At 44.2% G+C, this 215,991-nt stretch overlaps 5 protein-coding genes and 2 non-coding genes across 21 annotated transcripts; 4 read left to right on the top strand and 3 right to left on the bottom strand.

The window, feature by feature from the left end:
- Window positions 1–2,020: 2,020 nt before the first annotated feature.
- On the bottom strand, window positions 2,021–6,179 carry LOC130275772 (ubiquinol-cytochrome-c reductase complex assembly factor 5). The gene is made up of 3 exons (XM_056524148.1): window positions 6,027–6,179; window positions 3,825–3,985; window positions 2,021–2,463 (listed from the first exon to the last, which is right to left on the bottom strand). Exons 2-3 carry the CDS (start codon window positions 3,973–3,975, stop codon window positions 2,387–2,389), a joined length of 228 nt encoding a protein of 75 aa, XP_056380123.1. The 5' UTR covers window positions 3,976–3,985; window positions 6,027–6,179; the 3' UTR covers window positions 2,021–2,386.
- A 4,685-nt stretch (window positions 6,180–10,864) lies between these two features.
- On the bottom strand, window positions 10,865–134,852 carry PBRM1 (polybromo 1). Of its 13 annotated transcripts, none has more exons than XM_056524151.1 (32): window positions 134,528–134,852; window positions 110,772–110,927; window positions 108,321–108,418; window positions 105,949–106,096; window positions 97,659–97,808; window positions 97,121–97,237; window positions 94,767–94,835; window positions 94,580–94,678; window positions 92,942–93,030; window positions 91,441–91,532; window positions 87,930–88,149; window positions 86,267–86,408; window positions 70,167–70,267; window positions 56,788–57,064; window positions 53,285–53,390; window positions 50,668–51,310; window positions 48,394–48,605; window positions 47,482–47,658; window positions 45,463–45,620; window positions 45,084–45,350; window positions 43,813–43,958; window positions 43,345–43,502; window positions 40,292–40,475; window positions 33,384–33,488; window positions 32,596–32,806; window positions 29,560–29,763; window positions 28,940–29,144; window positions 26,858–27,028; window positions 22,807–22,965; window positions 16,160–16,230; window positions 14,571–14,787; window positions 10,865–11,401 (listed from the first exon to the last, which is right to left on the bottom strand). In XM_056524151.1, exons 2-32 carry the CDS (start codon window positions 110,910–110,912, stop codon window positions 11,229–11,231), a joined length of 5,310 nt encoding a protein of 1,769 aa, XP_056380126.1. In that variant the 5' UTR covers window positions 110,913–110,927; window positions 134,528–134,852; the 3' UTR covers window positions 10,865–11,228. The 13 variants fall into 13 exon arrangements, with proteins under 13 accessions (XP_056380126.1, XP_056380125.1, XP_056380127.1 ...); XM_056524150.1 differs by having other exon boundaries at window positions 47,482–47,655; window positions 87,930–88,152; XM_056524152.1 differs by having other exon boundaries at window positions 26,942–27,028; window positions 87,930–88,152.
- Window positions 134,853–134,890: 38 nt separating this feature from the next.
- Window positions 134,891–159,033, top strand: GNL3 (G protein nucleolar 3). 2 transcript variants are annotated; one of them, XM_056524163.1, is made up of 15 exons: window positions 134,891–135,033; window positions 144,536–144,594; window positions 144,703–144,843; window positions 146,706–146,816; window positions 146,931–147,008; window positions 147,841–147,973; window positions 148,172–148,275; window positions 148,902–149,040; window positions 149,459–149,546; window positions 149,779–149,953; window positions 151,135–151,277; window positions 151,360–151,490; window positions 155,575–155,738; window positions 156,593–156,626; window positions 158,800–159,033. In XM_056524163.1, the coding sequence occupies exons 1-15, from the start codon at window positions 135,021–135,023 to the stop codon at window positions 158,889–158,891; spliced, it is 1,605 nt and encodes a 534-aa protein (XP_056380138.1). In that variant the 5' UTR covers window positions 134,891–135,020; the 3' UTR covers window positions 158,892–159,033. The 2 variants fall into 2 exon arrangements, with proteins under 2 accessions (XP_056380138.1, XP_056380137.1); XM_056524162.1 differs by having other exon boundaries at window positions 134,892–135,033; window positions 146,928–147,008.
- LOC130277838 (small nucleolar RNA SNORD19) lies at window positions 148,027–148,101 on the top strand. Its single transcript, XR_008845601.1, has one exon. It is a non-coding gene; the product is annotated as a small nucleolar RNA SNORD19 (small nucleolar RNA).
- LOC130277837 (small nucleolar RNA SNORD19) lies at window positions 149,316–149,387 on the top strand. The gene has a single exon (XR_008845600.1). It is a non-coding gene; the product is annotated as a small nucleolar RNA SNORD19 (small nucleolar RNA).
- A 6,756-nt stretch (window positions 159,034–165,789) lies between the features above and the next one.
- GLT8D1 (glycosyltransferase 8 domain containing 1) lies at window positions 165,790–187,564 on the bottom strand. Of its 2 annotated transcripts, none has more exons than XM_056524166.1 (10): window positions 187,498–187,564; window positions 183,943–184,001; window positions 181,590–181,688; window positions 177,751–177,955; window positions 175,456–175,561; window positions 175,286–175,370; window positions 174,440–174,552; window positions 172,449–172,615; window positions 171,362–171,474; window positions 165,790–169,473 (listed from the first exon to the last, which is right to left on the bottom strand). In XM_056524166.1, the coding sequence occupies exons 2-10, from the start codon at window positions 183,956–183,958 to the stop codon at window positions 169,283–169,285; spliced, it is 1,095 nt and encodes a 364-aa protein (XP_056380141.1). In that variant the 5' UTR covers window positions 183,959–184,001; window positions 187,498–187,564; the 3' UTR covers window positions 165,790–169,282. The 2 variants fall into 2 exon arrangements, with proteins under 2 accessions (XP_056380141.1, XP_056380140.1); XM_056524165.1 differs by lacking the exon at window positions 187,498–187,564 and adding an exon at window positions 186,836–186,976.
- On the top strand, window positions 187,403–201,868 carry SPCS1 (signal peptidase complex subunit 1). The gene is made up of 4 exons (XM_056524167.1): window positions 187,403–187,625; window positions 192,735–192,794; window positions 196,333–196,419; window positions 201,602–201,868. The coding sequence occupies exons 1-4, from the start codon at window positions 187,590–187,592 to the stop codon at window positions 201,716–201,718; spliced, it is 300 nt and encodes a 99-aa protein (XP_056380142.1). The 5' UTR covers window positions 187,403–187,589; the 3' UTR covers window positions 201,719–201,868.
- The last annotated feature ends 14,123 nt before the right edge of the window (window positions 201,869–215,991 follow it).

Consider the following 215,991-nt stretch of genomic DNA (forward strand, 5'->3'; position numbering starts at 1 on the left):
ATCACTTTCATGCTGCCTAAACCACAAGTCATTGGGATGGTCCCGGCAGCTTCTCTCGGCCCCTCTGGCCTTGATTTATAGATCTCAGACTATACCCAAACAGGGAGGTACCTGTCAATCGTGGCCAGCAGGGAAGGTAGCTGCCGGGGACCATCCTGATAATTTGTGGTTCAGGCAGCATGAAAGCGATGACAGGTTCTCAATTAAATCTCATGCACACGCTGTGGAAAAAAATCAACACAGAATTCATGCAGAAACCGATCTTTGGTGTTAGTTTTAAATCAACAGCGTTCCGGTTTATGTTATGAATACACTGGGACAAATCTATCAAACTGTATGAGAGAAAAACGAGTGATTTTCCCACAACATCCAATCACAGCTCAGCTAAGGAGCTGAGGTAAAGTGAGAGCTGAGCTGTGATTGGCTGCTGTGGGAAAATCACTTGTTTTTCTCTCACACAGTTTGATAAATCTGGGCCACTGTGTATTTATTACACTGTTTATTAACCCCTTCCCTTCTTGGGATGTATGAGTACGTCCTTGCAGCGGCTACGTTCCTGCCTCATGATGTACCTATACGCCCTCCCTATTCACGGCTCTGCGGGATGCTTCAGGAAATCGTGATGGGCCCCGGCTGTCAGAGACGGAATCCTGCTGTAGCTGCCAAGATAGCACCGGTCTCTGCAGTATTGACCCCAAAGATTCCATGGTGAGTACTGACCACAGCAACTATAGGATTGACCGGGGGAGGGCGCTTCTCCTATCCCCCATGATGCATTAACGGGGTCCCGATGGATGCCATGGAAGCAGGTGGCCAGTTGATGACCCCGTGTCTGCCAAGTACAGAAGCCTGTGAGGTCTCATTATATACACTGACAGTGAAGTCTCATTGTATACTACGCTGCTGTACAGATGTACTGCAGTATAGTATAACAGGTAAAAAGTACAAACTATAAAAATATAAATATTTTTCAATAATAAGTGTAATAAATATATACATTTTCCAATAAAACCCCATATTATCTATCATAAATTAAAAAAAAATACATAATAAGTATTGCCACGTTCATAATGACTTCATTTTTAATAGAAGTAATTTACAAATCTGTTTAAAGGAGAACTCCAGAATACAAAAATTGTCCTCCATACTGCCGGCAGTAAAAAAAATACATAGATACATACCTTCCTTCGCTCCCCCAGGGCCTCCGGTAACCCGCTCCGGTCTCCGCCCCGATCCTCTTCCTGGTTGCCGGTGGTCAGCGAGTCATACTGCACTCAGCTAATCACCGGTCGCAGTGAAGTCCCGACTCGGCCGGCCATAGGCTGAGCAGCAGTGTGAGAACGCTTCAAGACACACAATTCTTCACTACACCGGCACCTGCTGCTGGGGCCGAAAACTTCACACTGCTGCTCAGCCTATCGCCGGCCGAGTCGGGACTTTACTGCGACCGGTGATTAGCTGAGTGCAGTATGACTCGCCGACCACCGGCAACCAGGAAGAGGATCGCGGCGGAGACCAGAGCGGGTTACCGGAGGCACTGGGGGAGCGAAGGAAGGTATGTACCTATTTATTTTTTTACTGCCGGCAGTATGGGGGACGATTTTTGTATTCTGGCATTCTCCTATAACTTTCTAGCACCAGTTAATTAAAAAAAAAAAAAATTATAAAATGTTTTCCACTGGAGTACCCCTTTAAATTTTAATGGATGTTATTTCATCTTTATTTTGGCCGGAACAAAAATTAGTGCCTGCAAAAATAATGAAGATTAGTAAAAACTGACATACCTGATGCAAAAGGGTGGTCAAAAAAATCCCATTGATACGAATGGGATTTTTTGACGGCCGTTTTCAGGACTATTTGACGGGAGTAATGACGGAGGTTTTTACAGGATAATAACTGTAGTATGAGAGGGGCCTAAAGCAGTGTATCCTAAACAGGGTGCCTCCAGCTGCTGCAAAACTACAACTCCCAGCATGCCTGGACAGCCAAAGGCTGTCCGGGCATGCTGGGAATTGTAGTTTTGCAACAGCTGGAGGCCTCCTGGTTACTGTTACATTGTACTCCATCGTACAGGTTACGGTGTTATGTACTGTATATACAGCTACAATGTATGTCTTGTTTTTCCCTAAATATGAATCCCACGATGTTAATCGCCATAATCCGTGTGGACAATCACAATGGTGAAGATCAAACGTTTTATATGGAAGTGTTTCTGTGCTCCGATTACACCTGGAAATCCCGAACCAGCAGATATAAACCTATATGACGCTTGGGTGAAACTGACCAATTTTAATACATGTTGTTGAGTAACGGCCAATCCCAAGGTGAGATGAGTAAAAAATAAAGATTTATTATCCATCAGGGTATATACGTTGGTGGGTTGGTATCAGGGTTGGCTCTTTGCAGCCAGTAAACCTTTTTCTTCATACAGTCTCTCTGCCTGACGTCTTCTGTACACATCATCTGAAACGAGATAACACAATACACATGAATCCTACGGACACATTCACTGATCCTACTAACGGCACAACTAAAGTCCAGCGTAAGGCTAGGTTCAGACTACGGAATTTCCTTTGCTAAAACGTATAGTGTAGTGAATGGGTTTCCGTTCACAAATTCACACTTCGGAATTTGTAAAGTGGAATTTGTGAACGGAAAATCCGCTTGGAAATTTCCGCCTGAAGAAAGGGGTTTCTCTTCTCTTTGGCAGAAATCCGCGCGGAACACATTGCAGTCTATGGGAGACTGCAGTGTCCGCGCGCTCCTAGCGCCGACTGATTCAGTCAGCGCCGGCCGCACTCTGAATCTCCGGGCAGAAATTTTCTGCCTGGAAATTCCTTAGTCTGAACCTAGCCTTAGGACCAGCCGGACAGCATTGCCGTCCCCATAGACGGCAATGCATGTCTGAGCAAGTCTTTATGGGACGGCAATGCAGTCCGCGTGGTCCTAGTGTTGCTCGCGGGATCTCCGGCAGAAATTAAGTCGGGAGACTCCGCAGTGTGGACCCGGCCTAAATATCCAGGTTCCGCTAGTTTTCTGGCATGCAAAAATCTCATTTGTGCCAAAACATTTGACTTTTTGACAGTTTTACGCCACATAGGGAGAGATTTATCAAAACCTGTGCAGAGGAAAGGTTGCCCATAGCAACCAATCAGATCGCTTCTTTCATTTTTAACAAGGTCTCTGCAAAATGAAAGACGCGATCTGATCGGTTTCTATAGGGAACTTTTCCTCTGAACAGGTTTTGATAAATCTCCCTCATAGGGTATCCTACGTGAGTGTTCCTATTTAGGAGTGTGGTACTGGTCCCCATTATGCATGGTTTTTAACCAGTTGATGTACTATACTGTGTTCTCTGCATTGCTATGTCATCTGGATAGATTTCTGTTTTTGACTGTGGTTTGGCATTATATTTGCTGCATAATTCTGTATAAATCCCCTGATGAACCCTGTTATTGTTTTGGGGAGAAACACAAAGGGATACTAAGTTTTCGTGACAACATGGGATCATTTAGGAGCCGTAGGGGCTTCCCTTGGATGTGTCCTTTGGCAAAAAGCGGCTTTATCTGGCAGTGATCTGCCTACTTAGAGATCTTGTCTGCATATATCTTTTAATTAATCTTTTAATAGTTTTTTTTTCCAGTCCTGTGATTTATTTTTTTAGGTTTTACGCCATTTTTGCCAATAGTTGTGGCTTAGCGGGAAAAGTCATTGTGGAAAAATTCTGATCTTACTAAATTTCAGTCCTTATATTATAGAATCGATCATTGCGCCTGTATATAACACCAGATGTTATGGGAAAGCCTGACAGTAAAAGTACTTACAAAACGTTTCTTTGCCAATTCGTACGTTGATCATAAACCATTCCATGGCTCCTCCGAGGACAAAAAAGAAAGGTAAGAAACGGTATATGCCGAATCTCCGCTTCCCCGGCACCATGTCCATCAGGGTACTTATTGTGCTCTTATGCGCCATATTTGTCCGTCTACAAAACAAAAAGCATGGTCGTTTTTTGCATATATGGCAATTTTAAGATGACAACTGATACTGTTAATCCCACAGATAAGGCTGCGTTCACACCGTGTTTTTGCGATACAGTTCCCGTGTCAGGTTTTTGATGAAAAAAAACAGATGCCTCAAAACCTGACTAAACTGTATCAAAACGTGTGTACAAATTTTAATCCGTATACGGTTGAAAACCATATTCAGTTTGAAAAATGATGTCTGGTCGCATCCATATTTTAAGAAAAAAAAATCTATACATTTTTTACTTTTCATTCCATTATGGATAAAGTTTCACTTGTTTGAAATTCCAAGAAAAAAAAAAAACTGTGCAAAGTTAAAAAACGTATGGTACCGTACGCAAATACAGTTCCCATCGACTCCCATGTTAAAAATAAAACTTATACGTTTCAATACGGTTTTTCACCTGGACCAAAATCCATGGGAGGCTATGGTTTTGGGTACGGGAAAAAAAAAACTGACAAAACCGTATAAGAAGCAAAACAGACACAACCTGATGCATCAACCTTTTGTCATACGGTTTTCAATGGAGAGTCAATGCATACGGTCTTCAATACGGTATTCAAATTGAAAACATATACGGGAACTGTATTGCAAACACGTGGTGTGAACCCAGCCTTATTTTCTTTTTCGAGCAGTGTACAACTCCCAGCATGCCCAGACAGCCAAAGGCATTCATGCTGGGTGTTGAAGTTTTGCAACAGCTGGAGGCACACTATTTCGAAAATACTGCAACTGCTGTGATTGAAAGTGCACAGCACCACATTTGACTACCCACCTGGCTCCCAGATCTGACCTTTTCACTGCCTAGACTTAAACAGTGAAGAGGTCAGATTTGATCGACAGCCAGGGAGTGAGGCGAGCGCTGCTGCAGACTTCTCCGGTTTAAATCTCGTGATCACAGCAGACCTCAGGAGTGAGACCCGGTGTGATCAAACAGACATGTCTGGGCAACATGTAAAAAGTAGTTTTTGTTGTTGTTGTTTTTTATGATAATAACCCTTTGATGTATGACCACTAGGACTCTTTGGCTTCTACCCAGCAAGGTGTCACAGGCTGAATGGGTAACATACTTGCCTACAGGCCTAATGTTTGGTGGTACAACTTCCCAAAGAGAGCAGAGACTGATAGGGGTAACCAGCTAATTGGTGGGGTCCGGCCAACGGGACCAAGTGAAGGGAATGGTAGAGTGCATGTCCGGCCACATCTCCATTCACTGTCTATGAGACTTCTGAACATGACTAGAATAACATATCATAGAGCAGTGGTCTTCAAACTGTAGACCTCCAGCTGTTGCAAAACAACAACTCCTCCAAGAATGCCCAGACAGTTGGTGGCTGCAAAACTACAACACCCAGCATGCCCGGACAGTCATTGGCTACCAAACTACAACTCCCAGCATGCCCGGACAGTCATTGGCTACCAAACTACAACTCCCAGCATGCCCAGACAGTCATTGGCTACCAAACTACAACTCCCAGCATGTCCGGACAGTCATTGGCTACCAAACTACAACACCCAGCATGCCCGGACAGTCATTGGCTACCAAACTACAACTCCCAGCATGTCCGGACAGTCATTGGCTACCAAACTACAACACCCAGCATGCCCGGACAGTCATTGGCTACCAAACTACAACTCCCAGCATGTCCGGACAGTCATTGGCTACCAAACTACAACACCCAGCATGTCCGGACAGTCATTGGCTACCAAACTACAACACCCAGCATGCCCGGACAGTCATTGGCTACCAAACTACAACTCCTAACATGCCCGGACAGACGTTGTCTGAAAAACTACAGCTTCCAGCATGCCTAGTAGTTTAACAACAGCTGGAGGTCCATAATTTGGTGAGTGCGGTTGCTGGCAGCGGCCGTGTCATTGCTATACGTCCTCCCAGGTGTCTGTACATTCATAGGACTATACAGCAGGAATGTGGTATCGCTGAGCCTCCCGGGGCGCTGTATTCCGTCCTAACATACGTCACTGGTATACACATATACCTCTCCTGTACGATCCTTCAGAGATCACACGAGGACGAAGCGGACATCACCTTTCCCTGATAAACCGGTAGATCACAGACTGTACGGGCTGATAGGAGACACGTACTGACGTCACGCGGTCACGTGAGCGAGCGACGTAGTCATCGAGCTACTGGGCATGCGCAGTGGGAAGTAGCCTATAAAACAAATCCTGAGACTCCGTGATATACGCGAGTTGTTCTCCGGTAACCGCCTCCGAGGATGCAAAGAATCTATGGGGGAAGCTCAGTCTTGTAATAGTGTGAGCACATTCTAGGTGCCTTATAGCAGTTGTATGTCAGCTACATGCCCCGCAACTAGGAATACCAGCAGCAGCAGATGCCGCCATAACAGTGAGCCACGGCCATCCCTAGATGTCCACACAACAGATACCGCATAACACTGTGCCAACTCTAGGTACCCCCATAATACTATGCCAACAATGGGAACCCCCATTACACTGCCAACAATGGGAACCCCCATTACACTGCCAACAATGGGAACCCCCATTACACTGCCAACACCAGGTACCCCAGAACACTGTGCCAACAATGGGACCCCCCCCCATAATACTATGCCAACAATGGGAATCCCCATAACACTGCCAACACCAGGTACCCCAGAACACTGTGCCAACAATGGGAACCCCTATAACACTGTGCCAACTACAGGTAACCCAGAACACTTTGCCAACAATGGGAACCCCTATAACACTGTGCCAACTACAGGTAACCCAGAACACTTTGCCAACAATGGGAACCCCCATAACACTGTGCCAGATATCCCATAACACTGTGCAAACTATAGGTACCAAAACACTGTAAAACACATGCCCATCAAAATTTGTGCCAACCACAGACCCTGAATGTTCTGTGACAGATGCCTATGTACATATTGGCCACATATGCCCACAACCTGAGATGCACACACTATGCCAACTACTTGTGTCCATGCAAGTCTGTACTTAACACAGATTCCGCCATAAGTTTATGCTGCGGGCACATGCCAAAGTAACCATGTAAGCCAGGGGTCCTCAAACTTTTTAAACGGGGGGCCAGTTCATGGTCCCTCAGACCGTTGGAGGGCCGGACTATAGATAACAAAACATGAACAAATTCCTATGCACACTTATATATCTTATTAGTGGACTACCACTTTAAGTACGCAGTATATACACACAAGAAAAAAAGGAGTCATTTCACCAATTCATATAAATCATATATTTCTTTATTAAGTTGCATAAAAACAAGGGAGGAAACAATCCCCAAGGGGAGACGACACAAGTGGCAAAAAACAAAAAGGTGTCACTCCGAGCCCCTCCAGTAACCCTTATAACAATATACAATTATGAAATATTGCTGTCCCCAATAAAGTGCATATGCATAAATCAAGTAACAGGATACCTATATGTGCAATAATGCAAAACAGTACTAAAGTGCAATAGTATTACATAGTAAAAGATAGTGCTATCCAGTGTCCCATAAGAGAAGTCAAAAGCAGCACCACAAGGTATATATGCAAGATTAGGGGGTATACATACAGAAAATATCCCAAGTAGGGAGGAGGAGGAGATCGGAGCGATCTCCTCCTCCCTACTTGGGATATTTTCTGTATGTATACCCCCTAATCTTGCATATATACCTTGTGGTGCGGCTTTTGACTTCTCTTATGGGACACTGGATAGCACTATCTTTTACTATGTAATACTATTGCACTTTAGTACTGTTTTGCATTATTGCACATATAGGTATCCTGTTACTTGATTTATGCATATGCACTTTATTGGGGACAGCAATATTTCATAATTGTATATTGTTATAAGGGTTACTGGAGGGGCTCGGAGTGACACCTTTTTGTTTTTTGCCACTTGTGTCGTCTCCCCTTGGGGATTGTTTCCTCCCTTGTTTTTATGCAACTTAATAAAGAAATATATGATTTATATGAATTGGTGAAATTACTCCTTTTTCTCTTGTGTGTATATACAGTGTGGTTTTTGGGAGATCATAGAGCACATAATATATTTGGGTCAGTTCTATTGATTATTTCACTTAATGGTGGTTATCCACTAACGTTATTATTAGACCCACAATCGAATACAGGTTTTTTGATTTTTGCACTTTAAGTACGCAGCACAGTTCCCCCCACATTAGGTTGGCAATATAGATCCCCCACATTAGGGTTGGCAGTACAGTTCCCCCACATTAGGGTTGGCAGTACAGTTCCCCCACATTAGGTGAAGTACAATTCCCCCACATTAGGTTGGCAGTACAATTCCCCCACATTAGGTGCAGTACAATGTTCCCCCACATTAGGTGCAGTATAATGTTCCCCCACATTAGGTGCAGTATAGATCCCCCACATTAGGTGTAGCATGTTCCCCCACATTAGGTGCAGTATAGATCCCCCAAATTAGGTGCAGTATAGCTCCCCACATTAGGTGCATTATAGTTCTCCCCACATTAGGTGCAGTATAGCTCCGCACATTAAGTGCAGTATGTTCCCTCACATTAGGTGCAGTATGTTCCCCCCAGAGACATACAGCCTCCAGCCATACAGTGTATGGATGGAGGCTGTATGCCTGTGTTCTGCCCCACTTCAGTGCTCCGACCACTGCTCCTCCCGTGCGGACATAGCAGTAAGTCCCGGGACCGAAGGAGCGGTGGTCGGAGCACCGAAGCTGACGTGCCGCTGGTAACACTTACCTAGCTGGCCAGCGCACGTCCTAATCGCTGCCCCGCTCCTCCGCGCTCCGTTGCTATGGGCGCAAGCACGGCATCAATTACGTCCCTGCATGCGCCACCTTCCCGGCGGCCTCTCCGTTTTTTAAGTAAACGCGGGGTCTCCGAGAGCGCATCCCTGTGTCCCGAAAACATCTTTCGGGACACAGGCATGTCCCAGGCAGCGGCGGGCCGGATAAATTTCCTCGGCGGGCCGCATGTGGCCCGCGGGCCGTAGTTTGAGGACCCCTGATGTAAGCCAATCACAGATGCCTACAACAAGAGATCCACACAATGTGCCATCCACAAATTTACTTAATTTACAAAGCTAAATGTATGCAGGACACAGATACCACCTAAATGTTACCCTCGGATATCACCAAACACCATAAAAAGAATCTCATATCTGTAATGCCCATCTTGTCCAGTGGCAAGTTTGCACCCTTTTCTATTGTCCCTGCAGCTAGCCCATAAATGCCCACGAACAGCCCCAGCCCTCTAATGTATGACAGAAAGGAAAATAACAGGTGAAGGAGAGGGCAATGTGTCCAATACATCTGTACACTGCATCACTACCTGGGCAGAGGCCCAGCACATTAGGCTTGGATGGGTCCTTATGATCAGGATAAGCAGTGATGAAGCCCAAAGAAGTATGCACACGGGGGATTTATCAAAACCTGTTCAGAGGAAAAGTTGCTGAGTTGCCCATAGCAACCAATCAGATCACTTCTTTCATTTTGCAGAGGCCTTGTTAAAATTAAAAGAAGCAATCTGATTGGTTGCTACATATTGGCAAAACATTAACCTTTTTATATACAATTTTATTACCTTTTTATATAAATCATGGCTGATAATATAACATAACTAAGGCGTCCCCATTCCATCCAGAACATAAACCTGTCCGGCTGCATCATCTTCAACCCAACTGAAGCACAAGCAGAGACAAAGACTGCAGTATGAAAACAGAGAGGAGGGGGTTACAGAGCAGCCTACAGTGATTGGATGTGACCCAGCACAGCAGACACATGGATAAAGTCAAAGGATTGGAGATAAGATGCCTGATCGCGGGGATCCCATTGCTGGGGACCCCCGTGATTTTGCACGCCGCACCCCGTTAAAATCAGTCCCCAGAGCGTGTTCGCTCTGGGTCTGATTACTGTCGATCACAGGGTCGGAGCGTTGTGATGTCACGGCTCTGCCCCCGTGTGATGTCAGCTGTCACGCCCCCTCCCATGCGCTTGCATTGAGGGGGCGGAGTGTGACGTCACATGGGGCGGAGCCGTGACATCACAACGCTCTGGCCCCTTGATCAACAGTATTCAGACCCGGAGCAAACATGCTCCGGGGACTGATTTTAACGGGGTGCGGCGTGCAAGATCACGGAGGTCCCCAGCAGTGGATAGGGGATAAGATGTCTAAGTGCCGGAGTACCCCTTTAATGCCTGGTAAGTGAGGGATGGGCTTAGTGCTTTCCTCAGACATGCCCCTTCCTGAGCAGTGGATGTTAGAAAGAGTGAGCAGCAGAACAGAGGGATTTGTAAGCAAAATACAGAAGCTAGACACATAAAAAAAAAAAGACATGCAAAGAATCTGCATGACCCAGTGAGTAACATATATTTATAATAGCAACAAAGTGAAGGTAACGGAGCAGCCACCATGAAACCCTGAACTGTATCCCATTAGAAGTTTATGGGCAAAACTGAAAAATTGTGGGCGCGCAAGGAGGGGACACACCTGACTCCATCTGTTCTGTCTGGAGGAATGGACTGAAATTCCAACAACTTATTGTGAAAACTTGTGAACCCAAATTAGACAATATAAAGGCAAAATGCTAACAAATACTAACCAAGTGTATGTAAACTTCTGAGCCACTGGAAAGGTAATGGGGGAAAAACAGAAGGTGAAATAAATCATTGTCTCTATTGTTAATATGACATTTCGAATTCCTGAAATATAATAGTGATTTGAAATACAAAGTGATGTGAAATACAGAGATTTAGTGAGAGCGGGTAAGGAGGAAGGATCTGTGTTTGCAGACCACAAATAAAGAATGTAAACCATCGGGGATACACATACTTGACTGCAAAAAAAACACAAGCCAGATAGTGATAAAGACATTTAATTTAAAACAATGGCGATGTGTGGTACGGCCGAACCAACAATTACAATAGAAAAAACAATGTACCAAACACACAGCCAGCAATGAGCATCTTCGGCCCTAAATCCCAAACACACAACTGAAAATATGTAAAAACGTTGTACTTTACAACTTAATACATAACAAAAAAAAAAAAAAGCAACAAATCAAAATTAAGCTTATTAAAAACGTCCTCATATCAAAATGGTCTTACAATGTACAGAAATACAATAAAAAAAGATTGGCCTCCAGTCACTAAAAACATCAATTGCTCCACAAATATGATCTTGGTATGAAAGGGGAGGGGGAGGGGGAAACAGTGGTGAAGGGTTAAATATTTTCAATGTTGTACGCCTGGCGGATGTTTAAGGTGTCTCTAAGCATCAGATCTCGGAGGCGCCATAATGCGTTGGCCATGGTCGTGTGGGCCCCTTTGCTCTTCAACCAATGGGAGGGAAGCCGGCTCTCCTGTTCTTTGGATAAGTGGACATCTCGTCTCCGAGCTAAAATGGAAAAGTAGGGTAAGTAAGAATGTAGGACCACATGTCTGGCACACAACCAATTGTACTAATCAACATCTAAAAGGTGTTCCCCCAACCTGTAGCTGTTTCAAAACAACAACGGCTCTCCAGGCATGATGAGAGTAGTAGTTTTGGAAAAATAAATTCAGACAAGAAAGAAAAAATCCGACACCGCTAGTGACTGGGTCTACCAATGCATGTAAAGCAAACCGCACGTGTGTCTGTCCCTAAGGCCAATGAGTCGTGGGGGTGCTCTCATCCAAAAGTATAGAGGTACAGTAGATATTCTGACAACAAGAAGTGTAAGGATAACGCACTCACCGCAGGCTTCACCGCAGCAGATGCAGGCTTTCCTCAATATTCAAGTTTCGCGCACCGAGGCGCTTCCTCTGGCCCGTACGGAGTACGGGCCAGAGGAAGCGCCTCAGTGCGCGAAACTTGTTGCCGCCCCTGTGTACGCCCCCAGCCTCACCTGTTCCATCGATGCTCCCTTTGTTTCTGTCCATTGTGAATATTGAATAAAGCCTGCGGTGAGTGCGTTATCCTTACACTTTTTTTTTTTTGCAACAGCTGAGGACCCACAGGTTGAGGATCACTGAATGAAAGAGTTAAACTTAGTGTATTATAGATCTAGATGTAACAACAGCTCACCCTCTTACTGAAATCTGCCGGAAAAGTCACAAAAAACTGAGAAAACTGATACTAAAAGTGTTTTGGAGCCACATTTTCTTTTAACTATAAAAGGGATATTTCAGCAAAACTAATAATTCTGTACTTTAAAGGGGCACTCCTGTGGGAAACTTTTTTTTTAAATCAACTGGTGCCAGAAAGTTAAAACAGATTTGTAAATTACTTCTATTAAAAAATCTTAATCCTTCCTGTACTTATTAGCTGCTGAATACTACAGAGGAAATTATTTTCTTTTTGGAACACAGAGCTCTCTGCTGACATCATGACCACAGTGCTCTCTGCTGACATCTCTGTCCATTTTAACAACTGTCCAGAGAAGCATATGTTTTCTATGGGGATTTTCTTCTACTATGACAGTTCCTAAAATGGACAGAGATGTCAGCAGAGAGCACTGTGGTCATGTCAGCAGAGAGCTCTGTGTTCCAAAAAGAAAATAATTTCCTCTGTAGTATTCAGCAGCTAATACGTACTGGAAGGATTAAGATTTTTTAATAGAAGTAATTTACAAATCTGTTTAACTTTCTGCCACCAGTTGATTTAAAAAAATAAAATAAAATTCCACCGGAGTACCCTTTTAACCCCTTAAGGACTCAGCCCATTTTGGCCTTAAGGACTCAGACAATTTAATTTTTACGTTTTCATTTTTTCCTCCTCGCCTTCTAAAAATCATAACTCTTTTATATTTTCATCCACAGACTAGTATGAGGGCTTGTTTTTTGCGCGACCAGTTGTCCTTTGTAATGACATCACTCATTATATCATAAAATGTATGCCGCAACCAAAAAACACTATTTTTGTGGGGAAATTAAAACGAAAAACGCAATTTTGCTAATTTTGGAAGGTTTTGTTTTCACGCCGTACAATTTATGGTAAAAATGACATGTGTTCTCTATTCTAAGGGTCAATACGATTAAAATGATACCCATTATTACGTACTTTTATATTATTGTTGTGCTTAAAAAAAACCACAAACTTTTTAACCAAATTAGTACGTTTATAATCCCTTTATTTTGATGACCTATAACTTTTTTATTTTTCCGTATAAGCGGCGGTATGGGGGCTCATTTTTTGCGCCATGATCTGTACTTTTTTTTTATACCACATTTGCATATAAAAAACTTTTAATACATTTTTTATAATTTTTTTTTAATAAAATGTATTAAAAAAGTAGGAATTTTGTACTTTTTAAATTTTTTTTCGTTCACGCCGTTCACCGTACGGGATCATTAACATTTTATTTTAATAGTTCGGACATTTACGCACGCGGCGATACCAAATATGTCTATAAAAAATGTTTTTTACGCTTTTTGGGGGTAAAATAGGAAAAAACGGACGTTTTACTTTTTTATTGGGGGAGGGGATTTTTCACTTTTTTTTAACTTTTACTTTTACATTTTTTTTTACACTTGAATAGTCCCCATAGGGGACTATTCATAGCAATACCATGATTGCTAATACTGATCTGTTCTATGTATAGGACATAGAACAGATCAGTATTATCGGTCATCTCCTGCTCTGGTCTGCTCGATCACAGACCAGAGCAGGAGACGCCGGGAGCCGCACGGAGGAAGGTGAGGGGACCTCCGTGCGGCGTTATGAATGATCGGATCCCCGCAGCAGCGCTGCGGGCGATCCGATCGTTCATTTTAATCGCGAACTGCCGCGGATGCCGGGATCTGTATTGATCCCGGCACCTGAGGGGTTAATGGCGGACGTCCGCGAGATCGCGGGCGTCGGCCATTGCCGGCGGGTCCCTGGCTGCGATCAGCAGCCGGGATCAGCTGCGCATGACACGGGCATCGCTCCGATGCCCGCGGTTATGCTTAGGACGTAAATGTACGTCCTGGTGCGTTAAGTACCACCTCACCAGGACGTACATTTACGTCCTGCGTCCTTAAGGGGTTAAAGCCGCCCATACCTTTTCCCTTTCTGCAAGGTAAGATAGGCTATTTGCATCGGGCATTTAGATGGACGGCTGTGGCTGTCAGGCCGTTGGGGCGAGTATTTTCTTTTACACATATTTCCAGTCAGAAAACACACAATGGAAATATCCACCGTCATTTACTCTGAACTCCAGCAGCCATGTATCTGAAATCCACGTGGATTAGAACTTCACTTATTCCACAATGAAAATTGTCAAGATGCCAAAAGGTGGATTAGTCCTACTGAATTGGTATGACCTGCATCCTAGATCATGGTAAAATCCAAAGGAAGAGACCGATATACCTGGCAGACTGGCGATTACCACCAGCGATCTCTGCTACAAAGCGGATTCCTCCCTTGTTGAGTTTTGGGGCAGCGTATTAGAGCCACGGTCTCACCACTCATCTTTTTATTAGATCAGCAAGTCTACATAATCTTACAGGTACTGACTGCAATTCATGATGTGCATTTTCGCTATGGGTCAGAAAGGGGTGTAACAAGTTTTTCCCCACCGAACATGACAGATTCCAGTTCTCACCTGACAATGTATGGTCCCATTTGCTGATGCAGTTCGATTCTGCTGTTAACCCTTCAATATATTTCAAGTAGGCTTCAGAATGAAGTAACCGCTGAGTTCTGGGAGGGGGTGCGACAAATATTGGGGTTGAAGGCTGCTGCATGACAGGCTGGCTACTTTGTACCTGGCCAGGATAAGGTGGTGGTGCCTGCTGCCCTGGTTGGACTAGAAGACCCATCTGTAAAGTTAAGAAGAAAACCTGATTGTGGTTTAACATTAGATGTAGAATGGTAAAGTAATAAGGCAATGCAATAAATCATTATCATTCTCAGAGTAAATTCTGGACTCCCCAAAAGAATCAACATGTTTTCGGTGGAGTTCTGTGCAGACGGCATTGCCTTCAATAAGGATGGCAAATTCCGAAGTGTGAATGGGCCCTTAAAGGGGTATTCTGGCTTTATACATCTTATACACCTTTGGATAGGGGATAAGATGTATGATCGCAGGGGTTCCGCCGATGGGGACCCCGCGATCTTGGTGCAGCCCCCCTGCATTCTGTGCCAGGCATTGTGTCCGAGACGGGGACATGACGTCACGGCAACGCCCCCTAGTGACGCCTGAGGCAGTCACACCCCCTCCCATAGACATGAAAGGAGGAGGTGTGGTGTGACATCACTAGAGGACGTGGCCGTGACGTCACTTCCCCAGCTCCCGGCACAGATCACAGGGGTCCCCAGCGGTGGGACCCCTGCGATCATACATCTTATGCCCTATCCTTTGGATAGGGGATAAGATGTATAAAGCCAGAATGCCCCTTTAATTTAGCAAGGAATCTCTGTAGTGAGAACAAGGCCTTATTGTTATTCTCATTTGTCTCTGAAGCAGACAAAAAATATAATGGAAATGTTGTTAAAGGATAACTCCGGGATGTAAAACTTATCCCCTATCCTAAGCGGTCGGACCCCCCTCCCCCCGATCTAACACTTATCCCCTATGCTTAGGATAGGGGATAAGTTGTACATCCCGGAGTTATCCTTTAAATGTTAAGGCTAGGTTCAGACTACGGAATCTCCGGGCAGAAAATTTCCGCCCGGAGATTCCGAGTGCGGCCAGCACTGACTGAATCAGTCGGCATTAGGACCGCGCAGACACTGCAGTCTCCCATAGACTGCAATGTGTTCTGCGTGGATTTCCGCCTGAAGAAAGGGCAATGCCATTCTTCAGGTGGAAATTTCCAAGCAGATTTTACGTTCACAAATTTCCCTTCACAAATTCCGTAGTGTGAGTTTGTGAACGGAAAACCATTCACTATACAGTACATTTTAGCAAGCGGAATTTCCGCCTGCAATTTCAAAGCGGAATTGCAGGCGGAAATTCCGTAGTCTGAACCTAGCCTAATAGTCTCTATTACGGTTCCCCAACCTGTGGCCTTCCAGCTGCTGCAAAACTACAACTCCTAGTTTGGCATGCTGGAAGTTGTTGTCTTTCCTTTGTGAATATTTTTGTCCTATATCTTATTGTGTTTGTACTGATACATCATACGGCCGATTACCATCTAATAGTTTTGACCAGCTATTAATCATGATAATACACAATGGAGATCGGCTTACCTGCTGATTGTAAGGGTTATTTCCAGCTGCAGGTGATCCTACTATGGAAGATACACCTTGTGCCATGACTCCTAGAAAACAAACAGAGAATTAACATTGATCTCACATATACTCAGTCTGACATTTAGGACCATACACAGTATAGTAATGTTGGAAATAAAAGGACAACTACTGAGCCCAACCATATAAATGTCATAGTGGACCCGAAACTGTTCACTGTTGACATTCTGCTTTCTATATTTGCTATGCAGGAGCCGTCACGAGACAGGCTTCTCTCTATACAAATATCGTCACTTGTATGGGTGCCAGCCTAAAAGTTATATACAGGTGTTTTTCTAATCCTGGACAACCCCTTTAACATTCCCTAATGCTACTTCTTCCAAGGCGGCCATCTTTAGAAGAGTTGTTGTCTTCATAAGTCGATGCCTTTAACTGTGGCCCTCCAGATGTGACAAAACTTCAACTCCCAGCATGCCCGGACAGCCAACGGCTGTCCGGGCATGCTGGGAGTTGAAGTTTTGCCACATCTGGAGGGCCACAGTTTGAGACCATCGCCTTTAACTCTTCAAGGGTTGAGCACCAGAGCTTGGTGATATCTGTATCTATGCTCTCTGAAGTTAAAATATAACGAAACATTTAAAACAAACTTCTGATGTGTCCTAAGATTTGAGCTGTGGGAGTCCAGGTTCTGAGATCCCCAATGACGCTAGTATGAAGGGGCAGCAGCGTTTGCTGTGCCCCTTTCACGCTACAGGTATCAACCTGCAAAAAACCTCTGTTATTACTCCTGGCAAAAAGTCCTGAAAACGGCCATCAAAAAATCCCATTCATGTCAATGGGATTTTTTGAACATCCTTTTGCATCAGGCATGTCCCTTTTTACTAATGTCAGTTATTTTTGCCAGCACAAAAGATGGTGCAAGCACTAATTTTTGGTCCAGCAAAAAAAAAAAAAAAAGGATGTTAAAATTTAACATTGAAGTCAATGGGAAATGGATGTTCCAAAAAAAAAGTTATTGCCAGTTTTTTTTTTTAACATCTGTTTTTTGTACTGAGCATGCTCAGTACAGCTTTCCAAAAAAAGGGTTAAAAGGGGTACTCCCCTGGAAACATATATATTTTTTAAATCAACTGGTGCCAGGAAGTTAAACTGATTTGTAAATTACTTCCGTTTAAAAATCTTAATCCTTCTGGTATTTATCAGCTGCTGTATGTTCCAGAGTAATTCCTTTTTTGTCTGACCACAGTGCTCTCTGCTGACATCTCTGTTCATTTTAGGAACTGTCCAGAGTAGGAGCAAATCCCCATAGAAAACCTCTCCTGCTCTGGACAGTTCCTAAAATGGACAGAGGTGTCAGCAGAGAACACTGTGGTCAGGCAGAAAAGGAAATTCAAAAAGAAAAGAACTGCCTGTGGAGCAAATAGAAGCTGATAAGTTCTAGAAGGATTAAGATTTTTAAATAGAAGTAATTTACAAATCTGTTTAACTTTCTGGCATCAGTTGATTTAAAAAATTTTTTTTTCCAGGGGAGTACCCCTTTAAAAACATGATAAAAAAAACAAAACAGGATGTAACGGGTAATAACGGATGATAACGGATGAACAACATCAGGTTAAGAAATTGGGCAATATTGGTCGGGGGCTGGGTGTCTTCCAACACAGGGTGCCTCCAGCTGTTTCACCACTACAACTTCCAGCATGCCCTGACAGCAAATAGATGTCAGGGCATGCTGGGAGTTGTAGTGGTGAAACAGCTGGAGGCACCCTGTCAGGAGAACTAAGGGCGGAAGTCGGCCCCCAGCAGGCATCAGTGAGGTGGTGCCTGCTGGGGAAGTCTGCCTGGTAGTGAGCACACTACAAGGCAGAAAAAAAAAACATTTTTAAGATAATCAAAAAAAAAAATAAAGGCAGGGAGGGGGTTAGGGATAGATGGGCAATAGGCAGGGACAGGGAAAAAAAAAAAAAAAGAGGATGGTGGGAGCTACCCTTTAGCCTTCTGCCATCAGTTCATAAAAAAAAAAAAAAAAAAAAAATTCCAGCGGAGTACCCCTTTAATTGTGAATAGACTTGCTGCAGAGTGCCACAGTATATGTTGACATACCTTTTTTCACAGAATGACGAAGTTAACAGTGATTCGATTCGTCACAAACTTCTCGGCTCGGCAGTTGCTGACTTTATCCTGCATAAATTAGTTCAGCTTTCCGGTGCTCCGGTGGCTGGAAAAGGTGGATACAGTCCTAGGAAAGAGTCTCCAGCCCACGGGAGCACCTGAAAGCTGAACTCATTTATGCAGGATAAAGTCAGCAACCGCCGAGCCTAGAAGTTTGTGACGAATTGAATTACTGTAAGTTCGCTCATCTCTAGATGACACATATCCAAGATGTACAGCAAAAAGTTGTGAGAACCGAATCTAGCTGGTACGATTTATGATATGACACCTGCATATAGGGTGGAGTAACGTAATTGTGGCAATGACTCCCTATAGAGTAAAAATAAACTGCAAATGACTTAGCCTTAGCAACTGGTCAGAAGCAAACATGTGACACCAAAGTCCATTACTTTTATAGGATTAGTTTGTTAGTTATTTTGATAGAAGTTAACATGCAGCATTAGGCTGGGTTCACACATAGCAGTGTCCTGCCTCAAAGATAACTGCTGCGCTGCGTGTGTTTTACCCCACATTGCTGCGGCCTTGTCATGTGGTTACTAGCCGTGTAGTTTTTTTCAGCCTAAGTGGAATATCAATTTAAAGGGGTATTCCAGGCAAAAACTTTTTTTTATATATCTACTGGCTCCGGAAAGTTAAACAGATTTGTAAATTACTTACTTACTATTAAAAAATCTTAATCCTTCCAATAGTTATTAGCTTCTGAAGTTGAGTTGTTGTTTTCTGTCCAACTGCTCTCTGATGACTCACGTCCCGGGAGCTGTCCAGCTCCTATGGGGATATTCTCCCATCATGCACAGCTCCCGGGACGTGACATCATCATTGAGCAGATAGACAGAAAACTTCAGAAGCTAATAACTATTGGAAGGATTAAGATTTTTTTAATAGAAGTAATTTACAAATCTGTTTAACTTTCCGGAGCCAGTTGATATAAAGTTTTTGCCTGGAATACCCCTTTAATGAATAGTAGAGATGAGCGAACTTACAGTAAATTCGATCCATCACGAACTTCTCGGCTCGGCAGTTGATGCCTTTTCCTGCATAAATGAGTTCAGCTTTCCGGTGCTCCGGTGGGCTGGAAAAGGTGGACACAGTCCTAGGAGACTCTTTCCTAGGAATGTATCCACCTTTTCCAGCCCACCGGAGCACCTGAAGGCTGAACTAATTTACACAGGAAAAGTAATCAACTGCCGAGCCGAGAAGTTCGTGACAAATCGAATTTACTGTAAGTTCGCTCATCTCTAATGAATAGCAATGAGATGCACCCAATTAGAGAACCTTTTCTTATGTGGGGTCTGCATGGTAAATATGTGAACACAGTCTATATCAGTGTTTCCCAATCAGGGTACCTCCAGCTGTTGCAAAACTACAACTCCCAGCATGCCCGGACAGCCGAAGGCTGTCCGGGCATGCTGGGAGTTGTAGTTTTGCAACAGCTGTAGGCACCCTAGTTGGAAAACACTGGTCTATATAGTCAGGGGACTTATTTTCTTACAAATTCTGTACACCACTATGTTGGATCCACAGATGTGGTACGGTGGCAGAGTTAGTGCCTGCAGATGTGCTCTTATTTTAAAGCGAAGAGGAAAAAAAACAACAAAAAACGATGTACACTATCATAAAGCGAGTATGGAGCAGGGGTATAGGACATATCACAGAAGAAGTGGAAACTAAAAATTAAATGGAAATTGGCATGTTGAAAACGCAATAAAACTATGGGAAAGGCTCACTAAGTGTTGATGGACCTTGGATCGTGCAGACCAAACTCACACTTGTATCCCAAGTTACAAAATAAAGCAAATAAATGCCTAGATAAATACCTAAATAAATAGAATAAAGGTATTGGCACTTAAAAGATCACCTATTTAATAAAAAAATATATATATTTTTTTTAATTAAAACAAAGAATCTTTTGATCCAGTATATTTAACATGCAGTCCTATCTATGGGCAGAACCAAAATTCTGTCTAATGAGTAATTTTTTTATTTTACATCATCTTATTCACTCTGGGTTTAGGAGTTCAGTGGGTGGGATTATTAGTGATTGCCAGCTATCTCTGTATGCAGTATTCTATTAGAAGGGCTGTCAATCAATGACGACCCAATTGGCTCGAGATGAGCAGGAATTAAAACCAAAAAAATTATAATGTATACTGAATTTTTTCCCACAATTATACTGTATATCAATTTGCAGGCACCTAATATATATATATATACACACAGGTTTCTCTTACATTTAAAGGGGTACTCCAGTGAACACCTTTTTTTTTCTTTTAAATCAACTTGTGGCAGAAAGTTAAACATATTTGTAAATTACTTCTATTAAAAAATCTTAATCCTTCCTGTACTTATTAGCTGCTGAATACTACAGAGGAAATTCTTTTCTTTTTGGAATGCTCTCTGATGACATCACGAGCACAGTTCTCTCTGCTGACGTTATTATAATAATAATAACGCTGTATTTATTGTTGTCCTTAGTGGGTTTTGAACCCAAGTCCCCAGCACTGCAAGGCAGCAGTGCTAACCACTGAGCCACCATGCTGCCCTTAGCATACATCTGCTATGCACGGTTGCTAAAAAGGTCAGCAGAGAGCACTGTGCTCGTGATGTCATCAGTGTTCCATAAAGAAAGGAATTTCCTCTGTAGCATTCAGCAGCTAATAAGTACTGGAAGGAGTAAGATTTTTTAATAGAAGTAATTTACAAATATGTTTAACTTTCTGCCACCAGTTGATTTAAAAGAAAAAGGGTTTTCACCGGAGTACCCCTTTAAAAAATATTTAACCAACTCTTTTGTTGAAGGGAATCTGTCAGCTGCAGATACCAATTGATGATGTTAGGCTAGGTTCACACTAGGGAATTTCTGCCTGCAATTCCGCTTTGAAATTGCAGGCATATATTCGCTTCCTAAAATGTACTGTATAGTGAATGGTTTTCCGTCCACAAATTCACACTTCAGAATTTGTGAAGTGGAAATACTCACGGAACACATTGCAGTCTATTGGAGACCGGCCGCACTCGGAATCACCAGGCAGAAATTTTATGCCCGGAGATTCCGCAGTGTGAACCTAGCCTAAGGGTATAAAAGCAAACTGTATCTTTCCTGGAGCTGAAAAAGGTTTCCAAGTTTTTCCAACGTTTTTTTTTAAGCCAAGTGTCAAGAAGGTGGGGCCTAGCTGCTCAAGTGCCACATTCTGGTACGCTTCCTCACCTGACCTCACCTCTCTGTTCCTCCCAAGCATAACTCTTTACATGAATCAAGAAGGAGATGGCAGGTAAAGAATAGCAAGTAGATGCCAAGCTGTAGCAGTAATTTGGCTCTACCTCCTTGACACTTGGCTGAGAGATTTAAAAAAAAACTAAAAGATTTTGGGCAACAACCATTTAAAGAACTCCCATTTTTAAAACTTATCCCCTAAGCATAGGGAATAAGTGTCAGATCACTGGGGATCAGACCGATGGGAACCCCACGATCTCCCAAACTGTGCCCCAGTTCTAATCCTAAATGGGGTGTGTCGACTCATCACTCCACAATCTCCATAGTGCTTCATGGAGGGGGCATGGCGGCTGCAGCTTTATTCTGTGGTTGACGCCGCTTTTTTCATGCAGAAAGCGGGGGCGCAGTCGGGAGATCAGCAATCGGACCCCCCGCAATTTGACACTTATTCCCTATCCTTTAAAAAGGTACAGTTTGCTTTTATACCCCAACAGCTATCCAACAGTGTCCTGCAGCTCTTAGCAGGAAATGGAGCCGACAGATTTCCTTAAAAGGTCCAGAAATGTTAGAGAAATGTCAGCCAAATAAGCCATTTCAGCAACTGTCTAATGTGCACCTTGATTTCCCAACCGTCCCCTGACAGATTATGTCAGAGGAGAAAAGGATTGGTTATGCTGGATTTTAATCACCCAATCCTTTTATTTTGGGGATATAGGCAGTCTGTCAGTGGCTTACCCCTCCTCTCTCCATTTGAGGACATAAACACTAAACGAAGGCAATCAATGTGCATAGAGGGCTCAGAAGTGATGGCTGTTGACCACATAAATGTTTGGCTGACAGCTACAGAAGGTGTATAAATGTTTTTAAGCTTTTATGGGGATAGCAGCATATTGGATGAAGTATAATCATGGAGACCTTTTGTGGCTGCCAATCACCAACTTCAGTAGCACGTGTGGCATATTTAGATCCACAGATGGCCCCTAATTCAACCACATAATGTTCTAACCATTCCAAGAGAAGAGATGCTCAAATGTACAAAATTAGTAGAGAATCATTTATACAAGCTAGAAAAGGAAACCATATTTTGGAGCAGATATGTATTTTCTCTCAAAATTAGGTCATATCTTAACCTAACAAGAACCATATAAAATCGAAATGACTTATTGTTTGTTGTAGATGGTTATAGCTATCATGATAAAACATCTATAAGTGGTTCCATAAGAGATGGAATGGAAGTGAGTGAATGAGGTGAGGACGTTCTTACCCTGCAGGGAGATGCCCGGGATGCCTGGTATACCTGGTGGAAGGAGGTGGGGAGGTGGTAGCACCCCATGATGATGAGGCTGCATGCTGCCCATGCTAACAATGCCATCAACTGAGCCCTGCATTAGTGGCAGGCCAGGCGGATAGCCCCCTATCATGCCTTGAAGAACAAACGTGCATCAATAACATGCATTATAATGGATTAATACAAACATGCACTAAAATGAATAAAAATGGCGTTAGATTTGTGACATTAATGTAGTGAATATACATATGAGTTAGCATTTGAACAAAACATGTCATGTTAATAGCTACAGCATGAAAGGATGGAAGTTATTTAATGCTCAGAATGGTTTCTCCATTATAACATTGATCAGATTAAAAGCAGAGACTCCAAAAGCCACCAAAATTCTCGTATGACACAGACCATTTGATCGGTTTGTATATAATTGTTTTCTGGGAAGTTTTATAACTAATACTGAACATGTAAAGTTAGGGCTATCTACTTAGACATGTATCCTCCATCAGTCTGATATACCATTAAATGTTTTTATCAGCGCTCATGTGACCGCGGACTCAGCTCCTCAGTGTCAGGATTATATCATTTTATTAATAATGATAAATTCTTTTTTCCTTCTCCCCATACACCACCTCTCCAACAACATACCCCAGACCTCTCCCTGACTATCCCCACAGTGTTGTCACTTCCATCCAAGGCTGAAAGACAATGGCATATGTGCTGGTTAAGATGCATCTGGATGGCACAGCACATGCCGCTGACACAGGGAGACTGCAAGGAGGGGGATGTATTCAGGTCACATACTGCAGTGATATGCCCTGCACTCTGGGTATGTTATATCTAGTAACAAAGATGACAGGCCGCCACTGACCCTGCCTACCAATGAACAGCGGGTGCTGATGTGGTCAGGTGACCACCAATGGAAACCCTGAAATGCCACATGTCACCAACCCAGTGTCCATTTACAAGCCAGTACTGTCCAAATGATATTAACCGAATGTAACAGATGTATGTATCTGGTTTATTACCCCTTTAAGGTTTTGCTTGATTCAATTGAAAATGCAAATAATAACCATTTATAAAAAGCATTATCTAAACTATCGCGCTAACTGTAAAAGACAAGGAGGGATGATCTCAGATGTACAGAGCTAATTTACTCTCCAAAGAAGACAATGGCATGTCATGTAGTCATAACGGAGAAACAAAGATATTTTCCATGGTTGTTATATAGGAGCAGGTCCAAATGTGAACCGAGCCTAAATGATCCTCATTCTGTAGCATATAAGGAGGTCTAAGACAAGCATATGCCTTCCCAACCAGCAGTCAATGCTAACCCATTACATACAAATTGACTGCTGCTTACTGTTCATTATACTCTTATACTGTATATATATATATTATTTAGAGGTGTGTAAAGTCAGTTTTTTCCTCTAGAACCAGTGCCTTCATTGTCTATAAGCTGAACCTGGTATAGCAAACCATCTCCATGCACGTGAAATAAATGGAACTGCAATACTAGACACAACCTTCAACAGGAATAGAGAATCAAATACTTTTCTATAATCCATTACAATTTTTGAGATTTTCTATAATCCATTACAATTTTTGAGATTTACAGACTGTGTCCTTATTGTGGATACTTTCAGGAAAGGCCATGTGTAAGCTAAAAACAAGGTACTGAATGTCTTCTTTAAAAGGAGTACTCCCCTTAAATGTAACCAGGTAACTCCATTATGTATTTCTGTGTTAAAGCTGGTCATAACTGTTAAAAGAAACTGTCAGGTGTATTTGCTGCAGCAGATAGCTTGTAGGGCAGGGTGCATCTGCAGAGTATTTCACGCTGCGGATGCGCTGATGGCAGTCACAGAGGGATTGCAGAGCTAGCTTCCGGACGTGGCAATGTCTACAGTGGGAAATCCGCCATTATGAGCAGACACACAACGGGAGCTCGTTCTGCAGTCCCTCTGTGACTGCTGTCGGCGCATTCGCAGAAGCAAATACCATGCGGATGTGCCCCGTGTGCCCCTGCCCTTAGTTGATTGGTGGTTGCCAAACTTAGAAAATTGTGTTTTTTATTTCTCAGAGAAGTGTCAAGGAGGTGGAATTAAATGCTAAAGTGCCTTCTCTCTATTGATGTACAGGGCTCTGATGATGTCAATTAATGAAGCTGAGAGGAGTGCCAGGCTGTGGCACTTGAGCAGTAATTTTATTTGTTTGGCAATGATCATTAGCTCAAGGAAAGGTACAGTTTTCTTTTATACCCTAACAGCTATTCAACCGTGTCTGCATCTCTTTACAGCAAATACAGCTGACCGATTCCCCTTAAAGGGGTTACCCAGGATTAGAAAAGCAGCACTGATTTCTTTCAAGAACAGCACCACACCTGTCTTTAGGTAGTTTGTGGTATTGCAGCTCAGTTCCTTTCAAGTGAATGCATCCAAGTTGTAATATCACACACAACCTGAAGACAGGTGTGGTGCACTTTAAGGATTAAATTAGCTGGGCTCTTACAGGCGCATTTTCGTTTATTTCCTTCTGTTCTGCGCATGTAAAGTTATTGTTACAGCTTGGAAGGATGTGTCCTCTCCTCCTGTTTCCCGGTGGATTTCCTTGGTGAATAAATATCTTCCCATGTATCACGTCCTGTATGTGAGTCGTAAGTGCCCCAAGAAGTTTGACAAAGAGTGGATGTATCTACGGATCCTCCGCTGCAGGGGGCCTCCCAGTCCTAGACTAGGTGTGGTGATGAGGGGTGAGCTCCGAGGATATTTCTAAGTGTGTCCTATGTGTTGGGCTCTTCTCCCCTCCCCTCCGCAATGCCCGTTTTTTTTGTACTCCCCTTTTACAGTTCATATGTGATTTGCTACTTTTGTTGGTCTGCATGATCCCTGTGATAATTGACCGTTCCTACATTTTGGAGATATTGGGGCTATTGGTGTGCTCACCTGGGGGGTTATTTGACTTATTTTGCTGTATAGAGTATGTGTGATTTTTGTTTTCTTTATTAAAAATTCAAAAATATAAAAAAAAAAAAAGGATGAAATTAGCTGTTTTTCTATCACTGGATAACCCCTTTTAAAGGACAACTGCAGCGGAAAACAACTTATCCCCTATCGGAAGATAAGTGTTTGATCGCGTGGGGTCCGACCGCTGGGACCCCCAGCTATATCCTGCATGGGGCCCCCGCATTAGTGCTCAGTGTGACGGTCGACGGTTACATCCCCTCCCCATACAGTTCTATGGGGGAGGCACGAATGCTGCCTACCCGCCTCTCCCATAGAACTACATGGTGGAGGCGAGTTGGCCGCAACTTCATACTGCGGCCAGCACGCTTCCTGCACGGGAGAGCTGCGGCAGAGTAGCGGCCCCATGCAGGAGATTGCGGGGGGTCCCAGCGTTCGGACCCCCCGTGATTAAACACTTATCCCCTATCCTGCCAATAGGGGATACGTTTTTTTTCTCGGCCACAGATGGCCTTTAAGGATACATACATCCACCAAATGTCCAATGTATATGGAGGCCTCCTGACATCTTCTGTATATCAACTATCCAAGCCTTTCTTTCTCAGAGATGAGCTGTTGCCAAAAGAGCGTGCAGCAGTTCACCATTCCACACTGACACATAAAGACTTGGTCAAGCCAAAGATTCATGTGTATATGGGGATTAAGAGAGACAGGTGTTGGCTAAACACACAGCTATTGCACTGTGTATGGCCAGATTATATTATAAAGTCAAACATGTTTGCTCTAGTGCTACAATGTAGTGTGGGCGGCCCTCTGCAGACAATTGGCTACTAAAACGATTATGTTCGCTAATATTGGTGGATTGACCACTGTCAATCATAAAACAGCAGTAGCCATTAACTACAAATAACAATGCACCATGACAGCAAATTTGTTCCAGGCTCAACGCCATCAATTTAGCGCCAATATTTTAGTCAAACCTCTGTGATGTCTATTCAAACAGTGCTAATAAAGTTATTTACTTCTGCTGCTATGGGTCTGCACTCTCAACATGTTCATGGATAGTCTACCTGAGGCTGGTGCCATCTGCGGGTTAATCATTCCCATTGGTGTCGGTGGAGGCACAACCCCCATCAGAGCTCCTACAGGAGTACCTGCTCTGGGAGAAGAGTTCTGCTGCTGCTGCTGCTGCTGCGCTGCTCGCTCCCTTTCTTGCTGCTCTGCTACTTTGGCAGCACGTTCTGTAAAAAACAAATATACATTCATTTAATCAAGTCTTGTGTCCCATGTCTGGAGCGAAACCAGCTGCTGTGCCAGTGTAAACAATGAAGGGCACGAGGCACATGCTGAAACCCCTACACCCTACTGATCATCAAGGTTCTGGGGGGCTGAACCAACAACATGTGTGCTAAGGAGAAGCCATTAATATTTAGGTCCAAGGGGATTTTATAAACTGGCAATAGGCTAATACCAGACACGTTTGGCAGCAGTTAATCTAGGCAGGAACAAAGGGTCAGGCATCCTGAAGTGATATCAACCCTCACACCCCAGCACAGGACATCTACCATGGAAATACCTGCACACACATATATATTCAAGTATATAGGCTTGTCTAACATGCATCTAATATGTATGGAAATAAGTAGAGTCCTGCTTGTCCCCCTCACAGTGTTACTAAAAGATATCCCTGTACCCAAATGTGGGAAGTATGTTCTGAATCCATTAAAAATACATTGAATAAAGGCAAGACCAAACAAATATTTCCTTCTGAAACCTTGTGTCAGTACAACCTGGGACTATACTGCCTCCAATTATCTCATAAAGATAAAAGGGAATGTGTCATCAGAAAATAGCCCATGGTTTTAATAGTTTTTATGCTAAACATTTTTTTAATGAATTTTTGGTCAGCAGCAGAGGTGTTTGGCAGCAGCTTTCTTCCCTCTTACGATTCAGAACAAATTTGTATCAGGGGAATCCGGAAAGATGGCTGTCGGCTAAACAACATCTATATGGTCAACTTTAATCTATAGGTAACCATATTGTGTGCAATTTCATATTTTCCTGGAACCAATGTATTATGCTTATAAAATAAAGAACAGTTTATAGCCGGCTATAGTGACATTTCATGTCCCTGCAGCTTGTCTGCCGTAGCCCAGAGACAAATTTAGTGTGAGGGAACTATAACTGAGAATACATATAAAGTGGCTCTGTACACTTTCAATAGGTGTTGACAAGACCACTATCTCTCCCAATCTCCCCATACACATAAATGTTTGGCAAGGTTAAACGTTCATGTGCTCTCAATGGAGACAAGTGGTAAGCAGCTGCCAAACCGCTCTGGTGGCGACTGATCTCTCTGAGAACAATAGAGTCTGGCAGTCAAAATGCAACACGATCAACCTTTCTCTTTCAAGATCATCATCTGTTGGTGTGAGACTTTGGTGACCCCCAGACACTTTAAACCAGTGGTTTTTAAACAGATCCAGCTGCTGAAAAACTACAAATTTCAGCAGGCCCAGTTAGCCGTAGGCTTGTATAGTTTTGCAACAATTTGGAGAACACTTCTTCAGACAGTAGACAGTCTGTTTTGATAACTTTTGAATAAAGTGTATGGGGACCTTAAAAATAAATAAATAAATAAATAAAAAATTATAGTAAATAATAATAATAATAAAAAAAAAAAAATATATATATATATATATATATATATATATAATCCCAAAATAAAGCAGCACTACTTATCCAGTCCAACCAGAAAATTGGTGCCAGCGTCCCAAAGGACTTGATCAGAGTCCATCCAAGATAAGAAACAGATACTGGCGCAGCACTCCAACAAAAAAGTGATTTAATATCTCATGTCAGCAGTAATGCTGACATGAGATATTAAATCACTTTTTTGTTGGAGTGCTGCGCCAGTATCTGTTTCTTATTTTATATATATATATATATATATATATATATATATATATATACACACATACATATATATATATATATATAAACACATATACACACACACGCACTTTTTTCTTTTCCAAAGGTGCCTTATATTTAAAAAAAATCCCAGCATGTTTTCCTGACTCTCTACTAGGATAGAAGTCTACACTGATCGATTCTGAAGGAAGGTTACAGTAGAATCATAAGTATTTTACCTTCATAATCCGCTTTCTTCGTTGCCTCAAGGTTCCGCCATTCTGTTCCTACTAATCTGCTAAGTTCACCAAAGGAGTAGTCTGGATGTTGAGCTTTTATCACTGCCCTCATCTCACTACTGAACAGGATGTAACCGCTCATATTAATCTTCCTCTTGCCTCCTTCTTTCTTAGCGCTGTTCTTACCAGACTTGCCAGGTGTAGACTAGAAAGGAAAAGATGTTAGATATTTCTTTCAGATGTCCAAAAAAGTAACACTACTCTAAATAAAAGTGATCATTTAAAATTACTTAAAACCCAGTGGAAAAGTCTTTTTTTTTTTTTTTTTTTTATTAATTCGGTGGCTGTTGCTGACACCAGGCAGTCTTATGCTATCCGTGGTTAGAAAGTGGACAGTTTTGGTATGGTTCTATGTTAGATGAGATCTAGGAAATGGAGACACATAAGGAATAATAAAAAAAAAAAAGCTAGGAAGACATTCAGCAGATACGCAAGCACAGCCACGATAAAGCAGCAATACCACGCAATCCGCCCCCCGCCCCAGAGAGAAGAGATTACTATCCATCTAAATACTGGAGAGAATAAAAACAGTGGGCCTGACCTTGGCTCTCAAAATTTACCTTTCCGTTGTCTAACAACTGTTTGGGTAATTTGCTGTCCACTGTCTCCCCTGGTTCGCCATCTTTCGTTTGTTTGTCACTGGGTGTCGCAGTGGGTTCTGCCTCTGTTAGGTTTCCCCCTTGCGTCAATGAGGAAGGGGAGGGCAGCCTGACCGCTGGCGTCAGGTCGTCGGTGCATCGGGGGGAGCTCGGTGGTGCGGCGGCCTGATTTAGTGTTTTGAAATACCAATTGCAAAGGATTAACAAAAAAAAAATTCTGCATTTGTAAGAAAGAAACGCTTCGTTCAGACAGGGAATAGCATCAGCTATGAGACAACATATATATATATACGTGGTATTGCTGCTTTTCTTTACTCTGTCCAAGCGGCAAAGCCTTTGAAAACCAAGACTCTGCAACAAATATGGAACCCCAACTTATAATGCCATAAGATGAGCAGAAAGCACCCTGCCAATGACAGTGCATCACACTGAAAACGGAATAGCCTCTTTGGTCTAGGTAGTCTGGACCGGAAGAGAGTTGGTGGAAACTGTTGTGTCCAGTTGTGGTAATGGTAGAACATTTTAAGACTACTACTAAAAGACTCCGGTTCTAAAAGGGCATACAGGAGGGTTGCCCCCTCAGGACCCCTCTTCTATGAGCTTGTGGCGCTCAGTAGGGGGGAATTAGATGATGTATCTGAATAGGTGCCAAATAATGCTACATATGGCCTGCTGCAGCACAGACAAAGCTGATCTCTTTGTGTCTTCTCCCAACAGAGTAGGCTGCTGTCAGAGCCAGGGCTGGGTAATCTGGACATTTCTGAAGAATCCTTCTCTGATGAAACAACTCTTTTGAGAGTAGGGTTACACACAGCACATCAACAGGGGGCTTCCTACAGCTGAAATTCCACAAGCGGGTTATGTTGCTACCGACTGAAGTCAATGGGTAGCAATATAATCCGCTTGCAGATTTTCCATAGCGGAAAAGCTGCAAGCGGAATTTCAGCTGCATGAAACCCACTGTGGATGCACTACATGTGACCCTACCATAAAAGGGGGTTTTGCAGGGCTTTTTTAAAGGCCTTGTCCTAGGTATAGGTCATGAACATCTTGGTAAGTAAGGTGCTGAAGGTGCACCCCGGTCAATCAGCTATTGTGTAGTGGCTTTTGAGAATACGCCATCCTGGAAACCCTCTTTGTTGGTTGATTAAAAAAAATTAGAATAAATTAGAAAAAATTTGGTCTTGTGTGAGCATTTTCTTAATATCTTTAATGTGAAAAGTGACAGGTAACACTACAGAATTATTTTGGCTCTTAAGATATTTAGGGGCTATCCCTTTCCAATCATATGAGCTGCCTAGGTTATCATGCTACAGATAGAAGAAACTTGTCCATGGTCAATCATGCTAAACATATTGAGAGTTTACACCAGTGGACTATGGTGGCCCATTACTACCTTGGCCCTTAATCTTCCTAGCCACTGGTTGGTCTGCTCTACTAGTACAGTATAGACCATCCTTCCCAGTCCCTATAGCCCCTTTTTAAGAAATTCTTACTTCCCTATAGTTGCAACTATTGTTATATTATTTCTACAGTTATGTGCTTTTTTACAGTCCAAACCTATATATAGTAAATTATAGTGGTTCGTTGTACGTAAATAAAATGTAAAAAAAAAAAACACAACCATTGCTAAAGGATATTATGGGCATGCACTGACAGAAGAAGTAAGTCATTGTAAAAAGGTAATATCAAGGAAAGACTTCAAAGGAACCCGGCTCCACGGCGCTGAACGACCACAACAGGTGAACCATAAAAGGGAGTTTATTTGACCAGAATGCAACGCGTTTCGCTGCGCATGCGCAGCGAAATGCGTTGCATCCTGGTCAAATAAACTCCCTTTTATGGTTCACCTGTTGTGGTCGTTCAGCGCCGCGGAGCCGGGTTCCTTTGAAGTCTTTCCTTGATATTGCCGTTTATCTACCGAAGGGCTGCAGTCGACCTAGGATTATTCTATGCTTATATCATTGTTGTGTATGAAGTTGCACAACCACCCAGGGTGAGCAATTTATTTATATTTTTACCTCATCACGGGATCTCAACGTTACTACTACTCTATGGAGCGCCTGTCTCTTCTATTTCTAATTGTAAAAAGGTGGCAGTGCATAAAGATATCCATTATTCTCCTGTTAAAATGCAATCAGTTAGGCCGGGTTCACACTACGATTTGTAACTACGGTTCCTGTATACGGCTGGGAGGAGGGGGCGGGGCTTAATCGCGGCGTATAGGGGAACCGTATTTAATGCATGTCTATGAGCCGACCGGAGTGAACCGCAGCCTCCGGTCGGCTGCTTCTCGGCCATATGCGGTTTCCCGACCGTAGGCAAAAACGCGGTCGACCACGATTAAGCCCCCCCTCCCAGCTGTATACGGGAAACGTAGTTACAAATCTTAGTGTGAACCCAGCCTTACTTTGGTAGAGGGCAAATCGTACTGAAAGAACTATACTGCAGCCAGATAGGGCCATCTTTAAATTGATATTACCACCTCAGAAAGTGATGGAATACTGTAAAAAACGGTCTCTCCCAGCCACTGACTGTGCAAGGGACCTGCCATTCAAATGAATGGACTGCTGTAGTATTGTAAACCTTATGCATGCTCTGGGGTTACTATGGTAGCCAATTCAGATGTCAGGATGTCTATGTACTATATATACATTACTGTAGAAAAAATAAATGTGTGAACCCTATTGTTGAAATGAAACTGTCCATTTTCAGTGTGAGCACGACAGACACACAATAAAAACGTTACCTGCACAATGAGTAAACAGGGGGAACAAAACATAGAACCATATCACTTCCAATATCTAATGTTAAGTCCACTTTATGGCCCTGGGGGATAAACATATGTTAAACCTGGTCTGACGTTCTGACTGTACGGTATCTGGACATTACAGAATGTGTAAACCTGACGTGGGCTATTCGTACTTCTCAACAAACCCATCGATACTGCTCAGGTACAACACGGATGTGTATTCTCCTATACGTTCTGTCCGTTACCTGTTGGGGAGTGTATTGCATGAGATCTAATTCACCAGACAATGGAGTTTGGAGCTGTGGAAGAGAAGGGGCCTCCAACATCTCTCCATCTTCATCTCCCATATCTTCAATATCGTCATCCGCACTCTCCAGCTCGGCAAATTTTGCCTCCAAATCTTGGATCTTCTTCTCCAAGAGTGGAGACGGCTCTTTTTGAGGAACAATGGGTTTCCTAAGAATGTAAAGAGAACTAAAGTTATATTCACTTTATAGAATGACAATGGGGCTCAGACTGTGATATGGGTCTAAAAAGCCAAGAAAGTAGACAGGGCTTGGCTGGGAAATTTTAGCCTGGGAGGTTTGTAAGCGCACAGCACTAGACCACCTGTTTACTCGGCATGCCCAAATCCCCCACCCCCAGTGACAGCACTAATAGGGTATGTAACAAAAATACACATAACATTAACATAAGTAGGACAGTTTGCCATGCATGATAAAATATATCCCTAAATAAGTCATAGTTACCAAATAACACTAATAACAATAAGTATATAAGGTTTACAATATAACCACCTATCCAGTATACCAAGAACAACATCGCCAATAATACCAATAATATCAGTTTACAAAAGACAAAGTATACTGCCACACCATGAACACTACATAATTACTGCCAAACTGCTACTGAAAAAAATCCACTATAGAAACAAAAATACTCTCCCTAGGCAGTGACAAAATAGAGGTAGATAGCAGCACTATACAAGTTCTGCAATCCATGTAAGTGATTACAGTTATATCCAATGACTCACGGAAGGCGTCTTGTCTGATCGGAGTCGTTCACTTTTCTTTTTCTTTTCCATCTGTCCTGGGCCATCATGGAGGCTTCTTCCGGCCACGACTCCTCCTCTTCAAATCTGCCAGACAAATATTTTAGGCTCCTTGTTCCAACATCCTCTTCACCTCTATACAAACTTCCCATTTGTATTGCCCCACACAGTAACAGTACCAATTTTGTGAGCCCATAACATTTTAGGCTTTTAGTTCTAGTATCCTCCTCACCTCCGTACAAACTCCCCATGTGTATTGTCTCAGTAATAGTGCACCCATGGGAGCCCCCATATAGTAGTTAAACACCCCCCCCCTATATGCCCCTATATTAGGCCTCTTCTGTGCCCCCATGTGGTAATTAGGCCCACCTCAGTGCCCCTATAAAATATTAGGAGCCCTCTGTGCCCCCATATAGCATTAGGCCCCTTCTGTTCCCTCTGTGCCTCCAAAAAGTATAAGGCTCATCTGTGCCCCCATGTACGATTAGGCCCCATAGTAAAAAAAAACAAAACTCAGCCATCACACCGCTCCCCCGCAGCTCCTCCTGGTGCAGGTCCTCTCCTGTAATCTGTTCCGTTGCAGGCAGCGTGGTACAGAGACACTGCCTGCACCAGAAGTCCTGGCTGCCTTGTTGCGTCGTCCTTCTACTGTGTGTGCATCTTAAAGACCCACATACAGCTAAAAGTTGAGCTCTCACAGGGATCCTGTGTGTCCTGGATTCCTGAGAGGGCTGCAGTGAACAGGGGTGTGATGATCATCATGCCCCTGGCATCCGCAGCCCAAAGATCTACTAGGGCACTGGCCCAGAGGGGGATATGCCCCCCCCCCTGCAAGGCCCACCCATGACTGGAGAGCCCTGTATCTATAGGACCCAAATATGTAGAAAAGCAACTAGAAACTGATGGCTCTTAGGTAATTCAAAACTTATAAAATGTGGGAGATGGAAAGGTATTACATTTATTACATTTAATTAATACAGATGTAAATTTAGTAGTTCAAAAAAATATGACAGTCGGGTTAGTTTGTCTGCAGGGCTCTTGGGGCAATAAGTGTCAAAAACCATGCTATGTTATATAATTGTCAATTGAAATGCAAATGACAGATTGTTGATGTGCTGTATACTATACAATAATAATTTCAATAACTTATTAAATTAAGTTTCCCTGTATTCTTAATGAAAACCTGACCCAGAGTGAGAGACTGGGCTGAAGGTTCAACTTCCAACAAGACAATGACCCTAAGTGCACAGCCAAGACAAGACAGGAGGGGCTTAGGGACAACTCTGTGAATGTCCTTGAGTGGTCCGGCCAGAAACCTGACTTGAAGCCAATCTAATATCTCTGGAGAGACCTGAAAATGGCCTCCACCGACGGTCCCCATCCAACCGGACAGCAGAGCTTGAGAGGATGTGCAGAGAAGAATGGCAGAAAATCCCCAAAAGGACTGGTGGCTGTCATTGTTGCCAAAGGGGCTTCAGGTAAGTACAGAGTAAAGGGTCCGAATGCTTATTGTTACTGCAATATTTTAGTTTTTCCTTTTGAATTAAAAAGCAAAGATTTCTGAAATTCTGCTTTCATTTAGTCATTAACCCCTTAACGACGCAGGACGTAAATGTATGACCTGGTGAGGTGGTACTTAACGCACGAGGACGTACATTTACGTCTTATACATAACCCCCAGCATCGGAGCGATGCTCGGGTCATGCGCGGCAGATCCCGGCTGCTAATAGCAGCCAGGGACCCGCCGGTAATGGCCAACATCCACGATCGCGCAGATGTCCGCCATTAACCCCCTCAGATGCCGTGATCAATACAGATCCGATCATCCAGAAAGGCAGACGGAGGTCCCCTCATCTGCCTACGCTGCCTTCCATGGGTCTTCTGCTCTGGTCAGAGATCGAGCAGACCAGAGCAGAACATCACCGATAACACTGATCAGTGCTATACCCTATGCATAGCACTGAACAGTATTAGCAATCGAATGATTGCTATAAATAGTCCCATATGGGGACTATTAGGGTGCGTTCACACTGAGTAATTCAAGAGGAATTTATTTGAGTAATTCCTCTTGAATTCTCCGCTCCAAATTGATTCAAATCTCCTCTGCCCATTGACTTTAATGTTTTTTCTGCTGTCCTGTCCACACATCGGAAATTCTGCTAACAGAATTCCAACGCTGAATTCCTTTCCGCCTGAAGAAAGAACATGTTCATTCTTCAAGCGGGATCCGCTAGCAGAAATTAATAGAAGTCAATGGTAAAAAAAAAATAATTCCGCCCGACATCGTTTTCACGTGGAATTTGCGCGGAAATGGCTGAAAAACCCTTCACTTCTTTTTCCCCCATTTCCACGCGTAATTCCGCACGAATTCCGAACAAATTTGCTCTTGATTTGCTCAGTGTGAACGCACCCTTAATGTGAAAAAAAAAAGTAAAAGAAAAAAAAAAATTATCATTAAATGATAATGATCATCATTAGTGATAACGCAAACGGTCTCGATGGTAAGGTATGTCTTTTTGCTGATGACACAAAGATATGTAGCAGGGTTGATGTTCCTGGAGTGAAATGGAAAAGGATTTAAGCAAACTAGAAGAATGGTCAGAACTCTGGCAACTGAAATTTTATGTGGATAAGTGCAAGATAATGCACCTGGGGCGTAAAAACCCTCGGGCAGAATATAGAATATTTGACACAGTCCTGACCTCAGTATCCGAGGAGAGGGATTTAGGAGTAATTATTTCAGAAGACTTAAAGGTAGGAAGACAATGTAATAGAGCAGCAGGAAACGCTAGCAGAATGCTTGGATGTATAGGGAGAGGTATAAGCAGTAGAAAGAGAGAAGTGCTCATGCCGCTGTACAGAACACTGGTGAGACCTCAATTGGAGTATTGTGCGCAGTACTGGAGGCCGTATCTCCAGAAGGATATAGATACTCTAGAGAGAGTTCAAAGAAGATACTAAACTAGTACATGGATTGCAGGATAAAACTTACCAGGAAAGGATAAAGGACCTTAACATGTATAGAAGAAAGAAGAGACAGAGGGGATATGATAGAGACTTTTAAATACATAAAGGGAATACACACGGTAAAGGATGAGAGTATATATATATATATATATATATATATATATATATAAAAGAAGAAAAACTACCACAAGAGGACATAGTTTTAAATTAGAGGGGCAAAGGTTTCTGCAGTAATATCAGGAAGTATTACTTTACTGAGAGAGTAGTGGATGCATGGAATAGCCTTCCTGCAGAAGTGGTCGCTGCAAATACAGTGAAGGAGTTTAAACATGCATGGGATAAGCATAAGGCTATCCTTCATATAAGATAGGGCCAGGGACTATTCATAGTATTCAGATTATTGGGCAGATTAGATTGGCAAAATGGTTCTTATCTGCCGATACATTATGTTTCTAGGACATATTTTCCTCAATTCCTGCATGTAAGTGACAACTGTAAGATGGGAAACTGCTCTAGATAGCTAACGAATGATATTTAGATGATTATAAAGGTTGGCCGGAGAGAAATGATGGGCTGTGGGTTTAGTTCCCCGGACTACCCCATTAAGCACAAGACCGCAACATAACAAAATGTGAAAAAAAAAAAAGAGAAAAGGGGTCTGAAGACTTTCCAAACACACTGTATATCAAAGAGGCAGCACCACCCAATGCATACACATATAAACCAGTCTGTGGGGAAGGGGTCAAGAATACCCTGAAATCTGTATAGCAGTGTATCACCATCACTGACACTGTCAGCAACCTCTATTTACTCTGGTTCAGCAAAAGACGCGCTGTAGCATTTAGTGTTAATGCATACCAAAAGGCCTAAACCACCACTGGGAAGCAACGTCTCTTGGCAAAATCAGCACACAGAGAAACCTATACAACCATACCTATCCTAGGAAGAGCGAGCACTGGTTTCCACCTAAAATATCACAATATGGCTGATAATCATTTTCTTTACTAATAACACTAACAACTAATTGGAGCCGCTCAGGAGGAATGCTGAGTGCAAAACGGCTGGCATGGTTCTGAATATGAATTATGACCTATATGGAGTACTCAAATTATGAATGCCAATATATATTTACCTATTGACTGTCACATCTATACAGTGATTACGCTGACCTTTGAAGTGTACCTGTTACTAAGAAAACCTTTGGAGGTCTCCTGCAGCATTTCTGGACTTTAGGCATTAAAACCTCATTAAAAGGCATAAAATCTGATGCATCACCATCAGTAACATATGCGCCTAATCTACTGGACCAGCATAATGCTAGAGTACACATATATATGTTTATTCCCTTTGTGTGTATTGGAACTAAACAAAAAAAGGGAGGAAAAAAGCAAATTGGACATAATGTCACAACAAACTCCAAAAATGGGCTGGACAAAATTATTGGCACCCTTTCAAAATTGTGGAAAAATAAGATTGTTTCAAGCATGTGATGCTCCTTTAAACTCACCGGGGGCAAGTAAAAGGTGTAGGCAATATAAAAATCACACCTAAAAGCAGATAAAAAGGAGAGAAGTTCACTTAGTATTTGCATTGTGTGTGTGTGCCACACTAAGCATTGACAACAGAAAGAGAAAAAGAGAACTGTCTGAGGCATTGAGAACCAAAATTGTTACAAGTCCATCTCCAGAGAACTAGATTTGGTTTTGTCCAAATTGCGCAACATTATCAAGAAGTCTGCAACCCATGGAACTGTAGTTAATCTTCCTGGGCGTGGACGGAAGAGAAAAATTGATAAAAGGTGTCAACGCAAGATAGTCCGGATGGTGGATAAGCAGCCTCAAACAAGTTCCAAAGATATTCAAGCTGTCCTGCAGGCTCAGGGAGCATCAGTGTCAGCGTGAACTATCCGTCGACATCGAAATTAAATGAAACGCTATAGGCAGGAGACCCAGGAGGACCCCACTGCTGACAGAGAGACATAAGACTACATTTTGCCAAAATTAACTTGAGTAAGACAAAATCCTTCTGGGAAAACATCTTGTGGTCAGATGAGACCAAATAGAGCTTTTTGGTAAAGCACATAATTCTACTGTTTACCAAAAACAGAATGAGGCCTACAAAGAAAAGAACACAGTACCTACAGTGAAATATGGTGGAGGTTCAATGATGTTTTGGGGTTGTTTTGCTGCCTCTGGCACTGGGTGCCTTGAATGTGTGCAAGGCATCATGAAATCTGAGGATAACCAATGGATTTTGGGTCACACTGTACAGCCCAGTATCAGAAAGCTGGGCTTGCGTCCGAGATCTTGGGTCTTCCAGCAGGACAATGACCCCAAACATATGTAAAAAAAACACCCAGAAATGGATGGCAACAAAGCGCTGGAGAGTTCTGAAGTGGCAGCAATGAGTCCAGATCTAAATCCCATTGAACACCTGTGGAGAGATCTTAAAATTGCTGTTGGGAAAAGGCGCCTTCCAATAAGAGAGACCTGGAGCAGTTTGCAAAGGAAGAGTGGTCCAACATTCCGGCAGAGAGGTGTAAGAAGCTTATTGATGGTTATAGGGAGCAACTAATTTCAGTTATTTTTTCCAAAGGGTGTGCAACCAAATATAAAGTTAAGGGTGCCAATAATTTTGTCCAGCCCGTTTTTGGAGTTTGGTGACATTATGTCCAATTTGCTTTTTTTCCCTCCCTTTTTTGGTTCAGTCTCAATACACACAAAGGGAATAAACATGTGTATAGTAAAACATGTGTTACTGCAATCCTTTTCTGTGAGAAATACTTCATTTTCTTCAAAAATGTCAGGGGTGCCAACATTTATGGCCATGACTGATAGATCTATATATATATATCTATATATCTATCTGTCGGTATACTGGAGTTATCTTTTCTCATTTCACATCACACCTGAAATTAATCTATCCTTTGGTCTCATTTTAGCCATTTTTTTTTCTTAGTGCTCTAGCAGCTCATGTTATCTTCATAACCCTATGATTGTTTGTCATTGTAAGCAGTACATTTATCAATGTGTCTCTGCTAAAGCCAATTGTTGTTATTTTTTTTGAGGAGAGTGTAGAATCCTTAATAAATTGTCCTTTTCAGACTAGTTCAGTGGAACTAGAAATAAACTGGTACAGCTCACTGAACCTCTAGATCAGTGCTTCCCAAACTGTGTACCTGCAGCTGTTGCAAAACTACAATTCCCAGCATGCCCAGACAGCCAAAGGCTGTCCGGGCATGCTGGGAATTGTAGTTTTGCAACAGATTGAGGCAATTATACTCACCCTGTTTTGTTGCTCCGAATCTAGTGCAGCTGGTGCTCTGGAGGGCTTCAGTGACGTTAGTGTACAATGTGCATAGGACACTGCAACCAATCCCTGGCCTCAAAGAGGTTGGCTCATCTAATACATCCTGTCCCCTGTCTTCTTCCTGCTTCAGTCAACATAGCTGGTGATAGGCCGAGTGGCATTGTTACCTGTTGGCAGGAAGAAGGCCAGGGCAAGAGGAGGGGACTGCAATGGGGAAGGGACAGTAGATAAGTGACGTTTTTATTGCAGGCATTCTAGGGAGTATTTATAAAAAATAAAAAAAATAGAATAAAAAAAAAAAATAGAATAAAAAAAAAAAAGCAGAAAGTGAGACAACCCCTTTACTCCATAGGTCAATATATCATATGTATACATTGTGGAATAGTGTTACAGATATTCCTTTTAATTTTCAGAGGTGAAAGCAAAATACACAATGAAATGCACGGATGTGGATTTTGCTGCAGAAATGTTGTGGCTATGCAGCTTAATCCTCGACAGTTTGTTGTTGGTTTTTTTCTGTAACCACACAATCTGCATATCATTTTCCGACATCTAATATGTTTACAAAAAATTTACGTTTAAAAAAAAAAAAAAAAAAAAAGGTTGAGCTGTACCTGAAATAATAGATTTCATCATCCACAACTTTAGCCGACAGCGAAAACCTTTTCAGCCCTTTAAACCTCTTCATCTGTTTGTCACTCTCATTGTATCGGCTCTCACACAGCAATACGTCATTTTCAGGGATTTCCGTTGGACGACAAGACAGAAAATCCTTGAAAGATAAAACAGCACATTTTCCTAGAAGAGACGAGACAACAACAAATACTCTGTAAAATACAGACCTAGTTCATTTAACAATTTAACATCAAAATGAATATCAGTTCAACCAGGCGATACACATTTTCTACCTTAAAGCGCAACTGTCATGAAATCTTGGTGCAATAACCTGCACACAGCCTTTGTACTATGTGCAGGTGGTGGGTATAGCAATGTTTTTACCTGATATATACAGGCTTTCATAACACCAAAAAATGCTTTTAATCAAAGCCACTGACTAGAGATGAGCGAACTTACAGTAAATTCGATTCCTCACGAACTTCTCGGCTCGGCAGTAGATGACTTATCCTGCGTAAATGAGTTCAGCCTTCAGGTGCTCCCATGGGCTGGAAAAGGTGGATACAGTCCTAGGAGACCTGAAAGCTGAACTCATTTATGCAGGATAAGTCATCAACTGCCGAGCCGAGAAGTTTGTGACGAATCGAATTTACTGTAAATTCGCTCATCTCTACCACTGACGGTCGGCTAGGCCAGATTAGAAAATTTTACTTGATAAGGTATTGTAATGTTTTTTTTTTCTTTTTTTTAAAACAAATTGTATATATAAATTTGCATATATTTAATTAATTAGAAACTGTAACCATACACTCAAATTACCGTATTTATTGGGGTATACCACGCACCGGCCTATAACACGCACCCTCATTTTACCAAGGATATTTGGGTAAAAAAAAAGTTTTTTACCCAAATATCCTTGGTAAAATGAGGGTGCGTGTGTGTGCATGTGTATACCCCGATACACTGTTTCTGACCCAGCAGAAGCCCCCAGGAAAGGCAGGGGGAGAGAGGCCGTCGCTGCCCGCTTCTCTCCCCCTGCATTTTCTGGGGTCTAGAGCCCTGCTGCCGCCGCTTCTCTCCCCTGGCTGTCGGCGCCGCTGCCCCATTGCTTCCCCCATCCACGGTTTTATAATTACCTGTTGCCGGGGTCGGGTCTGCGCTGCTTCTGTCTCCAGTGTCGTGTCTCCTGCGTCGTTGCTATGCGCTGCGAGGCGACGTCACTCGTCATTGCGCAGCTCTGCGCATAGCAACGACGCAGGAGACGCGACACCGGTGACAGAAGCAGCGCAGACCCGACCCCGGCAACAGGTAATTATAAAACCGTGGATGGGGGAGGCAATGGGGCAGCGGCGCCGATAGTCGGGGGAGAGAAGCGGCGGCAGCAGGGCTCTAGACCCCAGGAAAGGCAGGGGGAGAGAAGCGGGCAGCGACGGCCTCTCTCCCCCCTTGCCTTTCCTGGGGGCCTCTGCAGGGTCAGAAAAACCGTGGATGGGGGAGGCAATGGGGCAGCGGCGCCGGCAGTCTCTGGACCTGCAAAAGCCGCTACAGTTCATTGATTTAAAGGGCCCGCTTTAAATCATTGAACTGCAGCGGCTTATCGGCGTATAACACGCAGATAGACTTAAGGCTAAAAATTTTAGCCTAAAAAATGCATGTTATACGCCGATAAACAGTACTTATATTTTCTGCATCCAAAATGTATAAATAATGCATGATACAATATAAATGTATTTATTAATTTTTAATTAAAAAACTGAAGGCTATTATCTATCCTTTATATCTCTAGAAAAAAAGATCCATGTCCGTTTTGAAATGTCAAACTTGTAAAGTTGGTTGCACACTGAAAAACAGTAAGTCAGAAAGGGAATTTAACTAAACAGAAAACCACAACCAAAATGTAAAGTCAGAGCCACTATTTCGAGCCTTCTGTCACTTTATGCTAGGAAGTAATCTAGGTTCAGAGAAAGCCGGCAGTATCAGACCAGAAAAGAGTCACCACTGCCACTTACCCTGCTAATGATTTACAGATTTCTCATATCTCTGCATAGGGAAAAATCTATCAGTCAATGAATAGCAGGTGGGCAGGGGCCGCGGTGACTCTTTTCCGGCTGTCTGCTCCCTTTCAAGTGACGATTAAAAGTATCGGTTCCTATGCAATGCTACCCTAAGTGAGGGCAACATGAGTTAGCAGACAAGTTTCCTTTAAAGGAGTAGTCCTGTGGTGACTTAGTGGTTAACAACTTATCCCCTATCTTAAGGATAGGGGATAAGTTGCAGATCGCGGGGGTCCGACTGCTGGGGCCCCCTGCGATCTCCTGTACGGAGCCCCGACAGCCCGCGGGAAGGGGGCGTGTCGACCTTCGCACGAAGCGGCGGCCGACACGCCCCCTCAATACAACTCTATGGCCGAGCCGAAGCGCTGCCTTCGGTAATCTCCGGCTCTGCCATTGAGATGTATTGAGGGGGCGTGTCGGCCGCCGCTTCGTGCGGGGGTCGACACCCGCTATCAGGCCGGAGAGCCGGGGCCCTGTACAGAGAGATCGCAGGGGGCCCCAGAGGTCGGACCCCGCGCGATCTCAAACTTATCCCCTATCCTTAGGATAGGGGATACGTTTTTCACCACTGGACTACCCCTTTAAAGGGGTACTCCGGTGGAAAATTTTTTTTTTTTTTTTTTAATCAACTGGTGCCAGAAAGTTATACAGATTTGTAAATTACTTCTATTAAAAAATCTTAATCCTTCCAGTACTTAATAGCTGCTGAATACTACATAGGAAACTATTTTCTTTTTTGAACACAGATCTCTCTGCTGACACGATGTCAGCAGAGAGCACTGTGTTCCAAAAAGAAAATAATTTCCTCTGTAGTATGCAGCAGCTAATAAGTACTGGAAGGATTAAGATTTTTTAATAGAAGTAATTTACAAATCTGTTTAACTTTCTGGCACCAGTTGATAAAAAAAAAAAAAAAAAAAAAAAAAGTTTTCCACCGGAGTACCCCTTTAAGTCTAATTCTGACATAAATCTCCAAGATATAGAAGCAGCTCACCCACCTAAAATGCAGGTCATGGGACAGGCTTCTTCTAAGTTACTCAAGAACACTTCTTTCTTGTAGAACATTTTGGTTGGCTCATGAATGGTCTCCTCTGGATGAATAAATATTGGGCCAAAGAAATAGGCCGCTCCGTCTCGAAGCCACATTTTTTCGATTCTAAAAAGGAAGAAAATTACAATGCTTGATCAATAAAGTCTCTTGGGTAAAGTTCAGACCCGGTAACGTAAAACAATTTACTGGTACAGTAGAGTCTTATAGACCAAAACTTTCAATTTGTTATATGTACGACATATCAAAAGTTGGTTATCATTTTCCTGTGTGTTTAGTAGCTTAGAGTTTCTAATAAAAACACATTTATTTTGATGAAAAAAATCTATATTTTTTATAATCGCAAATGCAGGTAAAACTAAATAAATGGCCCTTCCATCCCCTTTATGGAGCATTGCTAGCACAGAAGTTTCCTTACCTGCCCACTCTAGGCCTCACTAATCCATGTGACTTGATGAACACGCAATCCCCGACCTTCAGCCACATGTCATTATAGCGGAGCTGCTCATAGTAGTAACAGCCAGGTTCCCCATTGGGCATATCTACAGGTACATCTTCCTTTTCCTAGAAACAAATGAATGCTTGATTTAGCACTTTTTATTAATCATAGGTGACAGATTAATAGATACAGTAATTGTAAAGAGATTTATGTTACATTTATAAGCAAGGCAAGTGAGGCGCAGCAGTTTAGAGGAGTAGATCAAGTTTATATCTAAACTAAAGAAGAGTAAAAAAAAAACACTATGCAGGGAAAAATAAGGCTTTGCCAGGCCAGAAGGAAGTGTTAAGCAGGTGAACAGAGCGAGGTGGTAAGAGGGGGAGCAGGGTGGCTGTTTAGCCTCATTCTGCTTGTGCCCCTTATGAAATAAAAATGGTAGCTGGACTGTCATTGTACGATATCCGAGTCCTCATCCATGCTTAGATGGGGGGCAATCAGACTGCCTACAGCTGTTGCAAAACTACAACTCCCAGCATGCCCGGACACATTGATTGATGCAGCCACTGGGGATGGACCAGTTAAGTAGAGATGCATAGGGTTTATAGTAAATGGTGTCCATTGTGCGCTCAAGTGTGCCCCTTCCATAGCCCTCCCACAATATATCCAATTTGGCACGTCTGGTAGGATGAAATTAAAAACACACACACGCACAAAAAAGGGATTTTACAATAAGTAAGTTTTTGCCAGTAAAGCAGAATTGAGGGACAACCCCTTGAATAACACAAGTGTATAAGGGTTCCTCTTAAAGGGGTATTCCAGGAAAAAATTATGATTTCTTATATCAACTTGCTAAAGAAAGTTAAACAGATTTGTAAATTACTTCTATTAAAAAATCTTAATCCTTCCAATAAATATCAGCTGCTGAAGTTGAGTTGTTCTTTTCTGTCTGGCAACAGTGCTCTCTGCTGACATCTCTGCTTGTTTCGGGAACTGCGCAGAGTAGAAAAGGTTTGCTATGGGGATTTGCTTCTACTCTGGACAGTTCCCGAGATAGGTGTCATCAGAGAGCACTTAGACAGAAAATAACTCAACTTCAGCAGCTGATAAGTACTGAAAGGATTAAGATTTTTTAATAGAAGTAATTCACAAATCTGTTTTAACTTTCTGGAGCCAGTTGATCTATAAAAAAAAGTTTTTTTCCTGGATAACCCCTTTAACGCTAGACAACATAGAAGAAGTATGATACAAACCTTTTCAAGGCAGATAGTGATATCCTCATCCTTTGTGTCCTCCATGTTTTCGGAGGAAGCATCTTCATCTACCTTATCTTTATGTGCAAACACTGAGGCCACTCTCACCACAGGCAGAGGTAAGTCTCTGGGCCTAAAATGCACTGAACTGACGGGCATCGTCCATAACTTAATCTTCTTAAAGGATTTGGTTTTAGCGGAATACCGGGATTCGCATACAAATACATCCTCATCTCTAAAGTTTTCAGGGCAAATTTTGAAATATTCCTGTGAGAATAGAAAATGAACATAAATCGTCAGAAGGTAAAAATCACTGCAACCTTATCAAGCACGAATGGGTACAAGAAGAAGGGTACAAGAGAACGAGACGTAAGCTTACCTTCACAAACATCACAACGCATTTCCCAAGGATTTTATTCACAGGGACCTTGTTATAGTAGTCGCTCTTGAACACTTCCTTCTCTAGGAATTTACGAGTGGCAAGATGAAAGGTTTCATTGGGTCGATAGAACCAAGAACCGTACAACCACTTCTCCCCTAACAAGAAAACAAATCATTTTAAATCTTTAGCGCTAAACCTTTTAACATCAGTTTTCACATTTCAGCTTTGTACTATAAGTCGTGAAAAGGTGATTTAAAGTGATCCACGTCCCCCTAAGTGATGCTAACCTGTGCTGCTGGGGGGGCAGGCTCTGCCATCTCAGAGAATAATAGGGAAAGCTGTCCTTAGAGATGTCTCTGCCTCCCTGCTGCTTTCTCTAACATTGAGAGAACAAAAGGTCTGTCTGACGTCTTATCTTTCTATGAGTAGAAGCTAAATGGTAGGAAGTGTTTACCTAAATTTACTTAGAAAGTAGCTTCTTGCCTCCAGAAAGAATCAATAAAACAATTCATTAAAAAGCTAATCTGTGATCAGCATCATCTGCACTCACCTGTTCATATAGGTTTATAGTGTGGGTGACGTGGATGACAATGGTACCTACAGTTCCCTGATCCATTCCTCTGTTCCGCTTACATTCCCTTTTTTTTTTCCTAATAGGCTAATGCAGGAGGTTGGTGCAGGACGGGCTTCCCAAGTTTATAATCGTGTCCGATTTCAAATCTTCATAGAAAGATCTTTCTCCCCTGAGCTCATCCTCCTAAGCTTCAGAATGGAGCTCCGCTCTGCACCTGACCCTAGAGCTGGGCTGTATGACCAAATATGTGTATCACGGTATTTATTTTTTTTAACTTACGGCGGTTCCACGGTATATAACGGTATTTTCACCCCCCGCCCCAATCATGTGACCCGCGCGCGGTGTTTGGCTTCACACACCCCAAATTATGTGACCAGGTCAGCGCTCCTTACATGATAGTGGGCTCAGCCTATCACTGGCCGGGGCGGGACATCGATCCGGCCGGTGATAGGCTGACGGCCGTCCGACATTCCCGTCCCCAGCGTAAGTGAGTTACAGTTTATTTTCTTTATCTTTTGCAGTCAGGGCCTAGGGATACAGCGTACAGCAGTGGTCTCCAACCTGCGGACCTCCAGCTGTTGCAAAACTACAACTCCCAGCATGCCCGGACAGCCAACGGCTGTCCGGGCATGCTGGGAGTTGTAGTTTTGCAACATCTGGAGGTCTGCAGGTTGGAGACCACTGGTGTACAGTATAGAGTTCCAGTGCCCGGCGGCCCCCTAGAGGAGGAGGGCAGTGCTTGCAGGTGACATATGTGAGTAGTACCCCGCTGGGCTAATAATTAATGGGGGGAGGCGCAGAACAGTGCTGGCAGGTAACATAGGATTAGTTCCCCGATGTGGAGACAGCGCTGTGCTAGGCTGATAATACATTCCCGAGGGGGAGGGGCCCAACCGGTATTGCGGTATGGGGGAAAATTCATATCGTGCAGCCCAAAAAATTGGGTATTCGGTATGAACCGGTATACCGCCCAGCCCTACCTGAGCCTCTCCTCCGCTCCGAAATCTCTCCCAAGAGCAGAGAGATTTCCCTTCATGTCATCTGTGGCTGCGCTTACAGAAGAGGGGACTGGATGCAGAGTAGAGCTCCATTCTGCAGCATAGGAGGATAAGCACAGGGGAGGAAGGTTTTCCTATAAAGATTATGAATATAAACAGGAAAAAAGCCAATAGGATAGTGCGGGTGATGCTGATGACAGATTCCCTTTAAGTGCAGACTAAAGCTATCCTTATACATGAAATAAAAGTGGGCAAAAGCCACATTGGGCAAACAGCTTTCTTATATGGCTGGTTTAACAGGGTTACTGCTCGTTGGGTTTGTCTTATTATAAAGTATATTGCAGAATATGTAGCCTGATTTAGCATTCATTTATTTGGGGGTTTATTGTTGGTTGTTTTTTTACTGTGTTGGGTAATAAAAAAAAATAAGCCTGTTCTCTGTACCTGCATTGTCCTCCCAGAGACGCTCTATGCAGACTATATGTGGCTGGAGATTGGCCTCTGCAGGTTCTACATACACATAGTCCCCAACGTGGTACATGCTGTTTTTAAAGCTGCAGTCTTGGCTATAGGTTCGGTATTGTCCAGACTGGCCAGAACGATCTTCACTCTTTTCAGCTTCTTAACATGAGGGTAATATAGAAAAAAAAGATACAATTTTAATGGATCAGAACCAGTAGCTTATTGTAGTAGTTAGTTATGTGTGATCAGGAAAAATCATTAAAAAAAAATCCTTAAAAAACAAGGAGGACAAGACCTTCCCACATACAGCTTTAATACCGAACACAACTATAAAACACTATGCAGTAGGTTTCCACCAGCGGATATTATAGGGGTACTCCGGTGAAAAACTTTTTTTATTTTTTATTTTTATTTTTTTAAATCAACTGGTGCCAGAAAGTTAAACAGATTTGTAAATTACTTCTATTAAAAAATCTTATTCCTTCCTGTACTTATTAGCGGCTGAATACTACAGAGGAAATTCTTTTCTGTTTGAAACACAGTGCTCTCTGCTGACATCTCTGTGCATTTTAGGAACTGCCCAGAGTAAAAGGAAATCCCCATAGCAAACATATGCTGTTCTGGACAGTTCCTAAAATGGACAGAGATGTCAGCAGAGAGCACTGTGTTTCAAAAAGAAAAGAATTTCCGCTGTAGTATTCAGCAGCTAATAAGTACAGGAAGGATTAAGATTTTTTTTAATAGAAGTAATTTACAAATCTGTTTAACTTTTTGACACCAGTTGATTTAAAAAAAAATAAAGTTTTGCACCGAAGTACCCCTTTAAGCGTCATTGAGAAGATGGCCCATAGCACTTTAATAGTCCCTAACCCCACCAAAACAAGATACATATACCTTTTTTCTCCTCCTCCCTTTTGACCTTATCTTCTTCTAGTTCTTTGGGTAGCTTTTCCTTCTTCTCCTTCTCTACATCATTGTGGAGGTGCTTGGTAGTATAGCTCAAGGCAGGTGAAAGAAGGATCTCACCATTTTTGCAAAGTTCATCTCTAATTTTAATAAAAAACTGTTGAAGCTCCACAGAGTCCTCGTAGATTTCGGAATCCGTCCTTAATATAAAAAATTAAATTTTTACTAAAAAACACATCAAAAACTTACTGAAAACCACTTAAAATAGGCCTGGAGAAACATGGGTGTTCTGAAGCTGCAGAATAAATCTCAGATGACTAATTTCATCTACGTGTCCCACCAAAGGTGCAGACACCGCTGTCTCATTCGGCTGTACGATTGCTATAGCAACTGTATTGACACCAGAGGAGTCTCCTGTAAAGCTCCCAATTATAATTTGATATAAATTTGTTAATATTTGGTACATTTTGAGATGATCTAATCATACGGAATGTACAATGGTCCTGGCTTTAAAGGGGTACTCCGCCCCTAGACATCTTATCCCCTATCCAAAGGATAGTGGTTAAGATGTCTGACATAGCAGCGGGACCCCCGTGATCTCTGGGTGAGGCGCCGGGGGGCTCATGACGCCATGGGCACGCCCCTAATTACGTCACAACACACCCCCTCAATGCAAGTCTATGGGAGGAGGCATGGCATGACGTCCTACAGACTTGCATTGAGGAGTGTGACGTCACAAGCCCCCCAGCTCCACACACAGCGTTCTAAAGGAACGCCGGGTGCTGCACAAAGATCGCGGGGGGTACCAGCGGCGGGATGTCCGCGATCAAGACATCTTATTCCCTATGCTATGGTTAAGGGATAAGATGTCTAGGGGCGTCTTTAGGAAACAGTGTTCAAAGGCAGTGTTTCCCAACCAGGGTACTTTCAGCTGTTGCAAAACTACAACTCCCAGAATGCCCAGACAGCCAAGTTATATTGGTTCAACTAAATCTGATATATTGGTCCAACTGATCAGATTTAGTTGGACTAATGTAAATTGTGCACCTGACCTTATATAGGTGATACTCTGAGGACTGGCACATTTATTTCTGGTTATGATGTGTAGGGAACTATTGAGAAAAATTAACTAACCCAAATTTGTGTGGCGGGAAAAAAAAGTCGCCAATTTCAGAAAACACTTATTTTGTCTAAACAAAAAAAACACAACTTTTCTTTTTTTTTACCTTTTTATGCTGTTCTCACCATTTTAACATTTTTTTTTTTTTAACTACAAGTGGGCGTAGCTTAGCAGATGGGGCATAGAGCTGGCATACATTTCTATTCATGGCGTGTAGGTGGCAACTGATGCAACAAAGTTGAAAAAAGGCATGTCCCCCTTAATGTTTTCTGATCTTAGGCTAGGTTGACACTGCCGTTGTGCTCCGATTCATTCAGGGTCTTATCTGTCTACTCCGCCCCCAGACATCTTCTACCCTATCCAAAGGATAGGGGATAAGATGTCTGATCGTGGGGGGTCCCATCGCTGGGGACCCCTGCAACCTCCGTGCTGCACCCAGCGTTCGCTTAGAGCGTCGGGTGCAGCTCCGGAGGCTCGAGACGTCACGGCCATGCCCCCTCAATGCAAGTCTATGGGAGGGGTGTGACAGCCTCCCATAGACTTGCACTGAGGGGACATGGCCGTGACACCACGAGCCTCCACCCCACATTGCCAGTGATCTGGCACGGAGCAAAGTTCGCTCCGTGCACCAGATGTCTGGGGCGCCGCAGTGGCAGGACCCCCACGATCAGACATCTTATCCCCTATCCTTTAAATAGGGGATAAGATGTCTAGGGGCGGAGTACCCCTTTAAGACTAACATAAAATACCAGTCTTTAGTCAATTTCTACCCCCCAATTTTTCTGAAGCAGACATTGTGCCCACTACAAGATAGGTCACTTCTTCAAGATATTAAAGGAGAAGTATCATGAAAAAAAAATCACCCCCTATTCAAAGAATAGTGGATTAAGATTGCCGGGGGGGATCTGACCGATGCTCCATTCCCGGGGAGAGCCAGCATCACATTGGGGGGGGGGGGAGGGGGGGTCACAACGGTCAGACCCCCCACAATCTAAAACTCTGGTATCTAAGGTTTTCTGCACGATTCTTCTCCTTTAATAATGCCTTTGGTAAAAAACATTCATAAGGCGCTTCCATAAAAGTAAATACCAACTACGCAGGGAAGAGATTTGACTATATGTAAGAAGTCTGGTCACATTTACCGATTCATTCGCCGCGCTCTTTCCAGAACCTCGAACATGTGCTCCTGGAAAAGGTCGAGTCTTCGGTATCGGTTGTTTTCCACGTTTTTTCGGATAATCTCAAAAGTGACAGGAGGCCTCTTAGGAAATTTAGGGTCCACTGCAGGTATTTCAGCCAGGGAATCACTATAACATCGTCCTTCATCATCCTGATGGCTCATCATGGACACAAACAGGTTGTGTATGAGCTCCTGGATGAGCAAAGTCACATTGGGAACATGAGAATCTTCATCTCCTTCAATGTCCCTGCGGGTCTCCAGTAACACCTTATGCAGGACCAGAGCATCCTTGTATATTAAGGACTCTGGCTCATTGTAAGTGCACGCGTTATTAAACATGATGACAAAGTCCTCACACATAGCATCGATATCCTGGTACTTGTTGGCCATTATGTGACTCCTGATCTTTTCCATGTCTATGGGCTTTTTGATGGTCACATAATAGTCTGGTAGCTCAGAGCGGGAAGGTAGACGCAGAAAGATGGCGCTCAGACGTCTTCCACGTTTATCTGTGTAATTCTTCACTGCTTCATACACTTCGTTCAGTTTTTGCTGCATGGGGCTCAGATATTTGGTTTTCTTTGGAGAAATTCCACTTTTTCTACCTAAAGAAACACAAACACATTGGCATACAGTTTCATACATTCACCTTAAAGGGGTACTCCGCCCCTAGACATCTTATCCCCTATCTAAAGGATAGGGGATAAGTTGTCATATCGCGGGGGTCCCACTGCTGGGGACCCCTGGGATCTCGGCTGCAGCACCCACCTGTTGTGGCTTCCGGCAGCGCTGGAGGCTCTCATCATAACGGCTCCCGACCACGGTGACGTGCGATCGAGACGTCACAACTCCACCCCCCCCATGTGACGCCACGCCCCGCCCCTCAAGACTGGCGTCACACGGGGGCTGGCGTCACACGGGAGACTTGCATTGAGGGGCGGGGCGTGATGTCACATGGAGGCAGAGTCGTGACGTCAAGATAATACGGCACGTGTGTAAAATACGTGTAAAAATATGTGTAAAAATACGGCACGTGTGACCCTACCCTAAGGAGTTATCCTAGGATTAAAAGTTGTCCTAACAAAAGGGTAGCAAATAAACAAGCGGATCTGTGAGAATCCAACTGATGCCGCCCCCCCCCCCCCCCCCACCGTCCATAAGAAATGAGTCCATTGTCCTCGGAGTGAATAAAGCAGCAGTATGTCTGTCCAGTCACGGCTCCATTCACTGTCTACAGGGCTTAAAATATTAAGCCCACAGCAATGTTTGGAAAGTCAAACAAAGAATATAGAAAAGTGCAGTCTATAATGGCTGCTGCAGCTTCATTCACTTTGGGAAGTGTTTCCAAACAGTGTGTCTCCAGCTCTTGCAAAACTACAACTTCCAGCATGCCCGGGCAACCTTTGGCTGCCTAGGCATGCTGGGAGCTGAAGCTTTGCAACAGCTGGAAACACACTGTTGGGAAAACACTGACTTTGGGCACAACTGACCTTCATTCTTGTGATCAGTGGGGGTCTTAGCAGTTAGACCACCAAACAGTAATCCCCTATCAAGGATCATTCACAAGGGGCATATGTCTAAGTTTATATTTACTCATATACCAATTTGACATTTCAGCTCTTGGGGGCTCGAAAAAGAATAAAGAAAAAAAAAAAGAAAAATAAACAAACAAACAATCTAGTTATCCAATTATGTAGAATTAACCAAAAGGAATCCTTCCCGCAATTCTACAGACTGAGCACAACTTACAGCACTATAGGGATCTATGCTGCTATAAGTACAGTTCATCACCACCATGGGCCAGATATAAAGGGTAACGCCAATACACAGATTTAAATGGTAACTCCAGTACACAGATTTAAAGGGTAACTCCAGTACATAAGTTGTTATGCCTTATCCACAGGCCAAGGGATAAGTGTTTGGTCACAGGGTGTACAACTGCTGGGACCCCCGTGATCTCCAGCCACACACCCCAACACTTCTCCTGTATGGAGGGACCTCCGCTCCGTGCACAGATTACTGTTGACCACCACACAAAGCAGTGGCCGACATGCCCCCTTCATGTATCTCTATGGGAAAGCCATAGACCCGAGCGCTGCATCTTTGGAGATAAATGGAGGTGGTGTGTCGGCCACCCTCTCATGCATGAGGAGAGCCAGGGTGCCGGGCAGGAGATTGTGGGGGACTCGTCCGCAGGGTGGACTGTGGATCGGGGATAAGAACTTTTGTACCAGAGTTCCCCATTTTCTAACATACTCTATGGAAGTGGTCTTCAACCTGCGGACCTCCAGATGTTTCAAAACTACAACTCCCAGCATGCCCGGACAGCCGATGGCTGTCCGGGCATGCTGGGAGTTGTAGTTTTGCAACATCTGGAGGTCCGCAGGTTGAAGACCACTGCTCTATGGGATTATGATGCAATCTGTCCAAAGCACCAACTTTTAAATTGCTCTTGTTATAAGGAGGACCTTCCATCTTTACAACACAACCCAACTTTCTTTAGAGGTGGCCCCATAATCTGTAAGATAACAGGCGCCCTATGAAAACCACATCATAATGCAAGAACACAAATCACTCACTTAGCTTGAGTTTTGGAGACGCCATATCGTCGTCATCTGGTAAAGAACCAAGCTCTTTCCTTTTCTCCTTCAGGATCCTCTCCAACACGTGCGCATCGTTGTAGACCTGACATTAAAGTTAGAGGATTTAGTGCTTTGCCTTTCAGAACAGTAATGGAGTAGTAATGAAAAAAACACAGAAATGGAAATAACTTTATCAGGACACCTGATCTGTTTCTTTGGGGAGTAAAATCTGCTAGTGGCGAGAGAGAGACTAGAGATTAGGGTTATTTTGTGCTCTAACGTGTATAGCGATATGACAATGGCTTCTGTATAGGGATACGATACATTAGACAACAAGTGAACAGACCGTTCTCGAAATTGATGTCTTGTAAGCAGGAAAACGCACGGATCATGGAGTCTCTGACAAAGTGACAAGTCTTGTGGGGTTTCCCCCCAGTATGATGTGGTTAGTAACTTCCACAAGTGGTCCAAGGATGGACAACGGCGAATTCAGTACAGAGCCATTAGTTTTAAAGGAAAGTTGGTCCGTTGATGGCTCTGGTCCTGATGGAAAAAAAAGCTCTATAGACCCTTCTCAGTGTCTAAAACGTGGTTTATTAGCACAGAAAGCAACGCGTTTCTGGTCCAGTTCGGACCAGAAATGCGTTGCTTTCTGTGCAAATAAACCACGTTTTAGACACTGAGAAGGGTCTATAGAGCTTTCTTTCCATCAGGACCAGCGCCATCAAAGGCCCAACTTTGCTTTTTCTTGTTACTTACACTGCTAGGACATCGCTGTTGCTCCAGAGGACCGTGGCTGCAGACCTGAGATCTCATCTAAGGCTATCATAGGTGTTGTGCTCTCAGCACAACGAAAATCGGTGAGTGCAACAATTTAACCTGTCTCCATCTCACCTTCAAAACATCCTTCACTAGAGGCGCATATCCCTGTTTTTTTCTTTTACCTTTTCTATTAGTTTTAAAGGGGTACTCCGCCGCTGATCTTGCACGCAGCACCCCAGTCAAAATCAGTCCCCGAAGCGTGTTCGCTCCAGGTCTGATTACCGGCAACCACAGGGCCGGCGGCGTGTGACGTGATGCCCCCGTGTGACGTCACGCTCCGCCCCTCAATGCAAGTCTATGGGAGGGGGCGTGACTGATTTTAACTGGGGTGCTGCATGCAAGATCATGGGGGTCCCCAGCGGCGGGACCCCCGCAGGCATCTTATCCCCGATCCTTTGGAAAGGGGATAAGATGTGTAAGCGCAAGAGTACCCCTTTAAGGCTCATTGATTCGCCTGGGGAGTGTAAGCTAGTATGTCTGGTCAGGCACCGCATTAATAGTACAAATAGCTCAATCTGCAATGCTGGCTATGACAGAAAGGTGTCCGCACATACTGTGAACCAGCAATATCGTGATCGGCACCATGGTGCACTGATGTGTGGGAAGGTAAGGCTAACCAACCTGTACCAACTCTATGAAAGACATACTGCAGCCCAAATCCCCCTCCAAAAAAGAAATAAATAAAAATAAACATTTTATGGTAAAATGAGTGATGTCGTTACAAAGGACAACTGGTCGCGCAAAAAACAAGCCCTCATACTAGTCTGTGGATGGAAATATGAAAGAGTTACGTTTTTTAGAAGGCGAGGAGCAAAAACGAAAATGCTAAAATAAAAGCGTCCTTAAGGTCAAAATGGGCTGAGTCCTTAAATCATTCCTAAATAGGTTCTGCCAAATCTACCCCAATGTCCTGGCCACAATGCAGAAAATATGTAGAGGAAAAGTGGAGCAGTTGCCGATAGCAACCAATGAGATCACTTCTTTCATTTAAAAAAAAAAAAATTTGGCTTCCAAAGACAATGAGGGATGTGCTGGAAAAACAAGTCTATTCCATGGAGTGGTGGACCAAAATGTTTTTTTTTTTATAATAAAATGATGCCCTTTTATTTCTTGTCCAAACGAAAAGTAAGCGGTTTCCATACAGATTTTGTCATAGATTTGCTATATACATTTCAAATGTATAGAAATATATGTATTTATCTGTACTTCACACTAGTGGAACAACTTGTCTTCTTGGCACATTAGAAAATTTGGCAATGACCATTCTGCAATAGCGCAGCTGTCATCCCATGTTCTGAAGAATTTTTTAGTTGACAACAAATAATGGAAATCCATCAATGTGAGGCACCTAATGCGCCCATAACACTGCACTTAGATGTCATTAACAGAGATGTATTCTGTATCACTGCTTCCGCAGATGGAAAATCATCACACCTGCTCCATATATTATGAAAACTTACTACTTATAGTGATTGGTTATGACTACCCTTGTATTAAAAGGGCTTTTTAACATTATAATATGAATGCAAAATCAGTTTAGAATCTATTTAGTATTAGTATATACAATGTATTGCTTTGTGTTACAAGACAATCAGGTCAAGAAGAATTTAACTTAAAGGGGTACTCTGTTGCTAGACATCTTCTCCCCTATCCATAACATAGGGGATAAGATGTCTGATCGCGGCGGTCCTGCCATTGGGACACTCCCCCCACTCCCCCAAGTTAACATTATGTTCAGAACACTGGGTTTGGGAGGCGGTGGTTGTAACGTCACGTCCCCTTCTTTCATGTTTATGGGAGGGGGCATGGCGTGATGTCACAACTACAGCCTCTTAAACCCGGCGTTTTGAACATAATGTTCAGAATGCCGGGTGTCTGCACGGAGATTGCAGGGGACCCCTGTGATCAGGCATCTAATCCCATAAATTGGGGATAAGATGTCCAGTACCCTGGAGTACCCTTTTAAGTGTTCAATAACAAAAATAAATAAAAAATACATATACATACACATTGTGTATATATATATATATATATATATATATATATATATATATATATATATACATATACACACACACACAAGACATACATACATTTTATGCCCTGGGGTCACAGCACTGGTCCTATGACAGCAACAAAAAGCTCACGCCCTGCCTGTAGAGACTGGACTATATATATATATATATATATATATATATATATATATATATATTTATAATGTATAGTCCAGTCTCTACAGGCAGGGCGTGAGCTGATTGCTGCTGTTATAGGACCAGAGTCGTGACCTCACACGGGGCAGAGTCGTGACCTCACACGGGGCAGAGTCGTGACCTCACACGGGGCAGAGTCGTGACCTCACACGGGGCAGAGTCGTGACATCACACGGGGCAGAGTCGTGACATCACACGGGGCAGAGTCGTGACATCACGATACTCCGGCCCCGTGGTCCTCACGCTTCACATTCGGAGCCTCCAGCGCTGCGGAGAGCTCATGAAGGTAAGTGCGGAATGGCAGATTGCAGGGGTCCCCAGTGATCATACATCTTATCCCTTTATCCTTTGGATAGGGGATAAGATGTATTCGGGCCGGAGTACCCCCTTAACCTTTTTAATCGGATTAGTGCTTACACAGTCTGCACTCACTAGGCTGTGGCATCTGTGTGTCCAAGACAATCTTACCTGTGAGCCTTCTTCATTATAGTGCCAGGCATTGCGGAACATTAGCTTCATGTCATCCATCATGGCGTCCTCTGTGGCATATTTGTCTGCACGAATATTGTGTTCAATGGTTTTTAAGTCCATGGGCTCCAGAATGATCTTATAGTAATCTGGGTAGTCTTTTTTGGATGGTTTAAACATGAAAAGTTCACAAAGGCGACGATTGCTCATAGGCTCCCGGGCATCCAGGACAGCATTGAACAATATCTTCATGCGTTGTTTCCGTATATTTTTCTTGCTGAATTAAAAAATGAAAAAAAAAATAAAATAAGTATAAGATTGTTACCGAAAAGCTTAACATTCAGATGACTTAGCAAATACAGTGCTCCCTCAAGTTACAATATTAATCGGTTCCAGGACGACCATTGTATGTTGAAACCATTGTATGTTGAGACCAGAACTCTATGGAAACCTGGTAATTGGTTCTAAAGGCCCAAAATGTCATCCAAAAATAGGAAAAAGTGATGATTAAAGAAAAATAAGTAAATAACTAATATGGATAAAGCAAATCCTTCCATATAAAAGTAAGAAAGATCTGCTGGGAGCTGTAATCACTGTCTGTGTCAGCGTTTCCCAAGCAGGGAGCCTCCAGCTGTTGCAAAACTACAACTCCCATCATGCCCGGACAGCCAAAGGCTGTCCGGGCATGCTGGGAGTTGTAGTTTTGCAACAGCTGGGGGCACTCTGCTTGGGAAACACTGGTCTATGTAGAGAACATGAGCTTCTTCACTGTCCTGTACAATACATACAATGTCCTAAAATAGTGACATGGAGCCGCCCTCACCTGGTGTCCAAAGGAGCAGGTAACCCTGGTACAGGTAAAGAGTACAGAACATGTAATACCTCTCTGTACTGTAGGGGGCGCTACCAGACATCAGGCAGTGCATACGCTTCAGTAATACAGGGGTTTTACCAGTGAAATGCCCATTCTGATTGGTCGGTTCTTCCAGCTATTGACATGTTTTGCAGATCTGTACTGTCCGTAGCATTGTATGTTGAGTTTGGTTTCAACTTACAATGGTCCAGAAAAGACGATTGTATGTTGAAACTATTGTATGTTGAGGCCATTGTAAGTTGAGGGATCACTGTATGCAATATTATAGTAATATGGGGGAAATGTATCAAGGGTTGTGCATGTGAATGACTTTTCTACGCATTTAGTTTTATAATGTGATGTGAATGCATGGCATGTGATCAGTAGGGTGCTACTACATCATTTTATTTTTTATTTTTATTATTAGACTTTAGTACACCACTTTGTATGGTTCCACCCATTGCAACATTTTAATAAAGCTGTCCATAGTCGGTTCTGTAGGCCAGGTCTGGGCTGGTGTAGATTTGAGACAAATTGAGGGCTTTGTGACTTTTTTGCAACTTTTAGACAAATGTAGAGTAAAAATAGTCTAAATAATAATGATATTCAATAATATCATTGAATGATCATTCATTATATTATTCTGAATAGCTATTCTGGATTATGGGAAAGCTGAGTAACAACCCTGAAGCTGCCTCAGTTGTGAACACATTTGTGGTCACGCACCTTTCCCATAAAGAAATAACTATTCTATTCAGCCATTGGTTAGTCCTAGAAGCCTAGCAGAGGAGAGAAGATTACACACTTATGTTTTCTTTCTATTTTTTTTTATTAAATTCTCCAAATTCCTATATTATACTATGAATTATAGGTAACGGTTTAATTCCGTGTAACGTTGTCCATATAAAAACTAATTATCACAGCAGCGCTTCAATGGACAGGCAGCAGTGATGGAAATATTCATTCTATCAAAAGGAGGTATTCTGCAGGAACACTAAACATAACAAATACCCCAAATGATAAAATGATCCTGGCTCTTCCTCCCAAATTCTCCTTTCACCCAATTTTATATTACAACCAAATAGAGAAATATATTAAGTCTTTTCTAGGAGGTCATGTCCCTTCCCCTTTCTCACAATTCTCTGTCTGGCTGAAGCAGGAGCCTCCCCCCACAGGCCTGGCTGCAGCAGGACCAGCAAGACAAATAAGCCTCAACTCTCAGCAGCAACCTAGCCCAAAATTAGCAGGAAATTAACCCCTGCAGGATAATTACAACATTGTTTCAGGAACATAGAGCAAATCCTGACGACTGAAAGTAAGATTACTGCTTCACTTTGCTCATTTCTAGGTTCAGTGTTCCCTTAAAGGGGTTATCCAGGAAAAAAAAAACCTTTATATATCAATTGGCTCCAGAAAGTTAAACAGGTTTGTAAATTACTTCTATTAAAAAATCTTAATCCTTTCAGTACTTATGAGCTGCTGAAGTTGAGTTGTTCTTTTCTGTCTAAGTGCTCTCTGATGACACGTGTCTCGGGAACCGCCCAGTTTAGAAGCAAAACCCCATAGCAAACCTCTTCTACTCTGTGCAGTTCCCGAGACAAGCAGAGATGTCAGCAGAGAGCACTGTTGCAAGACAGAAAACAACTCAACTTCAGCAGCTGATAATTATTGAAAGGATTAAGATTTTTTAATAGAAGTAATTTACAAATCTTTATAACTTTCTGGAGCCAGTTGATATATAAAAAAAAAGTTTTTTTCCTGGAATACCCCTTTAAGTAATGAAAACACAGCAAAATCACACCTTGTAATAGTTTCTAGAGCAATATGGAATCTAGAGTAATGACTCAAAATGACTAAAATGAATAAACTGGCACCATTGTATGTCACATTTCTTGTGACAAGTACAGCTCCCTCTGGAGGGGACAGCTCCATTAAAGTGTACCTCTAATTCTACAGATTATTTATTTTTTAATGTTGTGAAGCCCTGTGTGTTTATCAACCTGACAAATGTTTCACATTCGACTCCTAAATGCCAGAACGGGCACTGTACTCCCCACTTCATACTGGAGAAAGCAGTTATAGGAACATCATGAGAAGATACCTCTCCTATAAATTTTGATATGCGGCGGGTAGAACAGCGCAGTGCTCCAGCATTCAGGTGCAAAATTTGAAAGACCTGTCGATTTGTTTGAAAAAGGACTATTGTGCACAGTGTTGCAAGATCGGCATGTGTCAGTTTTCCTAGGAGGTCCCCCTTAAGACAGGGATCTCAAACTCTCGGCCACGGAATGAAATTTTGCAGCCCGGGCATGTGATTTCTTTGGGCATTTAGCCCTGCTTCGGGCAAGCAGCGCTAAATGCCCGAAGACTTCACACAAGTCGGCACACACTGCTACTGTACCTATATCTTCCTGCTGCAGCCAATAACGAGTCTTCCTGGAGGGATGTGCGCGATTGGTGACGTTATGGCATCCGCAGCGCAGGACGCCGGGATGCTGACGTCCTGCGCGGTACATGTGATGACATCACTAACGCGTGCATCCCCACAAAGAAGGCTCGTTATAGGCTGCAGCAGGGAGATTTAAGTACTGTAGCAGTTAAACTTAACTTGCCTAATTACTTGCCTAATAAGGGAGGACCTGCTTATCACCAGGGGCTAACCTATCTTCATAATTGCTTAAATAGGAGCCCTATCTGCTGGGGGTAAAATCTATGTGGGGGCCTGTAAACCTATTGGGAACCCCTACCTGATCATCAGGTAGGCTCCCCAGTAGGTAGACAGGCCCCCATATAGATATGACCCCCATCAGGTAGGGCTCCCCAGTAGGTAGACAGGCCTCCATATAGATATGACCCCCATCAGGTAGGGCTCCCCAGTAGGTAGACAGGCCTCCATATAGATATTACCCTCATAAGTGATGGGGATCATATTTATCTGGGGCCTCTATACCTACTGGGAAGCCCTACCTGATGGGGGTCATATCTATATGGAGGGCTGTGTACCTACTGGGGAGCCCTACCTGATGGGGGTCATATCTATATGGAGGGCTGTGTACCTACTGGGGAGCCCTACCTGATGGGGGTCATATCTATATGGGGGCTGTGCACCTACTGGGAAGCCCTACCTGATGGGGGTCATATCTATATGGGGGGCTGTGCACCTACTGGGGAGCCCTACCTGATGGGGGGCATATCTATATGGAGGGCTGTGTACCTACTGGGGAGCCCTACCTGATGGGGGTCATATCTATATGGGGGCTGTGCACCTACTGGGAAGCCCTACCTGATGGGGGTCATATCTATATGGGGGGCTGTGCACCTACTGGGGAGCCCTACCTGATGGGGGGCATATCTATATGGGGGGCTGTGTACCTACTGGGGAGCCCTACCTGATGGGGGTCATATCTATCTGGGGCCTGTGTACCTACTGGGGAGCCCTACCTGATGGGGGTCATATCTATATGGGGGCCCGTGTACCTACTGGGGAGCCCTACCTGATGGGGGTCATATCTATATGGGGGCCTGTGTACCTACCGGGGAGCCCTACCTGATGGGGGTCATATCTATCTGGGGGCCTGTGTACCTACTGGGGAGCCCTACCTGCTGGGGGTCATATCTATATGGGGGCCTGTAAACCTATTGGGAACCCCTACCTGATCATCAGGTAGGGCTCCCCAGTAGGTAGACAGGCCTCCATATAGATATGACCCCCATCAGGTAGGGCTCCCCAGTAGGTAGACAGGCCTCCATATAGATATGACCCCCATCAGGTAGGGCTCCCCGGTAGGTACACAGGCCCCCATATAGATATGACCCCCATCAGGTAGGGCTCCCCAGTAGGTAGACAGGCCTCCATATAGATATTACCCTCATAAGTGATGGGGATCATATTTATCTGGGGCCTCTATACCTACTGGGAAGCCCTACCTGATGGGGGTCATATCTATATGGAGGGCTGTGTACCTACTGGGGAGCCCTACCTGATGGGGGTCATATCTATATGGGGGCTGTGCACCTACTGGGAAGCCCTACCTGATGGGGGTCATATCTATATGGGGGGCTGTGCACCTACTGGGGAGCCCTACCTGATGGGGGGCATATCTATATGGGGGGCTGTGTACCTACTGGGGAGCCCTACCTGATGGGGGTCATATCTATCTGGGGCCTGTGTACCTACTGGGGAGCCCTACCTGATGGGGGTCATATCTATATTGGGGCCCGTGTACCTACTGGGGAGCCCTACCTGATGGGGGTCATATCTATATGGGGGCCTGTGTACCTACCGGGGAGCCCTACCTGATGGGGGTCATATCTATCTGGGGGCCTGTGTACCTACTGGGGAGCCCTACCTGATGGGGGTCATATCTATATGGGGGCCCGTGTACCTACTGGGGAGCCTACCTGATGGGGGTCATATCTATATGGGGGCCTGTGTACCTACTGGGAGCCCTACCTGATGGGGGTCATATCTATATGGGGGCCTGTGTACCTACTGGGGAGCTCTACCTGATGGGGGTCATATCTATATGGAAGGCTGTGTACCTACTGGGAGCCCTACCTGATGGGGGTAATATCTATATGGAGGGCTGTGTACTTACTGGGGAGCCTACCTGATGGGGGTCATATCTATATGGGGGCCTGTGTACCTACTGGGAGCCCTACCTGATGGGGGTCATATCTATATGGGGGCCTGTGTACTTACTGGGAGCCCTACCTGATGGGGGTCATATCTATATGGGGGCCTGTGTACCTACTGGGGAGCTCTACCTGATGGGGGTCATATCTATATGGAAGGCTGTGTACCTACTGGGAGCCCTACCGGATGGGGGTCATATCTATATGGGGGCCCGTGTACCTACTGGGAGCCCTACCTGATGGGGGTCATATCTATATGGGGGCCTGTGTACCTACTGGGGAGCCCTACCTGATGGGGGTCATATCTATATGGGGGCCTGTGTACCTACTGGGAGCCCTACCTGATGGGGGTCATATCTATATGGGGGCCTGTGTACCTACTGGGAGCCCTACCTGATGGGGGTCATATCTATATGGGGGCCTGTGTACCTACTGGGAGCCCTACCTGATGGGGGGTCATATCTATATGGGGGCCTGTGTACCTACTGGGAGCCCTATCTGATGGGGGTCATATCTATCTGGGGGGCTGTGTACATACTGGGGAGCCTACCAGATGGGGGTCATATCTATATGGGGGCCTGTGTACCTACTGGGAGCCCTACCTGATGGGGGGTCATATCTATATGGGGGCCTGTGTACCTACTGGGAGCCCTATCTGATGGGGGTCATATCTATCTGGGGGGCTGTGTACATACTGGGGAGCCTACCAGATGGGGGTCATATCTATATGGGGGCCTGTGTACCTACTGGGGAACCTATCTGATGGGGGTCATATCTATATTGGGGCCTGTCTTGGGGCATGATGGAGGAATTATATGTGAGTGGCATATGATGGGGGCATTATATATGAGGGGCGCATGTGGCCCAGTCTCTACCTCCAGTGGCCCCCAGATAATTTGAGTTTGAGACCCTTGCCTTAAGAGTTATTCCCCCGCCCTTAATTGCTCCCTCTAAAAGCAGAAGTTTGGGCTGAGTGACAGCTCTAGTGTCCAAACAAGAAAACACTAAAGCTGTCAATCATCGCTCTGGGAAGCACTCAGTACAGGGAGCTCTTAGCACCTAACACAATGTTTCCCAAACAGGGTGCCTGCAGCTGTTGCAAAACTACAACTCCCAGCATGCCCGGACAGCCTTTGGCTGTCCGGGCATGCTGGGAGTTGTAGTTTTGCAACAGCTGGAGGCACCCCCCTGGTTGGGAAACAATGACCAGACATGAAAAGTCCACCTTCTGTGCACTGGGACATCAAAACAGGTCATTAAACTCCTCTCCCTGACTTCTGTACACTGCTGTCAGCAGCTTCAAGGGCTCAAAAGTGCTCACAGATTCCCTTTAAAACCCTGCCTTGTGCCAGTTACTCTTATGCAGTTTATGTAATTTCCAGGCATAATAACAGAGGAATACTCTGTTATTCTGCCTGGAAATTACATAAACTGCATAAGAGTAACTGCGAGATATTGTTCCCCTGATCTACAAGAGAAAAAATGCAGTAAATGCAGATCATAATAGTAAATAATTCAGAATGTAGTCACACATCATCTGTACCCATAGTAGATATTACTTTAAATGACAACAAATCCATAAAGGATATTTTCCACATGAAGGTAAATGTATTGTTCTATTTAACAGGACTTTCCACTGCAGATAGACTGAAAACGAAACGTCCCTCAGCATCTCAAATAGAAAAAAATCCCATTCAACGCCGCTTTCCTGATAATTGTGCTAAAGGAAACAGCAGACACTTAAAAACCCTTACAGGGGAATTAGCAATGATTAAATGGTTTCTTCACTGCTGCAGTGACATAAGGAGGAAGCGCCCCTCCAGACAGATACCACATGTCAGGTGTTTAAAACATTGAGCGAGGGATCAAAGCATTGGATTGTGTCTGACTGCTATGGATCTGCAGGAGTAGCACGTACTTGATCCAATTATAGGAAATCACTTACTTGATCCAATTATAGGAAATGTTGGCAAGATAGCCCATGGATCAGTCATTTGTTCTGCAAGAAGATGAATGTAGGGGCCTGAGAAAATCCTTGGTAATCCTTCACTTAAAGGGGTTATCCAACATAAAGTGACTTTAATAATAAAGTGTCATACAGTAATGGACATCCTTATCAAGGATCTGTGCTTGTATTAGTGGTAAATGGCCGTGTCCTGTGTCTCCCATCAAGCTGCATCAAGGCTTGTTTTTGGGAACTGGCTACTTCCCGTTTGTGTGGCCTTCCTCAGACTACAATCCCCAGGATCCTTTGTTACAAATGGGAGGTGACATATTTCCCTCCCACACATCGGTCACCCCACACAGAGCACAGCCATGCTCCCTTTGATCACGACTTGCCTGTAATCACCTGACAAACAAGCTGTGGATCTGTGCGATGATAAATGCACGCACATGTGCCTCAGTAGTGTCATCAGGCAACAGAGAAAGCAACCAAGCCGCACAGCAAGCTGGGAAAGGGCTGAGAAAGCACTCCATTTTAGGCAGTTAGGCTGCAATGAATTTTGGGGAAAAAGGAAGAAAAAAAAATTCCACACCTGCCACCAAACACAGGTAAGGGTGGGTTCACACTACGTTTTCTCCCATACGGGAGCGCATACGGCAGGGGAGAGCTAAAACCTTGCGCTCCCGTATGCCTTCGTAAAACCTCCGCTCCCGTATGTAATTCATTTCAATGAGCCGGCCGGAGTGAAACGTTCGATCCAGTCAGCTCATTTTTGCGCCGTATGCGCTTTTTGCGTTGACCACAGTTTTAGGTCCGGTTGTAAAAGCGCATACGGCGCAAAAATGAGCCGACCGGACCAAACGTTTCACTCCGGCCGGCTCTTGAAATGAATTACATACAGGAGCGCATACGAAGGCATACGGGAGCGCGAGGTTTTAGCTCCCCCCTGCCGTATGCGCTCCCGTATGGGAGAAAACGTAGTGTAGAGAAGTAGATTAGTAACTAGATTAAGCTTTCCTGCCCCTGTCTCACATTCAAAGAACCAAATCCTGGAATAACCCTTTAACCAGACTAAGGCTGCATTCACACCTCATTTTCAGCCTACAGTTGCTGGATCCAGCTGGGGGAGGGGAAAACCAGGCGCTCCCGTACCCCAGCCGGACCAGCGCTGAAATCCATTTACTTTAATCAGCCGAACGAAGAAGAACGGTGACTCTGGTTGGCTCATTTTTTACCCGTATCCGGTTTTGTGACCGGACCTAAAACCGTAGTATAAACATTTTACCCCTGTTTGCTTGGTGTATTGTTTGGACAGTTGCTCAAAATTTACCAAAAAGGTGCACAGGACTTAATAAATGTTACTCAGTTATAGAAACCAGATGTGCATCTGACACTTTTGTACGTGTCCTATTAGGTAGTGTAGGTTTGCGCAAAGCTTCTAAATTTAATTTGCACAAATTATAAATACAGCTCCACTTCAAAAAGTGGTGTACAGTGCACCAAATAGTAGACAACTTTAAAAAGATGTTCTACCGAAAATTGTGCATAAAAATTGTGCAAAATTTGCAGGGACATTTAGAACATTGAAGTGGTGTAAAGCCAATGATAAATGTCCCCCAAAGAACCTATAGCCAACCCTTAAAAATAAGATGATACTTTCAGCTTAGGGTGCCCTGATCACACACCTTTTTATAGTTTATTGATACAGCCACTGCCGAAAATGTTGGTACCCCTGAAATTTTTCAAGGAAATCAAATATTTCTCACAGAAAAGGTTTGCAGTAACACATGTTTTGCTGTACACATGTTTATTCCCTTTGTGTGTATTGGAACTAAACCAAAAAAGGGAGGAAAAAAAGCAAATTGGACATAATGTCACCAAACTCCAAAAATGGTCTGGACAAAATTATTGGCACCCTTTCAAAATTGTGGAAAAACAAAATTGTTTCAAGCAAGCATGTGATGCTACTTTAAACTCACTTGGGGGGCAAGTAACAGGTGTGGGCAATAAAAAAAAAAAAAAATCACACCTCAAAGCAAATAAAAAGGAGAGAAGTTCGCTTAGTCTTTGCATTGTGTGTCTGTGTGTGCCACACTAAGCATGGACCAAAGAAAGAGAAGAGAACTGTCTGAGGACTTGAGAACTAAAATTGTGGAAAAACATAAATCTCAAGGTTACAAGTCCATCTCCAGAGATCTATATTTCCCTTTGCCCACAGTGTGCAGCATTATCAAGAAGTTTGCAACCCATGGCACAGTAGCTAATCTCCCTGGGCGTGGACAGAAGAGAAAAATTAATGAAAGGTGTCAACGCAGGATAGTCCGGATGGTGGATAAGCAGCCCCAAACAAGTTCCAAAGATATTCAAGCTGTCCTGCAGGCTCAGGGAGCATCAGTGTCAGTGCGAACTATCCGTCGACATTTAAATTAAATTAAACGCTATGGCAGGAGACCTAGGAGGACCCCACTGCTGACACAGAGACATAAAAAAACGAGACTACATTTTGCCAAAATTAACTTGAGTAAGCCAAAATCCTTCTGAGAATCTGGACAGATGAGACCAAAATAGAGCTTTTTGGTAAAGCACATCATTCTACTGTTTACCGAAAATGGAATGAGGCCTACCAAGAAAAGAACACAGGACCTACAGTGAAATATGGTGGAGGTTTAATTATGTTTTGGGGTTATTTTGCTGCCTCTGGCACTGGGTGCTTTGAATGTGTGCAAGGCCTCATGAAATCTGAGGATTACTAACGGATTTTGGGTCACACTGTACAGTCCAGTGTCAGAAAGCTGGGTTTGCGTCCAAGATCTTGGGTCTTCCAGCAGGACAATGACCCCAAACATATGTCAAAAAGCACCCAGTAATGGATGGCAACAAAGCGCTGGAGAGTTCTGAAGTGGCAGCAATGAGTGCAGATCTAAATCCCATTGAACACCTGTGGAGAGATCTTAAAATTGCTGTTTGGAAAAGGCGCCTTCCAATAAGAGATACCTGGAGCAGTTTGCAAAGTAAGAGTGGTCCAACATTCTGGCTGAGAGGTGTAAGAAGCTTATTGATGGTTATAGGAAGCGACTGATTTCAGTTATTTTTCCAAATGGTGTGCAACCAAATATTAAGTCAAGGGTGCCAATAATTTTGTCCAGACCATTTTTTGGAGTTTGGTGACATTATGTCCAATTTGCTTTTTTCCCCCTTTTTTGGTTTAGTCTCAATACACACAAAGGGAATAAACACGTGTATAGCAAAACATGTGTTACTGCAATCCTTTTCTGTGAGAACTACTTCATTTTCTTGAAAAATTTTACGGCTATGACTGTACGACCTCCAGGCTCCTTAGAGGAGGGTTTATATTTTGTCTGACAATTTGAGATTGTCAAATGGATGTTAACTTACTTTTAATAATGGGAGTGATCAGGTAATGGGTGAGATTATACAGTCAGGGCGTGGGAAAATAAGCTGACCAGAGTCACAAGGTGACTTCAGTTACCTGGAGACCCAGGAAAATTGATGAAAGGTGTCAACGCAGGATAGTCCGGATGGTGGATAAGCAGCCCCAAACAAGTTCCCAAAAAATTCAAGCTGTCCTGCAGGCTCCGGGAGCATCAGTGTCAGCGCAAAATAATCCGTCGACATTTAAATGAAATGAAACGCTATGGCAAATTCATGTGTAAGGCACGGGTACTGCAGGGATACTGAAGAAGGTGGGTTTGAAATTTTCCTGCCATGATTTGGCTGCCGTATGCACAAAACCTGGTGTGAATGAAGCCTAAGCTATGCCAACAGTTGCAGATTAAAGGGGTACTTGCCCCTAGACATCATATCCCCTATGTAAAGAATAGGGGGATTTGATGTCTGATCACAGTTCTTTAGAATGCTGGGTGCGGGTGGCGGAGGTCGTGATGTCACTGCCCCTCAATGCAAGTCTATGGGAGGGGGCGTGGTGGCCCTCAAGCCCCCTCCCATACACTTGCATTGAGGGGGCGTGGTGTGACGGCATGAGGGGGCGTGGCTGTGATGTCACAACCCCCCGCTGCCCGCTCCAAGCTTTCGGAACCAAATGTTCTGAACACTGGGGTAGTGGAGTACGCCTTTAAGTCATGCATGCCCCTGCAGCCTGTTCAGTTGTCTAGTGATGTCAAGCCCTTCCTACAATGGTAGGGATCAACAAAACCTCTGATCAACTAGATATTTTTCCTGACTACAGACCGATACTTCTAATCTTTTTCTATTTTCTGAATGTAATATTTTCATTATGGGGTCTACTATCTTGCCTGAGCGGTTTAACAGCATTTAGAGAGATGACGTACATCAGGACCCATGGATATAGGCAACAATAGACAGGAGCAGTCCCATTCAGATAAATTATAAAATGTTCTGGTAATTCTCTGTGACAATTTTAGAGGTATATTCTACAGAGAAGGGAGATGCTGATCCCTGCTGTGAATGGTGGTGGATCCAGTGTTATCTATAGACTTGATCTGTACAGAACAGGAAGTTCAAAATATAGACAGTACAATGGAAATTAGAAAAAATTGCACCAAAAAAATCTTTAAAAAAATATGTTTAACATATAAACTTGATTTAATCAATAGGTAATTTTCTGAGGACACATTCTTTTTAATCCTATAATGACAGTGAAACCGATGGTGGATAGTTCAGGAACTATGGCGCCCCCAAATGTTGCAAAACTACAACATCCAGCATGCCCGGACAGCCAAAGGCTGTAAGGGCATGCTGGGAATTGTGATTTCGCAACATCTGGAGTTCCTCAGTTTGAAGACTACTGCTTTAGAGCGTACACATCATTTCTAAATCATTCATAAACCAGATCTGTTTTGATTTGCTCTCGCTTGCTGGAAGTGAGAACTCTTTGCACCACCTACGCCCCCATTAGTTCTTGTAGAGGACAACAAAACTCTGATCAATAGTTCAATGTGTTCAATAAGTGAACTTCATGGCCACTGCCTTAATTTAAAGCATTACATACCATACTGACCAATACCAAGTGCCCATAGTAGCAGAGCAATTCATGCATGCATGGCTACTGACAAAATCTAAAACTAATTTCCATGCAAATCTAACTGTTTATGGTCGCATGAGGACTGCATAATGTTCTGGAAGCCTGAAACTAGTACAGTATTCACATCATGCATGGGTGAAGTCCCCTTACAAAGTATTAATGGACGAAAATAATTAATTTCTTGTTAAATTACTACTAGCCTAGTACCCGGCGTTGCTCGATCTGTGAGCCATATTGGATTTCTTCAGGAGGCTGGGAAAGCTGGGTGGCACGCAGTACACAGTGCAGAGCTCATAGTACTTCCCCAGAGAATATCCGTATACATATACACAAACAATTATACAAAATAAATAAATATATATAATATTTTATACACACAATCACACATACATACACACACACACATATATATATATATATATATATATATATATATATAAAAATAATGCCATAAAAGAATAGAAGCTTGCACTCACCGCTCCAGTAGACTAATATATATATATATATATTTATGTATACGTGTGTGTGTGCGTGTAAGTCAGCTGCCTTGTTGGTTCCTACATTATACAATTCAGAAGAAACAACAGGATTCCTCGGGTAGAGTTACACATAGTAGTTTGCACAAAGGATCCATGTTTCCAACCACCAGTCCACTATAGAGCAAAATGATATTTCTAGTGTTACCATCATCTATAGCCTAGGTCTCCAAAATGTGGACCTCCAGCTGTTGCAAAACTACAACTCCCAGCATGCAGGGGCACATTGGGAGTTGTAGTTTTGCAACAGTAGAAGGTCCACAGTTTGGAGACCACTGCTCTAGAGGACCTTCATCTGGAACAATTGAGTAAAGACACTGGCCTACATGCTCCAGTAGGATGACAATGGATGCAGAGAGGACGGAGATTCCTGCAGTGTGACTGTACCTCTTCCTCTTTGCGCTGCCAGTGTCAGATGTGGCGGAGGAAATCATGCTGTCTCCGTCTTCTATATCCAGGTCTCTGCGAGCCAGCTCTTTCTTTTTCGCCTGAAATAAAAGAACAAAATCTCCAGAGTCAGCCTCGCTCTGCCAAACGTTCCTAGAATACATGAATATTAAACAGCTGCATAGATCAGTTTCAGTCGGAAAAAAAAAAAAAAGAAAGAAAAGCTACAACTGGTGTCAGTGTATAAATATTAAAAGCGTCAAGGATCCGTGATACAGCGGCTTGGAAGCATCTACATTTCATGAGTTGCCACACGTTTGTTGTCCAATACTGTACTGTGGGCATGGTGCCTCTCCTCCAGCTGCAGGCAAAGCCATAAAAATATCTCTGATCCGATTCGGCAGGGAGGCTTAAAGCATAGATGGGTAGAATTTTTTGTTTTTTATAATTTGGCGTTTCTATTCCAAAAGGTGAATATTGATTGACAACGGTAGGGAAAAAAATGCTAATAAACACACAGCAGACGTGGAGTGCACACAAAACCTAAGCGCCTGGGTACAATCATTTTATTTTATAGTTCTGCAGATTGCGAAGCAATAAACACATCCAGAGCTCGACTATTATCATTATGAGGCTCAGACACAAATAGAAAATACATGGAGCAGAACCTGGGTCTTAGGAATAACCATATGCAAACAATATGCGGTCAGCAAAGATAACCTGACAAAGTGCAAATACATAAAAGGTACCTGAAAATGTACAAAAGCATCAGATCTTTCATTTGTTTTTCACAGTTTGTACGGTAATTGCACTTTATATCTGCCGCCACGTATGTGATAAGGATCATAGACATCCGTCAGACACACTACGCAGCACTGTAGGTATGTCGACACATGCCATGATGTAGACCTGGTAGGCCTATAAAATTAAAGTGACAAACGCATTGTAATAGTGACTGACTGGCCGTTTTCCCATCATATACTGGGACTCATCATCTCTTCTTGAAAATAAAGACTGTCATGAACAAGTGGAGGATTAAAGAAGTCCAGTGGTAAGAAACGTATCCCCTATCTGCATCTCCCATAGAGATGAATGGAGGGGGGTGTTTGGATCAGTTGACCTGCTGTGTGCCAAACAGCGCACGACAGCTCAGGCGAGGCCCCGTATGGGAGATCGCGGGTTTGGGGGGTCCCAGTGGGGATAAATTTCTTACCACTGAACTTCTTTACTGCAGAAAATTAACTATTTGAGTAAATTTTTACCATTTTCCTGCAGCTAATTTAAATTCTTAAACTTTCAAATAATTCCTTTAAGGTTGCGTTCACACTTGAGTATTTTTGCTGGGCAGCAAAATCTTCTAAAGATGATCTACAGCAGAAAATACTCATGTATGAAAGTGCCCATAGCGTACGTTCACACGGGCGGATAACCTGCGGATTTTCTGCAGCTTATTTGCTTCGGGAAATCCACAGCGGATTTTGCTACCATTGACTTCTATGGGTCCGAAGGAGAATCTGCAAATCTGCCTCTATTGTGGATTTTCTGCTGACCCATTGAACTCAATGGTAGCAAAATCCGTTCACATGGGCGGATCGACAGCATATTTTACGCTGTGGATCCACCGACGATGGACCCCTAAAGTGTGCCTCCACCGCTATGAGCAGACACACTGCTGCGATGTGTGAGTTGCCGCGCGCATGCACGGTGTACTCTCACAGATCGCGGCCACTCCACCTGCTCCCTAAGCTAGGCTGAGAACAGCCACATTGTGTGCGACTATATTGCGTATGCGCGCGGCGACTGGCAGATCGAAGTGTGTCTGCTCGTAGTGGCAGATTGCCAATCTGAGCAGGCAAATCTGGAGGCACACTTCAGGGGTCCATCGTCGGTGGATCCGCAGCGTAATATACGCTGTGGATCTGCCCATGTGAACAAGCCACAGTATTCACACTTACAGTATCCAGTGCAGGATTTGAAGCAGCAGATTTCAATGTAAACTAAAATCACTAAACACAGCATCACATCTGCAGCTCAAAACCCTGCACATGAAATATGCTCAGGATACTGAACATGTAAATAGACCCTAAGGGTACGTTCACACAGAATCCTGCGCAGATTTGACGTGCAGGATTTGTAACTGCAGAATAGAAGCTGTGGTCAGTCATTTAGTTTATATTGAAATCTGCAGCAGAAAATCCTGTGCATCAAATCTCCATATGTGTGAACATACCCTAAAGCAGTTTCAGAAAAGCAGAGCTGATATTTATTGATTTTTTTTTTTAAAACAGCACCACACTGGTCCTTAGGTTGTTTATGGTATTGCAGCTCAGTTCCAATATAGTAAATAGAGCCAAGATGTAATACCACACACAACCTGAGAACAGGTGTAGTGCTCTTTTTGGAAGACATTAAATCTGTTTTTTTTTTTATTTTATTCCTGGATAACGTCTAATGTTGACTCTAAGGCAAGTGAAGTAAAAACACACCCGGCATCATCAATAACTTCAAGAATTGAAGCAATAGCACCAGTAACTAAAAACACGGGACAGTGCAATATGGTGGGAGGCGAGCATCTTTTATTAAATTCTTGTGGGGTTACTTTTAGAAGCACTGATAAAAAATAATGACATATGCTGTCTCCTCATGAGGGCCATGAGTAAGCAGACCTGTATATTCTAGTTTTGTTACAACTTAATTTTGATACAAGGGATTGTATGTCAACAAACAACCAGAGTATGATGTCTAAATGTATAATAACATTACTAATATAGCATTATTATCCAAAATGAACAGAATCTATTTCAGTTGTGCTTTCTTCCTGTAAACCATGACGTCACGTCACATCCTGAGAAGAGCTCTGTCCATTATTTCCCTAGTGCCCGCATGGAAATGCAGTGTTGTGAAGGATAGAGCTGGTTTTACTGCTCATTAGCTTTATGGCTGATAAGATGAGGCAGCCAGTAGACCTCTCTTAGTCACAGCAGTGTCTACAGCTGTCTTAAATGGGTATTCCAGGATTTTTTTTTTATGTTATTTGACTATGCTACAGGGGCTGTAAAGTTAGTTTAGTTTATAATATAGTGTCTGTACCCATGTTTGATGGTAGTCTTGCAATTCTTTTCGACCGTAAAAATGAAAAATTTCTGTCAGACGCCAGTGGGGTGTAAATGCTCACTGCACCCCTTATTACCTTCCGTGAGGGGTGTAGTTTCCAAAATGGGTGTTTGTTTTTTTTGTGTTCATGTCAGAACTGCTTTAACTATCAGCCACCTCTGTGCCAATCAACAATATAGACCGCAGGGATGTGGAATTTCTATCGCCCGACGCCCCGGACTAGCAGTTTTGGGCGCCGGGCAGGTGAATTTGTCCGGCTCTTAGCCCGGCTTCGGGCAAGCAGGGCCGGACCTGACAAGTGCGGCGGATCTGCAGTCTCTATGGAGCGGGCAGGAGTCGGGAGCCCGCTCCATACAGACTGCAGATCCGAAGCAGAGTAGGGAAGATGAGAAGCTGTGTATGTCTCTCTCTCCCCTGCTCTGCAGACGTGCGGGGAGAGATGAGGGGGCGTGGCTTACTTCTCCCCGTGCAGACCTGCGTCCTCTGGCTTCACTCCCCCCAGCTGTAGCTTCGGAGAGCTGAGGGGAGGAGGCGCGTCTGCACGGGGAGACTGTATGCGGTGCTCTGCAGTATGTATGGAGCGGGCTCGGGATTCCTGCCCGCTCCATACTCTGCAGCCCCCGGCTGTTCTCAGTAGCCGGGGGCCGCCGCTAATAGCCCTATTAACCATTTAGATCGCCGCTGTCAAAGCTGACAGCGGCGTCTAAAGCCTGGGTTCTCAACCTGGGGTACGCGAAAACGCTGACAAATACCGGCCATGCATTGGCCAGTATTTGTCAGCGCATTGCCGCGGCAGCTCACTGTACAGTAGCGCGGCCAGAGATGCGGCCGGGGCTACTGTAAGTGAGCTGCGTGGTTGCCAGGGAGACATTTGGCCTCCCCTGACGTTGCGCGGAGTTGCCGCACAGCGCAGGGGGACGTCACACGTCAGTGCGGCCCTGTGGAACATCCCGTGAAGCAGCAGGCAACGGGACCACAGGACGCCAGGTAAACAGCTGTATGGCACGGGGGGGGACGGGACGGAGCACAAGGCATTAAGATGGAGGGGGAGAGGGATAATGGCGGAGGGGGGGGGGGGGGGGGGGGAGTAATAATGCACAAGGCATTGAAATTTTATGTCTTGTGCTTTATTACTCCCCTCTCCCCTTCCATCTTAATCCCCTTGCACCAGTCCCCCCTTCCTTTGATCCCCCTTTTGCCATATGCGATAATAATGGCACAAGGGGATTAATATGGAGGAGGGGGGGTTGATTATCCCCCCCCTCCATCTTAATCCCCTTGTGCTATTATTATCCGATATGGCAAAAGGGGATCAGAGGGAGGGGGGAATTATCAACCCCTCCCCCCCTCCTCCATATTAATCCCCCTGTATCATTATTCCCCCTCCTCCATCTTAATCCCCTTGTTCCATATTGGATAATAATGGCACAAGGGGATAAAGATGGAGGGGGAATAATGGTAAAAGGGAATCAGAGGGAGGTGGGAATTGTGGGACAGGGGGAGTAAGACGGAGGGGGAATAATAGCACAAGGGGATTAAGATGGAGATGGGATGCATTAGTATAAAGGTAAGAACACGCCTTTTGTCTGCGGGTACCCCTCGCTCGCAAGTTCCGCGTGAGGGGGTACCCGTGGACATACTTTTAGGCCTTGGGGGGTACGGTCACCGAAAAGGTTGAGAACCACTGGTCTAAAGGGACATGTGAATGCTCCCTGGTGGGCTAGGGGGGTGGATCACCCCTCCCCCCCGCAGCGCGATTGCAGGGGGGCGATCCACTATGGAGGTAGCCGGAGAACTTACCTCTGCTTCCTCCTGTCCCGGCTCTGTCATTGATAGATCCTGGCTGGACCAGGCTCTATCAATGGATCACAGAGCACACAGATCAATGGAGTTCAATAGAATCTATTCATCTGTCTGAGGAATCTAATGATTCCTCATAAGTCTAATAAAGTGTAAAAGAAAAAAAAAAAGTTTTAATAAAAGTTTGATAGACACCCAGTGGTCTTCAAACTGTGCCCCTCCAGATGTTACAAAACTACAATTCCCAGCATGCCCGGACAGCCGTTGGCTGTCCGGGCATGCTGGGAGTTGTAGTTTTGCAACATCTGGAGGGCCACAGTTTGAAGACCGCTGCATTAACCCCTTCCATGTTAAAAGTTCAAATCACCCCCTTTTCCTATATAAAAACATGCACACATAATAAAAATAAACATATTTGGTATCGCTTCGTGTGTAATTGTGCAACCTATTAAAACATAACATTATGTATCCCGTACGGTAAATGTAAAAAAAATACCAAACCACAGATTTGCAATTTTTATAATATCCCAGAAAAAAAAAGTTAAAAAGCGATTAAAAAGTCAGATCAATGCCAAAATGGTACCGATACAAAAAACAGATTATGGCGCAAAAAATGAGCCCTCATACAGCCTGGTATGTGAAAAAAAAATAAAGCTACAGGGGTTAAAAAATGGCAATTAAAAAAATTAGAAAAAGTTCAGAATTAGTAAAACATGACGTAAACTATACAAATCTGGTATCGCTATAATCAGGCGCCTAAAGTAAAAAACTAACATGTTACCTCAACCACAAGGTAAATGGCGCAGAAAAGAAAAACCACCAAATCTGCTAAATTATCTTTTACTATTTCAATTTCACTTCCCTAAATATATATATATTTTTTGGTTCAGAGAATACGTTATTGAAAAATTAAAAGGTATCATTATAGTAGGTAGTTATGGATATTATAGGGCGAGGAGGAAAAAATCAGAGCGTAAAAGCGAAAATTGGCCCGGACAAGTAGATCGTCATGAGGGACAAGTAGATTTTGCTCCATTTTAGTCCCGTGGACAAGTAGTTTTTTATAAAATTTCCACACCCCTGAGACCTCAAATGTACATGACACTCTCTCACTCCTGAGCCTTGTTGTGTGCCCACAGAGCCATTTTCGTCCACTTATGGGGTATTTCCGTACTTGGAAGAAATAGCGTTTCAAATTTTGGGGGTCTTTTTCTCCTTTTACCTCTTGTGAAAATGAAAATAAGGGGCAAAACCAGCATGTTAGTGTAAAAATGTTTACTTTTTTTTACACTAAAATGCTGGTGTAGCCCCTAACTTTTCCTTTTCATAAGGGGTAAAAGGAAAAAAATCCCCTCAAAATTTATGTTATATGTGGTCCTAAACTGTTGCCTTGAAATACGCCAGGGCTCTGTAGTGAGAGAGCTCCATGCGCATTTGAGGACTAAATTAGGAATCTGCAATAAGGACAGACCCGGATACAAGGTTGGCGCTTGTCCAAAACCTTATGGCAGTGTTTCCCTAACAGGGTGCTCCAGCTGTTGCAAAACTCCCAGCATGCCTGGACAGTCAATGGCTGTCCGGCAATACTGGGAGTTGTTTTGCAACAGCTAGAGGCTCAGTTTTAGAAACACTGCCGTACGAGACGTTTTTCATTTTTATTGTTTGTGTTAGTGTAGTGTTTTTAGGGTACATTCACATGGGCGGGGGTTCACAGTGAGTTTCCTGCTGGGAGTTTGAGCTGCGGCAGAAAATTTGCCGCAGCTCAAACTTGTAGAAGGAAGCTAACTGTAAACCCCCGCCCGTGTGAATGTACACTGTACATTTCACATGGGGGCACAAACCTTCAGCTGTTGCAGAACTACAACTCCCAGAATGCACTGACAGACAGACCGTACATGCTGCGAGTTGTAGTTTTGCAACATCTGTAGGCACACTGGTGGGGAACCACTGAGTTAGGAAACAGACTCTAGTTCAGTGATTCCAAGACGTGTGCCTCCAGCTGTAGCAAAGCTACAACTCCCAACATGCACTGACAGCCGCAGGACATGCTAGGAGTTGTAGTTATGCAACAACTGGGGAAGAACAGTTTGGAGACCGATAAGTAGTGGTCTCCAAACTGTAGCCCTCCAGATGTTGCAAAACTACAACTCCAACCATGCGCTGACTTTCCTGGCATGCTGGGAGTTGTAGTTCTGAAACATCTGAAGGGCCAGATATCGCAGAACTATACCACCCAGCATCCTTGGCTCTCTGGGCATGCTTGGAAATGTAATTTTGCAACATCTGGAGGGCTACAGTTTGGACACCACCGTATAGTGGTCCCAAGTTTGTAATATATTTTATTATGTTTTACATGTTTTTTTGTACATTTGTAAACCTGGCCAGTAGGAGTCACCCTATATGGCTCAGGATTACTTCCCCATTCAACCCCCGACGTTCGGACCAATGTGTCACAGAGTGGCATCCGGAATGCGCATTCACATGAATGAGGAGAGGGAGATGCAGGGGGGTGGGTGGGTATATTTAAATTTCCTATTCAGGCTGAGAGCAAGCACAGCGGTCATGCGCGGCACACAAAATTGTAATATCCCCGCCCCCTGCATCTCCCTCTCCTCATTCATTGCAGTGCGTGAGCTGCAGGAGCGAGAGGAGACAGGCAGAAGCGAGCCCCGGCCAGGCTTCAGATGACGTTGCGCCTGCCGGGGCCGCCTAGTTCCTGCCCTCCGCAGAGAGCTCAACTCTGAGATACCGAAGCTGATCTACAAAAGGTATTTTTATGGGGATTCTGCTAAAACTAAATACAGGGATAGATGTAGTTAGTGTCAGGGACAGATGGGGAGGGGGATCAGGGAAATTTAAGTTAGTGATAGCTACTATCTAAGCTTACAGCAAAAAAATCACATCTACAAATGTACCTTGGTAAATAGTCACTGGACATGTTTTTTCCCACATCATAATGAAAACGGCATTAAAGCAAAACTCTAATGAGGCCCCGGTGGCAGCATATCTGCTTAAATCTTGCCAGAGACTACAGCGAGCAGGATATAGATTTGTCATAAGTCCCATAGACTTGCATGATACTTCTGGCAAATTGGTATTCTGATCGCTGTAGTCTACAGCTATGAAGTTGCCAGGAGATTTAACCTGTTAAGGACGCAGGACGTACCTGTACGTCCTGGTCAGTTACCGGGGTTTATAGCGTGCTCACGAGCTGAGCATGCTTTAAACCCGGTGGGTCCTGACTGCTATCAGCAGCCAGGACCCAGGGTTAATGCCGGGCATCTCCGATCGGGCCAATGCCCGACATTAACCCTTTAGATGCTGCGATCAAATCTGATGGCGGAGTCTAAAATGAGAGTGAAAGCATTCTGGCAGCACAGCGGAGATGATCCGGACTGTTGTGATGAAATTGCCATGTCCCGATCAGCTGAGAGGATGGCGGGAGGGCCCTTACCTTCCTCCTTGCTGTCCAATCGGTCCTCTGGTGCTTCCAGCCAGCCATGCTGGAGCAGCAGAGCACCGATAACACTGATCAATGCTATGCAAAGGCATAGCATTGATCAGTATATGCAAGCAGAGGATTGCATGGTATAGCTCTCTATGTGGGCTAAAAAAAAACAAAGTAAAAAGTGAAAGAAATAAAAAAAATGTAAAAAATTTAATGTGAATAAGCATCTCCCCTAATAAAAGCTTGAATCACTCCCTATTTCCCATTTTTTTAAATAAAATAATGTAATAAAAAAAAATAATAATAAAATAATCACGTGGTACTGCCGCATGCGCAAATGTCCGAACCATATATAATCAACCAAAATATAAGGTTAGCTAAGCCACACGGTCGATGGCGTACACTTAAAAATAGAGGTCGACCGATTATCGATTTGGCCGATATTATCGCCCGATATTCACGATTTTGGACGTTATCGGTATTGGCTATTACCTTGCCGATAATCCTATAATGCAACGCCCCCCACTGCACCGAGCCGTAACACCCCCCACCACCGCGCCCCAGCCAGAGACCGCCTCATTATCCCATTGCCTCCCCCATTCCTGGTTTTATAATTAGCCCTTCCCGGGGTCCGCGCTATTTTTGGCTCCTGCGCGTCCTGTGTTACGCTGTGCGCTGTGACATCCTCAACGCGTGACGAGTGACATCCTCAACGCGACGTCACCATCAGTGAGCACAGTGACAGCTCAGGAGGACACCGCAGGAGCCAGAAGAAGTGTGGACCCCGGGAACAGGTAATTATAAAACCGGGGATGGGGGAGGCAATGGGGCAGCGGTGGCGGTCTCTGGCCGGGGCAGTGCGGTGGTGGTGGTGGGGGGGGGGGGGGGGGGTGCAGTGGCGGTGATAGGACTCAGGACAGGCAGGGGGAGAGAAGCGGGTGGTGGCGGTGGTCTCTGGCACGCAAAAGCCGCTGCAGTTCATTGATTTAAAGCTCCCGCTTTAAATCAATGATCTGCAGTAATGTCGGAATATCGGTATAAGTTATCAGCTATCGGCCCTTACCTGTATCTGTATCGTCCCTAAAAAAACGATAACGGTCGATCCCTACTTAAAAAAATGTATGAAAAGCGATCAAAAAGTCCCATCAAAACAAAAATGGTACCGATAAAAACTATAGACCATGGTGCAACGAATGAGCCCTCATATAGCCCCATATGCAGGAAAAAAAATAAAAATAAAAAAAAGTTATGGGGGTCAGAAGATGACAATTTTAAACATACAAATTTTGGTGCATGTAGTAATTTTTTTTTTTTTACATTAGTAAAATAAAATAAAATCTACGCAAATTGGGTATCGATGTAACCATATGGATCTACAGAATATTATATATATATATATATATATATATATATATATATATATATATATATAGGCTGCACAATATGGGGAACATGTGCGATTGTGATTATGGGCCTAAATATTGAGATTTCGATATGAGATGCAATATAATAAATAAATGGTGAAATCACGCCATTTCATGTCCAATCTCCACTTTACAACTATCCACTCATTTTATGCCCACCGCCCATTTCACATCCCCTCCTCCGTCACATTCTCCCCCCCCCCTCCTCACTCACATTCTCCCCCCCCTCCTCACTCACATTCTCCCCCCCCCCTCCTCACTCACATTCTCCCCCCCCCCTCCTCACTCACATTCTCCCCTCCCCCTCCTCACTCACATTCTCCCCTCCCCCTCCTCACTCACATTCTCCCCCCCCCTCCTCACTCACATTCTCCCCCCCCCTCCTCACTCACATTCTCCCCCCCCCCTCCTCACTCACATTCTCCCCCCCCACTCCTCACTCACATTCTCCCCCCCCACTCCTCACTCACATTCTCCCCCCCCCCTCCTCACTCACATTCTCCCCCCCCCTCCTCACTCACATTCTCCCCCCCCCTCCTCACTCATTCCCCCCCCCCTCCTCACTCACATTCCCCCCCCCTCCTCACTCACACTCTGTCCCCCCTCCTCACTCACACTGTCCCCCCGTCACATTCCTCCTCCCCCCCATCACATTCCTCCTCCCCCCCGTCACATTCCTCCTCCCCCCCGTCACATTCCTCCTCCCCCCCGTCACATTCCTCCTCCCCCCGTCACATTCCTCCTCCCCCCGTCACATTCCTCCTCCCCCCCGTCACATTCCTCCTCCCCCCCGTCACATTCCTCCTCCCCCCCGTCACATTCCTCCTCCCCCCCCGTCACATTCCTCCTCCCCCCCCCGTCACATTCCTCCTCCCCCGTCACATTCCTCCTCCCCCCCGTCACATTCCTCCTCCCCCCGTCACATTCCTCCTCCCCCCCGTCACATTCCTCCTCCCCCCCGTCACATTCCTCCTCCCCCCCCGTCACATTCCTCCTCCCCCCCCCGTCACATTCCTCCTCCTCCCCCCCCGTCACATTCCTCCTCCCCCCCCGTCACATTCCTCCTCCCCCCCGTCACATTCCTCCTCCCCCCCGTCACATTCCTCCTTAACTTTTACTTTTACATTTTTTTTTTACACTTGAATAGTCCCCATAGGGGACTATTCATAGCAATACCATGATTGCTAATACTGATCTGTTCTATGTATAGGACATAGAACAGATCAGTGTTTTCGGTCATCTTCTGCTCTGGTCTGCTCGATCACAGGATCACAGACCAGAGCAGGAGACGCCGGGAGCCGGACGGAGGAAGGAGAGGGGACCTCCGTGCGGCGTTATGAATGATCGGATCCCCGCAGCAGCGCTGCGGGCGATCCGATCCTTCATTCAAATCGCGCACTGCCGCAGATGCCGGGATCTGTATTGATCCCGGCACCTGAGGGGTTAATGGCGGATGCCCGCGAGATAGCGGGCGTCGGCTATTGCCGGCGGGTCCCTGGCTGCGATCAGCAGCCGGGATCAGCAGCGCATGACACGGGCATCGCTCCGATGCCCGCGGTTATGCACAGGACGTAAATGTACGTCCTGGTGCGTTAAGTACCACCGCACCAGGACGTACATTTACGTCCTGCATCCTTAAGGGGTTAACATACATGAGAAATTCTAAAGGAAAGGAAAGGAAAATTCTAAAGGAAATGCACATTGTATATCCCATATGAGAATTTGGGGGCATTCTCTATTTAATACAGAATTCTAAATAAGAGAGCCACATTTACCAACTTCACTGGACCAACAGACTGTCTAGTGTGCATGGGGGCTCAACAGGTAATGTCAGGGGAGAGAAAAGGATCGGGACTGAGCTTGATTTCAACTGCCTGATCCTTTTGTTCTCGGAAAGATAAGCTGCCGCCATATCCTCCTCCACTCCTTATGGTAAATAAAATAAAAATCTTCCTAATGTACTTTGTAAAAATAAAAAAAAAAAAAAAAAATAAAAAATGAAGTTTTCTATGTTATGCTTTAAAAAAAAAGCTGCCACTAGGTGTCTACCTACTTGTTCAGAGCACATTTCCTCCATCTCTTGCACAGACTTTGGACTCTTGCTGGCCTGGCAGAAGTCCAAAATCAGGAGATGCAGTCTGGAGTGCTGAGGTGTGTGTGCAGCCTTACCAATCATAGTTCATTTCACACTCAACTGCTCTGGATTGTGTGTAGCAGAGTGAGGGAGGAAGTTCTCCCCTGTATTGCTTCAGATGATGTCACACCTGCTGGGTAAAGCCCCATCAGTCTCAGTCAGATTCACAGACAGAGCAGAAAATACAGAGCAATATCAAGGTAGACAAATAAATTATAAAAATAAAGGCAGGGGGTGGTTTATCATGATGGGGGCAGTGAACTGGGAGGATTATAAAATTTAACAAGATCATGAGAGGTACTCTTTAACAGTATTTTAAAATAATTTTTGATGATGTTTTGTAATTTTGCATTTTTTTGTATATCATACAAAATAATAATGACATATTGCAGTTTTCATTCTGGCCACAAGGGATAAAACTAAGCTGAGACTTCTTGTTCTGTACATATCATTTCCTAATAATGCCTTTCTTCTCAAAACATACAAGGAGAAAAGTGAAAGACACCAGAGAACATTGGATCCTCCACTATTCACAGCAGAGATCAGCATCCTTACTGTAGAAAGATCCCAGAGATTACTCAGTAACACCTTCAATTCAGCTAAATGGGACTGGTCCTGTCTATTGTTGTCTTAGGTCTATGGGTCCCCGCCATAAAGCATCTCACTAAATGCTGTTAAAGAGTACCTCCAAGAACCCCCAAAATATAGAAGAAATAGCTTAGTATGTCTTGATCACACACCTTTTTTTAAAATTTTATAAGTCCTTTTGGTACTGAGATATGTGGCTTTATAGTTTGTCTGTGCATTCTGGTGAGAAGTCAGATGGGCATGATCTTTAAAAGGGGTACTCCGGTTTAAAACATTTTTTTTATTATTTTTTTATTTTATTTTTTTAAATCAACTGATGCCAGAAAGTTAAACAGATTAATAAATTACTTCTATTAAAAAATCTTTACCCTTCCAGTACTTATCAGCTGGTGTATGCCCTCTGTCTGACCACAGTGCTCTCTGCTGACACCTCTGCACATGTCAAGAACTGTCCAGAGCAGGATAGGTTTGCTATGGGGGTTTGCTCCTGCTCTATACAGTTTCTGACATGGACAGAGCTGTCAGCAGAGAGCACTATAGTCAGACAGAAAGGAAATTCAAAAAGAAAAGAACTTCCTGTGGAGCATACAGCAGCTGATAAGTACTGGAAGGATTAAGATTTTTAAGTAGAAGTAACTGACAAATCTGTTTAACGTTCTGGCAACAGTTGATTTATAAAAAAAAATTCACCGGAGTACCCCTTTGATTTTATTCATGGAAGTTAATATCAGGTGATGAGTGGAATTATATAATCATGGAGTGAATATTAGGCATAAACAACCCTCAATATACAACATACACACCCATCCCCTGATAATCATTAACATTATTACATTTAAGCTCATACCATCTGACTTATTCTCTTGATTGTCAGACAATCTATAAATTCGCATATCTCAAAAGGGTGTATCATCAAGAAGAGGTAAAAAGGTGTGTGATCAGGGCATCTAAAGTTATTTAATGACAATAGAATCTCAATAATATATTTGGGCTGGTCAAAGGTCCTCTTAAAAAACATTACGAGGGCATAAAGGCTGTCCTAATAATGCACAAAAATAAAATCAGAAAATAGAAACTGATTTAAAAACCTGCCGGCAGTCAGCTATTCTAATGGTCTAAACAAAGTTATGATTTTTAATGAGCGCGTACCAACGACCTTTTTCTATTTACTATATGGGTTTTTGCATACTTTTTTCCTATCCTTGTGCCCTGGTTTTACTCCCAATAGTTTTTTTTAATTTGAGGTTTAAATTTTGGGTGACTATCATCAGTGGTGCCACCAGTCTTCCCTCTCATTGTGGCCTTACTAAATTTTAAGTGTTTATTACTTTTATTTGTCTAGGATGCTGTGTGAGGGCTTGTTTTATGCCTAGTGATCTGCAGTTTTATTCATAGCATTGTGGGGTGGATGAGACTCATCACTTTTTATTCCATGTTGTTACACTTTTAGCCCCCCCTATAGGACTTGTACATAAGATCTACAATGCCAGTCACCAATGTTAAGTGTAAGCTCCTGAGCCCCCTCCACACTACCTGTGCATTCCACTGGAATTTCCTGATGGTTTTATTTAAGGTGGGGGCCCAACACTTTGGAATATTAGCTGATGTGGCCATGTGCCCACTTATACAATAAAAGGGATTGAAGCAAATTACTTCATACATAGGCCCATACAAACAGTGTAAATGCCCCAGATTCACCATAGTGTGCCAGGCTGATTGATTAATCTGTTTAGTACAAATTTAAATGAACAATTAGTTGACTTCAAAGCAAGGTTGAGCGCCAAAATGTCACAAGTTTTTGTTCACTTAAGCCACGCCTCTTTCTAAAAAGCCACACCCTCTTTGTCTGACATGATGGGAAAATATCAACATTTTTTCTAAAACTCATAATAAACGTGGTGCAAGTCACACAAGACAGTCTTTGGAACAAACTGCCCCAGAAATCTGGCGATTTGTGTAGGTAGTGGCCGCACTGGGTTACAGCAGCTCAGAGCCCTCTGACCAATCCCACCCAGTGTACTTCAAGAGATTATATGAGGCAACTGGTGGCAGAAAGTTAAACATATTTGTAAATTACTTCTAGTAAAAAATCTTAATCCTTCCTGTACTTATTAGCTGCTGAATACTACAGAGGAAATTCTTTTCTTTTTGGAATGCTCTTTGATGACATCACGAGCACAGTTCTCTCTGCTGACGTTATTATAATAATAATCACGCTTTATTTATTGTTGTCCTTAGTAGGATTAGAACCCAAGTCCCCAGCATTGCAAGGCAGCAGTGCTAACCACTGAGCCACAATGCTGCCCTTAGCATACATACATCTGCTATGCATCTGCTGTGCATGGTTGCTAAAATGGACAGAGCTGTCAGCAGAGAGCACTGTGCTCGTGATGTCATCAGCGTTCCAAAAAGAAAGGAATTTCCTCTGTAGTATTCAGCAGCTAATAAGTACTGGAAGGATTAAGATTTTTTAATAGAAGTCATTTACAAATATGTTTAACTTTCTGCCACCAGTTGATTTAAAAGAAAAAAGGTTTTCACTGGAGTACCCCTTTAATGAGGGATGCATTACCAATATTTACCTTACATACTAAGACCATTATTTATAAGGTATTTTTATTTTTCTGAATGTGAATTTTCCAAATAAAAAAGTACCTGCTATATAACAATGAGGACTGAGCTTCCCTCATCTAATTACATATTCAGTTTTAATAAACCAAGTGTGATCGTATTATTTACTAAACATAAATCAAAACCCTTTATAAATGTCTTCTTAGTCGTCCACATCAAGGTAGAACATTTACAAAAACAAGTTAAACAGACAACTTGCTATGAACTAACATTTTCTATCACTCAAGCTCTCTGCTGCCTGGGTACAACTACACATTTAGGCATTTCTTTCCTTCAGTTATCAAATTAAAGGGGTTCTCATATTTGAATAAAAAAAAAAAATATGACCTGCTAGGGCTTTAAGAGAATAAAATGGAGCACACTTCCTTTGCTGACGCCAATGCCTGTGCTCTGTCCTGCCTCAGTTCCTTTGTCTACGTCCCCTGTGTAAGGGCATCATAGGGTAAGTAAACAGAGGAACTGGGGCAGGCCGGAATGCCGGCAATGGACTAAGCGAGGTGAGTATGCACATTTTAATATTACAGCCATAATTTGTTGTTATATCTAACTAGTAGAACTCTTCGAGACACAACTTGTACCCATCACAGGTTAGGGAATAAGTGCCTGATTGCAAGTCGGGGGGAGGGTTATAGGCCTTGACTACTAGGACACCCAGCGATCTCCTGTTCAGGCCCCCGGCTACTCCCAAGTCCCCGGAGGACACTGGCCCCCACCTTGGAGGACAAGCAGGAGTGACGGCCACTCAGCAGGTGAATGGCTGAGCGGGTTATCATTCCTGCTCATCTCCGAAGGTGGGGGCAGGGAGCTGAGGAGTATGGTAAGATGAAGAGCGAGAGCCAGGCCCCATACAGAAGATTGTGGGGGGGACTCGGCAGTCGGACCCACCATGATCAAAGACTTATCCACTATTATTCCCTGGACAACCCCTTTAAGAATTTTGTGGCATCATCAGAGATCTTACCTGCATTAGTTGCTGCAGTTTAAAGACTCGTTTGTAAATTGCTGAATTTGGGACGTTGTAGCGCTTTGCATTCTCAAACATCATATTTAAATCAGTCTCCAGCTGATCCAGAGTATCATAGTCCTGATTCTTTAACTTCGTTCTAGGAGAGAAAAACAATAATTCTGTATATGCAAATTGATTTATGCAAAAAAAAAAAAAAAAAAAAAAAAAAAACAAACAAACACTGTGCTTTAAGGCCTTCAGTACATTCCCACACTACAGAAAAAAAATCAGCTTTCTGAAAGCAAGCGGCTATGTTCAGCTTCCACATCCGGCTAATATAATGATTGAAGTCTATGGCAAACAATATGCAGATGTACATCGGCAGCGCAAAGTGTGCAGCAAGTGAATATTATAATATTCAAGGGTTTACAAGGTTATCCCTGGACATGACTGCGATCACCTAAATATGTGTCTGCACGTTCAGCATCAATGTCAGATCTTTTAGAATCTGGTTCGAGGAGCAACTACAATCAGGGTTAACCATGTATTGCCCTGTCTAACCAGCAAATTCGTTGAGTATTTGTGAACTAGTCAGATGCCCCCCCTCCCCATTCCTAGTGTCTGCTTCCCAACAGTTTAACCCACTGTTTCTCAGCCAGGGTGACTGCAGCTGTTGCAAAACTATAGCCTTTGGCTGTCCAAGCATGCTAGAAGATGTAGTTTTGCAACAGCTGGAGGCACCCTTGTTGGGAAACACTGGTCTTACCTTTGAAGGCTATCATCTACCTATTCAAAGAACATTACTTGACAGATTTACAGATGTATGAGAATGCACAACAATATATGCCATATGTTTCTTTACAGTTACAAAGTTTGGGGGGGGGGGGGATCTCATCAATTAGAGCAGGTGACAGACAGTCATTTTTGTAAAGGCCCCAAATGCATTAAAATAACAACTGTTAATTATCTCTGAAACCCTGCACTAATCCCCCCCAGGTCTTACTTTAGGAGTGGAGGTCATGTGACCACTGCAGCCAATCAGTAGCCTTAGTGATCACACGACATTCTGCTGGCATCACGGCTGACATTGAGCGGTGATGCCACGAGTGCAGAGTACACCTGGCGATTTGGCAGTGGCGGTCACGTGACTCTTTCTCCTAAAGTAAGACAGGAGTGAATGGGGAATCAGCGTGGAAACGGAGGGGGAGTGTAAAAGGGAGCATTCACATCCTGGTTTATACATCCAGCAACCATATACAGTTTTATATTATAAAACCGCATAGAACCGTATTTTCATAGACTGGCACTGGAAAACAGTGCTAAAAAAGGTGAATTTGGTTTTGTACAGTTTGGCACGGTTGCAGTTCAGTCTGATTTTTTTATACATGTTCTGACAAATCCTACCAAGTACTGTACTAAAACTGTACATTCCCTGTATATGGCTTTTAATAACATGACAGTCAATGAATACTGTATGTGTATACCCTTTCATAAGGTTTTCAAACAGTTTTAATACGCCTCAACCAACTTAGTGGTGTGAATGGACCCTGAAGTTTGTTATTTTAATGCATTTGGGGCCTTTCAACACAAGATAACCCCTTTAAGGCTTGTACTATAGAATTTACAATTATTGTCATATGGATTTTCATACTGATGAGAATGGGATCATAGTGTTTACCTTATCTGTTGTAGAGATACAGGGTTCTTGATTTGCTGGTAATAATCTGGATATTTCTTCTTTGATGGGAGGTGGAAGAAAGGTTCGGCTATCAGTTGACCCTGGTTATTCCGACAGGATCTGACTGTCTCATAAAGCTGATACAATGGACTAGAGATATCCATGAACGAGGTTATGCTTTCTCCTTCAGACTCTCCTTCCTCATAGCGGATGGATGATGCTGCTGTATAAACAAGGATTCCAAGTTATTCATCTTATTAAATGCAGAGGAAAGAAACGACAAACATTTAAAGGAAAACTGTCTCATATTTTCTCCCGCACTATCCACAGGTACTGGTGAATAGTGCGGGAGACAATGATTAAAACGAGCCCTACCTTGGTCTGATCCGTGCCGCCGTTCACCCACAATTGTAGTTTTAATCTTTGTGTATATCCGGCTGTAACAGGCACAGGCGGGGCTTCTGCGGGCTAACTGACACTGACGTCAGCGCCGCTCATGAATATTCATCCCTCCCTCTGGTCAGGAGCGGCGAAGAGAGGGAGAACAGGAGGGATGAATATTCATGAGCGGCGCTGACGTCAGTGTCCGTTAGCCCGCAGAAGCCCCGCCTTTGCCAGTTACAGCAGGCTATACACAGAGATTAAAACTACAATTGCGGGCGAACGGCGGCACGGATCAGACCAAGGTAGGGCTCGTTTTAATCAGCGTCTCCCGCACTATCCACCTATACTGGTGGATAGTGCGGGATAAAATATGTGACCGTTTTCCTTTAACAAACAAATACCTCCAGGTACATTCTCTTCAACATACAGTGGTCTAGAGCTCGCTGTAATGTGAAACAAGATTTGACATACAATGCAAGAGACACTTCTGATCTGTGGTATGTATAAACAGTGAAGATCTGTTCTGATCTAATGTCTATTTACATAAAAGTACAGTGCTACATGTTTACCTGTATCGGGATGAGCTACTTCTTTGGACACTAGGATGAGGGTGGCTCAATGTTATGTACACTCAGTGTACAATACAACTATCTAGAAAATACAGCAGCTTTATTGAGACCTACTGCTCCGTGCCGGGATCCCCTTCATGGCCGGCGCTCTCCTTCGACGTCATCACGTCGTCGCGCACGCCGTCCCATCATCCAATAGGAGCGGCGTGCGTAGCGACGTGATGACGGAGAGCGAGGATCCCGGGGAAGAAGACGTCCGGAGCGTCTGGGACACCACGGGGACGCGGCGACAGCAATGGAGCGACAACTAGGGCAGCGGTGACGGGTCCGGAGCGGCGGGGACACGTGAGTATTACCTCCTATACCAGTGGTCTTCAACCTGCGGACCTCCAGATGTTGCAAAACTACAACTCCCAGCATGCCCGGACAGCCAACATGCTGGCAGTTGTAGTTTTGCAACATCTGGAGGTCCGCAGGTTGAAGATCACTGTTAGGTTCAGAATCTTTTTTTTCTAGATTCTGCACCTTTAAAATTGGGTGCGTCTTATAGGGCTAAAAATACGGTTTGTGTTATATTTTATTCTTTTGGCTCCAATGAAATACACCTGTACTCTACATTTATTATTTTAATTAATAAACATTTGATTAAAAATAAACAAACAGGCTTCCTACTGAAAAACATTTCAGTTGCAGGAAATTTCTGCAACAAATCTGCTGCATGTGACTTTACCCTCAGGCAAACAAAGCTCAGTCCTAACACAGAATTATGTTTTGCACTTCAATAGCTCAAATGGACACAAAGACAGGTCTTAATCTGGATATCAATTCACTGACCTCATTCTATAAGCCTGTAAAATGTATATCGGCCTGAAGACAAATGACTCAAGGGAAGGTGAACATGAGACGCTTGAAATGTAATGCCACAACCCTTGTTTGTCTATTACTTGTATTCATTAAGGTGACTATATCTGGGATCCTAAATATAGTGATACAAGATTTTAGTGGGGTCACGCAAAAAATATGTTTTCAATGACTAGGGTACATTACACAAAACTATGGCCATCAATATTAGATCGTCTGGGATCTAACTCCCAGAACAAGCACTGATAAGCTTTTTGAACAGGCCATGATGCTTGTGCGGGCGCCACAGCCTCTTCAAAAGTTTAGAGGCGCTTGTACCAGCACCACTGTTCTATTCGTAGCAGTGCTACAAACTAGGGCTGGGCGGTGTGACCAAATGTGTGTATCACATTTTGCCATTTCCAAGGTATATAACGGTATTTCCCCCCCCCCCCAAATTAATTATCAGCCCCCAGCGCTGCCCCCATCAGGGTAAATACTCACATGTCACCCGCACAAGCGCTGCCCTCCTCATCCTGTTTGTTGTGGCCGCCAACACTGACACCCCATACTGTGCAGTATTCCCTATGCCCGGGCTGCACAAGGTAAACTAACATGTTCCGATGTCGGCCTTATGCTGGGGACGGGAACGTCGGACAGCCGTCAGCCTATCACCGGCCGCAGCGATGTTCCGCCTCGGCCGGTGATAGGCTGAGCCCACTGTCATGTAAGGAGCTCTGGACGGCTTCTTACATGACAGTGGGCTCAACCTATCACCAGCTGAGGCGGAACATCGCTGCGGCCGGTGATAGGCTGACGGCTGTCCGACGTTCCCGTCCCCAGGAAGCAGATGAGGCCGGTACCAGACCAACGGGAGGTGAGTTAAAGTTTATTTTTTTTATTTTTTTGCAGCCGGGCATAGGGATACCGCACAATATAGAGCAGTGGTCTTCAACCTGCGGACCTCCAGATGTTGCAAAACTACAACTCCCAGCATGACCGGAAAGCCAACGGCTGTCCGGGCATGCTGAGAGTTATAGTTTTGCAACATCTGGAGGTCCGCAGGTTGAAGACCACTGGTATAGAGTGTCAGCACTGGCGGGCACAACAAACAGGAGGAAGAGGAGGGCAGCGCTTGCGGTTGTGAGTATTTACCCCGATGGGGACAGCGCAGCGCTGTGCTGATAATTTTTTTTTTTTTTTGGGGGGGGGTTGTTTTAGAACAGCGCTCGTGGGTCACATATGATTAGTTCCCCGATGTGGGGACAGCGCAGCGATGGGCTGATTCATTCATTCCCGAGGGGGAGGGGCCAAACCGGTATTGTAGTATGGGTTAAAATTTATATCGTGCAGCACAAAAATTTCGGTATGAACCGGTATACCGCCTAGCCCTACTACAAACTATATCTCATTCAAGTAAACTGTGCAACGCTGCAGTACCTTGCCCCACTACAAATAGTACAGTCATGAAGGTAGAGGCTCTGGTAAACACCGACAAGACTGCGGTGCCTGCACAAGCACCATGGCAAGTTCAAACAGCTGATCAGTGGGGGTGCTGGGAATTGTATTCCTGTCAATCTAATATTGAGGGACTATCCTGAGCATAGACCATGAATTTTACAAGGCTGTCAAATAACCTTCTCAGTAAATCTTTATGAGGTTGTTCAATTACATATAAGGCTGTAAGAATACACAGTGCATTGTACATTAAGTTTTACCATTCAGAGAAGCATCCTCCTCGCTCTCGGAGCCGTACTGGAGTGCCATTGTGATAGCAGACAATCGATCTCCTTGTGCTGGCCGCTTGTTCCTAAACAATTGGACAAGTGTAATAATGCATCACTGATATGTAGAATACGCTTTTCTGTCAGTCAGAACATTTCACACGGGGAGGTATACGTGTCAGCATGCCTTAGGCTGTTTCTTAGTACAGTGATCCCTCAACTTACAATGGCCTCAACATACAATAGTTTCAACATACAACGGTCTTTTTTGGACCATTGTAACTTGAAACCAGACTCAACATCTGCAAAACGTGTCATTGGCTGGAAGAACCGACCAATCAGAATGGATATTTCACTGGTAAAACCCCTGTATTCCTAAAGTGCAGGCACTGACTGGTGTGATAGCACCCCCTACAGTACAGGGAGGTATTACATGTTCTGTACTCTTTACCTGTGCAGGGTTAGCTGCTCCTTTGGACATCAGGTGAGGGCGGCTCCATGTTACTTTTTTTTTTTTAGGACATTGCATGTTCTGTACAGGACCCTGAAGTAGCCCCTGTCCTCTACATAGACCAGTGTTTCCCAAAGATGGTGCCTCCAGATGTTTCAAAACTACAATTCCCAGCATGTCCGGACAGCCTTCGGCTGTCCGGGCATGCTGGGAGTTGTAGCTTTGCAACAGCTGAAGGCCCCCTGGTTGGGAAACACTGAAATAGAAAGTGATTTACAGCCCCCAGCAGATCTTTCTTACTTTTATGAGTAAGGATTTGCTTTATCTGTATAAGTTATCTACTTATTTATCTTTAAGACTCGCTTTTTCCTATTTACGGATGACATTTTGGTGGCTTCAGAACCAATTACCAGGTTTCCATAGAGTTATGGTCTCAACTAGAAATGAGCGAACTTACAGTAAATTCGATTCGTCACGAACTTCTCGGCTCGGCAGTTGATGACTTTTCCTACGTAAATTAGTTCAGCCTTCAGGTGCTCCGGTGGGCTGGAAAAGGTGGATACAGTCCTAGGAAAGAGTCTCCTAGGAATGTATCCACCTTTTCCAGCCCACCGGAGCACCGGAAAGCTGAACTAATTTATGCAGGTAAAAACATCAACTGCCGAGCCGAGAAGTTCATGCCGAATCGAATTTACTGTAAGTTCGCTCATCTCTAGTCTCAACATACGATGGTTTCAACATACAATTGTCGTCCTGGAACCAATTAATATTGTAACTTGAGGGACCACTGTAGTATCAATAGTCAGTGAGCAGCTGCTCCAAGACCTAAAGGGGTTAATTGCATAAACAATATATGAACAGTTTACTGAAAAATGCTGTAGTTCCTTAATATTTCATGTGCAAGATTGGGAGCTATAAAAAGGAACCTAAAATGTTGCCATCCCGCCTTTCTTCCATGTTCTCTTTATTTTTCTCAACCATACTAAATAAATATATATTGTTTATTACTATACACATACAATATAATAATTTTTGGGCTCTCACCTGCTGCTGCGGAGACTGGATTTGGAATACTCTGTGTAGTCAAGTTCAGACTTCTTAAGTGCAAAAAGTTTCTTTATTGTGTTGGCATCCTAAAGAAAACACAAATAATAGTGTGATACGTGTTAAAACATAGTACAGCCAAGTCCACATCAGTGTTAAAGGGGTATTCCAGGCAAAATCTTTTTTTATATCTATCAACTGGCTCCGGAAAGTTAAACAGATTTGTAAATTACTTCTATTAAACAATCTTAATCCTTCCAATAGTTATTAGCTTCTGAAGTTTTCTGTCTAACTGCTCAATGATGATGTCACGTCCCGGGAGCTGTGCATGATGGGAGAATATCCCCATAGGAACTGCACAGCTCCCGGGACGTCAGTCATCAGAGAGCAGTTAGACAAAAAACAACAACTCAACTTCAGAAGCTAATAACTATTGGAAGGATTGAGATTTTTTTAATAGAAGTAATTTACAAATCTGTTTAACTTTCCGGATTTTAAAAGTCCAAAATGTATTCAGTCCATATTAAAATAAAAAAACAAAACACCCTGTGTGGTTAAAAAAAACCACGCCGACGCGTTTCGGACTGTCTAGTCCTTAGTCATGGCACAGAAAAGGAATAATAACTGACCTTATGTATCCTTTGTAAATAACTGATACATTCTGTAACCACCTGGTTCACTCCCTGGATCTGGCGTCTGCCATCACTTCCTGGGAGGAACCTTGGATCTCTCCCAACGAATTAACCCCTTAGTATACAAACGACAATTCAATCAAAAACCATATTCATTTTAGACTGCAATTCAGACCACAAGGAAAGAAAAATAGCGTTCAATTTTTTTTTTCTTCTTTTCTTTCCTTGTGGTCTGAATTGCAGTCTAAAATAAATATGGTTTTTGATTGAATTGTCGTTTGTATACTAAGGGGTTAATTCGTTGGGAGAGATCCAAGGTTCCTCCCAGGAAGTGATGGCAGACGCCAGATCCAGGGAGTGAACCAGGTGGTTACAGAATGTATCAGTTATTTACAAAGGATACATAAGGTCAGTTATTATTCCTTTTCTGTGCCATGACTAAGGACTAGACAGTCCGAAACGCGTCGGCGTGTTTTTTTTTAACCACACAGGGTGTTTTGTTTTTTGATTTTAATATGGACTGAATAAATTTTGGACTTTTAAAATTTACAATTATATTTTTTTTGGGAGCTGGAACTTTCTCTTCTATGGTGTATATATATATATATATATATATATATATATATATATATACATATACATATATATATATATATATATATATACATATATATATATATATATATATATATATATACACATATATATATATATACACATACATACATATATATATATATATACACCCCAGGACAACGGCTTGGCTCCTTCTCCGGGCTTCCAAACTAATTCCTATGAGTGTCAGGACCAAATTACTACAAACGGTGAGCTGGCTATATACTTTTTTCTTTGTTTGAATTAACTTTCCGGAGCCAGTTGATATATATAAAAAAAAGTTTTGGCCTGGAAAACCCCTTTAAGACTTCAAGCATTGCTGAATCTGTCACAAAGCAACATAGGTTTCATATGCAGATTCACTGCCTGAATTCTCATCTCCTCAACTCACCTTGAACACCTGGGAGCCCGGTTCATTGTAAGTCTTGGCATTCTTTGCTAGTAGGTCGATATCCTTGGCCATTGAATTTAAGTTGTTATAATAACCGGACTGTAAACAAAATGTAAATGTAATTTTTCTTCATAATGAAAAAACAGTCTACAATATACTTAGTCTGCAATATACTCAGTTTACATACCTGAATCCTTTGGGAAATGGTTTTCAGATCAATTGGATCTTTTATTATTGCGTAGTAGTCTGGATAATGCTGAAAAGCAGAAAACAAATGTAAGATTATGAACCACCAGAATCGTTAACAAAAATCAACATGGAACACTGAAATGTCATAAATGATGCAGAGTACTAACCATGAGCTGAATCTTTATCTTAAAGTTGTTTTCTAGGGCTATAATATTGAAAGCAAATGATAGGCCATCAATATTAGATTAGTGGAGGTCCAGCTCCCGGTACCCCCACCAATCAAGTAAGTGAAGGAGTCACAGAATTCCTTCAAGCACCACATTGGCCCTCATTTACTATTGCAAACTCAACAAACATTGACGGGTTGTGCGCCAGATTCTGGCGTAATGGCCTAGAATTTGTGCCGGAATTGAAAAAACCCGACTAACTCTTCATTTTACTAAGAAAACCCGAAAAAAGGGGCATGGCCATCAGGGAATGGGGCGTGTTCCGGACATTTTCACAAAAACTTAACATATTTACTAAGGTTTCCACAGAAAATGTGGTGGATTTCAGCTGAGGAAAACGCAACATATCAGAGCAGGTGTAAAAAAAGCAAAATGTAGGGAAAGTGGAAATTGTAGGGAATTAAAACTAGGGATCGACCGATTATAGGTTTGGCCGATATTATCGGCCGATAATCACGATTTTGGGCATTATCAGTATCAGCAATTACCTTGGCGATAAGCCGATAATGCCTCCGCCCCGCCCCCCCCCCCCGGCCCAATTGCCTCCCCCATCCCCGGTTTTATAATTACCTGTTCCCGGGGTCCACTCTACATCTGGCTCCTGCTGCGTCCTGCGTTACGCTGTGCGCAATGATGAGTGACGTGCGCGATGTGACGTCACCGTCAGTGCGCACAGTGACAGCTCAGGAGGATGCCGCCGGAGCCAGATGTAGAATGGGGGGTGCGACGCGGCCGACGCGGTGCGGTGGGTCGGTCGCGGCGGTGGGGGGAGCGGTGGCGGCGATAGGACTCAGGACCCCCGGACAGGCAGGGGGAGAGAAGCGGGCGGCGGCCTATGGCACCGCAAAAGCCACTGCAGTGCATTGATTTAAAGCGCCCGCTTTAAATCAATGATCTGCAGCGGTGTTGCGGTGGGATAAATAGTCGATAACTTATACCGGAATATCGGTATAAGTTATCGGCTATCGGCCCTAACCTCCACCGATTATCGGTATCGGCCCTAAAAACCCGATATCAGTCGATCCCTAATTAAAACCCACAAAGAAACCTACACTCCATTCTTAGTAGATCAGCGCCATTGTCTTCATGATTTACCAGGCACAGCTCTGTACATTTCATGATTTACCAGGCACAACCACTACAAAACATACAGTTCAAGGGAACATGGCACTCGCTTGATCACTGTGGTCCTTTTAATCACATGATCATGGGAGTGCATTGGGAGTCGGATCCCCAAGCCCAACAATCTGATGGCTTATCATAGGCTATCAGTTTTACAGCTCCAAGATAACCCCTTAAAAAACATGCATTAAGCACGTTTGATAATCGTACTGATTGATAACCAAAAAACGTGTTCAATTGATAGAAGTTATCTATACTGGACAGCCCTAGCCTATATCACCCATTACAGCATGTGCGTCTTACAGAGTATTCCTTTTTAGCCAAAAAGAATCTACATGGTCATGCGGGAAATGTCTGACTGCTGACATTCTGCCCACGCTGCAAGACCCGTGATGTTAACTTCAATGGGAGAGCTGCTTTTTACAAACGGGGCCATGTGACCCTTTAATGGTTACTAAAAATGTACACAGATATAGTGAGTGGTTTGCTGTGTTTTGACCACAATAAAATGGCAAAGAATTACAAATAGACTAAATCTGAGTGTGTACATATATATCATGTCAGTGATAAACAAATGGTCATAAGTAGCATGTACTGACTAGATTATACAGCTAGTCTAAGCTTTCTAAAGTTAAAATAAGTATATATCTAATAGAAGACATAATAAAGGAGTTTTCCAGTGAAAGACAGCTTTTAAGTCTGATCACGGTGGGTCCAACCTCCGCAATATCCTAACAGACAGCGGCTATCTGAGAGGAACGCATGCTGCAGACGGCACGTGCTCCATTCATTTCAATAGGAGCGATGGAGATGCCCAATAACAGTATCCTGTGGATAGCTGGTCTTTCACTGGAAAACCCCTTTAATATTATAAACCACTTGTATTCATCTTTTTGCATGAGAAACCAGTGACAGGGCACTACAATAAAAATGACCAATATATCTAAGTATAATCTTGCTGGACACCACTGGGAGGGTACTCCCTTCATATTTTATCACTCACTACTTTCGAAGGAACTTTCTGAAAGAGTTCGCTGATCAGTCTGCCATTAGGATCTGCAGCAACGGTTATAGATTCCAGCAGTTGTTCCAGGATTGGCCTTAAATAATTCTGCGAAGTCTATGAAAAAAAAAATCTTTTACTATTCAGACATTAAAAATATGTGTATACTTTAAATAAAACAAAGTAAAAATAGAACAAAGCAAAATGTCCACCTTATTCTGTTTCTGGGCTTTACATTTTTTTAACTGGAATATTATTATTCTAAACAGTTAAATGTTGTATCTAACTACAACATAGCATTAAAGGGTGTTGCTCTTGCCCATGGGCTGTGTAATACAGCCGAGCTCCATTGATTTACAGTGTTACAGTCAATTAATATAAAACTTTAATATGTCTCAATCAGTCACTAGAAGAAACAGGAAGAAGCGCTTAGCTGAGTGCTTTTCCCATTCATTCTTGTATTCGGTGGGGCTCAGCACCGACCGATTAAGACTTCTAACATGTCAAAAGCTTTTTTTTGTACACAATGACAACTGACCTCTGCTTCTGGATTTGAAGTGTCCTGCATATCGTCTTCATCATCATCCTCCTCCTCCTCCTCACAGTCACCCTTCTGGATAAACTCATTTCTTGTGCGCACGTAAAGGTCCCACAGCTTACATGCTGCTTTGTATTCAGGAGTGTCAGACTAGAAAGACAAAAAAAAAAATTATAATATACTTGAAAAGCCTTTAGACTTTTTTATTTAAATTTTTTTTTTGTTCTTAACTTTTTTGTCCCACGTTTTGTTCTACTGAAACCTCTTAGTAATTATATTTAAAAAAAAAAGAAAAAAAACACACGAATGCCTGGAAATTGCAAAAAAGCACCCCAAGAAAAATAAGATTCTCTGGTCTCATAAAACAAAGATTAAACTTTTTGGCCTAATTTCTAAGCATCACTACTCATCACCATATACAAAGCGATTGTCTGAGCTAGTGATTGTGTGTCTGAATACAAGAGTGTGAAGTATACAAGTGAGTGTAAGTATAAAAGTGAGAGGGACTTAAAATTAAGGGAGTTTAATTGAAATATTTGATTTTTTTTTTTTTACTGTTCATTTTTGCAATCCCCAAATCTAGTATGGCCTCCATGTTGGAAAATGCAGTCCAGTGTACATCTTGCACAATGTGTGCAATCCTTGAACAGCAGTTTGAGAGTGCATATTGTTGTGCGAGATGTCTGCGAGTTGTTCATTTGGAAGCCAAGATCCTGGATCTAGAGGAGCAACTGGCAACACAGACGCATTGACAACTTGGAGAGGAGTCTCCTGCTCACTGAGCAGGTACTCTCTGGGGTAGAGGTGGGGGAGGATAGTGGGACGGAGTTGCAGGACAGTCAGGCAGCTAGCTGGGTTACAGTTAGAAAACGGGAAAGAGGGAAAAGTGTAAGGGAGGCTAGTCCTGATCTGGCACACCCCAACAAGTTTGCCCAGATGAGGGGGATGGCATTTCAGAGCTAGCAGTACTGCAGCAAGATACTGCCTCTGACCACCAGGGGGGTGTCTGGTCCAGTAAGGAGGGAGGAGTGCAGGGCAGGCCAGACAGGTACTGCTAGTGAAGGGACTCAATTATTAGGGGGACAGACAGGGCGATCTGTCACAAAGACCGGGATCGCAGAACAGTGTGTTGTCTTCCTGGCGCTCGAGTTCGGCACATCACGGATCGGGTTGACAGGTTTCTGGGTGGGGCTGGAGAGGACAAAGCGGTCATGGTACATATTGGCACCAATGACAAAGTAAGAGGTAGGTTGAGTGTCCTTAAAAATGATTTCAGGGACTTAGGCCACAAGCCTAAGGCAAGGACCTCCAAGGTAATATTTTCTGAAAAATTACCTGTACCACGAGCCACACCAGAGAGGCAGCGGGAGATCAGGGAGGTAAACAAGTGGCTCAGAAGCTGGTGTAGGAAGGAGGGGTTTGGGTTCATGGAGAAATGGGCCGACTTCGCTGTCTGATACCAGCTCTACCGTAGGGACGGGCTTCACCTCAATGTGGAGGGTGCAGCTGTGCTTGGGGAGAAGATGGCTAGAAGGGTGGAGGAGTGTTTAAACTAGGGACTGGGGGGCGAGGGAACCTACAACATAGAGGGGGAAGATAGTGTAGATAGAGAGGGGAGTCTTGTACCTGGGGGTGGAGCGGAGGGAGGGGTTAGAATGGTTAATAGGGATAGGCGTCACACGAAAAAAAAAACACACACCATTGAATTGCATGATAACTAATGCCAGAAGTCTGTCCAATAAAACAGAGGAACTGGAGTGGTTGATGTCTGAGGAGAATTATGACATAGCGGGTATAACAGAGAATTGGTTGGATGATACCTGTGACTGGGCGGTCAACATACAGGGTTATAGGGGGAGATTAATCAAAACCTGTGCAAAGGAAAATTTACCCAGTTGCCCATAGCAACCAATCAGATTGCTTCTTTCATTTTGCAGAGGCCTTGTTAAAAATGAAAAACGGGAGCTGATTGGTTGCTATGGGCAACTGGGCAAAGTTTCCTCTGGACAGGTTTTAATAAATCTCCCCTATAGTCTATTCAGGAAGGATCGGACAAAACTGAAAGGGGGAGGAGTTATATACGGGAGGGAAATGATAATGTGGAGTCATTATGGGTAGAAATATATGGAGATAAAAATAACAAAATTCTGATAGGGGTTTGCTATAACCACCAAACATAATGGAAGAGGCAGTAGATCAATTAATGAGGCAAATAAACAAGGCAGCAAATCAGAATGAGGTGATAATAATTTGGGACTTTAACTATCCTGATATAAACTGGGAGACTGAGACCTGTGAATCTCATAAAGGAAACAGGTTTCTGACTATACCTAAAGACAATTATCTGTCCCAAATGGTGCAGGGCCCAACCAGAGGGGGCGCTCTGCTAGACTTAATATTAACCAACAGACCTGACAGAGTAACTAATGTGCAGGTAAAAGGACACCTGGGAAATAGTGATCATAATATAATACATGATAACTTGTTCTTCAATAAGGGAATCTCTCGGGGGGCCACAAAAACAATCAACTTTAGGAAGGCAAAGTTTGATCAACTCAGAGAAGCCCTTAACAATATAAATTGGGATAATGTCCTCAAAAACAGGAATACTGACACTAAATGGGAGACTTTCAAAAATATCTTAAATTCTCACTATAAGATGTATATACCTTATGGGAATAAAAGGGTCCGAAATAAAAGAAAACCAATATGGATGGATAAAAACGTTAAGGGGGAAATAAATGACAGAAATAAAGCATTTAAACTACTAAAACAGGATGGCAGTGAAGAAGCATCAAAAACCTATAGAGAACAGTATAAAATTTAAAAAAACAAACAAAAACAAAACAAAACATAAAAGCCACAAAAATAGAGACAAAAAGACTCATTGCCAAAGAGTAAAACTAACCCCAAAATGTTCTTTAACTATATAAATAGCAAAAAGGTCAAAAATGAAAGTGTTGGCCCTTTAAAAAATGATGAGGAAGAAATTATAAACGTGGATCAGGAAAAAGCAAATATATTAAACAAATTCTTCTCCACTGTATTCACCGAGGAAAATGAAATGCCAGGTGAAATACAGCAAGATAAGGTAAACTCCCCTGTACAGATCACCTGTCTAACCCAGGAAGAAGTACAGTGCCACCTAAAAAAAAATCTAAATAGACAATGTAAAAATAGATAATGTAATAGACAAGACCCCTATTTTTAATATTCAGGGACTGTTCCCCAGGACTGGCGCATGGCAAATGTGGTGCCAATATTTAAAGGGGTCAAAAGGTGACCCCGGGAATTATAGACCTGTCCATTTAACCTCCATTGAATGCAAATTGTTTAGAAAAAAGAAGGATTAGGGGCGACCTAATAACTATGTATAAATATATCAGGGGCCCGTACAGAGATCTCTCCCATGATCTATTTATACTCAGGACTGTATCTATAACAAGGGGCATCCTCTACGTCTAGAGGAAAGAAGGTTTCTAAACCAGCACAGACAGGGGTTCTTTACTGTAAGAGCAGTGAGATGGTGGAATTCTCCGCCTCTGAAGGTAATAACGGCCAAAAAAGGAGCGGAACATCCAGAAAAGGGGCATCCCGGGACACCGGAACGATAGGCCCGGAAACTGGAGGTTCCTGGGTCACCTTGAAGATAGACACGGAAGAATAAACTGCCAAAAAAGGTGCAGAAGACCCTGAAATGGAGCATCCCGGAACACCGGAGCAGCTGACATGGGAAAAAGGAGGTTCCCGAGTCTGCTGGAAGACTTACACCTGAAGGGTAAGGAAACCAAAAATATGCGATACACTCCGGGTGACAAATTTCCGTGTCAAGACAAGAATTAGTGCGGCACGCCACCTGCGTCCCAGGATAGTGTTCAAGACAAGGAGACCAACTGCTCCTGGGCCCCAGCGGTCCAAGCGGACCAAAGCAAACTGAAGCAACAACCCGTCAGGACTGGAACGGAGGTGGAAACAAAAGGGAACCCAGCTGGGACATGCAGGCTCTGAACACAGAAAGGTTACTCCAGAAGACCGTGGCATCAGTGTAGTGCAGGGAAGGAGAAACACACACTACGAGGGAGTGTGCGCCGAGGGGGAAGGAGAGCAATGGCAGGACCAAAACGACAGATGGTGGCTAGACCGGCTGTCATCGAGCCATACATGATTGACTAAACCCCCCTACAGAGGAGAGTGCCATGGCTGCATGAACAGCAGTAGATAACCAAGAAACAGGAAGAGAGCCAGGCTGCAATAGTGGGCAGTACGCATACAGGCCGACAGTGCAAAGCTCTTCCGAATGCTTTCAGCGAAAAACAAGGGCCCAGCCAGACACCCCACCTATATAGTGGGAAGAGAGAGATGGCTCCATATCGGCAGTAGAAAGTGCCCAGCAAAATAATCCCCCTAGTGGAGGGGAAAACAGGGGCAGTCGGGATGAAAATCGGGCACTGACCATGCCAAACCCCGATTCCCATACCTCTATGGAAGGGACATTGTCACGTGTGCCAGGCACTGTAGGAGCAGGGGAATGCCACCCTACAGCAACGGGACAAAGTACTGGGCGGACGTAGCCCCCAGGAACTCAGAGAACATATCGAAGAGCCAAGTTGTGTCCCCAGAGGAATCGGAATCCTGGACACTGGCTGGGCAAGATGCAAAGACGTGACTATAAATGGAAGGAAGAAGCACACACACACAGCAACCAACAGCGTTGAGAGGAATACCCCAACAGGGTGAAAACCTTGGGCTCAATGGGCGCCAACGGAGCCAGTCTGGTCATGTGTAAGGCAATAGAGCAAGCGCCTGAGCCACCCTACACAGGAATCCAGGAAGATACCTGGAGGCCTAGGGGGAGCGCTGAACTGATGACGCCCCACCAGGCCCAATGCCAGAACAGATGTGTTCTACCGTCGCAGACCCGTGGACACCAAACTACAGGAAGGCCCAAGGCACACCCCACCGACAGAAGGAAGGTAGGCACTACACATGCAGAGGGACACGGACATGGAGACTTCATGACAGTAGTATGGCACCATGACTGCAAACACGAAAGAAACCGCAGACATCCAAACGTCAATCAGCAAGGAAGACAGGCTCAGCACCCAACAGTGTGTCACAACCATGCCCCTAGCAGCCAACGTGGAACAGAGAGTGCTGCTGTTGCTGTGAAAGGCCATGGAACCTGTACAAAAACATCTACATGCCATCTCCTAATGGTGCCACACACAAGAACTGCTGCCGCAGATGCAAGAGATGAAGGAGGTATATGGGACAGGAAACAAGCAGACACAGTCTGATTAGTATAACAGGAGCAATGAACCCACAGGGACACACTGTGTGGAACTTCACATGGAAAGAAAGTCACCGGGCTGCGGGAGCGTCAGGAAAGGGGGAGGTGATCTGGTGGATTAGAAACCATGGAGACACAGTCTGGCTATATGGCATAGGGACCATGGCCACACAGGGTCCCGTATTCAGAGCCACACATTGAAAGAAGCAACCAGCCCTCAGCTGTGAGAGTGGCAGGTATGTAGAGAGGGACCTGATAAAGCAGGGAACCCTGCGGACCAGTATGTGGTGCATTGTATAACACCCATGCAGCAACATGGGTTGACTCACTCTGAGCTACACCTCGGCAGTGGGTTTCAGAGTGGAAAATGTATGGTAGTTGACCTGACGTAGCAGCAAATCATGCAGACAACCGTCTGGCTGACTGGTATAGGATTCTTGAACGCACAGGATCACTCCTTCGAACCCTTCCACAGAAAGTAGGGTACTGGAGTGCGGCTGAGCTAACGGCCATCTGGCGGTGCTGGAGACCCAGCAGACGAAGTCTGGCTGACTGGCATCAGTCCCGTGTAACTGCAGGGACCCACATCCAGATTCCTCACACCAGCAGTGAGGTACGGAAACCTGGCCATGCCCGCGGCAGCCCTGAGATGGGAGAACGATGGCGGCGGAAACCGTGCAGACAACAGTCTGGCTGAAGAACATTTCCAGGTGCTGGCAAAAAGGGTGCGACAACCAGATCACTGTGCCCCTCTGATGCATGTGGGAGTGATGGGAGGCCTAGGAGCCATGGAAAGTATCCCCGTTGCCCTGAGAACGGGGGAGGCGGAGAAGCTGTGAATAGTATCCCCTTCAATCCGTATAGGGTTCATAGGACACGCTGGGTCACTCCTTTGTACACCTCAGACATCAAAGAGGTACCGGAACTCCAGCTGCAGATACATCAGCTATGTGATGAGTGACTGTGCGGAAACCACACAGACCACTGTCTGGCTTACTGGTATGGGTCCATAGTATACAATAGGGCACTCCATCGGACACCTCGCACTAGTAGTGGGGTACCAGAACTCCATCCGCAGATACATAAGCTGTGTGATGAATGACAGGCGGCAGAGACAAGTCACGGAGACCACTGTCTGGCTTACTGGTATGGGTCCATAGTAGACAACGGGTCACTCCTGTGGATACTTCGCACTAGCAATGGAATACCGGAATCCAGCCGGGGATGCGGCAATTGCGAGATGAATGACAGGCGAGACTACTGTCTGGCATATTGATATCAGGTCCAGTACCTGCCCACGCAATGACACTTCCACGCCTGCTAAGCTGTCAAACGGCCCTGAGCCAGGGGACAAGAGCGAGCCGGCTGTAGGAGCTCCCGCCGGGCTGCTGCTACGGGAGCAGCTAACAAAGCCACTCTGTCAACAGAGTGCCACCAAGCCCCCCGCAGTGGGGGAGGAGCGGTGCTGGGAGAAGCACCAAGGTAAACCCTTGCAGTGCGCGGACCTGGAGAAGAGGCGCATCCTGACCTCCCGGTTCGCGCACTGGCTCAGGGGGAGAAGAAGGGCGGAGCTACATACCGTCATTGCCCCCAGGACTCCCGCCAGCTGAACACCCCAGGAGCGCAGACCCGGGTGAGTGGCATATATGCTGGCATATGCTAGGAGCTAGGGGAGAGCCGGCATGCAGGTGGCTCCGGCGCTGGCTAAGAGCGCAAAGCTGTAGCAAGAGAAATGCTCGTGGCTCCCAGCAAAAAGGGGACCGCGAGAAAATAGAAACTTGCTGAGAGCTGGGGATGCAGCAGAAGCTGCATGAATAAAATAGCAGTGTTAACCCCTCACTGCCCAGACCCCCACCCTAGTCACCATAAGCAGCCCCAGAAACAGGGCTACTACTGCTCGTTCGTCGAGGGGTGAGGGGGGGGGGGGGCATACTCACCTAAGTTGCCACATACTCACTCCTTGACGGCTTCAGCCACCATTAGGCCACGCTGCATCATACCAGGCTAAGATAGCGAGGCAAGCAGGGGACCCGGACCCAGGGTACAACCTCCAGGCGCTGGCCGTTAGCGATAAAGGATTGACAGCCCATACTCTTATGTTCCTTGCCCCTTTGTCGCATATGGGGGAACAGGTAGGGAAACAAAAGGGCGATAAGAACCTAACTAAACAGCCCTTTCTAGAAAATAATTTTAAAAAAGAGCCGGTCTGGTGAGCTCCCAGACCTGTGTCTTGCCCTCTACTGAAACTAGCTAAAAATGATTACCTCACTTCCAGTGGGCGGGTATATCCTGCTAGGGAGGAGACAACTTTTTTCCTAGTGTCAGCACCTCCTAGTGGCAAGAGCATATACCCATCAGTATAGGTGTCCCCCAACGAAGAGCGACTGAGAAATATGAGTTTATCCTTTTTTAAGCAAAGATGTCTAATTCTGCCTTCACTTGGTCATTATTGACTGTTGAGTAGAAAGACTTATAAATTTCTCTTATTTTTTGGCCCATGCACAGATCTGTATGTAGATTTCTCATGAAAAAAAATCTGCTTCAAGTAACACACTACAATACACAATGCATTAGAAAATTCACAAGGATTGAAAGGCATGCAGTGGATCTTTAAATAGCAGTTGCAAAGTGCTCTGAGATTTGACACCCATATTATTCTGAGGAATACAATCTGCTGTAAAAAGTGCACATAAATTGAAATACTGCTACACAAACCTTTTTCAAAGACATGCTCTAATGGGGACGTCCGTTGTGGGTGTGCTAAATGGAATTTAGGCCAGAAGCATTTATCTACTTATAGGTAATAAACCACCATTCCCATTACTGATAGGGGTCCCCCATTCTACACACAAGATCGCAGCTAGGAGGAGAGGGAATGGCGCGGTGGTGAAGCATGTTCCATACCAAGCCATTCAAAGTTTACGACACATTCATTATTAGGACCCGCAATACTAATTGGGCATTGAAAAGTGTGTAGTTGCATCAGAAATAAAAACTTACTTTATAATATGTCTTTGCATTCTGGAAGAGTAACTGGAAATCTGCTGTCAGAACGGTGACATCTTCATACTCATCCATCTTTAACTTCTGCTGGATTTTCATTAGATCAATGGGCTGGGAAATAATATTATAATAATCCGGCTGGTTCCTGTTGGCAAGATCACATTTAAAAGGTTAAATAACAAAACTCATCATAAAGTAATAAGTAGTACAAACTATGGCCCAGATTTATCAACCGGTTTGAGGCAAAAACAGTCTGATTCCCCATGACAACCAATCACAGCTCAGCTTTCATTTCTGAAATTGCACAGGTAAAAAAAAGAAAGCCGATACGTGACAAGTTGCTATGGGCAAATCAGACCGTTTTTGTCTTTTGGTCTCTGACAAATTGATAAATCAGGGCAAATATTTTTAAATGTGCCGAAAAGGAATTGCGGTGAAGCTAGAGTCGGAACACAGATAGTTTGAAAGAGAAATATTCTTATTCACAGTTCTCTCTACAAACCATATCTACATAGTGATAACCGCACTAGAACATGTGTTACAAACAACCAACTTCTGTCCACTTACACACTACATCAGTGTTTCCCAACCAGGGTGCTTTCAGCTGTTGCAAATCTACAACTCCCAGCATGTCCGGACAGCCTTCGGCTGTCCGGGCATCCTGGAAGTTGTAGTTTTGCAACAGCTGGAGGCACCCTAATTGGGAAACACTGCACTACATAATAAAAATGAATGTAACAGATAAATGTTAATAGTTAAAACAAAGTTAAAACTAATCTCTGCAACCCAAGCCACCATTCAAGATTTAGGCTGGGTTCACACCATGCTTTTGCGATACAGTTCCCGTATCAGGTTTTTGATTAAAAAAACGGATTCCTCAAAACCTGACTAAACTATCAAAACGTGTGTACAATTTTTAATCCTTATACGGTTTGAAAAATGATGTCCGGTTGCATTTGTTTTTTAAGAAACGTAAGTTTTTTTTTTTACTTTTCATTCCATTATGAATAAAGTTTCACTTGTTTGATTGAAATTCCAAGAAAAAAATTGTGCAAAGTCAAAAACTGTATTGTGAAAACAGGATGGAACCGTACGTACATACGGTTCCCATTGACTCCCATGTTAAAAAAATATATATACATTTCAATACGGGTTTTCACCCAGACCAAAAAAAACATGGTAGTCTATGGTTTTGGGTACGGGAAAAAAACAGACAGAACCCATACAAGGATGCATAACGGACACAACCTGATGCACCTTTTGGCATACGGTTTTCAAATTGAAAACTTATACGGGAACTGTATTGCAAAAACTTGGTGTGAACTAGGGATCTCCCGATATCGTTTTTTTAGGGCCGCTACCGATAATCTGTGGAGGTTAGGGCCGATAATTTATACCGATATTCCGGTATAAATTATTGGCTATTTATCCCCCTGCGACACTGCTGCAGATTATTGATTTAAAGGGGGCGCTTTAAATCAATGAACTGCAGCACCTTTTGCGGTGCCATAGACCGTCGCCGCCACCCGCTTCTCTCCCCGTGCCTGTCCGGGGGTCCTCCTGAGTCCTATCACCGACACCCCACCGCTCCGCGGCCCCTACCGCCCCACGTTGCACCCCCCACGGCACCGCCCCGGCCCAATTGCCTCCCCCATCCCCGGTTTTATAGTTACCTGTTCCTGGGGGACCACTCTACAACTGGCTCTGGTGGAGTCCTCCTGAGCTGTCACTGTGCGCACTGACGGTGACGTCGCGTCGCTCGTCATTGCGCACAGCGTAATGCAGGACGCAGCAGGAGCAAGAAGTAGCATGGACCCCGGGAACAGATAATTATAAAACCGGGGATGGGGGAGGCAATGGGGCCGGGGCGGTGCGGTGGGGGGTGCGACGCGGTGCGGTCGCGGTGTGGGGGGCGGGGCATTATCGGATTATCAGCAAGGTAATTGCCGATACCGATAATGCCCAAAATCGTGATTATCGGCCGATAATATCGGCCAAACCGATAATCGGTCGATCCCTAGTGTGAACCCAACCTTAGGTGCACAAAGAAATAGTCATCACATCCAGATACATTCTGTATCCAAAGAAAGTGATTAATGTGTCGAGTTTTATCTGCACTGAGAAAAAAAAATCATCCAAAAATAAATCAGCATCTTCTTTCTTCTCATGGATGCCACATAGAAGAGCTACAGATTAGTCCCATTGCTGCAGAACACGCATTAAAAAAATAAGTGTCAGCAGCAGGTACTCCAGTGAATTACACATTGGATTTGCCATAGCAATCCTAATATGCAAACATACCAGCTCACTAGGTACCTAACAATCCCAGGGAGCATAACAACATGTCTATATCTGGCAATGTTCCTTACCTGCGTTTTGGCGCCCTAATAAAAAGCTCACAGAGAATGCGACCTTGTTCATCTTTGTAGTCCCTGACTGTGTTATAGAGCTCGTGGCAGACGGCGATCTGAGGAAGACACAGAGGACACAAACATAAGAAACAATATTTTGGAGATTTGTTTTCACTTTATTTTTAATAAAGTTATATCATATGAAGTTAAATAATTTTGCAACATGTCTTTATTTAAAAGAAAAAAAATACATTTCAGTTTAATCTGCTTTTAAAGGGGTACTCCGGTGGAGTTTATATTAACTGGTGCCAGAAATGTAAACAGATTTGTAAATTACTTCTATTTAAAAATCTTAATTCTCCCAGTACTTATCAGCTGCTGTATACTACAAAGGAAGTTCATTTCTTTTTGAATTTCTTTTCTTTCTGACCACAGTGCTCTCTGCTGACACCTCTGTCTGTGTCAGGAACTGTCCAGAGCAGGAGCAAATCCCCATAGCAAACCTATCCTGCTCTGGACAGTTCCTGACATGGACAGAGGTGTCAGCAGAGAGCACTGTGGTCAGACAGAAAAGAAAACCAAAAAGAAAAGAACTTCCTCTGTATTATACAGCAGCTGATAAGTACTGGAAGGATTTAGATTTTTAAATACAAGTAATTTACAAATCTGTTCAACTTTCTGGCACCAGTTGATTTATAAAAAAATATGTTTTCCACTGGAGTACCCCTTTAAAAACATTGTGTGGCAGCAGTACTAGCTGACACAGGGCATGGTTGCTATTTCCCTGGTCCCCACTCACACATTGCTGGCTCTACAACGCACACAGCGCTAGTGACAGAGAGACTCCCTCTAGTGTGTTGTTTATTCTACTGCATTTTAGTTGGGCAGCAGAAGATACATTAAACTCTGTCACTAGCGCTGTGTACACCACTGCAGCCTTTAGCAAAGCGAGCAGAAAATACTAGATGCCAAAACAATCCTTGCTCGCTCTGTTGGGGCTGCAGTGTACAGTGACCCCTCGACCTACGATGGCCCCGACATACGATCATTTCAAGATACGATGGCCTCTCAGAGGCCATCGCATGTTGAAGGCAGCATCAACATACGATGCTTCTGTATGTCGGGGCCATCGCATAAACAGCTATCCGGCAGCGCTGACTGCTTCAGCTACCGCCAGGTAACCGTTTACGGTGCCCCGTGTGATCCGCTGATGATCACTTACCTGTCCTCGGGGCTCCGGCGTGTCCTCTTCGGGATCCTCTGCATCGTCGGCGCTCTCCATCGACGTCATCACTTCGCTGGCTGCGCACGCCGTCCCGTCATCAAATAGGAGCGGCGTGCCTAGCGATGTGATGGCGGCGACGGAGAGCGAGAATGTCGGGGAAGCAGAGGTCTTGCTGGAGCGTCGGGGACACGGCGACTTCCTCTAACTTCCTCTAACAGTGGTCTACAACCTGCGGTCCTCCAGATGTTGCAAAACTACAACACTCAGCATGCTCGGACAGCCAACGGCTGTCCGGGCATGCTGGGTGTTGTAGTTTTGCAACATCTGGAGGTCCGCAGGTTGTAGACCACTGTCCTATACTTTACATTGCACGGATCCCTCAACATACGATGGTTTCAACAAACAATGGTCCGTTTGGAACGGATTACCATCGTATGTTGAGGGACCACTGTATTCAGCGCTATTGACAGAGAGCCTTTCCACAGTATATGGCATTTTCTATTGCCCAGCTAAGATGCATTAGAATATACAATACACCAGGGAAGGTTTTCTGTCACTCCCGCTGTGTACTACAGATGAGTGAGCAGGGACCAGGGCATGAGTAGCCATGCAGTTCCTGACACAGATGTTGGTGACAGTAAAGAGGGCTGTGACGGCTCTTAGTGCCGCCACACAACATCTTAAAGCAGAGTAAACAAAAATTATATATATATTTTTTTTAAATAGAGTTATATTACAAAAATATATAAACTTTATTAAAACAATGAATTAAAGGAACTCTGTCAGCCTGTTAACCCACACTAAACCCAATACACTAGGTGTGGGTGAACAGGAGTCCAACAAGGGGTCACTTACTTAAATATGTCCAGTACGTGCTGAGATATGTCCCCCCCCAGAATATCCTCGGTTAAGTTCCTTTGTGACTCCATTTCACTAGGATGTGGAGTAACAGAAAATGAATACGTAAACTGAGCCGGCGAAGCCCCGCCCCCTGTGCGCAATTCAGTAAATTCAGCAGTGGATCTTCTGGGGGACATGTCTCATGACCTACAGGATATATTTAAGTAAGTGACCCCTTGTTGGACTCCTGTTCACCCACATTATAACCATTATAACCCAGTGTATTGGGTTTAGTGTGGGTGAACAGGCTGACAGTTGCCCTTTAAAAATATTTTTAATCTATGCAATTCCCCTTTGAAATACTCGTGCCCCTTCATCATCCCAAGGCCTCGGCAGAAACTTACCGGATCTACATTTGGCACAGTAGCAAGTCTCCTCCGTTTCCTGCCGGAGTTTGGGGTACTTGTGGTATGTGGGGAGTCATCAAAGTCTCCACCACTGACACTGCTGGATGGGGACGTGGCCCTGCGCCTCTTAGAGCTCATGGGTTCTGGATTGTCCTGCAAAAAAGAACAAAGTTACGTGAGATCAGAGGAACAAGTCAAAATGAAGAAAACAATGTGACATGATAGATAATGAAAATGCTCTCCATTAGTTTGTTCTCTTAAAGAGGACAGTAGGTCATCCTGATCCTGTACATGTAATCTGTATGAACCAATGTTGTATGTTCTCTTAGAATTCACTTTATGTACTTGGAGTGATTGCAAAGTTCAAGTACCGTATATGCCGGCGTATAAGACGACCCCCAACTTTTACAGTTAAAATATAGAGTTTGGGATATACTTGCCGTATAAGACTACCCCTCCTACTGCGATGTACAGTACCTTATAGTTCCCCCACATTAGATAGGCAGCATGTTCCCCCACATCAGGTCAGCAGCTCCCACACAATAGTAGGCAGCTCCCCCACATTAGGTCGGCAGCTCCCCCACATCAGGTCGGCAGCTCCCCCACATCAGGTCGGCAGCTCCCCCCCCCACAATAGGAGGCAGCTCCCTCCCCCACAATAGGAGGCAGCTCCCTCCCCCACAATAGGAGGCAGCTCCCTCCCCCACAATAGGAGGCAGCTCCCTCCCCCACAATAGTAGGCAGCTCCCTCCCCCACAATAGTAGGCAGCTCCCTCCCCCACAATAGGAGGCAGCTCCCTCCCCCACAATAGGAGGCAGCTCCCTCCCCCACAATAGGAGGCAGCTCCCTCCCCCACAATAGTAGGCAGCTCCCTCCCCCACAATAGTAGGCAGCTCCCTCCCCCACAATAGTAGGCAGCTCCCTCCCCCACAATAGTAGGCAGCTCCCTCCCCCACAATAGTAGGCAGCTCCCTCCCCCACAATAGTAGGCAGCTCCCTCCCCCACAATAGTAGGCAGCTCCCTCCCCCACAATAGTAGGCAGCTCCCTCCCCCACAATAGTAGGCAGCTCCCTCCCCCACAATAGTAGGCAGCTCCCTCCCCCACAATAGTAGGCAGCTCCCTCCCCCACAATAGTAGGCAGCTCCCTCCCCCACAATAGTAGGCAGCTCCCTCCCCCACAATAGTAGGCAGCTCCCTCCCCCACAATAGTAGGCAGCTCCCTCCCCCACAATAGTAGGCAGCTCCCTCCCCCACAATAGTAGGCAGCTCCCCCCACAGACATACAACTTCCAGCCATATAGAGTGTATGGCTGGAGGCTGTATGTCTGTGTACTGCCCCCCACAGTGTTCCAGTCACTGCTCCTCCGGCCCGGGGTCACAATCTACTGCTATGGCCTATGGACCATAGCAGCAGTCCCGGGACCGGAGGAGCGGTGATCGGAACACTGTAGATGACGCGCCGCCGGTCACTCACCAGGCCCCGGCCGCGCTCGTCCTCCTCCGGTCCTCCTGCGCCTATATAGTTATACGCACAGGACGTCACTGACGTCCTGTGCGTACAACCATAGAGCGGTGGAGAAGCGCAGAAGGACCGGAGGAGGACACGCGGCGGGCGGGGAATGGTAAGTGACCTGCGGACATCCTTAAGTCCCGAAAAGATTTTTCGGGACACAGGGATGTCCGGCATAGGAATACTTATGATTATCGGGCCGGCTCCTGGGTGCGGCTGCAGGCGGGGGCCGGCCAGAGCATGTAAAAACTAATTGTATACTAAAAACCAGGGTGCCTCCAGCTGTTGTGAAACTACAATTACCAGCATGCCCGGCCAGCCTTTGCCGGTTCGGGCATGCTGGGAGTTGTAGTTTCACAAAAGCTGGAGGCACCCTGGTTTTTTAAGTATACAGTTATTAGTTTGTACATGCTCTGGCCGGCCCCCGCATGCAGCCGCACACAGGAGCCGGCCCGATAATCATAAGTATTCCTATGCCGGACCCCAATTCCCGGCGTATAAGACGACCCCCAACTTTTCAGAATAAAATTCGGGGTTAAAAAGTCGTCTTATACGCCGGGATATACGGTACTTTTCATTTACAGCAGGGGGCGGGTCCCTTTCTGTGATAACCACTCCCCCATCCTCTCTGTTCTGGGAGCAGTAACCCTTTCCTTTCTGGTTTTATGCTATTCACAAACACACACACACGCTGGGTGCCTACATCTTTTGCAAAACTACAGCTCCCAGAATGCCAACACATCCTTTTGAGTTGTAGTTAAGCAACAGCTGGAGGCATATGATTGTTGTCCCTCTGTATCACACACATTTCATATATTCACTGATATACACACATACAAATATGTCCACACACACATACATACATACATGCAGGGACACTTACTTTTTAAACAAAAAAATCCTCTTCTCACCAGCTGCAGAGTGTTCCTGCCCCTCTCCCCCTTCTCTTCACACGACCTATTGGTTTTGCATGCTTTACAATATATCAAAAGTTTTTATATCTGACAGTGCCCATTTCAGGCGACAGTGGGGCACATTCTGATTGGTTGCTAGAGGCAATTGCTCCATTTTTCCCTTGCAGAGATTTCGATTTTTCTCCACCAATAGGTCTGAAGCATAAAATGGTAAAACGTGCCAGGTCACCGCACTCACTTTTCATTGTAAATGGAAGCAGGAACTTGATGCCATCACAGGAAAGTCTAAAATAAACCAGTAAAACAAAAATCTACCAACACTTTCATTAAAGTTCTTTGCCTTATTGCCAAGAATGGTAAATGGATGCCAGTAAGGCTGCATTCACATCACGGTTGGGGCATACAGTAGTCGGATCTGGTGGGAGAATTTAAAAACGAGAAAGCGCCGCATGCCTGCTGTACCAGGACCGTGCCCCATGCATTTCAATGAGCTGGATGGGTAATTTTTGGACCGTATCAGTTTTTGTTGCCAGACTGAAATATGTGGACTCCTGCAGTTTCAGTCCAGCAATAAAAACACGTTCAATCCACAAATTTGCTGAGCTGACTCCATTTGGCTCATTGAAATGAACGGGGTACGGCAACAGCCGGTATCCAATTTCTCCTGGCGAATCCGGCTGCCAAATGCCCCAATCGTGATATGAATGAAGCCTTACCTCCTGGACCACAGGCACAGCTCAGATCCCGAAACACTGGACCTCTCAGAAAGCAAAGGGCACCAACACTCAGTGATAAGTCTCTGACTCAATAACACACCAGACTATGCTATCAAGTCCTGTTCAAATAGCATATACTAGCAAAAACAACCCGAACTCTGTCACTAGGTGACTCCTGAAACCACATTGGCAGGATGCGGTCGGATACATGAAGCTTAACTAGTCAGGTTCCCGTACAGGAGATCAGGGGAGATCCCAGCAATCAGACCCCCTTCCCCTCAGTCATTGGTTACGACTTCTCTCTCCAGGGATCTTCTGGACCATGAGAAAAATATAAATCAAACAAACAGGGAACACATTGGAAGATCTCCTGTAATAAGAAGCCAAGTGGACTGGAGAGCATGAAGATCTTTACTATCATGAATGCATCAATGGTGTAAGTGCTGGAGAGCCGGAGTCATCAATGTTACTCTATTATACAGTCATGGACGAAAATGTTGGCACCCCTGAAATTTTTCAAGAAAATAAAGTATTTCTCACAGAAAAGGATTGCAGTAACACATGTTTTGCTGTACACATGTTTATTTCCTTTGTGTGTATTGGAACTAAACCAAAAAATGGAGGAAAAAAAGCAAATTGGACATAGTGTCACACCAAACTCCAAAAACGGTCTGGACAAAATTATTGGCACCCTTTCAAAATTGTGGATAAATAAGATTGTTTCAAGCATGTGATGCTCCTTCAAACTCACCTGGGGCAAGTAACAGGTGTGGGCAATATAAAAAAAAAAAAATCACACCTGAAAGCAGATAAAAAGGAGAGAAGTTCACTTCGTCTTTGCATTGTGTGTCTGTGTGCCACACTAAGCATGGACAATAGAAAGAGGAGAAGAGAATTGTGTGAGGACTTGAGAACCAAAATTGTGGAACAATATCAACAATCTCAAGGTTACAAGTCCATCTCCAGAGACCTAGATTTGCCTTTAAATGAAAAGAAACACTATGGCAGGAGACCCAGGAGGACCCCACTGCTGGCACAGAGACATAAAAAAGCAAGACCACATTTTACCAAAATGAACTTGAGTAAGCTAAAATCCTTCTGGGAAAAAGTTTTGTGGACAAATGAGACCAAAATAGAGCTTTTTGGTAAAGCACATCATTCTACTGTTTAACGAAAACGGAATGAGGCCTATAAAGAAAAGAACACAGAATCTATAGTGAAATATGGTGGAGGTTCAATGATGTTTTGGGGTTATTTTGCTGCCTCTGGCACTGGGTGCCTTGAATGTGTGCAAGGCATCATGAAATCTGAGGATTACCAACGGATTTTGGGTCACACTGTACAGCCCAGGGTCAGAAAGCTGGGTTTGCATCTGAGATCTTGGGTCTTCCAGGAGGACAATGACCCCAAACATATGTAAAAAAGCCCCCAGAAATGGATGGCAACAAAGCGCTGGAGAGTTCTGAAGTGTCAGCAATGAGTCCAGATCTAAATCCCATTGGACACCTGTGGAGAGATCTTAAAATTGTTGTTGGGAAAAGGCGCCTTCCAATAAGAGAGACCTGGAGCAGTTTGTAAAGAAAGAGTGATCCAACATTCCGGCTGAGAGGTGTAAGAAGCTTATTGATGGTTATAGGAAGCGAGTGATTTCAGTTATTTTTTCCAAAGGGTGTGCAACCAAATATTAAGTTAAGGGTGCCAATAATTTTGTCCAGCCCATTTTTGGAGTTTGGTGACATTATGTCCAATTTGCTTTTTTTCCTCCCTTTTTTGGTTTAGTCTCAATAGACACAAAGGGAATAAACATGTGTATAGCAAAACGTGTTACTGCAATCCTTTTCTGTGAGAAATACTTCATTTTCTAGAAAAGTTTAAAGAGGTGCCAACATTTACGGCCATGACTGCAAACAGTATCTCCCATAAGTGAGTCCACCCCTCACATTATATATACAGTATCTCCCATAAGTGAGTCCACCCCTCACATTATATATACAGTATCTCCCATAAGTGACTCCACCCCTCACATTATATATAAAGTATCTCCCATAAGTGACTCCACCCCTCACATTATATATACAGTATCTCCCATAAGTGAGTCCACCCCTCACATTATATACAGTATCTCCCATAAGTGAGTCCACCCCTCACATTATATATACAGTATCTCCCATAAGTGATTCCACCCCTCACATTATATATACAGTATCTCCCATAAGTGAGTCCACCCCTCACATTATATACAGTATCTCCCATAAGTGAGTCCACCCCTCACATTATATATACAGTATCTCCCATAAGTGAGTCCACCCCTCACATTATATACAGTATATCCCATAAGTGAGTCCACCCCTCACATTATATATACAGTATCTCCCATAAGTGATTCCACCCCTCACATTATATATACAGTATCTCCCATAAGTGATTCCACCCCTCACATTATATATACAGTATCTCCCATAAGTGAGTCCACCCCTCACATTATATACAGTATCTCCCATAAGTGAGTCCACCCCTCACATTATATATACAGTATCTCCCATAAGTGACTCCACCCCTCACATTATATATACAGTATATCCCATAAGTGACTCCACCCCTCACATTATATATACAGTATCTCCCATAAGTGACTCCACCCCTCACATTATATATACAGTATATCCCATAAGTGAGTCCACCCCTCACATTATATACAGTATATCCCATAAGTGACTCCACCCCTCACATTATATATACAGTATCTCCCATAAGTGATTCCACCCCTCACATTATATATACAGTATCTCAAATAAGTGATTCCACCCCTCACATTATATATACAGTATCTCCCATAAGTGAGTCCACCCCTCACATTATATATACATTATCTCCCATAAGTGAGTCCACCCCTCACATTATATACAGTATCTCCCATAAGTGACTCCACCCCTCACATTATATATACAGTATCTCCCATAAGTGACTCCACCCCTCACATTATATATACAGTATCTCCCATAAGTGACTCCACCCCTCACATTATATATACAGTATATCCTATAAGTGAGTCCACCCCTCACATTATATATACAGTATCTCCCATAAGTGACTCCACCCCTCACATTAGATATACAGTATCTCCCATAAGTGAGTCCACCCCTCACATTATATATACAGTATCTCCCATAAGTGACTCTACCCCTCACATTATATATACAGTATCTCCCATAAGTGAGTCCACCCCTCACATTATATACAGTATCTCCCATAAGTGACTCCACCCCTCACATTATATATACAGTATCTCCCATAAGTGAGTCCACCCCTCACATTATATATACAGTATTTCCCATAAGTGACTCCACCCCTCACATTATATATACAGTATCTCCCATAAGTAAGTCCACCCCTCACATTATATATACAGTATCTCCCATAAGTGAGTCCACCCCTCACATTATATATACAGTATCTCCCATAAGTGAGTCCACCCCTCACATTATATATACAGTATCTCCCATAAGTGAGTCCATCCCTCACATTATATATACAGTATCTCCCATAAGTGAGTCCACCCCTCACATTATATATACAGTATTTCCCATAAGTGACTCCACCCCTCACATTATATACAGTATCTCCCATAAGTAAGTCCACCCCTCACATTATATATACAGTATCTCCCATAAGTGAGTCCACCCCTCACATTATATACAGTATCTCCCATAAGTGAGTCCACCCCTCACATTATATACAGTATCTCCCATAAGTAAGTCCACCCCTCACATTATATATACAGTATCTCCCATAAGTGAGTCCACCCCTCACATTATATACAGTATCTCCCATAAGTAAGTCCACCCCTCACATTATATACAGTATCTCCCATAAGTGATTCCACCCCTCACATTATATATACAGTATCTCCCATAAGTGAGTCCACCCCTCACATTATATATACAGTATCTCCCATAAGTGAGTCCATCCCTCACATTATATATACAGTATATCCCATAAGTGAGTCCACCCCTCACATTATATATACAGTATCTCCCATAAGTGAGTCCACCCCTCACATTATATATACAGTATCTCCCATAAGTGACTCCACCCCTCACATTATATATACAGTATCCCCATAAGTGAGTCCACCCCTCACATTATATATACAGTATCTCCCATAAGTGACTCCACCCCTCACATTATATATACAGTATCTCCCATAAGTGACTCCACCCCTCACATTATATATACAGTATCTCCCATAAGTGAGTCCACCCCTCACATTATATATACAGTATCTCCCATAAGTAAGTCCACCCCTCACATATATACAGTATATTCCATAAGTGAGTCCACCCCTCACATTATATATATACAGTATATCCCATAAGTGAGTCCACCCCTCACATTATATATACAGTATTTCCCATAAATGAGTCCACCCCTCACATAATATACAGTATCTCCCATAAGTGACTCCTCCCCTCACATTATATATACAGTATCTCCCATAAGTGAGTCCACCCCTCACATTATATACAGTATCTCCCATAAGTGAGTCCACCCCTCACATTATATATACAGTATCTCCCATAAGTGAGTCCACCCCTCACATTATATATACAGTATCTCCCATAAGTGACTCCACCCCTCACATTATATATACAGTATCTCCCATAAGTGACTCCACCCCTCACATTATATATACAGTATCTCCCATAAGTGACTCCACCCCTCACATTATATATACAGTATCTCCCATAAGTGACTCCACCCCTCACATTATATATACAGTATCTCCCATAAGTGAGTCCACCCCTCACATTATATACAATATCTCCCATAAGTGAGTCCACCCCTCACATTATATATACAGTATCTCCCATAAGTGAGTCCACCCCTCACATTATATATACAGTATATCCCATAAGTAAGTCCACCCCTCACATTATATATACAGTATATCCCATAAGTAAGTCCACCCCTCACATTATATACAATATCTCCCATAAGTGAGTCCACTCCTCACATTATATATACAGTATCTCCCATAAATGACTCCACCCCTCACATTATATATACAGTATCTCCCATAAGTGAGTCCACCCCTCACATTATATATACAGTATTTCCCATAAGTGACTCCACCCCTCACATTATATATACAGTATCTCCCATAAGTGAGTCCACCCCTCACATTATATATACAGTATCTCCCATAAGTGAGTCCACCCCTCACATTATATATACAGTATATCCCATAAGTGACTCCACCCCTCACATTATATACAGTATCTCCCATAAGTGAGTCCACCCCTCACATTATATATACAGTATCTCCATAAGTGAGTCCACCCCTCACATTATATATACAGTATCTCCCATAAGTGACTCCACCCCTCACATTATATACAGTATCTCCCATAAGTGACTCCACCCCTCACATTATATATACAGTATCTCCCATAAGTGAGTCCACCCCTCACATTATATACAGTATCTCCCATAATTGAGTCCTCCCCTCACATTATATACAGTATATCCCATAAGTGACTCCACCCCTCACATTATATATACAGTATCTACCATAAATGAGTCCACCCCTCACATTATATATACAGTATTTCCCTTAAGTGAGTCCACCCCTCACATTATATACAGTATCTCCCATAAGTGACTCCACCCCTCACATTATATATACAGTATCTCCCATAAGTGACTCCACCCCTCACATTATATACAGTATCTCCCATAATTGAGTCCACCCCTCACATTATATACAGTATATTCCATAATTGAGTCCACCCCTCACATTATATACAGTATCTCCCATAAGTGAGTCCACCCCTCACATTATATACAGTATATTCCATAATTGAGTCCACCCCTCACATTATATACAGTATCTCCCATAATTGAGTCCACCCCTCACATTATATACAGTATCTCCCATAAGTGAGTCCACCCCTCACATTATATATACAGTATCTCTCATAAGTGACTCTACCCCTCACATTATATACAGTATCTCCTATAAGTGAGTCCACCCCTCACATTATATATACAGTATCTCCCATAAGTGACTCCACCCCTCACATTATATACAGTATATTCCATAATTGAGTCCACCCCTCACATTATATACAGTATCTCCCATAATTGAGTCCACCCCTCACATTATATACAGTATATTCCATAATTGAGTCCACCCCTCACATTATATACAGTATCTCCCATAAGTGAGTCCACCCCTCACATTATATATACAGTATCTCTCATAAGTGACTCTACCCCTCACATTATATACAGTATCTCCTATAAGTGAGTCCACCCCTCACATTATATATACAGTATCTCCCATAAGTGACTCCACCCCTCACATTATATACAGTATCTCCCATAAGTGAGTCCACCCCTCACATTATATACAGTATCTCCCATAAGTGAGTCCACCCCTCACATTATATATATAGTATCTCCCATAAGTGAGTCCACCCCTCACATTATATATACAGTATCTCCCATAAGTGAGTCCACCCCTCACATTATATACAGTATATCCCATAAGTGAGTCCACCCCTCACATTATATATACAGTATATCCCATAAATGAGTCCACCCCTCACATTATATATACAGTATCTCCCATAAGTGAGTCCACCCCTCACATTATATATACAGTATCTCCCATAAGTGAGTCCACCCCTCACATTATATACAGTATCTCCCATAAGTGAGTCCACCCCTCACATTATATACAGTATCTCCCATAAGTGAGTCCACCCCTCACATTATATACAGTATCTCCCATAAGTGACTCCACCCCTCACATTATATACAGTATATACCATAAGTGAGTCCATCCCTCACATTATATATACAGTATCTCCCATAAGTGAGTCCACCCCTCACATTATATACAATATCTCCCATAAGTGAGTCCACTCCTCACATTATATACAGTATCTCCCATAAGTGAGTCCACCCCTCACATTATATATACAGTATCTCCCATAAGTGAGTCCACCCCTCACATTATATATACAGTATATCCCATAAGTGAGTCCACCCCTCACATTATATATACAGTATCTCCCATAAGTGAGTCCACTTCTCACATTATATACAGTATATTCCATAAGTGAGTCCACCCCCCACATTATACACAGTATCTCCCATAAGTGAGTCCACCCCTCACATTATATACAGTATCTCCCATAATTGAGTCCTCCCCTCACATTATATACAGTATATCCCATAAGTGACTCCACCCCTCACATTATATATACAGTATCTACCATAAATGAGTCCACCCCTCACATTATATATACAGTATTTCCCATAAGTGAGTCCACCCCTCACATTATATACAGTATCTCCCATAAGTGACTCCACCCCTCACATTATATATACAGTATCTCCCATAAGTGACTCCACCCCTCACATTATATACAGTATCTCCCATAATTGAGTCCACCCCTCACATTATATACAGTATATTCCATAATTGAGTCCACCCCTCACATTATATACAGTATCTCCCATAAGTGAGTCCACCCCTCACATTATATACAGTATATTCCATAATTGAGTCCACCCCTCACATTATATACAGTATCTCCCATAATTGAGTCCACCCCTCACATTATATACAGTATCTCCCATAAGTGAGTCCACCCCTCACATTATATATACAGTATCTCTCATAAGTGACTCTACCCCTCACATTATATACAGTATCTCCTATAAGTGAGTCCACCCCTCACATTATATATACAGTATCTCCCATAAGTGACTCCACCCCTCACATTATATACAGTATATTCCATAATTGAGTCCACCCCTCACATTATATACAGTATCTCCCATAATTGAGTCCACCCCTCACATTATATACAGTATATTCCATAATTGAGTCCACCCCTCACATTATATACAGTATCTCCCATAATTGAGTCCACCCCTCACATTATATACAGTATCTCCCATAAGTGAGTCCACCCCTCACATTATATATACAGTATCTCTCATAAGTGACTCTACCCCTCACATTATATACAGTATCTCCTATAAGTGAGTCCACCCCTCACATTATATATACAGTATCTCCCATAAGTGACTCCACCCCTCACATTATATACAGTATCTCCCATAAGTGAGTCCACCCCTCACATTATATACAGTATCTCCCATAAGTGAGTCCACCCCTCACATTATATATACAGTATCTCCCATAAGTGAGTCCACCCCTCACATTATATACAGTATCTCCCATAAGTGAGTCCACCCCTCACATTATATACAGTATCTCCCATAAGTGACTCCACCCCTCACATTATATACAGTATATACCATAAGTGAGTCCATCCCTCACATTATATATACAGTATCTCCCATAAGTGAGTCCACCCCTCACATTATATACAATATCTCCCATAAGTGAGTCCACTCCTCACATTATATACAGTATCTCCCATAAGTGAGTCCACCCCTCACATTATATATACAGTATCTCCCATAAGTGAGTCCACCCCTCACATTATATATACAGTATATCCCATAAGTAAGTCCACCCCTCACATTATATATACAGTATATCCCATAAGTAAGTCCACCCCTCACATTATATACAATATCTCCCATAAGTGAGTCCACTCCTCACATTATATATACAGTATCTCCCATAAGTGAGTCCACCCCTCACATTATATATACAGTATATCCCATAAGTGAGTCCACCCCTCACATTATATATACAGTATCTCCCATAAGTGAGTCCACTTCTCACATTATATACAGTATATTCCATAAGTGAGTCCACCCCCCACATTATACACAGTATCTCCCATAAGTGAGTCCACCCCTCACATTATATACAGTATATACCATAAGTGAGTCCATCCCTCACATTATATATACAGTATCTCCCATAAGTGAGTCCACCCCTCACATTATATACAATATCTCCCATAAGTGAGTCCACTCCTCACATTATATACAGTATCTCCCATAAGTGAGTCCACCCCTCACATTATATATACAGTATCTCCCATAAGTGAGTCCACCCCTCACATTATATATACAGTATATCCCATAAGTAAGTCCACCCCTCACATTATATATACAGTATATCCCATAAGTAAGTCCACCCCTCACATTATATACAATATCTCCCATAAGTGAGTCCACTCCTCACATTATATATACAGTATCTCCCATAAGTGAGTCCACCCCTCACATTATATATACAGTATATCCCATAAGTGAGTCCACCCCTCACATTATATATACAGTATCTCCCATAAGTGAGTCCACTTCTCACATTATATACAGTATATTCCATAAGTGAGTCCACCCCCCACATTATACACAGTATCTCCCATAAGTGAGTCCACTTCTCACATTATATACAGTATCTCCCATAAGTGAGTCCACCCCTCACATTATATATACAGTATCTCCCATAAGTGACTCCACCCCTCACATTATATACAGTATCTCCCATAAGTGAGTCCACCCCTCACATTATATACAGTATCTCCCATAAGTGAGTCCACCCCTCACATTATATATACAGTATCTCCCATAAGTGAGTCCACCCCTCACATTATATACAGTATCTCCCATAAGTGAGTCCACCCCTCACATTATATACAGTATCTCCCATAAGTGACTCCACCCCTCACATTATATACAGTATATACCATAAGTGAGTCCATCCCTCACATTATATATACAGTATCTCCCATAAGTGAGTCCACCCCTCACATTATATACAATATCTCCCATAAGTGAGTCCACTCCTCACATTATATACAGTATCTCCCATAAGTGAGTCCACCCCTCACATTATATATACAGTATCTCCCATAAGTGAGTCCACCCCTCACATTATATATACAGTATATCCCATAAGTAAGTCCACCCCTCACATTATATATACAGTATATCCCATAAGTAAGTCCACCCCTCACATTATATACAATATCTCCCATAAGTGAGTCCACTCCTCACATTATATATACAGTATCTCCCATAAGTGAGTCCACCCCTCACATTATATATACAGTATATCCCATAAGTGAGTCCACCCCTCACATTATATATACAGTATCTCCCATAAGTGAGTCCACTTCTCACATTATATACAGTATATTCCATAAGTGAGTCCACCCCCCACATTATACACAGTATCTCCCATAAGTGAGTCCACCCCTCACATTATATACAGTATATACCATAAGTGAGTCCATCCCTCACATTATATATACAGTATCTCCCATAAGTGAGTCCACCCCTCACATTATATACAATATCTCCCATAAGTGAGTCCACTCCTCACATTATATACAGTATCTCCCATAAGTGAGTCCACCCCTCACATTATATATACAGTATCTCCCATAAGTGAGTCCACCCCTCACATTATATATACAGTATATCCCATAAGTAAGTCCACCCCTCACATTATATATACAGTATATCCCATAAGTAAGTCCACCCCTCACATTATATACAATATCTCCCATAAGTGAGTCCACTCCTCACATTATATATACAGTATCTCCCATAAGTGAGTCCACCCCTCACATTATATATACAGTATATCCCATAAGTGAGTCCACCCCTCACATTATATATACAGTATCTCCCATAAGTGAGTCCACTTCTCACATTATATACAGTATATTCCATAAGTGAGTCCACCCCCCACATTATACACAGTATCTCCCATAAGTGAGTCCACTTCTCACATTATATACAGTATCTCCCATAAGTGAGTCCACCCCTCACATTATACACAGTATCTCCCATAAGTGAGTCCACCCCTCACATTATATATACAGTATATCCCATAAGTGAGTCCACCCCTCACATTATATACAGTATCTCCCATAAGTGAGTCCACTTCTCACATTATATACAGTATCTCCCATAAGTGAGTCCACCCCTCACATTATATACAGTATATTCCATAAGTGAGTCCACCCCTCACATTATATACAGTATCTCCCATAAGTGAGTCCACTTCTCACATTATATACAGTATCTCCCATAAGTGAGTCCACTTCTCACATTATATACAGTATCTCCCATAAGTGAGTCCACTTCTCACATTATATACAGTATCTCCCATAAGTGACTCCACCCCTCACATTATACACAGTATCTCCCATAAGCGAGTCCACTCCTCACATTATATACAGTATATCCCATAAGTGAGTCCACCCCTCACATTATATACAGTATCTCCTATGAGTGAGTCCACCCCTCACATTATATATACAGTATCTCCTATGAGTGAGTCCACCCCTCACATTATATATACAGTATCTCCCATAAGTGAGTCCACCCCTCACATTATATACAGTATCTCCCATAAGTGACTCCACCCCTCACATTATATACAGTATCTCCTATATGTGACTCCACCCCTCACATTATATACAGTATATCCCATAAGTGAGTCCACCCCTCACATTATATATACAGTATCTCCCATAAGTGAATCCACCCCTCACATTATATATACAGTATCTCCCATAAGTGAGTCCACCCCTCACATTATACACAGTATCTCCCATAAGTGAGTCCACCCCTCACATTATATACAGTATCTCCCATAAGTGAGTCCACCCCTCACATTATATACAGTATCTCCCATAAGTGAGTCCACCCCTCACATTATATATACAGTATCTCCCATAAGTGACTCCACCCCTCACATTATATACAGTATCTCCCATAAGTGAGTCCACCCATCACATTATATATACAGTATCTCCCATAAGTGACTCCACCCCTCACATTATATACAGTATCTCCCATAAGTGAGTCCACCCCTCACATTATACACAGTATCTCCCATAAGTGAGTCCACCCCTCACATTATATATACAGTATCTCCCATAAGTGAGTCCACCCCTCACATTATATACAGTATATCCCATAAGTGGGTCCACCCCTCACATTATATATACAGTATCTCCCATAAGTGAGTCTACCCCTCACATTATATACAGTATCTCCCATAAGTGAGTCCACCCCTCACATTATATATACAGTATCTCCCATAAGTGACTCCACCCCTCACATTATATACAGTATCTCCCATAAGTGAGTCCACCCCTCACATTATATACAGTATCTCCCATAAGTGACTCCACCCCTCACATTATATACAGTATCTCCCATAAGTGAGTCCACCCCTCACATTATATACAGTATCTCACATAAGTGACTCCACCCCTCACATTATATACAGTATCTCCCATAAGTGAGTCCACCCCTCACATTATATACAGTATCTCACATAAGTGACTCTACCCCTCACATTATATACAGTATCTCCTATAAGTGACTCCACCCCTCACATTATATATACAGTATCTCCCATAAGTGAGTCTACCCCTCACATTATATACAGTATCTCCCATAAGTGAGTCCACCCCTCACATTATATATACAGTATCTCCCATAAGTGAGTCCACCCCTCACATTATATACAGTATCTCCCATAAGTGAGTCCACCCCTCACATTATATATATAGTATCTCCCATAAGTGAGTCCACCCCTCACATTATATATACAGTATCTCCCATAAGTGAGTCCACCCCTCACATTATATACAGTATATCCCACAAGTGAGTCCACCCCTCACATTATATATACAGTATATCCCATAAGTGAGTCCACCCCTCACATTATATATACAGTATCTCCCATAAGTGAGTCCACCCTCACATTATATATACAGTATCTCCCATAAGTGAGTCCACCCCTCACATTATATATACAGTATCTCCCATAAGTGAGTCCACCCCTCACATTATATACAGTATCTCCCATAAGTGAGTCCACCCCTCACATTATATACAGTATCTCCCATAAGTGAGTCCACCCCTCACATTATATACAGTATCTCCCATAAGTGACTCCACCCCTCACATTATATACAGTATATACCATAAGTGAGTCCACCCCTCACATTATATATACAGTATCTCCCATAAGTGAGTCCACCCCTCACATTATATACAATATCTCCCATAAGTGAGTCCACTCCTCACATTATATACAGTATCTCCCATAAGTGAGTCCACCCCTCACATTATATATACAGTATCTCCCATAAGTGAGTCCACCCCTCACATTATATATACAGTATATCCCATAAGTGAGTCCACCCCTCACATTATATATACAGTATATCCCATAAGTAAGTCCACCCCTCACATTATATACAATATCTCCCATAAGTGAGTCCACTCCTCACATTATATATACAGTATCTCCCATAAGTGAGTCCACCCCTCACATTATATATACAGTATATCCCATAAGTGAGTCCACCCCTCACATTATATATACAGTATCTCCCATAAGTGAGTCCACCCCTCACATTATATACAGTATATTCCATAAGTGAGTCCACCCCTCACATTATACACAGTATCTCCCATAAGTGAGTCCACTTCTCACATTATATACAGTATCTCCCATAAGTGAGTCCACCCCTCACATTATACACAGTATCTCCCATAAGTGAGTCCACTTCTCACATTATATACAGTATATCCCATAAGTGAGTCCACCCCTCACATTATATACAGTATCTCCCATAAGTGAGTCCACTTCTCACATTATATACAGTATCTCCCATAAGTGAGTCCACCCCTCACATTATACACAGTATCTCCCATAAGCGAGTCCACCCCTCACATTATACACAGTATCTCCCATAAGTGACTCCACCCCTCACATTATATATACAGTATCTCCTATGAGTGAGTCCACCCCTCACATTATATATACAGTATATCCCATAAGTGAGTCCACCCCTCACATTATATACAGTATCTCCCATAAGTGACTCCACCCCTCACATTATATACAGTATCTCCTATATGTGACTCCACCCCTCACATTATATACAGTATATCCCATAAGTGAGTCCACCCCTCACATTATATATACAGTATATCCCATAAGTGAGTCCACCCCTCACATTATATACAGTATCTCCCATAAGTGAGTCCACCCCTCACATTATATACAGTATCTCCTATATGTGACTCCACCCCTCACATTATATACAGTATCTCCCATAAGTGAGTCCACCCCTCACATTATACACAGTATCTCCCATAAGTGAGTCCACCCCTCACATTATATACAGTATCTCCCATAAGTGAGTCCACCCCTCACATTATATACAGTATCTCCCATAAGTGACTCCACCCCTCACATTATATATACAGTATCTCCCATAAGTGACTCCACCCCTCACATTATATATACAGTATCTCCCATAAGTGACTCCACCCCTCACATTATATACAGTATCTCCCATAAGTGACTCCACCCCTCACATTATATATACAGTATCTCCCATAAGTGAGTCCACCCCTCACATTATATACAGTATATCCCATAAGTGACTCCACCCCTCACATTATATACAGTATATCCCATAAGTGAGTCCACCCCTCACATTATATACAGTATCTCCCATAAGTGAGTCCACCCCTCACATTATATACAATATCTCCCATAAGTGAGTCCACTCCTCACATTATATACAGTATCTCCCATAAGTGAGTCCACCCCTCACATTATATATACAGTATCTCCCATAAGTGAGTCCACCCCTCACATTATATATACAGTATATCCCATAAGTGAGTCCACCCCTCACATTATATATACAGTATATCCCATAAGTAAGTCCACCCCTCACATTATATACAATATCTCCCATAAGTGAGTCCACCCCTCACATTATATATACAGTATCCCCCATAAGTGAGTCCACCCCTCACATTATATATACAGTATATCCCATAAGTGAGTCCACCCCTCACATTATATATACAGTATCTCCCATAAGTGAGTCCACCCCTCACATTATATATACAGTATCTCCCATAAGTGACTCCACCCCTCACATTATATACAATATCTCCCATAAGTGAGTCCACCCCTCACATTATATACAGTATCTCACATAAGTGAGTCCACCCCTCACATTATATATACAGTATCCCCCATAAGTGAGTCCACCCCTCACATTATATATACAGTATATCCCATAAGTGACTCTACCCCTCACATTATATACAGTATCTCCTATAAGTGACTCCACCCCTCACATTATATATACAGTATCTCCCATAAGTGAGTCTACCCCTCACATTATATACAGTATCTCCCATAAGTGAGTCCACCCCTCACATTATATATACAGTATCTCCCATAAGTGAGTCCACCCCTCACATTATATACAGTATCTCCCATAAGTGAGTCCACCCCTCACATTATATACAGTATCTCCCATAAGTGAGTCCACCCCTCACATTATATATATAGTATCTCCCATAAGTGAGTCCACCCCTTACATTATATATACAGTATCTCCCATAAGTGAGTCCACCCCTCACATTATATATACAGTATCTCCCATAAGTGAGTCCACCCCTCACATTATATACAGTATATCCCACAAGTGAGTCCACCCCTCACATTATATATACAGTATATCCCATAAGTGAGTCCACCCCTCACATTATATATACAGTATCTCCCATAAGTGAGTCCACCCTCACATTATATATACAGTATCTCCCATAAGTGAGTCCACCCCTCACATTATATATACAGTATCTCCCATAAGTGAGTCCACCCCTCACATTATATACAGTATCTCCCATAAGTGAGTCCACCCCTCACATTATATACAGTATCTCCCATAAGTGAGTCCACCCCTCACATTATATACAGTATCTCCCATAAGTGACTCCACCCCTCACATTATATACAGTATATACCATAAGTGAGTCCACCCCTCACATTATATATACAGTATCTCCCATAAGTGAGTCCACCCCTCACATTATATACAATATCTCCCATAAGTGAGTCCACTCCTCACATTATATACAGTATCTCCCATAAGTGAGTCCACCCCTCACATTATATATACAGTATCTCCCATAAGTGAGTCCACCCCTCACATTATATATACAGTATATCCCATAAGTGAGTCCACCCCTCACATTATATATACAGTATATCCCATAAGTAAGTCCACCCCTCACATTATATACAATATCTCCCATAAGTGAGTCCACTCCTCACATTATATATACAGTATCTCCCATAAGTGAGTCCACCCCTCACATTATATATACAGTATATCCCATAAGTGAGTCCACCCCTCACATTATATATACAGTATCTCCCATAAGTGAGTCCACCCCTCACATTATATACAGTATATTCCATAAGTGAGTCCACCCCTCACATTATACACAGTATCTCCCATAAGTGAGTCCACTTCTCACATTATATACAGTATCTCCCATAAGTGAGTCCACCCCTCACATTATACACAGTATCTCCCATAAGTGAGTCCACTTCTCACATTATATACAGTATATCCCATAAGTGAGTCCACCCCTCACATTATATACAGTATCTCCCATAAGTGAGTCCACTTCTCACATTATATACAGTATATTCCATAAGTGAGTCCACCCCTCACATTATACACAGTATCTCCCATAAGTGAGTCCACTTCTCACATTATATACAGTATCTCCCATAAGTGAGTCCACCCCTCACATTATATATACAGTATCTCCCATAAGTGAGTCCACCCCTCACATTATATACAGTATCTCCCATAAGCGAGTCCACCCCTCACATTATATATACAGTATCTCCTATGAGTGAGTCCACCCCTCACATTATATATACAGTATCTCCCATAAGTGAGTCCACCCCTCACATTATATACAGTATCTCCCATAAGTGACTCCACCCCTCACATTATATACAGTATCTCCTATATGTGACTCCACCCCTCACATTATATACAGTATATCCCATAAGTGAGTCCACCCCTCACATTATATATACAGTATATCCCATAAGTGAGTCCACCCCTCACATTATATACAGTATCTCCCATAAGTGAGTCCACCCCTCACATTATATACAGTATCTCCTATATGTGACTCCACCCCTCACATTATATACAGTATCTCCCATAAGTGAGTCCACCCCTCACATTATATATACAGTATCTCCCATAAGTGAGTCCACCCCTCACATTATATACAGTATCTCCCATAAGTGAGTCCACCCCTCACATTATATACAGTATCTCCCATAAGTGACTCCACCCCTCACATTATATATACAGTATCTCCCATAAGTGACTCCACCCCTCACATTATATATACAGTATCTCCCATAAGTGACTCCACCCCTCACATTATATACAGTATCTCCCATAAGTGACTCCACCCCTCACATTATATATACAGTATCTCCCATAAGTGAGTCCACCCCTCACATTATATACAGTATATCCCATAAGTGACTCCACCCCTCACATTATATATACAGTATCTCCCATAAGAGAGTCCACCCCTCACATTATATATACAGTATCTCCCATAAGTGAGTCCACCCCTCACATTATATATACAGTATCTTTCATAAGTGACTCCACCCCTCACATTATATATACAGTATCTCCCATAAGTGAGTCCACTTCTCACATTATATACAGTATCTCCCATAAGTAACTCCACCCCTCACATTATATATACAGTATATCCCATAAGTGACTCCACCCCTCACATTATATATACAGTATCTCCCATAAGTGACTCCACCCCTCACATTATATATACAGTATCTCCCATAAGTGACTCCACCCCTCACATTATATATACAGTATCTCCCATAAGTGAGTCCACCCCTCACATTATATACAGTATATCCCATAAGTGACTCCACCCCTCACATTATATATACAGTATCTCCCATAAGAGAGTCCACCCCTCACATTATATATACAGTATCTCCCATAAGTGAGTCCACCCCTCACATTATATACAGTATCTCCCATAAGTGAGTCCACCCCTCACATTATATACAGTATCTCCCATAAGTGACTCCACCCCTCACATTATATATACAGTATCTCCCATAAGTGACTCCACCCCTCACATTATATATACAGTATCTCCCATAAGTGACTCCACCCCTCACATTATATATACAGTATCTCTCATAAGTGAGTCCACCCCTCACATTATATCTACAGTATATTTCATAAGTGAGTCCACCCCTCACATTATATATACAGTATCTCACATAAGTGAGTCCACCCCTCACATTATATATACAGTATCTCACATAAGTGAGTCCACCCCTCACATTATATATACAGTACTGGCTGGTAGTGCGGGGAACGCTGATCAGTTTGATCCTTACTGTGCCCGGATCCGCTTTAATCTTCTATTTTCAATATATGCTAATGAGGTGCTAACTAGCACCGTCCAGGCTAAATGGCACTCTGATGTCACCGTTGCCGGCCGCAGCGCCCCCCAGCTCATCAATATTCTTCCCCTCCCTCTGCCTCTTCTCCCCGCTCTGTAATGTAGAGAGAGGGGAGGAATATTGATGATGTCAGCGGCACTGACATCAGAGTGCTAGTTAGCATCTCATTAGCTTATCCCAAAAATAGAAGATTAAGGCCGAACAGCGCGGCGGGGTCGGGCACGGTAACCATCAAACTGATCAGCACAGCGAACCTAGTGCCGGCGAGTGCTGCTAGCAGCCACTATTTGCAGAATATCCACCTGTGTTTTCAGGGGAGAACATTACGCAAATATTCTCCGGTGTTAACGTCCCCTAAAGATGCTTGAAACGGATTTCGCTGATTTTCATACAGCAAGATGAGTTTCCTGTTGACTTACATTAAAAAAAATAAAGAAGTGGCTGTCCAGGCATGCTGGGAGTTGTAGTTTTTCCTCAGCTAGAGGGACCCTGTGGGGGAAACACTGGTATGGAGGGATCAGAAGTGGCTGCGGCCCCGAAGTTGTCAAAAAAAAAAACCCTGCTGCGGCCACTTGCAGATTACGATGTGACCCCATCCACCTGCGTTACATCTTTGGTCGCTTGGCCCGGGTTGCTGTGTAGCCCCATCCTAATTCATGGGCCTCTAATACCTATTGCAATGATCTCAAAACTACAACTCCCAGCATTCCCAGACAGTGAGTTGTAGTTGTGCAACAGCTGGAGGCCCAGAGTATGGAGACCCCTGGCCTAGAAGACTTCTCTGTTGCTAAACTCTAAATCAGTGTTTCCCAACCAAGGTGCCTCTGCCCTGACAGCCAATGGTTATAAAATACTACAACTCCCATCATGTCCCGACATCCACATATAAAGCAGTGTTTCCCAACATGTTATGAGACTATAACTCATCATGACCCAACATTGACATGAAGCGGGATTTCCTAACCCTTCTCTATGTTGATGTGATGGACATGATGGGAGCTGTAGTCTCTTAATAGCTGTAGAGTCGCATGTTGGTTAACACTGCTTTATATGCGGATGTCAGAAGATGATGGGAGTTGTATTATAACAGCCTTTGGCTGTCTAGGCATGCTGGGAGTTGTAGTTTTGCGATAGCTGGAGGCAGCTGTATGAGACTACAACTCTGATCAAATCCCAACATCCCCATAAAGCAGCATTACTAAATGTGAGGCTCTCTGGCTGCTGCAAAACTACAACTCCCATCGTGCCTGGCCAGCGTTTGGATTGGAGTTTTGCTAGAGCCAGAGAGTCACAGCTTGAGGAAAGCTGCTCTTATTCTTTATGGCAGTGTTTCCCAACCAGGGTGCCTCCAGCTGTTGCAAAACTACAACTCCCAGCATGCCCGGAATGCTAAAGCCAGAGAGTCCCAGCTTGGGGAAAGCTGCTCTTATTCTTTAGGGCAGTGTTTCCCAACCAGGGTGCCTCCAGCTGTTGCAAAACTACAACTCCCAGCATGCCCGGAATGCTAAAGCCAGAGAGTCCCAGCTTGGGGAAAGCTGCTCTTATTCTTTAGGGCAGTGTTTCCCAACCAGGGTGACTCCAGCTGTTGCAAAACTACAACTCCCAGCATGCCCGGACTGCTAAAGCCAGACAGTCCCAGCTTGGGGAAAGCTGCTCTTATTCTTTATGGCAGTGTTTCCCAACCAGGGTGCCTCCAGCTGTTGCAAAACTACAACTCCCAGCATGCCCGGAATGCTAAAGCCAGAGAGTCCCAGCTTGGGGAAAGCTGCTCTTATTCTTTAGGGCAGTGTTTCCCAACCAGGGTGCCTCCAGCTGTTGCAAAACTACAACTCCCAGCATGCCCGGACTGCTAAAGCCAGACAGTCCCAGCTTGGGGAAAGCTGCTCGGCTGTCCGGGCATGCTGGGAGTTGTAGTTTTGCAACAGCTGGAGGCACCCTGGTTGGGAAACACTGCTTTATAGGTTTTTCTCATTGTCACATATATTCATCAGTAACATTGTAGATTAGTGGTACTACAACTCCCAGTATGCTGTGACCAAGAGGAGCACGCTGGGAGTTGTAGTCCTGTAACCATATGGATATACAGGGTGAGGGGCAGTGACACAGGTGATGCCAGGTGGAGGGGCACAACCAGTGGTCTATGCTGGGTTCCTCGGGTGAGGAGCAATGAATGAAACCAGTAGGTAATAGCGGCAGCCGGGGCACACAACACACAAAGGACACCGGTGCCCGCCACCATCCCCACGTCCTCCCCGGACCCCTGTACTCACCGAGCGCCGCCGCCCTCCGGACAGGCGCTGCCGCTGCCACGCAGGAGTCGCCAGGGCTGCACTGAGCACCGGCCGGGACCGTCACACACACAACCGGGATCAATGAACTACTGTGGGTACCGACCAGGCCTCAAGCACAACACCGGCCAACCTGCAGAGGGCAGCAGCAAGCACAGAACACTGAGGGGGAGGGGCTACACACTCGGCCTCCACCACTATCAACAGGTGGGCGGGGCTACAAGCGTGAGCGCGCCTGCGGCGTACCCTAAGAAAGGGCGGGGCTACTGATGATCCGCTACTACGCAGGACGCAGCGTGCTAAGCGCTTGACGGCCGGTTGACGTAAAGAGAGCGAGTGGTTTGTATTGTTCGGCTCCGCCTCACAAACTGTACGTGCGCGCGTATTCCATATCCGGGAGCCGGATGTGATGTAGCTGGTCGTGGGTTTTCTGGGTCTTTTTCACACGTGGTGAGGACGAGACGAGGTCGGAGCCATGAAGCGTCCTAGTAAGTGACCGACCTGTGTGTGCGAGGGAGGCGCTCTAATCCCTTCACAGTCTATGACTACACTCCCCATCCCTTGTGTCCGTCTGATGCTAGATTATAACTCCCATCATGCCCTGACACGTGTCTTGAACACCAGCCTCTGCCAAACTAAAACTCCCAGCATGTGCTGACAGCTTAATAGAAAGGTGGTTTCCAACCAGGGTGCCTCCAGCTGTTGCAACACTAAAACCCCCAGCATGTGCTGACAGCTTAATAGAAAGGTGGTTTCCAACCAGGGTGCCTCCAGCTGTTGCAACACTAAAACCCCCAGCATGTGCTGACAGCTTAATAGAAAGGTGGTTTCCAACCAGGGTGCCTCCAGCTGTTGCAACACTAAAACCCCCAGCATGTGCTGACAGCTTAATAGAAAGGTGGTTTCCAACCAGGGTGCCTCCAGCTGTTGCAACACTAAAACCCCCAGCATGTGCTGACAGCTTAATAGAAAGGTGGTTTCCAACCAGGGTGCCTCCAGCTGTTGCAACACTAAAACCCCCAGCATGTGCTGACAGCTTAATAGAAAGGTGGTTTCCAACCAGGGTGCCTCCAGCTGTTGCAACACTAAAACCCCCAGCATGTGCTGACAGCTTAATAGAAAGGTGGTTTCCAACCAGGGTGCCTCCAGCTGTTGCAACACTAAAACCCCCAGCATGTGCTGACAGCGTAATAGAAAAGTGGTTTCCAATCAGGGTGCCTCCAGCTGTTGCACAACTACAACTCCCAGCATGCCTGGACAGCCTTCGGCTGTCCAGTCATGCTGGGAGTTGTAGTTGTGCAACAGCTGAAGGCGCCCTGGGTGAAAAACACCAGCATAGAAAATCACCCTTCTGCCTTTTTTTTTTATTTTTCTCGAACTATTGCAAAACTACAACTCCAGGCATGCCCTGACAGCCTGTGTGTGTGTTCCTGGATGCATATTCCTAAAGCTTTGTAAAAAGTTTAACCCCTTAAGGACCAGGCCATTTTATACCTTAAGGACCGGAGCGTTTTTTGCAATTCTGACCACTGTCACTTTAACCATTAATAACTCTGGAATGCTTTTAGTTATCATTCTGATTCCGAGATTGTTTTTTCGTGACATATTCTACTTTAACTTAGTGGTAAAATTTTATGGTAACTTGCATCCTTTCTTGGTGAAAAATCCCAAAATTTGATGAAAAAAATGAAAATTTTGCATTTTTCTAACTTTGAAGCTCTCTGCTTGTAAGGAAAATGGATATTCAAAATATATTTTTTTGGGGTTCACATATACAATATGTCTACTTTATGTTTGCATCATAAAATTTATGAGTTTTTACTTTTGGAAGACACCAGAGGGCTTCAAAGTTCAGTAGCAATTTTGAAATTTTTCACAAAATTTTCAAACTCACTATTTTTCAGGGACCAGTTCAGTTTTGAAGTGGATTTGAAGGGTCTTCATATTAGAAATACCCCATAAAAGACCCCATTATAAAAACTACACCCCCTAAAGTATTCAAAAAAACATTCAGTAAGTGTATTAACCCTTTAGGTGTTTCACAGGAATAGCAGCAAAGTGAAGGAGAAAATTCTAAATCTTCATTTTTTACACTCGCATGTTCTTGTAGACCCAATTTTTGAATTTTTGCAAGGGATAAAAAGGAAAAATTTTTTACTTGTATTTGAAACCCAATTTCTCTCGAGTAAGCACATACCTCATATGTCTATGTTAATTGTTCGGCGGGCGCAGTAGAGGGCTCAGAAGGGAAGGAGCGACAAATGGTTTTTGGGGGGCATGCCGCATTTAGGAAGCCCCTATGGTGCCAGGACAGCAAAAAAAAACACATGGCATACCATTTTGGAAACTAGACCCCTCAGGGAACGTAACAAGGGGTAAAGTGAACCTTAATACCCTACAGGTGATTCACGACTTTTGCATATGTAAAAAAAATATATATTTTTTTTACCTAAAATGCTTGGTTTCCCAAAAATTTTACATTTTTAAAAAGGGTAATAGCAGAAAATACCCCCCAAAATTTGAAGCCCAATTTCTCCCGATACAGAAAACACCTCGCATGGGGGTGAAAAGTGCTCTACTGGCGCACTACAGGTCTCAGAAGAGAAGGAGTCACATTTGGCTTTTTGAAAGCAAATTTTGCTCTGGGGGCATGCCGCATTTAGGAAGCCCCTATGGTGCCAGAACAGCAAAAAAAACACATGGCATACCATTTTGGAAACTAGACCCCTCGGGGAACGTAACAAGGGGTAATGTGAACCTTAATACCCTACAGGTGTTTCACGACTTTTGCATATGTAAAAAAATATATATTTTTTTTACCTAAAATGCTTGTTTTACCAAAAATTTTACATTTTTTAAAAGGGTATGAGCAGAAAATACCCCCCAAAATTTGAAGCCCAATTTCTCCCGAGTACGGCGATACCCCATATGTGGCCCTAAACTGTTGCCTTGAAATACGACAGGGCTCCAAAGTGAGAGCGCCATGCGCATTTGAGGCCTAAATTAGGGACTTGCATAGGGGTGGACATAGGGGTATTCTACGCCAGTGATTCCCAAACAGGGTGCCTCCAGCTGTTGTAAAACTCCCAGCATGCCTGGACAGTCAACGGCTATCTGGCAATACTGGGAGTAGTTGTTTTGCAACAGCTGGAGGCTCCGTTTTGGAAACAGTGGCTTACCAGACGTTTTTCATTTTTATTGGGGAGGGGGGTTGTATAGGGGTATGTGTATATGTAGTGTTTTTTACTTTTTATTTTATTTTGTGTTAGTGTAGTGTAGTGTTTTTAGGGTACAGTCGCACGGGTGGGGGGTTCACAGTAGTTTCTCGCTGGCAGTTTGAGCTACGGCAGAAAATTTGACGCAGCTCAAACTTGCAGCCGGATACTTAATGTAATCCTCCGCCCATGTGAGTGTACCCTGTACGTTCACATTGGGGCGGGGGGGGACATCCAGCTGTTGCAAAACTACAACTCCCAGCATGTACGGTCTATCAGTGCATGCTGGGAGTTGTAGTTTTGCAACAGCTGGAGGCACACTGGTTGTGAAACACCGAGTTTGGTAACAAACTCAGTGTTTTGCAACCAGTGTGCCTTCAGCTGTTGCAAAAGCTACAACCCCCAGCATGTACGGACAGCGGAAGGGCATGCTGGGTGTTGTAGTTATGCAACAGCTGGAGGCATACTACTTTGGCTGGGGATGCTGGGGATTGTAGTTATGCAACAGGTGGAGACACACTGGTTTACTACTTAACTCAGTGTGCCTTCAGCTGTTGCAAAACTACAACTCTCAGCAGTCACCGACAGCCAACGGGCATGCTGGGAGTTGTAGTTATGCAACCACCAGATGCACCACTACAACTCCCAGCATGCACTTTAGCTGATTGTGCAAGCTGGGAGTTGTAGTTACACAACAGCTGAAGGTACACTTTTCCATAGAAAGAATGTGCCTCCAGCTGTTGCAAAACTACAAGTCCCAGCATGCCCATAAGGGCATGCTGGGAGTTGTGGTGGTCTGCCTCCTGCTGTTGCATAACTACAGCTCCCAGCATGCCCTTTTTGCATGCTGGGAGCTGTTGCTAAGCAACAGCAGGAGGCTGTCACTCACCTCCAACGATCCTCGCCGCACAGGTCAGTCCCTCGTCGTCTCCGCCGCCGCCGCTGCTCCTGGGGCCCCGATCCCAACAGGGGCGCCGGGGATCGGGGTCCCCAGCACCCGGGGTGCACGTCCCGCACCCGCTCACGTCCTCCGGAAGAGGGGCGGAGTGGGTTGCGGGACTGACACCCGCAGCAGGCGCCCTGATTGGTCGGCCGGTAATCCGGCCGACGAATCAGGGCGATTGTGAGGTGGCACCAGTGCCACCTCACCCCTGCTGGCTCTGGCTGATCGGGGCCGTCTCTGACGGCCCCGATCAGCCAATAATACCGGGTCACTGGAGACCCGATTGACCCGGAATCCGCCGCAGATCGCTGGACTGAATTGTCCAGCGATCTGCGGCCATCGCCGACATGGGGGGTCATAATGACCCCCCTGGGCGATATGCCCCGATGCCTGCTGAACGATTTCAGCAGGCATCGGGGACCGGCTCCGCTCCAGATGGTTGCGGGGGGCCGGTAAAACACATGACGTTCTCATACGTCATGTGTCCTTAAGGACTTGGAAATGGAGACGTATGAGAACGTCATGTGTCCTTAAGGGGTTAAATAATCTTAAATAGGGTCACATTCACGTTGTGGAGCCTCTGGCTGGAGATGGGGGGGGGGGGGAATAAAATAAAAAAACACTTTAAAGCTGTGGACATCAAACTGTTCCAAAACTACAACTCCCAGAATGCCAGGAGTTGTAGTTTTGCAACAGCTGGAGGTAAACAGTCTGGAGACCACTGCCTTATGCTGTCACAGGCCCTTGCTAAGGTTGTTGTAGTCAATAAGTCATGCTGGGGCTTGTATTTTTTTTATTTTTTTCCCATCAACTTTTTTTATTTTAAAGGTATTTTAGGGTACTGCTGTAATACTACAAATTTCTTTTCATTATGTTTTTATAGCATTCCAGAGTGTTCTTGCCCTAGAGCGCCCCCCAAATGAGGTGTTTAAAGTCAGATACTACCTCAGCACATTTTAGGACAAGATGAATCAGATCTGCATCTAATCCTCCATAAATATATAGGGGCTTGTAGTGTAAACACGGGTAGTCACATGAAATGGGGGGGTAGTAGTAGTTCTAAAAGATCCAAAAATAAATATCCCTATTATCCTTTCAAATCTTTCTTAAATGTACAGGTCTCCTTGACACTAGAGATGAGCGAACTTACAGTAAATTCGATTCGTCACGACCTTCTCGGCTCGGCAGTTGATGACTTATCCTGCATAAATTAGTTCAGGTGCTTTGGTGAGCTGGAAAAGCTGGATACTGTCCTAGGAAAGAGTCTCCTAGGACTGTATCCACCTTTTCCAGCCCACGGGAGCACCTGAAAGCTGAACTAATTTATGCAGGAAAAGTCATCAACTGCCGAGCCGAGAAGTTCGTGATGAATCGAATTTACTGTAAGTTCGCTCATCTCTACTTGACACCATTTGCCTTTATACCGTAACACAGGGTTTCCCAACAAGGGTGCCTTCAGCTGTTGCAGGAGGCGTCCTGATTGTGAGACACTGTCCTATGAGCTGTGCAGTGGTGTCTGGAGCTGCCGGGCTCCCTTTAGGAATATAGTAATAAATAAATAAATCACAGGAGCATTTGCATTGTACCATGTAAATGTCTGTAGTGATTTTCTTCCAATATAGCAGTGGTCTTCAACCTGCGGACCTCCAGATGTTGCAAAACTACAACTCCCAGCATGCCCAGACAGCCGTTGGCTGTCCGGGCATGCTGGGAGTTGTAGTTTTGCAGCATCTGGAGGTCCGCAAGTTGAAGACCACTGCAATATAGGGATCCCACAAAGTAACCCCCTTTTAGTATGAAGACAAGTGTCCACTTCTGGGTGTAACAGATGGTTTACACAATCTGGATTTAATAGCATTGGGGAAAAAAAAAAAGAACCATTAAAGGGGTACTCCACTGGAAAACGTGTGTTTTTTTTTTTGTTTTTTGTTTTTTTTAATCAACTGGTGCCAGAAAGTTAGGCTGGGTTCACACTACCTTTTTCAACTACGGTTCCCGTATACGTTTTCTATCAAAAACCGTATGGGAAATAAAACGGATGGAACAGTATGGGAAAAAGTAAACCGTATGCGTTTATAAACAGTATACTGTTTTTAAAAGTGCATACTGTTCCGTCCGTTTTTATTTAAAAAAAAAACATATGTTTTTAAAAATTCTGTCCATTTTTAATGGGAGGGGTCTTTGGTGGGGACTTTAGGATGCAAATGCGCATGTGCAGAGAAAAAACGCATCCGGTTTTGCCGTATGGAACCGTATACATGTGCTTTTCCCATTGACGTCCATGTTAAAAAAAAAAAAAAAAAGTATACGGTTGCAATAGGGTTTTAAAACTGGAGTCAAAACCGTGGTTGAACACGGTTTGGAGTACTGTTTTAAAAACGTATTGCAAGCAAACCGTACGCAACCGTAGGCATCAGTGCATACGGTTTGCAATGCTTTGCCTATGTTAACCGTTTTCAATACCGTTCAATACGTTTTCACTAATGAAAACGTATGCGGGAACCATAGTTGAAAAACGAAGTGTGAACCCAGCCTTAAACAGATTTGTTAATTACTTCTATTTAAAAATATTTATCCTCAAAGTACTTAGCAGTTAGATGCTCCACAGGAAGTTGTCTTCTTTTTGAATGTTTCTGTCTGACCACAGTGCTCTCTGCTGACACCTTTGTCCATATCCGAAACTGTCCAGAACAGGAGAGGTTTGCAGTGGGGATTTGCTTCTGCTCTGGACAGTTCCTAAAATGGACAGAAGTGTCAGCAGAGAGCACTGTGGTCTGACAGAAAGGAAATTAAGAATGAAAAGAACTTCCTGTGGAGCATATAACTGCTAAGTACTGGAAGGATAAATATTTTTAAATGAAGTAATTTACAAATCCGTTTAACTTTCTGGCACCAGTTGATTTAGAAAAAAATGTTTTCCAGTGGAGTACTACCCCTTTAAAGTGGTCCGTCTGGGCGCGTAGTCACACAAAGCCTACACTTGAAAAATTAGATGCCACAGGCGAAAAAGCCTTCACTTAAGGAAATTGCAGTCATTGACAGTAAGGCTTAGTTTCCACTTTCCCCCCCCCCCCCCGCCGCCCGCATCTATAAATTATACAGAAGGATCGTGACGGGTGTCAGAAGTGACACCCGGGGCTCTGTCATTTAGTACAGGTTCTACTACTCCCATAATGGAACAGTGTGTTCCATGCTGGGAGTAGTAGTACTACCTTAAAAATTTACAAAATTAAGATACGTCAGTGCAGGGGACCATAGAAGAGCGGCCGGTCGCGTCTATACATTATACAGGAGGATCACAGCAAGTGTCAGGAGTGACACCCGGGGCTCCATGCTGGGACCTGTAATACCTGCATTAAGATCGCAACAGGTGTCTATTAACCGGTTGCCGATGAAGGATGAGCCGGCTGGTCCTGAGACGACAACCATTGCATGGCGCAGGCTCCTGACTCGTGCCCGCAGTGCGATCGAGGAGCAGCGATCCACTTCTGAGGTAGCCGGAGGGCTTTCCTCACCTGCTGCGGCGGCACCTGCGCTCTGAATGATAAAGCTTGGCAGGACCTTATTAAAAGTTTAAATCGCCCCCCCTTTTCCCAAATTCCATACAAAAAATGTGGTATCGCTGCGTGCATAAATGTCCAAACTATAAAAACATATTGTTAATTAAACCGCACGATCAATGATGTACGCGCAAAAAAATGCCAAAGTCCTAAATAGCTTATTTTTTGGTCACTCTTTAGATCATGAAAAAAATGAATAAAAAGCGATCAAAAGGTTCGATCAATACAGATCAATAAAAAAGTTACAGGGGTCAGAAGATGAAATTTTTAACGTATAAATGTTCCTGCATGTACTTGTGATTTTTTCCAGAAGTACGACAAAATCAAACCTATATAAGTAGGGTATCATTTTAATCGTATGAACCTACAGAATAAAGATGGTGTCATTTTTAATGTGTAGAAACAGAAGCCCCCAAAATTTACAAAATGGTGTTTTTTCATCAATTTTGTCGCATAATGATTTTAATTATTTTATTTATGGAATGATCGCATCGGGTGCCAGAAGGGACCCCCGGGGCGATGTCTTAGCACAGGAACTACTACTCCCATCATGGCAGTGGTCCATGCTGGGAGTAGTAGTACTACTTAAAAAATATAAAAAAAAAAGTGAAACACACATGCAAATGTAATTTATTTTTATGGTTTTTTTTGTCGGCTACATTTCTAGTGCCCTGCCCGCACAAGTAAATGTATCACTGTTTAAAAATTACTAAAAATGTGGTTATAAAAAAGATACATTTGGTTAATACATGTTTTTTCCATCACTACTGCATCCTTTTATATATTTTTTTGTACCTAACAAATGTTGAAAAAAAGGTAAAAGGGGCCAAACATTCAATTTCCACTCAAAGGCAAAAAGCCGCAAAACAAGGTTTATTTTGCAACAAAGTTATCAAATGCTGAGACCTTTTGATAAGTCTGACGCATCGGCACCAAACCACTACCCAAAGGAGTTGTGTAGTCTGCTGGAAGGGGGCGTGCTGACCCCATCATGGAGTGCTGGCTGACACGCCCCCTCCATGTACCCAATAGAGATACATGGAGGGATTGTGCTGGCTGCGGCTTCCTGCGCGGGTTGATGGCCGTGTCCGACAAACTGCCGGGGGCCGTGCAGGAGATCGCGGGGGGCCTAGCACTCAGGCTCTACAAAACTCAACTACAACCTGCTGTGAAATGAAAATCCTAAGCACATGTCTACATGTTATGGGGATTTATTGTGGTTGGGACTAGGGCTGGGCCGTGTGACCAAATGTGTGTATCACGTTATTTTTGTCAGTTCCACTGTATATAACTGTATTTCCTAGCCCCCCCCCCAATATTATCAGCCCACATCCCCATCGGGGTAAATACTCGCATATCACAAGCGCTGACCTCCTCATCCTGTTTGTTGCGGCCGCCAGCGCTGACACTCTCTATACTGTGCGGTATCCCTATGCCCGGGCTGCAAATGGTAAACAAAATGAACTTTAACCCACGTTCCTACGTCGGCCTTACGCTGGGGACGGGCACGTCGGAGAGCCGTCAGCCTATCACAAGGCCGCAGCGATGTTCCGCCTCGGCCGGTGATAGGCTGAGCGCACTGTCATGTAAGGAGCCGGCTTCTTACATGACAGTGGGCTCAGCCTATCACCGGCCGAGGCGGAACATCGCTGTGGCTGGTGATGGGCTGACGGCTGTCCGAGGTTTCTGTCCCCAGGAAACAAGTGAGGCCGGTACCGGACCAACGGGAGGGGAGTTAAAGTTTATTTTGTTTTGTTTTTTGCAGCCCGGGCATAGGGATACCGCACAGTATAGAGCAGTGGTCTTCAACCTGCCGACTCCCAGATGTTGCAAAACTACAACTCCCAGCATGCCCGGACAGCCAACGGCTGTCCGGGCATGCTGAGAGTTGTAGTTTTGCAACATCTGGAGGTCCGCAGGTTGGAGACCACTGGTATAGAGTGTCAGCGCCTGCGGTCGTAACAAAAAGGATGAGGAATGCAGCGCATGCGGGTGACATGTAAGTAGTACCCCGATAGGGACAGCGCTAGGCTAATAATTAATTGGGGGGGTAGTCACATATGATTAGTTCCCCGATGTGGGGAAAGCGCAGCGCCGGGCTGATAATTAATTCATTCCCGAGAAGGAGGGGCCAAACCGGTATTGCGGTATGGGTTACTCATATCGTGCAGCACAAAAATTTCGGTATGAACCGGTATACCGCCCAGCCCTAGTTGGGACTGACTAATATTTTCCTAATTTAATTATTTTTTCCCTTTTTTTTTTTTTCCAGAGTTAAAGAAAGCTAGTAAGCGCATGTCATGCAGCAAACGTTTTAAAATCCAAAAAAAGGTAAGTGGTACTAGTTGTATGGTATTGTATGATGACTGATTCGGGAGGTTACTGGTGATATACTTCCAGGACTGCAATCTGTATTTAATGAGATTCTTCTTTTATAAGGTCAGGGAACACAAGCGGAAAGTCAGAAAAGAAGCAAAGAAAAAAGGTATAAATAGGAAGCCGAAGAGAGACATCAGCATTCCAAATAATGCGCCCTTCAAGGAAGATATCTTGCGGGAAGCAGAGCAAAGAAAGCAAAGGGTAAGTGCTTTCTAATTCTGATGATGTCCGAGAGCTGTACTCAGGTCGTTTCAGTGCTCTCATAGGAGATAATGGAGCGCATGCCAGCTGCAGCACGCACTCTTCACTGAGCACTGGGTCCTGTCCTGGTGATTGCAAGGGGCCCCAGTGGTGTCAGACCTCCCCCCCCCCCCCCCCCCCCCACTGCTCAAAAAGTAAAGGGAACACTTAAACAACACAATGTAACTCCAAGTCAATCACGCTTCTGTGAAATCACACTGTCCACTCAGGAAGTAACACTGATTTACAATCAATTTCACATGCTGTTGTGCAAATGGAACAGACAACAGGTGGAAATTATAGGCAATAAGCAAGACACCCCTAATAAAGGAGTGGTTCTGCAGGTGGTGACCACAGACCACTTCTCAGTTCCTATGCTTCCTGGCCGATGTTTTGGTCACTTTTGAATGCTGGCGGTGCTTTCACTCTAGTGGTAGCATGAGACGGAGTCTACCACCTACACAAGTGGCTCAGGTAGTGCAGCTCATCCAGGATGGCACATCAATACGAGCTGTGGCAAGAAGGTTTGCTGTATCTGTCAGCATAGTGTCCAGAGCATGGAGGCGTTACCAGGAGACAGGCCAGTACATCAGGAGACATGGAGGAGGGCACCAACCCAGCAGCAGGACGGCTAACTCCGCCTTTGTGCAAGGAGGAGCACTGCCAGAGCCCTGCAAAATGACCTCCAGCAGGCCACAAATGTGCATGTGTCCACTCAAACGGTCAGAAACAGACTCCATGAGGGTGGTATGAGGCCCGACGTCCACAGGTGGGGGTTGTGCTACAGCCCAACACCGTGCAGGATGTTTGACACTTGCCAGAGAACACCAAGATTGGCACATTCGCCACTGGTGCCCTATGCTCTTCAGAGTGAAAGGTTCGCACTGAGCACATGTGACAGACGTGACAGTCTGGAGACGCTGTGGAGAGCGTTCTGCTACCTGCAACATCCTCCAGCATGACCGGTTTGGCAGTGGGTCAGTAATGGTGTGGGGTGGAATTTCTTTGGGGGGGGGGGCGCTGCACATCCCTCCATGTGCTTGCCAGAGGTAGCCTGACTGTCATTAGGTACCGAGATGATATTCTCAGACCCCTTGTGAGACCATATGCTGGTGCGGTTGGTCCTGGGTTCCTCCTAATGCAAGACAATGCTAGACCTCATGTGGCTGGAGTGTGTCAGCAGTTCCTGCAAGAGGAAGACATTGATGCTATGGACTGGCCCACCCGTTCCCCAGACCTGAATGCGATTGAGCACATCTGGGACATCATGTCTTGCTCCATCCACCACAGACTGTCCAGGAGTTGGCGGATGCTTTAGTCCAGGTCTGAGAGAACATCCCTCAGGAAGACCATCCACCACCTCATCAGGAGCATGCCCAGGCATTGTAGGGAGGTCATACGGGCACGTGAAGGCCACACATACTACTTAGACTCATTTTTTACATTACATCAAATCTATATCAGCCTGTAGTGTGGTTTTCCACTTTTTGAGTGTGACTTCATATCCAGACCTCCAGGGGTTGATAAATTTGATTTCCATTGATAATTTTTGTGTGATTTTGTTGTCAGCACATTCAACTATGTAAAGACGAAAGTATTTCATACGATTAGTTCATTCATTAAGATCTAGGATGTTATGTCAGTGTTCCCTTTATTTTTTTTGAGCAGTGTAATTTTTGCCAGACATCTCCTTTTTAAGTCCCATTCAGAAGAATAGGAAAGTCACAGAATATTCTGCAACAAATATGCCCTCTAGGGAGGAGACACTTTATAACTTGTCTGGCAATGGATCACAAAATAACCTGCATTCCTTTTTATTTCAGAGAGAGGAGTTAAAAAATCAACAGAAACTTGAAAGACAAAAGGAGGTTGCAAAGAAAAGAAAACTGGAAGAGAAAAAAGAGAAACCGGATGAGAAAAAACAGAAAGTAAAGGTAACTTGGTACATTCTCTTCATAGCACTGTAGTCTTTATTGCCTACATCTTGATGTATACATGTGTTTTTCTCAACTGTTACTTTAATGTGGGGTCCTTTTTACTCCTAGAAGAAAAAACCTGTTGTGGCAAAGCCAAAAAAGCCAGCTGTGAAGAACCCAACCAGATCTATGTGCGAACAAGTCAACAAGGTATGCATATTGACATTTAATGAAAATCTAGGGGGAATGGAGAGCTGACTGCTTACCACTGAATTGTCATGGAGGAAAGTGATTAAGAATGGTCTAGACAGCCTCTCTATATTTTGCTGGTAATTTAAAGGGGTTCTCCAGTGCTTACACATCTTTTCCCCTATCCAAAGGATAGGGGATAAGATGCCTGATCGCGGGAGACCCGCCACTGGGCACCCCCGGGATCTTGCACGCGGCACCCCGTTTGTAATCAGTCCCCGGAGCGTGTTTGCTCCGGGTCTGATTACAGGCGACCACCGGGCCGGCGGCGTGTGGCGTCACACAGGGGCGGAGGCGTGACGCCACACGCCGCCGGCCCAGTGGTCGCCTGTAATCAGACCCGGAGCGAACACGCTCCGGGGACTGATTACAAACGGGGTGCCGCGTGCAAGATCCCGGGGTGCCCAGCTGCGGGACTCCTGCGATCAGGCATCTTATCCCCTATCCTTTGGATAGGGGAAAAGAGGTGTAAGCACCGGAGAACCCCTTTAAAGGGATTATCCCTACATTAGGGACGCTCACCGACCATGACATCGGAGGCCCATTGTCTGCTACTTTATTTAAGACAAAGGTCTCCAAAGTGTGGGCAGCTCTGGAATGCCTGTCTCAATAGAGAATTAATTTCTGTGCGGACTTCGCAGAGACATTGAACATGTTGAATGTTTTTGCGTACGCCGGAATCAGGATCCATTGGTTGAGCCACCACCACTAGTCTGACTTTAATAGTGTCTTTAGGTTTATACCCAATGTAATGACCACAGATGTACAAATACAGATCTGTTTTTGTCTATAGGTGATTGAGGCAGCGGACATAATCTTGGAAGTATTGGATGCTAGAGATCCTTTGGGCAGCCGATGTATGCAGGCAGAGCAGGCCGTGCTTCAGTCTCCCAATAAGAAACTATTACTTGTGCTCAACAAAATAGGTAAATGTTATACTATATGTTCCTGTATTGGCCTTATGTTATAGACAGATGCTGAGAAATGAGGAAACTTAATGAAGTCTTATCTCACAGTGAGGACTCTCAGATCCAACTCTGATCTCATATCTGTCCACTGCAAAAAATGAAAAAAAAGACTGTTCCCATGTTAATAAGATGTCTTGTTCTCTATTTCCCCCACAGATTTAGTACCCAGAGACAATCTTGAAAAGTGGCTCCAGTTTCTTAACAATCAACTTCCAACAGTTGCCTTCAAGTGTTCTACACAAGTGCAAGAAAGAAATTTGGTAAGTACATCCTAGAACTGACTAGAAACCAGAGTTCATACAAAAATACGTATCGGAGCAAGATTGTCTGTATTAGTAGCTCAAAGAAAAACTGACTGTGCCATCTCTTACACTACCCTGAACATACAGGTTCATAGTGCGGGTGATACTGATAAAAAATTCACTTTACCTGGAAAAAAACCTCCAGCCCTTCCTGAGCAAATCTGTATTTTTCCTTATATGCAAATTTAACTTTGTGAACAATGGAGGTGGTCTCCTCACTTTTGACCAATGTCTGAGTATTGCTGAGAGGGCTGGAGACCAACTCTATTACATAGAAAATGACATTTGCATATAAGATAAAATACAGATTGCTCATGAATGGCTGCACTGTTTTAGTTAAAGTAATTTTATTCAGCTGCTGTTTTATGTTTTAGCCAAAGATAGGGGCTCTATTCGTGATTTTTTTTTAGATGATATTTTCTTAGTATGCGCTGTGTGATGAGCTGTCAATTCTGACTCTTTGATGAGCTCAAGATCCAACTCTGAAATTAGCGCCTTTTACTGTAAAAAGAACTATTATGGCCACTGAAATATCTAGCAATCTTTTAATAACTTTTTGTTTCCTTTTTATGATGCTGCTGAAGCCAGGTGTTGGAAAAAAGAGGGGTCCTAACTGCATTGACATATCTAAAGGCACTTTGTCCTATGGTGCGGCTTCTCTACTAAAAATTCTTCGCAGTTTGTGCTCTCCGCAAACTGAAACTATTAAAGTCGGCCTAATAGGTAAGAGTGCATGCTTTACAAATTGTGTAATGCTATATGATGTATTTACAGGGGTATCGGGGTCAGTACTCTGTGGGTAACCTTCAGATAGTGGCTGTGTCCGGAACAATAGTTAGTGTGGTACTAAACACCATAACCACCCAACCTCCACACACACACGTTTGAATGCATATTGTTACAAGATTTGGTCTGGAATGTAAATCTATCGGCTAAATATTAATCAGGCCAGTTTACATTTCATTTATATGAAAGAGATCCTGAACATGTGAATGGCGGAGATATGAGGAGAGCTCAACAGTCTGATGTTTCTGATGACTATCAGATCCAACTCTGATCTCCTTCAGCACATCCTGTAGGTTTTGCTTAGATTTTATATTGATTATCCAAATATAATTTATTAATTTTTTGCTTTCTATAGGATTTTCAAATGCAGGGAAGAGCAGTTTAATTAACACATTGAAGCAATACAGAGTCTGCAATGTGGGTGCAGTAAGAGGAACAACAAGGTAAGAACAATGTCATTCAGCGGCGTAGTCCTTGAGCTGTGTCTCTCCAGCTCTTGTGAAACTACGTTTGCTGCCATGCTGTGAGGATTATAGTGTATGATGAGGGACTGGAGCTGACATTCCCATGGAGCGTCCATTCAATCCAACGCTGATTCTTCTGTAAATTCAGTTTTTTGTTTAATCTGCTTTCTGGAACACACTGGTGCTACAAACTGACTTACTGTATTTTCAGGATAATGCAAGATGTGAACATTGATGGGCGAATCAAGATTATTGACAGTCCTGGCTTAGTCGTATCTCCTGATAACCCACCTGCGACTCTCTTAATGAGAAGTGCTTTTCTAAGTGATGAAGAAAATCATATGGACGGTGTCACTAAGATTCTAAAGCATTGTGATAAACAGCAGGTAGGCAGTCATCCTGTACAGAAGCTTACTAACTTACTAGAAATCTTATGTGGGAGCAAAGGAAAGGGCTAGAATACAAAGATGTTCCTGCCTCCGCCGCTCCCTTCTAGTAGAAGACTGGGGGCCCCATACTCGATATGACGTGGTGCCCTAGCGGTTGGACCCACTCGATCAGCATGTTATCCCCTATCCTTTGAAAAGAGGCCAACTTAGATTGGGAAAACCAATTTAATCACTGGCTGAGGTGGGTCACCTCTGCGGACCTGGCATAGTCAGAACTGCAGTTACAGGGTATTTGGCTAGATTAGTATTCTTGGTTTTTGTTTTTTTAATCTTGGCTGTCCACACTTATTTTGCATATTTTAGGGGAGTCTGGTTAGTTTACATAAAAAATAAAATGAGTTTAGCAGAGTGGTCATTTCCTGTGTTGAAAAGGGACCAGGCAATTGGGTACCTTGGGAGCTTTGGATTGGAGGCTATAATATTGCACATGGTGACTTTTTGCCTTAAATGAGCACTGTCAGATACAAAAAAAAGTTTGTTTTAAAGCATGCAAAACAAATAGGTTTTGCAATTGATTTCATTAGAACATTTTCAGTATTTAATACCAAAAAAGCCAGTCAAACAACTGCCCTCCCCCCTGCCTGGACACATACTAGTCCTGCTGTGTCCATGAGTCATCACCTATGTCATGGACACACTTCCTTAATTGACAGCTGTGAGTGCAGGGCTCATAGCTGGAGGAAAAATCCTCCCACTATCAGCTTGTGTCCCGCTACTGTCATTGAAGACAAGCTGGGAGTTGTAGTTTTGCTAATGCTTGGGGAGATGTGAGCAGACAGCATACTGAGGGAGGGGGCGGAGACCTGCACAGTGCAGCCACGCCCCCTCAATTTGAGAGGAATTCAGGCTGGTGAGCTAAATTAAAAGTGTAATAAAATAAAAAATAAAGTTGCTAGACACATAAAAATTAGATGTACATGGTCAGGATTAGGTACTGAGTGATATATTTAAAATAAAAAACATTTTTTTTTTTTTTTTTTTTGGTATCTGACTCGTCCGCTTTAACCTATCGCACACTCCTCCGTATTTATGTCCTAAAAAATGATTGACAGTTTTGAATTTACAAATTCTAGTGGAATTTAAATTTAAAAAAAAATTATTTTATTGTGTTTTGATAGATTATGTTGCGGTACAATGTTCCAGACTACAGAAATCCTCTGGAATTTTTAGATCTGCTTGCTCATAAAAGAGGATTATTGAAGAAAAAAGGTTTGGCCGACCTGGAGGCAGCAGCAAAATTCTTCTTAAATGATTGGATGGGGTAAGCCGAAAAAAAATATATACCTTATCCAGAGGAATACATGGTGGTTTAGTGTCTGACAATAAAATACTTGTTTCCGTAGAGCCAAACTTTGCTATTATACTCAGCCGCCTGCATCATTCACCTCTCACATTGATGACAAGCTGACCTCTGCAATGAAGAAAGCTGTTAACTGTAAAATTATCGAAGAGGAAAATAGAAGGAATATTAAAGGTATTTACATTTTTATAAAAATATTGAAAAAAAAAAGTTAAGGTAAAGAGGTACTCTGGTGGAAATAACTGTACCCATTTAACCTACATGTGGATGTTGATCATACAAGTTGTAACATGGTATTTTAGGATTGCACAAGGCTCGTCCATGCAGAGCATACTTTCTTTTTTTTTATTCACTTTTTTCTTTTTTTTTTTGTACAATATATATATATATATATATATATATATATATATATATATATATATATATATATATATATATATATAATATTTTCAGACAATATTGTTACATGTGATAGAATAATATGTTGAAAGATGAAAATCACATGAAGGACATCTGCAGCAAAATACAACTTATCCCCTATCCACGGGATAATTGTCTGATCGCAGGGAGTCCGACCGCTGGAACCCTCCGCGATCTCCCAAACGTTGCACCCCCTCCCCATACTGTTCTGTGGGAGAGGTGGGGAGGCACGAACATTACATGGAGGAGGCGTGTCGGCTGCGACGGCACGCTGCAGCCCGCACGCCTCCTGCACAGGAGAGCCGTGGCCCCGTGCAGGAAATCGCAGGGGGTCCTAGTGGTCGGACCCCCGCAATCAAACACTTATCTCCTATCCTGTGGATAAGTTGTATTTTTTGCTGCAGATGTCCTTTAAACACTTAGCAGAGTGTTTTGTATTTTTTTTCTCGGTTGCCTTATTGGGGGACACAGAGACCATGGGTTTTATGCCGCTGACACTAGGCAAAAAAAAGTCTGCTCCTCCCAGCAGGATATACCCGCCCACAAACACTGAGCTAATCCGTTTTAGCTTAGTGTCAGTAGGAGGCAGACACAGGTCTGGAGCTCTCTCCACACCTGGTCTTTTCTTTTTTTCATTTTCTAGCTAGGTACGTCTAGTTAGCATTTTTTTCCTTTTATAATTTTTCTAGGTTGGCGCTACCTGATCTCCCAAATGCGACAAAGGGTCACTGTGCATAAAGTATAGGCCGCAAACACCTTCTCGCCAACGGTCAGTACCTGGCGGTAGTATCCTGGGTCCGGGTTCCCCACTATGGCAGCTTGGCGTGATTCAGCGTGGCATTTAGCTGACTGACGACTTCAAGGGGGAGTATGAGAAGATGGAGTGCGCGGGTGGTTGGGGTTCTCTCCAATGCCCAATGGAGGACGAGCTGTCTGGGGCAGCTGCTATTCCGGTACTCCATGGTGTATGAGAGTTGACCGCTGTACAATGGACCCCGCTGCACCATCCATAGAGGTTGGGTCGTCTGCCATAGCTGCTATTCCAGTACTCCACTTTGAGTGAGAGTTAACTGATGTAGCATGGATCCTCTACACCATCCATAGAGGTGGCGACATCTGCCGCACCCGTGGTTGCATCTTCGGTACCCTGCTATGTCAGAGTTGACTTTTGTTATCAATCCCTCTGCAGGGTCCATGGAGGATGTTATGTCCGTGCCTGCAGTCCTGGTGCACCGCAGAATGTGGGTGTTGTCAGAAGGGTGTCCTTCCATGCACCCAGGTTTCCCAGACGTCCATGGGAGCATGCTTTCTGTGGCTAAATTCTGGACCCCCGCTACCGGTGGGAGACAACCAAGCGTTGTGTCCCTGCAGGTGCAAGGGACCTTCTATGGCAGCAGCATCCGCTTACATGGGTGATGTCCCGTTGGTTTGCCGTAGAATTGGTTTCTAGTACGAGGGATCCAGTGAGTGACCCTGCGTATTCCTACGGCACTCTGGTGATGGCATCCGCCTTTTTTACCCCTTGGAGGGGGGGGGGGGGAGATATCATTGGCCTCCTTGTGCCAGTGGCTCATGTGTTTCCTGCTGTAGCCTACACAGCACAGGGTCTGTGGCGGGGAGCCTGCTCTAGCTGTTTCTTTTCCCTCCTTGAGTGGAGTTGTTTGCAGTGTCTCTGCCATTGCTGAGGTACCTTCATTTCAAGGTTTAGTTGGCTCTGGCTTGTCCAGGGTTTCCATTCCCTACCCCAGGGGACGCGCTTTGGTAAGCTTTCTGCTCCAGCTATTTTCTCCGTCTTCTATGGAAAGGGTGTATTAGTGGTCCGGCTAAGCACTACTATTGCCTACTATGGGATGCCTGTTGTTGCTCATACCTCTTGGCTTGCACCCCTGGAGTTTGGGTGGAGTTTCATAGGTTTCTGCTATTTCAAGGGCAGTCTTTGCATTTCTCCTCCTCTTCTAGGCAGAGTGCTGTCGGTCTTCTATGCTGCCTGTGGCTGATTCAGCCATCTCGTTGAACCCTTCCACTACCAGCTTGGGGTAGCTTATTGGGTGTCTGCTATCGATGTTCAGCCCTCGCACTTCCCCTGTCTTCTAAGGGATTGTGTGGCCCTTGTACGGTTCCTGCCTTTGCTTTTGCAGCCTTTGTCCTCCGATCTTTATTCCGCTCCTGCTCTCGAGTTCTGCTGGATTGGCTTAGTTGCAGCGGTTTCCATCCTAGCTTTCACATTGACCCTCTCTAAGGCACGTTTTGGTCCTGCCAGGGAAATTTCTGTTTTCTCCCCTCTTCTCTGGGTGGGGTTCGGTTGGTTCTTGCCAGATCCATACCCGGGCGTCTCCAGCCCATTGCACTTCCCTCTCTCTCCCTGTCAGGCTTAGTGTCTCTAGGCCTCCCTCTTGAGGCCTTTCTGTTCTGGGTGCATTTTAGGCTCCCTGGGATACCTTGCCAGTCTCAGATGTGGCAAGTCACTCCTCCATTTTTGGAGTGTCCATTGTCCTTTGCTTGCCCGCCAGTCTAGGTGGGCACCCTCCCGCGCTCTGGTAATGTCTTCTTTTCCTCGCCTTGTTACTTTGGTTGGGTTGACATCTCGCTGGGTCCCCTCGGTCTTCCTCTCGGTCCTTCTGGGTTGTTGTTCTCTCGGTCATCCGGCAGTGGAAAGAGGATGTACAGCGGGAAAACTAGTGTATAAAACAAGTTTATTCCATAGTAATATGCAGTTACTGGTGCGCGTTTCAGCCTACATAGAGGCCTTACTCATACTCTCTCTGTCATCCAGTCAGTTCCGACCATTGAAGTCCCCTGCTTGATCGGCCTGGTCTATACCCCTAGTCTCTTCGGTCTGTGAGTGCTGGGTGGCCCAGTGACCTCAGGGGTAGCGATGCCTTTTTTCTTTTGGCCACTATTCTCCCCTTGGGTAGGTCACTCCTTCCTGGCAGCCCAAGAGTTTATCTGGTCCCTCTGTACTTTACCTTTTGAGGCTCTCCTTGCCTTGGGCTCTCTTCCGGATGGCCTTACCATGCCTTGCGCTCTGGTGGTTATTCCTGATGCTTCCACCGTTCTGTTGTGGGTTCATGTTTCTGGTCTTGGCGGGGTTCTGTTCCCACTCTTCTCCGCCATTTCTCTGCAAAGGCAGTCTTTTGTTCGCCATTCCATGTCCTGCCCCAACCTAGGTGCTCGTCAGCTGGAGTGTTCACTCTCGCTTGAGTTTCTCTGCCTCTTGGTTTGGGACTCCCAGGGTCCCTCCATTTCTTCCTGGATCTGGGATCCTCTGTTTCTCTGGGTGATGGCTCTGGGGTTCCGGATGGCTCTGCTCCTTCCCTCCGGTCTATTTGCGTTCCTCCTTCTCCCTCCGGAGTAGGAGGGGCACGGATAGTAGGGTCTCGGGGTAGAGGGCCTGCCGCTTGTCCTGGTTGCCCAGTCTGGCTTTACAGGCACAGTGCACCTTGTCGCTCTCATGGCTATGCCGCGTACTCTTGGGTTCTCCCTTCCTAGTTTTTTTTTTTTTTTTGCCTAGTGTCAACCTCCTAGTGGACAGCAGCACAATACCCATTATCTCGGTAACCCCCCCCCCCCCCCCCAGTGAAGGCTACGAGAGATTTTACGGTGAGTACAAAAAGAAAAAAAATCTCCTTTTCATTACTTCTATCATAATTTGTCACAATTATCAAAACAAAGCCGGGTACACACTGTAAGAAATTTGAAAGAAGATCATTTAACTAGTACACAATATTAAGAGTATCATGTGGTACTGAGAATTGATCATTTAAATAGAATTATTAGGATCTGATCTGCTTAATAAACTTCTGGTGATGAACCTGTTTGTGGGTTTTTTATTCTTTAGCTGTTAGAAACCCAACTCCCTCCAGCAGTATCTCTTTTCATTATTCTCAAATAACCAATGGAATCCTTGATGTAAATGAAATCAAAGTGGAGGATCAAGTGCTCTCTGACCAGGAGGAGGAGGAGGAGATGGAAGAGGAGGAAGATGTCAACAAAGATGAAAAGGCAAGTAAAAAAATAAAAATAAAACTAGCATTCTGAAATAGAAAGTTCCATATTTTTAAAACACACTTTATAGACCATGGTTTCCCATGTGTTCCTCCAGCTTTTGCAAAACTACAACGCCCAGATGGCCGAAGGCTGGGCCTCTAGGTGTCTCCTTTCCCGGCAAACTGCTGGACACTGCCAGTTGATAGGGGAGTTTTGTCTTTAGCAGTGGAGACATTGAGACAGAACATAGAAAGTGGGGTGGGGCTTAGCTTGTGCTATGTGCAGGTTAAATCCTGGACTGTGTATGCACAGTTCTGCTGGGAGGCCACATGTAAAAGGCTTTCCCTTTTCTCTCTGACCAACCATGAAGTTCTATGGTAGCAGTTTCTTTAGAAAATGCTTGTGTTCGCTATTTAGTCTGTGCTGTCCGATGAAATGTAAGCCAGCCCCCCCCTTACTTTAGCTCTCAACCTTATCAGCAGGCTACATCATAGACCAGGGTTGCTTTTGTGATTGTAACCCCCACCCTTGCTCTGTTCTTTGACTCTGCTGCTGTTTGGTTCCTTTCAGCTCTCATAAGACCTGGCAAAAGCCAACGATTTACCAAAAAGTCACTTGACTTTTTGGCTTCTTACATTAACAGTGTCAGTTCTCAGGACTATCGCAGCAGGTCTCGGGACTAAGCTTTGGTGTGATCTGGATGATATGTCAAACATGTTTTACAAATGCTTTGGTCATCACATCACACTTAACAATTTAATATTTCCAGTTAACACCTAATATTGTGCTTATTACAATATACATATGTTTGTGTGTGTGTATAATTTTTTATTTATTATAAAGTTTTATTTTACTATTATATTTTACAGAATGAGATGCCAGATGCAGAAGAAGAAAAGTCAGGTATGCAACAAACCTAAGGAATTCTGTTCATACATTTTCCGGAACAGTCATAAATAGAGAGATGGCACACTGTTGTTGAGTTATGGTGCAAAAAGTGCTCAAAATATATTCATTTCAAGTGGCTATGTATTTTTGCAGATTTTCTTGCAGGTCAACTTTAGGTGCTTTTATGCATATGCAACATTTTGGGCAAAGGGCCTTTTCTCAGGCAATAGAGTGAGTGGACAACTGAGGGCTGCCAGGGTTCTACACCTGGTCCACACACTCTGTTGCTTGTGACAGGGCCCGTAGCAATCACATACCATTTAAGAGGCATTCTCTGTTAATGTAATTTATGTTGGCCCACAAAAGTGCTGTCTTAAGGGCTATTTATGGATCTGTATTCCGAACCCATATACAGGGCTGTGGAGTCGGACAAAATTTTGGGTTCCTGGAGTCGGCAAACAATGCACAAACTCCTACTAAATTTAGATTGGAATGAATAAAAATTTTTTTAAAAAAAAGGTTATAATTAATGACTTCTCTACTTTAAGAATAAAGACCAATGCATGCAGTGCCTCACGTAACCGCAAAACGAACACGTTAAGTGACCGTGAAGAAGCATGCTTTTCATGTGCTTCACTATATAGCACACAACGCACAATTGGGAGCGGCAATACTTATACTTTCCATAGTGTTGTGTTCTGCTGTTACAGGGAACCCATGGGTAACCTAGCCTCTCACTGATAAGGGGTTAAGGAAATGTTTTTTGCAGGACTAGAGGCAGTGAAGGGAATGAAGGGTCAATAGTTCAAGACTGAAGCTGTAAACCTTTGGAAAAACTGCTGCCATTCAGTTAAGGCTATAAAAACTTGTAAACTCGATTGTTAGCTTAAAGGGGTACTCCGCACCTAGACATCTTATACCCTATCCAAAGGATAGGGGATAAGATGTCAGATCGCCGGGGTCCCGCTGCGGGTCCCCCGGGATTGCCGCTGCGGCACTGCGCTATCATTACTGCACAGAGCGAGTTCGCTCTGTGCGTAATGACGGGCGATACAGGGTTTGGAGCACCGTTTTGTCATGGCTCTGCCCCTCGTGATGTCACGGCCAGCCCCCTCAGTACAAGTCAATGGGAGGAGGCGTGGCGGTCTTCACGCCCCCTGCCATAGACTTGCATTAAGGGGGTGGGCCGTGATGCCACGAGGGGCGGAGCTATGACATTACGCTGCTCCATCCACTGTATCGCTCTGTATTCGTCCCCCGAACTCGCTCTGTGTAGTAATGAAAGCGCGGTGCCGCAGCGGCGGGACCCCGGGGATAAGATGTCTAGGGGCGGAGTACCCCTTTAAACTTTAAACATGACTATGGGATTCTTCTAGGGAAATCATGTTTTATAATAAATGCCCCTTCCTTGATCCTCCCACTGCCGCAGATCAGCACACACAACTGTTCAATACAGTAGACTGTTGGCTTCCCAGCCAGTAGTCCTGTGGTAATGACAGGTATGTTACCTTTCTTTCCTTCAAGGAATGTATAACATACATTCGCATATTAATACAGGGGAGTCTGAGTTGGAAGTACAGAAAACTCCTGAGTCGGAACATTTATCTACCGACAATGTTTCTCAACCATTGTGCCTCCACCTTTTGCAAAACTACAACTCCCAGCATGTCCAGACAGCCAAAGTTTTTTTTTTTTTGCAACAGCTGGGGGCACACATAGCTGGGGGCACACATGGGTTGGGACATGCTGCCATAGAGTGTGATAACCGAAGACCTTGTTCTTTAGCAGACTTTAGGCTAGGTCATCATGACACAGCATTGCTGCAGATTTTACCTGCTGACCTCACAGGTAAGATCTATAGTAGATTAGAGTGGCGGGCAAGTGGATGACAAATCTCATTTACATACTGCAGAGTCTATGTGGAACATGAATGGTGCCGCTTATTTAGCTGTGGATTAGTCAGATATTTTCACCTCAATATAGCAGGAGTGAAATCTGCAGTAAAATGTGCATTATAGGATACACAGCATATGATTTATTTTTTGTGATTGTAGATCCAGCCTTAAAGGCAGGGCTGGTAGAAAATGTCATTAATGACATTTACCTGAAAGGGGAAAAAAAAGTGTGTGTGTATTTTGGGCAATTTTACTTATTACTTGCTATGAACACTTTTTCTTATTCCTTTTAGAATCGAAGGAGAAAACGGTGAAGTCGGTCAGCTTTGATAAACCAGCTGAAGCAGAGAATGATGATTATGACTTTAATGCCGATTTTAACTAAAACGCCAATGGTCGCTCGGACAATAGTCACTGTATATAGAATGACGTTTTATGTGGATTCTGTGAATCTCTATTCATTATGTACGTTTGTTTTTGCAAGTGTGGTATGTGGAGAATATCACTTGTGTAATAAATATTCTGAATCCACACTGAGTGCGTTTTTTGACCTATCGATATAAATTCATAGGCTGGACTCTTAAAGTAACAGTTTAGTGGCGATTTTTTGGACGACAGTGCCCATTTAATGGGACATCAACAGCAATATTGAAATAAAGGGAGGGGGGAGACCATTACACTCTTACCAAGTCTTGGCAAAGGCCAAACCCTTGGATGACAGTGTTAAAGGGATACTCGCCCCTAGACATCTTACCCCCTGTCCAAAGGTGTTCATTTAGGGCGACTGGTATAGTGCTGGAGGCTCGTGAGGTCACAGCCATGCCCCCTCAATGCATGTCTTTGGGAGGGGGTGTGAAGGCCGTCATGCCCCCTCCCATAGACGTGCATTGAGTGGCCATGGGTGTGATGTAACGAGCCTCCGGGATGCATCGCCAGTCATCTGGCACCAAGGGAAGTTCGCTCCGTGCATCGGATGTCTGGGGTGCCACAGCCAAGATTGCGTTGGGACCCCCACAGTCAGAAATCTTATCCCCTAGCAGATCCCCTAGGGGATAAGATGTCTGGGGGGGTGGAGGGGAGTACCCCTTTTAAACCTATAATTGTTGATAAATGTAGATTAAGGTGACCAAGTTGGCATTTTGCTATGTGGATTCTGTTAATCTGTTCATTATGTAGCTTTTGTCTATGGAAATATGCAGTGTGATGCAGTACATTCAGAAAGTTTATTTTTATTTTATATTTTTTTTAAGACCTGTCCTTTTTTTTTTTTTTTTTTCACTTTTTATGTTGTATAATTTGCTGTTTGTGTTTAAAAGAAAAAAAAGTTTTCCTCAGAACCCCATAATGACTAAGTGAAAACAGAATGCTACAAATCTTTGCTAATTTATTGGCTTAGTTGAAGCACCTGGCTACAAGGACTACAAGGTTTACACACCTGGGTTTGGGGATTCTCTGCTTTCTCTGCCGATTTATATTAAGCTCTGTCAGGTTGGATGGGGATCAGGCCACTCCTGTGTTGTCTTGGCTGTGCTTAGAGTTATTGGGGAAAACGTATTAAAAGCTGTGTAGAGGAGGATTGGAGAAGACTGTTTGCTATGGGAAACTGCACCACTCTTCTCCAACACAGGCTTTGATAAATCTCCCCTACTGTCTTGTCCGAAGGTAAACCTTTCAGTCCTTTAGATTTAGATTAAGTTTTCATTAGGAATGTCTGTACTTTGCTCTATTCAGCCTTCTCTTTACCCTGACCAGTCTCCCTGTTAGCACAGCATGCTGCTGCCCCCTCCATGATCACTGTAGGGATGGTATTGGGCAGGTGATGGGCAGTTCCTGCTTTCCTCCAAACATGATGCTGCACCCACCATACTTCACTTTGTTGGTGGTATTGAGCAGGGCCTGGTTTTCTCCAGACATGATTCTTAGAATTGAGGCCAAAAACTTGCAGCAACGTGGGTCAGAGAGATGTGGGGATAGTTTAAGTGCTGGCGATAGAGGCAATGTTATCCAACCGTTTAAATCTCTTGCCTCTTCTGTGGATAGAGATAAAACTTCTTAGATTGCACGATTTGCTATGGTCAGACTCTGCATTCACACTCTTCGGAGCAGATTTTCCCTCCCTGGTAAAGAAGTGTTTAGAGCTAATCAACTTTTTTTTGCACAGTCCACTAGGATTGCTAATACTTGTGCCACTTTTTTTTGAGGCCTACCTTCTTTATACTCTCCTCTCACCTGGGCTTCTCTCTTTGCTATATGCATATATGAATGCCCCACCACAGGATCAGAAGCTGAAGTGCATGTCAAACTGGGAGGCTGACATCCACACTACACTCTGTCCCAGTGGAGGGAACAGAAGTTGGCAGGTGTCACTCATGGAGACAGCATTGAAGGTGTTGCATCGCATGTACATGGTCCCCTGCAGGCTCTATGCCATATATCCTGAGGTTTCACCACTATGTTTTCGTGGTATCATGTACCATGTATGGTGGAGCTTCCCAGTTGTGGTTGGCTTCTGGGCGCATGTTCTAGATTTGCTTAACGCCCTTGTGGCTTAACTCTCACCCCTGTTTTTTGTCTATTGGGTTCTAGGCCAAGTAGAATGCTGTTTAAAATATTCTGCTATGTTCAGTTTGTTTTAATGGCAGCTCACATCTATGTAGCCTCACAATGTAAGCAGTCAGTCGTGGATTACATGAGTGAGTGCTAGGACTAATTTCTGGGTCGGCTCCATTTGGGGACACAGAGACCGTGGGTATATCTTGCTGACGCTAGGCAACAATAAGTCTGCCCCTCCTGGCAGGATATACCCTGCCTACAAGCTCTGAGCTAATCAGTTTTAGCTTGGTGTCAGTATGAGGCAGACACAGGTCTGGAGTTCTCCAGACCTGGTCTTTTTACTTTTTTATTTATAAGTTTAGGGATGTGTATGTAGATTTTTTCCTCCCTTTTATTTCTCTCTTTAGGTGGGGGGTTCAGGAGCCATAGCGCTCACTGTGACCCCATTTGCGAAGAAGGGGCACAGGCATCGAGTTATGCAGTGTCAACCCCTTCTCGCCACCGGCCAGCACCTGGGGTTGTACCTTGGGTCCTGGTCCCCCTACCTACCCTGCTTGTCTTGCTGTCTCAGCCCAGCATGATGCAGGTGCGTAATAGCTGGCTGGAGACTTCGGTAGGTAAGTTTTCCCGGGACAGGGTGAGTAAGACCTGTCACGACTACAGGCACAATGATTACGCAATGTCCTGTCATGACTACAGGCTAGATGGTTATGCTATGCCCTGTCACAACTACAGGCATGATGACAGTTGCATCTGTGGCCACGATGGTTTTGCAAGATATGTCGTGTCTACGGCTGCGATTGGGCATGTTAAGCATAGTCAAGTATACAGAGTTTGGTCATGGAGCATCTGTTGAGAAGTGTTAGCATTTCTTCTTCCAGGATACTCACCCAATTCATCCCAGTATACAGTATCTATTTCATTATGACCTGAATACTGGTGAGGTTATGTGAACACTGATGAAAATGATGAGGATAATTTCCTTGCTGAAATTCTCATTTCTCGGTCGCCTGACACAGAGACCATGGGTATTATGCTGCTGCCACTAGACAAAAAAAAGTCTGCTCCTCCCAGCAGGATATACCCGCCCACAGGCACAGAGCTAATCAGTTTTAGCTTAGTGTCCGTAGGAGGCAGACACAGGTCTGGTGCTCTCTCCAGCCCTGGTCTTAGTTCTTTGTTTTCCCCCCCCCTAGTTTTAGTCTGTTCAGTTTCTTTCATTTTCTTGTTTTCTCTAGTGTGGGGCGACTGGAGCATGGAGCTGCCTGATTCCCCCACCCACCCTGCGAGCTAGGGGCACTGTGCATTGCTGGATGGGCCGTTAACCCCTCCTCGCCAACAACCAGCGCCTGGCGGTGTACCCTGGGTCCGGGTCCCCCATTTGCCCCTGTTTGTCAACTGAGCTGGCTTAAGGCAGGTGGCCCTGGCTTGTCAAAGACTTTAGTGAGTATTTTCCCCAGTGGGTAAGTAGGCTCCCTGTGGGTGAGTATGGCTGCCATCCTGGTGGTCCTTGTGCGTCCTTCTGGATGTGAGGGCTCAGCTTTTACTCTCCAGTGATCTTTCTGCTTAGGGTGTCTCTAGGCCTTCCCCTTCCGGCACCTCAGTTCAGGTTGACTCAGGCTCTCCGGGGCTCCTCGACAGTCTCTGCAGGTTCCTCCTTTTTCAGAGTGGGTCATTGTCCTCTGCTTGCCTTCCAGTCTGGGTGGACACCCTCCTGCTTCCTGGTCATGTCTTCTCTTCCTCGCCTTGTTTCGGTTGGGTTGACATCTCGCTGGGTCCCCTTGGTCTTCCTCTCGGTGACTGTCGTTCTGGATGTTACACACTCGGCCATCCAATCCGTTTCCGCATTGGAATCCCCTGCTTGCTCGACCTTGCCTATATCCTAGTCTTTTGTGTCTACGTGTGCTGTGGCATGGTTGCCTCAGGGGTGGCGGTGCCTTTTTCTCATGGCTTCAATTATCCCCTGGGTTGGGTCAAGTCTTCCCTGGTGGCCCCGGAGTTGTTCGGGTCCCTCTCCCTTGGACCATTGCCCTTTCAGGCTCTCCTTGCCTTGGGCTCTCTGCCAGGTGGCCTTTCCGTCCCTTGTGCTCCAGAGTGGTTGTTCCTAGAGCTTCCCCCATCCTGGGAGATAGTCTCTGGCCTTGGCAGGGTTCCAGTCCTACTCTTCTTTGTTTCTCCGCAGTGGCGGTCTTTGCTCGCCGCTCCATTTTCTGCCCCGGTGTGGGTGCTCAGCCGGAGTGTTTGCTCTGGCTTTGGGTTCTCGGTCTCTCCTGGTTGGGACTCCAGGGTACCTCCTTTTTCTTCCTGGACATGGGTTACTCTGTTTCTCTGGGCAGCTGCTCCATTATTCTGGATGGCTCTGTTCCTTGCATTCCTCCTTCTCCCTCAGGAGTGGGAGGGGCCGGATCGTAGTGTATCTGGGTTAGGGGCTTGATTGCCCAGTCTGGCTGTTTGGGGCATCTCCATGTGGGGTCCACTTTGTCGCATGTTATTTCCCACTTTCTTGGCTATGCGACATACTCGTGAGTTCTCCTCCATAGGTCTTGAACGGCGTGGTCTAGGATTGAGGATTTGTTTACACCTCTCTGTTCATCTTCCCCTCGCCTACTTTCTGGCTCTTTTCTTCAGGCGCTCAGGACTGTCCATACATTTTGTTTCTGCCTTGTTCCATTCTAGCGACTCTGGTATCTGCCTTCTGAGTCTTGCCTTCTTGCTGAGCGTGCTCAGCTATTTTTCTATCATTCTCTCTCCTCGGTCCTACGTTTGCGTTGTCTTCTGTCAGGGCTCTCTCTTCATGCCTCCCGGGCATGTTTCTCGCCTGGAAGTGGTGTTTCCATACCATGTTTGTCTTGCTTCGCCGAATCTTTTATCTCTCTCTCTCCCGTGTTTGGACCAGGCCTCCGTGGTTCCTTTCATCAGGGGTGTTTTCTGCTCTCCTGCCAGGACAGGTTTGGCCCAGCAAGCCTCCGGGGCGACCATTTGTTGTCTTTTGGTTGACCGTGCGGACCCCAGTTTCAATTCCTTCCTTGTGGGTCCTGCCTTGCACCTCATGGTTTGCGGGGGTGGCCTGGTTGTTGGTAGCCAGGTTCCGGTTTCCTCTGAGCCTCGACCACAGTCTTGGGTGACTAGTTACAGCTCAGTCTCTGGCATGACCCCTTCTCTGGCGGTTGTTTTTCCCACCCCAGGGGACTGCTTTGGGACGTCCCATGGTTTGTGTCCCCCCAATTAGATTTTTTTTTGTACTCCCCGTAAAATTTTTCTCGTAGCCTTCATTGGGGGACACAGCCCCCACCCATTTACGGTTCCTGGTCAGGTTTTGTTTTTCTTTTCAGGTGTCCTTTTGGGGTTTGGCTTCTCCTACTGCTTGTGACACAACTGATTAGCTCTGTGCCTCTGGGCAGGTATATCCTGCTGAGAGGAGACAACTTCTTTTTTTGTCTAGTGTCAGCCTCCTAGTGGAAGCAGCATAATACCCATGGTCTCTGTGTCCCCCAATGAAAGCTACGAGAGAGATTTTACGGTGAGTACAAAAAAAATCTCCTTTTTGCTTTATGCAAAGGTACAGTATTATGTGCACACTAAGGGCCCATTCACACTACAGATATTCTCCTATGCAGCAGCATCCGCCAATATCAATCAGCATTAGTACTGCTCAGACATGCACCGTCTCCTTTGACGATAATGAATTTCAGACAATGAAATTCCACCAAAAGAATGTACATGTTTGTTCTTTTAGTGGTGTCCCATCTTTGGAAATTCTATAATGTAAATGGGCCCTAAATAATTTCAGGCAGATTCCACACACATGCTGTCTGCAATCTCTAGAATTAAAGGAAAACGTTCACCTGCACTATAACCCGATACACCGGGTTATAGTGCGGGTGAACAGGAGACCAATGCTGGGTCTCAGACTGCTATACCTACCTGCAATCCGGAGCCCCGATCCTCCAAAGGTCCCCCGCTTCCAGTGCTGATTTAAGCTAGATTTTAAATATTCATAAGTGCTGGTGGCTACTGAGCGCTCACGTGACCAGCGCTTATGAATATTTAAATCCAACCGACGGACCCACCTCAAAGCACAAGTCAGCGCTGGAAGAAGGGGACCTTTGGAGGATCGGGGCTCCGGACTGCAGGTAGGTATAGCAGTCTGAGACCCAACATCAGTCTCCTGTTCACCCACACTATAACCCGGTGTATCTGTTATAGTGCGGGTGACCATTTTCCTTTAAAGTCCCATTGATTTCAATAGAAAGTCATGACGAGGATTCCCTTATTTTATTTTATTTTCCCCTTCCAAAACTGACTTGTCAGTTCTTTTTCACCACTGGCCCAGAATCCACCCCGACATCTACATCTACCTTTAATAGACAAAACATAGTCTACGTGCATGGAACTTTGGTCTGTTTTATGCCAGTATACATTTATAGGCTTTATTTGTAGAACAGAAAAGCCTAGTCTACCACCCAGCTAAATACCTATGAATATATACTGTACATGTGTACACACCCCTACATTCTGTACTGCAAGGGCTTTTTTTTTTTTTACATACAATAACATTGAAAGTTGTCACCTTTGCGTTATAGTAAAATTATGCTTCTTGTTGGAAGAATGTCCAACATGTTCTCGATGCTAAATAATTATTCCCTTTTATTAAAGCACTGCCTGACCTGTTGGAGATGGCTTCTCTATTATAATCAATAGCACCTCTTAATAATGCACATAAGAGCAAGTTAAGGTTTTAATTCTTTACATAAAATTCTGTTTGGTGAAACAAACAGTGACTGAAAAGTGGTACAATAATGCAGCGATTACATGTAAATAATCCCTGAACTGTACTTTTCATATCAGCTAGTGTAAATGGCAACAAAGACATCGACAAGCTCAAAGAGGTTTCCTGATGATGTGGCGAAAAAACTTTTATAAAATGCAGTTTTCTATGAACAAACTTTTCATGATCCATAGTACAAATGAAAAGAAGAAACTTTGTAATAGATTTTGTTAGCCAAAAACGCTACTTTTTCCTGTTATCAAACTGCTTCTCTCTCTCATGAGTCTGTATTCCATTGTGAATATTAGCTCAGCTTTGTCTTGCATATGCAAGACAAAGAAAACAAGTCTATGGAGGGGGACTGCAAATTAGAGATGGAGCCTGGAGAGCAGAAATCTGCTGAAACATACTATATACAAGTTATATAATAGCCAGAAATAGTGCTGCTCCTCATGTAGATACAAAAGGCAGCTTACAAAGTCACCTGAACAGGTACACTTTAAAGTTTTTCCCCTTGATTATAAGCAACATTGCATAAATCAATTGTACAAGAAATGATAAGCTACGGTGTAATATATATTTCTTCACCTCTCAGACACTCCTTTCTTCCATCTTCTTACGGTAACCGTTCACTGAATTCCAACATAGAATCTGTAGAGCAGGGGAGATAGATTTTCAGTTTTACTGATAGATTAGTTACAGCTGCCAGAGAAAGGGTAGGAATCTGACACACACGTGATTTGATTGGTTGCTATGAAGTTGGAGGTCTGTGTGGCCCACCAAAGAAATGCCACCCACTCATGCTGGAGGATGTTAAGGTAGAAGAACGTTCTCCACGGCGTCTCCAGACTCTGTCACATGTGCTCAGTGTGAACCTGCTTTCATCTGTGAACAGCACAGGGCGCCAGTGGCAAATCTGCCATTCTGGGTGTTCTTTGGCAAATGCCAAATGTCCTGTGGACGTAGGGCCCTCGTGGAGTCTGTTTCTGACCGTTTGAGTGGACACATTTGTGGCCTGCTGGAGGTCATTTTGCAGGGCTCTGACAGTGCTCCTCCTTGCACAAAGGTAGAGGTAGCGGTCCTGCTGCTGGGTTGTTGGTCTCCTGATGTACTGGCCTGTCTCCTGGTAGCGCCTTCATGCTCTGGACACTACGCTGACAGACGCAGCAAACCTTCTTGCCACAGTTTGCATTGATGTGCCATCCTGGATGAGCTGCACTACCTGAGCCACTTGTGTGGGTTGTAGACTCAATCTCATGCTACCACTAGAGTGAAAGTACCGCCAGCATAGACATGAATGGAAGGGGCATGGCCGTTATGTCACGTCCCCATCTTGGAGGCAGCGCCCGGGATAGGATGCCCCTTTGGATAGGGGATAAGATGTATAAACCTGGAATACCTCTTTAATTTACAATTGGGCTGGATAAGGAATGCAGTTTTTAAAAAAACCACACAATTAAAACCAACAGATTTATCTTTTATATTCTATTTAATACTACTAATCAATCAAGGGCGAAATTGCTCAGTAACTAAAACACAAATAAGTCAGTATACAAGCAGTCTAGAATAGTACTGTAACGCACAAGTTCTCAGTTTTAATTACCAAATGTAAACCTTACAGCAGGCATGTGATGTGTCACACCATGTGTCATAGGCTGTACAGAAGGTATCATACAGAAACATGAATGTGTTTGCAGCTATAAGGTCAATGTACTCATCTACCTCCTATAACAAAAAGATGGAGGATTCCCATACAACTTACAGATCAGTGTTTCCCAACCCAGTCCTCAAGGCACACCAACATTCTGGGTTTTTTCAGTTCCTCCATTGGAATAGAACAGGGAAAAATTAAAATCCTGGACTGTTGGTGTGCCTTGAGGACTGGGTTGGGAAACACTGTTATAGATTACCATGCACTGTACATTTCATCAGCATCTTTTTACTAATGAGTTCTGAATGAAACAAAGATCAACAAAAGCAAGGTTTCTAATCCATTAATTGTGATCAATAAATTCACATAAAATTTACTGGTCATGACACTTATGAAGTGAAGAGCCAGAGAATATTCCTTATTCACAGATATGCAGAAATAACATAAAATCATATAAAACAAAACAGAACTTTCTCCAGCCAAAGATGCCGTGCCAAGAATCCAAGCCAGATGCAAGAAACTCTCTGTGCTGTTACAAACAATTTATGTATATGGGAGGGAAAATTTGGATCTGTAGCATTTCTTTAAGGGTACGTTCAGACGAGCGGATCCAACAGCGTATTTTACACTGCAGATCTGCCGCTGAAGGACCGCTACATGGTGGCTTTAGATGTGCCTGCTTGGAGCAGCAATGCGACCAGACACACTGAAGCGATGTGAGAGGCACTGCGATGTGAGTATACTGCGCATGCACACGACGACTCGCACATCGCAGTGTGTCTGCTCGTAGCGGCATATTGCTGCTCCGAGCAGGCACATCTAAAGGCACCATGTAGCAGTCCTTCAGAGGTGTAAAATACACTGTGGATCCGCTCGTCTGAACGTAGCCTAAGGGTTGGTTCACACGTATTTTACGCCTCGGATCCACCGGTCTGCCAGTCACCCGACCAATTTTGTGTCTCAATCTGCCCCTGGCCTGCTCGCAGTGGCAATCTGCCACCACGAGCAGCCACACAGGGGGCCTGCGAGTCGCCAAGTCCACGCAGACACCATGGAGTAGCCACGATGTCTGAGTACACTGCACATACGCAACGCACCCAGACATGTCCGCGATGTCAGAGTACACTTGGCGACTCGTAGGCCCCCTCTGTAGCTGCTCGTAGGGTAGGGCAGGGGAAATGGGGGGGGGGAGCACTGTGTTAACAGCTGAACACACAAAATGGGTCGGGTCATCGGCATATCTGCAACATAAATTATGCTGCGGATCAGTTACGTTTGACTCTACGCTAAAGGAGTATTCTTGGCATCAAAAGTTTTTCCCTACACACATGATAGGAGATACCAGCTGACTGTTACGGGTCCGACCGCTGGGGCGGTACCAATACTGATAACGGACAACGTGTGCGTGTCCAGCACTACATTCAGGTTTCTGGTATGATCATATAGTATTTGTGAATACTATAGAGAGGATTGTAGTGGTGTTTCCATCCAGGTATCTCATACACTTTACTGGAAAACAGATTTGGATTCGATTATGTAGAGGGAACCAATAGCTGGCGCAAAGAGCAACTGAAACACTATAAGATAACACATAAGGAATGCAAAAAAAGAAACACCCTAAAATCTAGTATAGTGATTTCCATAGACTGGGAAGGACCAGTGCCCCCTGTAGTGTCTTTTTTTGAGACAGCAATGAAAAAAATAGCTTTCAGCTGCAGATTCCTGAGAAAATCCTGCTCATCCATGCTCGGTGACATAGTACAGTATCTAGAGTTCATGAGGATTCCTGGTCAGTCCAGTTTCCTCATTTGGCTCCATCAACTTCTGTGTGCTTTCGAATGATGGAAAATTTACCAGTGGGGTCCGGAATATACCATTTTTCCCAAATTTCAGGATACGAGGACGCTCTTCCCCATGGTTTGAAATGTCCATTCCAGTGAAGAAGCCTGGCAGCATTCACAAACTGGAAGGAATAACGCTTCCCAGTGCTTGACCCTGAAAAAAGAAATTAAAGTGCAATAATGTCTTTAATAAAATAATTACTGTTTAAACCTTTATAAAAGGCTTTCTACACTGTTTATAGTTATGTCCCATCTCTTATTCTTATTTGAGCAATTGTCAACTATGCCCCCATAATGCACTGCTATCTAGTAACTAGAGACTAGAAGAATTCAGGTTTACATAGGTCATTTTAGTAAGATTTTAGTTTACTTAGCATTCTATAGAGATGTGGAACGCTATAAAATGTTAACCAAAGGGAAGAATATGCACTCAAATTTAGTGGTGTACATAGAGAAAAGGGGGCTGCATAGCAAAGATCTAAATAGGCCTCCTATTATAGTGTTGAATTTTGCCTCCCAGTCAGTAACCCCTATATTAGGGGTCCTCAAACAACGGCCCGCGGGCCACATGCGGCCTGCCGAGGACATTTATCTGGCCCGCCGCTGCCTACGGACATCCCTGTGTCCCGAAAGATGTTTTCGGGACACAGGGATGCGCTCTCGGCGGCCCCGCGTTTACTTTAAAAACGCAAGAACGTCACTAATGTCCCGTGCATGCGCTCATAGCAACGGAGCGTGGAGGAGCGAGCAGGACATATGCTGACCAGCTTGGTAAGTGTTACCAGCGGCACGTCAGCTTCGGTGCTCCGACCACCGCTCCTCCGGTCCCGGGACCTACTGCTATGGCCGGACCGGAGGAGTGGTGGTCGAAGCACTGAAGTGGGGCAGTACACAGGCATACAGCCTCCAGCCATACACTGTATGGCTGGAGGCTGTATGTCTGTGGGGGACACTATACTGCACCTAATGTGGGGGGGGGGGGACGACGACACTATACTGCACCTAATGTAGGGGAAAACTATACTGCACCTAATGTGGGGGAAAACTATACTGCACCTAATGTGGGGGGGGGGGGACTATACTGCACCTAATGTGGGGAACTGTACTGCCAACTAAGTGTGAAGGAACTACAACCTAATGTGGGGGAACTATACTGCCCCTAATGTGGGGGAACTACAACCTAATGTGGGGAAACTATACTGCACCTAATTTGGGGGAACTACAACCTAATGTGGGGGAATTCTACTGTCAACCTAATGTGGGGGAACAATACTGTCAACTAAATGTGGGGGAACTACAACCTAATGTGGGGGAACTATACTGCACCTAATGTGGGGGAACTAAAACCTACTGTGGGGGAACTATACTACACGTAATGTGGGGGAACTATACTGCCAACCTAATGTGGTGGAAATATACTGTCAACTAAATGTGGGGGAACTACAACCTAATGTGGGGAGAGCTATATTGCCAACCTAATGTGGGGGAACTATACTGCCAACCCTAATGTGGGGAAACTACAACCTAATGTGGGGGAACTATACTGCAAACCTAATGTGTGGGGGGAACTATACTAACAGCCTAATGTGGGGGAACTATACTGCCAGCCTAATGTGGGGGGACTATACTGCCAACCTAATGTGGGGGGACTACAACCTAATGTGGGGGGACTATACTGCCAACCTAATGTGGGGGGAACTGTGCTGCGTACTTAAAGGGGTAGTCCACTAATAAGATATATATGTGTGCATAGGAATTTGTTCTTACTTTTTTTTTAAATCTATAGTCCGGCCCTCCAACGGTCTGAGGGACTGTGAACTGGACCCACGTTTAAAAAGTTTGAGGACCCCTGCCCTATATTAATATCCATATCCCTCTATATGGGGACAGTGCAGTCCCTTAGGGAGAGGAGTCTTCACAAAGACTGTCTTTTTGGACCAATTGAGGGTGAGCCATGTCTCTAAGGGCCCCACAGCAGTGCACTGTCCCTATACAGAGAATACACCTCTGACTGTTCCCATTAGATTGTTATTCATACTTACCTAGGTGCCTGACATGCCACATTGGGTCAATACTAGAGTGCATCTTATAGAACACAATGAGTAGTGGTGGTGCGGTGATGCTGCCAGCTAGTGTCTTGCTGTATAGTTCTTCCCTGAAAAAAAAATATAACTTACATTATCATCTCAAACCAGGTCTACCCATTTTTTTTTTATTAAAGGGTAACCTACAGCAACAACCCCCACACTAACCTGCTTAAACAGGGTAATAGTGCGGGTGTTGCCAATTCTAACGCTGGTTACCTTATTTAAATCTGTTGTGCTATTCCAGAGTTCTGTACAAAAAAGAATTACTGTATTTATCGGGGTATACCACGCACCGTCATTTTACCAAGGATATTTGGGTAGAAAAAGTTTTTTACCCAAATATCCATGGTAAAATGAGGGTGCGTGTGTGCGCGTGTATACCCCGATATACCCCCAGGAAAGGCAGGGGGAGAGAGGCCGTCGCTGCCCGCTTCTCTCCCCCTGCCTTTCCGTGCAGCGCATAGCAACGATGCAGGGGACGCACACCGGAGGCCTGAAGCAGCGCGGACCCGACCCCGGCAACAGGTAATTATGCCACCGGGGATGGGGGGAGGCAACGGGGCAGCGGCGCCGGCAATGGGTGCCGCTGCCCCTTCTCTCCCCCTGGCTGTCGGCGCCGCTTCCAATAGGGCGCAATAGTCAGGGGGACAGAACGGGCAGCGGCGCCGATAGCCAGGGGGAGAGAAGGGCCGGCAGCAGGGCTCTAGACCCCAGGAAAGGCAGGGGGAGAGAAGCGGGCAGCGACGGCCTCTCTCCCCCTGCCTTTCCTGGGGGTGTATCGGCGTATAACACGCACATAGACTTTAGGCTAAAAATTTTAGCCTAAAAAGTGCGTGTTATACGCCGATAAATACAGTAATATGCTAATTATTTTTTTGGTGCACCATTCTACCCTGTTATATGCCCCCATTCATAATATGCATCTTCCTCTCCTCAGCACATCACCAAATATGTGCTGGGTCAATGTCATAACTCCCCATTGTGAATATACATAAGATAACAACTAAGTACAATGAAATACAGCAAAAGACAAAATACTTACGCCATATCTAATTCCATCCATTTTTCAAGCTGCCTGGTAATATTCTGTCGCTTCCATTCGGTAAGATTGGCAACAAATACACCTGGATTGAATGAGCAGGTGCTAGCTTTCATGCCCAGCTTCCGGATCGTCTCCTTCTTGTAGTCAAAATATCCTATGTAGTTATACTGTAAAATATAAGGAGAATTAAGAACCTCTGAATCCTGAAAAGGAAACAGTAAAGTCTCTGGGCCTCAGACACCGGCCCCAGGACCTGACAGGTCAGGGAAACAGGTCTCCCGCCTCCTGCGCGTGAAGCTTCATTGACAGCTGTTCTTCTGACCTGCAGGTCCCAGGGACAGTGTATGAGGCCACAGGGGACCTGACAGGTTCCCTTTAAGGCGGTCACAGTGACTAACTGTTGGCTGAATGTTTGTTACTTCAGCGGGGAGACATTAAAGGATAAGTACAGTGACCCCCCGACATACGATCATTTCAACATACGATGGCCTCTCGGGGGGGGGGGGGGGGGGGAGAAATACAGTAGAACCACCATAACTTACAAAAATACCGTGATATGCATTTTTGGTAATACCGCTCAGCACTACGTAGCGGTTCCTGCTTTGGTTGGGGGTCATGATGCATCCCTGTGCTGGAGAATCAGAGCTTCAAACAAGAGATTGCGGGAGGCGCCAGCGTTCGGACCCCCCCGCGAACTAAAACTTATCCCCTATCCTAAGTTTTTGTTCATGACACTTGTCATTTAAAAGGGGTACTCCTGTGGAAAACTTTTCTTTTTTTTCAATCAACTGGTGCCAGAAAGTTAAACAGATTTGTAAATTACTTCTATTAAAAAAAAACGTAATCCTTCCAGTACTTATTAGGGGCTGTATACTACAGAGGAAATGCTTTCCTTTTTTGATTTCTCTTCTGTCACGACCACAGTGCTCTCTGCTGGCCTCTGCTGTCCATTTTAGGAACTGTTCAGAGCAGCATATGTTTGCCTAGGGGGATTTTCTCCTGCTCTGGACAGCTCCTAAAATGGACAGCAGAGGTCAGCAGAGAGCACTGTGTTCGTGACAAATGAGAAATCCAAAAAGAAAAGCATTTCCTCTGTAGTATTCAGCCCCTAAAAAGTACTGGAAGGATTAAGATTTGTTTTAATAGAAGCAATTTACAAATCTGTTTAACTTTCTGGCACCAGTTGATTTAAAAAATAAATAAATAAAAAAGTTTTCCACGGGAGTACACCTTTAAGACACTGCCAGACCCCTGACATCTGCTCTTCTCCCATAAGAACATTTCATGTTGAAATACCACATGCCCAATCCTTCTTACTTATGGAATCGGTAAGAGCGTCTCCATGCACATCAGATGGTCAGCCTGCTAGGTTTTGTGTATTCTCTATAGCAGTGGTCCCTAACCTGTGGATCTCCAGCTGTTGCAAAACAAACGCCCATCGTGTCAAGACAGACAACATCTGACAGGGCATGATGGGAGTTGAACTGGAGAAACGGGAAACACTGGTGTAAGGGTCCCTCATTTATTCATGCTACTTATTTTTGCGACAATAAAACAGTCTAGATTACAAAATTAGGAGGGGGGCAATTCTGCCCCATAAAAGGGGGCACTGTGTAAGGTGCTCATTACGCCATGTCCACAAGTGTTCCTGTATGCACAAGGGAACACTTCTTCACATGATGCAATAAGGAAACATGTAACTGCAATCACATGTTAATAGCATATCCTAGCAATAGGTTTACTGAAATGAGCTCCATCTTTATGAGCAGTGGTCTCAAACTGTGGCCCTCCAGATGTTGTAAAACTTTAAACTCCCAGCATGCCCGGACAGCCGTTGGCTGTCCGGGCATGCTGGGAGTTGAAGTTTTGCAACATCTGGAGGGCCACAGTTTGAGACCACTGTTTATGAGTGTTGTCTCAAGCTGTATGGTTGGCCTATTGTAATTAATAGCTGACATACAGCCCCCGACCGATACATGCTTTCATCCTACCTGACTTCCAGCTCCTCTAACCAGGTATTTTGAGGTAACCGAATCACAATCTTCAGAGAATGCTGCAGCATGCCCCACTTTTATTGGGGTTTTGTACAGTTCTAGAATGTCACCTATATGGAACATCATTTTTTGAATAAATAAAATGTAGAAAAGAGACAAGCTGTTATATGCAAAACAATATATTTGTTCAAAGTTATTTTGCGTGCTGGGGGACGACACTGCTTTGCAGAAATGGTGAGCTTTTTCAAGAGTTATTTTGGTAAACAAAGTGGTTTAAAAAAAAAAAAAATATATATATATATATATATATATATATATATATATAAAAAAAATCACATAGGCTATTACATGGAGGGATTGTTTGAAACAGCAGTGACCGTTTAAAGGGGTATTCCTGGGTAAAACATTATATATATATATATATGTATATATCTCAACTGGCTCCAGAAAGTTAAACAGATTTGTAAATTACTTCTATTAAAAAATCATAATCCTTCCAATAATTATCAGCTGCTGAAGTTGAGTTGTTCTTTTCTGTCTGGCAACAGTGCTCTCTGCTGACATCTCTGCTTGTCTCGGGAACTGCACAGAGTAGAATAGGTTTGCTATGGGGATTTGCTTCTACTCTGGACAGTTCCCGAGACAGGTGTCATCAGAGAGCAGTTAGACAGAAAAGAACAACTCAACTTCAGCAGCTCATAATTACTGAAAGGATAAAAAAAAAAATAATAGAAGTAATTTACAAATCTGTTTAACTTTCTGGAGCCAGTTGATATATAAAAAAAAAATACTTTTCCTGGATAACCCCTTTAAGTATAAAAAAAAATTAAGAAAAACATGTACCTTGCACAATGATATCATCATCCAGATATATGACTTTCTCTACTCCGGGGACCAAATCAAGGAGGTAGAATCTTGCAAACGTTAACTAAGGAGAAAGGAATAAAATGATGATATGATCTCCAACAAGAAGTTGATATACACACATTGTAAAGTCATCCACAATTCCTTACAGGTTTTTCCCGCTCATCTGCTCGGATTTTCCCTTCAAGGACCTGAGGATCGAAGTCCAGAATTTTATACTTGACATTTTTAAGCTTAGAGTCACTAAGCCAGGACCTGAAGGAAAAATGATACAGGAAATTACTAAACTAATATATGAACATTTGTAGTATTAGGTTTCTCAGGTAGAAGCAATGTCGTAGGTATTGGCATTGTAATGGTTGCAGTTGCAACTGGGCCTCTTAGTTGCTAGTGGTCTACAGGCAAAGTCTCCACATGCTGGGGATGGAAATTGCCCTGTGGTGCAGATTTGAAAGGGGTACTCCACTGGCCAGCGTTCAGAACTATATGTTCCGAACGCTGTTTTGGCACTGCTGGGGTCGGCCACGCCCCTCATTACATCATGACCACGCCCCCTCAATGTAAGTCTATGGGAGGGGGCGTGACAGTCGTCACGCCCCCTCCCATAGATTTGCATTAAGGGGGCATGAAAATGATGTCACGAGGGGCGTGGCCGACCCCAGCAGCACCAAAAACAGCGTTTGGAACATATAGTTCTCAACGTTGGTCAGTGGAGTGCCCCTTTAAATCTACAGCATGTGCATTCTTTTTGCAGAGCTGCTGCTACCCCAATAGGGTAATACCAATTGAAAATTTGAAATAAATCCTGTGTTGCAAATTTTACTACAGAATTGCAGATCTCCACACCTTATTTTAAAAATACATTGATCTTTTTTAATTTAAATGTACATATTCACAAACATCCAAAGCACCAAATCTGCAACAAGCCCACTGGGGATTTAGTTTTGGTTACGCTATGGACTTTGCACAGCTGACCTGTGAGAAAGCACCCGAACATAAAAACTCACCTTGAATATCAGGCACAGTGCTCTTGAATGCTCTGCTGGATTAAAAAGAACTTTGGGCTATATAGTTATAGCTGTATTGTCCTTATACAGAAAGTTGGTGCGTGGGCAATGCTAAAGCCTGGAACGTCAAGTAACAACTGGATTCCATGAACGTAGCATTAACCTTCACTGTCCTTTACCATGGCTCATTATATTAAAAGGGGAACGCTGGTACTTAAAGGATAAGTATCATGAAGTAAAACGTATCCCCTATCTGAAGGGTAGGGGATACGTTTTAGATCACGGGGGGGCCGAAGGCTGGGGCCCCCCGCGATCTCCTGTTTGGAGCCCTGGTTCTCCAGCACGGGAGCACGTCACGACCCAGAAGCAAAGAAGCACCAGAAGAGGAGGCCACCATGCCCCCTCCATAAAGCTCTATGGGAGAGCCAGAGGTCGCTGAACGGCCCGCCCATAGAGCTTTATAAAGGAGGCATGGTGGCCTCCTATTCGGGCGGGGGTCGTGACGCGCTCCTGTGCTGGAGAACCGAGTCTCCAAACAGGAGATCGCAGGGGGCTCCAGCGCTCGGACCCCCCGCGATCTAAAACTTATCCCCTATCCTTCGGATAGGGGATAAGTTTTTCTTCATGATACTTATGCTTTAACAACTTAAGTTGTCTGACCATTGTCTGACCGCTTGGACCACCATCATTTCCTGCCCGGTGCCCCATCTCTCTATGCACGGAGCGGTGTCAAACACCACTCCCATCCATGGATCTCTATTGGAGAGCCAGAGATACAGTGCATGTGTATCTCCGGCTCTCCCATAGAGATGCATGGAGGGGGCGTGTCGGCCATGGAAGTCACACCTCCGTGCATGGAGCTCCGTACCTGCTCAGTGGATGCGGAGAGCCAGGGTGCCGGGCAGAAGATCACAGGGGTCCCAGAGGTTGGACTCCCCACAATCAGACACTTATCTCTTATCCTGTGGATAGGGGATAAGTTGTTAATTACTGGAGTTCCCTTTTAACTCATTCACTGCTGTAATCTGACAAATATTCACGTTCAGTAACCTTTTCACTTCCCTAGTTTACCAGGGATACTGACACTTTTACTGAAACAGCAGGCAGTGATAAAAGGGTAACAATCACTTTCAGAAACTTCTGACACATCAAAAGTTTTGCTCTGTGGGGGGTCTGTATGCAGAGACCCCCTTAAATTGGTAAAATGAATGAGTGGCAGTGTACAGTTGCTGATTCTTTTTAGTGTTTGGCAGAGTCTTAGCAACTGGATCCCCCTGATGTGTCAAGAACTTTTGCACAAAGGCCCATGGCCCTTCTGTGGAGAAGGCCACCATTTCTCAATCAAGTAAAGCATTTAATCAGTGCTTGTGAATGGCCCCAAAAGATGCCTAGTCACATCTAGGACTGACCCCCTCACTTCAGTGGTGACAGCAATACCTGAGATGTTCCTTGGTATCATTCATTGTCACAATGTAGAAGGTAACGCTGGACTGTGTATTACTGGTAATACTGTTGATCGCAGCAACAACCCCTCCAAGTCGACTTTCTACAGCCGTAATAACCACCGGGACCTCCACAGATATCTTCTCATCAGGGGCTTCTGGCAGGAAATCAATACGCTGAAATCCTAGAAGGCTGACATCTGAATGAGGAAAGAAGAAAGTAATAACATTGAGATGAACTGGTAGCAAACAAGAACATGCAGACTGGAAAAACACTGCATAAGACAAATCCAGAAAAATAGAAGACTAAATTTTGTTTGTTAGTTTGTTTTCCCTTAGTCTCCTCAGCAGCACAATATGGGGTGTCCCCGCCCCTGTGAGCTAAATAGGACTGGGATTTTTTAAATGAAAAAATAAATAAATAAAAAGGTACATAGGCACCTCCCCTATTGCCTATAAATACTCCCCACACACAGAGTACACTGAGTAAATTATCAAGTGAAAAATAAAAGGTAAGTATAAGGAAGGGAAGCTTGTGCTGCTGAGGAGACTAAGGGAAAACAAATTAACAAACAAAATGTAGTCTTCCCTGTTGTCCCTCAGCAGTACAAAATGGGGATTTAGCAAGTAAAACCCCTAGGGAGGGCTCTCCTGCAGAATTTAACACGGCCTTAGTGAATAGAGTGTCGCTAGACAAAAAAGAATCAACTCTGTAATGCCTTAAAAAAGTTAAAGGAGTACTCCAGGTTGCAGATTGACAGATGTGTTCTAGATGAACAGAATTGCCTTTGGCCCAAGAAGCTGAAACAGATCTTGTTTAGGAAATTTAGGAGCAATAAGTCCTTTAGAGGAGTTGCACAGATTAATGCACTCACAGATTCAACGAGAAATCATAGGTTTTGAAGCCTTGAAACCCTTCTTCGGTCCATGATGAAGAATTAGAAGATTTTAAATTTTGCAAAATGGTTTGGTTCTTTCAAGATAGATTTTTAGGCATCTTACCAAATCTATATTAGACAGCATCTTGTCTTCTATGTCAGATTACTGGAGAGTACTGCGGAAGGGAGATGACCTGGTTAACATTTGTAAAGGAGGCAATTTTAGGTAAAAAAGATGGGAGAAACCTTAGGAGAACGTTTCCAGCCAAAAAAGTGGTATGAGGTTCCGTAGAAGCTGGAGCTTGAAGCTCGCTCACTCACTCTCTTAGCAGTGGTGACCGCTAGTAACAAGACCAATTTTAGAGTGAGGAATTTTAAGTCCCCTTTTAGCAAAGGTTCAAAAGGTTGGAGACAAAGCTGATGAAGATCCAACACCAAATCCCAAGAAGACGGAGGTTTAACAACTCTTGGACGGATTCTGGAAATCGCCTAGATGAATGATCTGACAACTGGCTCCTGAGTAAGGCGCATGTGAAGGATCACTGATAAAGCCGCTAGTTGTATCTTTATGGAGTTAGGGGAAAGACCTTTGTCAAACCCATCCTGTAGGAATTCCAGGATTGATGTAACAGAAGGTGAAGAAGGGTTGATCTTCTTAGCAGAACACCAATTAAGAAAAAGTCTTATTGGTCACCACACTCCTAGAGTGAGAAAGCGTTTCCTCTGGCTTTCAGGGGAGTCCCCAATAAGTTCCTTTGCTCATTAGAATGAGCTGGGAGAACCGGGCTCTCTTGGGCCAGAATGGAATGATTGCTATTACAGAGGCCTGTTCCTGTCTGATCTTCATCAATACCCTGGGTATCATGGAAGTCAGCGAAAAGATGTATGCTAGATTGAAGTTCCACATCCCCGTCATGGCATCCACTAGAAAGGGATCGTCCGCCGGATAAAGGTAACAGAACTTGTCCAGTTTGCGATTGGCTCTCGTGGCCATCAGATCTATCTCTGGAAGACTCCAGAGATCCAAAAGGTGAAGAAAAATCTGATTCAGAGCCCATTCTCTGGCAACTGTAAGATCTCTGCTCAAGTGGTCTGCTATGGTATTCTGGGTTCCATTTATGTGGACAGCGGATAACCTGGGTATCCTGGGTTCTGCCCAACAAAAAATCCTTGCAAGTTCCTGAAGAAGTGTAACTGATCTTGTTCCTCCTTGTTTGCTTAGGTAATAAACTGCTGCCATATTGTCCGAACTCAACTTGACAGCCTTCCCGATGAGTAGAGGGGGGAAATGGAGGAGCGCATAGAAGATTGCTCTTAGTTCTTTGACACTGGAGGAAAGTAGTAGTTCTTCTTGACTCCACCTCTCAGAAACCTTTCTTCCTAGAAGATGTGCTCCCTATCCTGATCCGGAGGCATCTGTAGTCAAGACTAACCATCGTGGCTCTAGAAGAGACATCCTGTCCTGTGGAACAGCCCACCAATTCAAAGTTCTGTGGACTGGGAAGGAGCGTCTGTGAATAGAGTCCAGGGAGAAAATATTTCTGTCCCAACCTGAAGGACCTCCGTTTGAAGCAGTCTCAGGTGCCAAAGGGCCCAAGGGACTGCTTCTGCTGAGGAGGAGAGGAGTCCTAGGAACCTCATTAAAGTCCTCAGGGAAACCTTGCGTGGAATCCGAAGATATTGATATCCCTTGGATATCTTCTCATTCCTTGCTGAAGAAAGGAAGATTCTCATATTGTGAGAATCTAGACAAAAACCTAGGAATATTTTTATCTTTTCTGGAGTAAGGTGCGATTTTGTCCAGTTTATTATCCCCCCTAGTCTGTGGAGAAGATCTCTAGTCAGACTGCTGTGGAATTGTAGTTCCTCCGGAGATCAAGCTAGAATTAGCCAATCGTCAAAATACAGTATGATCCTTATGCCCTGAACCCTCAGGACCACCATCATGGATGAAATCACCTTCGTAAAAACGAAGGGGGCAGTGGAAATCCCGAAAGGAAGCACTCTAAACTGTAGGTGATGAATTATCTCCCTGACATGTACTGCGATGCGCAGGAATCTTCTGTGATTCTGGAGGATGGGGATATGAAAGTAAGAGTCTTTAAGGTCTGGAGACGCCATATAGTCGTCTTTCAGAAGAATTGATTTGACAAACTTTATTGTCTCCATTCTGACTGTTTTCTTTAATATGAACCTGTTTAGATAACGGAGATCTATAATGAGTCTCCACTTTCCTCCTGACTTGGGGACAATAAATACAGGAGATTACACTCCTAAACCCTTCTCGGCAAACAGAACGGGTTCTACTGCAGCAGAAGCAATGAGATCCAGAATGGATTGTTTAAAAAAGTCCTGTTTCGGGGACTTGAGAATTGAAGACACCAGAAATCTGTTTTGAGGATGGGATATGAGAGGGAGAGTGTACCCTCTTTTTATAATATTCGGAACCCAATTGTCCTTTATTAAGTGCTGCCGAGCCAGAGGAAAGACAGGGTTTAAATAACCAAACTTAGCGCCAACCCCTAAGCTCCGCCCAGTTCCGGTGAAAAGGAAAAAAAAATAAAAAATAAATAAAAACTCTGCCTTCTATAAGGCAGGAATAAGGTAAGACCTTTAAAATCAGTAAGTTATGAATGATATTGAATAATCCCTATTCCAGAAGTAGTCGTGGCATGGCCGCCGAGGAACTTACGGTGATGTCACCGGAAGTGACGCGCACTACAGTGTGAACTCCAGAACAAGCGCGGCAGATACTCAGTGTACTCTGTGTGTGGGGAGTATTTATAGGCAATAGGGGAGGTGCCTATGTACCTTATTTTGTTTTTTCATTAAAAAATTCCAGTCTTATTTAGCTCACAGGGGCAGAGACACCCCATATTGTGCTGCTGAGGGACGACAGGGAAAACTGAGTTTCAGTAAAAGAAAAAACAATTTCATTAAAGAAAATTCCTTTTACCTGAACTTTGCCTCTTCAATATGTCGCTCAGGCCCAGCATATTGTGATGGAGGACGATGAGGAAGATGACAGCGGCCAACACTATGATTACTATATTCACTGAAAGACATGAAGTTACAGATGTTCAGTGATGACCCAATATAAAACTAACGCCTTTTATTCAATAAGCACATCTAATAAAGGTCTTCTCCTTCTCCTTTACCAGCATGTTAATTCAAATTTGCATACTTTTTTGTTACTTTGCAAAAGTTTTTTAGTGCAGCTTATGAACGTTGGCAAATGATGCTCCATAGACAATGAATGAAGCGCCGGCTGCACATGCGCGGTCAAGTCCTCTCATTCTTGGAAAAAGTTCTCCTCTGTTCTGATTATCAGCAGGGGTAACTTTAGATTGGGATTTGTTGAGCCATGCTTCAAAAACAGACGCCAGGTCGCCATGGCGATTGAGAATTTTTTCCTAGCGCCTATTTTTTGTCAGCATTTTCCAACTTATGACGTACATTTACGGCATGGGTCGGGTGAGGGAGAATGACGCAGGTTTGGGAGCCATGACCACGTCATACCCGGCATCATTTAACTGTTTCAAAGCTGCAGAAAATAGCTAAAGTAAAAATATATATATAAATATTTTTTTAAATATATAAAATCCCCCCCAATAAAAATTCAATTCATCACTTTTTTCAATTTTTACAATTAAAAATAAAATAAACATATTTGGTATTGCCGAATGCAGAATTGTCTGACCTATTAAATATATATATATATTTCTTGTATCCCTTCCATAAAAATATAGGTTCCTGTTGAAAATACGTTCACAACTACCGCGGGGCATGCAGGGGGTAACTGTAGTTACAAATAAAACTTTATTCACAAGGATGTATTCACACATACAGTATTCTGCGCAGGATTTGAAGCTGCAGATATGAAACTGTGTTCAGTCAATTCGTTTACATTTAAATCTGCAGCTTCAAATCCTTAAATGGGCACTGTCATTAAAACTAATTTTTGCTATTGCACTTCTTATGGTAAATTAAAAAATCTTTCTAATGTACTTTGTTTAAAAATAAATTTTCTATGTTTTATTTGTGCTTAAAAAAAAGCTGCCACTAGGTGTCTCCCTACTTGTCCAGAGCACATTTCCCCTATCTCTTGCATAGACTTTGGACTCCTGCTGGCCTGGCAGAAGTCATCAATCAAGAAATGCAGGGGGTGCTGAGGGGGTGTGTGTGCAGCCTCAGCCAATCATAGCTGATCTCACACTGAACTGCTCTGGGCTGTGTGTAGTAGAGCAAGAGAGAAAGTTCTCCCCTGTATGGCTTCAGATGATGTCACACCTGCTGGGTAACGCCCCTTCCCAGACTAAGCAGAAAATACAGAGCAATATCAAGATAGAAAACTAAAAAATGATAAAAATAAAGGCAGGGGGTGGTTTATCATGATGGGGACAGTGAACTGGGAGGATTATAACATTTAACAAGATCATGAGAGGTACTCTTTAAATTATTAAATATGTGCAGGATACTGTACATGTGAATAGACCCTCATCCTGGCTCCTAACTTTTTCTGGCTGGCAATTTTCTTTATTTTATTTTTTTTTAGCAAATGCCAGAAGTGGATTCAAATAGAAATATAAAGGAAGGACTTCAAGGGGTACTCCCGTGGAAAATTTTTTTTTTTTTTTTTTTTTAAATCAATTGGTGCCAGAAAGTTTAACAGATTTGTAAATTACTTCTATTAAAAAAATCTTAATCCTTCCTGTACTGCTGAATACTACAGAGGAAATGGTTTTCTTTTTGGAACACAGAGCTCTCTGCTGACATCATGACCACAGTGCTCTCTGCTGACATCTCTGTCCATTTTAGGAAGTGTCCAGTGTAGCAGATAATCCCCATAGCAAACATATGCTGCTCTGGACAGTTCCTAAAATGGACAGAGATGTCAGCAGAGAGCACTGTGGTCATGATGTCAGCAGAGAGCTCTGTGTTCCAAAATGAAAACCATTTCCTCTGTAGTATACAGACCCTAAAAAGTACTGGAAAGATTAAGATTTTTTAATAGAAGTAATTTACAAATCTGTTTAACTTTCTGGCACCAGGTGATTAAAAAAAAAAAAAAAGTTTTCCACGGAAGTACCCCTTTAATCTTCTCTTTCCTGCTGTATCCACTATTGAATTTGGCCCAAAATCGCTGTGCGGTATTCCAGTTGATACTTTTTCTGCCTCAAGAACACGATTTTGAAAAACCTATCATACTGGGACATTTACTACACTTGTGAATGTGTAATTGAATCCATTGAATCCACAAGCTTCATGAATATGTAACACATTCTTAAACATTCTGCAGATGGTTTTACCTTTGCGGCACGTCATTTTAGCTTATTTGTCTTGTTCCTTTTATGGTGAATTTTCCAATCTACAATAAAAGAAAACACATCAGTAAAATTTTTTTTTCAATGTTTATTTACAATGATTCATTAGGACAAAAAAAAAAGATTTGCTATGGATTTTCGGTATGGATTTCACACACCCATATGTATATGATATATGTGAATAAAACTTTAAAAGGGGTTATCCAGGAAAAAACACATATATACATATATATATATATATATATATATATATATATATATATATCTCAACTGGCTCCAGAAAGTTAAACAGATTTGTAAATTACTTCTATTAAAAAATCTTAATCCTTTCAGTACTTATGAGCTTCTGAAGTTAAGGTTGTTCTTTTCTGTCTAAGGCTGGGTTCACACCATGTTTTCTTAAATACGGCTCCCGTATACGGTTGGGAGGAGGGGGCGGGGCTTAATCGCGGCGCCCGCACTCAGCCGTATTCGGGAACCGTATTTAATGCAAGTCTATGAGCCGACCGGAGTGAACCGCAGCCTCCGGTCGGCTTCGTTTTCGGCCGTATGCGGTTTCCCGACCGCAGGCAAAAACGTGGTCGACCACGTTTTTGCCTGCGGTCGGGAAACCGCATACGGCCGAAAACGAAGCCGACCGGAGGCTGCGGTTCACTCCGGTCGGCTCATAGACTTGCATTAAATACGGTTCCAGAATACGGCTGAGTGCGGGCGCCGTGATTAAGCCCCGCCCCCCTCCTCCCAACCGTATACGGGAACCGTATTTAAGAAAACGTGGTGTGAACCCAGCCTAATTGCTCTCTGATGACACCTGTCTCAGGAACTGCCCAGTTTAGATGCAAATCCCCATAGCAAACCTATTCTACTCTGTGCAGTTCCCGAGACAGGTGTCATCAGAGAGCACTTAGACAGAAAAGAGCAACCTTAACTTCAGAAGCTCATAAGCACTGAAAGGATTAAGATTGTTTAATAGAAGTAATTTACAAATCTGTTTAACTTTCTGGAACCAGTTGATGTATAAAAAAAAAAAAAAAAAAAAAAAAAAAAAAAAGTTTTTTCCTGGATAACCCCTTTAAAAACTCATTTCAAACACAGCAGATTTCTCTGCTTTAGAGGTGAGCAGCTCTTATCACCAAAGTGAGCAAAACTACCCAAACATTAGGAGTAGACATGAGCGAACTTACAGTAAATTCGATTCGTCAGGAACTTCTCGGCTCGGCAGTTGATGACTTATCCTGCATAAATGAGTTCAGCTTTCAGGTGCTCCGGTGGGCTGGAAAAGGTGGATACATTCCTAGGAAAGAGTCTCCTAGGACTCTATCCACCTTTTCCAGCCCACGGGAGCACCTGAAAGCTGAACTAATTTATGCAGGAAAAGTCATCAACTGCCGAGCCGAGAAGTTCGTGACGAATCGAATTTACTGTAAGTTCGCTCATCTCTAATTAGGAGAATAGAATGTGCTTGCTAAATCATAAACACCAATGAACTCCCTCAAACAGCCAGAGGGGAGAAGCACACCAAAAACAGACAAATACTATAAAAATGTCTCTTTATTAATCTAAAAATATATTTAAAAAAACATAAAAATTTCACACCAGAGTACAGACAGGAGGGTACATATAGGCATAGGCACACAAACATATAGGGTCTCAGGATGCGAATATAAGTGCAGTCCAATACAATAGCATAAAGCAATAACAAAATAAAAAGTATAGAAATGAGGCTGGATATAAGAATAAAAGACAAGCACAAAAAGCAGAGTCAGATGAATAAACAATAGAACCCATTGCGATGCCCAGTCCATATGCACCTACCCCAACGCACGTTTCGCTATTGTGAGCTTCGTCAGGGAGCGCACAATAGGAGGCCCTATAGGTTTGTCTGCCTATGCCTATATGTACCCTCCTGTCTCCCGCAATATAATTATATTATATAGAATTATACGCTTCTCAGGCAGGCTGTTGAAATAGATTGCTGAGCTCATCGAGCAATAAAATACTTATGTTTTACACTGACCTGTATAAGCAATCGAACAATTGCTTATAATAGGCCATAATAAGGAATGAGCAAAGAAGTGATTAAAAAATGTATAACCCCCACCTAATAAAAATTCTAATTGCACACCTTTTATTTAAAAATAAATAAATAAAAACATATTTGGCATTGTCACATTCGGAATTTGGAAAATATCCCATTCCTGATCCCAGAATCAACGCAAAAAATAAATAAGGAAAAATTGTACAGAAAAGAAAATGATTAAAAAGTGGAGTAAAAACTCAAAATTACACCTCACACAAAGAGTGAAAAATTGCGCTAGTTGTGAAAATAAAAACAACAATCCTGGCTTACATTTTTTTTCGTCAAGCCCTGCTTTAGGGTAGGAACACAAGTTGCAGATACCCTTCAGAGGGCAACTCGTTATGAGTGGTCTTCAACCTGCGGACCTCCAGATGTTGCAAAACTACAACTCCCAGCATGCTCGGACAGCCGTTGGCTGTCCGGGCATGCTGGGAATTGTAGTTTTGCAACATCTGGAGGTCCGCAGGTTGGAGACCACTACTCTAGTATATCATACCCAGTGGTCTCCAAAGTGCGGAACTCTTACTGTAGCAAAACTACAACTCCCAGCATGCTCGGACAGCCAACGGATGTCCTGGAATGCTGGAAGTTATAGTTTCACAACAGCTGGATGTCCACACTTTAGAGACCATTGTCATACAGACATCTGCAGATTGAAGCAATCTTTTCACCCATTACCACTGCAACAACAATGAGGGGTACCATTGCTGAAACTTCTATAAGCAGCGGTAAGTGAGCACAGGAAGAAGAGATGACATACACGGATATATATACATTACACATATACATCATACATACACTGAGTGCAGCCGCAGGAGTACCAGGCCCCGCCTCCCAATACACGCGACCAAAATATGCCAGCTCAACATCAAGCGTCCTGCTTCCATGCCACGCCCATTCCCGTCACGTGAGCAGAGGGGGGCCTGTACCACCTGACCTCATTCTCCGAGCCGCCGCTCGCCATTTTGGTTGTGGTCTATTTCCTCATTCAGGACGCAGTCTATATAAATAATGCCTTACTATAACCAAGATAGCCTTTACACTGGAATATAGTACTGAGTGTAAAACTTTATTGGCGATACTGGATAGTAAACGAAATATTCAAAGAAACATGCCCTCAAGAAACATGGCGCTCACGAAAGACACCTTCCTATCCACAGGCCCCTCAGGCCAAGTTAAAGTAAACAATGATACGCTAAGCAGTGGTCTCCAACCTGCGGACCTCCAGATGTTGCAAAACTACAACTCCCAGCATGCCCGGACAGCCGTTGGCTGTCCGGCCATGCTGGGAGTTGTAGTTTTGCAACATCTGTAGGTCCGCAGGTTGGAGACCACTGCGCGGCTATAGGGTATCTCAGCTTGGAGTATAGGACCATTGGGTTTCTATATATTAGTGTCAGCTTGGAGTTTGCAAAGCATCACGGGGCCGCTTCCTATCAGGCAGTTTAGAGGACACCTACGCGGGGGCCTTCCTTGGGCTGACGCTGCTCGGTGGTCTTGTGTTTCCGGATTGGGACCCAGTGAGAAGAGGAGACGCTGCTCAGTTGTCACAATGATGGATATATTCGCTTCTATCCCTACACAGATGGTGAGCAGGACCCGGATGATGCCTGGGGGTGATCGGCTGAACCCTGTGATATACCCGGACTAGGAGGGACATCATACACCGCACATAGGGGCACCATGGGCTGTATTCATATTACCGGCATATACTGCAGGACAGGGGCACATATCACTATCACCTGTATATTTGGGGGAGATTTTTATATACATAGGAGCAGTTGTCAATAACAACCAATCAGATTCTAGATTTTATGCTTCAGAAATTAAAGCTGCAATCTGGTTGCTATGGGCAACAGCTCTGCTGATCCTCTGCACAAGGTTTGATCTCCCCTTATGGTCATAGATTTGGGGTAGGTTCACATGTAGGTTTAGTGTGGTATAAGTTTGTATCTGTTTGTGTGTGTGTGTGTATATATATATATATATATATATATATATATATCCACGCATAAAAGAAACTTGCTGCAGCACATAGAAGTCCATACAAAGGTGGTTTATTCCATTTCCAAAGAGCTACGTTTCAGCCACCCATGTGGCTGAAACGTAGCTCTTTGGAAATGGCATAAACCACCTTTATATGGACTTCTATGTGCTGCAGCAAGTTTCTTTTTTGTGTGGATAACTGTGGGCCTTGGACCTGGGCTGTCTCTGCTGCCTTGCACCCAACTACTTTGAGGTGCTGCTCAACCTCGAACTGTGTGTGTGTGTGTATATATATATAGTTTATTATGTAAAAATTATAAAAAGAAAAAAGTATACCATACCATATGTCACTAATAGACTTCTATGGGGAGAAAATGTATACTACGCCATACCATTTTTTTTTTTTTAAATTTTTTTATTTTTTTATTTTTATGTAGTATAGAAAAGTTGTGCATGTAGAACCTTTCTATCCCACAAAAAAAATTGTACAGGGGATAAGGCTATGGATGGGGAGGAGGGAGCTCCATCCACCAGCTCTAGGAGAACTTCAAATTTTGAGATGAAGCCTGAAATCTGTCGAAAAATACTGTATACCGGAGCTTGACAAATTTGTTATGAATCTAGGAGCCAGGATGCCTGACATAACAGGACATTGTGTGACATCCAGTGATCAATCATTACTGTGCCCTCATCTTTGTGTGTCCCAGTTATAAGTGTCACAGTCATTAGTTACCTCGTCTCCTCCTCCTCCCCCCCCCCCGTTTGTGTCTTTTTACCATTCCTGCACTGATTCCCCATTTTCCCTCTGGTGTTCTGCAGTGGATGTCTTTGCTTGTCACCTGAGCAGTAAATGTCACATGACTGCCACAGCCAATCAGCAGCTTCGGCAGTGATGTCCTGGGTATGGTTGCTGATTGGCTGCGGTAGTCACGTGATTGCTGCTCATGTAACACCAGAGCACTGATCGGAGGGAGATCAGCACAGGAATAGAGGCCAAGTAAAGAAAAGAAAAAAAGAATCTGTTAAAGGAAAACTGTCAGCTTGTTCACCCACACTAAACCATATACACTGGGTTATAGTGCGGGTGAACAGGATTCAAACGAGGGGTCACTTACTTATTTTTGTCAACTGGCTGCTGCAATATATACTTCTAAAGTTCTGGGATTTCTATAATGAATAAGCGCAATGAAGGCGTCTCGCCCGCCCGCTGGCCGCCTCTCTCTCCCGTAGTAAAGCTCCTAAACCCATCCCTCAGCTTTGCATATTCATTAGCATAGTAACATAGTTCATAAGGTTGAAAAAAGACCAAAAAAAGAGTCCATCAAGTTCAACCTATATCCCTAATGAGTCCCTACTGAGTTGATCCAGAGGAAGGCAAAAAACCCTCATACTAGAGGTAAAAATTCCTTCCCGACTCCAAATCTGGCAGTCAGAATAAATCCCTGGATCAATGTTCTGTCCCTATAAATCTAGTATACATAACCAGTAATGTTATTATTCTCCAAAAATGCATCCAGACCCGTTTTTAAATTATTTTACAGAGTTCCTCATGACCACCTCCTCCGGGAGAGAATTCCACAGTCTCACTGCTCTTACAGTAAAGAACCCCCGTCTGTGCTGGTGTAGAAACCTTCTTTCCTCTAGACGTGGAGGATTCCTCCTTGTTTTAGATACAGTCCTGGGTATAAATAGATCATGGGAGAGAGATCTCTGTACTGTCCCCTGATATATTTATACATAGTTATTAGGTCGCCCCTAAGCCTTCTTTTTTCTAAACTAAATAACCCGAATTCTGATAATCTTTCTGGGTACTGTAGTCCTCTCATTTCCTGTATTACTTTGATTGCCCGTCTTTGCAACCTCTCCAGCTCCACTATATCTTTCTTGTACACTGGTGCCCAGTACTGTACACAGTGTTCTATGTGTGGTCTGACTAGTGATTTGTACAGTGGTAGAATTATTTCCTTGTCATGGACATCTATGCCCCTATTGATGCACCCCATGATTTTATTTGCCTTGGCAGCAGCTGCCCGACACTGGTCACTACAGCTAAATTTACTGTTAACTAAGACTCCTAGGTCCTTTTCTACATCAGTCGTCCCAAGTGTCCTCCCATTTATTACATACCGTATATCCCGGCGTATAAGACGACTTTTTAACCCCGAATTTTCTTCTGAAAAGTCGGGGGTCGTCTTATACGCCGGGTATTGGGGTCCGGCATAGGAATACTTACGATTATCGGGCCGGCTCCTGTGTGTGGCTGCAGGCGGGGGCCGGCCAGAGCATGTACAAACTAATAACTGTATACTTAAAAACCAGGGTGCCTCCAGCTGTTGTGATACTACAACTCCCAGCATGCCCAGACCGGCAAAGGCTGTCCGGGCATGCTGGTAGTTGTAGTTTCACAACAGCTGGAGGCACCCTGGTTTTTAGTATTCATGAATTAGTTTGTACATGCTCTGGCCGGCCCCCGCCTGCAGCCGCACACAGGAGCCGGCCCGATAATCATAAGTATTCCTATGCCGGACATCCCTGTGTCCCGAAAAATCTTTTCGGGACATAAGGATGTCCGCAGGTCACTTACCATTCCCCGCCCACCGCGCGTCCTCCTCAGGTCCTCCTCAGGTCCTCCTGCGGTCTTCCTCCGGTCCTTCTGCTCTTCTCCACCGCTCTATGGTTGTACGCACCGGAGGTCAGTGACGTCCCATGCGTATAACCATAGAGGCGCAGGAGGATCGGAGGAGGACGAGCGCGGCCGGGGCCTGGTGAGTGACCGGCGGTGCGTCATCTACAGTGTTCCGATCACCGCTCCTCTGGTCCCGGAACACTGTGGGGGCTACAGTACATAGACATACAGCCTCCAGCCATACACTCTATATGGCTGGAAGTTGTATGTCTGTGGGGGGAGCTGCCTACTATTGTGGGGGGGGGGGAGCTGCCTACTATTGTGGGGGGGGGGGGGGAGCTGCCGACCTAATGTGGGGGGGGGGGGAGCTGCCGACCTAATGTGGGGGGGGGGGGAGCTGCCGACCTAATGTGGGGGGGGGGGGAGCTGCCGACCTAATGTGGGGGGGGGGAGCTGCCGACCTAATGTGGGGGAACTATAAGGTACTGTACATCGCGGTAGGAGGGGTAGTCTTATACGGCGAGTATATCCCAAACTCTATATTTTAACTGTAAAAGTTGGGGGTCGTCTTATACACCCAGTCGTCTTATACACCGGCATATACGGTAATCCCAGCCCGGATTTTTCCTCCCCATGTGCATTACCTTACATTTATCAGTGTTGAACCTCATCTGCCACTTCCCAGCTCAAACCTCCAATCTCTCCAGAGTTTTAAGAAAAGTTAAGACACACATTAACCCCTTCCATGTTAAAAGTTCAAATCACTCCCCCTTTTCCTATATAAAAACATGTAAACATATTTAGTATTGCTGTGTGTATAATTGTACGAACTATTAAAATATAACATTATGTATCCCATACGGTAAATGTAAATAAATAAATAAAATAAAACACAGAATTGCAATTTTTATAATATCCCAGAAAAAAAAGTTCAAAAGTCAAATCAATACCAAAATGATACCGATACAAAATAACTGATTATGGTGCAAAAATTAGCCCTCTTACAGCCTGGTATGCGAAAAAAATGTAAAAAAAAAAAAAAAAAGTTACAGGGGTCAAAAAATGGCAATTTAAAAAATTTCGAAAAAGTTCTGAATTTTTTTAAAAATTTGTAAAACATGATGGAAACTATACAAATCTGGTATTGCTGTAATCATGCGGCCTAAAGTATCAAAACAACATGTTAGCTGACCACAAGGTAAATTTGCAAAATTATCTTTTACTATTTCAATTTCAATATATATATATGTGTGTGTGTGTGTGTGTGTTCTGAGAATATGTTATTGAAAAAAATGTAAGTTATCATTATAGTAGTTATTTATGGCTATTATAGGGCGAGGAGGAAAACCTTAGAGTGTAAAATCGAAAATTGGCCCGGACAGGTGGATCGTCATGAGGGACAAGTAGATTTTGCTCTGTTTTAGTCCCGTGGACAAGTAGTTTTAAAAAAAAAAAAAATTCCACACCCCTGGACATCCAGCGATTCCCCCTGGTCCAGTCTGGAGGTCACCTCCTCATAAAAGCTGATCAGGTTAGTCTGACAGGACTGATCCCTCATAAATCCATGCTGATATGGGGTCATACATTTATGTTCAGGCGGCTGTGGTAGTGATTTCACACCATGCCCCCTCCGTTCATGTCTATGGGAGGGGGCCTGTTGCGCGACCTTAGCCGTCATGCCAACTGTCATAGACATGAATGGAAGGGGTATGGTGTGACGTCACTACCACAGCTACCCGAACCCGGCACTCTGAACATAAATATTCAGAACTCCGGGGTGCTGGCCTGGAGAACACAAGGGGTCCCAGCAGCTGAACCCTCGTAATCAGACATCTTATCCCCTTTAGACAGGCGATAATATGTCTAGGGGCGGAGTACCCCTTTAAACTCCACAATCATATAGCCCAGATTCATCAATTGGCTTGAGACCTAAACTGTCTGGTTTTGCCCATAACATCCAAACAACCAATAGATTTGCGCTAATTTTGTATTAAAATGTGGAGTGTAATGTTTTTGGCCACACTTGAACGTGGCCTAATATGTGACCTATGTGCGTATTTGTGACACGTTTCTTTGTATTCACAGGACTATAAAGGTCAAAAACTTGCAGAACAGATATTCCAAGGGATAATTCTATTTTCTGCAGTAAGTATTATTTTTTATATTTGTAAATTACCGTATATACTCGAGTATAGGCCGAGTTTTTCAGCACGATTTTTCGTGCTGAAAACACCCCCCTCGGCTTATACTCGAGTGAACTCCCCCACCCGCAGTGGTCTTCAACCTGCGGACCTCCAGAGGTTTCAAAACTACAACTCCCAGCAAGCCCGGGCAGCCATCGGCTGTCCGGGCTTGCTGGGAGTTGTAGTTTTGAAACCTCCGGAGGTCCGCAGGTTGAAGACCACTGCGGCCTTCAACATCATCCAGCCCCCTCTCACCCCCTTTAGTTCTGAGTACTCACCTCCGCTCGGCGCTGGTCCGGTCCTGCAGGACTGTCCGGTGAGGAGGTGGTCCGGTGGGATAGTGTTCCGGGCTGCTATCTTCACCGGGGAGGCCTCTTCTAAGCGCTTCGGGCCCGGCCTCAGAATAGTCACGTTGCCGTGACAACGACGCAGAGGTGCGTCATTTGCGTCATTGTCAAGGCAACGCATCTATTCCGGGCCGGAAGCGCGGAGAAGAGGCGCCCCCGGTGAAGATAGCAGCCCGGACCACCTCCTCACCGGACCACCTCCTCACCGGACAGCCCTGCAGGACCGGACCAGCGCCGAGCGGAGGTGAGTACTCAGAACTAAAGGGGGTGAGAGGGGGCTGGATGATGTTGAAGGCCGCAGTGGTCTTCAACCTGCGGACCTCCGGAGGTTTCAAAACTACAACTCCCAGCAAGCCCGGACAGCCGATGGCTGCCCGGGCTTGCTGGGAGTTGTAGTTTTGAAACCTCTGGAGGTCCGCAGGTTGAAGACCACTGAGGGCGAATGATGAGAAGAGGATGATGAAGGGGGGGTGTGGGGATGATGAAGGGGGGTGGGGATGATGAAGGGGGGGTGTGGGATGATAAGGGGATGATGAAGGGGGGATGTGTGGGATGATAAGGGGATGATGAAGGGGGGATGTGTGGGATGATAAGGGGATGATGAAGGGGGGATGTGCGGGATGATAAGGGGATGATGAAGGGGGGATGTGTGGGATGATGACAAGGGGATGATGAAGGGGGGATGTGTGGGATGATAAGGGGATGATGAAGGGGGGATGTGTGGGATGATAAGAGGATGATGAAGGGGGGATGTGTGGGATGATGACAAGGGGATGATGATGAGGATGTTAATGACGGGTCTGGATGATGACAGGGGGGGATGAGGTATTTCCCACCCTAGGCTTATACTCGAGTCAATAACTTTTCCTGGGATTTTGGGTTGAAATTAGGGGTCTCGGCTTATACTCGGGTCGGCTTATACCCGAGTATATACGGTAAACAGCTTTTTTTATTTTATTTATTTATTTATTTTCCTCCCCTTCGGTACACAGGAGACGATGGGTATAGGCTGATGCCGCTAGGAGGCCCTGACCTTAAAGGGGTTATAATAATCGATTAGAAAAACAGCCGGGTGTTTTGTTTGTCTCTCTTCTTGCATTACCTGGCCCACTGAGATGTTACATGGTGCCTTTGCTTAAAGGGGTACTCTGCTGCTCAGCGTATGGAACAAACTGTTCTGAACGCTGGAGCCGGCAGCTCGTGATGTCATAACCACGCCCCCTCATGACATCACTCCCTGCCCCCCCCTCAATGCAAGTCTATGGGAGGGGACATGACGGTTCTTTTGTTTGTAGGGTTTTCTTTTTATTTGTAGGGGGGGGGGGGGGTCCCTCGGGGTAGGCGGAGGGCAGATGGGTGTATTTATCTTTTTACTGTAAAATATTTAACATTTCTATAAAAAAAAAAAATAATAATTGGTATTGCAGCTCAGTTCTATTGCAGTGAATGAAGCAAAGATGTAATATCACACACAACCTGAGGATAACTCCTCCTGCACAGGCTATCCTGGCACTGAGATGATCAGTTTTAGCTTAGTGTCTGTAGGAGGAAACACAGGTCCGGTTACTTCAGACCTGTTATTTCTTCAGTTTATTTAGGTTTCTCTTTCTTTCTAGGCCTCCGCCTAGATGATCTGCTCTGTGATCCTAGAGTCTTTTTCCTTCCACAGTTAGATCCCAATCCCCCCCCTTGTTCCTGTATGAAATACTGGGCATTGCTTCCAGCTCCTTCAGGCACCCACCGTTCCCTTTACCCCTTCTCTATGGAGTATTGTGATCTTCCTACATGGCCCCTGTTCTTCTGGAGCGTTCATAGCCACTCTGCACTGGGCTTCTCCAAGCAACCCTTATCTCCTCCAACTGGCGAGAGATCCGCTCCTGCTCGACCTTCAGAATTTTGTTCCCTTTTGAATGCTCCATAGTGGGGGCACCTCCAATCCTCAGCTCCCTTGCTATTTCCATTCATCTGTCTTTGTATCTTTGGGAGCCACCAGGTGGAATGATCGACAACCGCATTTCTTCTTCCATACAAGGCCTGGGTGACCTTCCTCTCTACTCAGTCATGATGTTGACAGCTTGCTCCCAGCCTAAAGGGCTACTCCGCCCCTAGACATCTTATCCCCTATCCAAAGGATAGGGGATAAGATGTCTGATCGCGGGGGTCCCCCGCGATTTCCCTGCTGCTCCTGGTGCAGTGCCGGAGGCTCGTGACATCATGGCCACGCCTCCTCAATGCAAGTCTATGGGAGGGGGCGTGACAGTAGTCACGCCCCCTCCCATAGACTTGCATTGAGGGGGCATGGCCGCGACTTCACGAGTGGGGCGCGGCCATGACCCACGAGCCTCCAGCCCGCATCGCCAGTTATCCGGCACGGAGTGAAGTTTGCTCCGTGCAGATCGCCGGGGTCCCCAGCGGCGGGACCCCCAGCGATCAGACATCATATCATTTGGATAGGGGATAAGATGTATAAAGCCGGAATACCCCTTTAACATTGCTCTGCCAACCTTCCTTTTTTCCTTGAAGAGTGACCAACCACTTTAGTTTCAGACTTTCCCTACACAACAATGCACATACCTTTTTATAGTTTGGCGCTAACGCTTTCCAAAATATCGGGTATGCACATTGTTGTCCGGCCCAACGAGCAGTGCGGATGTGCAATTTGGTAGCTTTATAACTAGAAATTTGCAAAACCAAATGAATATGTATTTTATTGATTTTATATTGTATGGAAAATATTATAAAGGTAACAGTTAGAGATGAGCGAACTTACAGTAAATTCGATTCGTCACGAACTTCTCAGCTCGGCGGTTGCTGTTTTTTCCTGCATAAATTAGTTCAGCTTTCCGGTGCTCCGGTGGGCTGGAAAAGGTGGATACAGTCCTAGGAAAGAGTCTCCTAGGACTGTATCCACCTTTTCCAGCCCACGGGAGCACCTGAAAGCTGAACTAATTTATGCAGGAAAAGGCATCAACTGCTGAGCCGAGAAGTTCGTGATGAATCGAATTTACTGTAAGTTCGCTCATCTCTAGTAACAGTATAAAAAAAAAAAAACACAAAACCAGGAACATTATTATATCGTATAATGGCACATGTGACTACACAGCCAGTATTTGTGTGAAGGTGCGGGCTGAATGCTCTTTTTACCTGTTTCAGGTGATCGGCTTCATTTACGGCTATGTGATTGAGCAGTTTGGCTGGACAGTGTCCATAGTCATCGCAGGCTTTCTTGTGTCTTCCTTGGTAAGTTCCTTTGATTTAGTGATGATTGTCTTGAAGATGAAATAGGTTTTTTCTCTCTTTTAGGTCTTCTCCCTTACGAATAGTCCGTCTCCTTGCGCTGTGGTATTTGTAGTGTTTGGATGTGTCCAGTCTGCTCAGTACTTATGTTCATATTACTCGACTCACTCAGTGGTTGTCTACAGATTAGTGGTCCCTAAAGTTACAATATTAATTGGTTCCAGGACGACCATTGTATGTTGAAACCATTGTATGTTGAAACCATAACTCTGTGGAAACCTGGTAATTGGTTCTGAAGCCACCAAAATGTCATCCAAAAATAGGAAAAAGTGAGGATTAAAGATAAATAAGTAGATAACTAATATAGATAAAGCAAATCCTTACATATAAAAGAAATAAAGATCTGCTGGGAGCTGTAAATCACTGTCTATTTCAGTGTTTCCCAAAGAGGGCACCTCCAGCTGTTGCAAAACTACAACTCCCAGCATGCCCGGACAGCCTTCGGCTGTCCGGGCATGCTGGGAGTTGTAGTTTTGCAACAGCTGGAGGCACCCTCTTTGGGAAACACTGTCTATGTAGAGGACAGAAGCTTCTTCAGGGTCCTGTACAGAACACACAATGTCCTAAAAAAAATAAAATAAAATAAAAAAAAACCCTCACCTCCTGTCCAAAGGAGCAGCTAACCCTGGCCCAGGTAAAGAGTTCAGAACATTTAGTACCTCCCTGTACTGTAGGGGGCGCTACCAGACACCATTCAGTGCATGCACCTTAGGAATACAGGGGTTTTACCAGTGAAATGTCCATTCTGATTGGTTGGTTCTTCAAGCCACGTTGACACGTTACACAAATCTGGACTGTCTGTAGCATTGTATGTTGAGTCTGGTTTCAAGTTACAATGGTCCAGAAAAGACTATTGTATGTTGAGGCCATTGTAAGTTGAGGGATCACTGTATTCACCTTTTTGTTCCGTGATCCAGAACTACAGCAGATGGGTATCCTGGATGTGTGGTACCTGCTGTCTTCTCCGGTGCTCCATAGGCTGAAATGGGGCCTAACCCCAACCCTATCATCTTGCAGGAACAAAAAAATTCTGCATGTATTGTTTGTGTTTTTTTTAATTTTTTTAATATATATATATATATATATATATAATATATATATTTTTTTTTATTGGGTTCAACCATGATGGAGGTAAACCATGCTGGATTGCTTTTCATATGTGAGTACACCCTTAAAGGATAGGGGATAAGACCTCTGGGGACCCTCGTGATCTTCGCTGCGGCATTCCAATTATCCGGTGCACGGAGCGAAGTTCGCTCCATGCCGGATGACTGGCGACTACAGCGTCACGCCTCCTCCCATAGACAGGAATGGAGAGGGCGTGGCGTGATGTCGAACACAAAAGCTCCAACTTCCATGTTCCGGTCACTGCTGCCGGCCCGTAGATCGCGGGGCTCCCCAGCGGCGGGACCCCTGTGATCACACATCTTATCCCCTATCCTTTGGATAGGGGATAAGATGTTTTTTTCTGCCGGAGTACCCCTTTAAACTATGTTTACACAATGGAATTTCAATGCAGAATTCCACCTGGAAATTCTACAGAATTGACTACACATTGTATTAAATGGGGATTCCGCTGTCACATTCACACGGGAGGAATTCTGCTTTCCCGATTTGGCAAATATGTTGAGCATGTATTAAAATTTTGTGGCATTCTGTGGCAGAACCCACTATAGTCAATAGGGCTTTGAATTTCAGTAGAGTTGTGTTTTGAGCGCACAGACATTACAAGCTTTACAGAACGGAATTTGAGGGGAATCACAGAAATTCTGCCTTGTGAACGTAGCCTTAGGGTGAATTCCCACACGGCGTATTTGCTGCTGCGTATTTTATTTTCTCTGTTGAAGTCGATGGGTAGTAAAATACGCAGCAAAATACGCCGTGTGGGAACGTACCCTTAAGGTGAAATTTTTAATAAATCATCCTCTTTCTGCTCCATGCAGAAATGAAACAGAATTGGTGGTTATTTGGAATGGAAATACACTTAAACAACACAATGTAAATCCAAGTCTTCTGTGAAATCACACTGTCCACTCAGGAAGTAACACTGATTGACAATCAATTTCACATGCTGGTGTGCAAATGGAACAGACAACAGGTGGAAATTATAGGCAATTAGCAAGACACCCCCAATAAAGGAGTGGTTCTGCAGGTGGAGACCACAGGCCACTTCTCAGTTCCTATGCTTCCTGGCTGATGTCTTGGTCACTTTTGAATGCTGGCGGTGCTTTCACTCTAGTGGTAGCATGAGACTGAGTCTACAACCCACACAAGTGGCTCAGGTAGTGCAGCTCATCCAGGATGGCACATCAATGCGAGCTGTGGCAAGAAGGTTTGCTGTGTCTGTCAGCGTAGTGTCCAGAGCATGGAGGCGCTACCAGGAGACAGGCCAGTACATCAGGAGACGTGGAGGAGGCCGTAGGAGGAACCCAGGACCGCTACCTCCACCTTTGTGCAAGGAGGAGCACTGCCAGAGCCCTGCAAAATGATCTCCAGCAGGCAACAAATGTGCATGTATCCACTCAAACGGTCAGAAGTAGACTCCATGAGGGTGGTATGAGGGTCCGACATCCACAGGCGCTTACAGCCCAACACCGTGCAGGACGTTTAGCATTTTCCAGAGAACACCAAGATTGGCAAATTCACCACTGTCCCCCTGTGCTCTTCACAGATGAAAGCAGGGTTTTTTTTTGAGCAGTTTACAAAGTCCCATTGACTTAATTGGCTTTTACTTGTGGATTCTACCTCGAGAATTGACATGTCACTTAGTCCAACAGAATTTGGATTGCGGAATAGTCACAGTAATCTCTCTTAACTCAATGGGAAACTTATTTCATGCAGAAATCTGTCTCAAAGTTAGTGTGAATTACGCCTGAAATAGTTCGGTGTGTGTACTATCCCCTAGAATGATTAAGGGCCCTGGAAATGTATCCCCACTCATATAATCCATTATTGAATAGATTATGTTTTCTATAAATCTCTACATGGCCCAGCATCTCTATGGACATTAGGTTGCATAGGTTGAAACTCTTAAATCTTGCAAGAAACATGGGGGGAGATTTATCGAAACCTGTGCAGAGGAAGAGTGGTGCAGTTGCCCATAGCAACCAATCAGATTGCTTCTTTCATTTTCCACAGGCCTCTTTAGAGGCCTGTGGAAAATGAAAGAAGCAATCTGATTGGTTGCTATGGGCAACTGCACCACTCTTCCTCTGCACAGGTTTTGATAAATCTCCCCCAAGTGCTCTAAATGTTTTTTATTTTTTTGCACAGTAGGTAAACTGTGGTGCCCCTATACACAGTCAGTGGAGCCAGAAGCAGATACCTATGTACGTTTTGTAGCGGGTGTGCTAGGGTACTGCAGTGCAGCTAGCACTGACGTGAATGAAGGCAGAGTTCCAGCAATCCAGCACGATCATTGTGTATGTGGTTACCCAAACACTAGAAAACAGCTATTAGACAGAGGTGCTGGGTGTCAGACCCCCAGTGTGCAGATACTGAGGATAGACAATCGATGCATAAATCACTGAAAACCCCTTTTAGTACATAAAAAAGCAAGATCATCAATTTCATAGGGAGACCATTAGCTTCACCAGAGAAGAGCCGATCGTCATATATATAAAGTAGTTTATTATTGGCTTTACTTGCGCTTTAATATATTCTACCTTTCTGTCTGAAATATGTATGTCTATTTCCATTTTACTTAACCCCTTAAGGACCATGGACATAAATGTACATCCTGGTGCAGAGGTACTTCACGTACCAGGATGTACATTTACGTCCCGTACATGACCGCACACATCAGAGCGTTGCTCGTGTCATGCACTGCAGATCCCGGCTGCTATCAGCAGGCGGGGACCTGCCGGTAATGGTAGGCCATCAGCGATCGCGCCGCCATGAACCCCTCAGATGCCGTGATCAATACAGATCACAGCATCTGCGGCAATGCATGCGTTTAAATGATTGGATACGATCATCTAAGATGGTGGCCGGAGGTCCCCTCACCTGCCTCCGTCCGTCTCCTGGGGTCTTCTGCTTTGGTCTGAGATCGAGCAGACCAGAGCAGAAGATAGCCGATAACACTGATCAGTGCTATGCCCTATGCAAAACACTGAACAGTATTAGCAATCAAATGGTTGCTATAGATAGTCTCCTATGGGGACATAAAAAGTGTAAAGCAAAAGTAAAAAAAATAAATAAATAAAAAAAAAGGAAAAATTTGAAAAATCCCCTCCCCCCAATAAAAATGGAAATTGTCTCTTTTTCCCATCCCCCCCCCCAAAAAAAGCGTATAAAAAAATAAATAAAATAAACATAATTGGTATCGCCGCGTGCATAAATGACCGAACTATCAAAATATAATGTTAATGATCCCGTACGGTGAACGGAGTAAATGTAAAACATAAGGTCCAAAATTGCTGCTTTTTTTGTCACATTTTATTAAAAAAAAAAAAAATTTATAAGTGATTTAAAAGTTTTATATAAGAAAATGTGGAATCGTTCACAACCCAAAAAACTAGCCCTCATACTTCCCCATATACGCAGAAAAGAAAGTTATAGGTGGTCAAAATAGGGCGATTTTAAACATACAGATTTTGTACAAAAGTTTGAGATTTTTTTTTAAAGCGGTACAATAAAAGAAAAGTATGTAAAGATGGGTATCGTTTTAATCGTATTGACCCACAGAATAAAGAAAACATGTCATTTTAGTGTGTGAAAACGAAACCCTTTCCTACCAAAAAAATTTCCTACCAAAAAAATAATTTTTTGGGGTTTATGGAAAAACAAGGAGTCATTACAAAGTACAATTGGTCATGCAAAAAAAAAACAAGCCCTTATGTGGGTCTGTAGATGGAAATATAAAACATTTTTAGGGATTTTAGAGGAGGAAAAAAATGCTAAAATTAAATTGGCCTGGTCTTTAAGTTGAAAATGGGCTTGATCCTTAAGGGGTTAATGGAGCATAAAAATAAAACTCTGCATACTACTATTTCATAAAAACAAAAGGGTAAACGTCAATGCCAATAAATCATTTTGACAAGTCTCTGACATATCAAAAGTTTTCTGAAATGACAATTACACCTAAAAACGAAACTCTGATCACAAGACTTCCTTCTTATTGCAGTTAACTCTTCCTCCATGGCCGATGTATCGCCGCCATCCATTGAAATGGTTGCCCGCCCAGGACTCTGCTACAGATGACAAGAAACAGCAGGACAAGAAATCCAAGAAGCACAAATAACAGCCCACCTAATGCCATCACCACCAATTCGGAGGACCACCTATGAAAAATGGACTTAAACTCATATTTTTCTGCTAAGCAGAACATTTTGCTTATAGGGTTTGTGTAACAGGTTATGTCTGCATGTCCAATAAAGATGCTGAGCTATTATTTGTTTTACATTCTTTTTTACAAGTTTTTCTTTCTGTCCTGTTATATTTAATTTCTTCTTTTTAAGTTTGTAGCATGTCGTAATGATTTCCATAAGAATGTGTGTCCACTAAAGCTGTTCTGAGGTGCCATGTGTCATTTTGGACTAAGTTATGTTAGTGGCTTTTCTTTGGCAAGTGAGTATAAATAATAGCTTACTGCCTGTTGCATTGATCAAATACATTGCACAGATCTAACTACAAATATTAGCAGCTTTTTTTTATATATACAGTGTGTATGTGTGTATATGTGTGTGTGTATGTATGTGTATGTATGTGTATATATATATATATATTCTCATTGATGATACTGAAATATTCTTGTGCAATTCCCTTCAATAATGAAAGACAAAATAAACACAACTCTGAAAAAACAAAATTGGACCATATTTTTCACCGTATAAGACGCACTTTTTCTTCCCCAAAACTGGGGGGAAAAGTTGGTGCGTCTTATACGGTGAATACACCCCTATCGTGGCGGTCCCTGCGGCCATCAACGGCCGGGACCCGCGGCTAATACAGGACATCACCGATGGCGGTGATGCCCTGTATTAACCCTTCAGACGCGGCGATCTAAGCTGACCGCCGCGTCTGAAGGGAAAGTGACACTAACCCGGCTGTTCAGTCGGGCTGTTCGGGACCGCTGCGATCTCACCGCGGCGGTCCCGAACTGCCCGACTGAATAGCCGGGTTAGTGCTTACAGGACACCGGGAGGGACCTTACCTGCCTCCTCGGTGTCTTCTCCGTTCAGGGATCCCCTGTATGGCCAGCGCTCTCCTTCCTCGTCGTCGCGTACGTGCGTCGTCGTGCGTAACGACGTGATGGCGGCGACAGAGAGCGAGGATACCCGGCCGGCAGCAGAGACATTCCAGAGCGACGGGGACACGGCGACAGCAATGGAGCGACATCCAGGGCAGCGGTGACGGGTCCGGAGCGGCGGGGACATGTGAGTATTACCTCCTCCTGCAGTGGTCTTCAATCTGCGGACCTCCAGATGTTGCAAAACTACAACTCCCGGCAGCTGTCCAGGCATGCTGGGAGTTGTAGTTTTGCAACATCTGGAGGTCCGCAGGTTGAAGACCACAATTGGGTTCAAATTTTTTTTTTAGATTTTGCCCCTCAAAATTGGGTGCGTCTTATACGCCGGTGCGTCCTATAGGACGAAAAATACGGTATGTTCAAGAAATATATCCCTAGACATCACAAGACGTAATTGTACGTCCTGGTTTGTACATTTTACGTCCTGACTTGCACTTGCCTTATAGATGGAATGGCCCTGGCTACTAGGAGCTATCTACAATCACACTGAGGCCCGACATTAATTTGATGCGGTGATTAATACTGATCACAGCATCTAAACCATCAGCAGGGCTTTGTTACGCATTGGACCATCTGCAGCGCATTTGTGGGGGTCTGATGAGTAAAAATGGCAGCCGGAGGTCCCTTTACCTAGTCCTTGCAGTGATCCTCTTGTATAGTCTGCCTTCTGGCAGGATGTACAAGTGGATCCCAGATATCACTGCTCAGTGTTATGCCAGCTGAACTGAAATACCAATAGAAAGACTGCTCTGAATAGGCCCCTATAGGGACTTAAAAATTGCAAATTAGTATTAGAAATTTTAAAAAATTTGGATAAGCCCTTCTTCTTTAATCACCCCCCTTTTCCCAGTAAAAAAAAAAATTGGTATCGCTGCATTTAGAAATGGCCAAACTATTAAAAGATTTGGTTACTTTGCAGAGTTTTTATTGGTACCCCTTTTTTATAAAAAAAAAATCGATCACAGCGCAAAAAAATTAGCCCTCATACAGCCCCATAAACAAACAGTTATAGGGTCAGTATAGTATTTTAACCTGTTCAGGACGCAGGGCGTATGGATACGCCCGTGGGAATTCCGGTCCCCGCCGCTAGACCCACCCCCCCATGTCGGCGATCGCAGAAAATCGCATGTCAATTCAGACATGCGGTTTTCTGCTATTCCGGGCTGATTGGGTCTCTGGTGACCTGATTACCCGGAAAATAGCGATGATCGGAGCTGTCAAGGACAGCCCGATCATCTTGAGGGCTAGGAGTGAGGTCGCAGAGCTGCGATCTCCTCCTATCCCCTGCCATTGGTCAGAACTGATTCTGACCAATGGCAGAGCAGGACAGTGGGTTGCCATGGCAACCCCCCATTCTGCCCACCCCTGGATGTTGAGGGGATCGTGGGAAGAAGATGCCTGGGGACCCCGGATCTTCGCTGAAGACTGCTGGATACTGGATCAGGTAGGGAAGCGACGGTGGGGGAATTGAAAGTGAAAGTAAAACTATCTTTAATGTGGCAACCACTAGGAAGGCCAAACTGCAACTCCCAGCATGCCCATACAGCCAAAAGCTGTCTGGGCATGCTGGAAGTTGTAGTTTTGCAACATCTGGAGGGTCACAGTTTGGAGACCACTGTTACAGTGGTGCCCAAACGGTAGCCCTCCATATGTTGCCAAACTACAACTCTCAGCATGCCTGGACTGCCCAGGCATGCTGGGAGTTTGTTCTGTAACATCTGTCCCTCAAAACGCAAAAATATGTCCATTTTATGATGCCAACATAAAGTGGACATATTGTATTTGTGAATAAAAATTTTTTTTTATTGTTAATATCCATTTTCCTTACAAGTAGAGAGCTTCAAAGATAGAAAAAATGCAACATTTTCATGAAATTTTGGGATTTTTCACCAAAAAAGGATGCAAGTAACGCCGAAAATTTACCACCAAAATAAAGTAGAATATGTCACGAAAAAACTCTCAGAATCAGTATATTCGGTAAAAGCGTTTTCGCGTTATTAATTCGTAAAGTGACGGTGGTCAGAATTGCGAAAAAGGGCTCAGTCATTAAGGTGAAAAAGGGCTGCGTCCTTAAGGGGTTAAGCTTACTTATTTTGTTTTGGCTTTTAGTACAATAGAAAAGCATGTAAATATGGGTATCATCTTAATGGTATTGACCCACAGACTAAAGAGAACATATCGGTTTACCATTAATGGCACTATGTAAACCCCCCCCCCCAATAATAATTTTTTGGTTGCGCTAAACATTTTATGGTAATATAAAAGGTGTCATTACTAAGTACAAGTGGTTGCACAAAAAAAAACAAGCCCTATGGGTCTGTTGTTTAAAAAAATAAATAAAACATCTGTCTCTTTAAAGGCGAGGAGGAAAAAATGAAAACACAAATTTAAATTGGCCGTGTCCTTAAGGAGAATATGACTGAGACCACTTGATAAATCTCCCCCTGTGTTTTCTGGACCTCAGTCTGTTTTTGTTTCCCTTCTGATATGTGATAATAAAGAAAAGTGGTTTTAAAAGTCTACTGCCCCGTATGGTAATGTGGTACAAGTAGTCATCGGGATGTAGGGCGTCCTCCTAAAGTCTTGGAGCTGTAATTACACCTGTTCCCTCTCTTCAGTATCTCAAGCAGCCATATCCCTGTGTATAAGGTGACTTCTGGACTAGCTTCTTTGGCGACTCCTTGGTCCACATTTACTACACCTGATGTGCCAACATTGTGGCACACTGCAGTAAAGATGCAAAAATGTTCTTTGTCTGACAAAGGCATAGCCTACTGGGAGGAGGCGTGACATGGGTGGAATCTCACTGGCATGTTTTGAAGACATTTTAAGTCCTAAAACCTTATGAAATAAACATATTGGGGGCATTTATCATTGTAGGTGTAAGTGAAGCATTTTTCTACACCTTTTTTTGTGTGCTGGTAATGTGGAGGAGAACCACATTTATTACCGTATATACTCGAGTATAAACCGACCCGAATATAAGCCGAGGCCCCTAATTTCACCCCAAAAACCCAGGAAAAGTTATTGACTCGACTATAAGCCTAGGGTGGGAAATACATCATCCCCCCGTCATCATCCAGACCCCCATCATTAACACCGTCATCATCATCACCCTGTCATCATCCCCCCTTCATCATTACCCTGTCATCATCCCCCCTTCATCATCATCCCCTTGTACTCATCCCACCCCCCTTCATCATCACCACGTCATCAGCCCACCCCCCTTCATCACCCTCTTGTCATCATCACCACATGTCATCAGCCCCCCCCCCCATCATTACCCTGTCATCATTCCCCCCCCTTCATCATCATCATCATCATCTCCTTGTCATCATCCCACCCCCCTTCATCATCACCACATGTCATCAGCCCCCCCCTTCATCACCCCCTTGTCATCATCACCACATGTCATCAGCCCCCCCCCCATCATTACCCTGTCATCATTCCCCCCCCTTCATCATCATCATCTCCTTGTCATCATCCCACCCCCCTTCATCATCACCACATGTCATCAGCCCCCCCCTTCATCACCCCCTTGTCATCATCACCACATATCAGCCCACCCCCTTTATCATCCCCTTGTCATCATCCCACCCCCCCTTCATCATCACATGTCATCTGCCCCCCCCCTTCATCATCACCGCTTGTCAATGTCTGATTTAACAGTGGTCTTCAACCTGCGGACCACCAGGTGTTTCAAAACTACAACTCCCAGCAAGCCCGAGCAGCCATCGGCTGTCCGGGCTTGCTGGGAGTTGTAGTTTTGAAACATCTGGAGGTCCGCAGGTTGAAGACCACTGCGACCTTCGACATCATCCAGCGCCCCTCAGCCCCCCTCACACCCCCCTTTAGTTTTGTACTCACCTCCGCTCGGCGGGACATTAGGGTGCGCTGGTCCGGGCCATCTATGTTGCAGGACCGTCCGGTGGGGAGGGATAGTCGTTCCGGGCTGTCCATCTTCACCGGGGGGGGGGCCTCTTCTCCTCGCTTCGGGCCCGGAATAAAGACGTTGCCTTGACGACGATGCACAGGGACGTTGCTCATGAACGTCCCTGTGTGTCATCGTCAAGGCAACGTGACTATTCCGGAGCCGGGCCCGATGCGCGGAGAAGAGGCCCCCAGAAGATGGACAGAAGATGGACAGCCCGGAACGACTATCCCTCCCCACCTGACGGTCCTGCAGCACAGATGGCCCGGACCAGCGCACCCTAACGTCCCGCCGAGCGGAGGTGAGTACAAAACTAAAGGGGGTGAGAGGGGGGAGGGGGGGCTGGTTGATGTCGAAGGCCGCATTGGTCTTCAACCTGCGTACCTCCAGATGTTTCAAAACTACAACTCCCAGCAAGCCCGGACAGCCGATGGCTGCCCGGGCTTGCTGGGAGTTGTAGTTTTGAAATATCTGGAGGTCCGCAAGTTGAAGACCACTGAGGGTGGAGAGTTCACTCGAGTATAAGCTGAGGGGGGTGTTTTCAGCACGAAAAATCGTGCTGAAAAACTCGGCTTATACTCGAGTATATACGGTAAATGGTCACAGAGTATTAGAAAAATTTTGTGCAGGTCATATTTTCTGAAATTTCTCTCTTCACATACACCCAAAAAGCTAAGCTTAGTCTGGGCTGGTGTCGTTTTAGAGACTTTTCAGTGGCTTTGTGCCTTTCACAAAAAGGCGCAGTTGATGAAAACCTTCCATATCATGTGTATTGCCAAAATCAGTGGATTGCAACTCAAAATCAGCAGAAATGTGTAAACCAAAAGGCACAAATAAACCCTGCTTGTGTCTTTTCTAAACAAAAAAACAAACTGTCTAAAGACCATGATAAATGTCGGCCATTATACATTTAAAATCGCCCCTTTCAAAAGGTCCATGAATCCTGGTGCTACATATAGGCCACGGTCAGTCTGCTCCCTCACCTCTCGACTCTGAAGAAGAGAGACCAGAGCTAGAAAAAGGACACAAAATTCTAGGAGCTTGCTCTGAGGGCAGGACTCCTCCCCTGAAGTGAGAGAAAATCGAACACTACTCACCGGAGAAGCGGGCATTGGTGGTGATGATATGCCAGTGGAGAGTAAGGAATGACCCGGAAGAAGGGAAGGAGATTCCACCAGAGAAGTTCCTGACGGACCAAAGGAAGGTGAAGGAGAATCCTTCAGTGGAGAGTTGTCCCACTGCGCTAGAATCACCCTGTAAAAGGGGTACTCTGGTGCTACGCATCTTATCACCAATCAAAAGGATAGGGGATAAGATGTAAAATCGCACACTCTCTCCTGCAGCACCCCCATTTTCAGCTGCACAGAGCGAGGATTGCTCTGTGGCTGATGACGGGCGGTCATGCCCCACCCCCCAATGCAAGTCTATGGGAGGGGGCGTGGCGTGGCGGTCGTCGATAGTCTGAAAATTGTTGATAATTTGGAAATTGAACAGGAACTATTTCTCCTGGTTCACAATACAGCCAACTTGTGGAGAAGGTCCAGAATTATGCTGATGCTGGTCAAGGAATGCTTCCTAGAGGGGGCCTTTACGAAGAGATCATCCAGATAGACAGAGAGACGTCATGAGAGTCACCAGGACATTGGTAAAGACCCAGGGTGCTGTGGCCACACCAAAGGGCAGGGCAACAAGCTAGAAATGCTGAGAAGCAACCATGAGATGAAAGCACTGATGGGCCCTGGCAGTCGGGATGTGAAGGTACACATGACAAATGGTGATGCAAGGGTCCTGATCACTGACCTCAAGGACTCCATTCGAAAACTCTAAACCCGAAAAAAGTGGTGCAGCCTTTTAAGATCCAGGATGGGCCTGACTAAGCTGTGCTTCTTGGGGACTGTGAAAAGGTTTAAGTAGAACCCCTGGAAACACTCTGAGGAGGCAGAAAGTGGATTGTGCAGAAAAAAGGCACAGCTTTAGGGATAGACAAAAAGAAAATTGTTTCCCGAAGACTCCACCTTCCCAACCCAAGCATAGTCCACATGAAAGAGACAGACCTCCCTGAGGGCGAGGAGCCAACCACCCACTTAAGAAAATGACTTGAGTGGAGGCAGACCTTTAGGCAGAGGAGGGCTTAGAAGTGGGGGCTTAGGGGTGTCTTAGAGTGTGGCTGCCAGGAGGGAGACCTAGAACTATAAGAGGAGCAGTGTTTTTCAGGCTTCTGGGAAGAGCCACGAAAGAAACAAAATCTCTTTAAAAGATCTAAAGGCCTCAAAGATGATGATGGTCCAGGAGTTCTCCAAACAGTCCGACTCCCACGAAAGGAAGGCCAGAAGGTTTTTTTTTGGAGGCAGCTGACCACGACTTTAAGGGATACTCTGCCCCTAGACATCTTATCCCCTATCTAAAGGATAGGGGATAAGATGTCTGATCACGGGGGTCCCGCCGCTCACTCCTGCAACACCCCTGTTCTCCAGCTGCACGGAGCAAAGATCCCTCCTTGGCTGATGACAGGCGATACAGGGGCCAGAGTATCGTGATGTCACAGCCCCACCCCCTTGTGATGCCCCTCCCCCTCAATGCAAGTCCATGGGAGGGGACGTGGCGGCAGTCATGCCCCCTCTCATAGGCTTGCATTGAGGGGGCGGGGTGTGACATCACAAGGGGGCAGAACTTTGACATTACAATACACCGCCCTCTGTATCGCCTGTCAGACACAGAGCGATCTTTGCTCCGTGCAGCTGGAGAACGGGGGTGAGGCAGGAGAGATCGTGGGGGTCCCCAGCAGCGGGACCCCCCGCGATCAGACATCTTATTCCCTATCCTTTGGAGAGCAAGCCTTGATGACCCAGGATTAGGGGAAGGTCTCCCACTTGGTAACTTCACATCTGAGTGGGGTACTGACACTATAACTGAGGATGCAGTATTTGGGGGTAATGGGTGACCAGCGTAAAGGAAAGCAGGTATAATACATTTGGTTTCCCTGACACCCTTGTCTGGCAACAAATAGCAAAGCATATTGACCAGCACTGATTCCCCCAGCTTTTCCATTTTGACAACCCCAATTCTCATCATGATCCAAAGGTCTGAAAGAAGCCATCTGTTGGCAAAACGTCGGGCAGTGACGGCTCCCATTCAGTTATCTCCACCACTTGGTAATTATTACTTCTGCACCTTTTTATTAATAGCACTTTATTGCTCAGTACTGTTATTCTAGTTCCCAGCTCATTGGGTTGCACCTGCATTGACTTACTTACAATTTTCACTTTTTATATTCGTTGTATAGGTGAGCCCTCACTCTTCTTCAGTTTTATGCTGGCCCTTCAGTTTCATTGTGCCCCTCTTTGTAGGGAGCGTATTTGTGTTTATTTTTTACATGATTAAAATTTTGTGTACCAATAAAGCATTATTATGATCTCTATACACGCGTTCTCTTGTTGTTTAGTTTAATCATTGCGTGGGATCTGCCATTTATGTGGGGACTTTTGGTTGTTTAATGATCCAAAGGTCTCAAAATGACACAAAACAAAAGCTGCATAGTTGCCTGTTGCAACCAATTAGATTGTTGCTTCTATTCTCTGAAGGACCACTTAAAATTAAGAGATGCGATCTCTTAAAATAAAGCCAGATCTGTGTAGGAGTGTTATATGTTGACAGACTACTATCATATGTGACTTATAAGTAGAGAAGAGCGAATCGAAGCTGACGAACCCGAATTAGTTAAGAATTTCATGAAATATTCGATTCGCAATGAATGCGACTATCGCCGCTATTCTATCGCGTGAATCGCTTCATTAAACTTTATTTACTGCGGGCCGGGCTCCAGGGCATCTAAAATGGTGGATCCACAGTACATGGGGCAAGGAACGCTGGGAAGGGGGGAAGTGAAGTAGGCGGGATGACCCTGAATCACATGCAGGATGTAGCCTATTAGCAGCCAGTCACCCCTGTGATGTCACAGCCCTATACAGTGGTCCCTCAACATACGATGGTAATTCGTTCCAAACGAGCCTGTTTCACATGTTGAGGGATTTGTGCAATGTTAAGTATAGAAGCTGTACTCACCTGTCCCCGCCGTTCCGGACCGTGTCCCGCTGCTCTCGATGGTGACCCCGGGCCTCCGCTGGGCTCTCCTGGTCTTCTCCGGTCCTCTGCTGGGCTCTCCTGGTCTTCTCCGGTCCTCCGCTGTCTTCTGCAAGGCCTTACTGGGCCTGCGTAGCGACGTCATTACGCCGCTGCGTACGCCGTTCCTATTGGATGACGGGACGGTGTACACAACAGCGTATTGACGTCACCGGAAGACCAGCGCTGGACCCGGAGGGCACCCCGGAGCATCATGGAGGGGTAAGTAATACTCACCGCACCACACGGGGAACATTAAGCTGCTATCCGGCAGCAGCTTAAGCATTTTGCGCTGCCGGATAGCACTTAATGCGATGGCCCCGACATAAAAAAGCATCGTATGTCGATGCTGACATCGACATGCGATGGCCTCTGAGAGACCATCAAATGTCAATTTGATCATGTCGGGGCCATCGTAGGTCGGGGGGGGTCACTGTATATTCGGCAGCCATTGTGCGGCTTGTCATATCATTCATTACACTGCATAGAGATAGGACAAACATCGCTGTGTGTGTGTTACACAGAAAAGCTCATTCCAGCAGCATTTCACATCCTAGTCACATCAGCATTGTGGTGGACAGAGAGCAGTGTTTTTTTTTCACTGAAAAGGATTTTTACTGCAGCCAGTAACCTCCCAGTCACTTTCTACAACATTGTATTACAGAGAGGGGCAGAGAGCTGTGTGTTACCTCGTACATCTCAACAAGCTGCCTCAACTTCATAAATCTTAGCAGAGGAGGCAGGAAAAAAAAAATTCTGCGCAATTCTGAGTCTTTGTTCCACAACAAATCATCTGCTGGTTATACTAGTCTGTAGATGGTAACCCAGCAGTCCATTCCTAATAGTCTTTGACAGAGTGAAATTTAGCGTTTAGTACACAGCTTTTTTCTGCTGCAGCACTGTTGTGTACTGCTGGTGTCATGCAAAAGTACTCTTTTTTTTTTAAGCGTACTGTACCGCATTTTTCTGCCCTCAAGTGCATACAAAATACGAACATCTAAGTAGTGTACTATTTTGTACCTGTTAATCAGTCAAGGGCCTAGATACTGTGAAAGTCCAGACAAAAGTAATCACCGGCTGGTGTTTTACTAAAATACGTTTTTTTTAAGCGTACTGTACCGCATTTTGCTGCCTCATAAGTGCATACCACAAACCTACAGTGGAGATCAAATGTTTGGGCACCCCAGGTAAAAATTTTTATTAATGTGCATAAAGAAGCCAAACAAAGATGGAAAAGTCTCCAAAAGGCATCAAATTACAGATTAGACATTCTTATAATATGTCAACAAAAGTTAGATTTTATTTCCATCATTTACACTTTCAAAATAACAGAAAACAAAAAAAATGGCGTCTGCAAAAGTTTGGGTACCCTGCAGAATTTATAGCATGCACTGCCCCCTTTGCAAAGATGAGACCTGCCAGTGTCATGGATTGTTCTCAATCATCATGTTGGAAGACCAGGTGATGTCAATCTCAAAGGTTTTAAATGCCCTGACTCATCTGACCTTGCCCCAACAATCAGCACCATGGGTTCTTCTAAGCAGTTGTCTAGAAATCTGAAACTGAAAATAGTTGACGCTCACAAAGCTGGAGAAGGCTATAAGAACATAGCAAAGCGTTTTCAGATGTCAATATCCTCTGTTCGGAATGTAATTAAGAAATTGCAGTCATTAGGAACAGTGGAAGTTAAAGCAAGACCAAGAAAAATATCAGACAGAACAGCTCGCAGTGAGAAAAACTATTCAAAACCCATGTTTGACTTCACAATCCCTCCAGAAAGATCTGGCAGACACTGGAGTTGTGGTACACTATTCCACTATAAAGAGCTACTTGTACAAATATGGTCTTAATGGAAGAGTCATCAGAAGAAAAGCTCTTCTATGTCCTCACCATAAAAATCAGCGTTTGAACTTTGCAAATGAACATATAGACAAGCCTGATGCATTTTGGAAACAAGTTCTATGGACCGATGAGGTTAATATTGAACTTTTTGGCTGGAATGAGCAAAGGTACGTTTGGAGAAGAAGGGGAACAGAATTTAATGAAAAGAACCTTTGTCCAACTGTTAAGCATGGGGGTGGATCAATCATGCTTTGGGGTTGTATTGCAGCCAGTGGCACAGGGAACATCTCACGAGTAGAAGGAAAAATGGATTCAATAAAATTTCAGCAAATTTTGGATGCTAACTTGATGCCATCTGTGAAAAAGCTGAAGTTAAAGAGAGGATGGCTTCTACAAATGGATAATGATCCTAAACACACCTCGAAATCCACGGGGGATTACGTCAAGAGGCGTAAACTGAAGGTTTTGCCATGGCCTTCACAATCTCCTGACCTCAACATAATTGAAAATCTATGGATAGACCATAAAAGAGCAGTGCGTGACAGAGACCAGAAATCTTTGCCCAGAAGGGGCAAAGAGATTCCTCAAACAAGAATTGAAAGACTCTTGGCTGGCTACAAAAAGTGTTTACAAGCTGTGATACTTGCCAAAGGGGGCAGTACAAGATATTAACTCTGCAGGGTGCCCAAACTTTTGCAGATGCCATTTTTTTGTTTTCTGTTATTTTGAAAGTGTAAATGATGGAAATAAAATTTAACTTTTGTTGACATTATAAGAATGTCTAATCAGTAATTTGATGCCTTTTGGAGATTTTTCCATCTTTCCTTGGCTTCTTTATGCACATTAATACAAATTTTTACCTGGGGTGCCCAAACTTTTGATCCCCACTGTACATCTAAATAGTGTACTATTTTGTACCTGTTAATCTGTCAAGGGCCTATTTACTGTGAAAGGACAGCTAATAGTACACACCTGCTGCTGTTCTAGACAAATACTGTTTTAAGCGTAGTGAAGCGTATTGTACTCCCCTGATATACACAATAAGTATGTCAGGCAGAGTAGTGCCAGGATGTGCACAGTGGAGTGGCAGAGGCCGCAGCAGAGCAGGGGCGTGTGGCAGTCGGAGTAGCAGGAGAGGTCTGAGCTCCCGATGTCTGCTAGCAGTCGTGTCTCGACCAGCAACCCAGCAGCCATGATTGATCGGTTCACTCGGTCATCCACTTCATCCCAAGTGACATCCGACACCCCCAGTCAACAGTCGGTGGGTTCCTCAGACTCAACCCTCACTTGGCATGGCCCTCATGCTGATGCTACCACCTCCAGGCTCTGTCATTGTGCTGCCATATGGTCTCCTCATGCTGATGCTGCCACCTCCAGGCTGTCACTGTGCCGCCATATGGTCTCCTCATGCTGATGCTGCCACCTCCAAGCTCTCTAAATGTGCTGCTCTATGGTCTCCTCATGCTGATGCTGCCACCTCCAGGCTGTCATTGTGCCACCATATGGTCTCCTCATGCTGATGCTACCACCTCCAGGCACTGTCATTGTGCCGCCATATGGTCTCATGTTGATGCTGCCACCTCCACGCTCTCTAATTGTGCTGCTCTATGTTGTCCTCATGCTGATGCTACCACCTCCAGGCTCTCCCATTGTGTTGCCATGGATACTGCAAAACATAATTAAGGTGCTGGTCCCCAGTTTCAGAAATTCCTCTGCATTAGGGTCATTTTCAGGACTCCTGATGCTGCCACCTCCTGGCTGTCTCATTCAGCCACTATATGGTATCCTCATGCTTTAGCCACGTCCAGGCTGTGCCATTCCGCCACTATATGGTCTCCTCATGCTTCAGCCAACTCCAGACTGTCCCATTAAGCCACTATATGGTCTCTTCATGCTGCCACAAACTCCAGGCAGTCATTCAGCCACTATATGGTCTCCTCATACTGATGCCACCTCCAGGCTCTGTCATTGTGCTGCCAAGTGACTCCTTTTTAAATTTGGTCCTTTGTACCCACAAGCCGGGGCCCGGGGCACTAAAACTTGGGAGTTAAAATTTCAATTTAAAAATCCTCAATTTCATTTTAAAATTCTTAAATTTAAATATCTTAAATTTCAATGGTGTCCTCATGCTTCTGCTAACTCCAGGCCATTCAGACACTATATGCCGTCATTCAGCCAATATATGGTTTACTAATGCTGCTGGGCCTGGGCCTAAATTTGTTTATGGTAGCCCTAGCTACCATAAATCTTCAATTAAAATCTTTTAATCTTAGGGATTGTGAAGCCCCAGTATCTACTCATGCTGCTGCCAGCTCCAGGTTGTGTGTTTCAGCAACTATATGGTCTCCTCATGATTGCCAACACCAGGCTGTGTCATTCATCCACTATATGGTTTACCGATGATTCAGCCAGCTACAGTCTGTGTCATTCAGCAACTACATGCTTTAGTGATGCTGCTGGGCCTAGGACATTACCTATATATGTTTATGGTAGCACTAGGTATCATACATCTTCAACAGAAATTTCAAAATTCATCTTTTATTCTTAGAGATTGTGTGTCCCTATTGTCTCCTCATCTGCCGCCAACTCCAGGCTGTGCCATTCAGCCACTATATGGTCTCTCCTAATGCTTCAGCCAACTCCAGGCTGTGCCATTCAGCCACTATAGGGTCTCATCATGATTCAGCCACCTCCAGGCTTTGTCATTCAGTCAATATATGGTTTACTGATGCTGCTGGGCCTGGACCTAATAAATGTAATGGTAGCACTAGCTACCATAAATCTTTAATTTAAATTTAAAAATTCATCTTTTTATCTTACAGATTGTGAAGCCCTAGTGTCTACTCATGCTGCTGCCAGCTCCAGGCTGTGTCATTCAGCAACTATATGGTTTAGTGATGCTGCTCGGCCTGGGACACTACCTTAAAAGGTTTATGGTAGCACTTGCTACCATACATCTTCAATTTAAATTTCAAAATTCATCTTTTATTCTTAGGGATTGTGAGGCCCTATTGTCTCCTCCTTCTGCCAACTCAAGGCTGTGTCATTTAGACACTATATGGTATCCTCATGCTGCCAACACCTCCACGCTGTGTCATTCAGCCACTTCATGGTCTCCTCATGCTTCAGCCACATCCAAGCTGTGTCATTCAGCCACTATATGGTCTCCTCATGCTGTCAACACCTCCACGCTGTGTCATTTAGCCACTATATGGTCTCCTCATGCTGCCAACACCTCCACGCTGTGTCATTCAGCCACTATATGGTCTTCTCATGCAGCCAACACCTCCACGCTGTGTCATTCAGCCACTATATGGTCTCCTCATGCTGCCAAAACCTCCAAGCTGTGTCATTCAGCCACTATATGGTCTCC

Source organism: Hyla sarda, chromosome 6 (assembly GCF_029499605.1).
Source record: "Hyla sarda isolate aHylSar1 chromosome 6, aHylSar1.hap1, whole genome shotgun sequence".
Taxonomy (NCBI): Eukaryota; Metazoa; Chordata; class Amphibia; order Anura; family Hylidae; genus Hyla; species Hyla sarda.

Bases quoted from the DNA above. Each gene is read 5' to 3' on its own strand.
- LOC130275772 (XM_056524148.1), bottom strand. From the start codon at position 3,975: ATGGCGCATAAGAGCACAATAAGTACCCTGATGGACATGGTGCCGGGG. The intron at 2,464-3,824 runs GTAAGTACTTTT...ATCTCGTTTCAG, and splicing joins AATTGGCAAAGAAACGTTTT to ATGATGTGTACAGAAGACGT.
- PBRM1 (XM_056524149.1), bottom strand. From the start codon at position 110,912: ATGAGCTCTAAGAGGCGCAGGGCCACGTCCCCATCCAGCAGTGTCAGT. The intron at 97,809-105,948 runs GTAAGTTTTTAT...TTGTCTTTCTAG, and splicing joins ATGCAAAGACATATTATAAA to TCTGACACTCCTGAATACAA. The intron at 45,621-47,481 runs GTACAGAGAACA...TTTTCTTGTTAG, and splicing joins TCTCTGGGAGGACAATGCAG to GGGAGAAGTGGTTGTACGGT.
- GNL3 (XM_056524162.1), top strand. The intron at 144,595-144,702 runs GTAAGTGGTACT...TTCTTTTATAAG, and splicing joins GTTTTAAAATCCAAAAAAAG to GTCAGGGAACACAAGCGGAA. The intron at 149,547-149,778 runs GTAAGAACAATG...CTGTATTTTCAG, and splicing joins GCAGTAAGAGGAACAACAAG to GATAATGCAAGATGTGAACA.
- GLT8D1 (XM_056524166.1), bottom strand. The intron at 174,553-175,285 runs GTACATGTTTTT...TGTTCCATATAG, and splicing joins TGATGATATCATTGTGCAAG to GTGACATTCTAGAACTGTAC. The intron at 171,475-172,448 runs GTAAGTATTTTG...TTTTTTTTTCAG, and splicing joins TGGATGGAATTAGATATGGC to GGAAGAACTATACAGCAAGA.
- SPCS1 (XM_056524167.1), top strand. From the start codon at position 187,590: ATGATGGATATATTCGCTTCTATCCCTACACAGATG. The intron at 187,626-192,734 runs GTGAGCAGGACC...TTGTATTCACAG, and splicing joins CTTCTATCCCTACACAGATG to GACTATAAAGGTCAAAAACT. The intron at 192,795-196,332 runs GTAAGTATTATT...TACCTGTTTCAG, and splicing joins GGATAATTCTATTTTCTGCA to GTGATCGGCTTCATTTACGG.